The 216781-nt window shown below is 38.1% G+C and overlaps 7 protein-coding genes, 1 long non-coding RNA gene, 1 other non-coding gene and 1 pseudogene across 15 annotated transcripts; 5 read left to right on the forward strand and 5 right to left on the reverse strand.

The window, feature by feature from the left end:
• Window positions 1-19732: 19732 nt before the first annotated feature.
• LOC128019532 (uncharacterized protein C3orf38-like) lies at window positions 19733-23356 on the reverse strand. The gene is made up of 3 exons (XM_052605573.1): window positions 23157-23356; window positions 22794-22969; window positions 19733-20867 (listed from the first exon to the last, which is right to left on the reverse strand). Exons 1-3 carry the CDS (start codon window positions 23281-23283, stop codon window positions 20313-20315), a joined length of 858 nt encoding a protein of 285 aa, XP_052461533.1. The 5' UTR covers window positions 23284-23356; the 3' UTR covers window positions 19733-20312.
• A 1343-nt stretch (window positions 23357-24699) lies between these two features.
• Window positions 24700-91594, forward strand: LOC128019533 (unconventional myosin-Ib). Of its 4 annotated transcripts, XM_052605574.1 has the most exons (32): window positions 24810-25028; window positions 34781-34921; window positions 39244-39359; window positions 57689-57783; window positions 60578-60682; window positions 62290-62336; window positions 64868-64931; window positions 69713-69811; window positions 70434-70537; window positions 73323-73470; window positions 74832-74950; window positions 75789-75875; window positions 76274-76339; window positions 78539-78643; window positions 80227-80289; window positions 80571-80771; window positions 81056-81282; window positions 81477-81677; window positions 82623-82716; window positions 83269-83418; window positions 83541-83609; window positions 83688-83774; window positions 84003-84089; window positions 84722-84808; window positions 85970-86056; window positions 87678-87752; window positions 88119-88253; window positions 88351-88457; window positions 88541-88673; window positions 89125-89277; window positions 89354-89484; window positions 89560-91594. In XM_052605574.1, exons 2-32 carry the CDS (start codon window positions 34796-34798, stop codon window positions 89687-89689), a joined length of 3498 nt encoding a protein of 1165 aa, XP_052461534.1. In that variant the 5' UTR covers window positions 24810-25028; window positions 34781-34795; the 3' UTR covers window positions 89690-91594. The 4 variants fall into 4 exon arrangements, with proteins under 4 accessions (XP_052461537.1, XP_052461536.1, XP_052461534.1 ...); XM_052605575.1 differs by lacking the exon at window positions 84722-84808; XM_052605576.1 differs by lacking the exons at window positions 84003-84089; window positions 84722-84808 and having other exon boundaries at window positions 24769-25028.
• Window positions 91595-105507: 13913 nt separating this feature from the next.
• trnar-ccu (transfer RNA arginine (anticodon CCU)) lies at window positions 105508-105580 on the reverse strand. Its single transcript has one exon. It is a non-coding gene; the product is annotated as a tRNA-Arg (tRNA).
• A 172-nt stretch (window positions 105581-105752) lies between these two features.
• LOC128020356 (uncharacterized) lies at window positions 105753-107586 on the reverse strand (annotated as a pseudogene).
• Window positions 107587-114436: 6850 nt separating this feature from the next.
• LOC128019542 (uncharacterized) lies at window positions 114437-115074 on the reverse strand. The gene is made up of 2 exons (XR_008185198.1): window positions 114895-115074; window positions 114437-114712 (listed from the first exon to the last, which is right to left on the reverse strand). It is a non-coding gene; the product is annotated as an uncharacterized LOC128019542 (long non-coding RNA).
• Window positions 115075-115296: 222 nt separating this feature from the next.
• Window positions 115297-119763, forward strand: LOC128019536 (eIF5-mimic protein 2-B). The gene is made up of 12 exons (XM_052605581.1): window positions 115297-115419; window positions 115748-115818; window positions 116340-116516; window positions 116608-116702; window positions 116818-116883; window positions 116978-117113; window positions 117203-117312; window positions 117414-117584; window positions 117680-117826; window positions 119048-119186; window positions 119270-119392; window positions 119467-119763. Exons 2-12 carry the CDS (start codon window positions 115755-115757, stop codon window positions 119499-119501), a joined length of 1263 nt encoding a protein of 420 aa, XP_052461541.1. The 5' UTR covers window positions 115297-115419; window positions 115748-115754; the 3' UTR covers window positions 119502-119763.
• A 2604-nt stretch (window positions 119764-122367) lies between these two features.
• On the reverse strand, window positions 122368-171451 carry LOC128019539 (CD48 antigen-like). The gene is made up of 6 exons (XM_052605585.1): window positions 171313-171451; window positions 170082-170170; window positions 124119-124262; window positions 123438-123728; window positions 122617-122856; window positions 122368-122524 (listed from the first exon to the last, which is right to left on the reverse strand). The coding sequence occupies exons 3-6, from the start codon at window positions 124174-124176 to the stop codon at window positions 122403-122405; spliced, it is 711 nt and encodes a 236-aa protein (XP_052461545.1). The 5' UTR covers window positions 124177-124262; window positions 170082-170170; window positions 171313-171451; the 3' UTR covers window positions 122368-122402.
• LOC128020357 (T-cell surface antigen CD2) lies at window positions 135879-138593 on the forward strand. The gene is made up of 5 exons (XM_052607188.1): window positions 135879-135903; window positions 135997-136284; window positions 136427-136672; window positions 137032-137154; window positions 137363-138593. The coding sequence occupies exons 1-5, from the start codon at window positions 135879-135881 to the stop codon at window positions 137521-137523; spliced, it is 843 nt and encodes a 280-aa protein (XP_052463148.1). The 3' UTR covers window positions 137524-138593.
• Window positions 158567-162692, forward strand: LOC128019540 (uncharacterized). Of its 4 annotated transcripts, XM_052605589.1 has the most exons (3): window positions 158567-159003; window positions 159066-159282; window positions 159361-161231. In XM_052605589.1, exons 1-3 carry the CDS (start codon window positions 158860-158862, stop codon window positions 159420-159422), a joined length of 423 nt encoding a protein of 140 aa, XP_052461549.1. In that variant the 5' UTR covers window positions 158567-158859; the 3' UTR covers window positions 159423-161231. The 4 variants fall into 4 exon arrangements, with proteins under 4 accessions (XP_052461549.1, XP_052461547.1, XP_052461546.1 ...); XM_052605587.1 differs by lacking the exon at window positions 158567-159003 and adding an exon at window positions 162407-162692 and having other exon boundaries at window positions 159022-159750; XM_052605586.1 differs by lacking the exon at window positions 158567-159003 and adding an exon at window positions 162378-162691 and having other exon boundaries at window positions 159022-159750.
• LOC128019534 (prostaglandin F2 receptor negative regulator-like) lies at window positions 169370-198130 on the forward strand. The gene is made up of 8 exons (XM_052605579.1): window positions 169370-169673; window positions 171340-171711; window positions 174418-174834; window positions 182509-182931; window positions 184339-184743; window positions 185439-185546; window positions 189904-190203; window positions 194865-198130. The coding sequence occupies exons 1-8, from the start codon at window positions 169625-169627 to the stop codon at window positions 195029-195031; spliced, it is 2241 nt and encodes a 746-aa protein (XP_052461539.1). The 5' UTR covers window positions 169370-169624; the 3' UTR covers window positions 195032-198130.
• Window positions 198131-216781: the final 18651 nt, after the last annotated feature.

Below are 216781 nucleotides of genomic sequence, written 5' to 3' on the forward strand. Positions count from 1 at the left end.
TGTTTTTTTTTTTTTTTTTTTTTTTTTTTTTGTAGTCATTAAATAATCATAAATACAGTATAACTGTTTGAATATTTTTTGTTTGAAAATTATTTTAAATTGTAACATTATTTCACAATATTTATGTTGTAATTTTGTACAAATATATGCAGTCTTTTGTTGTGATGTTTGGATCGGTGGATATTATATCATGTGCATAGTATTAGCCAGGCATAGACTCCCTGAGGTCCAAATCATAACTTTAAAAGAGGTAAACACGGAACAGACATCAGATAAACTTCAAGACTGAAAACAGCAGCCTCATCACTGGTGCTTTCCCTGACAGCTTCTGATTAAGAAATTAAAGCAAGTCTGCTTGCTTGTATTTGTAAGCACACTGCATTTGAAAACCAGAAAATATCTTCATTCAAAATACAGCAATGCAGTTGACTAAAAAGAGCAATCATTCTTAGTGTTAATGTATGTTTACTGCAGCTTTGGTTTTGCTTTAGTGATTGTGTGAAACCCAGCTAGCAAGTGCCATATGGTCACCTGATCCTGTGCTGCTGCTATCGCACACGTTCCCTCCAGTGCATGCTGGGACATCACAACAAATTCTGTCTGGCTGGTGCACTTCATGCACCTCTGCCTCACCAGGAGAAAGTCTGGCAGTGGAAGTTTCCATTTTCTCCAGCTAAGAGAGTGTTTGTTGGTTGGGGGGTTAACATGCAGTGCCGCCAAGCATGGTTAATGCAAAAGGACAGTTCCCGCTTATTATAGAACCATTGCGGATAATAAAATCTGAATCAAACTGCCAGCTGAAAGCCACTGGAGAGTTTCCTCCTGTTTCATTTTTAATGTTATGGAAGCACTTGACACTGAGGTGGATCAAATATCACTAGTTTGCGTGCAAATACTTACTTAGCAAAGCTAGTGTATCCAAATGAAAATAAATTAATTAATTAATTAATTAATAAAAATGTTCAGGTGAGTGGCCAAGCAGTAACAGATTCCAAGTGTGTTGCAATACAGTCACTTTCAGATTTTGAATTTGTAAATGTTTTATGATACTGGTTGCTGTACATATCATGGCAGCTTGGAAATTAAATGTCCAGTGAGTGCCATTAAAAGGTTAAAAGGTAAAATGCTAAAAAAAATAGCAGACATGAAACAAAAATTCATTTGCTGAAGCTACCATGCCATTTTTAATTGCTAATGCAAGTCTTTGATCTCTTTTATTGTTACCTGCGCTTTACTGGACTTTTATCCGAGTGCTTCGCATCACAAGTTCAGTGTTGTACCGGGTGAGCTACTGAGCAAGTTTACTTTGTCAGAAAACTCAGATGGAGCTGGTTATGTGATGCAAACACTGAAAAGTATTAGTTTACAAATGGTCATAACATAGTATTTGCAAGAAAATGTGCGCAAATAAGTATTTTATGTTGTCATCGAATGCCCATTTTCCGCAAGTTGAGTTGATTCTTTATGGTCTTTATGAAAAGTATATAAGTCTAAGGTACGATGGCCTTGTCAATCAACTATTGTGGGAGAGGTCTGTGCAGAACTATATCATTCTGACAGGAATCTCAGAACAGCCTGATTTGAGAAATGGGATTAAAAAAAAGCACTGGCTGGATTTTTATCATTATTGGGTGGATGTGTACACACACTTACAACACAAATTTATGTTCAAACAACTTGTAAAGTGAATTTTGTATCAAATAACCCTTTTAATAATTGATAATCTGACCTTGAAATCATAATTTGTGAGAAAAGGAATAAAAGTTGTTGGTCTTCACTGCCTCGTTTTTATTTTAGCTGGAATCTTGAGAATTGTATGTATAGGTACATAAATGTAGGTCGAGGAATGTTTTCCAATGAGCCTAGGTTGGTCTCACAACTGAAAAATGTAGTTTGTACTACACTGCACTGGAAGGAAGAGAGAAAGTGCTGATTGCTTTCTTTCCTCTCAGAATGCACATACATGAATTCCTCACAGCTGTTTCTTCTCCTACTTTGACATTTCTCCTCTCAAACGTGATCAGAAACTCTAATCACATTGTCTATGCAAATGTAAAATTTTTCACAAATGTTCACAAGAGAGTTTCAATAAAAAAAATGTTCAAGCTGTCTATTAATTAACCCCTGAAAATAACAGAACATTGGCTATCAGAAATTCTAAGCATGTGAAACGTGTCTGTTTTTCACCATTCATGACAACACAAACAGCAAGAATGAAGATTCAGGAGCTCCATCTGCACGTACACACTCTCCAGCTGGCCATCAGACTGCTGATGCTGCATGGCATCACTTACATAAGATAAACACTGACTCGCTGACTAGTCAACTACTTTTCTAAACAACTTGTCATCTAGAGTAGTCACGAAAGCCTTACCACACACATTGTAACACTAAAAATGAACGAATATGTAAACTATGAAAAATAGTCTCAGGATTGTTTGACTTCAGTGGTGGTTGGATTTAACCAGTTGATGAGATTTTCATCTTGCAGTAAGAGAAGGACCTGAAAACAATACTTCTAATTAACAATGCACATAAAGTACTGAATCCGTATAAGTGTGTGTTTGTGTGTGTGTGTTTGTACAATAATAGCAGAGCTGTGGAACCTAAGGTTTCAGAATAAATCAGTTAAACTGGCAAATCATGAAACAGAGGATTCATCATCAGACTTCATGCAGAAATGCTCTGAAGAAACTGCGTGATGGGATGGACAACTACGACTATATTTTAAAGACATAAGTCGTTACTTGAGTGCCATCTTAATTGAAAATTCCTAACTAGGTGTCGCTACTGCAAATCAGATGCTAATCAGTCGATATCACCACCTAATGTCGAGCACTATTATCTCGCAGGACATCATATAAGCTCCAGTGTCCTCACTCCTAGTCGCCCCATTGCATCACTGCTCATTTTATATGTTACTTTTTTTCTCAACTCTATTGGATCTAAATACGTCCACATTGCATTTCCAATGGTCACACTTGAACATGTTAAGACAATAATTAGCATTAGTCTGGTTTAGGAGTAACCCGATTTTTCCATCTTGCTGCTCGTAAGCATTCGACTCATTCTCTCTCACAGTCATTCCCTCCCTCCTGCTCTCCAGCTCATTTATGGGAAAAGTTATAAAGCGAAAACATGATGGTTAAGTGTGAATCATTGAGTGAGAATCTTGCCAACATACATGCCACTGAAAGCATTAAATAAATATAAACCAAACCTGGGCTGCAATTCAATGACCTCCTTCACAACAAACAAGACTGTCAACTATGTTTTGTAGAAACAGTAAGTCATGTCATATTTTGAAAATGAATGGCATTTATTTCATACACTATAGTGTTCTTTAGTAAATGTAACCAAATGTTTTACTCTCAAATGCCACATCATAACCACATCTAACATAGAGGAAATAAATGATGACACCAAATAAATGTGAAAAAGTTTAAATGGAATAGGATACAGCAACATATTTCCATTTCAATTTCAAACTGCTGACTCGATTAATACTGTTTGTCAAGTTACTTGTAGTGTTACTCATATCTTAGTCTCGGCCTCAGACATCACACCCATGGACCGTTGGCCTAATGTCTGATGCATATGGGACACAAAAGTGGAAACTGAGTGTTTAAGTCGTCATCGGATTGGCTGAATTCTACAGGATTTCCGCGAGACGTGTGTGTCGCGTTCTTTAACGCTCCACCTGGAAACAAAAATATCATGGTGCCAAACCCCCTCACGAAAGAAGAAAGCTGTTGTGTTTACATCTGTGACGACGAGCGCTTATCACGATCAATAAATGCTGGATAAAATATTCAATTATGCCGAAGAGTTTTACTCACCAGTCTGTGTGCTTCAAAACATGACAATGAATGAAACAAACTGTCTTTGGTTGTTTGACATGTCGGTCAAACAGATACATGGGCGAGCCTTGACCAATGAAGCTGCCATGAATTCCAGACCTTCAGTCTACGCGAGACTACTCATATCGTGACATTATATTAAAGCAAACATGCAAATGATGGCTAAATTGGTAGTTCCAAAATACAGTAAGACACATCCATCGGCACCAGGAAACAAAGGGTTTTGACAGGGCACATGGAATCCGGCAGATTCTCACACCCCGCCTTGGCTATAATGAGTTTTGTTGGGTGGTGCTAGGAGCCATTTTACACAGACACTTGAAAGTATTGTTCCCTTGTACCTCTGCCACCCCTACACAGCAGGCAAGAGTCTGGGGTCACCTGCAGAAGTTCTGCACATGCTCCCAAGGCTGTAATTTAGGAAGGCATGAATGAAGCTCGACTGTGCGGCATGACAGCTTAATTAATGAGTTGACATGCATGAGTGACAGAAGAGTTTGGCTTGGGAATGCAAGCGTTGCATTTGCCATGGCAAATTGAAAAAGGTACTTGTTAATTATAATAACATTGATTTTGGTTCACTCTATAAATTGTCCCACAGGTGGGAGAGACAAAAGCAGATGATGCAGCTGCAGACCGTGATGGGGAAATGATGGCAGCAGGGAAAAAAGGAAAGAGAAGCAACTCATCACACTAAAACACCCAACTGGAAGGTAATTGCATATCAAAGATAAGAACATGGTGCAGCGAGTGAGCCGAGGGATATGTGTTTTCAGACAGCTGCGTGACAGTCAACAGAATTTTCAGCTCTGATCAGATGATGCGAGACACACTTTGTCAAAGAAACCTCAGTGCTGTCATGTTAAATTAATGTTTATTTCGTATGAATAGCAAAATTTGCACTTTCTTGTCGCTTAAGATTCCATCCCACACAGAGTTAGGCAAAAATCAGAATGAATTTTTGACTTAGCTTTTAATTCATGTGTTAGAATTTAAACAGCATTGACCTAATTTCCTGAACAGCATTTCAAAGAAACAGTCAGACAACAGAGGAATTTCATTAGTTCAACGTGGATTTTTGCAGTAAAACATAATTAGATGATTAAATATGACTAATTACTTATTAGACATATTCTAAATTCAATTCAGTGTTGCCAAAATAATTAACAGATCAAAACAGATTTTAATTTTGCAATAAAACAATACAAAATACCCACCATAAAGTTTCTACATAACTATAAAACCACTGGCATAAAAATGTGTTAATTCTGTGAAGGTTTTTCTGTACTGGCAAGCAAAATGTCCATTAAAGCCAGAGGTGGAGGGAAGCCACACATGTTCAAGTCTCAAGTCCCTACCATCAAGTCTCAAGTTAAGTCAAGTCCCAGTGCAAACAAACGAAGCAAGTCAAGCCAAACCACTGGCTTATCTCTAGCAAATCGAGAAAATCAAGGATAATTTAGTTTTGTCACAACCTTATTTATTCTTATGACATCAAAACCGCCAAGTAGGTGGTGGCAAATCACGTAATTAGTCAGTCACAGAAGCGCTCATTCGACTGATTCGTTCAAAAAAGCTGATTCGTTCAGGAACTAGGCAAGAATTGCTCACTGAGTCAGACTCAATTCAAGTCATGCAATTAAAGCTTTGACATCATCCTTCACAATAAAATGTAAAATATATAAAATGAACAACACACTTAAGAACTAGAGTCTAGAGTCAAGTTTTGAATAAGGCAAAATGACCATAAAATTTGAAATAAGTAGTCCATATAACAACATTATTATTATTTATTTATTTTTTATTTTTTTAAGCCATACAATAGTTTTTTGGCAGAAACAGACCAAAATGTTAGATTTTATACACTGATAATTTTAGCTGTTCCTTGGATCCTGATCATTTAGTCAGTGAGTTAACCTTGAGAACCAGATCAGTCTGATTGGGGAATAAATCATTAATTCATAAATGTTTTGTAACCTGAATCAACCAATTAATTGAAAAGATCAAACTAAAAGGACCCATTAGTTTCTAACACTGACATTGCTACTTCTCTCATGAATATGGACAAAACTTTCATGGAATAACGGCTTTCAGTTTGCTCCTCAAATAAAGCTACTATATGACTTCCAAATATTTGAAGTATAGCACACAAGTCATATGGACTACTTTTATGATACTTTTATTTGTTTTTTCTGTAATTTTGAAGCCTGACAGCCCCAGTCTTCATCTAAATCTCTAAAAAGGAAAATTATGCGTTATATATTTTAGACCTCATGATGAATTGAATGCTTCACTGATGAATAAGTCAGTACTTCTCCACATTGCTCACTAGGCGGCTTGCAGCCGGAGTTCACCCGTCATACGGTGAGGGCCGAATAGGGACCTAAATCCTTTAAACCCCGGTCTGTTTACTAAAATCTACCTCCACAGCTTCAGCCTGAGCAAGATCAGAGCGCTGCTTTGATGTGTGTCATGAGCTGTGTACAGTCCCTCATCACAGGCAATCTGATAAGTGAATTATCTTCCCTCAGATCCAGACTCTGATAACTGTGCAGTTACCGCACTCCAGGATATCATTTAACAGAGCTGAACCACAGCACGCACACAGGCAGGCAACATTAACAATCTGACCCAGCCATCTCTTCTGCTAACCTCTAATAAGAGTGTTTAAACAGAACAAAACAGATCACTCAATGAGTGATTATATGGCAGACTGGCCATTTGAAGAAACCCACACTCTAGTGAATGAAGTAAATGTGGCAAAGCCCTAAAGCAGAGAGAAACACGACTCTCAAAAGGCAACCGTGTAAAGGGATGGTCATGCAGAGATGAAAGTGAACTAGGTTTCTGTGAAGACTCGTAAGGTTTAAAACGACCCTGCTAAAAGCAGCCCTGCCTTCTAGAAGCCACACGGCTCAGCCTCGCCTAATGCTAAAGACCGGGGTTACCACTGGCTTTGTACCAAGACCCATTGAGCTTCCTTGGTTCTGTTACAAGCAATGTACTACATTTGAGTGAGAGCACGCCTCAAGTGAAGGGCAAGCGTATGCACTTGTAATGTACAGTAATTTACAGTACTTAAAGAGTGTATGTACATTTTAAATAATGTGTAATTACAAATATTTTTAATAGAAATTCATAAATGCTTGTCAATATATTCAACATTTCACTTAACCACATTTCAAATAGAAGTTATACTACTTAAGATGTGCTACTTAAGTGGGTTAAAAGTAACCACTCTAATGTTAATTGCGTTTAAAATAAATGTAAACTATAACACATTTTTTATTTGAGTTGCATGTATGCATAATTTGCAGTTATACTGTATGCAGTTAAATATCCGAAGACATTTTATTGTTTGAACTTAAGTATATTCTTTTTTAAATATAAATGTGTTCTTCTCACTTTGCCAAAGTGTTATTCTCCTTTCGCCTATCATCTTGCAGGGATTTTTTTATTTTTTCATCCATGAACAATTCCTTGATTTCTGAACATGACATGCAGGACAAATGACTGTCAGGCATACATGAAACATTACAGTTGAGAACAAATAACACAGGGGGGGTAAACAGACAGAGCGTAATATACCATGAACACAAGAGCACACAATAACAAGCAATTTCATCATCAATTTGCAGAAGAACCCATCCAAGCACCGCACACTATGCAGTATGAACAGCAGTTACTGGTAGTAATAGCGAGAAGCATCAAGCACAAAGTTAAAAATGAACAATTCAGGCAAATGCACAGTAGTCTTGGTAAAAAAAAAAACTGAACATGGTGTTTTACAAGAATAATTACCCTGAGAATGGCTGCAGCCCATAGCTACTTGGATAAATGATAGAACTAGCGATCCCACCTGTTAAAGATACAACCATCTGTTCTATTGAAGAGATAGAAATCTGTTACTGTTACTGATGAGACATTGTTCTTCCTCCACCGGGCACTTTATTCAGTAATTACACATTTTTGGATCGCCTGCTCTCTAACAGATAGAATGTAGTCGGCTCCCCACCAAACTGGGAATGTTCTCAGAAATTTGGCAAATGTTCTGGCAAGGTTCTCTCAAAGTAATGAACAAACATTAATAGAGCATTCATTCAAAGTTATCTGGTCTTTAATAATGTTCTCAAAACAATATAAATTGTTTTTATACATCGTTTATATACATCATAGTTTATACACAGTTCACAGATTGATTTTTTGTTGTTGTTGTTGTTTATTAAATGTTCTATTACAATTGTTTGCCTTGTTTTAGAATGTTCAAAAGGAACATTCCCATAATGTAGTCTGTAATGTTGCTGTTTGCGCATAAATAAGATCTGCAAAGTTACAAAGTTCAAAGTCCACTTCAAAAGGAGATATTTTATTTAACAGAAATCACTTTTCAAAAACTACAACGAACCACTCGTTTGGACTACACATTTTCCGGGATTTGCAAGCAGCTTTGGTAAGAGGCGGGACATTTCCTGACCAGGCGCCAAGTGCTGTCAATCACAACACACACTTGCCCAGCTAACCAATCACAGCACATTTCTTATTTCAGTAGGCGGGCTTCCATTTGATACAGGAACTATTCAAGCCATTCATGCCAGGCTGGGGAGAGAGGTATAGTAATATGTAAAATATGTGAAAAATAATGTGTTTTTCAAACAACCTAGTATTAGACCCTGTTTCTAGTACACCCCCAAAATAAAATCAAGACTTTGTAATAGGACCCCTTTAAAATGCTCATAACCAAGAACAATCATTGGATGTTTTTCACAGAAACATTCAGAAACAGTGATTTAGTTACTCAATAGGAACATTAGCGAAATGTTGTCTGAACACAATCTTATTAGCTGAGTCACTTTTTTTTTTCAGAGCCACCAAGTTCATCTCAGTTTCAAACAAATGTTACAGGTTGCATCCATTCAATTCAATTCAATTCAAGTTTATTTGTATCGCGCTTTTTACAAAACAAATCGTTACAAAGCAACTTTACAGAAAATTATGTTTCTACAATATTTAGTAGTAGCTAGTAGTTTGTGCACATTTGAGAGGATTTTAGAAAAATAAAAATAAAAATAATAATAATAATACAAGACGTAGTCAACTAGACGATGAACTATCAATATTATCAATTAAGTTATTATATGATTCAGTCACACATTTAGCAATAATTGTTAGTTCTGTTTGTTGATTCAGGGTTAGCATCATCTGGGGTCCTCTGAGGGTCAGCATCATCTCTTCTCGGGTGTTCTGGATCCAGACTGGAGCTTGTGGCGAAACATAGAAACAAAAAACAGACATCATTAGCATAGCTGCTGATCCAACAAAGCAAAATTAGTTTAACCCAAGCTAATGAATAAAAATGCACCTTTGATCACATGCAACTACACTCACAATTAAAAAGATACATTATTCGAATGCTTGGCGAAAGAGATTCTAGATTTAAATCCATCTTGATTGTTATCAGAAAAAAAAAACTAAATGATATCTTGTGAGACTATAGCATGAATAATTAAATCCACATAGATGAGCACCTCAGCTGAAACCTTGTGGAAAACAATATTTTTATTTATTCCATCCGGTTCATTTTCAGAATGAAGGTGGAAAAAGCGAGCAAGGAGAGCATACACCCGGAGGGTGAACTTGAAAGAGATTAGACTAATTTCAAGCAAACAGAGTGATGAGGGAGTGCGGGTGTTATCTGGCTCTGAAGAGAGAACTTAAAACTGTCTGCGATATGGGGCAGAATTAAAGCATTATTAATTGCACAAGCATATTAAACAGACCCCAGCAAGTGACCTCTTCTAATATGAGGGAAGCATGAGAACAAAATACGTCTTAATCTGCTCAGCAGTGCTTAGATAAATGTCAAGAGTATCTATCACCTCAATTAACCAAGCAGAGAAAGTTGTCAGGGTCTAATTCTCCTTGTGACAAGAGCCTGGTGTTAAGAGGCTCCCACTTCACTGAGCTTCACAGTTCCTGCTGTAGATTAATGCCCCTTCAGACAGCACAGCCAATAGTGTTTAGCCTCTCTGTCCAAGTGTACAGCTCACTCCCAAACACACCGTCCAATACCTGCCTCTCTCTGGCTGTCTCTTTCTCTTCATTCCCCACTGCAGGAACTTCACACAGGCAGTATGCTTGTAATGATTGGTGGTTTTAGCCAATATCTGTAGCACCTGGAGAAAGCTCTCTGTTTACATCTAGCATTACATCTGGCGCATTTAGCCCTGGAAGTGTGCAATGTGTAAAATGTACTTCATGGGTGCATGGGTAAATCATTGAATTGAGTAATGATTTGGAATGAACTGCCTTGCAATCCGGTTAGCATTTTTTGTTTTATTAGAAAATCTGTATTATATCAGCAATGTTTCTAATTAGCTATGTTAGTAAGGTTCGAATTACAAGATTTATAAATGAAAAAAGAAGATATGCTTATTTAATGTCAACACTTGTAATATAGTTACTATACCATATAGTGCTAAAAATAGTTGGGTAGTAAGAATCTATCTTTCTATCTATCTATCTATGCTTTTATGCACAGACGTTTTCAACAACGATAATAATAATAATAACAATGCAGCATATGATTTCTACTGTATCAAATAAATGCAGCCTTTTTAAGCATGAGAGACTTTTGAATGATGGCATATTTATTTATTTTGCCAAGATATACTTACTTTAATATCACTATAAAGGTATGATATATGCAAAATAATACTTTTTTTTTTCTTTGTCTTTTGGATGTAAGCCCCATTTTTGCAATGTTTTCCATGCTATGCCTTTCCTCTGTAGATGACTATGTTATGCACAGCCTCTGTGCAAGGTCGAAAAGGAATTCCTTCACCCATGAAGGCTTTCTCTCAGCTCTCTGTGGCCAGCATGTGTGCCATATGCATTTCTATTCCCTCGTTTAAGCACACACACAAACAGATGGCAGCCTTCCTTTACTGGAACCAGCATCGCCATGTGTGGCCGACAGTCTAGACCGTGCAGAGTTTGATAATGCCACTCACACGTTTGCCCTCAGCCAGGCAAAAAAAAATCAGGTCCAGATTTACTGCAAACACAGCTGCCAATCTCAAGCCAGAGGGACCGGACACTGTCACCAAGCCATCATATTGCAGAACAGCACAGACAAACCAGAAAGAAGGTCAAAACTGTTTAAAAAAGGAAAGTACTAATTCGTTCCCTTCTCAAAACTGCAATTAAAACTCAATTTGGTCACTTTGTAATGAGCACAAATGTGGGGTGGGTGGGGGGGATCAGGAGTTAATACAATTTAGCTGCACATAAAGAGGCCATACAAGTGGCCTAGTTTTTATAAGAGAGGATAAATTAATAAATCATGCTTTGTAATGGATTTGACTCCAACAGGATTGTAATGACAACACTGTTTTGCATCCAATGATCTGTCCATCCGTTCCCTCGACCGCTGACCCACCTGCGTGCAATTTCTGCCCTGAAGTCAAATTGAAGCGACTGCTACACGACACTGCGAACAGTGACTGACACCAAGGCCGGCCTGATTTATCAGACTCTTGTAACAATACCAGATACAACCTTCGTTTCTCCGCCCCGATGGCATATGAAGATTTATGACCGGGGGAGAGAGATGTGGAAAAGTGTAGCTGAGGAAAACAAAAAAAGTCAATATGATTCTTTGGAGGATGAATAATGATTTGTACAACGCTGATCTGGCTGCAATGGATCAGTGTCTGGATATCGTGCTCCATCTTCAAGGAAGCATCACCTGAGGCGTACTGGAAAAACCTCGCCACGCTTTGAACCACTCACATCATTTGTATTCAGATTATGAGCTCTTGAAGTAAAAAAAAAAAATTATCTTGTATCACTTTCTTTCTTTAAAAGCACTTAGGAAACGTCAGGGAGCTGTCACGTCTTTAGTTTGTTGTCAAACTAAAGCATCTTTTCACAAAATGGTATCTCATGTCCTGAAGGCTTGATTCAAGCATAAAGCCAATATTGTGTTTATTCTCACTTCGTTAATGTCTCTAGATTTATAGTCCTACTAACAGTCGACTTTATATCACAATGATTTAAAGCAGCTATAAATAACATTGTCAAATGAGGTAGTAAATTTAAATGCTACACCTGTAAATTTGAAAGGTAGGTTATCTATTTTAGTAACGTCACCTGGATGAGTCCCAGATTCATCCGGTGTCCACCTTGAAGCTCCTTGAAAGACCAGCCCACCGTTTGACAGCTCACTTCGACTGGTTAGTATTTCCTGAAATAAAATCGATGCTATTTCTGGACCTTTTCCTAAACGAAGCTGATAGAATTCTGTCTGGAATCGACGGTAATGGTGTCTGAACACCCAGAGTCCTCGTAGATGATTGAGCGCATGATTGATAGACAACATTTCAGACAGTTTTCTGGAATTGGTCAAGTTCACGAAGTTAACAAAATACTCCGAGCCATCTGAAATGGGATTACAGCAAAGAGAGTGAAAAATGAAGATAAATTACCTTCATCTGAGGAAAGAAGTTCCATAACAAAAAGGATCATTTAAGTGGCAGCTACGATTATAGTGTAATCCACCCTGATGCACAACCCTTTCAGCCCTCAGATTCACTCGCACATCCAAAGTCAGCATTAACTGCAATCATCTGATTTGCTTCATGTAAAACATTTTGACTGTGAATTGTCATTCAGTCTTAATCATGCAGTCTGCACGTGGCATTAAAAGAGAGAGGACCCATAACCATGTTGATATCAGAATGAAAATCACTCTTGGGTGAGTAACAATGACAACCTTGAAAACATTTTCTTAATTATGATAAAGTAATATTTAATTTTGTTAAGCGCCTTGCTCTTTAATCGTTGTCTTTACAGAGCTTAATTTACTGGTTTCTTCATTAAAAGAGCATTGCCCCACATTAAGTCTGGAACATGTGTTTCTTCATCTGGGTTCCCTCTTAAACACACAGTGTAATTCAGGAGTTTAGCAGCTAAGTTGCAATTTCCTATAATTTAAGAGAAATGGCCTTTTCATTTTATCAGATCTTTATTTCCTGAGCAGGCAGGTCTTTTTTTCTAAAACTAATCAAGTCTTTTGGTAGCAGAGAGAGAGAAAAAAAAAAAATCACAGCCCATGCGGTAAAAGCTCACTTTGCTAAGAAATGAAGCTTCTGCAGTCTGTTTATTATTATTATTATTATTAGAAAAAAAACACCTTTAACATCAAATCTGATTTGTTGTTTTAGCATTATCCATACATTGTTATAATATTGACCAATAAGATTTTATTTTTATGATTCCAGTCTTATTAGTGTAATTGTTATTTTTTGTTTTTCTTCATTTTCTGTGTTTGTGTTTTTTCTTCTCATTTTTATTAGTTAGAATTTTTAATACGGGTTAGTTTGAATTTATTTTTATTTCAGTAACTTCAGTTTTAGTAAATTTAGCACTTCAACAGAGACGAGAATTCTATTCATTTGTAACGGTACGTTTTTCATTTAAAATGTATGTTTCATTTAAGTTTTATTTCAATTAACAAGAATAATAATTGTATCATTCAACTAACAATTACTGTTAATAGCTTTAGTTAACACTAAAACTGATTCTGATATCAGACTGAGCTTCTTAAACTTGAATTTTAGGGAAACGCTGTATGTTTGGTAACACTTAAGAATAAGGTTCCATTAGTCAATGTTAGTTAACTACAGTTAAAATGAACTAAGCAAGAACAATCCTTCTACAGAATTTATTAATCTTAATTAAATTATAATTTTTTTAACTTAGTTAATGCACTGTGAATTAGCATGAACTAATGATGAATAACTGTATTTTCATGAACTAACATTAACAAAGATTAAAATACATTTTGTCAGTTTAATGTTAAAATGAATCCAAATCTCATTGAATATCAGCATGGCTGTGATTCAGGCACAAATATTAACAGCCGTTTTTCTATTCACATCAACACGCATGATTGCGAATGTGATATTGTTTTTATACAACAGTTTGATAAACAAAAAATTCATTTAGAATAGTTCATTTTACTTTGATTCAGTTTGTATGTTGTCTTCTGACTTAAAGAATAGTACTTTTAAACAGGGATAATAACTCAATACCATTATGACTAATAACTAATAATATGTGTGTGTGTGTGTGTGTGTGTGTATTATATATTTTATTATATATAAGCTGCCCTTGAGTTATTTCTGTTTGTTTGGTAAGTGGCAGAACAGTATATGAAAGCTTTGGGGTGAACTCTAGACTGAATCAGGAGGAAAAAACAAACCTGCTGACACTCACTTGCTGATCTGTGCTGTGTGTGCTGCCAACTGGCTCTCATGATGATGTATTGACAGATGCAGTTCTCTCCAGTGCTTCTCTCGGCCTGAGAATTTGGTTTACAGCAGCACCATGGGAAATAAAGAAGGGGGTGCCCGAGGGCCTGGCTAGATGAGGATGAATGGAGACATTCCTGAATGTCAGCAACGTAACTATCAGGCCAAGCTGAGACATGCACCTTACAGCTGGAGCAAAATAAACAGAGCTTGGTTTCCAGAACTTTCCTCTGCATTCCTTTCCAATGATCAAAGGCAGCAGAGCACGTTTTACTAACTAACCTAAGAAAATTACTTCCATCTAAAACACAAAGCTGAAAAAAATCTACATTTCTATTCTAAATGAAGTGACACAAAACATATATTGTATAAAACAGAATATTATATTAATATATTAATAATTATAATAATAATACTTTATTTCAGCAAGGACTCTTGGAATTAAGGAATTACATTGAACAAAAGTCCTAAAAAAAGGTATCATAATTCTAGTTCTGTTCTTTTGAACTTTATATTCATCAAATTCTAAATAAATAAATAATTTATTTTTAAAAACTATTACAAAAACATTTTTCAAATTATTTCTGTTCATTTGAAGGGTTATGATTTTATTGTTGTTATTATTATTATTATTATTATTATTATTATTATTATTATTAATAATAATAAATAAAATACTTTTGCATTAAAAATAAATAATTCTATTTCAAGTTCCATTGCTGTTCTTTTGAACTTTTTATTTATCATATAATAAATAAAAATTAAGAAGTTATAAAAAAAAAAAAAAAAAAAAACGATGTCATTTCCTGCGACTCGAGTGAGATTAGTCACATGGCGTTTATAGCTCAGGTGGATGTCTAAAGAAATGTGCTCCAAACTCAGGATGCATAATTCTAGCAGGATGTGCCACCTGAGAACCTGCCATGGAGGTGAATGGGAATGCCATCGGATACTTTCTCCAGGAATTACAGACCTCACGGGGAAATAAACTACTAAAGGACATCATAGCAAAACTTCCTTTTCTGAGAAAAAAAGGGGCCACTGCAGTAAAGCGGACCTCAGTTGGCAAATTAACGTTTGCCATTTTCATTCCTCCGTAAAAATACCGTTCTCTAATTGGATTAGGTCTTTGATCGGAAGTGGCGCTTCAGCGGGTGGGAGTGTTTTTCTCTGCCAAGATCCAAAAAACAGTGACCCCTGAAGTGTCACCCTCATGAGACCGGTAACAGTACTGCTGTAAAATGAATCATTTCTTCACACTCTCTTTCCCAGAATGGCCATGGACTGAGGTGACAAAACAAGCAGGAGACCGGCACAGCTGGGCCGCGTAAAGCCTGCAAGAAAAACAACGAGCGAGAACTAAAACATGGACTTAAACAATGTTTCATGAGCTCGGACTTAATGATGACCACCTCAGAGAGAGAGTTATAAAAGCCGACCTCCACAACCACCTGTAGATGCAGGACTAACCCACTGAAATCACCACAATTCACATCACAGATCTCAAATATTCATTTTCTTACCCACTTTCTGGGAGTAAATGTAAGTTTTCTGTCAGGGTGAAATTCCGCAAAAAGGAAGGATATCTTCACAGCAGCAACAAATCCACATAAAGTGACCCACTGTAAATAAGCTCCAAAGGGTTCAAAATATAAAAAAAATGACATATTACTGCTTTAACTGAAATTAACAAATGCTGTATGAGTCTTGTTCATCATTTGTTTACTAGTCATTCACTAATGCTAACAAATGTACCCTTATTGAAAAGTGGACTAAATCTTTCACATTTGTATAATGAAAACTGGAATATTTAGTGGATGATGAGTAGCTGTGTAATATCCAAATGTCTGTGTGCTGATGTCACAGAGAGAGTGTGGGTGGGTGTTTGGGTGGAGGGAGGGGGTTCATGGAGAAATGAAATTAATGAGGGTAATCAGTGGCAAACAGCGAAGGAGGCGAGGGCAATTAATATAAACAGGCTACCAGCAGACCGGAGATCAGTGTTGAGATGCAGCACGGCCGCTCGGCGCAGCAGATGTCCTGGAAGAGCCCGAGGACAGCAGACGAAGCCAAGCTGACAGTCTGCTGGCAGCCCAGATAACATGATCATTTCCTCTTTAACACCCGTCCACACATCACAGAGCCGTGAGGAGTACAGAGCACCTTCAGCTGTGAGAGGATTGATTTGTTGTGCTGTAAAAATATAGGTTTTTTATTTTTATTCATGCAAAACTTGCGTTTCGACATTTTTACATGTACAGTTCTGTGCAGTGCATTGTTTCTTATTCAGTTTTTCTGTGAAATGCACAATGTGCTAACAGCAGAAAACGAGTGCTGCATTGCTGGGAAAACTCTACAATGAAATGAACTGTTCATCTACAGCGCACACCACAAACAGACACAGTGTTCAGTGCTATAAAAAAGAAATTGAGGCACACATCCAATATGTGGCTTTTTGTTTTTAATAGTAATGCATACTTGTGTATGTTTGGAAATTATGTCATTATGTAAAAATAATTTATATATTAAAAATACAAAGATAATATATATATTTTAAATATAATAAATAAATTATACAGTATAGATAACATGTATTAAAAAAAAACAGTAAAAATAAAAAAATAAAAACGTTTTAAAGGTAACACTTTTACAATACAAGGTCCATTGGTTAACATTAATGAATGCATTAACTAACAATAAAAATACATGTGTTACATTGTTTATTAATCTTTGTTCATTTTAATTAATACAAGTATAACAGTTTATTATTTCATGTAAGCTCGTGTCCATTAATTAATATCATCAATTACAACTTTGATGTTTAATAGTATATAGTAAATGATGACATCCATATTAAATGAGAATAATAAGAATATTACAAGTATTTTTCATTGAAAGTTTATGGTAACTAATGTTAAATAAATAGAACATAATTGTAAAGTGTCACAGTTTTAATTATAATTTATGATATAAATTATAATTTTCCCCATCAAAATTATGTTAAACTGTGTTCTATTTTTTATTTTTATGCAGTCCCGGTTATTGCATACCTATATTGTTAAAATAGGAAATAATAAATTATTATTAAATAAACTCATTCTATTTTCTACAATTTTATGAGTTATAGTGCTGACTACATTTGATAAGCTTATACATTCAATCCTTTTTTTTTTCCAAGTGAGCATATTCTTTCTTTTTCTTTTCTTTTCTTTTCTTTTCTTTTCTTTTCATGAGATATTTCATACAAATATTTTATTTGGGAAATCTATATACAATTTAAGAGAATTTTTCTATGTAGTTTTAAACTTAATAAACATAAACATATTGAAATAAAATAGATTCACACAAAACTAATCTTGTTAAAGTTTGATAATATAATATAATATAATATAATATAATATAATATAATATAATATAATATAATATAATATAATATAATATAACAATGACTTAAAAACAACATAGGACATTTAATTTTACCTCCTGGAATGGACCTGTATGTTACTTTTTTAATATATATATATATATATATATATATTATTTTTTTTTTGTAAGACAATGAAAATACATTTTTGAAACCGAACGAGGATTCTTAAATTGGCAATGATGGCAAAAGCAAAACAAACTCATTACATTTGCATAAATCAGCCCGTGCTTGATATGAGGGAGTTTGTTTTGTTCCCCAGACTAATGCCCCAGTGATGTTGTTACAGGCTGAACGGAGGTCGGATGAGAGACAGGTTCTGTATAAACACGGCACAGTACACTGATGCACTCCAGCGCACCGTCTGTTTGCTTTACAGCTCTAATTCTTTCATACTTCAGACAATAATTCATTTGATTTGTCTGGCCTGTCAAAGGTTTAATAGATGGACTACTTGGTTCAAGGAGTTTTTTTTTTCTCTTTCTTTGTTTTACTAAGGACACTGTCAAACTCATCAACGAATAACGTTCACTTTTCATTTACTTTATCATAGTTTCCAAAAACAATAATGTAGGTATTTGAAATATATTGATTTAGAGCCAAACAGTCATCAATAAAACATAAATAAATAATTAAATACAAATGACACTTTGGTACATGAACAGCTCTATGAAACATTTGGGTTGCATAAAACAAACCGATTTTCTAAAATAATTGCTTAGCCTTTTCATTTCGACACAAATAATGGGGCAATTGTGCCCTCATGTGGTCATTACATTCATTTGTTTTTTAAATTATTATTATGGGCCAGCAAACTCCAAATACTGCTATAAATTCACACCAATAAAAAAAATAAAAATAAAAAAATGAGTTTGAATGTTTGGTTTCTACAGATCAAACTCAAGGCTCTCTCTAGTTCCACTACGAAACAGTATCATATGTGGATGAACGTCTAGAGAAGTGTTTAAATCCGGCTACAAGCAAGCAAAAACATTTGAGAGCTCACATGATACTTTTTAACCTTTAAAGCAATAAGAAACACCCACAAAATGAGTCTCCAATTTAAAAAGTTCATTGTTCAGCCCCAGAGATTTCCCATCAAGACGTTAACATGGGCTTCATGAGAAACACACGTCGCCATTAAAGACACTCTGAAGGCGCAGTGATCCGCAGACGCCAGTCACTGTATTCCTGAACCTGGACGTCATGACTGTGAGCCCGGCCAAACCACTTATTAAACAGAAAGAGGCCACAGCTATAAAGACAGAAGGAGAGGAGCTTGTTATTTTTCTTTCGGGGAGGTGAACAGGAAAAAGATCAATGGTTGTGGTGGCGTCTTTTGCCACAACTATGGCATTAAAAAACTGCTCGGGAAAAGATATTATCGAAGCGTTAGTCTTTGAAGCGAACGCCAAGAATAATTTCCCACATATAACATTCCCCAGTGAAAGCACACACTGCTGTGGTACTCAACAGCCCTTTTCCCAGCTCACCCTCGCCCTCATTCCTCCAGAGAGAAGTGCTGCTTCATCCACTGCTCTGTTAGAGACTGAGTCAAAGAACTCGCTTCTGGCCACTCACATCCACAACAGGTGTGAATAGTGTAAAACTCTCCTTCCTCAATAAAGCTAGAGTTGATGATTATGATCATAATTATGGGAATGAGGGAATGTGACACCGCTGCGGGATGAAATTGGAGCTTCATTCGCCACAGTAGTGGAACGTAAAATAATATAAAAATCTAAAAGGTTGTTCCCAGATCCACAAATATGTTGGTAACACTTTACAGTAAGGTTTCATTAGTTAACATTGGTTAATGCATTAACTAACCATGAGAATTACATTGTTGACTTTATTACAACTGATCATTGTTAGTTCATGTTAACTCTGGTCCATTAAAATATTAACAGACACAACTTTTGGATTACTAATGGATTAATAAAATAATTTATCATTAAGATAAATAAATGTATTATTATTATTATTATTATTATTATTATTATTCATTGTTAGTTCATGTTACTAATATGATTACTAATATTGTAATGTGTTACCCAGATGTTACTGTGTCTGAACACAAACTCAAAACAAAACAAATAAGAATAAAAAGTATATAAAGTCATGAGGCATAGAGATGTTCTTTACATATATTTTACTGTTAAATGATCCAAGTATAGATAAAAGTAATTATAAATAACCAGAAGTAATAAACAGTAATGATTTTAGGTATTTTAAGGAAAATCTTAAAATAATATAGAGCTAAAGATGACATTAATTTTCCAGAGTTTGAATTCTAGCCAAATAATAATAATAATAATAATAATATCATTTTTATATATATAATATATAATGTTTACAATTTTCTGTCTTGAAATAATCTTAAAGACAAATTTAAAATCTCTTTTGTTAGGCCAATTTTCAGAAAATTACTTCATAAATGTAACAATTTTTTTCAATTAATAAAAAAAAAAATCATTTAGATTTGTCATTAATATAATAATAAATACTAACAAATCTGGCATATACATTTTACAGAATCATTTTGCTAGGATTCAAACTGACTGGAAACTCTCCTTCAAGTCAACAAAAATAATGAACGAAGATCCTTTTACAGATGAAGATCTATCCCACTGTAAGGTTTTTTTAGACAGAAAAGTACATCATCCATGTAAAGACCGAGTCAAAACAAGTCCAAACAAATCTTGTGCAGATCTCTCAGTCACAAAGCCTCAGCATCTCTTTTGAGTCGTATGTAATAACTGGTAACTTTCTGTCTGTGATGGCATTCTGTGCTTCTACTTTTATATTCACAATCTTTATTTTCCAGCGATTATTGTCCATTGGTGAGCGAATGAGCCCAAACACCTTCTCAAAAATCCCAAGGCAGGCATCTTCACGGTGGATGGTCCCGGCTACAGCCACTAACACTAGTCCATGAGCTGAAGAGATACACTTTAACCCTTGACCCTCCAAGTTGGGGCAGAACAACAGACCCTCTTGTCCTGCGAAAGCATGAAGCCGCTGACTGACCAGCTCTGCCCCGTTGAACTCATCGACACGCTGCTCTCCAGCACACGACAGGAGCCGAAGTCTCACATCCGGCCAGAAATGCTGAGGACCCCAGTCTTGAGCCGGCTGCCCTTGAGTGGGGTTTTGAGAGTTCAGAAGGGTGAAGAACCACTGGCAAAACTGACTTCCCAAAGCTAGAAGGTCTGACAGACCATCTCCAACATCTTCTGAAACCATGGTGTTCTTCTCACGCTTGGAGATCTGTTTGAAACATTGAAAAGGCTTACCGACCCCAAACATTTGAACGCTAGTGTCCTTTTAATAAAGTCCAGCCTATTTAACAGCTCATGCAATCCACAAACAGATAAGTTGGGCATCCAGACGGGGCAAAATACTGTGCATTACATCAATGTTTTTTTTAGATATTATCAGATTCAAGATATATGTGACCGTGCTCCACAAAACCAGTCTCAATGGTCAATTTTTTGAAACTGAGATATATAAGCTTTCCATTGATGTATGGTTTGTTGTGATAGGACAATATTTGTCCGAGATACAGCTACTTGAAAAATCTATCTCTATATATATATATATAGAAAATCACATTTAAAGTTGTCCAAATGAAGATCTTAGCAATGCATATTACTTATCAAAAATTAGGTTTTGATATATTTACAGTAGGAAATTTACTAAATATCTTTATCGAACATGATCTTTACGCAATATCCTAAAGATTTTTGGCATAAAAGAAAAATCTAAATTTTGACCCATACACTGTATTTTTGGCTATTGCTACAAAAATACCCCAGCGACTTAAGACTGGTTTTGTGCTCCAGGGTCACATATGCAAACATTATGCGGTGAAACATGACTTCCAGACAGAAGCAAAAATGTGATTATGTGATTAAAGTTAGCTTTTATGATCAATGAACAGTGATCCTCGGCTAGGACACATTGCAAAAAAAGAAAAGAAAATGTACAAATTCTATTTAAAATAACAATTTTATAATTAAAAGAAAGATTAAATGATCTTCAGGGTTTTTCCCATTACTTAAAGTTTAGTATAACATTATAATACCATTCAGATTTTTACTTTTAAATAATTTAAAGAAGAAACCAATCTGATGTATAGTTGACATTTGAGGCTTAATGCTATAGAAAAGCACTAAATGTTTTTTCAGTTAGAGTGTTTTCAGCTTTATTAGATTTAGATTTATTTTCATATAAATATACGGCATGTAGTTGCATCAAACAATAGTATAAACATCATTCAGTGTAAATTGTGATCACCGTAATTAATAATCGCAATTACAATATCAAGGGAATAATCGCCAATTATGACTTTTGTCATAATCGTGCAGCCCAAATATATACTTTCCACTATATTACACAAAGTAATATATAATTTCTTATCACTGTCATTTCAATTAAACTTTTATACAGTAACGTGAAAAGGGGAGAAATATACTTAAAGGGTTAGCTCAGCCAAAAATTATCTTTAATGAATCACCCTCATATCGTATCAAACCCGTAAGACCTCCGTTCATCTTAGGAACACAGTTTAAGATAAGAAAAAAATAAGAAAAATTAGGACTTTATTCAGCATCGTCTTCTCTTCCGGGTCTGTTGTGAGCATGTCTGCTGTGACTGTGATGTATGACGCTGCTGATGTGTTTGCTGGTGTGCCCAATATCAAAGATAACACGTCAGCAGCATCGCTGCAGTGTTGTGAACGTGCTTACAACAGACCCGGAAGAGAAGACAATGCGGAATACAGTCGTACTTTTTGCTCTTTTTGTACCAAAATGTATTTTCGATGCTTGAATTCTAACTGACCCTCTGATGTCACATGGACTACTTTGATGATGTTTTTCTTACCTTTCTGGACATGGACAGTAGACCGTACACACAGTTTCAATGGAGGGACTGAGAGCTCTCAGACTAAATCTAAAATATCTTAAACTGTGTTCCAAAGATGAACGGAGGTCTCATGGGTTTGGAACAACATGAGGTCGTTAATGACATCATTTTCATTTTTGGGTGAATGAACCCTTTAACTCTAATGAAAATATGAAAAATGTGTCAGTTTTAAAAAATAATGGTTTTAAAAATAGGCTTGTTTTTTATTATTATTTAATATCATTTAAATACCACCCAAACATGTTTCGGACAGATTGTGTTACCTACCTCCCCAGATGACCAGTACTCAATGGTCCTCCTGATCAACTGCTGTTTCTCACTGTTAGGGAGCATAGCAACTCCTTCATTGGCCAGATACTTAAAAATGACATCCCTGTGCACCTTCTTTCTCTTGAGGAGCTCCTCAGCGTCTTGTGAGTACGTTATGATGGCCTCAATGGCCTCTGTTGATCAGGAAATAAGACTCTGACAGATTGACGACATACATAGCTCTTAAAAATATATTTATTATGACCTGACATATAATACAGAAAAGTAACAATTGTTCACAATCGAGGGTCGTTGCAATCAGACATGGGCAGTGTTTACAGAAGAGTCTGGAAAACTGTTCGCTTCGCTGTATCGTCTTACCTTGCGTGCTCTCTACAGCGATCAGGCGATTCGTTACTGTATCTTTAAGAGCGAACAAGTCGTCCAGGGTTAATAATCTTAACAGTTTTCGACAGCCACTTTGCTCTTTCATTGACAACTTTGACATACTTGCACGAGCTTTCTCAAGCTACAGCTTACATGCTTCTTCTGTGGATCTGCGCTAAGTGAAAGTAGAACAAGCAATTGCTTCCGTTGTTGTGACGCACCACAGCGCCCCCACAGTCCAGAGAGAGCCGGTGCGCCAACCGTGCCATTAAAGTAAAAGTTCAAGATAGCATTCTCAAAAGAAATCAAAGATGAACTCCTATGATGAACTAGACGGTATTTTAACGAATTAAACAACAACAATTATTATTTTTTAAATAACACTTTGTATCATAAAACTTGTTGATGCTGTTGGTTATGTCTTATGTGAATGTGTATAATATTGGATGCATACATTGTCTCTTAAAGTGACCACGCCTAATTTGGCTACCAACTGCTGTAATGTTAATCCAAGAAAATGGAAGAAAGAAAATCACTCACTGCTCTTGACTGAATGCACAGTCAAACCAACAATTATTTAGACACCAGATATAATTTTTGATATTTATTTATTTATTTTATTTTATTTATTTTTTTAGTAGATGCAGGACACTATAATTAATTTATCTAAGTGAGTATAGCAAAATAAAGTGAACTCAGACATATTATACCCAAACATTCGTCATAGTGGACTACTAGTGAAACTGATTAAAACACACACACATACACACACAAACATGTTTTATTATTATTAATAATAATAATAATATTAATAATAAAAAGTGGGGACAAAATTATTCTGACACTTTGACCTCACCATGTTTATTTTTTTATTTTTTTTATTTTTTTTTTGGAATTGCTAATGCAACCTTTTCACATCACAGACTGAACACAATTAAGCATTGCTTGGTAATTGTTCAACAAAGTATTATTAGTTGTGTAAATACTGTCACACTAACAGTTGTCTGAAGTTTTGGTTGATTGTAAATCCATTACATACCTTTCTATCAAAGATATATGACATTATCAAGATAAATTTGTTCTGACAACTCTTAGTTCTTGTCACATTTTATTACCATTTTCTAAACTGTAGCAAATAAACTGTGATAATGTTAGAAACGTTGAAGGTGTCTGAATACATTTTGGTTTGATTGTATATTTAATTTTTACAGTGAAGACTATGCAGTGCTATTTAAATTAAAATTAAACATTGTGTAAATAGCACAAATAAATAGAATGAAATTAAACAATTTCAAACATGGCCCACTGGTTCAACCTGCTAACCCCAGCTACAGCCTTGCGTTTTGGTTATGGATTCCAGAAGTGAATGTCCAGACAAAGGGTCATTACAAGAAGCTACATTTATTTATTTAATAAAGTAGTTGTGTCCAAACTTTTAATTTGCTATTTTGACTGGTAGTGCATGTTGAATGAGTTAGTTACTCTACCAGCTCCCGAATCAATACGAGTAATGCAACTTCACCAAGAGACGCATGGTGGCAGTATCGCTGTTAGTTTTATGCTTATTGCTAAATTGAGGCAGCTCAGTTCAATGGGTTGGAGAAGATGGGCGTTTATCTGGGATTAAGGTGATTATCACAGCGGGTCTCCAGTCACCTCTCTCCATGCGAGTGGAGCAGTTCATCTCAGTCAGTCTCTCTGCGTCCCCGGGACACACACACACACACACACACACACAGACAGAGACAGAGACAGACAGACAACAGTGCTGGCAAGGGGACACGCGAATCACCTCTTCAGTCTATCTAGAGCGGGATATTTGCCTTCAAGAGTGGATTAAAAGGGACATTTTATTCAAGAACTGAGGCAAGTTGTGTTTTCATTCATTTAAAAGTTGGCTTTTCTTCCCGGGTGAAAGTCTTTTGGGTTGTCGGTTTGATGTGAACTTCCATTCACTTCGTATTCATTCATTTAGTGCAATAATTCGAAAGAGACGCCGAGTGTAGTTCTTTTCATCTGAAATGGGACCTTGTGAACATTTTTATGTTGTAGTTATTGTTGCACAAAGGATGTGTGGGTCTAAAGTTAATCAAACAGCAGATCGCGTGCGGCTGAGATGTATTAAGGGAACTGCACTGAACTTTTATTTAGAAAGTTAAGCGGCTAAATGAGCTCAAGAAGTAAAAGTAGCCCTTCGGAAAAAGACAGTGAAGGAAGAAAGGGACATGAGCCTCGATTAATAAAACGTTTCATGTTGGTTTAAATTGCCAAGCAACGTGCGCATAACCGGAGACTTGAATGATAAAGAGCGCAACAGTGTTTGCATGGATGGTGAAGATGGCAACACACACACACACACACACACACACACACACACACACACACACACACACACACACACACACACACACACAAACAAGGCGGTGAGCATCTTAATGGTCTTCAAATTAAGTGCCAAAGACAAAGAAGTCAGAAGCCTGCTGAGTTTGAGTTGGATCTAACAAAACCCAGTGTCCTCAAGCCACTTTTTTTGCCCATTGTCCCTCACTTGTTAGAGCGCGCGTTACAGCAAACATTGGATGTATATGTATGATTTTTAAATTATTGTTCAATCCCAAAACCTATTAAACTTGGACACGTGACACTCGTTCCTCCTAGTTTGGGGTGAGGACATGAGTGATACTTGATACATCAAATCATTGTTGGGAAAGGTGTCCTGTTACTTTTCTAAGTGATCAGATTTTATTGTTCATTTTTCCTGGTGAATGCTTCAATGGATAGAATATCCCATAGACTTGCATGGAAGTGACTAGAATATCATAGGGACTTGTGGGTGGGCTGGTCAGTAGGCAACCACTCAGGACACTTTAGAAGATGTATGGCAACTTAACTCAGAACATGTAGAAACCACGGCAACAACTTTTCAAAGTAATGCATTACAGGACTGCGTTACCCCATTAAAAATATCTAATTGCACTAGTTACTTTATGGAAAGAAATGCATTACTTTTGCATTCATGTTGTATACTAATTTTGCATGATTGTAACAGAGAATATCATTGTGGCAGTGAGCAACAGGAAGTGCCGTTTTGTCTGAAAATATAACTCTCCTGTTTTCTTTGTTCTCCTCTTGTTAGACATTGGGGCTATGTTTCAAACCTTTGGACTTAACATGCGTAATTGATGTGATTATGTTCGCTTTCATCTAACATGATTTGTACTGGGACAATAAAAGCTTGATTTTATTGGTTTGATTAATAAGTAGCCCAGTACTGTGGAAACTTCCTTATTGGAGCAATTGTTAGTGCTATTTTAAGGATTAATGGGGTAGATGACCAAATGGAAGGAGTCTTTTAGTTTTCTCGTAAAGCACACAAAAAGTAAAAACACATTTGTTAGTGTAAAGCTAAATGGTCTCCTGTCATGTTAGATCCTCATATTGCTGCCTGTGGAATGTACACTCTCAGTGAACCAAGTTTATGGTGTTTTTAAACCACTCATGGCCAACAGTCAGTGCCAGAAAACTGCTCATATTGGGTTTGGTGTAATGTATTTAATCAGTGTAACTGGAAACTGTGGACTTTATGTGCTGACTGACTCTAGTCTTCTATGAATCCCTTAATGTTGAGTAGTGAAAGTTCCTAAGATGCAGCAGATATTTCTCTAAATCAGATTTATCTGTTGTCACAAAACAAAGAGTTCAAAAAGTCTGCCTTTCTTTTCTGTAGCAGTAAACTTTGCAGAGATGACATGTACTGTATGTAATGCACTTTCCCTGCACCTTGCTTGTCTCACTTGGATCTTATGTATTAGTCCACCCACAGAACACCTACAAGTACAGCGCTCTTCTCTGGAAAGGTGCTTTGCAAACCGCAGTCAAAAGATGTGAGAGCCTGAAGAGAATTGTCTTTTCGAGGGGGTTGAGTCACGTAGGCTTCGTACAGTAGAGTCACGTTCTCTAAAGCAATGCCCCTGGTAATCAAGGTCTTTGTGTTTAGTTTTCCACATAGGGATCATGGCCGTTTGGTTGTTGAGAACTCTTCATAGATGAGCACAAAGAACTCTAGCACAAGTCCTTGTGCCCACTACAACTGGCCACGATGTAAATAAAATAACAACATTGCACAGTTCCCAAATCAAATTACTATTACGAGTCAGTCTCCCTGCACTCTCAAAATATTAAGTCAAATTCAAATGTTTGTGCTATTTTATGATTTTAATTAAGGACCTTTAGGGTGTAGATTAATAGGGCGTTCGATTTCACCATTCTCAACACTTCGTGTGATGAGTAGTTCAGTCGCTCTTAAAAGAACTTGAGGACAAGCCTCGTAAGTTTTGTCATGTCTTATACACAATTTTCAGTTACTTATTGCTTTGAATCTTATGTTGTGATTCATCTCGGAACTCGTTGGTTCAGTTTAGAACTCTGTATTGAAAATGTTTTGTTATGTCTTTGAAGAAAATTATATTTTAGGCAAAAAAATAATATATAATATATAATAATAATAATAATAATAATAATAATAATAATAATAATAATAATAATAATAATGAAGAGTGTCTAAATTCATAGTATTTGTAAAAAAAATAGGTGAAAAGTATCTGGATAACCTACTGTTTCTGCTGAGTGTTTAAAGTGCGCATCTTACTCTCCCAGGAGGCCATTAGTGATTGGCAGTGAAGTGATGCAGCTTACGCTGTAGGTCACATGACAATGACGGCATACTACACAAAACTGGATTGAGGGCATCTTAGGGCAGTGGTTCACAAAACCGTTCTGCACATTTTGCATGTGTGTCTTATCTAACACATTGCCTGCGTCCGAAAGCTTAGGCTGCTGACTTGTTGCCTTGTCATGCAAAGAGTTTGCAGGCAGCATTTGCACACGAAGGCACTTTCGGACATGCTTCTGAGGCAGCGTAACGGTTTAATGAGCTACAACAAAATACAGTGAGCTTTGGTGATAACCAAGCAATTTTTTAATTGCTATAATACTGATTTCTTGCTAAAAGTAACACCTGATGCGATACTTTTATTTTTGGCACTTGCCAATACAGAGTACCAACATTTTTATTGCGTTTGTAAATATTTTACATTTATTTTAAATATTGGGGACAGAAACCAAAGTATGTATAATGTTAGTTGGTTAACTTCATTTATTAGTCAAACCAAAATTTATTCAGACACCCTCAACATTTCTCACATTATCACAGTTTATTCTCTGTGGCTTAGAAGATGGTAATAAAATATGACAAGAACTCAGTTAAACTGTGTCAGTACAAATTTGGCTTTATGTTCGATAATTTTGATAGAAAAGTATGTAATGGAATGGATTACAATCAATCCCAAATTATTCAGACAGCTGTTAGTATTTACAAAACTATCTATACTTAGTTAGGCAACCCTTAGCCTCAATGACAGCCTGTAGTATTCTGAGCATGCTTTCATTCAGGTTCATACAGACCTGAACTTTAGTCCCCCCACCCCCCGCAGACATGGTCTGAATCATTTTTGATCCCAAATTTGTATTACCTTTACTTGGAGTAAGAATATTTGGGTATAATTTGTCACAGTTCACTTTATTTTCCTATTCTTACTTGCATAAATTTACTAGTGCGTCCTGCATCCACAAAAAAACAAATAATGATTAATTTTTGGTTTGACTGTATATCCTTTGTTTATTTTTGCCCATTAAAATGTATTTGACAAGTTTTTGTTACTTTTGTTAATTTTTAATTTTTTTGCTGTATGGTCATCATCTTTAATGTAATGGCATTAGAGCTGCTCCATTGAAGTGGCTTGGTTCTGTAAACACGCGCTTTGCTGTAATAAAGCAAAATAAATATTTTTAATTTTTTTTTATTTTATCTGAAACGTGCTGGGATTTATATTCTAAAGCCACTCATATAATGCAGAAACACTCAAGCAAGCAAAACATGTGTAACACATGCACGTATTTGTACTGGTGCAGAATGAGAGGGACAAGTATTACACTACAGCCTAGCGGATTTCACACAGTAATACTGATACTGAATTTTTATCATTATATTCATTGCATACGTATACTTCATAGATGTCCTTAGTCTCTAATAACTCCATTCAGCTGTCCTCTGATCTGTTGTCAGTGTTTCTTTGTCTGAATATGGCACTTAACACATGTTGTGTGGTATCGGGGCATTTTAACAAGTGCAGGAGCTCAGTATCGGCCCGATACGATACCTGTATCGGTATCAGTGCAGCTCTAGCAGTAACGTACATTTAAACACAAACTGACCACCTAACACAACTTTGAGGCGCATGTTTATTTTTAACTCAACCATCACGGAATGGAATGCACAGGACTGTGGGATATCAACGGCAGCAAAGAATACATATATGCTGCCTTCATAAATTTATCAGATGAAGGTATCTCAAGAGACAGGAAGTCAAGCTGACTGTGGATTCAGATGTACGTTGATGCTTTCTTACCTTGGAAATCATCCTCTGGAGGCATAATTTTTCATCTTTCAGATGGATCACTCTGTTCAGTTCATGGAGCTCTCTCCCTAAAGAGATGATGATCTGCAGGATTGTGTTGAATGAAATGTGTAGCCATCATACTATCTCATTCTATCTCGACATGTCTTTGAAAGCCCTTTATTTTCATAGGCTTATTTTGAAAATGACTTGGCTTTTATGAGGGCTTAGCAGAAATTAAAAATATGTTAGTTGCTGAGGCGAGACCCTTGGAGTTATGAACCAGCAATGAGCCTGCCACACAAATCTTCGTTTTATTACTGTTATTATTATTATTTTTAATGATAAAGATCCAAGAGATGTGATTCAGGGATGTGTTCTATTCTGCAAAGCCTGGCTCTAGTGGGTCAATCCGAGGGTTTACCCTGGACACGGCGCAGACAGGTCACTGAGCGTGCTTGCAAGTACTCCCAAATAGCCACAATGGCTTTGCCCCATCGCTTCATTTGGAGCTCGTCTGTAGTTGCCATCACTGCCATGTGTCTGGCTCTTTATTCAGCTGTCTGTACTCGATTAAGTCCTATTTTGTTGTCAACTTGTTCCATTAAATGTGAAGTTTTGTTCTGCATTTGCAGAATTTTCTTAGCTTGAGAAAGAGCATGGGTTGATTTGAAACGGAACTGAATCGTTCTTACTTAAATATGCGTTCTAAGATATAAATGGAGGGTCTGTTTAATCGGAGTTGAATGTCTGTCTGGTCTGGGTGTTTCAGGAGGAAGGTTGAAAAGAGGGACTTTCTGCTCTGCCTTGTCCGTGGAGTGTAAAATAACACATGGCTCACATCCAGGAATTTTAAATGATATATTATTGGCATTGCACTCAGAAATGTAGGGCAGATGCAGAGTTTTGCGTGTGGGCCAGTTCTGAAAGGAGACAGCCGGTCAGTCCTGAGAAATACTAATGCTGATGCTGCACATGGTGGCTTCATTTTTAGGGCAGTCGTGCAACTAAAAATACTACACAGCTTAATCTGATGGATTTGTGCTGAATTGAGGAGCTCTGTGCGGTGAATCTGAAATCTGGATTCAACAATGTTGCCTTTATTTGCTACGTCTGCTCTGATGCACTGTATATGGAAACACTGCATGGACCATCTGTTTAAAGAAGCAATACCTTAGCAATAATGAGAAAAGAAAGTAGTTTGAAGCTGGGTGGGGCAGTATAGCTAAAAATGTTTATCACAATATTTGTCATCTTCTTGGTGATATTCAATACATATCTTAAGTTTTATGTATTTGCTCAAAAGGAAGGAGAACCATAATTGAGACAAATAGCCATTCATTCATTCATTGATTCATTCGTTCGTTCATTTGTCCATTCAAAAAGTGTAATGTAGTTAAAATAATCAAGACGTGTCCTGTTTGTATGCTTACTGTGCCTAGATGAACACAACAAAGAATATTTATTTTCATTCATTGGTATATGACATTTACATAAACACTACATTTTTGTTGAAGCGATAACATTTAAAGCAGCCAGTTTGAATTGAAATTATTCGAACTTTGCTACTGAAACTTAAATCAGACAAGCTACTGTACATCCTGAGATAAGAACAAAAAAAATTAAAAGTAGATTAGTAAAAAAAAAAGTAATCATAATCACAAATATATGCTCATATCCGCAGAAATATAATTGCAAGTACAATTATATTTAGTAATTTTCTATGGACATTCAGAAGCTGAAAGCTGAGCTTTTAATTTATCTTTAATCTGAATCCAGTCTGTTTTACAGGTGTTTATTTATGTCATTAAATCAATTATGCATATTCAAAAATATTATAAACCTGGCCAAAAAGAATAAAAAAAATCCCCATGATGTGCGGTGCTAGTCTAGATCTGTAGATTGATACTAAGAGTTTAATGTATGGTCCACGTGATCCAGTGTTCTTTTGGAAATTTTAATAGAACACCAATTTCCAAGTTTCCACTTTTGCTGGGACTCACATTCTGGAGTTTTTCTACTGCTAGGAAATGTTATTATCATAAATGTTATGTTCAAAGACAATCAACCCCATCACTGGCAGATGTAATACCACATATTTGGTGGTGGCTGTTTATCACCTGGTTTCCTCCTGGCCTGTTATTCTGGTCTTCCTTTCTTAAAGTCCACAATATAAATTGTGCTTTTGTGCCATGTGGCAAATGTGAAACATAAAACATCTAAATGTCCCTTAACAACACTTCAGCAAACATCACATGCAGAGAACCATGCTTTTGAATAAATTAAGCCTTTGCCATTCTTAAACCAGTTTCCTAGATAGAAATCTGTCTGTGTGGAACCAAACCTTTACCAGAAAGTCTGGTAATCGTGAATTAGAGAAAACAAAAAGCCGATCAGATGTTTAAAACTGGTTTTCTGTGAGGAGAATGTTTATTGGCTAATAACTTGCTCTTCCAGAGCAGCTGGTATTCAATGAGACTTGTAGGTTTTGCCAGGAGTTGCTGTGCAGCGGGAGAGAAAGCTCTGGAATTATTCTGCCCTCACAGGAACCGCTGTTTTCATGTCTTGTCTGACCTTTAGTCTGTGGTCTTCTCCTCTGTCCTGTTTCGCAGGTAACTGATAATATCCTGGGCTGCCAGGTTACAGCTGCTGCCAAGACACAAATTGAACTAGACGCAGAGATAAGTGGGTTTCCCCCACTATTACTCAAAAACAAAGATAAAATAGAAAAAGGCGATTTATAAAGAGCTTAATTGTTCTAAGTAGTTGACTGGGTTAACTGTGATTTTATTAGCAGGCAGAATCATAGAGGTGAATGTATCGTAGGCAACTACACAAATTGAATAAATGTGGCTCTTTGATAAAGTATTTAAGTGTTTAATGCATAAAACACACAGTGCCATAATGTGTTAGCAAGGAATAACCTGTATATCACCTTTTTATCTAACAAGATAACACTTGTATTTATATATCTCATCATAATAATAATACAAAATAATAATACAGTTGTTAAAACGAAGGAATATCGCACAGTTTTTCCACTGTTTTAATTTGAAGAGTTAACCCTATGTACCATATTTGATTTTGCCAGAAAATAAAATAAATTGTTAAATGTGCATTTGATTACATTTTAAAAGATGAATTAAATTGTTAGTGTATCATCGTTTATGTTAATACATTTTTGTTAAGTCATTATTAAAGAAAAATTTAAATGGGGGAAAATAAAATACATTCATAGGGCCTTAAATATTTGATAATATTTCATAAGCACAATTCTTGGTGTAATTAGTTATGAGTTTAGTGTGTCTCGGACTCATGACGGAAATGTCAGATATCTGCCTCTGAGGCAGGTGTTTTCAGTTGTGTAGGTATTGTAAATGTGTTTAATAAATAAATAAAATATCGAGATAACCCTGAACATGAATAAAACACTCCAGTGGTAGGGAGAAAATAAATGTTGGATTTTTTACAAATATAGTTTAATTGAACTATACTTTAATTTTAAACATAAAATTGTTATATAATTTTTTTATTTTTTTATTTTAATGTTTCAAGTATTAATATTTTTGGACTCCTGCTAGTGGATAATTTTTTTTTTTTTTAATGGGCTCCTTAATTTTTGACATCAGAGCTGAAAGGTCTAAATATAAGCATTTAATTATTATTATTATTATTATTATTATTATTATTATTATTACTATTATTATATTTTTTGGTTCCATCCTGAATCCAGTCTGTTTTACAGATGTGATTTATATCTTTTAATCAGTTATGCATATTCAAAAATATTATAAACGTGGCCAAAGAAATAAAAAATCCTCATGCTGTCTTGATCTGTAGATTGATACTAAAGGGTTTAATGTATGGTCCACGTGATCCAGTGTGCTTTTGGAAACTTTAATAGAACACCAATTTCCAAGTTTCCACTTTTGCTGGGACTCGCATTCTGGAGTTTCTAATGGTAAAAAAATTTTCCGACATAAATGTTATGTTCAAAGACAATCAACCCCATCACTGGCAGATGTAATACCACATATTTGATGGTGGCTGTTTATCACCTGGTTTCCTCCTGGCCTGTTATTCTGGTCTTCCTTTCTTAAAGTCCACAATATAAATTGTGCTTTTGTGCCATGTGGCAAATGTGAAACATAAAACATCTAAATCTCCCTTAACAACACTTCAGCAAACATCACATGCAGAGAACCATGCTTTTGAATAAATTAAGCCTTTGCCATTCTTAAACCAGTTTCCTAGATAGAAATCTGTCTGTGTGGAACCAAACCTTTACCAGAAAGTCTGGTAATCGTGAATTAGAGAAAACAAAAAGCTGATCAGATGTTTAAAACTGGTTTTCTGTGAGGAGAATGTTTATTGGCTAATAACTTGCTCTTCCAGAGCAGCTGGTATTCAATGAGAGATATTCAGTGTAGAGTTTGCATAGAAATTGAAAGTTGATGAGTAACCCTGCCCTAAACTGCAGGTAAGATGAAGATTAGGTTTATCAAACTGCACAGCAGCAATCTGAGGTACTCGAGACAAAAACACATCCAGGTAACCTCATCAGTCCACGATCTAACGTTAGCTTTCACCTCTTAATCCTTCATTTACATTCAACTTTTTTTTTTTAGTCATGCATACAAATGACACGTGTTTATGCTATCAACAAACCACAATGTGCTATGCTGTCTACTCCTAATTTAAGATTCGTTTCTTTGCCATGTTTGTATTTTGTCTACAAATGGCAATGCTGGGTGCTTTGTTTCTACGCCGGGTGAGCTAGGAGTGAACATGTGGGCTGTTATTGGAGGAGCTTTATGCTGAGCACTACACTTTGCCATTGCCCATTTGTTTAGGGGGTTTAGGGACTCAGTAAAGCCTCAAATGAAGGCCCTAAATGCAACTGGCATCTGGATTAGTGACCAGAGAAGGGAAAATAGGTCTGTTTAGATGTTAACTGTTCAGTGACAATTCAGTGATGGGTTTGCTTTAAGTAAACATTTAAATAGTTGAGTATGAATGAAATGTTTTATGTATTTTATGTAAATTAATAAACACTCACAAATTAACAAATTAACCCCATTGACCTACAGTAGATGTGCATCTAAGTCAATGCCTACAGAACTTTGTGATTGTGATATGTTATTTGTCTTGCTGTCTCTGTAGGGGGTGTTGTCCAAAATGGAGGTGAAGACATCACTTCTCGACAATATGATAGGGGTGGGCGATATGGTCCTTATTGAGCCCCTATCAGAAGACGCCTTCATTGAGAATCTGAAGAAGCGATTCGATCACAACGAGATCTATGTAAGTAATGCTTCTACTTCTGCTGAGAACATCATGCAACAGTTGCTCTTTCCTTTTCTTGGTAGTCGTCTGATTCTAGGCTTTCACTACTCCAGACAGTCCCATCACATCAAGAGTGTCTAAATTTAGTCTGAGTGTGTTCCCACTAAATGATAAATGGGAGTGTAGAGAGAAGCACTAGTGTAAATCATAGCATTCTCATTGTTCTGTCCCTGTTCCTCATGTCTTTCTCATTCATTTTGGGCTCGGTTTTGAAAGCTGTTGCATCCCAAACCAGCCTATGAAATGGGTCCATTTGAAGTGTAAATAGCTGTGTAATAACCATTCCAAAAGTGTAAGGAGAATTGAAGATATTTTTTACCTTTCTTGGAGCATGAACAAGCACAGTTGCACTATTAAAACATTGTTTTGTTGGTCAGACACCGTAAAATCTGTTGTTCAGCCAATAGCATACAGGATGACCGTTCAGGAAACCTGTGTGAAAACAGTCAGTTTTGTTTTCAACACAATTTAATCACACTAGTGTTAGAAAGTGACTTGTGTGTGATCTGTGCTTCATGCATCACTACACTCTTGACAATATAACAGACCTCTTTGTTTCTGAAATTTCGCTAGGCCAGCACCTTAAGTATTTAAAAATGGGCCTAATTTTTTTTTCTTTCTTTTTTTTTTTTTTTTCACTGCTGAAATTGACAGGAAGCTCTAGCATGTTCAGATTTACAATTCACATTCAGTATCAGGAAATATCAATATTTTAATTCCCATTCTAATGGCCGATTTACATTTTGTGTGGCACCATTAAAATGGACCCTTAAAAATGTTTATTTAGATTCTGCAAAGCTGTAATCTGACCAGTAATAAAAGACTAAAACCATGTAGTTAGTCACAAATGGGTTTAACTACACACAGCCCTCGATGTCCAGTAGTCTGTAATAGAAACTCTAACCTTGTATTTAATGTGAATCCCCAAACTGCATAGAACAGTGCTGACAAGAGCAAATTTATGTTGACCACAGTATATTTATGTTCTTTGCACTTTGAGCAAACTGGTTAATTATCTTTATTGTTAGTAAGTTATAGTCACACCAACCATAAATTCTAAGTCTATCGTCGCTCACATGGCTGGAATGGCGTTAAATAATAAATAAATAAAAATACTCACTCATAGGTTTTCTGCCAAAAGCAGACTTGTCCTTGTGACGGTTCACTGAGCTCCTAAAAGGACAAAATAGCATCAAGTTGTCAATACAACCCTAATATTTCCCAATTGGTCACTTGTTGTATGGAAAGGAACCTCTGCTTTTGTGTTCAACATAACAAAATAAGTTTGGAATGACATGAAAGTGAAGAAATACTGCTGAGGAATACCTTCAGGCTTATATTTTAAAAGCGGTTAATGGAGAATATTCTAGGAACGTCTCCACCCTCAGTATCATCTCTTTAAATGCCAAGAAGCTTACATCACAGTCCATCAAATCTCTTACATTTCACCAACTTTACAATGAATATTACAGATAAACATCTGCTTATCTTATCAATGCTCTGTCGCAAATGGTTCTAAAGGGTTCCGCTTTCAGATACAGCAGGCAATCAGAGCTGTAGAATTATGGAACAAATGTCCTTGTATTTATCGCTATCTTTAAACTTTGCTCCGTGTTATTGGCTGCACGAAAGAACAAATGTTTTTATTTGTGTGTATTTGCACATTTAGTAGTAAGGAACCGATGTGATTGTGTAGCTCACTCTTTCATTGATGCTTTTTATTGATCGTCGGTTGCCCATTCATCCAAAATGTAGATTCACCAGCTCTCATTTAGATGCATTTAAGGGCCAATTGAATTATTTACACAGGCCTAGTCCTGCTCTAATGCACCCATAGTCATCACATCTCTAGTGCCCCAGATGTCACCATTGTGAACAGTATTTAAGTCCATCTGGGAATGGGAGGATTTGGTTATATTCTTCATTGAATTAAAAAATACCAGGTCTCTTCTGTATGTGTGAAATAATTATTAAGCCACTGGATCAAAAAGCTTTTATGATAAATTCAGTGTTTGCAAATTTGCCTAAACTTCAAGTGCTTGACCTATAGCATATGTCCGGCTTGATGTCTGTACTTTTATTGATATTCCAGAGATGCTGGAATAAATTATTCAGTGTGTTTGCTTGAGTCATCCGAAATGGACTACTTTAGACACCACTGCCCTCGCTGGCCACTTTTGACCACCCTGTGTTGTTGATATTTCTTGGGATTCCAAACATTTTTGTTTGTGTTCACTTGTTCGGGTGCTTGCGGGCCCCCTGCCTGTCTGAACAATACCCAGGAATTCCCATCAGGATTGTGCAGACAGAGGCATATTGTGGCTCTACTCCCCTATACTGCTGCCGCCATGTTCCTACAACAGAATGTTGTGCCTCACAGCAGGGGATCATGAACTAGATTTGACAAGGATGAAAGCAGTTCAGTGTCCTTTAGGGATGTCACGATACCGGTTCAAGTGAAATTTCACAATTACCATCATTTTCGTGATAGGAACGTGCCATTATTTTCATTGTGTGACTGGCTCGGTAATGCATATACATTCTGCGGGGACAACACTTGGGTACCAGTATTGTATGCTCAGTATTACCTGTACTGTAGACCAGTTGTTCCCAACCCTGGTCCTGGAGAACAACCAGCACTGCACATTTTTGATGTCTCTCTTATCTAGGGCTGTACTAGAATATTTAATTATTAGAATATTCGTTTGGTGGGTTGGCATTTGATTAAAAAATTTAGGAATGCTAATTATTTTTATTTTTTTTTTACACCTGGAATCCCCCCGCAAAAATGTCTTCATTCACGCTTGAATATAGCCACTTTTTTGACTATTGGGCCGAACATTTCCAAGGACTGTTAGTTGTATTTCCTCATGAGCCTGGTATGACATGGCATGATTACAAACTGTTCCTGCCATGCGTGAAATCGACTGGATGAACGGTTCTCGATATAATAAAAATGCAACTTGACAAGACACAGAGATTCCTGCCTTTATTAGAGAGAATAATATCTTCAGCCCCTCCCTCCGAAGCTTCGAATATTCAGTGTTGATTACTGTCAAAGCTTCGAAGCTCAAAAAATAGTATTCGGAACAGCCCTACTCTTATCTGACACACAGATTTGAGGTCTTGGTGTCTTTACTAATGAGCTGATGAGATTAATCAGTTTGAGTTTGTTTAGAGAGACATCTAAAATGTGCAGTGTTGGGTTTCTTCAGGACCAGGATTGAGAAGGGACCACTGCTGTAGACTAGAGCTGGGATAAACGATTATTTTTTAAACGATTAATCTAGTGATTATTTTTTGGATGCATCGATTAATCTAACGATTAATTTTTTCAGACCGATTCGATTTTGAATTATCTCCCCATTAATTGACTACTAACAATTTATACATGTTAATTTACATATCTGAATGAAAAAAAAAACATGAATTCCTTAACATTGCAATATGTTTATTGCTCTTAAAATTACAAAATAAAAGACTGACTAAGAATGCATTACTTTGCACTTGTATAGAGATAGCATTCAATAAAACCTTGAATCCTTGAAAACACATAGCTTACTGAAACAAGCTTACTGAACACATAGGGCCTAGCTTACTGAAAAAAAAAATCTTTCAGATAAAAATACTTGTTTAGAGCAATTGAAAGAATACAGTAACCAATGTAAACTTGAGGGCTTTGAGCTAATACAGAGAGTGCTTTTCCACAAAAAAATTTAAATAAAAATTAACAGTGGGAGCCAGCAGCCTGTCATGGAGAAAAAAAAATCTCTGAATGCTCCACGTGAAACTTTGGTGTTTCACTCTTTTTCTATCGTGTTTAATGATTTTGATTTAATATGCACAAGGGAGAGAGAGAGCAAGAAGCGCTCGTGTTGTTTGAAGACTGTGAGTGCGTACGTGCCCTGTCAGGCGCAGCAGTCATTCTATTCTACATCACTCACCGATCAAATAAGGCTTTGACAGCCGCCAAAAAAAAAGATCAATGCAGAAAAACCCCTGGATTGGTTATATAACGTTGGACAGAATGTTGATCCGGCCATCGCGCATATTCAGCGCACAAAAGGTAAACGTTTTGCAAACGTTTTTTAGAGAAATAAAAACAAGTCGGCGAATCGATGCGCATATTTTGCGTCGACGTCATCGATGACCTCGACGCCTTGTCCCAGCCCTACTGTAGACTGAATATAGTACTATATGGTGATGTTGTCTCTTCTCATTTCATGTGTTTTCCTGTGTGTTGATCGGTGGTTCACTGCTTCTTTCACTGTCCTCCACAGACATACATTGGCAGTGTGGTGATCTCCATGAACCCTTACAAGTCCCTGCCCATCTACACAGCAGAAAAGGTGGAGGAGTATCGCAACAGGAACTTCTACGAGCTCAGTCCACACATGTGAGTGTAAAAAGCTTACTGTTTATAAAGTCACTGTCTAGTTGATTCCTAGACTTCCTGGTCGGCCATACACAAAGTTGTGAAAAAAGTTGCAGACATGTATGCACAGGGTTGGAAAGGCATGCAGCTTTTTTTATCAAAACCTATGTGAAGGTCCTCCAGTGGTGTCATGTTTGCAGAAGTGATTTTGCAGAGAAAGTGTGCATAAACACGGTATGCTCTATCTACTCGACCTCTGAGAGGTGATGTCCAGCCCTCTCGGGGGAGGGGTGGCACACTGTCCTGTCCTGCTCCAGCTAATGACCATCTGTCTCTAGAGGGCTGCCAGCCGCCTGACCAGACCGCCAAATCAAAACATAGCAGACGCACATTTACACTCTGAAAAACACCATGGCCTGATCTTACTCAAAACTTACTCTAATGAAAATGACTGTAGCGAAACACTTTTCATTCATTTTACTCATTCTGTACTCTCTCCCCTGGGATAAGGAGAAGTTCAAATAAATAGCTGAGTTTTTTGGGAGCTTCTGGGCCTACTCTGTTCATTTGCTCTGGTATGCAAGCACTCCTTCAGTCTTGGACCCTTCCATGTTCATATGTTTTAGTCTAAGCAGTGTTACAGTGATGTCAGGGTCGACGCTCCTCTGATCTGAAGCCAGGCCCTGAGCTCATTCCAGGGCAGCTGCTTTTCCTGTCATGCTTGAGAAGCAGATCTCTTAGATGGTTCTGGGTTCACTGGCCTCCTGGGCTCGTGCATTTCGGCGTCCTGGTACAATGAGCCATAACCGGTCCTGTTAACAGCACAAACTGTTGAATAGTATTTATGATCATCACCACAGTAAACACAGCAGTCAGGCAGGGGAAGTAGCGAAATGACCAAGAGCGTCTGTGCTCAAACTGTTGTCAAGCTTTTGGGTACGTTTTAGTCAAGTCTGTGCTTGTTTTATCATTTTTAGAAATATTGGAAGAACCAGGCTTGTAGCTTAAAGGTATAATAATTGAAGTAAGCTATGCGTTAACATTCTCATCGATCTCAATAACTGTCTCTCAGCTGGTGCAGGACATCCAATGCAATTTGAAATCAGCCATCTTTGCTCATGCGTGCTCAATTTTGCATTTGGATGACCTGGGAAACTGAAGATTACCCTTTGCAGCAATGTTTAGAATGCAATGCAATGTTCCTGTGGTTCAGTGGTATAGCAGTGTGTTAGCTGCACAGAAGGTTGTGTGTGTTCAATTCCCAGGGAACACACATACTGATTAAAAATAAATAAATTCTAGTGTAGAAATGCACTGTAAGTCGCTTTGGATAAAAGTGTCTGCCAAATGCATAAATGTAAAATAAAATGCGTACTTGGTTGCTTAATAAACTTTATTCATGTATTTCAATTTTTTTAAATGAATTGATGCACGTTGTATATCTGTCTTTAACACACCTGATTCAGATAATCAGCTTGTTAGAAGTGAGCTCCAAGCATGAACTGTGTTGCGATTGACATGGTCTCTACACAGTGTTCATTGCTCCCTACTCACTGAGCAGGGGAAATCTTTTGAAGTCCACTTCACTTCGGAACATTCATTCACAGATTTGCACTGCGCAATGTCTTTACACACAAACAAGTGTGACATCATATAACTCGGTTAATAAATGCAATTTAAATTCACATCTCGCACAATTCAGTGCACTTTAGATGGGACATATACATTTGCTTCAAACTGGAACCATGGGGGAATATCCTGTGATGTCCACTTCGGAGGGCACTTACGTTTGAATAGAACAAACATTTGAAGTGATAAGAGGCATACAAAATGTGCAGAGCAGGGGGTCGCGAGGACTGGAATTGAGAACCGCTAACATAGTGTACATTATCAAATGCACTCATTCAATCCCATAATTCACGTCAGTGGTACGACCGATGTACACTCAACAGCTAACCACTAGAATTCCCAAATGCAGTGAGCACCGCACCAAATTAATTTCCACATGTAGTTAGAAGATGGTGTTTTGCACCACTTCTGGTGGACTTGACGTGAAATCACTCACTGGTTTTCACTCATTCATTGCACTATATTAGTAGAGTTGTGTAGGAAATGGTAAATGAGGGTGAAAGGGCACTTTGATATACAGATTTAGAAACTTACAGGCAAGTATGTTGATAAGTTGGAGCTAAACTGAATTGGACATTAGCAGGACTAGACACTCTACTTGCGTAGGACTAGACACTCTACTTGCGTAGTGTATGTCTAGGCCTAAGACTAATTCTCATCACTGATGAGAGGCTTGGATTAAGGTCTTTTTTAAATAGGTCCTCCTTAAAGACTGTGAGCTTTTTCTTTTAAGGGAGGTCTTTGTAAAAGACTCCATAATTTGATCTTAGTCTCCAAGTCAGGCCATCTGCTTAGGCTTGTGTGTGTTATATCTTTTTTAAATGAGACTTTGACAAGGTTTGGAAGTTGTCCTTCCCTAATCATCTTTTCCTATCCATGACGAGGGCATGCAACCCTTATCGATTTTAACAGATGCTCATGAATTTTGGGGTTTATATTGGCAGTTTTGAGTGTACTTGCTCTACAGAGAGACAGCATGTGATATGATTGTTCCTCACAGCAACTTGGTTAATTCAGTTCTTCACCCAAACCTGCAGAAACAAGCCAATTAGACTAAAAGCTCAAAGTAATCACTGGCTGTCATAGAGTTCACAGGGGTGAAACGGGGGATGGTCTTTTCCAAGGGCAAGTTCAGATTTGGCAGCTTAAAGGGTCATTCTGTCAACTCCGGCACCAGAGATCTGTTATTCAAATTGAAGTGTGTACTTTCTCTTCTACTACTGTCACCAAACTTGAATGAGACTTGTAAAAATGAGTCCATTCAAAATTCCATTGGTTGGGCCAATGTCATGTCAAGGCAAGTTTATTTATTTATATAGCACATTTCATATACAGTGGTAATTCAAAGTGCTTTACATAAAATAAAGTACAATAATCATAGGAAAAAAAAAACTTTGAAAAGTATTTAAGAATTGATTAAACATTCATTTAATTTAATTTAAATACAGTCAATTCATAAAATACAGTGCAATCAGTTCGGACATCGCACAGGGCTCATTCAATAAATGCACAGCTAAACAGATGAGTTTTGAGTCTAGATTTAAATGTTACTAGTGTTTTAGCACATCTGATCTCTTCTGGAAGCTGATTCTAACTGCGGGCAGCATAGTAACTAAAGGATGACTCCCCTTGTTTTCTGTGAACCCTTGGTATTTCTAACTGACTTGAACCTAGTGATCTGAGTGCTCTGTTAGGTTTATATTCAGTGAGCATATCTGAAATGTATCTCAGTCCTAGGTCATTTAGTGACTTATATACGAGTAAAAGTACTTTAAAATCAATCCTCAATGTAACTGGAAGCCAGTGTAAGGACGTGAAGACTGGTGTTATATGCTCAGATTTTCTGGTTCTGGTGCATACACCCTGAGAACTTCAACTTTGTTTCAAAATGCATTGACTTCAGTTTTTTCCTTGCACACTAGCACACTAGTGTTCTTGTTAATGCATCTCTTTCTGACCGAGACAGATCTAGATACAGTGGTAGCTTAGCTCAGTATTTCAAAGAAAATATAGAAGTTATCAGACCGTGCTACATCCTTAATAAAAATGGATGAAATGTTTAGACCTCTACTGATGATTAAATCTAGAGTATGTCCCTTATTGTGTGTAGGTTTATGCACATGCTGAATCAATTTGAAAGTGTTATCATTTCTTTTGTAGTTTTGTTTTCTTCATTATCTGTGTGAATATTAAAATCCGCTGCAATAGCAAAACAGTCAAACTCTGAGGAAATCATTGATAACATTTCTGTGACCTCTTCAAGAAAGGCTGGAGAGTATTTTGGAGGCCTGTAGATAATGATAAACAGAATGCGTGAAAAACACAATACCTAGATATTCAAAAGACAAGTACTTACCAAATGACACTTGCTTGCATTGATAGACATCTTTAAACAGAGCAGCTGCACCCCCACCTCTCCTAACAGTCCTGCAGATGCTCATAAAATTAAAGTTAGGAGGGGCTGCTTCATTGAGGAATGTAGCACTGCAGCGGTCTTCTAGCCATGTTTCATGTAGAAACCCAAAATCCAGATTGTCAAGTCATTGATTAAAAATTATTTATTTTTTAGTGAGTGAATGTTTAAAAATGCACTTTGACTTTGACTTTGACTTTCTTAGCTTGATGCATATTAGGCCGCAGATTAGATGAGTTAGCCCTTTGGCTTGACAAGGCCTTAGACTTTCTATCACGTGATAAAACCGAAAAAGAGAAAGCTACAAAGTACAAACCTGTTAGGTGGTTCAATTCATTTTCTGTTGCAGTCTGGTTGGCATTTGTATGGAATTAACATGGGTGATTTAAACAGAGCAGTAATTTAAAATAGTGTTTTTGGTTTCTACTAAAGACATGAAGAGTTTAGAGTGTGCAGGTGTGCCAGAGGCAGTAAGATATGGAAGCATATGGGTAGCATTATTCAATTTGGAATGCAATTCCAAAATGGCAATGCATTTCTGTATTTACATTAACATTTTCCAATACATTTGTGTAACATATGGTGCAAAATGAAAAATAAATTACATAATCTTCATTTGCCATTTCACACACTAGTTTTAATCTGAAAAATGAATACTAATTTTAACGCTTTATAAGTTGCAAAATTAAAATGAAAATGTATTACAGAAATGATTAGATATGTATAACATGTTCAAGCAAAAACTGGGGCAAAATTATCATTCAAATGCAATTTTTCTTAATTGCATTATCACTCACAGTCACGACACTTACAATTGCATTTTCATTCAATGTCCCACAATGAATGTAGCTAAATTCAATGTGCACATTGAAAATGCATTCCGAGCCGATCACGTCTCCGCCCCCTCGCGCCACGTCAATCACTGCGTGAACAAGGCGGGGCTTGCAGAAGGTCAAGAGACTCAAGATTCGAGAGGATTCAAGTGAGAGAACATGGACAAGACAGTTGGTCCGTGTACGTAATGGATATATATCTATGCGTGTATGTTTTGATAATTTCGGGTTATGGCTTCAATATTTAATTCGCAATTGTGGGCGGAGCTGAAACGCTGCTTTCATCTGATTGGCCGAATCGCTCAACCTTCAACTCGGTCTTTTCATTCTTTCAGACAGAATAAGAGTCAGTACGAGTGAAGTTTTTTGTTGTATTTGTGAATACAACATTAATATGTTAATTCACTTTAACTATTTCTGTCGTCCTACCTTGTTTTTTGCCTTGTAAGTATTTATTATTCGTACTTTATTATACGATTAATTTGTCACTCAAATTCGATTCCCTTGGTTCATTCATCACTCAAAATGTTCAGTGTCAGTGTAGCAGTTGTTTTAATCTTAAAGTTTTAGTAATCAAAAACTTTTTTTTTTTTTTTAGATTTTTATTAGATTTTGTTAAAGTGTTTTACATAAAAGCAACTGAAAAAAAAATCAAATTCTTTCTAATCTAGCATTCTAATAAACATGACATTGCATACTATGAACATTGTTGATTTTCGATGCCTGCTAATATTATGTTTGGTAGAGGGAATAGTTACCTTAAAAATAAACTGCATTAAAACAAATATGTGATTCATCAGAAGGCTAAAATTGTAATGATAGGATGTTTGGAAATGCTCTGCATTGGATCTTCTCTGACCGCTGGAATGGGAGCATGAACTCTTGAGATTGTTTTAGTTAATGACCCAGAAGGAGTGTGAAACGTCTCATTCTGGCAGCCGCACATGGTTCAAAAGCCCGGTGTCACCTCTCCCTTCCAAACAGACGGAGTTTCACACTGCTCTGCTGTCTGTGGCGTAGTGGCCATCTGTGTGTGGAAAGAGTGCTAAAGAAAGCATGCACCAACAAGAATCACTAGAAGACATGGGCCTTCAGTAACCTTCAAAAGATATTCACAAATTATTAATCTTGGTTTTTATGCTTTATTTTGGTAATTATTATTTTTGTGTAGTCAAATGCTATATTGGAATAGTTCACCCAATAATTAAAATGTCATTTTCTCAGCCCATTATCATTCCTTACCCGTGTTTTGAAGATCCATCACAAAACTTTTTTAATTCTAGGTTCATAGCATTTATTAGGAAAAAGTAAAATAACACATTTACTCTGTGTAGTGAATTTCGCTTTACTGACAAGATGCGCATTAAATATCGCATGCGATTTATCATGCAGCCCAAGTTCTTTTACCGTTTTCCAAGTGCTTTGATTTCAAAAGCACCAAAATATTAGCATAATAATAAATAAATCACACACCGCTATTGCATGACTTCAGACTTGGAATATACAGACTACTAATATGGTTTATAATTATAATAATATTACTATTATGAATATTAACATCATTGGTCTATATAAACTGTCATATGACAGCTACATAATTCATTAAATCAACTTGATAAGAACAAAAGGAATGGCAAAAAGGTCAGTAAATATTGACACAATTATAATTTATCCTTTAATGAGCATCTGTGTCGACAACATCCTGCAGCAGGCATGACGAGTCATTACTTGAGCTTTAACCACAGAACACACACTGTCTTAATTAAATGGATGAGCTTTGCCAAGCGCTTTAGACAAGCATTGTCTGTCCAGACATCTTCGAAACACTCTCATTGCCCATATGTAATAACTAGATGGCCCTCTTCTTTCCTCTGGGGTTTTCTGTGTGCTGTGGCCCTGCTCGCACCTGCTACCCAACACTGCTCATCCAAAAGAAGCTGCAGTGAGAGTTTGCAGCTGTGTTCCAGGCTATTAGCACTAATTGAGTAGCCATTAGAATGATATTCATGTGCTCTGTTCCAAGTCTACTGTTGTATTTAGTGCATGGGGTAAGATAAAATAGGCTACTTTACCTAATATCTGTGTATTTCTGTGCTGTACCAAGTCATTTAGCTTAGCAGCATGTTAACCACATACTCTATTATAAATAATTTACATATGCGCTTTGCACATTTTGTTTGAATGATACACAGAGTTGTTGCCTAAGTAGTGTATTCCAAATTGCTTATAGATGAGTTGAATCTGCACCTACAGAACACATTTTAAAATGTTTCAATCCATTCTGCTGAATTCCAGTAATAGTTTTTTTTTTTTAATTTTTTTTTTTAATCTTCACAGAAAACAGGGGAAGGGGTCCACGTAAATTAGGCTGGATAGGGGTGCTTTCACACCTGCCTCATTTAGTTCGGTTGAATCGTACCAGAGTTCGTTTCCCCCTTTGGTGCGGTTCGTTTGGGCAGGTGAGAAAGCAGCAATCGCACTCTGGTGCGCACCAAAAGCAGACCAAAAAATCGTACCGAGACCAGCTTGAAGAGGTGGTCTCGGTCCACTTTCAAACGAACTCAGGAGCGGTTCGTTTGTGGTGAGAACGTGATCCGACCTCGAACAGACCCAACTGCAAAAAGTACTGATAATTTTTGGACTAAACCAGCTCCCGTAGTCAACTGCGTTGTGCATTATGGGATGAGGAAGTGTTTGTTGCCAGTTTGCACTTTAGCATGGCAGCTCGTGGACAAACTTGGAGTAGTGAGGAGGTGCGTAGCCTCATAGAAATTTGGTCAGATGACCATGAAAATGTCAGAGTTAAGACGAATTAATGTACGCCTCCGCTTGAAGTTACGAGCGATTCCCGCTTGCCGTTTGCAGTGCATTAGAACATTGTTTTCCAGCCACACCCGCGCTTCATTATAGAAATGTATTGTTTGCATATTGTGGTGTATACAAACAATGTACTAGATTATGGCCAGGGACAAATCAAGCCCACGCAGACATCTCTCCATAGTTGTGTTGTCTCCGTGTTGTTTGCTGGCTTTCCCTCTTATGTTGGAATATTCCCACACGTAGATTCTGACCAATCGAAAAGCAGTTTAGGAAATACGTCATGGCCAATGAGTGATGTAGATGTTGTCATGTGACTGCATTTTGGTCCGTTTCAACTGGTACGGACCAAAACAATCAGTGTGGTGTGAAAAGGAACCAAAAAGGCTTAAAAATGCTACAATGTATAATTTGTTTGCCCTTGTTTCGGACCAAATGAACCAAACTAGAGATGTGAAAGCACCCTAGGACAAAGCCATAATGTCGCCCTTTCTTGGACAGTAGCCAACATTCCTCACATTAAACACTGACAATATACATCATATAAGCCAATTAGTGTCCATGTGTGTCTTTTGAAGGTCTTTTCAGTAATCTGCATGACAAAGTTGGTGGCAGGTGCATATCCTGATATCAGTTCTGGAAGAAAGGGGTATTGGGTGGTGTGGAGGTGGTGTTGCAGACGGGGACTTTGGTCAGAGTGCCATGCCCAGATTGAGCTGCTACGTCTCAGGGGGTGGATTGTATTATATTGTGTGTAGTGATGTAATGGGACCTCTCAGCACTCTGCTATTGAGCAGCACCAGGGCATTGTTTGCAGAGAGAATGCACCCTGCTGATAGTGCAGCCCAGCCTGCAAAATAACAGCTCAGAGGGATTTGAGTTTTATTTTTATTTTATTTTTTTGTCTTGAACTAGACAATTAGAAGCCTTACAATGGATTACTAAAGCATGTAGGGTGTTTCCCTGTGTATGACCCCAAGATGATATCGCTGGGGTGGAACCATAAGGTACAAAAGATAAAAGGTACATCTTTGTACTTTATATGCACCTAAATGGTACATATTAGTACCTTAAAGGTAAATATTAGTATTTATTAGTGCTTCAAACATACCTATTAGTACATTTGGAAAGGGTACCAGATAGTTTTGTACCTTTTTGTGAGAAATGGGCTCCAGCATTCTATATAGGAAAAGCACTTTGGAAAATGCATGAATGTATAGATAGTTTGGTTTTCTTTTTCTTTTTTCCATTATTGTCGAAGAACAATTTAATGTAGAGCACAATTTAAAGAAAAAGAAAAAAATCCCCAAACTGTAATATGTGGCTTTTTGTATTACTGCAGATTTGCAAATCATTTTTTTTCTTGCATTTTCTGTGTTTTGAGTGATCCTTATGAAAGCAACAGTAAACATTCCTCCATGAATAGTTCTCCAAAAAATATCATACCTCCACTCTTTTTGAGTGGAAAACAGAAGCTTGAACATTTAGCCTGAAATCATATGTCTGAATTACAGGGTTGGGTAAATAAATGGTGAAACAATGTTCATTTTTGGATGAACTGTCCCCCATTATAGTGCTTTGAAGTCCATTTTAAAAGACTTTTCTTGATTTAATCATGTTTAGGTTGTACCATGTGGCACCCTTTGGTTAAGGCTGTCTGGCCTTCATTGAGGTTGAAAACAGGGATTTATGCTGGTATTATCCAGGCACTTTAACTCCTACTTCCAGGCCAGAACTGGTGTATATGTAATTTGTGTTGATCATCCCTGTACTGTAACATTAGCCTTTACTTCTGTAGTATAGGGTGTGTCTCTTTTCATGACTGTCTTTGTAGGCAGAGAAAGAGATGTATAGATTACTGGACTGATAATCAGAATAGCAGGTCATCTTCACCCCATCCCTACAAATTGTAGAAGTGTGAATTTGGTGATTTGGGTGTGTGTGGGAGATGGGAGATTGTTTTTTCACTGCCACATCTGACACATATGGGGAAGCAGGAGGCATGTTTCATCCAGGGTGCGGGCCAGATGTCTGCTTTTCTCATCATGTCAATGCCTAAACTCTAGACTGGCACAAATTTGCTGAAACTGCTGTTTAAAAGGGTCGTATAATGAGGAATCAAGATCTATGAGAGTTGCAAGGTTAGAAATTTCACCAAGCCTTATGCTGTTTTGAATATGTGTAGCACCTACATCTCTGCATATCCATCTGAAGTATCCCAATGTTAGATTACAATAGTTTTAAGTAGGCCTAAGTAAAACTTAAAGTACAATATTATGCTCTTCAGCTGCTGCCCTCCAGATGTAGGCAATTATAAAATTGGTTACTACAGTTGTTTGCTTACCCAGAGTCCATTTATGATCCAGGATTTTACAGGGGGAAAAAAAGACATCACTTTCTCCCTACATGTGAAACTATATACTATTAATGTTGCATGATATTTCATTCACAAATAGGCCTAACGCCAACATGAAATGTTTATAAACATTATAATAAACACTGTGAACATAGCTATGCCATTTTAGTTCCACTCACTCCACAACAAATCCTTTCAATTAACAGTAGCCTATTTAAAAAAAAAAAAAAAAAAAAAACGAATAAAAAAAGAACTTATTGCAACATAAACGACAAGCCAAAATGAATTTATTTAGGCTAAAACAAAACTGAAACCAACGTTGAGTCTCTCATTCGACACAAAATCAAATGTTTCCGTATTCGCAATATGTGTTTGCCAAAATATATGTTATTATAGCCTACTTCACTCGAGTTCCAATATCCACGTAAAACAAAATAACGCTTAACAACACAGATTTTTATTACATATTTAAACTGATCAGTGTGTTTTTCCCCCCATATGTTTGACTGACTGTATTTTATTATGATAATGAACAGGCTGCATTGTCAAAGTAGCAAAGCTTAACTCTGTGCGCGCATGCGGCGCCAGGGAATTTTTTTTTCCTTCTAACATTGGAAGGAAGTTCTATTAGTCACTGATATTCAGAATTTTATACAGTTTGCCTTTATTTGTATACATTCACAATAAAAACAAATCTTTGTGCATAAGAGAAGCCTAAAGAAAATAGGATGCCACTTTCTGCCATCTGTTTCCTTTGGTGCAGCACAAAAATGAACTGAAACTCTGCATTTTTCGTTCATTTTCATAATTTATTATTCAAGTAAAAAAATTTCTTTCATAGGCCTATTTATTCGCTATATAAACCTAGTTGTATTATGTTTTTCAGAAGCGCTGCAATTCCGTGATGTGATATGATTACCATGTGAATCCACATGTTCTGTTGTTTGTTGCTTTTTGCGCATGTAAAAATAATCCCCGGGAAACAAATATTAGTATTTTTAACTGGTCACTGACACTTATTCTTTCTAATTTATTTCAATTCTAATTGAAAATAATCTTGTCGGTTAACGGTTAATAATCGGTTAACGAGCGTCGGTTATCGGTTAGGAAAAATAACCGAAATGAACATCCCTAGCATAAATTGATGTCTTACAGTCAGCGTTTGCTTTTACCCAAGACATCACAATCCACGATCTAGCAATTGTAAAGGACATAAAAACGTTATTTTTGTATTTATTTCAAATAATTTTCTTTACAATCAATTCAACACCGTTTTATTAGCTGCAAGTGACTCACATTCATGATGTTGCTCAACCCACACATGCTTACAGGTAATATTATATAACAAGTGTTGGCAAATACCTTTTAACATTCACATGGACATTTAAGTGAATGTGTCATTCTGGTTATTGATTATCAGCGGTGGCTTTTAACACAGAGATAGATGAACTCTGGACTTTGCATTGGCAGATATGCTCTGTGGTAGAGAGGGAAGCTTCTTTTCTCATGTAATTATGGCCACCCACCCTCACCCTTTGTCAGTATAACACAAAGCAAACTGCTTCTGTCTCTGCAGTATTCACTGCCTACAATTCAAAACTGAATTAGTCCCCCCCCAAAAAGAAAGAAACATTATGGGTCCATTGGGATATAGTGGGGAAATGCTCACTTCCCAAATGGAAAGTCCCTTCTAGTGGATTGCATGAGGGCTTTATTATTTCCACACTGTTTGTTCTGGCTCAGGTTGTGTAATAACTTAATCACCTCTGTCATCAATAGCTATGACTCTGCATGCAAATAAAAATGTTTACACTTCTTTTGTCTGTTAGTTAATTAGAGTTAAACATAATTCGACATTATAGGAGTTTGACTGGCTTTTCAAATAATATTTTCTATTGTCAGTTTTTAATGTGGAAAATCTTTCACTCGAAATGTAATTTGGAAACAAATGAATGTTTAATTGATTTACTGATTATTTCCTTTGAGAACCTTGTCCAGTATTTAAACAAAACTTATCCTACTACAGTATTCCAGACAGGCATGTAGTAATCGTGTCTGCTCACTGCCAGATGTCCATGATTGCTTATTTGCTTTCCAAATATTAAAGTAACATGGACCTTTGTGGATTTATGATCTGTAATGGTCACATGTCGAAAACTATGGTGTGTCATGAACTTGGCCTCAGCCAGTATTTGCTTTTCTCACTTGTTTACATTCCTGCTTTGACTTGGCTTGGTTTCTCAGGGTTTTAGCAGTGACTTCACAACTTACTTAAACACTTGACCTTCATTTTTCTCCATTGGTATCAGATGAACTCTTACATTTGAAAGAACCTAACCATGTGTTGAATTATTTGCCGTTTTAATTAACATTTCTCTAAAACATTACTGTCCAGTTTTACCTTACCAACATTTGCAGTCTATGTCACTGTGAAAAGCCTTTGCTTATTCACAATCTCAAAAAAATATATATTTGTGTGTGTGTGTAATGTAACGGTTTCTTTAAATAAACCCTTGTTTTCTTCATAAAAATAATGTCAACTTTGAGAACATTCATTATATCATGCTGTTTTATAGAAATATGAGACGTTTTATAAAGTTTGTATAAGCAAGCAACCTTTGAGCTAGTTAGCCATGCTATATACGGTGTTAACTTATGACCATTATATAATTGCAATATTGCACCCCATAATGTTATTTATTTTGGCTCTCAAAATGTGGTTGACCCCACTCCCAGCATGTTCACAATCCCTCGCTCTCATTTCCTGCAACAGGATTGGATAAACAAGCTTTGGCTCGTGTAGAACAGTATCCCTTTGGCCACAGCTAGTTATTGCCATAATGACATCGTTTATGGTCTTGTGGAGACTCCTCGCTTCCCAGAGAGCTCTTCATCCATTGACGGTCATACTAGGTCAACCACCCCGTTTGGACCATTCAAGTGATGCATTTTTATGTGGCATTTTCATATATTCTTCCTTTGTTTCCACCCTTCTGTGAGTGTGAGTGTGTGCGTGCATCACCCTCTATATTAGTGAATGTCATTTCTAATTTGGGTTGTGGTTGATTTTGAATATTGGAAAGCCACTTTCTATCCCTGAAGAGTGCTGGAGAACGAATGAGAGAGGATGTTCTCTCGATGGGGCGTCAGGACACCAGAACACATGAAGGTTTGTGCTAGACCTCTAAAACGCTATTGTTTTATAGTGGAATACATTTTAGCTCATCCGTTTTCCTGTGCGTCGCCAAAAGCTTTTTTTTTATAACTGCTTAGACAGCATATTAAGGTATCCTAATTGTGCTTCTAATTCAAAAGCTGTTCCAGAAAACATCTAAAATTTCTTGTATTGGCCAAAATTCATGGCAGAGTCATGTGTATCCTTTATGGAAAGCGCAATCCCTGAATGCTGAGTGGGCTCTAAAAAAGCAAGAGAAATTTCAACTATACTTATTTACTTCATTTTAAAAGTTTTGGTGAAAAAATAATCCATTATACTTTAATATTAGACTCAACATGCATTTGATTTCAATAGCTTTTGCTGTTAGCATGTTGCTAAGCTAATTTCTGTAGGGTCAGCTTAAAGTTAAAATTCACCCAGTCTATTTAAATGCATGTTATGGGTCCAATTTTGTGAATATGACCTCATAAAATAAATAAATAAATCTGTCTTCTGTTTAATCAGGACTTCAGTAAGGGCACAAATCCATATCTCACATGAATAATGGTTAAAGCATGCCACTGAATGCAAACTTCAAGATCTCGATGAAAGTATAGAGTCATCCAGGTACTTTTTACCAACCGTCTTACAGAGTAATTAATTTCAGTCATGCTACTCTCTTTGCCTGTTGTATAGTAGAGAAGTAGGCACATTTGGATGTAGTATTTATTTTCCCCTCAGCTTGTAACAATTAATTCTGGATTTTCTGTAGGATGCATGCAGCACTGCCTACACTTTCCCAAAAGAATGCATGTTCTCTTAAAATGCTTCACACAGACAGCTTGTTGGGTTTTGGAGTAGAGCCTGAATATAAGTCTCCATAGGTCTCCTCAAAGGAGATGTGGGACACCTGACAGAACATACAGAACATAAACATCAGGAAAGTTGAGTCAGTGCAGACAGAGAGAAGCGGTAAAGTCATCCGGTTTGGGGTAACTAAAAACAGACTCCCGTGTTCTACTTCCTGAAGGTGTGAAAGGGCCAATGGAAGGGGGGTCCCAAATTTAGGTCTCCAACACTCTATTGTTAAAACACCTGTAACAAACAATATGTGCAAGTACCCCCGTGTTAAAACAAATCAGCAAATGGAAGATACCTTTTTTTTTTTATATACTCTTAATTTTATAGTAAAAGTGAAGTTATTAGCTTAATTGTTCTCTGAGGTCCAGTTATAATATTAACATGATTTTTTACATCAAAAATCATCATAATTTAGAAGTATTAAGCTATTTTCAATCTTGTTTTGACCCCCTCATTGGAAAGCTCTGTTTGAATAGGCATGGCGGATTGCAGAAAACACCCACTGCTCTGATTGGCTAACAGTTGTATATGTTTGGCAGCCAACATCCTTCACGGATGGATGCTGCTGTGATTTAGGTTAAAAATGTGTAAATAATCTTTCTGAAAATCATGTGTCAAATGGTTATTTTGTAAACTAATCTGCCATAAAATTAAGTCAACAAAGGACCAATTCTCACTGATAGGGTCTGGATCTTCATTAAAAAAGTTAATCCACTCTTTCCTAATGTTGGGATCAGAAGAAACATGTTGCAAACCGAAAATGTGATTTACCACAACTCGTCCCTTCACAGCGTCGTCTTTGGCTTTTGTGTAGACTTAGGCTGGCGAAAACTTACTGGCAAAATCACTGAGATTGAACGATTGGGAATCACATTGTCTTATTTCACAGCTCCCATATGGAAAAGCATCACATCCGGTGGCTGTTTGCTGTTGCTGTGCAATAGCTTCTCCATGTGCATGTAAAATAAGACTCACTAAAGTCTATAAAACAAAAAAAGAGCATTGTGCTGGAAGCAGCTGAGGTGTTTGTGGCCACCTGGTTGAATGCATTTTTTGGCCTTCCTTCTCTGGAGCTTCCATGGGCCATTGTTTGTTCCAGCGGAGTCCGTGATTACTTCACCACAAGCAGGAAAACATTACTTCCACTGTGACTCATTCTTAAACACATACGGATATCCTATTCCATTGTACAGAGCTGTCCAGCTTGCTGAGGTGTGATTCATTATTTGGCTACTGTGCATTTCGTCCTGCCCCCAGCTCTGTACATTAACACCATTGATGCTGGCTGTATTTGGGTGCTCTTGCCCTTGTGATTAGTTTACCCTTTTATGGAAGAATGTCCAACGTACTATTTTCTTTTCAATGTGCCCCATGTTGCGGATTTGAGCCTCACCGCAGCCTTAAATCAAACTGATATGACTGTTAAATCTCCTGTAGGCCATGTGTTAAAGGACATTCCTCGTCCATTTATCATGAAACAGTCGTTCAGCTCATGGACAGTTGGGGGCTCTTCAGGTCAAAAGCTCATGGATTGCTTACACTGATGTTCACATTGGTTCTTTTTGAATACATCTCTCTATTGTGTCAGAGTGATGTTTGCATACTTTAGAAATGACTCCCTCTTGTAAAGTAGAGTTTATAGAGTAGGCTGACCCCTCAGAGAAGATGTTCTCACTGAACTCTTAATTTCCTGCGCATGGTGTGGATCCAGGCAGGCATGAAGATACAGTACATCTAATGATTCCCTGGCCTTTTAGTGCAAACCAAAGCTCAGTTTTTGCTTAAAGTTGGATCGGGATGAATACCGCACATGCGTCTCGTCCCATTTATCATTGGGACAGTTCTTGTGTCTATTTTGTTGCTTTTTATGGACGGCCTGCAGAAGCCTAAGGGTCCATTCATATTCAGATTTAAGCTATTCATGATGTGGACCCTTCGCCAGTGTAAAAAAGATTTTGCAATGCACTCTCAGACTGCCTGAAGTCTCATGATGGTCCAGATTTGCCACTTTGGAAATGTTCCTTCAATGGGACCCCTCCCATGGCCCTCTGCCAGGACTTGGATAATTGTATTATGCTTCTCTTTTGTTCGGGTCACGTAGAGCGTTATTGCCACCTCACAAAGCTCAAACATCTGCTATCTAGGCTGTACACATTTCTGTGTTGATGTAATGCCGCATGCCCTCTCTGGCTCTCCTACTCTTCTCTTTTCCTCACAAGTCTTTCCCAGGCCTCCGCCCAAAGCCCAAACCTCCATCAGATGGACTCTATATTTTTTGGGGTTTCATTCTCAGTCCAGTTTGTGGAGCGTCAGTTTGTTGCTGTCTAACAGCAATTTGCATCAAGAAAGTTAAGTTATTCTGTGTTCTGTACAAAGTTTTTTTTTTTGCAAATTTGAAGTGACATGATGTGGCTACTACCAATAGGAGTCTGATATTGTTGGTTGTGGCAGTTGATTAAAACACTTTTACTTTATATGTTACTGATTTGATACACTGTACATAGATAGCTTTTTGTGCCATATAAATACCCCTATTCATGTAAACCACACAGGAGCCTCGCAGTTTGTTTAAAGAGTTTAGCATTAGCGTTTGCAAGAATCTAACAATGCAGCTCTCCAAGCATAAAAAAAACTTGTATATAATAATCTATTAAACAATTTTTAACCTGTTATTTTATTGAATTGTTTATATCGGTCCCAGCTTTTTCCACCATATGCAATTGATAATTTTTATTTTTGTTGTTGTGCCTTCTGGCATTTTAGAATGCAACCTCTCATCCACACACTTTTGGAACGGCCTACAATGCCTAAAAATTCTTTATTTGTAGGCAGATTGCTTTTGGAGCCAAAGTGTCATAATATGGTCTTTCATTTGTGCTATTTACCCATTTCTGTGAGCTGAAAAAGTCCTGACAAAGTCCTGCCCATTTTAGGGCCTTTCAGTGACATTTTCTTAAGCATCCAAACATATGCTTGGCACATCACAGATGGCAGTTTTGTCATCATCATTAAGAACATGCATATCAGAAATTCAGAAGGTATAACAGAAATTGCATTCAACCTTGGATCGCCTTATTGTTCTACAGTTTCTTGTTTTGCTATACACACACCACTAGCTCCCCGTGAACCTGATGAATCCAGACTTTTATGCATATTAGAGGAGGGGAACTACATGCAACATTTCCCTCACAATCAGACCTATTATTAGTGGTGGTGTTGGAAAATTCCTTTGTAATTATTGTTGAAGAGTACAGACTGTGAGGAAACTGCGAGGAGGAACAAAATGGGTTGAAATTAGCAGTAGCTGTTTTTAGGCAATATGTAGTCTAATTTATTTAAAGCTGATCACTCACTCGGGAGAGTGCCAGTCTATAGTGTCCACAGCAACATCTACTGACCCAGCCTTTTAGTATCCTGCCCTACAGAAGTGCACCGAGGCTGCTGATCATGTCTTTTTTTCTTTTCTTCAAATGAATCATTTACAATTACATCATTGTTACAGTGCCCCCACTGGGTTATAGAATCCAATGACCCACTTTTCTATTGTTTACTGCGCTGGAATTTAGGGAGAACAAATATAATTACTGATTATTTTCTTTCAGAAGATTTTCTGTTACAAATCACAACATAAGTGTTATAGTCCTAGACAGTGTACACTGTGTTAAAAATGGATCACCGGTCCGTTGTGCATTGCAGGGAATAACAATGGTAAATGCATTAATAAAATGCAACTAACTATATAATCATGCATAGTTAAACCAGCCTTTTCAAGAGTCTGTTTTAATAATGTTGTGCAGTGCAGCTGGGTGCAGAAATTTATATTTTATACATTTATTTAATGTAATTTTATGTAATATTATCAATAGTAATACACTTCAACTTTTAATTGTAAGGACGTTTCTAGGTTTACTTGTATATGAATAGCAATTTTGGTTCTGTGTTGGGTCACCACTTGGTGTCTGATGTAAAATGTGGGTCCTAAAGCAGTACCAGTGGATAACTACAATGTTAAACATTTTGAATATGACTAGTTTTGAATAGATAAACTGGTGTGTGACCATCTTTGGCACTTCCCAGCTCTAAACCATGCATTGCATGTCCTCTTATCAGAGAATGTTGCAACGTGTTATTAATTTAGGATCAAGTATTTTAAAAAGGTCTAGATGGTTGAAGTAAATGGCTACATATTTAACAGAACAGTGCACACAGGTGCCTAACTGCAAAGGAAAGCTTTGCTTTGTTAAATCAACTTTTAAAGCCTGAATATTCTCTCTCTCTTCTCAGTTATGCTCTGGCAGATGAGTCCTACCGGTCCCTGCGGGATCAAGATAAAGACCAGTGCATTCTCATCACTGGAGAGAGCGGGGCAGGAAAGACGGGTAAGACCACTTAAAATGCTTAAACATGAGTCAAGCTAATCAGTAACTAATTAACATTAGTGATTGTTCAAATAATATAAATTTTTTGTAGTTGTGACTAGAGCTGGGTGATTTTATCGATTTAATTTAAACTTAATGTTTTGCCACTATTACATTTTTTATAAAAAGAGGAATCACAATTTTTAATAGAATTAGGCACTTTGACAATATGCCAATGTTAAAGGTGAAGTGAAAAGAATGATCCAACCGCATGTCGGCGCACATGATTAACCACTCACATGTGATGCACTTTGTGAAGGATCAGTGTTTACAAAGAAGCAACGCGGGCAGTGGAATAGGAAAAAATGCAGGAAGATGAGTTGAACTTCTTTTAACTTGAGCGACGTGTTTTTAGAATCCCATTTCACGCATGAGACGCTGCAAGAGACGTGAGCTCAACAGTCAAACGCATTCATGTTTACGTAGAAAAAACGATGGAAAATCAGCTAATAAATCTAAAAAAAAATCATCTAACAAAAACCTGTAAAGAACTACTATAGTTTATATCTGACATTTCATGTTTCAGGAAAAAAACATAAGTCGCACTGGACTATAAGTCGCATTTATTTAGAACCAAGAGAAAACATTACCATCTACAGCCGTGAGAGGGCGCTCTATGTCTTGAGTGTAGACTGCAGGAGAACTGAGCAGCATAGAGCAACCTCTCCCAGGTGTAGACGGTAATGTTTTCTCTTGGTTCATTTCTCTCGGTTCATGTCAAATTAATTTTGATAAGTCGCACCAGACTGTAAGTCGCAGGACCAGCCAAACTATGAAAAAAAAGTGTGACTTATAGCCCGGAAAATACGGTAATAGTCTACTGGTTATATACCTTCAGTCATTTTGAATTTGAATTACCTTGACCTTTGAGATTTCTTTTAAAGAATTTTCCTTGTATTATTTCTGATCATATATAATATGTATAAAACAAGTTTGTACAAGATGTAGTTGTAGTTCATGCATTTTTTTTTTTTGCAAAGATATTTAACAACAGATTTGTTTAACATTTACATCGTTAACAACTTGAAATAGAAATTTAACTACAGTTAATAAAGAAAAAGTTACTTTAATCATGTAGTTACATTTTCTAGTTGACTAGTTAAAAAATCGGCAAAATGTGCATGACAGTCGTGATTAATCGTGTTTGATTAATCGTACAGCTCTGATGGTAATGAGCTCTGGTTACATTTGCATTTGCAATGCATTTTTTTTTTTTTTTTTGTGGTACAAACAGACAGTATGTCATAGACTCTGAATAGATTGACAATGGTATGGTTATGCAAGTTGGATTAATCTGCAATCTAAAGTAATGATTTAGATTAAATTAGTTTTGCGGAGTAACATGCCTCTTTGAAGTGTGCTGTCCATCTGTGTTGGAGCTTTTTCAAAAATTGCGTTTAGATCCTTGTGTCAATCAGTTCATCAGGTGTTGGGAATCAATCAAAATCTACAAATGGGGAACAGGTGACACGTTTCTGATAATTTATGAGCCAATCATAAATGTATCAGCATTTTCATTCGACTCCCATCCTGTGTTTTCATAGGAATACAATCTCATATTCTCCCTTTGAGATATCACATCATTTTCCTTTGTGTTCTAAATAGCAAACTGCTAATCGATTAGAAACTTTTTGTGTAATTAATTTTATGAATGAGTTTTAAATGTTAAAATTGGGAAAAGTTAATACACATTTTTATTTTAGTGTTTGAATTGAAAGTATGTATCTAACAAGCAGGTATAGTGCTGTGATTTTCTGACTAATTTGTCTGAGTTGTCTTCATGTCAGCTCAACTCTGTCATGATCTTTTAGTTTAGGATCTTTTATTACTTTGTGAATGCTGAAGATTAACCACAGCCATGTAGCACTACAAAACTGGACTTCTCTTGGTTTAAAATGTTCATCTCACTGTGCCAACCGTTCAAATCTAGGACATCTTACAGTCAAGGCAATGAGATAAATGGGGATTGTGATAATCCACACACTACAGACTACAGAGCAAGGGTTGATGAAAATCATTGACGCTTATTCAAGGTTACTCTGTTAATTTCAAAATGCTCTTCTGTACTAATGAAAATGTACCCCAGCTCAGAAATAAATGAAATTGGGCTCTTTTATTCCTTGTTCAGGTCCTATGCTTAAAGCTATAAGTAATGAGGAGTTATAGCATAATTTTCTATCCGCTTTATTATCACTCTGCCATCTCTTCATGTATTAGATTTGATTAAAATGTTTCATACGTTAAGTCCTGTGAATTGAGCCAAAAATAGCCATAAATCTCTAAATCATAAGTAGGCATCCTTGACTTCAGAAAACATTTAATGTCAGCACTTCTGTGCGCAAGTCACTGCTCTCATACGTCTAAACATGGAAAAGTCATTAAGCGTTGAACAAGATAAATGTCACACAGCCACTAGTGCCAAGTAAATTAAAATCATTCCGTGTAAAAACTAAAACACAGTTTAATAATTTATATTTGCCAAATTGGACCGTGATCCACAGGCTTTCCGCTCTATTTGAGTTGTTCAATCCACTCCTCATGATTAATTATCAGCTCAATGGGATGTTGACGACTCTTTAAACAGCTGATCTCATAGTTGGCTTTGAACGAATGGGGGAGTTTGGATCCTGATGTGATGCGGGAAAGGCATTTTCTCCCTATAAGATGAGCAGAGTTGATGTAAAGGGAATTTTTGGAGTGAGGTCTCGTCTAGAAGTTGACCCCTGACCTCATTCTTCTGTGGTCTGATTTTCAGAGGCCAGTAAGTTTGTGATGTCGTATGTGGCGGCGGTGTGTGGGAAGGGCCAGGAAGTGAACAAAGTGAAGGAGCAGCTGCTTCAGTCCAATCCCGTGCTTGAGGGTGAGTCTTCCACATCGTCTGTTTTTGTACCTGTTGTCTTGTCTATGTGTCATTTCACACCTTTAAGAAACTCAGATCCCTTGGCTTGCCTTAAAACATGCATCATATGTTCTTGAATGTACCAGCAGGTAGGTTAACAGGAAACCTTGTGGCAGATTTTTTTCAGATTCTTGAAGAAAAAGTTTGGAAGCAGATGATTGGAGACTTACATCATATGTATTTCCCCATTATCTTGCCCTACTTTCAGACCAAAAGCTTTTTGGTCCCTTTTGGCAATAAGACCGCTGTGTTTATGTGGTGCCATGAACAGGAAATGCCCATAAGTGATGAGATGAAGTACAGTAGGAATGGCCAGTGCTTCTTGGCAGCAGGACTCAGAGCAGAGTGAAGTCCCACATCTGTGAGAGTTTAGCTGCTGGAAGTAATGAGCCCCACACCGGGGGTCCGGCACATTTCCTGCTGCATGTTTCTCTACCATAGACTGTCTGAGTACATGTAGCTCAAATATGTGCTCTGAAGGAAAATGTGACACTATTTTTTAAATGTTGTAATAATGAGGGATGCGTTACATTTTTAAAAAAAAAAAGGTTCTTTTTTTGGTTCTGTAAAGAGCCTTTCCTTGTGGTTCATAGTTCTTTTAGAGTGGAAAATACGTTTTAAAATATTGATTTTAAGTTATTTTTAGTTATTTTAATAACGGTTTACTGAAAGGTTATTTGGGTAACGAAAAAATGGTTCTATTTTATTGCTGCAAAAAATTCAGTAAAATCATATTCAAACAAAAAAACACCAAAACAAGAAGTGTTTTTACTGACGAACACAATGGTTTCTGAAAGCAAATCGCTGTCAGACCAAATGTAATGTGTCTGTTTTTGTATGCAGAGTTTCCACAGACATGGAAAACTTCAGGGATTTATTTCAATTAAATGTGTTTGTCTTTTTGCAGTCTAGTCATATCATGTGTGGAAATACAGATTGTATCGTAATAATGATGTTTAATTTGAGAATTATGGTTGATTGGTCACATTGAAAATGAAAGGTTGCATTGTGGGATACATTATTCTGTGCACTGTGCTGTTTTGTATAGTGCAAATGTAGGAGGTTATCTGGATATTCCATGCATACTGCACATTTGCTTACTGTATGCAGTATTCATGCTTTGTACTGGAGTAATATATTTTTCGTTTGATCTGGGAGAACACTGAAATATTAATTTATTGTGGTGTCATCTTGTAGCTCATACAGTAAAATATGGCAGAAGCAATGCTAAGGTCATGGGTTTAGCTCTCAGTGAACTGTAAAGCTTGAATGCAAAGTTAGGATATATTTATCTGCCAAATCTATAAATGTAAATTCCATTCAGTGTCCATCAGAGTTAACTACAATACTTTATAATTTTTATAATAGACGTACATTATTGAGGGATGTGTGGACTTGTTTTTATTTGTAATGTCAGGCAGTCTAAATGTTTTATGCTTCATAATTTTGGTGAAAGGTAGCTGAGAGGATTTAGGATCAATTTTCCGCCAGATGACATCGGTCAAAGTACAGATGTAGTGCTAAATGAATCTGGCATGACTAACTCGTAACATGTTGTTCCACTGCAGCTTTTGGGAACGCCAAAACCGTGAGGAATGACAACTCGTCTCGATTTGTAAGTATCTCTTTTTTTTATTTTAAAGAGACAGAGTATTTTACAACTGTTTTGATGCTGCTCTTCCCTGTAGAGTGTGTTTGCTTTAGATTAGATCAACATGGACTTTTGATCCGTAATGTGAACACAGGCAAATTATGATATTGCTTTCTCTCAGTCCACCCCTAAAGTGATGCAATGCTTTTCTTGGAAGTTTGATTTTGCAAAATGATACTGCAACATTCCCGCTTTTTATGGACCGGCACTGAGCACATCTGGCCCTATTCTGAAGGCCAAAGTATACTTCAGTTTTTACATGCACGTGTCTGCGTACAGTGTGCATGACACAAATTTCGTCACCAAAATAGTTTGTGCACTATCCGATTTTTATAAAGTATACCTGGACTTGACACAGCAACACTAGAACGATTGCTGTTCGTACATACAGCAGAATTTAAACAGAACTCTGTCTAGCAACCACCTCCAGATGCCATTGTGTCTCTTCTTTTCCCCTGTCATCCTTGAGGACTGACTCCCACAATGCCTTTCAGGTCAGACATTATCATAGTTAAATATCTCTGTTGATGTAAATGTGTTTGATGCCGCTGCTCTTTAACAGTTTGGCCCTTTTCCATCTGTCTGTCATGGCCTGACCACACAAAGTAAATATACTGAGCTATAGAGTATGCACTTACAGAGGTTAGAGAGCACACTAAAGTGTCCAGCGTGAGCGTTCAGAGGTTTAACAGAGGTGCTGTTCAGTTTACATAACAGGGGAAACAGAACAGCGTTGAGTCAACGTTTGTCCTCAGGAAACTTACCAGTACTAAATTTTAGTAACTCATGGGTCAAAATTTAGTTTGTTGAGCACTCTTACAGGCTCTCGCTTCACCCACATGAGACCAACAGTGTTACATAACAATCTTTAGCTGGGAACCGTTTATCTCAAAACAAAGTGGTCTTCTTTTAGATTTTAAGGCAGCATTGCATCATCTTTGGCAAAGGCAATCCCATAATGCATAACGGAAAAATTGATTTAAGATTTAAATTTTAAATTTAAATTTAATTTTTTTAATTTTAATTTAATTTAATTTAAGATGGTTGCTCAGGAGAAGAATATGTTGGTTATAAAGAATAAAAAATGCCATGAAGTACAAGTAAAGCAAAATAAATAAATGACATTGTGAAAAAGCATACTTTTTTTTTTTTTTTATAAAACTTGGAAATAATATACTTTTGCATTAAGCTCACACTTAAGTATGTTCTGTTAATATTTTCGGACACTTAATAGCTTATTAGTTGCATTTAAATTAAGATGTTATATAGTTTATATTAAATGCAATAAGAGTGCTTTTTTGACCCTCTTACGTAGGACTTCTTACATCTTTATATGCAATTTCATAATTACGTTGGTTGTCTTTTAAATACTGATAGTGTACTGCAATGACTGTAATGCCATTTCTATTAAAACTTGCAATTTGCCAATTAATTACAAAGTGTAGACCTATAAAGTAATTAAGTGTATTAATAAAATGAAAGTGTTCTCTCGTTAAGAACAATTAAATGACTTTCATTGATTTTATATTAAGTGCAAGTATTGTTTGTTTTTTTAAAATGTACTTTTAAGATTTGAAGTAAAGTACAAGTAGTTTCCATTTGTGTGGTGTAAACAGTAATGTACTATGTAGAACATTCTGCAATAGTCAGCACCTTGGTTAGGGCTCATAGAGCGAAGACAGCAAGCCAGCTCCACAGGGTTTGAAACAGAACCATCTCTGAGGTTATGGCATGTTAACACTTTGAGATTTAGAATCTCATAATAATGTTTTGCATCTCAAGCACCATTTTATCACGTGCATTTCCAAGTGCTGTACTGTTATAACTCTTCTCAAAGAAACGTTCAGCTGTTGCTTCCTCTCTTGGCGTAGGATTTTAGAGTTCTAAGAGTTTCTTCAGCAGCCTCTGAGGCAGTTTCCTCTTGAAGAGCTGTTGGATATAAATAGACGAGAAAAAAAATTAACTGGCTCCAGAGACGCTGGGATTATTGTACCTTTCCCAAATAGTATGCAGCAACAGAAAGACAAAAAAGGTTATTTTACCATTATGGCAGCAAAAAAAGCCTCTTCTCCCACAGTAGTCCATTACTCCATTGCAAATCTCTTTATGATTGGCAGCCTGTGTTATGAACAGGCCTGTACTTGGAGAATTGACTGCGCTTAGAGGGAAAGTCTCTCTCTTTTTTTTCTTCTCTATTTGCCTCATGGAAGGCTCAAATTTCAGCCCTATTTGCAGTGATCACTGCCCTCGATGTCACGTGTCTGTTCCTACCATCAAGAACCACAGAAGAGCCACGTGGTTCTCCGCAGCAAGCCTGCCATTAGTATCAAAGGCCTTGATGCAGTGTCACCATTGGACAGGCACCCGCTTCTTAGTCATATCTTATTTTGACTGCACAGGAAGGCCACGTTAAACGGCAATAAAGAACCATGTTATCAGCTAACCCACCATGCACTTTTTATGGGATGTGCTAACAATTTCTTCTCTTTCTTCAGGGGAAGTACATGGATATCGAGTTTGACTTCAAAGGAGACCCCCTTGGTGGAGTCATCAGTAATTGTGAGTATAATTACAAGGTGGATCCTGAAGAGTAATAGTGCCCAAGTATAAATAAAGGAATAGTTCACTCCAAATCTGTCATTATTTACTTACCCTCATGTCATTTTAAGCCAATATGCTGATTAATTTAGAAATTCTGAAATACAAAAGGCTAAAGTCAACATGCACTGGAGAATAAATGATGATATAAGCTTCATTTTTTGAAACTATTTATTTTTACTTTGTACTATTTATTTATAAAAAAATTTTGTACAACTGGCTGTGTCTTTACTCTTGCTCCCAGCTATGTGCTCTCAGTGAGGGCTTTGGGAAACTGTGCTGCATTCATACACACAAATCATCCAGAGCGTGTCCTTATTTTGTAGGACTATTGCAATGGTTCCTGAAATGTGCCCTTGAGCCAGTCTCTGTGCAAGAACAAAGCCAGTCCAGCGCTCTAGTTGGCTTGGCACAAATACTCTGACTGTTGAAGCCAGTGGTCCATTTAGCTTTGTTTCCTCATGCATTTGGTTAATATATGTGACCCTGGAGCACAAAACCAGTCTTAAGTCGCTGGGGTATATTTTTAGCAATACCCCAAAAAAAAACATTGTATGGTTCAAAATGATCGATTTTTCTTCTCTGCCGATAATCATTAGGATATTAAGATCATGTTCCATGAATATATTTTGTAAATTTTCGACCATAAATATATCAAAACTAAATTTTTGATTAGTAATATGCTTTGCTAAGAATTCATTTGGACAACTCTACAGGTGATTTTCACCGTATTTTTTTTATTTTTGCACCCTCAGAATCCAGATTTTCAAGTTGTTGTATCTCGGCCAAATATTGTGCGATCCAAACAAACTACATCAATGGAAAGCTTATTTATTCAGCTTTCAGATGATGTATGAATCTCAATTTTGAAAAATTGACACTTAAGACTGGTTTTGTGGTCCAGGGTCACATATAGTGTTGAATCAACTGGTAGTCGAAACGATGAGTGGTGACCTAAAACATGCACATTTTTTAAAACATAGCTATAGCAACATTTGTCTGGTCAAAAATGGGATTGTGCCACTATGACAAGTGACCTTAAAGTCTTTAAATGGAAACAAAAGTGCTACCACTTGTCACTGAGAGATATCTTATGCAGTTGCCACAGTTCGTCCATTTGCTCACTGATTTGAGGAGAGTTTGTAACCTATATAGTACAGCAGTTATGTAACTAGTCGATCAGATAGTGTGCCACCATCCACATGAGAGAATCGATCAATCTCCCACTCTTAATGATGCCAAGTTGATTTATCTACATCATTTCATCACATACAGGGGAGTCACTAGACCTAACTGACAACCTAATAACATGTCTATTGTGCTGATCTTTGGTGCAGCACTGGGTTACTTCACTCAACAGTTACCCCTTCAGTCCAGATCTGTAAATGCCTCTGCTCGGGAATACAAACACATTGAGTTTCCTCAAGGATATCAAGACCTTCACCTGCTTCCAGTTATCTCTTATTTTGACTCCATCTGTATAATTAATGAAAGACACAGGAAGTGGGAGCAAAATGTTAATGTTTTTTTAATGTTTCCCCAATGTTTGATTTGAAGAGCTTTAAACAATTCCAGCACAGTTTTTACTGAAGTTCTGGATAGAGTTGCACCGACCGTTCGTAAGTTATAACATTATTGGAACATAAAGCAGTTTGTAACTCTGTGCTTTTAGTTGCACTGTTGCAGCGAAAAAAGTTACATTTCAAGTTAAACGGTGCAGCACCAAAATATTTAGTAGTGCATAAGTTGTAACTTACAGCCCCTTTATGTCAAAACTGGGTTAAGTTGTAAATTACACACAGGTGTTGCAGTTGGCCTCTGCTGTCTAAATTCAGTGTAGTTTAAACGGTTACAGCTTCATGTCGTCTGCACAATAGAATCTATTGTGAGTGCTTCAAAACAACCAGGTTGCATGTCCACAGACAGACTTTAACAGGATGCTACAGAGAGTTCTGAAGCCTGAGGAATTTCCTCCAAAGAAACAATCTCAGAGTCATCCGATACAGCAGCATTTTACCCACTAGAAGCTGTTTTTAGATGATATAAACAAACAGACTTCATACACCAGAACTCTGTTCCTAAACCTCCTGAGCACCCTAAACATGGGAGTATTTTAAGACATCATAGGCATATCAAATCAGTCTAACACCGTAATGCCTCACATGGTATGTTAAAGTGAGAATATGAAGTGCATATTTGAAGAAAAAACACCTCAGTTTATTCAGAGACTCAAACTGAGCAAAAATATGCAATTTGGTGAAGTTATTGATATTTATAAGATCAAAGTCTGATAGCTTGTAATGTAAATCATTACTTGCAAAAATGTCCAGCAAATGTTGTTTATATTAAATGGAAATGTTTATATTACTAATGATATAAAACTCATGTCCTTATGTTTTACTTTTTTTTTTTTAATCAGTAAAGGGTAAACCGCAAAAAGACACGTGAACCACGATCTGAAGGAGGATATTTTTACAATTCTACTAAGAGACTGTTTCCTTGATAAAAAGTATGAACTATCAATAATAATGACAAAAGGCATGTAGCAGATTGTATAGAAAAGTTTTGATGACCTAAAGGCCTTATGATTAAAAACAATGGACTGAACAGTGGAACAGTTGGAGAATACTTACTTTAATATCATTATTTGTCCCGTGTGACCAGCCACTTAGAAGGCATCTGTCTAAGCAGGCGGTTCACAGCAAGGTTGCTAGGTTTTAGAATAGAACTCGGGCAATGCAGGGAAGGAAGATGGAAGACTTCAGATTTTTGGGTGGAGGACAGAAGTTACTGGCCATTACAGGACCTGTGCTAAAGCAATAACAAAGGTCTGCGAATGTACTAAAGGTGGAAGGTCAAGAGAGGAGTCCCCTCAGGGATGAAGTTTTCCTGCATTCCTCAGACGCTACTCTTACATCAGACAGCATGATTTATCTCTGAAAGTTAAAGGAGAGGATGGGGGAGAGGGAGACAAAGGATACTCTACTCTTTAGTGTTTGGTTACTGTTGAGGTAGATTCCACAACAGGGGATCTTTAATGGGGCTATAAACCACTGATGAGCCGGTGGCCCACAGCCACTACACCACTGTTGTGACATCTGATAAAACATTAAGTGACAACTGCTTATTGCCATCTTGCTTTTACTATTAACCAAATACTTGAAGAAACATTGACAAGTAGTTTCCTGCAGTAAATAACTCATAGGATTAGACTTTTGATACATAATAATTCATATATTTATTCTAAAATGGTTGAATAATTCAAGAGGTTGACCACTGAATCGTTTTCATTTAAATGGGCCAGTATACTAGTAATAAATAATAATACACAGTAAAAAAAAAATGCTAAATTTACTACCGTACACGCACTACCATTCAAATGTTTATGGTTTTATTATTATTGCAAAAGCAATTAATATATTTTATTCAGAAAAGATGCATTAAGTTGATCTAAAGTGACAGTAATAACTTTTACATTGTTGTAAAAAAATAGTAAAACGATATCGGCCTAATAAATGGCATATTAAGGTCATCACAATATTCACGATGCATGCTTCATATCACCACAAAATCATGTATTCATGTCCCAGTGCAACTGGCAATGAGTTGGAACAGTCAAAGAAGGTTTTAATGGGTCTTTGTCAAGCATTATCAGAATTATCAGTAGAATTTATTGTTCATATTTTTTGTAGTTGCTCATACTAATTCTCCATGTCTTATCTCTTATCAAGCTAATAAATGTTGTTAATGATAAGGTAATAAAGGCTTTAAGATGATGGTGCTGTTTTCTAATGGGCACACATCTGGATGAAGCGTGGGCGGTGTGATAGATGAATATCTCCTTTGAGACTTCCTGTCTCAATCTGAATACACTGCACAATGAAAACTTCACTATGGATATCTAAATATTCATTCTAATGTAAACGGGAAAACAACTTTGTTTTTCTCTGAAATGGCTGTTCTGCTTAGTACATAGTAGGAGAGAATTGTCTTTAGCCAGTTTCATCTGTGTGTAATTCTTCACTGGGATTGCTGAAATTAACATTTATGTACGTATATATGCAGTTGAAAAGACATTAGGGGCTTTTCCACTGCATGGTACGACTCGTTACAGCTTATTTTTGGTGGCTTTTCCATTGTGTACACTACAGTACCTAGAACCTGGTACTTTTTTTTTTTTTTAGTACGGTTGAGGTGGTACCGTACTGATACTAAAATGTGACGTGTAAGCACTGTAGATCACTGATTGGTCATAAGGAATCATCACTACCAGCATCACTGGATTTGTGACAAGAGTCACCAAAGAAGCTTGATTTAAATAGCCATTAACAGCCATCGCAGTATCATTTGTTTGCACAACTTTTTTAAATGACTGTCACATGCAACTTGAAAAATGAAATGGCTATATAGTGGTCCGTAGATGAGGTACCGGAGCAAGAGTAACGATCAATCTACAATTCCACACACTTTGAAGTGTTCCTAAACTGCAGTGGAAAGGCAAAGCGTGCAGAGTCGTACCACGTAGTGGAAAAGCGGCAATTGACTTGTGACTTTTTCAGAAGTACAGTAAATATTATTGATTGCCAGCCTTGTTCCTCATGTTAGGTCTGTCTTTTAGGTTTAAACATTATCGCTAAAACTTTCTCAGTTTTTAGGTTTTTTCAGAAAACCCTCTCTTTTTGAGCTAAATCAGCTGTGTATGCTCATTAAATGCTTTGTGCTGTGATGCTTCCCTTCTGCAGATCTCTTGGAGAAATCTCGTGTGGTAAAGCAGCCCAGGGGTGAGAGAAATTTCCACATCTTCTACCAGCTGCTTTCTGGAGCATCAGATGACACGCTCAGTAAGAGACCACCTACAGATTTGTAATGATTGCATGTGTATTCGGGATGCATATTTCATTCAGGGGCTTTCAGAGCATAATGAGGAAAAGATAACTGGATCGCACTCAAAGTTCATCCAAAGTTACCTGAGTTAAAGACTCTGGGAATGGAATTTATGGTTTATTCGTGGTTTATTTGCATTCTGTTGGACTATGGTCATTGTTTGACATTTCTAATGAAAGAGAACACAATGTGATAAATGGCTTTGGTTTCAGGCATCAAAGGGGTAAGCTGAGCCAAAATTTCACATAGATGTAAAATAATCTGATGGAAACTGGGTCATGTGGAACAGCTGATACATCTAGGCAAATACAGTATAAAGAGGGGGTGTCCTGTACTGCTCCTGGAGAGCCATCGTCCTGCAGAGTTCAGATCTAAACCTAATTAAACACACCTGAACCAGCTATTCAAGGTCTTCAGGCTCACTAGAAACGTCCAGACAAATGTGTTGGAAATTCTGCAGGATGTTGTCCCTCCAGGAACAGGATGGGACATGCCTGAGATAGAAAGTGCAAAGAGTGACCATCAAAGATGGTTGTCAAGTGAATTGATTTTAACAATGTAATTGTATTTTTCTTTCAGAAAAGCTGAAGCTGGACAGAGACTTCAGTAAATACAACTACCTGAGCCTGGATTCAGCAACAGTCAATGGATTGGACGATGCTGGCAGTTTCAGAACAGTCAGAGTAAGTTTTCTTTCAGGCCTACTATGCTGTAGAGACAGTAGCTGGTTCCTGACACATTAAAACATGTGAGTCATTGGTTCAGACTGTCTTGGGATTAGCTCAGATCTATGCCACCCTCTATGATGAGAAGTTAGCAAAGCACCTTATCTCCAAGGCTTAACTGAACAAGATCATCCTTTACCCCGCTAAGGTGGAGTTTGATCTGAGCAAGACTCTGCCTAACGTCATTATGTAATTTGAGATTTGTTCAAGCCTCTACTTGAAGAAAGGGAAGTTCATTTAAGGGGGAGTTCCACCAGCTCACAGCTGACTTATATAAATACAACCGGTGCTTCTGTTTCTCTCATGCACACTCATTGTTGTGAAAATGGGTCATGCAGAGGATGGACTGTCATTGCAGGGTTTAACAATGAGGATTATTTTCTGCTGGCCCGGTTGAGCCAGTAGTTTTGCTTCCTTTGGGCACCTGCCTGACTTGTTCACTGACCTTGAGACAAATAAAAATTATATCTATACATCAATAGCTGTAAATTATGTAAAGGATGAAGTTAAGGTTAAAGTTAGTTGGACATTGTTGTAAAATAAACAAGGAGATCAGGACCCTGATACATACAGTAGCTATTATCCAGTAGATATTATCCTCTCTGCTGTTGAGAATCATCTGGAATGTGTTGAAGACAAAACTGCTCGATATTAAATGGTGATAATCATAAACATAAGTGTGTGTGTGCATAAATAAGGCTCTGTGTGTAGGGGAGAGTAAACACTTCTACGAGGGAGGATGGTTGTTGTTTATGCTGTAAATAATACACAAAACTCAGCAGAGCGTTCATTCTTTCTTTGAAGAGTTTTTCCACTCTGGAAGAATAAAATTGTGTCACCATTTATTGAGAGAGAAAGGAAGTTGTTGGTTTGTCATTCCTTTTGGTCTGCATCACATTTCAGCCCTGAGAAGCATCTGAAATGTATTGAAGATGAAAGTACTTAAAATTAAATGGTGATAATCATAAACATGAATGTGTGTGTGTGTGTACAAGTTATGGTAATAATATTTTACAATATAGCTTTATATATATATATATATATATATATGTGTGTGTGTGTGTGTGTGTGTGTGTGTGTGTGTGTGTGTGTGTATATATATATATATATATATATATATATATATATATATATATATATATATATATATATATATATATATATATATATATTATTGTAAAATATTATTACCATTACTTGTGCTGTTGTATGGGATTGTGGGAGGGATCTATATATATATTTTACACTGACATAACACCGAAAGCAATGTCTAATGTTCCTGAATATTATAATTTTGACCGTGTTGCTGCTTTTGTTTATTCCCTGGCCCATTAAAGACAAGCAACCATCTACTGTCCCGAACCTTTTTGGTGAGCCCAGGGCACTGGGTCATCATTAATGCGGAGACCTGAATGACCAGAATCTCTGTGTCCAAGCAGAAATGTAGCCCACATTAAACTGATCAGAATTCAGTATCAGAAAATACAGTGCAGTTCTGATGAACAAAAGGCCTGAGCCAAGCTTCATGCTGGCATCAGAACACCCTAACTCAGGCTTTGACTTTCAACCCCTTGCCTGGGGAGTCAAATCAAATTGAGAAACATTCCTTTTTTTTTTTTTTTTCAGTGTAGACAGTTGTAGTTTGAGGTTAAGCATAAATAAGGTTCTGTGTGTTGGGGACAGTAAACACTTCCACGACGGAGGATGGTTGTTATTTATGCTAGACTGTAAATAATAGACAAAACTCAGCAGAATGTCTCCTCATTCTTGGAGACATGACATGTTTGTCTTGTTAACATGAAGAAGCTATTAAAGAGTTTTTCCACTCTGGAATGATAAAATTGTGTTATGATTTATTAAGAGATAAAGCAAGTAATTGGTTATTCATCTGAAATCACATTTGAGCCCTTTACAGCTCACTCTCTGTTATCTCTGGCCTTTAGACCAGTGACTTTGACAAGGAACTGCTTGCACATTTATTATCAGTGATTCCATGACATTTCAAATGTAATTTATGGCTTTACAAGAACAAATATTAACACAAGCTATTGTAGAACAACAGGCGACATGAAAAATCAAGTCTCATTGATCAAAAGATATTGAACAAAAAGCCTAAAGTAGGATTTATTGTATCTTCTGAATAGACAATTAATTCAATATCCATAGTTCTCAGTTTTATTCATTTATTATTACAACAAAAACAACTAGGAAAGAAAAGTTTGTCAAGTCAAAATTTGAATGGCTTAATGAAGTCTTCCTCATGTTTGAATAAGGTGAATCTCAGGTAATAGTTTATTCCCAAAATAAAGCTGTATAAATAAAGAAATAAAAGCTGTGTTTTGAGTTAAGAACACTTCCCACATGTCTGATTGAATTGTGTCATTATCCTCAGTGACCACTGAGGAGGAGATCTCTTTATAGAGATTATAGAAAAATAAATAACACGTCCACACACACACTGAGGATTTTTATTAAAATGTTATTTTATTTCTTATTTGTTTCCTTGATTCTCAAAGGTGGCACATACAAATGTTTCTTCGGACCAGCTGCAATGCTTAATCTTTTGTCTTTGACACGTGGTGTGATGGAAACTTCTTCTGTTCAAGCCCTTCAGGCTGTCCTTTAGTGGTGTGGTTACTGGCCAGTCAATCACTTTACATAAGCCTCCATATGTACTGCCATGTTAAATGTCTATCAGCAGACCACTATTGACTAAATAGGTTTTTTTCTGCTGCTTTCCCAGAATGCCATGCAAATTGTGGGCTTCATGGAGGATGAGGTTCAGTCAATATTGGAGCTGGTGGCTGCTGTTCTCAAACTGGGAAATATCGAGTTTAAACCAGAGTCTCGTTGCAACGGCTACGATGAGAGTCGAGTCAAGGACAAGAACGGTGAGTGCTAGGCTCTTTCAGAAAGCACTGACAATCCAAAAACGCTGAAAAAGCCAGTTTGTAAAAGAAAGTTCACTTTCCAAGAAACTTTCGAGTGTGAATGATTGGACGTCACAATCAGTAGAAGATGTAATGGTATAAACATCTGCTAGCATGGAAAATCTAATGAATAGTAATTTTAAAGAAGCATGTACTGTGGTCTTGTATGTAACAGTGCCTTCATCTGCTCTCCAGTTTGGTCACTACTGCCATCTATTGATATGTCAAGAGTTATTCAGTGTATTAACTTGCAGTTGATCGTCAATCAACAACACAATACTGGTACTTACCCAAGTAACTATTGTGTCCTGTACCATGCATGCATAAGCTAATGATAAAAAATAAAAAAAATCGAACGATAAATGCATCCTTGCCTAACAAGTAAAGGATTTAATATCTTGCACAGTGACAAAAGTGTCCTGTTACGTGCTAGTATTTAAACTATTTTCCAATTCTCCTGTAATTATTAACCATTCGGTTTACCACATGATGAACAAATAAAAGCAAAAAGGTCATTCAAAATAATGCTAAAAGTTTTTCAGGTCTAAAATATTCACTTATACTTACGGTTCAATTAAATATGTGTGTAAAATGACTTTGGAACCAGTTTCTTAAAAAAAAAAAAAAAATTTAATCTAAATCGGTATCATCTATGCATTTTTAAATGTGCATTACATACTTTAGAAAAAAAAAAGATATATAATTTACTTGGGAAACCAAAAATGTTTACCTAAAATTTTAACATATAAAAAAATATATATATATTAGTCAACATGTTGTGTCTACTACCTAAATGTATTCACTGCAAGTGAGCGTTGTTTCTCACTGGTCGTTCTATTAGTTTCTAATATAGCCAGGATAGTGGTCAGCACACACTAAGCATCAAGGTCCATGTCAACACATCCATTTATATATACTACAGAATCTTTAAACCCATCAGCAATAATGTGCTTTCCTCTGCCCTTTTGACCTGATCGATATGGGCTGGAATGAGTCAGATTAAGCTGGTGTAGGATGAGGGGAATGTATACCTGATGACCAGATCCTCTCAAAACCCCTGGAGAGAAGCACTTTTACAATACTCTTCAGCTTAACTCCTTGAAAGGGGCTTAACATTTATAGGTTCTAGGAGACAGGCCTTTGATTAGAATGATTGCTGTCTGTAAATTTAAAGACACTAAATATGATTTATATTAGAGTCGATGGGTTTATATTTGTCTTTGTGAATTGGCAAATTTGATTACATAACACACAGTCTAGTCCAGCCATAAATAATTCTTGAATCTGATCTGCCTGGGTTTGTTTTGCACTTCCTGTCCCAGACCTGAAGGAGATGTGTGAGCTGCTGGGCATCGATCAGTCTGTGCTGGAGAGAGCATTCAGCTACCGGACCGTGGAGGCCAAGATGGAGAAGATGTCCACCACGCTCAACGTGGCTCAGGTCAGCACGTGCACGCTCTCCGATCACTCATCAAGCACTATTTAAATGTTTGGTTCTAGAGTCGAACTCTTTACTTGAAGGATGGTATAAAGCTTTTGAGCTTTGGCCACTTGTATGCTATCTAGACCTGGAAAAATAATGGGAATTAATAAAGTAAAAAATATATATAAATAAACATTTTTTGAATAACTGGAGATTCGTGGATTAAAAAAATATTGAACAAAAAGCTTAAAATTGGATATATAATCCTTAATAACCCTTATGTTTGAATTAAGGCATGCATTAATACTACTAATAATAATTATTTATTTGAACTAAGTTCTGAATTCCATGTAAATCTATAGGAATTTGATTGTAATCTGCAGTGAAACTGTTCGTCTGATAATTTAGAGAAGCCAACCTCCATTATAACAGTCTGTAGGTCTGGCAGATATAGATTGAGAGTATGCAAAATCATAATGAGGGGTAGAAAGATATTACAGGCCAAACCTCTCTAAAGGCTGCTGGAATGCATGTGAAACCGAAACCTTGATTATTGCAATAAAAACATTCAAGTGAGGGGTCCACTTAGCAATTTTTGATGTGATCTTGGCATAGCATCATGTTGTTAAGAATTTAGCCACTAACTCTTGATAGAAGACGGGCCTCAGTGCATTTGGATCCGGGCCACATGATGCGTTTCAATAACTGTCTCCTCAAGTGGTGTCATTTTTTTTTTAGAGCCATGAGGCACTGAGCGAATTGGAACTAGAGATTAAACAATATCTTTATGCTTGTATAGATAATGTGTAATTCAGATGTTCTGGACACTGATTGTAAACTGTCACACCCGTTTCAGGCCTATTATGCTCGTGATGCTCTTGCCAAAAACCTTTACAGCCGACTGTTCAGCTGGCTGGTGAACCGAATCAATGAAAGCATCAAGGTATGTCTCAACGGATTTTCACTGAATCTCTGTTGTTTGCTGTAAAGGTGTTGTCACGTTAACAATTATTGTCAACTGTGTAGTGAAGTATGAACTCAGGCAGCTTTCTGGTCAACGCATCAAATCTGCATGATTAGCTTGAACCCAATGTGAAATATGTATGATGAAATATTTCACTCTAACACAAAATACCAGATTTTGTGAATTCCTATTGATATGACTGGGTTTTGCCTGTGGAAATTGGCCAGACATCAGTAAATGTGACGGCACCCTAATGCTCAAATTATACTCTGAAACTACACAATACATGCTTGTACCGATGCTAGCACTATTTCACGTATTTGTTTTTAAAGCGAGTTGGGTTCTACCTTTAACTTGCTTGCTTCTTTTTTGATCAGGCTCAAACCAAAACGCACAAGAAAGTTATGGGAGTCCTGGATATTTACGGTTTTGAAATCTTTGAGGTGAGTGATTTGGTGTGTTTAGTGTGTTTAAATGATGCCTCTTATAAAATTAATGTCATCACCACCTGTTCATCTGTATCTAACACATCACAGTGCGTGCAAAAGCAGGCTTCCACACTGAACACAGCCATTCACAACTCAGTTTGTGTGTGTTTGTGTCAGTTTGCATGTGTGCATTTCAGGACTAGCACTCATAATGTGCACCAATGCAAAATTTAAGTAGAGAATTGCACTTGCAGGCATTATTTTATTATTATTATTATTATTATTATTATTTTTTTTTTTTTTTTTTTGTTAGTTATTTGGCTGTAATGACTTGTTTGTTGCCTTTTTTTTATTTATTTTTTTACCACAAGTGTTTACTGTAATACAGAGTACTTTTTCTATTATATTTTTTTTATTTTTTACTATTTTGGCTATAATTAAATCTCTTTAAAACTCATTGACATGTTTAAATTCATTCTGAAGAATTTCCCAGCGAGAATCAGTTTTAAAAATTCCACAGATTCTGTCCGGGCCTACTAATTCACCTTCCATCCATTTCGGTTTACATTTGTGGATTGCATGTCTTCAGCTGTCTGACTGTTTCATTCTCTCCTGAATGTTGTTTATGTTGTTGTGGCCATGGCGACAGGATGGAGTAAGTAGACCTGCAGAGGAAATCCCATGGCAGTGTGCATGCTGTGATTTTTAGCACTTAATCCTCTAGTCTTAATTCTGCTCTTTTATCTCTGCAGCATAAGCCACTGCTAGAGCAAAACCCTGAAGCACAGTGTTTCCTAGTAGCATTAATATTAACTGTATGCTTGATATTACCACATTAGCACTATTCATCATGAACTCAGAAATCCTTAAAGAAACATTTCACCCAGAAAGGACAATTCTGTCATTATTCATCACGCTCAAGTTGTTCCAAACCCATATCATATGGTTTCAGAAGACTTTGAATATAGTGCATGAGCAATGCAGACTACCTGTATGGTTCTTTTATGTTTTTGGAACTTAAGAGTGATTCATAATGTTTCTGAGGTTTTTGTAAGAGTTGTTGAGGTTATTCTTTGAACAGGTTTACCTCTCGTTACTCCCAAAACCCTGCAGCTTCAGGCTGACGTGCCAGTGTGGCCTCAGGCTGCCAGGATAAAACTGCCATTGCCAAGTAAAACAATGAGCTGGTGCTTTAAAGCGTGCCATATGCTGCCTCTTGGAAGTGATTTTGAGCTTTTTCTCCAGCCAAGTCCATTGGAACTGATGATTGTGGTGGCTTTCGTTGCAGAGACTAACATGCAGTAGGATTTCTCTGAAGATTAAAAAAAGAAGAGGATTGAATGATTCCTGAACCCCAGTATCATGGCTAAATAGTACAATCCTAACTGTTTATCATAAGCCAATGTCCATAACATTGAGCATTAATGTTGCTTTAATTCAGTGATGGAGTCGGTTCACCGATTGGGGTTTAGCATGAGAAAGCGAAATGGTTCGATTTATTTTTTTTTTAACCTTGCATTTTTAACCCTGATAACATTTACTGTGAGTGCAGAGGTTAAAGACCTCTATTAAAAGATACAGATAAGATTATGCAGCTTTGATTTATATTGTACCATGTCAAGCCTTCATGTAAACCTGTTTTGAAATAGCAGACTTTGTTCAGGGTTATTTTACATGTGGTATACAAGTAATGTGCTATGAATTCTTTAAGGCGGTGCCCCACAAAACTATTTTAAATAATTTCGTTTTGGTTGTGGGTGTCACACCAAACGTTTTCAGACTTCCATCAAACCCCAATTACGAATGGAAAAGGGGTGACATATTAAACAACTGCATTTAAATTTTCTCCGATTTTCCCATCACATATTGGCAACAAACCAGTATGAAGCTTGTTGAAATAAAAGCATTGTAGTTGTGCAACTTCAGTGAGACACCTTAGTTATAGATGATATCATATTGAGGGAAACCTCAAACATTTAGAGATTTCCTAATGTAGACTTATTGTGACATTCCTCCCCAAAATCACCAAAATCTCTAGCTTGTATCCAGCTTATAGAGGTCCCTAGAGGAAGGTGCTTAGTAAATAATGTTGAGTGACTGTTACCGTATTAGTGTGCTGGTTTGCAGTGTGTTGTTTTAGTTTGCAGTGTACATTGTAATTATCACGGAAGTCATTTGATCAGTGGGTTCTCATTCATCCTTCTGTTCCTGCAGGACAACAGTTTTGAACAGTTCATCATCAACTACTGCAATGAGAAGCTCCAGCAAATCTTCATCGAGCTTACTCTCCGCGAGGAGCAGGAGGAGTATGTCCGTGAGGTAAGCAACGCCCCATACATGACGGCCGACCAGAAATGGTCTCCTCTCAATGTCTGTGCCTTTAACAGTTTTTTAATGAAGTTACCTTGCAAGAAAAGTGCTTTCAGACTGTTAACGTAATGTCATGTTTACTGATGTAGAACACATTAATTTAGACATAATGAAGAAATATCTTGCTATAAATGGAATTTAAAATAAGAAAAAGTACATTTACTGTATGAATTATTTGACATCTGTCAAAGCACATTTTTATTATTTCAGCCTTGGGGTTATACAGAGTTCTGTGCAGTATTCAGTATGCGCCAAGCTAGTGTACTCTTCCAAAAGCCTTTGTCTATTGTTTGCTTCCTTTTATCAACCCTTCTCCTTCCACGCTGTGATTGTGGAGACGGAAACAATCCCTCACTCCAGTCAGTGTAAACACAAACATCCCTGAAGAGCTTGGAGGTCTGTTTGCTTTCAGAGCTCCTAGTATGTGTCCTGACGCTGCCGTGACCCCTGCACTGTGATATTCCACTCTCTGGCTCCACTCCAGTTGAGTGCATGGGAAAATACCACTGCTCTGGAGACCGAGGAGGGACGCAGGGGTCTAGGGACCATGCTGCCCAAGTCCACATTCCAAGTTCCCCATTTTTTTTAACCCTTCTCCCACATGCATCTACCTTCTAGTTTGAGGAGTTTTCACACAGTCCAATTAGCCCACAAATAATTTCCAGCTCGTTACATCCATTACCTTGATTGGCTCTGATTTGTTGTTTAAATCCAGTGAGTTCTATCTTTCTCTAATGGGCCATAAATGGGCCTGCACTCCAGACCCTAAATATCACAGAAACGGTCATGACGTACATCAACATGTATATCCAGCCGTCTGCAGTGTATTCATTGTTTGAACTGTATTACTGAACTGTAAATGATTATAGAGGTCATTGATGTGCGTGGCAGTTTGGTTGGGATTAGTTTTTTTCCCCTCTATCTTCAGTGCATGTAATTTCATTGAAATCTAACTTAACTTAAAAGTTAAAAGCATGATTTTCTTTTCAAGCTGTGTAAAGGTAGAATAACTATTATTTTTGTTGTTATTAATGATAATATTAGTAGTAGTAGTAGTAGTATTACTGTAAGAAGGAATATAATAATAATAAATAATAATAATAATCAGGATCAAAACATTGCACTTAGCCTATTAAGTAATAATCGCGACTCCTACTATTGTATATCGGAAATCGGAATTGTATATCTGTTAGAATAACATTATTATTATTATTATTATTATTATTATTATTATGAAAAGAAATAAAATAATACCTTTAAAAAAAACATAGTAATCCATGATTGCAGTTAAATCAAATAATTGCACTCAGCCAGCTAAGTAATATTCGCAACTCCTATGCGGTATTGGATATCGGTTGCTTACCTGTTCAAGTATAGTAAAGCTTGTCAACATCTTTCCTAAATCACTCAAATGTGTCTGTTGAAGCTACAGGATCAGTCTCAAGAGTGTGTTCTAGGAATATCCTTCTTTAGAAAGAGAAAACTGATGGAAAGAAAACAAATCTGTGGTTTGCCTCTATCTTTGTCTACAGGGTATTGAGTGGACCAACATTGAGTATTTCAACAACGCCATCATATGTGACCTCATCGAGAATGTAAGTCTGCATATGACAGTAGTTTTACAAGTACAGCAGATAAGAGACAGTTGTGTTCTGTCAGAAATATTTCAGAGAGTGTTCTTTTTTCGTATAATCCTAATTTTCTCTTTATTATAGACCCTATTAAACTGTACTTGAATAAACTGTGTTAATATATAATATACTGCATACAGGTGAACTCAGAGCTTAGAGACATGGTTTAAAACCCCCAAATCTCCAGTTTCACATGGTTTGTAATTTATTGTGTTTGATCTGATAACCATAATTTTTGTTTTCAGAACAAGAATGGGATTTTGGCCATGTTGGATGAGGAGTGTTTAAGGCCAGGCACAGTGACAGATGAGACTTTCTTGGACAAGTTGAACACAGTGTGTGCTGAACACCAGCACTTTGAGAGCAGACAGAGCAAAAACTCCAAGTTCCTCACAGACCACAGCCTACCACACAACTGCTTCCGCATCCAGCACTACGCTGGCAAGGTGAGGACACAGAGTTCCCCCATTTCAGCATCCCTTAAACTTAGCTCTTTTTTTGTGTTTTAAGCTTTACATACAATGCCATGTAAACCATGCATCACATGTTCACAATACTTTTAGATACTGTGCTGTATATGAATTACATTTAAGAATGAATGGCATGTTAACGAATGGCTGTCGCACTTATGATTCATGGTGGTTAACCTTTTAAAGTCTTCTGCTAAATTGTGGAGAAGATCTCAGTTCATTAAAGAAGAGTTATTGAACGTTATATTCTGTATACACAGGTGCTGTATCGGGTGGAGGGATTCGTGGACAAAAACAATGACCTCCTCTACAGGGATCTATCCCAGGCCATGTACAAAGCCAAACACGGCCTGATAAAGGTTCTCTTTCCTGAGGGGAACCCAGCTAAAGTGAACCTCAAGCGGCCCCCCACAGCTGGATTCCAGTTCAAAGCCTCAGTGGGAACGCTCATGAAGAACCTGCTGACCAAGAACCCCAACTATATCAGGTAACATTTTATATAGATAGATTTTAATTTTTATTAATCCGCAAATATTTTTTTCTCTGTGAACATGAATTTTATGCAAGTATTTTAAAAATAAAATAAACGGCAAGAAATTATCTTGACTTGTTTCTATATTTACCCAATAATTTTAGCATTTCTATTGTATGAGAATATTGATTGATGTCTTTGTTCTTCAGGTGCATCAAACCCAATGACAAGAAAGCAGCCCACATTTTTACAGACTCGCTAGTGTGTCACCAGGTGCGCTACCTGGGTCTGATGGAGAATGTGCGTGTACGAAGGGCTGGTTATGCTTTCCGCCAGGCATACGAGCCCTGTCTGGAGCGCTACAAGATGCTCTGTAAGCAGACCTGGCCCCACTGGAAGGGCCCAGCCAGGTTAGTCCACCAATGATCTTGTGGTTTTTTGTTGTCTTTTAAAGAACTCTTCTTTAGGCTACGCTGTGTTTCTGAACATACTGTTCTGCTGATGTCATTACATTGTCGTCACATTTGAGATTAAGCAACTCATACCTCCACCTGCATGACCTTTTTTATACTCATTCATAGATGTTTAAACATGCTGTTTCTTGTCTTAAAACTTCCTTCATGCCATGCAGATTTGACGTTTACTTTAACACCGTTTGGCTACAGAAAAGCAGACCTTTTTCAAATTTACTTCTATCTAATGGCAAACATGCCAAGACAGAATTGGCCCTCATAACTGTCACTTTTGCACAATAAGTCAATTCACTAAACCGTTTGTTAGGAGAATCTTAAGTGTTTTTGGAGATTTTGAGTTGCAGGTCTTATGTTATCTTTCATTGGAATGTTATTATCATCTCTATGCAGACAGTGGCTAGACTATGTTTTCATTCATTCAGATCACTCAGAGGCTGTTTGTTATCACTCACATGGTGCATGTTTCTGTGCTAAATCATACTATGCATCTTATTTCGTTGCTGTCTGTTCATTGATGTGCCTTTGATGTGAGTGTATTCAGACCAAAGTCTGAGACTACATTGAAAATACCTTTATTCTTTTTTTTTTTCTTTTTTTTGCAATCTTGATTGTGTAGATCTGGTGTGGCACTAACATTGTCAAGGTTGTGAGTTTAATTCCCAGAGAATGAGTATATTAGCAAAATATATAACTTGAGGTTGCTTTGCATAAAACATTGAAACCCTTTGAGCCTTTGTCAGCTCAATTGTTTCTCAAAAAAAATATATATATATATATTTTTTTAATTTTCACTTGTGGTCTCAACTAAAGTTTTGGACCTACCAACTACCCTTTTTGTAAAGGGCATGGCTGACTGACAAGTAATGGCCTGTTTATTATCAGGAAGGGTGTTGAGGTTCTCCTGACAGATCTGCAGGTTCCTGCTGAGGAGTTTGCCTATGGACGTTCAAAGATCTTCATCAGAAACCCAAGAATGGTGAGTGAGTTACTTCAATAAAGATCATTGAATGTGATCTTGATTCAGTTATACAGAAGACGGCTCTCTCCTTGTGAGAAACATTTAACATCATGAGCAATCAAAAGGCCAATGCAAGTGTTATGAATGGTCTTTGAAGGGTTTTGTAAGACTTTGCAAGCAGGAAGTCATGTTCCTTCAGGCTTCTCTTGTATAATTAGCGGCAATCGTCCTCATGAAAGAAACAAATGCAAACAGGCAGTCACACACATGGTTTCACTCACCCCCCATCATGGGAAATAAGACTCCAGCTGAGAAATTCCAGAGGAGCCTATAAAACCCCTCTACTGAAACCTGGGCGTCAGTCACCGATCTAGCACTGTGGAGAATTTATCTTATCCTTGTCCATACCTCCTGCATAATTTCCTATCTCCAGATGTTTGTTCAAAGCCACTGGAGTTTGATAACATGTTTGACCCCTGCCCATCCCTAATGTTGTCTAGTCATCATTCACTTCTACGCACTGAAATGTTATCTAACTTCCTGCGGAACCTTTCTACTTTTGTTTTCCAGCTCTTCTCCTTGGAAGAGAAGAGGAGGCAGTGCCTAGAGAATTTGGCAACGCTCATCCAGAAGATCTACCGTGGCTGGAAGTGCCGCACTCACTTCCTCTTGATGAAGAAGAGCCAGGTGGTGGTGGCCGCCTGGTACCGAAGATTTGCGGTGAGCACGGTTCACTACACCTGCCATAAAAAGCATTACTTGTTTTTCATATGATTCATTGTTTCTGGGATCAGAAGTGGAACTATTTTAAACTCAAGATTGCTGGGTGTTTTTGATTGTAGCAACAAAAGAAGTACCAGAACATCAGGTCCTCTGCCTTAGTGTTTCAGTCATTCATCCGAGGATGGAAGGTAGGGTTCAGGTGCACTGCATGTCATTTCCTTTAGCAAACAAAGGGACTTTCCTTACTCTGCTACTCCTTTTAACAGGCCCGTAAGCTTCTGCGTGAGCTGAAACACAAGAAGCGCTGTGAAAAGGCCGTCTCAACTATTTCAGCATACTGGCATGGAACTCAGGTACTGAACACAGTTTTTCCTTGAATAAGGAGGTGAAATGTTGAAATGTGGGTGAATGATGAGAGCTTCTCCACTGCTTTTGCTTTGTCTTTTCTCTAGTCCTAGTTTTACTTCTGCTTTTGACGCGACTTACTCTTTTCAGTCACTCTCTTCTTGTCATGTTTGGGACTTTAACCTTTGCCGTCCTGTCTCTGCTCCCACGTCACCCTCCTTGGCTAACATCCGCAGGCTCGCTGGGAACTGCGGCGTCTTAAGGAGGAGGCACAGAATAAACACGCCGTGTCTGTCATTTGGGCAGCTTGGCTTGGAACTAAGGTATTTAATGAGCCTGCCAAACGTAGTCCTCTCCCATCCCGCCTCACCAGAGCTGTGAATGACATCCCTTTTGTGTGTGTGTGACTGTTTTGTCATCTTTTAGGTAGCATCTTTTCAGAAATAATCAGAAAATACTAACATACTGTTCTTTTGCTGACATGGTGGCGGCAGATTGTGAAACATCTGTTTGAATGCATGTATGAATATTATGTTCTTAAAACTAACCCTTTTTCAACTTCTACTCGATAAACCTCTTAACAATATTCAAATATTGTTTTGGAAATGTGATGTGTTTCTGCTTGCATGTGTTAAAGTTTCAAGACTTTACTTTGGTCTGCTTCTTTTTTTTTTACCTTCATAAGCTTTGAAGACTTCAGTTTCAGTCAGAGCTGATTTGATTTCATCAAAATTCAGCATTTAAGAGTTTTGATTTTGAACTGTATTGGAGTTTGAATGTTACATTAATATGGCTGACAAGGCGTATTAAGCCCTAGGAATCACAAGTTATTTAAACAAGAACAGTACTTTTGGCATGTTTCCATTGTGTCTTCCTTTAAGACAATTGTTTTTAATACCCTTTCACTCTCCTCTTCGTTTTCTTAAAAAAAAAAAAAAAATGCCACACTGAACAGGCTCGGAAAGAACTGCGGCGCTTAAAACATGAAGCTCGCAGTAAACAGGCCGTGTCTGTCATATGGGCCTGCTGGCAAGGAACTAAGGTATACACCAGTAAATCCCATCCTCGTGAGGCATCCCATCCTCCTTTTAACCCATCTCACACCTCAATATGTACCTGACGTGGATCATGACCAGTCTTTCCTGAGCTCATCCCATCCATCGTGCAAGCAAACATATCCAGGACCCCACAGCATGAATCATACTTGCACTGTTTTGAAGGCAATTGGTAAAAAAAAATTCAATGATTGGGGCAGAGGGATGAGAACAGGGAGAACAGGATCAGCGTGTGTTGTGTTGGGGGGTAGAACCAGATGCAATCTTTTAAGCCTCTTTCCGCTGACTGCTGATGGATTAAAGCTCATCCAGACATGCACCCTGCAGGCCGAGTCCCACACAGCAGCCTGGCATCACTTGTGTTTGGTCTTATCCAGGAAGGGCATAGATCATGGATATGCAAAGCTTGTAGCAAGGTTTTTATTAGTTTTTACAGAAGACTAAGTTTTATGTATAAAATAGATGCATGGTTTATATATATATATATAGAGAGAGAGAGAGATTTAAAAAAAAAATTTTTTTTAGACCTGTCTGAATCGAGTGCTGTGACTACATTGCTGTATAATCAGTGTATTTGCCTGAAGTGTCACCATCTTCGTTCATTATAACATGAGTGTTCTGGTTGCTTGAGTAACATCATGGGAGGCTTGATTTTGCCTGTGGGCTGGGCGTTGAGTATCCCTGGTGTAGATTTTATCTTCTAGATGAGAAAAGTCATCTCATTCCATCCACAAGCCCATGTGAACTTCTTTCTGCATGTTGGGATTGCACTGCTGTTTCCTCCCACCCCATTTGAGTGGCCTTTGGCTGATGTGGCTTGTTTTAGTATGTGTTTGTGTGGTGTGTGCGCCTTTAAGAGAGCAGTTGTACTCTTCCTTTTTTTTGTATTGCTCTTTTTCCCTTGTTTTTGCTCGTGTTTTGTTAACCCCCTGAAAAGCAACATGCTCTCCACAGGAAAACCTCAACAATGTCCATCTGTCTTAACCAACAGCACACACAGAATTTCTTTACCGGCCGGCAGTGGTGTGCAGTGTTGAGTGATGTGTGCCTGTCTCTGTACATGGTGTTATGCACCACCTCCTCGCTCTGATTTTACATATATTTTCCTCCTTTCTGCATTCATCCCGTTCTTCCTCGCTCTTTCACAGGCACGTAGAGAACTGAAACGCTTGAAGGAGGAAGCCAGGCGTAAGCACTCGGTCGCTGTCATTTGGGCCTACTGGTTGGGACTAAAGGTATCTTCATACCATTTGCCAGGCGTTCGAGTCATTCGAAAATGAGTAGGACGCATGCACATTAACCAACCTCTGTGTTGCATAACCAGCTGCTCTGCTATGAACTAACAATATGATCTAAGCCCAGAGTTCAGTTTCACAGGTCCATTAGCATCCAAGGCAGTGACGCACACTAGTGTTGTCATAAGCGTGGGCAAAATGCCACGCCACAAGGCTTTAGATACTGGATGTGTCTCCATGAAGCAGAATCAAATCTGTTCTCATAATCCACAGCTTTAGAAGAGCTTCCTCTGCAGAGTTTAGAGGCAGATGCTTTACCTTCTGTATTCCTAAACACTGGCACTGGGCTAAATAGCTGTTAGCATGAAAGTGCACAGGCTGCCTGATGATATGTCTGTTTAGCATGGGCTGTTCTAAGGTCAGTGGGTGTTTTGGGTGTTTTAGGGTCCTGTGCACATCAGTGTATATGTATGGGTCCTTTTTTGAGATTGTATTTGTAAATTATAAAACTAATAATTCTAGTCATTGGTTCTGATTGGTCAATTATAATTATAAAACAATATTTAAATGTCCTAATCCCAATTAATTTTTTTATTTATTATTTTATGCTATATATTTTATTTGTTTTACTCACAAATAGCAATTTTTGTCTGATAAAATATTATAGACCTTGCCTAAATCTTATATAAAAAATTCTTAATTATTTTAGTTTTAAAGTTTAACATTTTAATTAAAAGAATACATAGCTTTTATTCATTGCCATGACTTTTCCAGATCTAGAAAACATTTTTTTTTTCCTTCATCAAACGGTAGATCCAGGTTGTCCAAGATCATTAAATATTCTGGTTCTTAAAAATAACAATTGTTAATGGATGCATTAAAATAATAATAAATACAATTTATGTATGATATCATATGATGTTTAGCTGGTTTTAAACCTTGTTTTTTTTTTTTCGAATTTAAAACCATCTAAAGTAATGTACTGTTAAAATAATAATAATAATCCAAATTGACTCACCTGGTATTTGTATTCAGTACTTGATTTAAGAGAGCTGCCTCTTGCGAAATGAGCTACAGGATAAGCCAGTCATTATCCCAAAAGTCTGCCTTGTGAAATAACATTTGCATTACAGAGCAGAATTGCATGAATTTATCAATGACTAAAACTTGTCTCTAGTAGCCCAACCCTAGGACAGCCTAACTGTTTGTGTGTGCCTGTCCTGTATACTGCCTGCATGCGGCTCCTAACATCCTATTGGCTTTTACAAATATTAACGGCCTTTGTTTTGTCTCCACTGTTGTTGTTTTTTAAGTGTTTTTTGCTGTTCTTACTGTTTCTTTTTTTTTCTTCTTCTTCTTCTTGTAGGGTTGACTTCTTGAACCTGTTTTGACTGGTTCTGTAAAGATAACTTTGTACTGTATGACTGTGGATCTCTCACTGTTTGGATCACAGCATCCATTCTTTTTTGTCTTTGCTTTTCAGTGTGCTGCTCTTTAGGTGTTAAGACCCCGTTTGTCACAAACCACTTCTCTGTCCTGACACTGTCCTGTCCCATTCCTGCTGTCATCGCAAAAGGCTTTAAACACAAACAAGTGACTAATTCAACCCACTTTTCCACAGGTCCGTCGGGAATACAGGAAGTTCTTCAGAGCTGATGCTGGCAAGAAAATCTATGCCTTCACCATCCAGAGAATTGTAAGTCACTTCAGTAGCTGAGTTACAGACTCATTTTTGCTTGTTACCTAGTTATCCAGAAAAGTAGTCTTAACTTATTTGTGGGTCACTGTTTACTTTATGAATTACCACAAGCTTTGCAGCATCAGGCAAGTCCATTTGATGAAGAGCATTGTTTGCTTAGTGCTCCTGCTTCACCATTTTTACTTTCATCTCAAATATCTTTAGCCTTAAGCAACTATACCAAGCTAATGACACATCAGGAAGATGCATTTTCCACTGCTAAGTCCATGTAGACAACAAGTACAAATTAAAGGCAGGGTATGTGATTTGGTTAAAAAAAAAAAATTTCTCCCATAAGAGACTGATATGAGTATTTGTCTACAGATGCAGAAGTACTTCCTGGGCTTGAAGAAGACGATGCCTTCCATGTCACCAGTTGATAAGAGCTGGCCAGCTCGCCCCTACGGTTTCCTGGACAGGACACATCAAGAGCTCAGGAGAATTTTCCATCTGTGGAGGGTTTGTGTCTTTAGACAGATCTATGTAAAATGAAATGTAAAGACGTTTGTCATGTGTGATTTTAAATGAATCCATCCTTACGGTGTCCTTCAATTAGTGTAAGAAATACCGCAGCCAGTTCACAGAAGAGAAGAAGGCTACCTACAAGGAGAAGCTTGCGGCTAGTGAGCTCTTTAAAGATAAGAAGGCCTTGTATCCTAGCAGGTAGGGAAAGAAGTTGTTGACCTAATATTCCTAAGCATTTCCTTCATATACGTTTGCCATAACATACATCCTCTGCTTCACAGTGTGGGGCAACCTTTCAAAGGAGACTATGTGGAGATAACAAAAAACCCAAAGTACCAGAAGCTGAACAGCTTTGTTGAGGATAAAGTTCTGCTTGCAGACATGGTCAGCAAAATCAACCGTGCCAATGGCAAGGTGAGTACAGTTGACTCCAGTAGAATGGACATTACAAAGAAGAGGTTGGGGGTGTTGATGGCGCAGTGGATAAGACACATGCCTTTGGTGTGAGAGACCCGGGTTCGAATCCACTGTGAGACGCCAATGTGTCCCTGAGCAAGACACTTAACCCCTAGTTGCCCCAGAGGCGTGCGACCTCTGACATGTATAGCAATTGTAAGTCGCTTTGGATAAAAGCGTCAGCTAATAAATAAATGTAAATGTAATGAAGAGGCTAGTGAATGGAGTTTTTGTCATTCTATTCCCAAAACCAGCAAGTAATATTGAAAAAATGCAAGTACTAGCTCAGACTCTGCGGTAGACAGCATGAACAACTAAACTTGCAGATTTTGATTGATCATACAAAAGTAAAACATCTCTACATTCACATCGTAAGGTACAGCCTAATCTTAGTCTTATTCATTTTTAGGGAGCTCCAAGAGTTTTCCTCCTGACCAAGAAGAGCTTGTTTCTAGCCGATCTGAAGACGGGCCAGGTGAAGGCCAGCGTTCCCCTGCCGGACCTCAGCAGTGTTTCTGTCAGCACACAGAATGATGGCTTTTTCGCCCTCAAGATCAAAGAGGTATGACATATGATAACTCATCTCCAGTTGGGCACCATGTGAGTTAGGACTACTACTGACCGTGCTCTCTCTTTAGGGATCTACGTCTGCAGCCAAAGGGGACTTCTTGCTGAGCAGTGATCGACTGATTGAGATTATCACCAAACTTCATTGCATTGGTGCTACTTCAGCTGACAAAAAACAGTTAAAAGTCGATATTTCAGACGAGTAAGTGTCCAATATGTATTGCATATTGATTTTTCAGTATCACTCTTGTAGCTTAACTAACTCTCTCCATTTCAGGTTCTTAGTGCAGTTCAAGCAGGACAAAGTGTGTGTAAAATTCATCCAGGGAACACCAAAGAACGGCAACGGTGTCGCCTGCAAGCGTAAAAACAACCGTCTTCTGGAAGTGTCCGTTCCATCACCGTAAGCAGCGGATCAGCTCGGCCTACTGAGTGGTGTCATCTATTAGATTCTTTACCCTCCCTCACCCTTGCAACAATCGTGCAATTGCATTGATCCTGTCATTGTCATTTTTGATTCTATATAGTCAAAGCAGCAGGTTTTTTGGCACCTAAATAATTTAATGCCTACCTGTTTTTAACAGTGAGGTGAAAGTGCATCATTCTCTCTTCCCAGTTTGTGGGACTCATGAGAACTAGTATTTAATTGAAATGATAATAATAATAACCGTTATGATTACAGCCAAATGCTTTGAGGCTGGCATTGGCTGAAAACCTCACTCTGCTCAGCGATAGCCATGTGTTTGAAACCATTGAGTTTTGTGTGAGCCTCTTGCTGGGAGAAATTTTGTAAATAGAGATGCTGATAGGGTTTTGTTGAATGCTGAAAAGCTACAAAATTAAATATTGCACTTTTTCACTAGGGTGGTGGTCAGAAAAGACTTGTTGGTTGGTTGGTTTGTTTATTTTTTTGTTCTATTCTCATCTTGTGTTTCTAGCGCATTTATTGAATAAAATAAAATCCCTTCTGACTTTTGCCAAATGATAAGGCATTTTTACAATCCAAAACCTTGTGCTATTTAGCTGTTCCTTCCCAGGAGAAAGACATTATCCTATGTATGTTATAGTGCAGACACTTAGTTATTTATAAGCCAAATAATAATGATTCTTTCCAGTTTCATGGTAAATGCCAAACAATATCATTTTGAATCCTGCTTTTTCATGTTTATAAATGTTTGCTTTATTCTTTACATTAAATCAGGGTATTATCATAAAAAACACTTTTCACTGAAATGCAATGTACTATACCGGCATTGTTCGTAAATATTCATGCAGAGCATAATTTTATTCATTGGACCCAAATACTGACCACGGCCCTGCGTTTATGATGGAATTTTCAATGAAGTAAAAATCTCCACTAAAAAGATCTCCAAGGCAATTATGCTGATGTGGAAATGCCTCCATACATCAGGAAGACTTGATTGTCACGTCTGGGTTGACCTAGACCAACAGTCAAGACAGCTGGGGAATGCTTGATTCAGAAGGCCTTACAGAAAAAAAAAAAGAATGATGCTAATAAACGCTGGTACGATCTTTGCTAAGTCTGCTTCAGTCAGTCCCTTTACTTAAAGCTGCATGTACATGAGCTGTAAAATATGCCTGGACCTTGTATGGAAGGAGGCTAATAATAGTAGGTGGTATGTTGTCATATAGCTGTATTTTGCCAAAATCTATATGCTTTTTTTGCCACTGGAATGTGAGCTGCATCATTTTATTTTTGGATCAAATCTGCTAATAATAAAAGCAGTGGTTTAGGATTTGACCCACAGCATGGAGTTTTATTTTTTATTTTATTTTTTTCCTCATGCATACTCTGGACTGAAGGCACACAATACACTTTGCTTAAGTATATGTTGTTTACCAAGGTTGTGGATTCTTTTTTTTTTAAGTCGTGTTTAATGAATTTGTGTCCTCCTGATCTGTTGAAGACAGTGCCCACAAAAATAACTTCTCTGCTTCAGTTCTACAATGCTTTTTGTTGAGTTTGTGTTTTTTGTTTTATGGTAAAAGCATAACAAGAGTTTAGGGGAGTGGATTATCATTGTGGAAGCTGAATTACTTTATGATCTAGAATTGTGCATACTAGTGCCCACCTTTCATGATAAGGTAAGCTCTAGATTGACCACCTTCTCTTCAATGTCAAGAGTTTAAATTCAAAGAGAGGAAAATAATTGTTGTATGCATTGTTGTGTGCCTAAACCTGTTCTGAAAGACAGATAACGTGGAAGTGTTTCATTAACTACTAAGTGTAACAAATGACAAGTAATCATTTTCTTTTTAAATTAAAGCAATAAATAAATGACTTTGGATAATCAGTGTGGTTTGGTGACTTGATAGTGTTGTGAAGTAAGATGAATGTATCAGAATTTGAGTTCAGAATTTATTTTTGGTTGTAAATCAGTACTAAACATTGCACATTTCTCAGTGTTAATGTACTCTAGGAGCCGTTTGATGCAGTATACCCAGATTGGGCAATATACCCAGATTTTACATTTAAATGGAAAGTTAGCTGCACATCTTTTCATTTTGGGGAATTATTTTGGATCTATTTGGTATTGATAATTCTTAATGAAAATTGCATCCATGAATTTCATTACATTTTTTGTTTTGCTATTTTACCACTGACCAATAGTGCATATATTTGTCACCTTAATACAAATTCAATGAAAACCCAGGAATTCAATTTGCACTTGCAGTTTACAAGGCATTCTTGATGTTGGTTCAGGGTCCTGCAGAGCACATATATTTGCCAAATTGAATTCCACAACTTGATCATTTCTATCTAATTGTAGTTTCTATAAACATCATTTAGCAGAAAAGTAAAAGAAATAAATAATAATAATTAATTGAAAAAGAGAGCCTGTGTGCAGCTTAGAACAGATGTTTTCCATCACATCTAGAGAGTTGTCCAGGGTTGAATTTTGTGGCTTCCCGGAGACTGCTAGTGGCAGGTCTCTGTGGAGTAGGCCTTGACCAATTGTGGATGTAATGTTTAAAAATAGCAGCCAACTTCAGAGCTACCCTCTTAAAGTTCCCACCATTGTAGGGTCTGGGAACACAGAGGAGGCCAGACTCCCCACAACAGTTCATCCCATAGACACACCCAGACCTTGTTAACTTAGCCCCTAAAAATCCTCTGATTGAATGTGGTCATTGCACTATTTACATGACTAAGATCATTTGTTTTCTGTGATTTTTCTTCCGCGCTGAACATGAAATTAGAGAAGCTTCAACTGTAATATTTGTGAATAAAAAGCAGTCGAGCTGCTTCAAATCATTAGATCAATATGAGCAGGAATGGCCTTTGGCGCCCTCTTGTGTATAAAATACAGACGCTGCAACATAATAATGCAGATGAAAAGCTTTTTTTTACTTGAGCTTTTTCTATATTTTCCATGAGCATGGCGTCATTCACTGAGTAATTAACAACATTGGAAAAATCAGTTATGACTTTACAGTGGTGCTGAAATTCCCAATAATCATCCCAAACAACATCACCCCAGCAGCCCTGATTTCTCCTCTAAGATGTCAACGAGAGCCTTCTGTTCTGAATTAATTTAGGTCACAGGTTATCGGACTACTTTCCAATCAGCGAGTGGAGCTGCTCAGGGAGGACATCAAACTAGAGATGTTTGAGAGAGAGAGAGAGAGAGAGAGAGAGAGAGAGAGAGAGAGAGGGAGGAGCACAAGATTTCTCTTCTTGAGAGAATGCTTAACAAATACATTCTTCATTAGCCAAGAGAAATCATTGGGGAAAAAATGGGTACATTACAGTTTTTTCAGTATCTTTTTTTAAATATCATAATATCAATGAAACAACCTAATTTCTGTAGTTTATTTTTGTGTTGCAAGTTGTATACAGTTTGAGGCCAGCGCTGCCTCCATGTGTTCTGGGGTCTTCAGGAGGTCAATCTCTTGGTGAATCAGAGACTCAGAGGACAATGCATTGACAGTGGAATGAGGCATGTCAAACACTCTGGAGACCATCTTTATGATATACCACTAGCAGACAGAAGAGAAACACCAGGGTCTGGATTGAAGCACCCATCATTGTTGGCGTACACTTCTCAGAAGATCCAGCAGCGCTGTCAGGGTCTCCCTGCTCAGCCCAAAACCATTAAAAACCTGTCCAGCGCTGGCACATTCAGCTTTTACCTGCACAGGGGTCCAGTCTGATTTAGGGAAAGAAGGAAAAGAGAAATTTACTCACTTACTGTAAGTAAACTACTTTTAGTAACTACCAATACCATGTTGGGTGAAATCTACTAGTCATGTTTAAAATCTTAGCTGAAGGGATAGTTTACACAAAAATGAAAAATTCCAAACCTGGAACAACTTAAGGGTGAGCAAAGGATCACGAAATTATCATGAATTGTCATTTTTCGCTGAACTATCCTTTTAGTAGAAGTATTATCTTGCATACTCTAATATACATAAGGTATTGAGAGTAAAAGTAAAGATATGTACAGTATTATTCTGAAAAATAATTTGACAGGATGTTTTTACATTAATATTACTTCTGCACTACTGTGTATGTTGCAGTATACTTCTAAATATGTTTGTCAGGGACCAAGACAGTGAAAAATTAACAACTAGGCCTAAAAAGAGGTCAACAAAAATAACTGTATATGAGCTCAAATACATCAACTCATAACGCAAAGTTAACCAAACAAAAAAACTGACCTGCCCCAAAGACACAGAAGAAAGCTTGTTTAACAGCTTGACAAAACCAAATAACATAGAAGGGGTAAACAAAATTAACACTTGGGAACTTGAGAGCTAACTAAGGACAAAATCCCACTGGCACATGGTGAGACATAGTTTGGCCTAATGAGCTGGCTCCCAGATATAAGTCTCCTCAACCTCTCCTTTTGCCCGACCAGGAAGGGACCGCCCCCAGCAGGTCCAGGTAGCTCAACACAGAGAAACATGGGATTAGTACACTCCCTGTGAATCAATGTAAAGGTAAAGCAAGATAAACCAAATCAAAACTGTATTGTGTTCCTTATTTAAATATCATAGTTTAGATGACTGTAAATAATAAGTGCAACAAACTAAGGAGGTGAAATGAAACCGTAATCAAATGTTTAGAACTGAGGTGATGTTACCCTGTGTGGCCTTAGCCATCACAATGTGTTCAATGTTATTCAATTTAAAGTTGCCTATTAATGTACTGTTGGATAGATAAAAACCGGTTGCAAACCTGTCTACATATGATCACCATGGTCAAGATAAGACTAAAATGGCACCTTTGTAAGATATCAGTAAGTATTTTAACTGCTATATGTGTGTTCATGTATTTTGTAGTTTTTCATATGTATCATTACATTATTCAAGCTCCGAACCAGTACCTGCATTTAAAGTTGTAATCAAACAAAGGACGCAGCAAACCAGTGTAACTTACCTGGGGCCCGTTTCACAAAGGAGGTTAAGTGAAAACTGAGTATGTTAACCCTGAAATGAGGGGAAACTCTAGGTTTTCTGTTTCAGAATGGGAGGTTTGTCAAACCTGAGAAAGCAGGGTAAGTCAAGCCCATTTCTGAAAGAGAGCTAACTTATACTCAGTCAGTTAGTATAGTTTGCCGAGCTCGTTTTTCTCACTTTTCCCATCACATGTCACATTAGAATTTATTTTCAATAAAAATGAACAAAATGTTCTAAAAGTGGAAATAAAGTGCCTAACGAGTGTTCAATAATGGTACAACTATTTATAATTGTAATAAATATAATCATTTATAATCTGTTATTATTGTATCCTGTTAAGGTGCAAATGTATCTGCCAGTATAAAGTATAACTAGCCTCTAATTATTATTTATACTTAGCCTGTTGTAAAGAACTGCTACTGTTACATGGTAAATAGAATAGATCACGATTGTCACTGTACATTTTTTCTGTAAATGACATCTAGAGCTACTTGCACTTAGCCTACTTTAGGATATATTGCTAAGAAAGTATGTTAATTCCACTTAGTGTAAATAGCCACTGTCGTATTCTTACAAAATTGGCAGATCATTTGTAGAATAAGAAAAATGCACTTAACATATTAATATTATATATATATATATATATATATATATATATATATTTGCCCATGAGATACCGTAAAATGATTAGCTATTAGTTCATAAATCTAACGTTCTGCCAGTTTTCACCTGTGATATTATAACACTAATAAGAATAACATTTGTATCAAGTCTGAAGTATGCAGACGGCTTTTTGGCGAGAGCTGTTGCCATGGTGAATCTTAATATCAACGCTCTATAGATGGGTCATTCTACGGAAATGTCCATTTTTCTGTCCCTAGCCTTTACAGAAATATTACACTTGAAAAACACTTTAGGTTTACAATTTTTTTATATTTAAAAATGAAACAATATGTTATTTGAACAATTACACTTTCTTGAGCCATCAATGTGGTAATATTTGATTTTTATTAATTAATAAGAATTCCAAGCACCACAGAAGTGCTCGTCCCCACAGTCATGTACAGAGGGAAAATGCTTTATTTTGAGGTCAAAAACAGTGTTTTCTTCCATTTAAAATACAACCATGTGTCCATAACTATAAAATATATGATGTAAATTACATTAAAAAACAAAATGCTAAATAAATATTATAAAATATATAATGAAAGTAGTGGTCCCCTGTCACTGGTGTTACCGTTTAACAAAAAAGCTCTTATTTTGAAATAACAATCACGCTGATGACATCACTCGACTTTCTTCTTCCAATTTTCTGGAGATCTATGAAGAGAAGCCCATGGTAAGTCCACTGTCTCTTTTCAATTATCAGAAATCTTCTCATTTATCTCATGATTTCATATGAAGCTTTTAGTTGAAGTCACTGGTATGACCTCTTTTATTGTTTGGGCATTGTAAAAAACTAGAATACAAATGGATTAAACTACTTAATTTAGTGAGTACACCATGATTGACAACATGTGGTTTGATACCTTGCAGCAGCCATTTTGTAAAATGCAGTTTTCATGAAAATTGTCACTGGTGTTACTGTCACTGGTGTCACCTTCCTTATGGGTAACACCAGTGAAGATCAGTTGCTGTAATCAACCTTGACCGGACTCGAAACCACAATCTCTGGCTTAGGAGGACAGTGCCTCAGTGATGTATGCAAGTTAACTCTTTGTGTGTATTGTAAAGGCCTCCTGAATAAGATTGAGATTAAAAATGCCTTAGGAGAGGATGGTTTTGATCCATCGACCTCTGGGTTATGGGCCCAGCACGCTTCCGCTGGGCCATTCTGCTGTAATCACCCCGGTCGGATTTGAAACCACAATCTCTGGCTTAGGAGGACAGTGCCTCAGGAGTGTCTAGAAGTTAACTCTTTGTGTGTATTGTAAAGGCCTCCTGAGATTTAAAAAAGGCTCAGCAGAGGATGGTTTCGATCCATCGAACTCTGAGTTATGGGCCCAGCACTCTTGGGCACACGCCACTCTGCTGTAATCAACCTTGACCGGAATCGAAACCACAATCTCTGGCTTAAGAGGCCAGTGACTCAGGGCAGTAAAGAAGTTAACTCTTTGGGTATCATTCATGAAACATTCGTAAATATAAGAGTAAATTTGTGAGTGATTTGCGCGTAAAGAGACCTTCCCGAAAACTCTTCTCCTGATTCACAAATACTTCGTAAACGTCAGATGTGATAGTGAAATGTGTGTGTGTGTTAATTAATTCCAATCATTCGTAAATGGGACGCGCGTGCACGCTCATTCTCAATTACCATAAATCCCGCCCATTAAATCCGACTGACAACTATATATGGGCATCATATTATGACACTAAACGAAGGATTTCAACATGTCTTCTCAAAAGCGACTGAAAAAGAAATATTTCTCAGCTGCAGAAATTCAAGTTTTATTATCATAAGTTCATTCAAAATGCCACATTTTATTTTCAAGCGTACATAGTGGCGTATCAGGTCCTAAAAAAGGAAGCTTGGCAGCATATTACAGATCCTATTACTGGTTCTCATAATAAAAGTAAAAAGAAAAACCGTATGTAATTACTATATATAATAGTTTTTTCAAAATGCTGTGTAAATATGTACCCGATTAAGGTGAATTAAAATGCAGCCGTATTAATGAGCAAAACGTTCAGATGTTAAACGCACTATTTACGCGTGGCTGGGAACAGGTGTAGATTTCTTTCGTACCAACTTACATTTGGAAAATACGAACATTTTAATGAATCCGAAACTTTACGCCAGAACCACTTTACACACGATTTACACAAAAATAGTTCTGCTCGTGTTTCATGAATGAGACCCTTTGTGTGTATTGTAAAGGCCTCCTGAATAAGATTGAGATTTAAAATGCCTTAGCAGAGGATGATTTCGATCCATCGACCTCTGGGCCCAGCACGCTTCCGCTGCTCCACTCTGCTGTATTCACCCCAGATGGGACTCGAAACCACAATCTCTGGCTTAGGAGGCCAGTGCCTCAGTGATGTATTTAAGTGAACTCTTTGTGTGTATTGAAAGGCCTCCTGTATAAGATTGAGATTTAAAATGCCTTAGCAAAGGATGGTTTCGATCCATCGACCTCTGGGTTATGAGCCCAGCACGCTTCCGCTGCGCCACTCTGCTGTAGCCAACCTTGACCGGACTCGAAACCACAATCTCTGGCTTAGGAGGCCAGAGCCTCAGGAGTGTCTAGAGGTTAACTGTTTGTGTGTATTGTAAAGGCCTCCTGAATAAGATTGAGATTTAAAATGCCTTAGCAGAGGATGGTTTCGATCCATCGACCTCTGGTTTATGGGCCCAGCACGCTTCCGCTGCACCACTCTGCTGTAATCAACCTTGACTGGACTCGAAACCACAATCTCTGGCGTAGGAGGCCAGTGCCTCAGGGGTTTATAGAAGTTAACTCTTTGTGTGTATAGAAAAGGCCTCCTGAAAAAGATTGAGATTTAAAATCCCTTAACAGAGGATGGATTCTATCCATCGACCTCTGGGTTATGGGCCCAGCATGCTTCCGCTGGACCGCTCTGCTGTAATCAACCTTGACCGGACTCGAAATTACAATCTCTGGCTTAGGAGGCCAGTGCCTCAGGAGTGTAAAGAAGTTAACTCTTTGTGTGTATTGTAAAGGCCTCCTGAATAAGATTGAGATGTAAAATGCCTTAGCAGAGGATGGTTTCGATCCATCGACCTCTGGGTTATGGGCCCAGCACGCTTCCGCTGCGCCACTCTGCTGTAATCAACCTTGACCGGACTCGAAACCACAATCTCTGGCTTCAGAGGCCAGTGCCTCAGGGGAGTAAAGAAGTTAACTCTTTGGGTCGCATTCATGAAACATTCGTAAATATAAGAGTAAATTTGTGAGTGATTTGCGCATAAAGAGACCTTCCCGAAAACTCTTCTCCTGATTCACAAATACTTCGTAAACGTCAGATGTGATAGTGAAATGTGTGTGTGGTAATGAATTCCAATCAGTCGTCAATGGGACGCGCGTGCACGCTCATTCTCAATTACCATAAATCCAGCCCATTAAAGCCGACTGACAACTACATATGGGCATCATATTATGACACCAAACGAAGGATTTCAACATGTCTTCTCAAAAGCGACTGAAAAAGAAAAATTTCTCAGCTGCAGAAATTCAAGATTTATTATTTATTATTTATTAAAATTTACGCCTGAACCACTTTTCACACGATTTACACAAAAATAGTTCTGCTCGTGTTTCATGAATGAGACCCTTTGTGTGTATTGTAAAGGCCTCCTGAAAAAGATTGAGATTTAAAATGCCTTAGCAGAGGATGGATTCGATCCATCAACCTCTGGGTTATGGGCCCAGCACGCTTCCGCTGGACCGCTCTGCTGTAATCAACCTTGACCGGACTCGAAACTACAATCTCTGGCTTAGGAGGCCAGTGCCTCAGGAGTGTAAAGAAGTTAACTCTTTTTGTGTATTGTAAAGGCCTCCTGAATAAGATTGAGATTTAAAATGCCTTAGCAGAGGATGGTTTCGATCCATCGACCTCTGGGTTATGGGCCCAGCACGCTTCCGCTGCGCCACTCTGCTGTAGCCAACCTTGATCGGACTTGAAACCACAATCTCTGGCTTAGGAGTGCCTCAGGAGTGTCTAGAGGTTAACTGTTCGTGTTTATTGTAAAGGCCTCCTGAATAAGATTGAGATTTAAAATGCCTTAGCAGAGGATGGTTTCGATCCATAGACCTCTGGGTTATGGGCCCAGCAAGCTTCCGCTGGCGCCACTCTGCTGCAGACATGGGGACTTGAGACTTGGCTCGGACTTGGAAGTTAAAGACTCGGGACTTGACTTGACTTGAGACACGATGACTTGAATGACTTGAGTGTTAATCACGTCATGTTTTCAGTTTGAATATAAAATATATAAATAATTTTTTTGAATAAAGTTGATTACTCAGCTGGAGCGCAGGCTGAGAATAGCGTCGTGACTGGATCAGGACACTATCATCAGTCATACCCTCTCTACCTTACACACACCACGCCCACTTAAATCAGATATCACATCACATCAACATGTCAGCCTGAGAGGTACCGAGGGTCATCGCTTTTGTCTTCAATAGTTCGCGCTTAAAAACGCGTGGAAAACGCTAGTCGCGCCGCTTTCTCCTTCTTTCCAAAGCGCTCGGGCAGAAGTGCTCCTGGGGCGTCTGTCGTTGCTAAGCATCCATGACACGCTCTCTCTCAATGAAGACGCGGAAGTTTCAGCAAAGGATAAATGGATTTGCAGCACTAAAAATCTCTCGCAGTAGCTCTGCTACCAAATTCATTTCAAAATGGCAATCCATATACAGCTATGAACAGCTGTTCCTTCATCTTAGATGAGCTTTCAACGTTGATGGGACGGGATGAAGCTGATTGGTTAGTTATTGTCACATGACCTGCGGTGCGCTTGCGGCATTCTGAAAGGTTTAGATGTTTTTATCTCGATGCGGTGCGAGCGCGTCATGAGCGCGTTGCTTCCATTATGAATGAGCGCGCATACCGCGCGCCTACATTGGAAATAACGAACTTGCGCGTGCAAAAGACGTGATGTCAACGGCCCCTAATGATCCGCTAGCAGGCCGTCAAAAAAACGCATTCCAGGGGCGGCGCTAGGGCTGGGCTAAGGGGGCATAAGCCCCGAATATTTTGTTACCTTGTCTTTCTCACAGAACAAAACAATTAATCAGAAAAACAAATGTAGCTGCCGCGATTACCCAATCATGAGAAGTGCATATTACATACATATATATATATATATATATATATATATATATATATATATATATATATATATATATATATATAAAGTACAGAATATAAATATGACGTATTTTCAGTTGTTTCATACTTTTTTGTTATGTGCAGTACAGACCAAAAATTTGGACACACCTTCTCATTCAAAGAGTTTTCTTTATTTTCATGACTATGAAAATTGTAGAGTCACACTGAAGGCATCAAGGGCTATTTGAGCAAGAAGGAGAGTGATGGGGTGCTGCTCCAGATGACCTGGCCTCCACAGTCACCGGATCTGAACCCAATCGAGATGGTTTAGGGGTAAGCTGGACCGCAGACAGAAGGCAAAAGGGCCAACAAGTGCTAAGCATCTCTCGGGGAACTCCTTCAAGACTGTTTGAAGACCATTTCAGGTGACTAGCTCTTGAAGCTCATCAAGAGAATGCCGAGAGTGTGCAAAGCAGTAATCAAAACAAAAAGTGGCTACTTTGAAGAACCAAGAATATTACATATTTTCGGTTGTTTCACACTTTTTTGTTATGTATATAATTCCATATATAATTCCACATGTGTTAATTCATAGTTTTGATGCCTTCAGTGTGAATGTACAATTTTCATAGTCATGAAAATAAAACTCTTTGAATGAGAAGGTGTGTCCAAACTTTTGTTCTGTACTGTACATAACAAAAAAGTATGAAACAACTCAAAATACGTCATATTTATATTCTATACTCTGAGAGAGAGAGAGTGAGAGTGTGTGTGTGTGTGTGTGTGTGTGAGAGAGAGAGAGAGAGAGAGAGAGAGGAGAAATGTAACAGTTTAATGTTGTATGTAAACTGTGTTTGAAAGAGAGAGAGAGAGAGAGAGAGAGAGAGGTGTTCAGAGAGGAGTCTGTTGGATGTTTAGTTTTATGGACTCAATGTTGAAAATGTTAAACATTTCAAACACTGTTGGCAGAAGTGAAAAATAAATAATTTTAGTTACAATTTTGTTTGATACCATGATGTATTTTACTGGACGTGAGTATTTACAATGCAAATCCAAATTATTTTAATTTACTGACAGTTACTTATATCTTGTCTTTGAACTTTATTAAGATCAGATTCTGCAGGTAAAATAACAATATTAAGGTGACTTGACTTGGACTTGACTTGACATAGCTTGTGACTTGACTTGACTTGACTTGCCCAACAAAAAAATACTTGGGACTTACTTGAAACTTGAGACTTACACATGTGTGACTTGGTCCCATCTCTGCTCTGCTGTAATCAACCTTGACCGGACTCGAAACCACAATCTCTGGCTTAGGAGGCCAGTGCCTCAGTGATGTATGCAAGTTAACTCTTTGTGTGTATTGTAAAGGCCTCCTGAGATTTAAAAAGACTTAGCAGAGGATAGTTTCAATCTATCGCCCTCTGGGCACAGCACTGTTCCGCTGCATTCAACCCAGATGGGACTCAAACCCACAGTCCCTGGTTTAGGAGGCCAGTGCCTTATCCATTAGGCCACTGGGGCCTTAAAACAGGTGCTAACTTGCCCTTTTAAATCTCAATCTTTTACAGGAGGCCTTTACAATACACACAAAGAGTCTTCTAGATGACTGACTACTATGAGAGGTCAAATTGGCCTCAGCTTTTCACGACCAGCCTGTGGCGTTTGACCCTTTTTAGGGACTCAGGAGTGATTAGAAGTTAAAAGGGCATAGCAGAGGACGGTTTCGATCCATCGACCTCTGGGTTATGGGCCCAGCACGCTTCCGCTGTGCCACTCTGCTGTAGCCAACCTTAACCGGACTCGAAACCACAATCTCTGGCTTAGGAGGCCAGTGCCTCAGGGGTGTGTATAAGTTGACTCTTTGTGTGTATAGTAAAGGCCTCCTGAAAAAGATTTAGATTTAAAATGCCTTAACAGAGGATGGATTCGATCCATCAACCTCTGGCTTATGGGCCCAGCACGCTTCTGCTGGACCGCTCTGCTGTAATCAACCTTGACCGGACTCGAAATTACAATCTCTGGCTTAGGAGGCCAGTGCCTCAGGAGTGTAAAGAAGTTAACTCTTTGTGTGTATTGTAAAGGCCTCCTGAATAAGATTGAGATGTAAAATGCCTTAGCAGAGGATGGTTTCGATCCATCGACCTCTGGGTTATGGGCCCAGCACGCTTCCGCTGCGCCACTCTGCTGTAATCAACCTCGACCGGACTCGAAACCACAATCTCTGGCTTCAGAGGCCAGTGCCTCAGGGGAGTAAAGAAGTTAACTCTTTGGGTCTCATTCATGAAACATTCGTAAATATAAGAGTAAATTTGTGAGTGATTTGCGCATAAAGAGACCTTCCCGAAAACTCTTCTCCTGATTCACAAATACTTCGTAAACGTCAGATGTGATAGTGAAATGTGTGTGTGGTAATGAATTCCAATCAGTCGTCAATGGGACGCGCGTGCACGCTCATTCTCAATTACCATAAATCCAGCCCATTAAAGCCGACTGACAACTACATATGGGCATCATATTATGACACCAAACGAAGGATTTCAACATGTCTTCTCAAAAGCGACTGAAAAAGAAAAATTTCTCAGCTGCAGAAATTCAAGATTTATTATTTATTATTTATTAAAATTTACGCCTGAACCACTTTACACACGATTTACACAAAAATAGTTCTGCTCGTGTTTCATGAATTAGACCCTTTGTGTGTATTGTAAAGGCCTCCTGAAAAAGATTGAGATTTAAAAGGCCTTAACAGAGGATGGATTCGATTCATCAACCTCTGGGTTATGGGCCCAGCACGCTTCCGCTGGACCGCTCTGCTGTAATCAACCTTGACCGGACTCGAAACTACAATCTCTCTAGCTTAGGAGGCCAGTGCCTCAGGAGTGTAAAGAAGTTAACTCTTTGTGTGTATTGTAAAGGCCTCCTGAATAAGATTGAGATTTAAAATGCCTTAGCAGAGGATGGTTTCGATCCATCGACCTCTGGGTTATGGGCCCAGCACGCTTCCGCTGCGCCACTCTGCTGTAGCCAACCTTGACCGGACTCGAAACCACAATCTCTGGCTTAGAAGAGCCTCAGGAGTGTCTAGAGGTTAACTGTTTGTGTTTATTGTAAAGGCCTCCTGAATAAGATTGAGATTTAAAATGCCTTAGCAGAGGATGGTTTCGATCCATAGACCTCTGGGTTATGGGCCCAGCAAGCTTCCGCTGGCGCCACTCTGCTGTAATCAACCTTGACCGGACTCGAAACCACAATCTCTGGCTTAAGAGGCCAGTGCCTCAGGGGAGTAAAGAAGTTAACTCTTTGGGTCTCATTCATGAGACATTCGTAAATATAAGAGTAAATTTGTGAGTGATTTGCGCATGAAGAGACCTTCCCGAAAACTCTTCTCCTGATTCACAAATACTTCGTAAACGTCAGATGTGATAGTGAAATGTGTGTGTGGTAATGAATTCCAATCAGTCGTAAATGGGACGCGCGTGCACGCTCATTCTCAATTACCATAAATCCAGCCCTATAAAAAAGCCGACTGACAACTACATATGGGCATCATATTATGACACCAAACGAAGGATTTCAACATGTCTTCTCAAAAGCGACTGAAAAAGAAAAATTTCTCAGCTGCAGAAATTCAAGATTTATTATTTATTAAAATTTATGCCTGAACCACTTTACACACGATTTACACAAAAATAGTTCTGCTCGTGTTTCATGAATGAGACCCTTTGTGTGTATTGTAAAAGCCTCCTGAATAAGATTGAGATTTAAAATGCCTTAGCAGAGGATGGTTTTGATCCATCGACCTCTGGGTTATGGGCCCAGCACGCTTCCGCTGCACCACTCTGCTGTAATTACCCTGGACTGGATTCGAAACCACAATCTCTGGCTTAGGGGGCCAGTGCCTCAGGAGCGTCTAAAGGTTAACTCTTTGTGTGTATTGTAAAGGCCTCCTTAATAAGATTGAGATTTAAAATGCCTTAGCAGAGGATGGTTTCGATCCATCGACCTCTGGGTTATGGGCCCAGCACGCTTCCGCTGCGCCACTCTTCTGTAATAACCCTTGACCGGACTTGAAACCACAATCTCTGGCTTCAGAGGCCAGTGCCTCAGGGGAGTAAAGAAGTTAACTCTTTGGGTCTCGTTCATGAAACATTCGTAAATATAAGAGTAAATTTGTGAGTGATTTGCACGTAAAGAGACCTTCCCGAAAACTCTTCTCCTGATTCACAAATACTTCGTAAACGTCAGATGTGATAGTGAAATGTGTGTGTGTTAATGAATTCCAATCAGTCGTAAATGGGACGCGCGTGCACGCTCATTCTCAATTACCATAAATCCCGCCCATTAAAGGCGACTGACAACTATATATGGGCATCATATTATGACACCAAACGAAGGATTTCAACATGTCTTCTCAAAAGCGACTGAAAAAGAAAACCACTCTGCTGTATTCAACCCAGATGGGACTCAAACCCACAGTCCGTGGCTTAGGAGGCCAGTGCCTTATCCATTAGGCCACTGGGGCTTTAAAACAGGTGCTAACTTGCCCTTTTAAATCTCAATCTTTTACAGGAGGCCTTTACAATACAGCCAAAGAGTCTTCTAGATGACTGACTACTATGAGAGGTCAAATTGGCCTCAGCTTTTCAAGACCAGCCTGTGGCTTTTGACCCTTTTTAGGGACTCAGGAGTTATTAGAAGTTAAAAGGCCATAGCAGAGGATGGTTTCGATCCATTGACCTCTGAGTTATGGGACCAGCACGCTTCCGCTGCGCCACTCTGCTGTAAGATATTACATTCAGGATGCCTTTAACATACACACAGAGTCTTCCAGATGAACTCCTAATTTGAGAGAACCAAGTTTTCATGACCAGCCTGTGGTTATTGCCCCTTTTTTGGGAACTCTGTCATGTCTAGAAGTTAAGAAGTCTTAGCAGAGGATGGTTTGACCAATTGACCTCTGGGTTATGGTTCCAGCACAGTTCCGCTGCACCACTCTGCTGTAAATCACCCCAGATGGGACTCGAACCCACAATCCCTCGCTTAGGAGGCCAGTGCCTTATCCATTAGGCCACTGGGGCTGTTTTGTTGATGTAAAATTTCCCTTTTAAATCTCAATCTTATTCAAGAGGCCTTTACACACAAAAGGTCTTCAAGATGAGCGACTAATATGACAGGTCAAAGTGGCCTCAGCTTTTCAAAACCAGCCTGTGTTTGTTGCCTCTTTTTTGGGAACTCTGGCATGTCTAGAAGTTAAAAAGACTTGGCAGAGGATGGTTTCAATCCATCGACCTCTGGGTTACGGGCCCAGCACGCTTCCACTGCGGTGCCTTTTTTCAATTGCAGTCCTTTCACTCCAAGGGGTTTGAGGGTTCGCAGCAGTGAGTGGCCAGCGAAGCCTCGGCACCCGACCTCAACTGGCTTGCAGCGAGTTTTCCAGCTGTTGTTCTGGCACTCCGAGCTGAGCTCTGTGTACTTAGCCCTCTTGCGCTTGTGGGCCTCTTCAATACGGTCTTCCCAGGGGACAGTTAGTTCCAGGATAACCACTTGCTTGGTAGACTCAGATGTTAGCACCATGTCTGGGTGGAGAGAAGTGGCTGTGATGTTGCCTGGGAACTTAAGCTGTGTTCCAAGGTCAACCTGAAGCTGCCAATCACGAGCAGTAGAGCTAGGCCGGTGGAATTGTTCCTTCTGCCTAGCTCGCTCTAATAAAGATGATTGTTTGTTTGGGGGCTGCCTGGGTATTGCTGAGCTGGATTGCTGTGCAGATGGAGTCCGCCAAAGCCTTCAGCACCTGGTCGTGGCGCCAGCGGTACCACCCTTCACTTAGCGCTCTTGAGCAGCTGCTCAAAATGTGCTCCAGTCTGCCCCTCTTCTGGCACAGTTTGCACTCAGGAGTGTCTGTCAGGCCCCAGGTGTGCAGGTTAGCTGGGCTTGGGAGGACGTCATAGACGGATTGGACAAGAAACTTGATCCGAAATGGCTCTGCTTTCCAGAGCTCTGCCCAGGTAATTCTGCATGGATCTGCATGTTCCCAGCTGGTCCACGCCCCTTGTTTGGACATGCTGGCCATTTTGGTGTAGCATTCTTCCTCCACCTCTGCTCATATTTCGTCCTGAATCAGTCTGCGCCTCTCTTTTCCACGAGCCAGATCGTAACGTGGTTTGGGAAAACAACCAAGACCTGCTCGTCCCATTGCCACGGGGCCCACCAACGTTTTGTGCCTTAGTCGTGCATCAGCTTTAGTGACGGCTTCTAGTGAAGCCTGCCACTTTCTCCTGGTCTTCACAAGGATTCCTGCTGCTGCGACTTTTGTGTCTTTGGAGTCCCTGTACATCAATACCTCTCTGGAGCGGGTAACTTTGAACTCCTCTGATAGTCCACTCAAAGGAAGATGCAACTTGGTGGAATGGCCATAAAGGGCAATGCTGCTCAAGGACCGAGGGAGCCCCAGCCATTTTCTGAGGAACTGGCTTATAGACTTCTCTAGAACCTCGACTGTTGATGTTGGTACCTGGTAGACTAACAGGGGCCAGAGTACTCTTGGCAAGACTCCGTGCTGGTAGATCCAGGTTTTGAATTTTCTGGGGAGGCCAGATCTGTCAATCGCTGTGAGCCAGGTAGTCAGGTCGCACTTGGTTTGTTTTATGGCAGCTGCGTCCTTCAGGGAGCTATCAAAGAATTTCCCCAAGCTCTTGACGGGTTTTTCAGTCACTGATGGAATCATGGTCTCTCCCAGGGCAAAGTGGAAACAGTCGGACACTTTACCCTTCCTTAGGACCAGAGACCTGGACTTAGCAGGCTTGAAGCTCATCCTTGCCCAGGAGATGAGCCGTTCAAGCCCCTGGAGGACCCACCTGCACCCTGCAACAGATGTTGTCATCACTGTTAAGTCGTCCATGAAGGCTCTTATGGGGGGCTGACAGGTCCCAGATTTTGACTTGGGCCCTCTGCATTCCACCTCGGCCGACTTGACAATCATGTTCATGGCCAGTGAGAAGAGAGATAAAGAGATTGTGCAGCCAGTGATTATCCCCTTTTCAAGTTGATGCTTTAAAATACACACAGAATCTTCTGGATGAATCATTGCTATGATAGGATCAAACTTTTCATTGACAGACTGTGGTTATTGCCCCTCTTTTGGGATCTCAGGCATGTCTAGAAGTTAAAAGTTGCTAGCACAGGATGATTTCAATCCATCGACCTCTGGGTTGTGGGCCCAGCACGTTTCCGCTGCGCCACTCTGCTTAAATGCAGCTCAACTAGGAACTCTTTTAAATAGTTAGAAAAGTAAAAGCAAGAATGCTATGAGATGCTGGCTGAGACCTACTAATTTTCACACCTCTTGTACAATGGGGCCACCTGTTGTCTGCTGATTGGTCGGTTTGAATATCTCAGATTTGATTGAAGTCACATGGTCAAGGATAAATGTTGAATGTAACCTGTGTGCTTTCTCTCTTTCATCTCTGGGCTCTACTCTTGGATTGTCTTGTTTGTCTCTAACTAAGCTCTGCCTGGGTTGAAGGTCACTGAGGTAGACCCTTGCTTTGCATCTCTCTCAATACTTCTCATGTGTTAAAGCTAATTTTTTTTCTTTTTCCTTCTCTGTCTCAGGTAACATTTAACATACATACTGACTATTATTAACTGTACACATGTTAATAATTATTCCATCATGCAAATTTGGGGTGTGCATGGATAGTCGAACATTAAAACATTCGTTCTGCTCTAATTATTCGATTAATAAAAATGATATTCGAATTTTGCAACAAAAAAAAATTAATGAATGAATAAGGGGCCGATCACATATCACGTCTAAAACGCGTGGAAAACGCTAGGTGCCCTGCTTTCTCCTTATTTCCCAAGTGCTCAAGCAGAAGTGCTCCTGAGGCGTCTGCCGTTGCTAATTAACAATAACGCGCTCTCTCCATGAAGACGCTGAAATTTCAGCAAAGGATAAATGGATTTGCAGCACAAAAAAAATCGCTTTCAGTAGCTCTGCTACTAAATTTACTTCAAAATGGCAATCCATATACAGCTATGATCAGCTGTTCCTTCATCTTGGCTGAGCTTTCAAAGTTGTTATGGGAAAGGATGAAGCTGAATGTTTAGTTCTTGTCACATGACCTGCGGTGTGCTTGCGGCATTCTGAAAAGTTTATATGTTTTTAACTGAATGCGGAGTGGATGAGCCTGGAAAAAAAAGAGCGCGTCGCTTCCATTATGAGTGCACATACCGCGTGCCTATGTTGGAAATAACGAACTTGAGCATGCAAAAGACGCGATATGTGAATGGCCCTGTTGAATGAAGAACTGTGGTCTTCTACAGTACTTCAAATATGATGTGGAGCATCACAGAAGTTGACCAAATTCAAGAATATTGTTTCGGCATCTCTCAAGCAACGAATAAACACCGCTAACTTGGAGAATGCAGTGAAAACTCCTCTTCTCGCATCTGCCCTAGACCCTCGGCACAAACATCTCAGGTTTCTCTATGAAAACATGAGAGAAGTAAGAAAAAAAAACTTTTTTAACTTTATCAGAACATTTTCCTTGATGCAGTTGTTATGAGGTAAGAACAATGGAAGGCCAGGGCGGGTGCAGTTAACAGTCTTTAATAAAGCAAATGTCTTCGGTGAATAATTAAGAACAAAAATCACAGGCTTCTATCTGAGCCAAAACAGAAACAGACAGACGACTGGGTCTAAGAAAAACAACATAAATCCACAAGGGCAAAGGCCGGGACCCCGAGATGCATACAGCCAATCCAAAACAGTGAAGACAGCCGGCAGTGTGAACAGCCAAGGGCAGGCGCTGCACAGGTACTCAGCAAACAGGCACAGCTGGATAATACACAGTCCAATAACAAAACAACTCACAGTAGAAGCAATGACTTTACATTCCACGGAAAAGACAGGGCTAGGAAACAGACGTGTCTCACGAAGGTCATTGAATAATCCGACAACAAGACAGGGGTAGAAAGAGGGAATAAGAAGCAGAGACAATCAAGAGCAAAAGAAGGGACAGGTGAGGAGAAGGGAACGAAAGGGGAAACAGCTGAAAGTGATAATGAGCGGAGGAGTGGATGTGTGTGTGTGATAGTGTGAGTATGTGACCACAAGGGGGAGACAGAAAAGTGATGGCGAAAAGATCAGAATATCATCAAGGTAGACGAACACAAAAACGTTGTGCATGTCCCGTAGGACGTCATTGACTAAGGCTTGAAAAACCGCTGGAGCATTAACCAATCCGAACGGAAGAACCCGGTTTTCAAAGTGCCCTAGGTGCGTGTTAAACGCGGTCTTCCATTCATCCCCCTCCTTGATATGCACTAAGTGATAGGCGTTACGTAAGTTGAGCTTTGTGAAAATCTCAGCTCCCTGCAAGACCTCGAAGGCAGATGACATCAGTGGTAATGGATAACGATTCTTGACAGTGATATCATTTAAACCCCGATAGTCTATGTAGGGACGGAGGGAGCCATCTTTCTTTTTAACAAAGAAGAAACCGGCTCCCGCTGGAGATGAGGAAGGAACGATGGTGCCTGCGTTGAGCAAGTCAGAGAGGTATTTCTCGAGCGCCTCCCTCTCAGGGATGGATAATGAATATAGTCTACCTCGAGGGGGCGTTGTACCAGACAATCGACATGACAAGACAATTTCCAAGAAAGAATAGTGCCTTCCGCCCAGTTAATCTGGAGGTTATGGAGAACTAACCACGGGTGGCCTAAAACCACAGGAGTAAAAGGGGAATGAAAAATAAAAAAGGAAATAGTCTCTCTATGATTTCCTGAAACAGTAAGAGTCAACGGTGAAGTCTTTCTCTGCACCCTAGGAAGGGAGCTACCATCTAGGGCAAACAGGGGGGTGGAGTCTTGTAAATCTAAGAGGGGAATACCTTGTTTTAAAGCCCAAGTCTCATCAATGAAGTTCCCTTCCGCCCAGGGGCGATTCTAGGATTTTTTCAACTGGGGGGCACAAGAGGGGCCACGATTAATACAGAGGGGCCAATCTTGTGTTGTTTGAACTGTATATCCAAATCATTTCAAGAGTTCAGTAACCTTTAAAATCAGTAATAAACAGTGTTACCCTATTATTAGTTATTCACTGCTCTAAATCAAAACAATCAAATACAATTTGTATTCACTTTTCACTTTACAAAAGTGAAAGAAAAACTGTAATAAATAAATGAATCCAATGTATGAATAGTGTACGACTCACAAATAATAATAATAATATAATTTATTTATAATAGCCTTATATAATATATATATATATATATATAATAGCCTTATTTATATAAATGCAGAATAGCATTAATAATTCATAGAAATAAATACACAATTAATTAATTAATATAACTAATATAAAATTTAATATAACAAATTGTTTTTGTTTATTATCCACATCCCATTCAATTTGCATAGCAGCAGTTGCAGTAAATTTGCATTGATGAATAAACAAAATCTACTTATGTTAAGGCTAATTAATCTTGAGCATATTGATTTAAAAATATCATATATCCATACTTTGTTAGATAGCTACTTGTTCAAAAAGGTAGCTTTAGTTTAAGTAAAATATGTGGATCCTATAGAAATAGCTTAATTAGTCCAGTGTTATTTTAGTATTAGTTATTTATTTTGCTAATTTAATCATGCAATAAATATTTATGTATGATTTTTTTTCATTTGAGAATGTTTCTGGGTGTCATCAAATGACGTTTTGTCAATAACTTCTGTGAAGGGAGGGAGAGAGAGCTAGAGAGAGAGCTTTCCAGGGTGCAGACAGCAATCGCGGAGCACCATGGTGATTTAGAACGCCAACTGAATTTATGAGAAATCTACAGACGCAAATAGACTAAAGGTGTAGAAAAATAAAGACCTATTTGTGTATTTTGGACTTTTTTTCACCACAAGTCTGAAAGAAGACATGTTATTGAAGACAAACAGCCCCAAATCTCAAAATTGACCAGTAAAAAAACGATGTTTTTGCATGTGTCTCACCCATAGACTGGAAAAAAAGTCTCAAGTGTGCAGCGTTTTTTTTTTTTTTTCTCAAGTGTGGAGCATTAGATAAACATCATACGATTTGTTTCGTCACCTCACTTAAGTGAAAAAGTCGCTAATCTACTGCATGATTCAATAATGACTTTATTAGAATTGCAATTATACTTTTTTTTAAACCATTGCTTTAAATTGCGTTGTTGCCTATATCGGCGCGTTGGGACGAAAAATAAGTAAATCGTAACGCAGTAAACCCCTTTTACATTCAGCATCAGAGGAGCATAGTAAATATAATGATTAGCATCTTGGTCTGCTCTAGGAGATAACATCGTCATCGAACCTGGTCTGTCAAACACCGAAAGATGTTAGTACCAAACACTTCTTGCACTGCAACATCTCGCTAATCGAAAAACATAAGCTATGTAAAATAGATCAACTTATCGTGTGCTTTTTTTCGTTGGAAAACAGCAGCTCGCTATTCTTGGTCCTCGTTGAGAAGCATCGCGACGCAATCATGAGTTATTTACTAAACTGAAAGATTATGATTTGAATTTGTGAGTGACAGACAAGTAGAAGGGTGGGGGCACACTGGGGGGCCAATCAGTTTTCAGGAGGGGCCAGTGCCCCCATGGCCCCTCCCCTGGCTACGCCACTGCTTCCGCCCCCGAATCAAGCATTGCTGAGCAGGAAACAGACGATCCCAACCAGCGGAGATGTTTGGAATGTGAAGCCCCCCTAGCTGCATCGGCTCGGGATCAGCAGCAGAGGGCAGTGGCGGGCAGGTCGCTGTGGAAGAGGGGAGTAACGAACCAATCCGCGAGCCCTTCGTCGCCTCTCGAAGCGTCAATGGAGTCGAAATTGTCAGGAACCTCTCGGACAAAGACCTCATCCTTAATCTCAAAGTTCAGGCCCTCAAGAAAGCGGAAGATTATACATATTCACTTAGCACACCGTTATTTGTGAGTCCCGCCAACGTCTGTGCCATCAGAGCGCGTTTTCTCTGCGGCCGGCCTTATTGTTAACAAACTAAGGAGCGGACTTTCCCCCGATCATGTTTACATGCCCGTATTTCTTAACAACAACATGTAAAACAACAGAAAAAAAAGCAAAAAAAGATTTGCTGACAGTTTAAAAGTTTAAAAGTTAAGTGTAGGCTACGTTCTACAATAGCCTAATAACGCCTGTCTCATTAAACTTAATTTAAATAAATAAACATTCGAATATTTGTTTTTTGTGAGCTCAAATATTTGAATGTGATATTTGCGGAAAACGCCCATCCCTAATGCAAATACTTTGTAGTCATTTCAGAAGTCAGTACTGCTAATAAATCATACCTCTTGTGGATGACACTTCCATTCAGAAAGAAGTGCAAGGCTTAAAACACATTTACTTAAAATAGTAATATTAATATAAATAGTAGTGCTTGCTATTATGATACATTCTGTGTTTTCACCTCTTTAGTTTACCAAACCAAGATTTACTGGCTCTCACATTGCTGCAGCAAAGCCAAATCTTAGTGTGGCCAGGAGACCTTCTCATGTTGTAGACCAGCCTAGCGCAACAGTGTCTAATGCCTCTATACCAAGCACTACTGTCTCTGTAAGTAATGGCCTAATCTATAATGTATTCTATGAAGACAAATTGCACGTTCCATTCTATACAAATTATTAAACTTTTACAAATATTTTTAATACCAGAAAAACATATTTTTGCAGATGCTTCAGGGTGTGCCAGTGTTCCAGGGTCTGGAAATGGTTCAAAGACTGTCATTGGTCCAGGTAATGCCAGTGGTCCAGGGAATCCTGATGGTCCAGGGAATGCCAGTGGTTCAGGGGATGCCACTGTTACAGCGTACAGTTTTGCAGGGCACCAGTTCACAACCAGCTGCCAATCTGCAAATCATGCCCAAAAGACCCTACAAGAGAACTGTAGAGGCAAACACTTGCAAGAAGTGCGGACAATTCAAAACCAGTGCAATGGGACATAGCCAGTACATGAGCACGGTGTTCTGCCAACAGACTGAGACCATTTCAAAAGAACAGTGGAGACTGTTCCAAAATAATGTATACACTTGTGTATATAGTTGTTAAAATATAGTTCACTATTGTTAATATTTTTGTTCAATATTATTTATTTTAACTTTATTTACTGCTTTTTACTTTTAATTAATATTGAGCAAAATTCCCAATACTTCTTTAATTGGGAAAACACCATATTAATAATAATTTAATTATGTGTAAATGGGATTTTATAAGAAAATATATACTTCTAATTACTCTCCACCTATATCTGATGCTTTTTTTTAGCTCTATAGAGGTGAAAACTATTGACAAAAATGGAAGAGAATTTTGTGATATGCATATCTCTGTTAAGCAAGTGATAAAGGCAATTAATAATTTGAAAAATAATAAATTGCCAAGCACGGATGGTTTGACTGGAGAATTTTATAAGCTATTTGCAGTTGATCTGGCCCCTTTTTTTGCTCAAAATTAAAAAAAAAAAAATTCAAATACGTTCAATGTCTGCGGAAATAAATATGGAAAAAATCGATTCATGGCCTTTGAGAATTGATTTTGAATCGACCACATTTTAAAAAACGATTAATCGAAAATTTTTTTTTTTTTTTTACCCAGCCCTAGTGACAACCGATACTGACCTTTACAACCAAAAATCGACATTGAATCAACGTCTGCTTGCTATCTGGGCTGTCTTTAAATGAACAGATCTTTCTGTCAAACTAGAAACCATGCTGACTGAGAAAGCTATTTGCTTTTCTTTTGTGGTTGGGGTAGGCCTATAGCATGTACCAACTTGGTCTTATAATAACACATTTTAAAGGAGACACTGGAAGTATTTTCCACAAACATCACCAGTGTTTTATATAGCCTAAGCTAAAAATAAAATCACAAGCATCACAAAAGAGTGAACTAACTGTACATTTTTAACCCTTTTAATGTTTACGGGTTTTGGAATACAGAATCATTATCTATGTTTAAAGTTAGGTTTCAGTGAAACAAGTGAAGTGTCCACAGGCACAATTACCGGAATCAAGTTTTATATGTCTCCGTCATGTGACCCAGCAATGTGTTGTGAAAGACATTTTGTTCCAGGGAAGGTTGTGTAACAGCACAAGAGCTTTTGCCAGGTGTTGACTCATAATGTGACGCATTATGCTGTTACTTTCCGAGACAAATTTATGAAAACCGAATGGCCTGTACGACAGAATAGAAATATGATAGTGATGTCTCACTGGCAGTTTAAATACAAAACAGCAAAAAATTTATTTATATAATATTTTATAAACATTGTTTTTCTTTAAATAGGTACATGAATATAAATTGGCCAAGAAGAGTTAATTTAAACATCACACCATAAAAAATTAAAATCACCATACCATTATCCTCTGATCATTCAGATCATGAGCCATATAAACATGAAATATGATACTTGACAAAAAATAGCATACAAGAAAAAGAATTTACAGCGTACAGCCTGAGAGGCGAAAATATCCAGAATGTATGCAACTATTAGCCATTTTTATAGACGTCTTAATAAGTATCAGCCAACAGTTACATGATTCACCATTGCAAAAGCCGGAAACCGAGCGATCTATATTTAGACACTATAAAGAGGGGAAACCAAGTTGAAAATAATGTAACATTTTTCAAAATATTAAGATTATTTACATTTTGTAAGCATGCATATATATATCCAATAATAATTGTTCCTTTAAATCTGATAAAATAGAGCGGTTTCGTTTCTTTTATACCCCTTTTCCCGCATTTGTCGTCACTGAACTCCCCTCGAAATTGTAGAAGTCCAGTCTTTATCAACGTCGTGCTGAGTTTGGGTGAGGTAAAGTGTGCTTGCAGTTATTCGTTAACGGTTAGGAAACAATTGTCTCTATTCATAAATTTCGGTAAGTATTACTTGAAAATTGTCTTCTGTTGTAATTTGTTTGTCATACCGAGTAACCTGTTTTGTTCAACCATGTTATTGAAAAGCGCTGATAGATGCGTCATTTCAAAATATTTAAACTTTGGTACGTTACGTTAGATGTTAAAGAACAAAGAGAGTGGTCCCAGTCCCTTTACTTCTATTCCGCTTTACTCTCCATAGACCTCGGTTTTTATAACAAAAGAAAGGTGTGTTTTTTTTGTTTTTTTTTGGTTTTTTTTTTTCAATCCGAGTTGAATTCTTGTGTCCACGTCAATTGCGTTAACGTTATGTGTTTTTTATCTTTTCAGGTGTCTTATGAGTAATCAGAAGCAGCAGAAGCCAACGCTAACAGGCCAGCGTTTTAAGACACGGAAGAGAGGTTGGTTTCCCTTTTTTTTTTTTTTTTTTTTTTTTTTTTTTTAATCTTTTGGGCCTATTAGTTTAGAGTCACACTTTGGAAGTGATCGACGCCTTGAAATGTAACCCTCTAAGTGAGAATTGTGCCATCTGGTGGCAAAAAAAAAAGCTTGACGTGTCACCTCTTGTGTGTATATATACATATACACAGAGACTTTTGGATTCCGTGCACTGTTTTCTGTGGGTTAAGTGAGACTAAGGCCAGATGTTATCATTTGGACATGCCACATGTTCTAGCTTGCCCTGACCCCGGCCTGAGATGTTCTAAAAACACAATTTTACCATAGTATAGATTGATAAGTGTATGTTTGTATGCATGAAGAAGAATAATAATAATAATTGTGTGATCCTATGCTGCTAGTGTGAATGAGCGTGCTAATGAATGTTCATTGGATTCCTCTAGTTGAGGTCTAGATCTGACAAGTAGTCCAGACACTTCATTGAGCATTACACCTCATTTTCTTCTGCCTTCTTTTTGAACAGATGAAAAGGAGAGATTTGACCCTACACAGTTTCAGGAGAGCATTGTACAAGGATTAAATCAAACTGGCACTGATTTGGAGGCTGTTGCCAAGTTCTTAGATTCATCTGGGGCCAAGCTCGATTATCGTCGCTATGCAGAAACCCTGTTTGATATCCTGGTGGCTGGTGGAATGCTGGGTAAGGGTGCAGAGTACTTGGGTGCTCCTTTTGTTTTAGTTGTGAATTGTAGTTTAACTAGAGCTTTTCCACTTGTCTTTGTATCCATTAGCTCCGGGAGGTGCCTTATCCGATGACATGACTCGGACTCCCTTCTGTCTCTTCACAGCACCAGAAGATGTTAAGACCATGAAAGCATATGCTCAGGTATCTAATGCCTCATAAAGGGTTTTAGCAGTCTGCTTCTAGAACAGGCTCTCTTTTTAATAAGTAATGGCATCAGAAGATCCGCATTTAACATTTATTAAACTTAATTTTTTAGGTTTTTAACAAGTTAATCCGGCGTTACAAGTACCTGGAGAAAGGTTTTGAAGAAGAGATTAAAAAGGTAATCTGCCCTTGGCCTATAAGGGTTTTTTTTTCTTAAATGCCAAAGTTTTGACCAGAATTCAGAAGTTACTTATTTTTCCTATTCTCCACAGTTGCTCCTGTTTTTAAAAGGATTCAGTGAGTCTGAGCGTAACAAGCTTGCCATGCTCACAGGCATTTTACTGGCTAACGGGAACCTGTCATCTTTAATCCTTGGCAGCCTCTTCAATGACAACTTGGTCAAAGAAGGTATATCTAACATTTGGTCATGCTAGGTTTTCTTATTTTTCCCTGATTTTTTTTTTTCTCTATGTAGTAAACTTGTTGCTTTTAAATAGGTGTGTCTCCAGCCTTTGCTGTGGTCCTGTTTAAATCGTGGATCAGTGAGAAGGACATCAACTCTGTAGCTGCCAGTCTGCGTAAAGTTGGCATGGACAACAGGTTGACTGTGAGTCTTAATGTGTTCTAGATTGCATGAGTGAACCAGTTCAATGCTGATCGTACGGTTATGGTTAATGTCTACTTTTAACTGGTTGTTTCTGGTTTCAGGAGCTGTTTCCAGTGAACAAGCGAAGCTACGACCACTTCGCTAAATACTTCACTGATGCTGGGCTTAAGGAGCTTTCTGATTTTGCTCGCAACCAGCAGTCATTAGGAACTCGTAAGGAGCTTCAGAAGGAGCTCCAAGATCAGATGTCTCAAGGAATACCTTTTAAAGAGGTCCGTGAAGACCCTGAACCAAGTTGTGAAGAGTTTTTTTTTTTTTTTTTCTTTCCCAAGCCCAGCAATGTCTAATAATCTGTTTTGTCTCTTAGATAATTGCATATTGCAGGGAAGAAATAAAAAAGAGCAACATCTCTGAGCAGAGGATGATTGGTATCATGTGGACCAGTGTCATGAGCTTAGTGGAATGGAATAAGAAAGAGGAACTGGTCACTGAACAGTCAATTAAACACCTAAAGGTAAGCGTGGCCTTGGACTAAAGTAACCATAGCTTTTGGACTCCATTGGGTTTATCAGGTTAACATTCCTGAGCCTGGTTTCGGTCCCTGAGAAACATTCGCTTTTAGTCAATACAAATGTCAATCCCGGGACATGTCCGCTTTCACACAGAAGGCAATCTAGCAATGTTCCAGCAATTTTCTGGGTCCAACATGCGGTGTGAAAGGGGAAATGGATAACTAGTCAAAACAAATAAGTGACTTTAACCTAGATTTAATGGATTGATTTGTGTGGGAGCAGTTCTGATATGAATAGGTAGACCATTCCAAAGTCTTGGAGGCATTACGGCAAATACCCGATGCTCCCCTTTTAGTCTGGCTTTAGGAACCACTAAGTGCCTTAAATTGGCAAACCTAAGCGCTCTTGTTGGTTGGTGGTCTATCAACCGATCCGAAAGGGTGTGCTAAACCTTAAAAAAAGAAATCCTTAATGTGCTATATGAGCACTTTACATTGATTTAAACATATGTTACAGAATTACATTTTAAAGACTAGGACTTGTTCACACATTCAAGCTCCCATTAGGACTCTGGCAGCCCATTTTGAAACGTCTGAAGATGGTTTAGAGAAGATTGACTGATCCCCCCCCCAAAAAAACCTTGGTTTTTCGCATACAGGGGCATCTCCATAAATTAGAATGTGGTGGAAAGGTTGTGGGTGGGGTGTTGGGGGGTTTTTTTTTTTTTTTTTTTTTTTTTTTTTTTTCTCTCTCTCTCATATTCAGACTTTTTAATTTGACATCCTTGCTTTTAACATCTAAGAGGTAAGTGACCAAAAGGTCTGCTCTGTTAGGTTTTTTTTTATTTCATAACTGTGGGCGCTTTTTATACCATACTTCTGAATGCTAAAACAAAGTAGCATAGAGCGAGGAAAATGACGTGGGGAGCTAGAGTTGAACCTTGAGGGACCCTGCCAGTCAAAGGCACCATAACAGAGTGAAGTTGGCCAATATTGATTTGAGAAACTCCCTTTTTAGGAAGCGGACTGGAACCAATTTGGGCCAAACCACTATTTCCCACCACCTGTTCAAACCAGTACCGTAAACGTTGTGGTATACAGTGTCAAAGTACAAGTCTGTAGCTAAAAGAACATGAACCGTTTTTAAAGTGCTGTCTCAGAGGAATGAAGTTTCCTAATTTGTATCATGACCAAATTAACTTGACTTGTGTTTCTCTTTCTCAGCAACACAGCCCCCTGCTGAAGGCCTTCACCACACAGGGCCTGTCTGAGGTGACTCTGCTGCTCAGAATTCAAGAGTACTGTTATGACAACATCCACTTCATGAAATCTTTCCAGAAGATTGTTTTGCTGCTCTATAAAGGTAGAATTTCTCAAAGGCTTAACTTGTGGAGCTTCAATTAGGATGGTCTCTAAACCTTTTCTGACACTTTACTCCTTCTTTAGTGGATGTTGTGAGTGAAGAAGCTATTCTTAAGTGGTATACTGAAGCTCACCTAGCCAAAGGAAAGAGTGTCTTCCTGGAGCAGATGAAGAAATTTGTGGAGTGGCTGAAAAACGCTGAAGAGGGTGAGTGTCAGTCTCAATTAAACATGATGGTTTATTTGTTTTCACATATTAAAGAAACCACACTCTTGTTTCAGAATCGGAGTCTGAGGAGGAAACGGATGAAGACTGAACCAAGGTTGCTTCATTTTTGGAATGAGAAACAATAGTTCTGACTGTAGAGGATTCTCTTGCACTTCAGTTGACTGGTCTACATCACTTAAGAGTGTACTTAACAAAACTGTTTTAAAGTCTTTAGCAAGAAATTTTACCTTTTGAGGCTTGCACTTGTAGTCCTTGCTAAGGAAGAATGATTGTTCTCACTTCTGCTGAACTCCTTATCAAAGACCTTTTTTAGATGTTCGTCAGGTTTAAAAATAAAGAAAATCAATCAAGTCTGTCTTTAGGTGTTTTTTTTTTTTTTTTTTTTTTTTCTTCTTTGTCCTCCTACATAAGGAAACTTTCTTGTGGCACTGGTCATGTGAATGTGAGGAAATTTTTGTCTGTCATGGTAAATTAGTTTTAAATTCGTTGTCTTAATCAGTCTTGTTAGTATTAGTAGTGGAGGGGGTGTGTGTGTGTGTTATTTATATATATATAATATAATATTATATATATATATAATTTTTTTTTTTTTTTACTTCGGAAAGCACCGCAGGATCCAAATGGAAATTATTCCAGGAACACTTCACAATATGGTTTTATTGTTTGTGTAAGGTCACATTAACAACCACTTATTAAAATGTTCATTAACTCTGTTAATGTTGTAAAAACTAGTTTGTTACTTGACCCATTAACAAATTAACCTAATTGTGAAGTGTTGCAATTATTTGTGTAGGGATGGATGATCAACTCACTGAAAAACTTTTTTTTTTTTTTATTCAAGACAAATTACTGGTGTCCTTTTTTATTTTTGCTTGGACAAAATGCTGCACATTACATTTTGACTTGGAAAGGTCAAATGACAGAACTAAATTACAATTTTAAAACCAAACCCCAGATTTAATCGACTAAGACCACAACAACAAAAACCCCCTCAAAATTAGAGGCATCCACTGCATTTATGACAATCCAAAAAAATACACGCAGCATGAGCAGTAATTTATATCTAAATTATTTTGTATAGTTTGACATTTTAAAACCAGCCTGAAACCAAGACTGCAGAAGCTCTGCATGAGATGCAGATTCGCTCTCTGACAGCAGGTGGCGCTTATAAACAAATATGCAACTTATAGAGACGAGATGAAAATAAAATAACTTCTAAAAATTTCTAAAGCGAGTCCATTCCTGTTCGATGCATTCATATAAACCCCCACCCCAAATGTATTGATTCGTATGACATCTCAACCGATTTGAATAGTCTCATATTTGTATAGATTTTCAAATGGCTCGCGGTGTATCATTGAATCCCTATTTCGGTGTCCCTGCTGTCCAGTGCTTCTCATTTAACTTGTTACTTGTTGCTAGAATTGGCTTGTGCTGGTCCAGTGAGGTCTTGGGCTTCACCAGTTTCATGCTCATCATCTTCACAGTTGTGAAGGTCTTTGCCTAGAACACAAATAGTTTACAAAACAATAACTACAGTTTCTCACATCTGTTTGCTTTCTGTATTGGAATTGCAGTTTCTCAACATAATATCAATGTGCTTTACTCTGTTTCTCACTCTGTTCTACTGTTTAAAATGACAACTAAATCTTTCATTCCATCAAAACTAAATGTATAAAAATATTTTGGGAAAAAACTTTCAAGTACAATTAACTTTTTGTGCTATTGTGGAAATGGGGAGAGTGTGCTACTGGGATCATGTATTGATGTAAGCTGAACAAGTTCTTGATGTGCAAATAGACTGTGGCTTCCTGTCAGACTGTCTAAAACATGCTTACCTGATTTACTTCTCTGATCAGATGGATCAGGGTTGTCACTGAGAGCTTTGGAAGTTTCATCTAATTCCATTTCTTTACTCATATTTTCAGCATCAGTAATTTCTTGCGGTTTGCCATTGGGGTTGCTTAATATCATTGCTGTAAGGTTGGTTATAGGTCCAAGTCAAGAAACCATTTATAAAGTTGTTTTAAATGCAATGCAAATTAAAATGTACGATACTTTGACATTTTCCTCTAGAACATGATTTATACACCCACACTGAAAAATTAATTATGAACAAAAATCTCACTGTATTATTACAATTAATGCCAAAAATCATGTTTGGAAATGTAAACTGATATTTCCTACTGACACACTACAGCAAAAGATAGAAATAACTGACTTAAAACCATGTTTAAAAATTTTTTTTTTTTTTGTATGCAAATACCAGTGGCCTAAGACTTTTGCACGTCCTGATTTTGCCAAGTTCGATGTGTTCCTAGGTCAACATATTTTGTTGACCCTGGAACAACATTTTACTCCAAAAATATATTCTTAACCATATCCCTACACCTAAACCTAACCTTAACCATGAGTAATCCCTAAAATCAGAGGAAATGATAGATGAATGACACTGATGTACAAGCACCAAACACTGATTTTATGCGTAAACTTCACAAAATCTATAAACTGGTTCTTCAAATCTGATTGGTTAATCACAATGTTGTTCCAGGGTCAACAACGATGTTGTCCCAGGAACATGTCTCACTTGGTAAAATCAGGTTCTGCAAGACTTTTGCACAGTACTGTATAAAAATAATGCATAATATATAATGCACAGATATCAACACTCAGATTCAAAACTCAAAGGTATCGTGAAAATAAACATACTTTTAAACTTACTTTGCGCTTCTGTCTCTGATAATTTACACATTTTTCCCTCTATCAAACTTTCTTGTACGTCATCTTTAGCTAAACACAGAGAGAAGATCATTTATAATGCATTATATTTGTAGCACATCAATTAAGATGCAAATCAAAGAGCAAAAAATAAATACTCACTTTCAAGTCCGGATGTCCTTGTATCTAATAGGAGAAAATTAAGTCAATATTGTTGCACAAATGGGTAGCTGAAAGTCATGTCATATTTATATTTTGATGTAATGAGCACCTATGTTTTACCTTTGTTTATTTTTTTGTGAATTAAATAAATGAAAACAGCTGCAATCCCCAAGATAATAGCACCGATGATGACTAATGATAGCATGGTATTCATATCTGATTGTGGATCATCTAATTACAAGAACATAACAATAAATAATCATAAACCAACTCCATCAGGAACAATGTACTTCCGCAGTTATTGTTATGTGCATGAAGTAGACCTGTGTTGCAGTCTTTCAGAGTGAAGCTAGTGTTCTTTTGGCTAACTTCATTTTTCACAGTGCAAGTAAAGACTGCATCAGGCTTCTCCTCCTTGCTGATATTAAGCTCTTGCTTAGAGTGTTGTATAGAATTTGATCCAGTCCATTCAAAGGATATTGTGGAATTAGATGAAGCTGAACAGAACAGTGTTTTTGATTCTGTCATCAGTTTACAGGTCACAACTGGCTCCTGCAAAGCATCTGAGGAAACATGGACGATACTGGTTTTGTGTTTACTATGTGGTAAATATTTGTTTATAACAATATTCTGAGTTAAGATCAGAAATGTTTGAAACATAGACTAAATACACTAACCATATACTAATAAAAAAGATTCCCATGATATTTGTCTTAAAATTCTAATGAATTCCTATTGTTTTGACAATGTCTCATTCTTTTGCTGTACACAAGGTCATTTTAATATTGTATTTTTGCAGTTTAATTACATATTTATACTTAATTGTATTAAATTATAATGATTTTCCATTTTCCAGTCGCATCCAGTTACCAATTCTTGTTTTCTGACAACTACAAACTATAAATAAGACTTCTTAGAGATTTTATGAATGCTGTGTTCACAAAATGAACCATCTTTTATATGTATCGATAGATTATGGGAGCATCTTTTGCTTTAAATGCTGGTAATGTTCTTGGTCATCCAACTTCACCATTTAAGTTTTAATGGTGAGCAACTTGGCTATGCAGATATGCCAGCAAGGCGGCATTACATTTGTACATTAAGTCATTTACACATAATGTACAATTGTACATTAAGCACTTACCAATAACTTGAACTTCATTTTCAGACTTTTGATACTTTCCATCTATCTGTATTTCAGACCTATAAATACCACTGTCCTGGCTTGTCATGTGACGAACAATGAGCTGCCCAGTAGTGATTTCAATCCATGATCTTCCTTTGAATTGTCCATACGCTTTAAATTCATTCAAATCATATTCGGCCACCTTGTTTTCATTGAATGTCCACAAAATGTCTTCAGGCTTTCCACTTATATTTGGATTTAAAGTCAAATTATTCCCATTCTCAACAAAGGTGACAGAAGTTACAGCATCTGAATAACATTTATAAAGGGAAAGATCATGGTGTAAGGTTCAATCTAAAACATCTAAAAGTTAATAACATAACATTTTTACAATGAAATGATAACTCCAAAGCATTAGCTTGTTTCCTAACAGGCCCTGAATAAATTCTGTGCTGTTACTCGAGCCTAAGTTGTCTTTAACATTAGTTAGGAAATGAATGAAAAAAAAAAATGAAAAGAACGTTTGTATGGATGGAGTCTAATTCGTTGTTTGCTTAACCTGGACATGAAACGCTTAAAAAAAAACTTGTTTTGCAACCCATTAGAACAGCTTAATTAAAAGAACTCCAATTAACAACTATAATAATAGTTACATTATAATGCAAATGAATATTTTCAATTATAAACAACGTTACTTACTGAATCGTGATAATATTACACAGACGAAAAGATGAAATACTTCCCAGAGTGTTCTCATTTTTCATTCACTTTCTTATTTCTCTCAGCTGTTCCAGGTAAACGGTCAGTCCAAACTGGCTTTTGTGCATTTGTATGAGCCTGAAACTGCAATTAAAACACCAATGGTTTGGTTATACTGTATGTAGTTATTATGGTAAGTTGCCACTTCCTCAACTGAAAAAGTTTGTCATTGATATTTAAAGGATGATCTTTTTATCAAGTCATGCTAGCTCCACCCCATTGATTACAGCTGATAAAGTCATAGTTCACTCAAGAAAAAAATAAAAATAAAATTGTCATTAATTATTCACCCCCTCAAATTGTTCCAAACCTGTATGAGTTTATTTTTTATTTTTTATTTTGAAGAAAGTGGGTAACAAAACAGTTGCTGGTCCCCACTGACTTTAATAGTCCTACATTTTTGATAATCCACTTTAATCAGACGTGCGTCACAATATGAAAAGTTATGATGTTACATAGTGAGTTTAAACATTGAATTACACAAATATGAAAACAGCAGGAACATTACACAGCCAAAGTGCAAATTTATTTGCATGGTGTACAAAGAGTGCTTTCAATAGTGATGCTTATAAAAGTCTGTGCCCTAAAGCCTATAAATAGCAGGCACAGACCCAAATACATTTGCATTATGGGAGAATTTCTAGAATTATGAACATTCAGCGGCAGCTTTACAAACACTATTCATTTGTGGTAGAAGATCAGAATAAACACCTCAAAATTTTTCACAAACATAAAATCACATTTGTTTACATTTTTGAAGCATTTTTGAGTACAAAACTAATTCACAAACCTAAAACCAACATTACTGTTTTTGTTGGTCTGGCCATGTATCTGTGGATTACATGGTAAATGCTAAATTATGTCAATATTTGGGTTTAAATGTCAAGTCAAGTCACCTTTATTTATATAGCACTTTAAACAAAATACATTGCGTCAAAGCAACTAAACAACATTCATTAGGAAAACAGTGTGTCAATAATGCAAAATGACAGTTAAAGTGTCTGATAACCTACTGTAATAGTGTCACGATCATTAGATGGAGTGCCAATGAACTTCAGTAGAGGGCACTCCACTCAGGACCATTCCACCCATCAACCACCAGATGTCACTTGGACACTAGCACCTCTCATACTGTTGCATCACAATCACCTTGCCACACCTGCACCTCATTTACACACATAAAAGCAGCATGATCACTCTAACTCACTGCGAAGTCTTGTTTAGCCTGTCTGATATTTCCGAGCGGTTTTCCTAGTGTTTGTTCTTCCTGTGTATTATCTTGGATTGTATAACCGACTCTGATTCTCTGCTTGTTACCGTTAATGATTTTGGATATCCCTAACATACCTGACACCGTTAATGATTTCTGCCTGTATGACCATTCTCTTAATAAAATTCTGCAAATGGATCCGAAAACACCTCTGACTCCCTGTTACAAATAGACCTTGTCAGGGTATACCATCCTTTTAGCAAAAGACTTTAAGTAGACAGTCTACATAAAAAATAAATAAATAATATATATAACATATATAACTTTATATAACTTTCTAAAGATTGTGTCTATTCCACAGCCTTGTTTCATCCATGTACAATTCAATATGGTGGGGTTGTCAAAGTTTTTTGTAGGGGGTTGTATAAGCTTTTAGTCAAAACTGAAACCTAATAACTCATATTATCCCAGTATAACATGATCAGTCACAAACTTGCTTATTTGATTAGCAGGCTGACATAGAAATGGAGCATAACTGTTTTTTAACATTTTAGGCCTAAAATTAGTTAATTCTCACTTGACTTTGAATAACAAAATTTCTCATAATTTCTATTGATGTTGTAGTTTACACATGTCTTATTAATGTGTGGAATGTTAAATATATTGAGTTGAAAAACTTCAACACTGCTAGTATAACATTTATTTATTTATTTATTTTGCTCTGAAAGCTAAGAGGAACAAAATACAACAGAACTGTAAGCTGACATCCACTCAGTTATGTAGCACAACTGAAAAAAAAGTAGTTGTGTGAAAGCTCAGTGGTAACTGCTACTTTTATCTGTTTGATCAAATGGTTTGCCAGAGCTGCTATTCACTAGCACATGTTTATTCTCATACATTAAAGCCCGAAAAGTGGTGGTTAACCTGCAACATGGCCTTTAATATAAACATTTGACGTTCCCCAGAGCACAACACAAAAACGCTTTGGAGAGGTTGCCATATCTGTGTCCCCAGTGACCTATTATCACAGTTTCAAGTAAGGGTGCTTTTGGTAACAATTTATTTTACAGTGTCCTTGTTACATGTTACTTTAGTAATTACAGTAAATTGCATGATTGTATGCAGTAAACCTAATCCGACCCCAAATCGTAAACTTATATTAAATGTTGTTAATTAACAATACAAGCACTTAAATGTACAATTACACTTTAAGAACACCATAAAATAAAGTGTAACCAAACTTGTTAAACCGGCTTTGAAAAGGGAAGCTGCACATATCTGAAAAGGCTTTAGGCTATATAACAAATAGGGATATAGTTCTGTAGTTAGTAACCACTAGAATAATGGTGCTTAACAGAGTTATAGTAGTAGTGTTCTGTCATCATATTTCATTGTGTTTCCTGAACATTTCTGTTAACAGATTACACTCAGAAAAAAAGGTGTAGCTTTTGATAGGCTAGCAATTTAAGTACTAATGTATCTTTAAGGTTACCTACTAATATGAATCCTTAAGGGGTTAAAGATACAAAGGTATACCTTTTAAAAACCTAGGGACAGCTTTTTTGTTATACTTTTTTTGGAGTATGTATTTTCATTTATTCATTTATTTATTGAAATCAAATTAATACTTCACGCACAGGTAATTATTTATGTGTTGAAAGCCGTGTTGACCCGTGTACCTTAAAATGTCTTGTTACACATGTTCGCTTGTATGGCCTCACAGCTTGCTGTGTTTGTGTATGTGTTTATTTTCTCTGTACATTGTTATGACATTATGCTTAAATTTATATGACATAAAGCTGTTGTTTAGCTCTAAAATATAGTTTACAAGCCGTATAAACCACTTATTTAACTTTTAAGGTAGCCCATCAAGTTGTCCGTTTTGGAGCCTGATAGTCGTTTAAGTTGTTCAGCAGCTTGTTTATTAGTGTTTATTAGCATCTAGCTTTCCACATTGTTTTTGGGTAAACATGAGGATAAGTACATTAAACAGTTTTAATTTTGAGCTAGCATTTTAAATAGACTACAAGTTTATGTAGTCAATGAAAGAAAAACAACACATATAAACATAACCTATGAAAGAAAATGGTTAATTCTGTTCAGTCTTATCCCACTGCAGGAGTCATATGCGGAGTCCTATGAGACACAACAGAAGTGTCAGGGGCCATAGTTTGCACCAAAAGTCTACCATCCTTAACCTATTGATCCTTTCACTTTCTCCCTCATCTCTTCAGTCATACAGGTTTCAGCAAGAGTGTCTAAGCCTGATATAAGTTCTTTGATGCAAGTGATTTTAACACAAACACAACTAACTTCCTTCAGGTCTAGGAAAAATGCAATTGTTAGGTTACTGAACAAAAGAGAGTAGGCTAAAATTTATCACTGCCATCAATTAAACAAAGATTTTAACTTTTGAACTTCAGTTTGAAAATGTGATTTTTTTTTTTTTTAATAATTTGATTCCTAATTTTACAGTGCCTGTGAGAGGACATGGTCGCTTCACTTCGTTTTGTCGAGGCCACAAAATATTTATTCTTTTAAATAATTTGTGGGAATGTGATAATATGTCGTGGCCACGAGATCATTTTGTCGAAGTTACGACCTCTATGTTGAGGGAACAACATCCATTTGTTGTGGACACGAGTTTAATGTGCAAACAAACCTGCGTGACCATAGCAACCTGGGATTATCAGAGATCACTAACTAACCACTAATTTCAAGAAGTACTCTCTCTCTCTCGCTCTCTCTCTCAAATGTAATATTATCCTGACCCGAAGAAAACTTATTCAAACAATCATACTTTTAAAGTGATAATTCACCTGATGTCATAATTTGCTTATACCTGTGTTGTTCCAAACTTGTATAACTCTCTTTACTTTGAAAAACAAAACAAAATACTTTGAACAATCCTGGAAACATGTATATAGGGTTAAAGTTAAATATAGGCATATAGACATATACTGTAAGTGTAAGTTCTGTATTTTAAGATTTTAAGGCAAACTGAAGAATCAGTCAAGAAAATAGTTAATGTTAAGAATATTTTGATTAAATAAAACAATTTCAAATTTTATTATATTAGATTTGTTATATAAAATAATAATAATAATAATAATTATTATAATAATAATAATAATAATAATAATAATAATAATAATAATAATAGTAATAATAATAATAAGTTTTACAGAAAGATAATTGATTCTGGATTGAATAAACTAAGACATTATTATTCCATATTCTATGCAGCAAAGTGACATACTTTTTCTCTACCCTCCCACCTCCCCTATGCTTTTTACACTAGGTATCTTCACTTCCCCTCCCATCCCCTCCTCCGCTTTTGGCTTCTCTTCTGAGGCCACAAGAGGGCGTATTGGCCAAAATATTACTAATGCACATTTACTCAAAGCATAAGAAAATATGACTGAAAAAAGTGCATATTTAAAATAATGTTTGCAAACCAATTATAATTAATAGCTTAAAGAATTAAAACAAAACAGCATCAAGTGTACATGCATAGATTAATACAAAGGGGTGTAAGCCAATGACACAGTACATTTTTCATTTAAACATGAGATACAGCGGGACAGGGAAAACCCACCATAAAGTCTCAAGATATGTTTTTGAAAAAAATTTAACCCACCTTAATTTTACATGGCTTTCTTAACATGCGGCTCTCTTGTGAAACTCGAGTGCAAGGGTAATAGAAGACGTCCCTCTCTAGAAAATGCGTGAAATATGCGTTCTGTGTGAATGATAAAGGCCAAAGTATAATTTGACCATCCGCATCCGCGCACCGTCCACATTATGTAATTTTCGTCATCAAGGGGGCATCATACATTTTTGGGTCAGATAGCTCTGGGTCATGTTTTTTTTTTTTTTTTTCTGGCATTTGTTCCTGACCACTTTAATTCCTCGTTTGTTAAAGCTTTTCCCTTCTCCTTCCTTGTTTATATCTTGATCTTGACATTACTTAGGCCAGTCTGATTTGAAGATGGGACACTGATGTTTATGGGTGGCTTCTACAGGTTATCTGATATATTCCTTTTTTACCGGTGTTCAGTCTGTCTATCACTTCGTCTTCCTCTTCCTCTTCTTTTTTTCTCTCCAAGTGCCTGGTCTTCCTCATTTTTATCTGCATCTTGTGTCTCAATCTGCTCCTCTGAGGACTATATAAGACTTTCCTCTTATTCCATTTCTTCTTGGATTTATCAGACTGTATGTCTCTCTGTTTGTTTAATCAGGTTTGCTGTTACTGTTTACATCTGCATTTTCGTTATTTTTTTTTCTTTTCATTTTTGTCTAGTTCGACTTCATTTGAATTTTTTGTGTCTTCTTTATTTTTTCTGTTATAACAGACTTCTGACCTTCCTTCAAAAGTTTTTGTCCTTCATGAGCTTCACCCGTACTCTCAAATCCACTGTCCTGATCCCAATTTTTATCAGCAATAGATTCTTTTGGAGCAGTAAGTCTGGGGACCGTTTCAAATGTACAAATGTACAAATGTAATACTTGAGTAAAAGTTGTAAAAATACAAATGTATTTAATAATCAGATTAAATAAATACTTAAATAGTTTCAGGCCTCCATGTGAATATTGCACTATGTTTCATTTAATTGACCCTAGAATGTAGGCTATATAAAAAAATATGTATATATAAAGTTTATGATTTGACACCCGTTTTATAGACAGTTCTCATAATTAGCGGTAATCCCAATTGTTTCACCACATTTACTTATTTAAATAACTGAAATAAGTGAATTTTTTTTTTTTTTTTTATCCTCTTTCAATAGAATTGTCCCAGACTTCTGCAGTGTCAAGTGAAGGAAGCTCCTGTGAGTCTGATGACTCTGAGTGTGAGTGATGGAAGACCTTCAAGAACGGAGCAGAATGCTGAAGATGACGCCAGAAGTGTGAGTCTGTCTCATTTATATGTTATTCTGTGTGCAGTAGAAATTTAAAACGCATAAATGAATATGAAAAATTAAAGTTTAACTGGGCAGGCACACAATTTTAGTTTATGTTCACACCTGGATTTACTAATTACTAATTTAAGATATCAAACTGCAAAAAGATAAATGGTTATAATTTCTCACTCTCTGTGATTCCAAACCTGCAAGACTTGCATTCATTTTCCAAACACAAATGAAGATATTTTGAATGAGATAATTTTCTTCCATTGACAGTCTACACAACTACCACTTTAATACTTCAAGAAGTTCATAAAGAGATCATAAAACTAATCAAAATGAATTGAGCAGTTTAGACCAAATTTTCTGAAGAGACTCTGTCACTTTACAATGAACAGAATTACTTTTTTTTTTTTTTTTTTTTTAAACATTGATCAGGGAAAATAAACAGAAAATTTGGACTAAACCACATGATACATATAAATTACTTCTCTTTATGGATTCAATCTCTTTATTAAGTATTAAAGTGGTAAGGGACATAAATCTTATATTGTATTAAAATATTTCAGTTGTGTTACAAAGATAACAAAAGGCTGAGTAAACTGATGAAATGTTCATTTTTAACGAACCCTGTAATAAAAGTATATGGCCATATGTGTCACCCAAGATGTGTGCTAATGCCAGGTTGTGAACAGAGCCATAGTGTGTCTACACAATCAACTGAGCAGAATGTTTCCTGAGAGAGATGTAGTCATTAATTGTTGTTTTGTTGTTGTTTTTTTCTTTCTTTTCAAGAAGCTTCTCCCAAGACCTTCAAGGACCCAATTGACCTCTGAGTCAGTTGTAAAGGAGGAAGAAACCGATTGTCTAAGACTATATTTCAGAATAAGAATATCTATAGTTTTGCTGTATTTTGCAGTAACTGTAGTCTGGGTTCTTGCATTTATTTTATTTTTTTGCTGATTTTGTCATATCCGTTATCTAGAATGGACAGTGATATTGCATCCATTAGTCTCCTACTTCATTTGATTCCCACATCATCACAAGGCTGCAAGGGACCTGGAAAAAATCTCATCCTGTCAAGCTGAAAAAACATCTTCAAAAAGGTACATTTGGACATTTCTGTCACTACCTATTGTCTGCCTCAAAATATTGCCAGATGGGTGGTATATGGAAAACACAATTAATATAAATAAAATCAGTTGGAGAGCTGACCTTGACTATTATTTTTCTCTCTTATCTGCAGGCACTAACAAGAACAGCTTGATGGCAGAGAAGAGACCACACAGACGTACCTGCTCGCTGATGGGACAACGAGGAACATCAATCATGGATGCTACACAACTCAGATCTATACGTCATATTTGTTCATGTCTAGGTAAATTTGATGATGTTGTGTTTTATTAACTATTTTATGTTTCTGTACAACACTTAATGAATGTAACTAATTAACCTCTACACCTCTGGTATATGCTTTAAAGTTGCCAGTTTGCCCATATGTTCAATAAATGTTGAAATTTATACATCTGTCTGAAGACTCTTGATTTTATGTCTAATCTTGTACATTAACTTTATTTTTAACATAATAATTAACTTTTTTTGTTGTTTGCACTGAAAAGAGGACTTAATTAATTACACTTAAAACAACCTCAGGGGTGTTAAATACACTTACTCAGTAGATGATCGTTTATATGTCACAGTTAGACATTGTCTAAAATGAAATGTGAAAATGAAAAGGATTTAATAAATTCTGATTTTAATTCAGCATGTGTGTAAATTATATATATATATATATATATATATATATATATATATATATATATATATATATATATATATATATATATATATATATGTATATATATGTGTGTGTCATATCAAGGATTGTACCCTGTCAAAGCCAATTTTGTACCCTTTTTGAAGGGTCCATTTTTGTACCATTAATTAAATTGCCACCACAGGTACAAAAATGGTCTCTTAAGGTACAAATCACAAGGGTACAAATTTGTACCCTATGCCAAGGGTACAAAAACTGTACCCTTGAGGGTACAGCCCCAGTGACAAGCCATTTTACCCCTAAGGGTACAATTATGTGCTTCCTTTTCTGAGAGTGCAGGGTCCGGTCACCTCTTCTCATTGTGCAGCGTTTTTTGCCACACTTTTTCCTTCCCACAGACTTCCCACTGAGGTGCCTTGATACAGCACTCTGGGAACAGCCTATTCGTTCAGAAATTTCTTTCTGTGTCTTACCCTCTCGCTTGAGGGTGTCAATGATGGCCTTCTGGACAGCAGTCAGGTCGGCAGTCTTACCCATGATTGCGGTTTTGAGTAATGAACCAGGCTGGGAGTTTTTAAAAGCCTCAGGAATCTTTTGCAGGTGTTTAGAGTTAATTAGTTGATTCAGATGATTAGGTTAATAGCTCGTTTAGAGAACCTTTTCATGATATGCTAATTTTTTGAGATAGGAATTTTGGGTTTTCATGAGCTTTATGCCAAAATCATCAGTATTAAAACAATAAAAGACCTGAAATATTTCAGTTGGTGTGCAATGAATCTAAAATATATGAAAGTTTAATTTTTATCATTACATTATGGAAAATAATGAACTTCATCACAATATGCAAATTTTTTGAGAAGGACCTGTATGTACACCACATAAAACTTTTTTTTTTTTTGCATGCTTTTTGCTTTTTGATTGAATTTGGCGCCCCCTACTGGTCACAGACTCCTGTGCTCATCAGTGTTCCCAATTTAGCAATTTTGTTGCTAGATTTAGCAACTTTTCAGACTACACTAGCAACTTTTTTTCCAAAAAGCACCTAGCAATAAATTTAGCAATTTTTTACATTTATTTGGCAACTTTTAGCAACGTTTAATAAGTGACTTGAGTGATAAAAAAGACTCATATTTTCATCTAATATACACAAAAAGAGGAAACCAAAGATGAGTACAGATCATGTAAATCAAGTTACTTGCTGTTTGCAATTGTTTGATTTATTAATAATAATACAAATTTAATAATTGTTCATTAATGATACACCGTGTTAGCTTTCAACTGGGATTGCTGATCACTTATCACATTGCAAGAACAATATCTAGAAAAATGGAAAAGGTACTAGTATTTTTCCAGGACATTATACATTATCCATTGTAAACTGAAAACACTAAATACAATGCGTAATTAAAAATGCAGGTAAAAAACCTTGTGAAAAAACTATACGATAAATTCCTTCATATTAACATAACAGATTTTGCCCTATTTTTAGAGTGTAGCATACTAATACAATAAAACTATTGCTCAGAATGTGTAGTAGTTTTACTAGTTTACAAGCTAAAAAAAATTAATCTGAAATTGTTCAAAAGACTTGTAAGTGTTCAACAATTTAAAAAATACAGTTGTTTATATTTTAATATTATATTATGCATTATTATTTAAATTAAAATATAAATCAACATATCAAGTATTTTTGCTTAGATTTGATGCAGTGACACAATTTTGCGTAGTGATTACGTAGCGCCCACATCACGCAATGACATCACAGCGTCATTTAGCAACATTTAGCAACAAATCAACCTTCCTTTAGCAACTTTCTCTGAAAATTAGTTGGCAACATTGTGTGCTCTGAATGCTCCATATTAAGATTGATTTCTTCATGCTTCACATTTACCTGTACATCTGCTATAGTGTAATAATAAAAACTCCATAACTACGGGAAGGAGGAGGCGGGAACCGGCGGACAATCAAATAAGAACTTTAATTACAAAAATAAACACAAAACAGCGCATCAGCCCCTCACGTACGACTGATGCGCAAAAATAAAAACCAAAACATAAAGGACTCTCGTCCTTCACTGTCGTCGCTCCAGTTTTATATCCTTCCATCTCCTCTGTGGGACTTGATACCGGTGGTGGGTCGCAGGTGTCGCTCATTTCCCAATCACTCCACCGGCCTCGCTAGTTCCCACATCCCTCGGCCCAGCCCCACTCGTCACATATAGTATCTGTTAACAATAAGTACATTAAGCCTAAGGATTACAAGATTTCTTTGCATTCGCCTCTTCACATCTCCTCCAGATGGCAGCATTGCACTGAGACAGTGACTGCACATCCTGTTCCACTGAACTGCTATTGATAACCTAATTGTGAGGGAAAACATTATTTGATTTGAAATTACCTGGCCACGAAACCCAGATTATAATACATTTTTATACTAAAAGATGTACAATGATAGCTTATCTGTTGCAAAAGAAATGCAGTACATACACTGTGTCACACTTCGCTGTGGGAAGGAACAAGAGAGAAACATGGAGTACAAACAAAAGTCTTTAATTCAGGAATCACAGGAATAATGCACAATGGTAACACAGAACGTCCAACAACTATGGACGAAGTAGACCAGACAGAAGAAAGACACAAAGACAGGAATTTAAATACTAGGGGTAATTAGTAAACATAGGTGCATGGAATGAGACAATCAACATGGGACACGAAACACATAGAGGGAAAACACAACATGAAGAGCCAGGGTGTGACACACTGGCCATGAAATATGTGTTAAAATGTGAACAATGCCTATCTATGGTCCATCCATTCATCCTCTGTAGGTTCACGGGAGGGCTGGAGTCAAGCCCAGCATCTCGGGACTAAGGCAGGGGACTCTTTGGTCTCTGCTCAGTGATAACTATATTGTAATGTGTTACATTTCTTAAAAGGCTATGACTTATTCACTTATTCACAAAATTTATTATCAGCATATGTTTGTGTGTAAACGTTTGTTTGTTTGTAATCTTGTGTTCATAACAATAACTAGAAGTACCACTTAAAACATAATATACATAATATGTCTATTAAAACACATAGACATTATTGTTAAATGAAGTGTTTTATTTAATTAATGTTTAAAAAACATGTCGGTCTTTATAATAATCTAATAATGACTGAAGAATAAATTGATACATTTACAGGAATCTACACAAAACTCTGAATACTCAGTTGGTACACTGAATTACTGGCAGTGTTCTGACACTCACCCAACACACACACACGCACACACACACACACACACACACACACACACACACACACACGCACACACGCTCCCAGACATGCCCACACAGGAAACTGTACCATTATGAGCTTGTCATCTTAAAACAGAACAACTCACTAAGAAATCTGCGCGAAAATGCTGCAAAAGCTGACATTAACTCTCCTCATCAATTTAATCTTCATGTTCTCCCCTGGTAGGTTGTTGTTGTTGTTAAATTATATATTTTCTTAAATGTCACAAATGTTCTCTTGGTCATCTTCTTAGTCCATTATTAGTAAACCAAATAAAAAATATTTTGCATGGTTTTTGGTCAAATTTTGGTTTAATTTATCTGTCGTCAAAAAATATGTGACTGAAACATACACCTTTTTTCTGATTTTTACAGATAATTTTTTTTTTTTTTGCAAGTAGAAATCAATCACATTTAACTGCATTTCCTATGGTTTTATATAAATTATGTATTTGTATGTACTCACTCAGTCATATTCCTGTCATGTGAGATCCGTTCTTTTGAGACAATTGTGTTCAATCAAATCATGTCATTAGAATATAAAGGTCAAGGTGACTGTGTGTATGAAACTCAACATACAGCAACATTTTCTCACTGTATTAATGATCCTTTTGCTCAAAGTTTTTTATATAATTTTTTTTAAGGTAAATTTTCATCTTCATGCATCTACACAGCTGTGGGTGATACAGTTATTATTCCATTTGAAGGTGCAAAATTACTTGCAGACGATGAACTGAGATGGACACATAATGAAAGGAAAGTTTATTTTAAAAAACATTCACAAGTTACGCACAGCAAGTTCAATGTTACCCAAGATGGATCTGTGATACTGGAGAATGTACAGAAAGACAGTTCTGGGGAGTACAAGGGCATCGTCTATAATGCAATAGGAAACTTAAAAAAGCGAACTGTACAACAGCTCTGTGTACTGGGTACGTACTAGCTTGTGTTGTTTTGCTATTCAAACATGCATTTCGGTCAGATGTCACTTCTCTCCTCTATATTTGCCCGTTGAAGTCATGCAAGACTAAGTGTGTTTTAGCAATACGATTGCTGTTGTTGTGTGCATTTCAGAGCCATTACCTGAACCTACAGTTTTGGTGGAGTGCATAGAAAAAGGAGTAAATCTGACTTGTGCAGTGAACAACAGTGAAGTTGTTGTGTCCTGGATGAAAAATGGCATGAAGGCTAATGTGACACACGCTGTTTTACACATCAGCTCATCTGAGCTAGAATCTGGAAATAATTTCTCATGCACAGTCAGCCACATGGGAAGACACAAGTCAGCAAAAGAGGTTAAGCCAGTGTGCCCTGACACAGGTCCAGTGTATCAAAATCATTTGACATATGAATTCTCATGCATGACAACATTGGTTTCTATGAAAAACTTGACTCGTAAATATAGTTTATAACCCATTTAAAGGTCTATATACAACTGCTGTTTATTATTACACTAAATCATGTTTTATACCATAGAGTTGTCATCACAAAGCTACTTTTATTAACTTTGAATGTTTGTCATATAAAATGAAATCAGTTTGTAGCAAAGATCTGTAATTTATCTATTTATGTCATACTGTAGAAAGTGAAATTGTGTTTTTGCATCATTTTACAATTGCTGAAATTATAAAAAATGGTGATGGAAATTTGTATAATATACATTGTTTGTAAATTTCTAGGCTTAGATTTATGGTGGATGCTGGTGATCCTGACAGGGGGAGGAAGTGTCCTCCTCATACTCTTCATCATCTGCCTAGTCTGTGTCTGCCGCTACTGCAGACGAAAGAAGAGGAGAGCAAAAGGTGTGTTTCCAGTGAACTATTTTGTATTCACAGTTAGAACAGGTGAGATCGTCTATTTGTAGGTGTTACTGATGTCAATCAGTGTGGGTGTGTTCCACAATGACACAAATTAAATCTTCACTGGAATATTCTCAAACTCTGAAATATCGAATAATTCTCGTCAATTCTCAGTAATTCAATACCAAATATTTATCTCTTTGTTGGGCAGAGGAAGAAGAGTACCGGCTTACATCTCTAATGCCCTATCACAATTTTCTGCCTGATGAGCAGTACATGCAGAAAACCACATTGCCGAGGCCTTCCAGAAGCCGGCGTCCTCTTCCACCCTTACCCAACCCCCGAGGTCCTCCTTGTGTTGGACCCCCATGAGAGAACAACACTCTCAAAAATAAAGGTGCTTCACTATGGCACAGAATAACCTTTTGTCTAAATGGTTTCAGAAAGAACCTTTAACATCGGAAGAACCTTTCTGTTTCACAAACGGTTCTTTGTAGTGAAAGAACGTAAAAAAAAGTGAGAAAGAGATGGTTCTTTAAAGAACCTTTGACTGAATGGTTCTTTGTGGAACCAAAAATGGTTCTTCTATGACATCGCTTGAAGAACCTTTTGAAGCGCCCTTATTTTTAAGAGTAAACAGACTTCAAGAGACATTGAGACTAAAACCAAGACACAAAGGGACTACCAATGAAAACTAGCCGTCGAGCTAATCTGGGTACATTCACATTCATAAATGTTGATTAATATACATTGTCTCTCTTTTGAAACTAAATAAATAAATAACCATTGCTGAATGTAATATTGTATATTGTATAAAATTGATCATATAAACTATTGGTCACAAAAGTTAGGAATAATTAAGTAATAATTAAATGATAAAAACTAATAAATAAAATAATATTTTAATATTCTTAAGCTCACTAAACGATGCACACACACACAAAAAAAAGACATAAAAGAAAATTGTAATCATTTCACACTCTTAGTGTATGAACTTAGTGTATGTAAAAGATTTAGAAGCATCTGATCATGTTTTTATTTGAACTCTTTTGATATTTTTATGATAATTGATAATCTTTATATTATTTTTTGCTTTATTTTATTTTTTGAAGGGGGGGTTCAACCCTTTTTCTCATGCTTTTACATAGTATGCTGGATGACTGCAAATTTGTTGCTATTGATTTAAACTCCTTTGCAAATAGAAATCATTCCACTGAATCTAGGTCACTTCCGTAGAGTATGTGCAGTTCTACATGATGTTTTGTGATTGGGCTCTGCGACCCCACCTTTGTACATGCAAGCACAACAGACTTGTTCTTGCACTTTTCCGGTTTTACCTGATGTTATTGAATTGTGGTTGTGAGATGTGCTCCAGAAATAAATAAATAAATAATAATAAAAAAAGAATTCTGATTTTTTTTTTTTTTATTTTATTAAAATAATGATTTCACAAACACACAGTTACTCAGTTCTTTAGAATTATGACACCTGACTTACTACACTTACTCTTCTATAGCCTCAAAAATGTAATTTAGCAAAATCATTTAAAAGGTACAATTATAGTCATTAAACACAATTATGAAAATTGTGACCATAAGTGACCATTTAGCTGTATTCTCAGTAGGGAGTTTTAAGCTTTGCTATGGCAGTAGACAGCTAAAATACATCATAAGTCTTATTGTATAAAAGTTTTCTATGGGATTTTAGGTGAAGTCCAGTTTACGAAAAAGGGTAAGCCAGATCAGTAAGAGAAGATATAACAACCCGAGTCAGACCAGTCTGAAGGTCTGAACGGAGTTTGGTGGTAGTAACTTTAAAAGTCTATGAGGAGATACATTTAAAAATTTGTGAGAAGAAGAAGAAGATTTCAGTAAATTGGCTTTTTAAAGCCAACTTAATAATAATATTATAATTAATAAGAATAGCATGGGTAGTTGAGCACACTTTTTAAGTGTGCACACATTACAAACATTCTAAACAGTAAAAGTGTGTTGACCTGATTGCATATTGATTTCCTCGCTTTTGATGTCTGAAGTGAAACTCACAAATGTGCTCTCTCAATTTAACACCCAATCTATTCATTAAAAACAGATCTGTGTTCTTCTCAAGAGATCAAAGCATGTTGGTTATGTTATCTTTGTTGCAGTTTGTGGAAGGTTTTTAAAACATGCCTGTTTGACAGAGAGGATGTGATGAGATTAATGTGAAGATAAGCTGTCAAGGGTGGCTTGTAATTGTCTACAGAGAGCACAACAATGAGCTACTAGTTAATCAAATATTGAACTTAGTTTGAAACTTCCAGTTTTATTTATTGTTCAATCGTGAAATATTTTTTTCTGTGCATTTGTCCATTTATGCAGCCAAAGTGGCCTATGCTATACTTGTCTTTGTTTCCATCAGTGTGTCTTTCACAGCTCAATATCCTTGCAATATGCTGACTGTATATTATGAAACATTGGCACTTTACATGATTTGACAGAGAGCAAGGGGGACCCAGGTGTTTTGGGGGCTCTATACGCAACTTGCGTATTTTATGTAGTTAGGCATTAAACAAAAGGTCACTTGGCATTACATTTACCTCGAGCAAGTCATTCAGTGTTTACAAAGCAAATTTGTTTGCTAGAGGAACATCTAGAGAAGAACCTTTCACTAAATATTAGTCTATTCATTATATTTTACTTAACCTGTTAGTGCTGTCTCAAATCTTTATTTTTAAATTAATCTGTCATAAAAAGTTATGACGGCCACTGTGTAAATTATTATATTTCAATAACAAATAGGATTTATTTAAAAGTGCAATTTACATTTTTGTGTTCTTTTTTGAGTGTTGATTATTATATATATATATATATAAAAATTATAGCAATTAAATTTTAAAGTTGTTAACTGTAACCTTTAATATCATAGTAATGTTTACAACATTAGCTGAGGTAGAATTTTTATCCTCAAGTAAATGTACAATTTATTATAATTGCATTTTATTTGTAATTGTATGTTCACTATACATTATATTTATTTTTTATGTTATATGTATATGGATTTAAAATGTTCTACAATTTTACTTTATACTTATGTCAGAGCTGAATTTTCAGAATCACAATCTTCAGTGTCACATGATCCTTTAGAAATCATTCTGATCTTCTGATCTGGACCTTAAGAACATTTTTTATTATCTATTATTATTATTCATTTAGGCCCATCATTTATTATTCCTTATTATAATCAATGCTGAACACAGTATATTTACACACAATATTTTTTGTCGAAACCTTGGCTTGATAATTTTCAAACACACACACAAAAAGAAACAAATTCTTGCTAGGGTATAGCTTTACTGTAACTTCTTAAATATTGAGTTTGACAAACGCCCTCAACACTGGATAGAGGCCCACACTCAACTTCCACCTGCAAAAACAATGCAGTTTAGCACAACTAGATATAGCATTTGGTCAATCTATGTTGGATTCACCATATTTAAGACTGCATTTGATACAGACATTACAAAAGTTTCTCTTCCTTCCTCTGTAAAATCATTGTGTATCGGTGTGACATCTTCTTTGTGTGTGTGTCGCAGTAGGTCACTGCAGTATAACTGAGGTCCTGAGCCAACAGCCATATCCTCTGCATCAACAAGTAATAGTAGCACATACAACAACTTGACCACAAGTGTTACTTACAATGGCTTACCAAAAGCCACACTGACCTTTGAGCTTTAACCCATGCTCACCACATTACCTGACCTCTCTCCAGAATATCCTGCGTATTTAAATTGTTTGTACATATACATAAGAACAAATGTTTTAATATTTATAATAAATATTTGTCTGTCTGTGTAGATAGAGTGGTTAGATACGCAGATACATTATGGGTTCCAAAAGCCTCACTCATGATAATGCCTCTATGCTGTATTATTTTCTATTTTAATATAACTTTATTCATTACAAATTATATCATTAAATAATCTAGTAGATTTAATAATCTAGTCATAATTATTGCTAAATGCTGGACCGTTCCCATTTCGCTCCGCATATGGAACCTGAAGATTTTTTTAAACCAAGAATGAACCGAAATGAAAATGAAATTAAAACATTTAGCTTATATATAGGCCTTATATTTATTTACTGTTTAATAAAAATAGCATGTATATGATCCTTTGTGTTAAAGTCGTCTTTTAATTTTTGTTTAGTAGACTGTGGTATAAGACTATCCTACATTTTAAAAATTAACAAATTGTAAAAAAAAAAAAATATGTTTACAACATATATGTTACAATGTTATATCGTAATGTTATTGTTGTTTTACTTCCTTCTTTTGTCTCATTTTACAATTATATTAATTTCGCAATCCGTCCCTTTGCTCCACCTGGCGGTAGTTTTGTGAATGATTTTAACATGCGACTGAATTACAGTGCCGCGGCGGTAAGCCCCAGATAGGCTGGCCACCTACTGTATAAGCTACTACTAAATATTGTAGAAATTGTATTTCCTGTAAAGTTGTTCGTAAAAAGCACTATATAAATAAACTTGAATTAAACTCTGCTTGGCTGAATGCCTTAAATGAAACTGCTCCGCTTAAGCCTTATAAACCTAAGCCCAAATCAGAACCATGGCTCAATGTGGATATTCGTCGACTAAGACAAGTTAGCAAAAAGGCTGAGTGCAAATGGAAAAAGGACAAGCTATAAATTTCACTTCAACTGTTTAAAGCCAGTTTGTCGACTTACCAGAATGATCTAAAGTCGGCTAAAGTCGCATACTTCTCTGAAATGATTATGGCAAACCTCTCTAGACCACTCTATTCTCTATTATAAACCCTCCAGTAAATACAATGTCTGATGCTTCTGATGAGCTATGTGAAAGCTTCTTGAGATTTTTCATTGACAAAATATCTAATCTGAGATGTGAAGCTAGCCCATCTCATACTGAACACTCTAGTCAGTTGCTGAATTCTGTTACCTGGGATATTTTTCAGCCAATCACTCTGAATCACCTCAAAGAAATTATAGCAAATATGAAACCTTCGTCCTACTCTCTAGACATAATTTCTACTAAGTTTCTAAAATTGATTGTTGATTCAGTAGGGCCAGGATTGGTGTCATTTATAAATAAGTGCCTCATCATCGGCTCCATCCCTGCTGCCCTTAAGGTGGCCCGGGAAGCCTTCACTGGATCCTGCCATGCTAAATAACTTATGTCATATCTATGCATTACCTTTTGTTTTGAAGGTGTTGGAAAAAGTTGTTCTTGACCAGCTTCAGTTTTTCTAAAGTGTAATAATATTTCTGAAAAATTTAAATCTGGTTTTAAGTCTGCTCAAGGATACTGAATCTGCCTTGTTGGGAGTTTTAAATTAAATATATTTATACATTGATACTGGTGACTCTGTGGCTCTTGTGCTTTTAGATCTATCAGCAGCTTTTGATACTGTCATGCTGTAAGTCTCTGTTTTCCTGGGTGTTCCCTAGTGAGCTCACTTCTCCTTAGGCACTTCACCATAGGCACTATAATTCCTCTAGTCTGGTCCTATCTTCACAGTAATTGCACTCCAGTTAATCGCACAGGTGCAGGAAATATATTGTCGTTAGTCTCCTTATAAATAGCTGTCCTTCCCTGTTTTTTGTATGGAGTCCTTACCCTTTGTGTGATATGTTCTCATCTCTCTCAGTCCAAAATGCAGCAGCAAGAGTTCTTACTAGAACCAGGAAGTATGACCATATTAGCCCGGTCCTGTCCACACTGCACTGGCTCCCTATCAAACATCGTATAGATTTTAAAATATTGCATATTACTTATAAAGCCCTGAATGGTTTAGCACCTCAGTATTTGAATGAGCTCCTTTTACATTTTACTTCTCTACGTCCGCTACGTTCTCAAAACTCAGGCAATTTGATAATACCTAGAATATCAAAATCAACTGCGGGCGGCAGATCCTTTTCTTATTTGGCGCCTAAACTCTGGAATAACCTACCTAACATTGTTCGGGAGGCAGACACACTCTTGAAGTTTAAATCTAGATTAAAGACCCATCTCTTTTACCTGGCATACACATAACATACTAATATGCTTTTAATATCCAAATCCGTTAAAGGATTTTTAGGCTGCATTAATTAGGTAAACCGGAACCGGAAACACTTCACATAACACCGTACTTTCTACATCATTAGAAGAATGGCATCTACGCTAATATTTGTCTGTTTCTCTCTTGTTCCGAGGTCACCGTGGCCACGAGATCCAGTCTGTGTCCAGATCAGAGGGTCACTGCAGTCACCCGGATCCAGTACGTATCCAGACCAGATGGTGGATCAGCACCTAGAAAGGACCTCTACTGCCCTGAAAGACAGCGGAGACCAGGACAACTAGAGCCCCAGATACAGATCCCCTGTAAAGACCTTGTCTCAGAGGAGCACCAGGACAAGACCACAGGAAACAGATGATTCTTCTGCACAATCTGACTTTGCTGCAGCCTGGAATTGAACTACTGGTTTTCGTCTGGTCAGAGGAGAACTGACCCCCCAACTGAGCCTGGTTTCTCCCAAGGTTTTTTTCTCCATTCTGTCACCGATGGAGTTTCGGTTCCTTGCCGCTGTCGCCTCTGGCTTGCTTAGTTGGGGTCACTTCATCTACAGCGATATCATTGACTTGATTGCAAATTAAAACAGACACTATTTCAACTGAACAGAGATGACATAACTGAATTCAATGATGAACTGCCTTTAACTATCATTTTTCATTATTGAGACACTGTTTTCCAAATGAATGTTGTTCAGTGCTTTGACGCAATGTATTTTGTTTAAAGCACTATATAAATAAAGGTGATTGATTGATTGATTGATCTCCCGAGACTTACACCTGCCTTCTCGTTCCTCCGAGTTTTACATTCCGTTTCATCCGGTTTCCTCTTTTGTTTTGTTTTGTTTGTCTCCCAAGACTGTTTATTTTGTATTACCCTTTTTGTTATTAAAATCATACTTGCAATTGGATCTACCCTCTCCTTGTGTTTTCCCTATCACACATCATCACAGAAGGACTCCATCACCAAAGATCCAGCAGTATGTCTACTACCATTTCCTCCCCAGCCAGCAAGCGGGAGAGAAATGGTTTTGAGAGCTCTCGCCTAGTGGTGGTCTGGGGGACCAGGGGAGGTCGCTCCGGAGCAAGCGGTCGAGAGGAGTTCCGACAGCGATCTCCACTGTGGGCTCCCGTTTACCCGGGATTCAGTTGGGAGCCGCCATGTTTCCATGATGACCATAGGGGGGAAAGGAGATGCAAAGCAGCTGAGTCAGCGCCGCTGTACGAGATGACCGCCAGTCTTGTGCTGCTGCACAAAATGGCCGCCAACATAGCACCACGAGGCAAGATGGCCGCCACCTCAGCTCCAAAGCACAAAGTGGCCACCAGTCCAGCGCCACAGTGCAGAATGGCCGACAGCTCAGCGCCAACACACAAGATGGCCGCCAGTCCAGTGCCACAGCACAAGATGGCTGCCAACCCAGCACCAAGGGGCAAGATGGACACCAGCACAGCGCCAATGCACAAAGTGGCCACCAGTCCAGCGCCACCATGCAGGATGGCCACCAGCTCTGCGCCTACGGCCAAGATGGCCGCCAGTCCAGCACCACAGCACCATATGGCTGCCATCCCTGTGCTAGGACGATAGACCAAGGCTAGCATAGTGCCACAGCACAAGGGTGCCACCAGTCCAGTGCCACAGTGCAATATGGCCGCCAGCTCAGCGCCTATGCCCAAGAAGGCAACGGTGACCTTTTTGGATTATTTCGCCAGGCTGTCAAGAATTCTAGAGATTCCCAAGACTGGTCACGTCACGTCTGGGGAGCCAGCACCACTGCACAAGATGGCCGCCAGTCCGGAGCCACTGCAGAGGAAGGCAAATCCAGTGGACTGTCCAGAATCAAGTCAGATTCCTGTTGACCTTCCCGAGTCAAGTCAGGTGCCCGTTGACTTTCCAGAGTTGAGTCAGTTCCCGGTTGACCCCCCTGAGTCGAGTCAGGTGTTCATGGACCCTCCAGGATTAGGGTTAGTCACTGGCGACCTTCCAGAGTCAGGGTTAGTTACCGTTGACCCTCCAGAGTCAGTGCTAGTTCCTGTTGACCTTCCAGAGGCAGGTCAAATTCCAGTGGACTGTCCAGAATCAAGTCAGATTCCTGTGGACCTTCTCGAGTCGAGTCAGATGCCCATTGACTTTCCAGAGTTGAGTCAGTTCCCGGTTGACCCGCCAGAGTCGAGTCAGATGTTCATGGACCCTCCAGAGTCAGGGTTAGTCACCTTCGACCTTCCAGAGTCAGGGTTAGTTACCGTTGACCCTCCAGAGTCAGTGCTAGTTCCTGTTGACCTTCCAGAGGCGGGTCAAATTCCAGTGGACTGTCCAGAATCAAGTCAGATTCCTGTGGACCTTCTCGAGTCGAGTCAGATGCCCATTGACTTTCCAGAGTTGAGTCAGTTCCCGGTTGACCCTCCAGAGTCGAGTCAGATGTTCATAGACCCTCCAGAGTCAGGGTTAGTCACCTTCGACCTTCCAGAGTCAGGGTTAGTTACCGTTGACCCTCCAGAGTCAGGGCTAGTTCCTGTTGACCTTCCAGATTTGAGTCAAATTCCAGTTGACTGTCCAGAGTCAAGTCAGGCTCCTGTTGACCTTCCAGAGTCGAGTCAGGTGCCCGTCAACTTTCCAGAGTTGAGTCAGTTTCCGGTTGACCCTCCAGAGTCGAGGCAGGTGTTCATAGACCCTCCAGAGTCAGGGTTAGTCACCATTGACCTTCCAGAGTCAGGGTTAGTTACCGTTGACCCTCCAGAGTCAGGGCTAGTTCATATTGACCTTCCTGAGTCGAGTCAGGTTCCAGTGAACTCTCCAGAGTCGAGTCAGGTTCCAGCGAACTCTCCAGAGTCGAGTCAGGTTCCAGCGAACTCTCCAGAGTCAGGGCTAGTCACTGATGACTTTCCAGAGTCAGGACTAGGTACCATGGACTTTCCAGAGACAAGGCTAGTCACCGGTGATCTTCGAGGACTGAGTCAAGTCACCAGGGATTCTCAAGGACTGAGTCAAGTCACCGGTGATCTTCGTCCTCCCGTTGGGCCGACCACAAGGACGTGGTGGTCTTCCGCTCAGCCCTGGGGGACTCTGGCATCGACCGCAGGGACGTGGTGGTCTTCCGCTCTGCCCTGGGGGAGTCCGGCATCGGCCACGGGGACGTGGTGGTCTTCTGCTCCGCCCTGGGGGACTCCGGCCTCGACCACGAGGAGGTGGTGGTCTTCCGCTCCGCCCTGGGGGACTCCGGCCTCGACCACGAGGACGTGGTGGTCTTCCGCTCCACCCTTGAGGGGTTTCTGCCTTGACCACATGGGTGTGGTGGTCCTCGGCTCCGCACGGGGGGGCATCACGTGATGTCCTTTATGGACCCATGTTTTTGCGTTTTTTGTTTTCTTTTGCTTTTCTGTCTGTCTCCTTCTTTGGACCTGGCCCTCCGTCCCTCCCCCTGATCCTCCGCTGGTCCACCACCCTCCTGGACTTGTTTTGTGTTACACTTCTCCTGTCTTTGTCTTTCCATTTTACCTGGTTGTCCTGTCTTTGTCTTCCCATTCTATCTGGTTCTCCTGTCTCTGTCTTTCCATTTTACCTGGCTGTCCTGTCTCTGTCTTTCCATTTTACCTGGTTCTCCTGTCTTTTGTCTTTCCATTTTTACCTGGTTGTCCTGTCTTTGTTTTTCCATTTTACCTGGTTGTCCTGTCTTTTTTTAAGAGACATAGTGTATCCTTTCACTGTTACTCAGACAACACACACATGTATGTATCAATCAAGAGAAATTATCCTTATGCCCTTTCATCATTAAGTTTTTTAAATGAAGTTAAAGTTTGGCTGGACCAAAATGTTTTATTTCTAAATGAAAACAAGACAGAGATCATCGTTTTTGGGTCCACTGTTAATCCTCAGGCTGCCACCTTCGACCTAGGCCTAAAAACGTTAGGCACGTTATACTTTCACTGAAGCTGGCAAACGATCTCAGCGTAAGCGCAGAAAGTGAGGAAATAACTGATCTCTGCTTCATTACAAACGCGAACGTTGATCTTTCTTCAAAACAGCTGGTAAAAGAGTCACGTGCGTCATCACTACTATAAGGCATTAGATCTGGCTTATGTTCACACAGCGCTCATCCCGAGATTGAACCCGGCAATGTTACTAGGTCCCCGACCCGGGTTCAATGCCGGAATCAATCCTGGGATGTCATTGCTCTCATTGCGACCCGGCAATGTTCCGGCAATTTGCCGAGTCCGACGTGCAGTGTGAAAGGGCTACTGCAATTCACTTTACTTTCGAAAAACTCTAATTGCTCGTCTCCAATTAGTGCAAAATGCTGCGGCTAGATTCCTCTCAAATAGTCGAAAAAGTGACCATATCACCCCAATTCTGAGGTCTCTTCACTGGTTACCCATTAATTTCAGAATTGATTTTAAAATCCTTTCATTTGTATATAAATCTCTATGTAGCCATGCACTAAGCTACCTAACTGAATTGCTACAACCATATACTCCATTAAGAAATCTGAGATCAAGCGACAAGAACTTGCTATTAGTCCCAGATTCCAGACTCAAATGCAGAGGGAAATCGAGCATTCGCTGTGGTCGGGCCTCGGTTATGGAACAATTTGCCCCTAGAAGTTAGGATAGCCCCTTCTGTGATGTCTTTTAGGTCACGTTTAAAAACACACATTTTCCTTGGCCTTTAACTAAGGTTGGTTAGTTTTACTATTTCTCTATTGAGTCTGATGCTGTTTTTACTTTTATCTAAGTCTGATACTGACATTTTTTTTTTCATATATATTGATGAGTCTGATACTGTTCTGCCATTTCTGTCTGTCATCTTGTGGTTCTGTAAAGCACTTTGGTCAGTCAGTGGCTGCAATAAAATGTGCTATATAAATAAAATGAACTTGAACTTGGAATTAATTTGGACTATAACAAACAATCCCTGGCTTAGGTTAGTTCCTTATTCACTAGGCCACTGAAGCTGTTATCCAATAGCTAACATGCCCTGTTAATTATCCATTTTATTCAGGACCTCTTTAAAATACACACAGAGAGTCTTGTGGATGAATGACTATGATAGGGCCAAACTTTTCATGGCCAACCTGTGGTTCTTGCCCCATTTTTGGGAATTGAGGCATGTCTAGAAGTTAAAAGAGTCTTAGCAGAGGATGGTGTCGATCCATCGACCTCTGTGTTATGGGCCCAGCATGCTTCCGCTGGGCCACTCTGCTGTAAATCACACCAATTTATATTTGTAAAAAGTTTGTATGAGACATCATAAAAATTTCAATGTGATTACTTCCACCTGGGAATACATAGCATTCTGTTATCAAACAAATACTGAAGTCTGTGAAAATAACCAGGGGCCTAGTACCATGAAGCTAGATCAGCAAGCTAGCCAGGTAAATTTGCACCAAACCTGGGTTTTAAGTACTACTTAAGAGGCTTGGCTTTCAGCAGCATTCATTGCCATAGTAACACTCCACGGCAGGTTATGTTCTGGATTAGATATCTCAAACTGAAGTTGGACCAATCAGATGTGAGAGAAGTGACACATGTTTGACACAAAGTCACTCCAGTTTATCTTGCTCCAAAATATTTTTTTATTATAATTTTTATTTATGCATTTAGCAGACACTTTTATCCAAAGATACTTACAGTGCATTCAGGCTAAAATTTGTTACCCAACTTGTGCTCCTTGGGAATAGTACCCACAACATTGTGCTGCTAATGCAATGCTCTACCAATTGAGCCACAGGAACACTACTTAATTATAGGTCACTAATGCTAAAAAAAAAAAAAAAGATAAATTCTGGCTTTAAATTATAATTACTGAGTCTTTTTATGATTTATATAATTGTTGTGATTCATATTATTATTATTTATCTTTAACAAACAAGCAAGTTTAGTTTAACAGTTATTGTAAATCGTTTATTTTAAATAAATATTAATGTATACAGATAATGAAATATAAATAAGCTGTAGTATCAAAAGATTGCGTGATTTAAAAAAATAAAAATCTGAACTTACATGTTTGAGTCTCTGTCACTATATATTTTCATTATAACTTAACAAGTTTCACTTGTGACTGCACTGATGCATGATGAACAACATCATGGTACAAACAAAGCCGGATTGGAGAGGTTTGGTTTTATCACCTAAACAAATTTAAGTAAATGGGTGCAGAGCCAGTGGTAGATTTGTAGGCAAAAATTAATGCCTTGAATTTTATGCGAGCAGCTATTGGAAGCCAGTGCAAATTAATAAACAGAGGTGTGATGTGTATTCTTTTTGGCTCATTAAAAATTCATCTTGCTGCCGCGTTCTGGATTAATTGTAAAGGTTTGATAGAACTGTCTGGAAGACCTGCCAAGAGGGCATTGCAATAGTCCAGCCTGGACAGAACAAGAGCTTGAACAAGGAGTTGTGTAGCATGTTCCGAAAGAAAGGGCTTGATCTTCTTGATGTTGAATAAAACAAATCTGCAGGATCGGACAGTTTTATCAATGTGGTCTGAGAAAGTCAGCTGATCACCAATCATAACTCCAAGGCTTTGTAACAGAAATGAGTCGAACCAGACAAATTAAAGAGTCTATCAAAGCTGTGTTTGAAACACGGAGCCGAATTCCTCAGGAAGTCATAAATCAGTTCTAGTGTCACAAGAACCAAGCAAGATGACCAACCAACTCTTTCACAAAACAGCTTTCAACATTAACACCACTAGAACAATTATTGACAATTTTAATTTGCAGAAGAGATTGTCAAATTTGTTGTTCGTAGTTGAAATCCAACGCTGGACATCACATGAAAACCCATGAGAGTACTGGACAAGTTCCATTGACTTCCCCCACCCAGCAGAACCAGACTGAAATTCCTAAGGGGGAAGGGCTTTGAACCTCTGGTCTCCAAAGAAGTTTTTGTCAAGAGAATGGCAAAGAAACTGTCTTTTGTACATATATATGGACCAGAATGAACTCAAAAAGACTTATAAATGAATCAGTCCATCGCTTCACTCCATATTCATTTATATGTAACCCACACATTTGACTATCATGTTATAATCACTTATTGTGTATGTCTTTTAATAACTATGGGATAGCTTAAGGATTCATAATTATGTTTGGTATGTGTGTGATTGAATCTGCTTGCTTGAATTAGACCAGACAATCATTTATTTGTCAAATATATCGTAACCTGGTTATAGAAATCATGCCCAAAATTAGACCCTGCAAGAGTGGGAAAATTCGGACCACATGCTTGGTAAGATAAACATATGATTTATGATACCCCCGAGCCAAGACAATATCTGATTGGTCAAGACAACATTTGAGGTGTGGCCAACAGGCCAGTTTAAATACTTAGGACACCATAAAATCCTGCTTTTAATTGTTAGCTTTGCTTCTGCTACTAGTCATGCCTGCTCTTAGCTTTTAGCTTGTAGCATTGCTACCTAGCTTTAGCTTTTAGCCATGCTGTTTGTTATCACTGTTCTTTAAGCGTGGTTCCAGCGTGCTTCTTAGTCACGACGAGAAGAAACACCACCTTGTCTCGTCAAACTTTATTTCTTTTCTTTTCCGTTTGAGAGTTTGTGTTTTGAGTTAAGTTTTGTAACGTCGAGCCTCCGACGCCTGACCTCGGGTACTCGTTTCAACTTCAACTAGCCACACAACTCCATCTTCAGCCAACGCCCAACAACCACGGGCTTCCCAAGACGTCACCTCAACGACTACTGAACTTCCAGCCAATCAGCGACAACTTTTCACAGGAGACGCAAGTAACCTCCAGACTGTGACCTTTACTGGTGTATCTAATATAATTTTAACCTCATTGAGGAACTCAATGCAAGGGCTAATTACGTGATTGATGGTTGTTCATGTCTATGCAATTTAACGTATTGCTGTAAACTTGGGATTCCATATTTCCATTCTCTTAAACTCATCTTTCCCTAACTTTCGATCTTCCTGCAACTTGTGTGAATGTGTTATTGAGTGCGTTTATGTTTTAGATTAGTTTAAATGTCGTAGATTTATCTAATAAAGCCTTATTCATATTGAAAAGAGAAGTATCTTGTGTTTTGTGCTTACAAGTTAATGTCTTAAACTGCCGATCTTGTTACTGTGCTAATTGATAGTGTTTACACTATAGTTTGGAAAATAATATCCAGCGCAGATTTGATGTTAAACGGCTCGTTCAGTGAATCGCAGGGCGTCTCAGTGACCAGCCGTGAAACAGTGATTCTGTTCAAATTCCCTTTAAAATCTTAAATGATTCCCTTTGAGCTAAATTGACCTGTTTCCGTTACAGCTTCTAGCTGTTTTTGAAGGAGTTATGGTTGATGTGCCTAACTTGATGGTGAAATTGTGATGAAACGATGGGTTTGCTGGAGACTCAAGCAGTTCTGTCTTTGCAATGTTGAGTTGAAGTTGATGGTCCATCATCCAGCAAGAAATGTCTGTTAGACAAGCTGAGATGGGAATAGCTACCGTCGGACCATCAGGATGGAATGAGAGGTAGAGTTGAGTGTCATCAGCATAGCAGTGGTATGAAAAGCCATGTTTCTGAATGACAGAACCTAATGATGCCATGAAGACCGAGAAGAGAAGTGGTCCAAGAACTGAGCCCTGAGGCACCCCAGTAGTTAGATGTTGTGACTTGGACACCTCACCTCTCCAAGATACTTTAAAGAACCTATCTGATAGGTAAGACTAAAACCATTAAAGTGTGGTTCCTGAGATGCCTTTTGCCAGTAGGGTTGATAGTTTTTGTTGGTTCACTTTTTCTTCGCATGTGAAGGAAGCAGACCAGGGTTGGCGTACTGAGGCTCGAGAAAGATTTTATTACTTAAAAGGAAAATGAACCAGAAAACAAAGTCCTGCCACATGCGCATAAACATTCACGTTCACTCGCCACTAAGGATTCACTCTCGTGCTTCAATGCTGCTGCTGCTGCGTCCTTCCCCGAGTCCTCAGGTCTCTCTCTCTCTCTGCCGATCCTCGGGCAGCTTAAATAGCGCTTCCCCACGCCAATCACTATAACAAGAACCAGGTGTTACTTGTTTTTTGTCACTTGTACCACTTACCACCGCTCATCTCTTCACTCTCTCTCCCGTCGCAGACCTCCCTGAACCACGCCTCCCCAGCCACACCGTGTCAAAATCAGCGGAGAGATCAAGCAGGATAATTACTTTAGATTTGGATTCTGCTCTTGCCAGTCTTAGAGATTCAACAACTGAGAGCGAGGCAGTCTCAGTTGAATGTCCACTTCTGAAGCCAGATTGGTTGCTGTCAAGGAGGTTGTTGTGTGTGAGAAATGTAGAGACTTGGTTGAACACAGCTTGTTCAAGTGTTTTTGCAATGAAAGGAAGAAGGGAAACTGGACTGTAGTTCTCTAAAAAGAGATGGGTTGAGGGTGGGTTTCTTAAGTAGTGGAGCTATACGAGCCTGTCTAAATGATGAAGTAAAATTACCAGTGTGGAGGGATGTGTTGATGATGTGAGTGAGTGCAGGTACAGCTGCAGGAGAAATGGCTTGAAGGAGATGAGATGGAATAGGATCAAGCGGGCAAGTAGTAGGGTGATTAGAAAGGATGAGTTTTGAGACTTCTGCCTCAGAGAGTGAAGGGAAGGATGTAAATGAGTGTATGTTTGCTGTTGATATGAGCTTGACTGATTGTGGTGTTGAAAATTGTGCACTGATGTGGCAAAGTCGTCAGCTATTAGAGATGAAGCAGGAGGGGGAGGAGGAGGACTAAGTGAGGAAAATGTTTTAAAAAGCATGCAAGAGTTAGACTAATTGTAAATTTTGTTATGGTAGTATGTCATTTTAGCAGTGGACACATTAGCGGAGAAGGATGATAGGAGTGACTGATACACATAAAGGTCAGTAGTATTTTTGGATTTGCACCACACCCTTTCAGCAGCTCTAAGCTTAGAATGGTGTTCGCGTAGAACATCAGATAACCAAGGGGCAGAAGGCGTGTTATGGGCTGGCCTGGAAGATAAGGGGCAAACAGTGTCTAAACAAGATGTAAGAGTGGAGCGGAAAGTATGAGTAGTACTGTTACCAACCAAAGATGCAAACAGTTTAGGGGAAGGAAGTGAAGATGAAACGATTGCAAATAGGCGGGAGGGTGAAAGTGTGCATAGGTTACGTTGAAAGATGACATGTGGAGGGGTAAGTGATGTTTCAACAACAAAATGTATTTTAAGAGGGTAGGTAACAGTAACTGAATGAGATTCAAAGGAGCTGTTGATACCCAAAGATGGTAAACGATTAAATGTACAATCATTAGAGATGAGCAGACCAGTACAGAGAGAGAATGCAAGCATTAAAGACTCCAAACTAATACAACAGTCACGTATCACACAGATGTGTCCACAGATGAGTCCGGATATGGGAACAGTCCATAAAATCTACAATCACATTCTTCAGGGATCTCATTCATCACTTGGTCACTGAACAAACAACACATTTCATCCCCCAGAGCTCAAAGGGTGACGGATGAATTTCACGTGCACCGGGTTTCGCATATAGAAATTATTATAATGTCAAAGGGCACATGTAAATAATTATTAAGTCAAAGGTCACAGTCATCCATCATTTTGTCACTTGCTGGCAGATATAGGGTGCTTCTCAATTCTTATTTGTGCATCCTCATTTCCTTTCCTCGCTTCCTTTCCTCGTGTCTTAGCTCTACCTCTTCAGGATGCGAGGGAATGACGCAAGGAAAAGACATAAGGATGGAGGACTTGAATCAAGTGAAATGATTTATCCTCGCTCCCTTCAGCATTACTTCAAAGTGTCATCAGATGTGATTTAAGGGTTCTGCCCTTATGTTGTTAAAGTTTGTTAATTAAGACATTCAAAATAAATGTTAATAAAGCAAGATGCCCTGTTTGAAATTCATGACATGCATGGTGTATTTGAAGTAAAAAGGTAAAATATAAATCAAATTTATTACAACAGATGTGAAGGAGGAGAAGAATTTATACGTGTGTCACGTTAAGTCGATAAAAGACTTGCACATAGGATACACCTGGTATCCTCACTCATTGCTCCTCATGAAGCCTCCTCGATCCTTGCGGTGCAATTAGACAATTGAGATGTCCTTCAAGGCTGTGCTCGATCAGTTTCCGGGTCATAGGATGGAGGAACAAGGAGATGAGGAGGGATATTGAGAAGCACCCATAGACTACTCATCTTTGTCACAACAGGGCCTTGAACCCAGAGTGCATAGCTGGAAGATCAGAGCACTAACCACTACGCTATGGGGCACTGTGTACTGAAATTTGCAATTTGAGGAAAACAGAGAGTCTTTACTTAAAATACTTGTTGAAAAAGCATAACAAATCAAGCATCAAAAGCTGGACTGAGAAAGGAACAGATCCTCAGTGACTTGCCGGCAAAAAGTCCAAAAACGAAGAATAGTTGCCAAATATCAAGGTCAAAAAGATCTGGGTAAACTCCTTCTAAATATTCCAAGCATGGGTCCCAAGTCCCAAGAGATGCATTTATCAAAATTTGCTTAGACAAAAGAACTTCAAGACTGAGCAAAGTTACACACATACACACACTCACACACTCACCCTGCATTCCACTCAGAAGGGCTGATCTCTGTGCCCTAATCCGGAGTGAGAGCTTTGAAGGGTTGAAGGGTGAAGGGGACCAAACAACTGTTTTTTGAAGTTGCGTCATCATCATGTGCCCACACAAAGGTGCTGTCATCATGCAAAGAATCTGCGCAAAGTATCATGGGAGGTCCAAATTATCCATCAGTTGTAACCTTTGAAATCCTTCATTCCGTAGGGCCCTTTAAAGTGACCAGTTTTGAGCACTTCAGTTTGGAATGACCCTTCAATATGCTGGACATGATTGTTTTCACACCAAAGTGCCCTTTGGAGGGCGATATATCCCATTAAGAATGCACGTCACTCTAATAAGCCAGACACAGCTGATAGCATTGAGCTAATTATAAGCAGGAAATCAGGAGGATGCTGTGGAAGGCCTTGTGCTCGCTGTTTCCCTCTGCTGGACAGACATGGTGGTGTGACAATCTCGGTTATTTTTATAAGAATTAAGTTTAAAATGCTCTGCTAATCGATATAGCCTTCATAACTGAATATAAGGTTTGGTTAAGTGCTGGCAAAAAAGATGAATCTTCAGATGTTTCTTGAAAATGAGTAAAGACTCGGCTGCACGAATTGAGATTGGGAGGTCATTCCACCAGCGGGGCACAGTCCAGGAAAAGGTCTGTGGGAGGGATTTAGAACTTTTTTGGGTTGGCACCACAAGGCGTCGTTCACTTGCTGAGCTCAAACTTCCGGAGGGCACATAAGATTTAACCAGTGAGTTTAGGTATGTTGGTGCCGTGCCAGTGATCGTCTTGTAGGCAAGCATTAGTAACTTGAATTTGATGCAAGCGCCTACTGGTAGCCAGTGTAACCTGATGAGGAAAGGAGTAATGTGAGCTTTTTTTGGCTCATTGAAGACAACCCTCGCTGCTGTATTCTGGATCAATTGCAGTGGCTTGATAGTACATGCAGGAAGGCCCGCCAGCAGAGCATTACAATAATCTAGTCTGGAGAGAACAAGAGCTTGGACAAGAAAATGGGTGGCTTGCTATGACAGGAAGGGTCTAATCTTCCTAATGTTGTACAGAGCAAATATGCAGGACCGGGTCGTTGTAGCAATGTGGTCGGTGAAGCTTAATTGATGATCCATTGCAACTCCTAGATTTCTGGCTGTCCTGGAAGGAGTTATGGTTGACGAACCCAGCTGTATAGAGAAGTTGTGATGAAACAATGGTTTAGTTGGAATCAGCAGGAGTTCTTCGTAAGGTTGAGCTGAAGGTGAAGGTCATTCATCCAGCTAGAAATGTCACTCAGACAAGCTGACAGGCTGAAATGCGAGCAGCCGTCGTGTCATCTGGTCGGAATGAGAAGTGGAATTGGGTGTCATCAGCAAAAGCAGTGAAAAGAAAAGCCATGCTTCTGAATGACAGATCCTAATGACATCATGTAGATGGAGAAGAGAAGTGGTCCAAGTACTGAGCCTTGAGGAACCCCAGTAAAAAGTTGTTTTGACTTCGAAACATCACCCCTCCAAGACACGCTGAAGGATCTATTGGAGAGGTAGGACTTAAACCACAGGAGTGTGGTTCCAGAGATGCCCATCTTTCTGAGGGTGGACAGGAGAATCTGGTGATTAACAGTGTCAAAAGCAGCGGACAGGTCCAGTAAGATGAGTACTGAGGTTTTTGAAGCTGCCCTTGCCAGTCGCAGGGCTTCAGTAACTGAGAGCATGGCAGTCTCAGTTGAGTTGCCACTTTTGAAGACAGATTTGTTGCTGTCCAGGAGGTTGTTCTGTACAAGGCACATAGAAAGCTGGTTGAACACAGCTCACTCAAGTGTCTTTGCAATGAATGGCAGAAGGGACACCGGACTGTAGTTTTCTAGAAGTGCTGGATTTAGAGATGGTTTCTTAAGCAGTGGGCTTACCCGAGCCTGCTTAAATGCTGAGGGAAATGTTCCAGAGTGAAGAGAGGAGTTAATAATGTGAGTAAGTGAAGGTATGACTGAAGAAGATATCGCTTGAAGGAGGTGAGTGGGGATCGGATCAAGTGGACAAGTAGTAGGATGATTGGACAGGATAAGTTTGGAAACGTCCATCTCTGAGAGTAGAGAGAAGGAGGAGACAGAGTGTGCATCATTCATTGTGAAGTTATCCTCAGTCTGTGGTGTAGAGAATTGGTTACTGATGGATCTTGTCTTATTTGTGAAGAAAACTGCAAAGTCATCAACTGTGAGAGTCGATGGAGGAGGTGGTGGAGGTGGGTTTAGAAGAGAAGAGAAAGTTTTGAAGAGTGTCTGAGAATCACAACAGCTGTTAATTTTGTTGTGGTATTAGGATGTCTTAGCAGTGAAGACATTTGCAGAGAAGGAAGAGAGGAGAGACTGATACACACTGAGGTCAGTAGAGTTTCTTGATTTATGCCATTTCCTTTCTTCAGCCCTGAGTTTAGAGCGATGTTCACAGAGAACCTCGGACAGCCAGGGGCAGATGGGTTGGTGCGTGCTGGTCTAGACAACAATGGGCAAAAGTTGTCCAAGCAAGAGGCTAAAGTGGTGCAAAGAGTGTCAGTAGCACTGTTCGTGTCCAGAGCTGAAAACTGAGAGAGTGCAGGAAGCAAGGATGAAACCACTGAAGATAGGCGAGATGGAGAGAGTGAGCGTAGGTTCTGTCGAAAGGTGACCTGTGTTGGAGCGTGTGCTGCTACAGGAGTAAGTGCTAGGTTAGCAGTAATGAGGAAGTGGTCTGAGGTGTGCAGTGGAGCAACTGAACAGTTGTCCACAGAGCAACAGCGCGTGTAGATGAGGTCCAGTTGGTTGCCTGATTTGTGAGTCGCTGTAGTAGACACTTGCTTGAGATCAAATGAGGCAAGCAGAGTTTTGAAGTCAGCAGCCTGGGGTTTATCTAGGTGGATGTTGAAGTCACCAAGCAGTACCAGAGGAGTAACATCTTCAGGAAAGTTTTTTTTAACAGCACATCCAACTCCTCCAAGAAGTTTTCCAATTGACCTGGGGGACGATAAACGACCACAAAGTGGATTTTAACAGGGTGGGTTACAGTAATGGCATGCAATTTAAATGAACCATTACCTGTAGGTGATGGCTGAAGATCAAATTTCAATTATTTTGATATAAGGAGACCAGTGCCTCCACCCCTCCCAGTGGTACGAGGAGTGTGGGAACAAGTGAAATTAGCATGCTCATGAGTTCCCTGCTCAAGAGTCCGCGGGTGCTGCTGTCGAGTCCCCCGAGGAGGCGGCGGGTGCCTCTGTCGAGTCCTCCGAGGAGGCGGCTGGTGCCGCTCACGAGTCGCAGAGGCGGCAGTGGATGCTCAGAAAGCACCAGAGGTGGCGGTGTCCGCTCAGGATCCTGGTCCTGCCCTGGGTTCCCACCCCACCGGCTCTGCCTCAGTCCCCAGGTCCCCCTCCAGCACATGGACCTGGAACCCCATCATCCCCCCTCCCCGCACGGCCTCTCCCCTGGGTTGGGGGCCAGTGGAACGTCTGGAATCCATTCCTTAGAGGAGTTTTACTAGTAAGCATTCATTAGATACTAGCACTTATTCTTACTAGTACCTATATACTAGTAGTTACTGATTAGGTACTAGTACTTATTTATTAGACACAAGTATCTTTTGTAATTACAAAATTACTTTTAGCACTGTGGGAAAAACTCAGCTAAAATACTCTAAGAGAAACAAGGCACAGGTGACCTGGATAATGCTAACAAGGGTAAACTAGGAATAATTAAGGCAAAAGGGAACATAGGGGACCTCTAGAGGCATGGAGAAAAAGTTTATTCACCCTCAGGCTGTACTGCGTTTGAGCTCCGTCACTATATTCTTTTCATTGACTATTTTTAACTTAAAAATCAATTTTATACATCATTGTTTCCGTTTATATAACGCGTGAATATATCCTCTATTGTATTCTACAACAAAAACAATCAGAGCGCCTCGCTATCACTAGTTTTATTTTGATCTCCCGGGTCCGCTATTAGCTTTTAGCCAGTTAGCATCAGCAAGCGTGTTTGCTGCTAACTGCGCTTACATTGCTAATACTCTATTCTCACACATTACCACTGCTGTACTCACTGTTACTTGCTTTAATGGCGGATGAATGTCTCCACTCTGTGCAGCTCGAGCTCGAGGCCGTGGGGAAGCAGATTCGCGACCTGGAACAGAAGCAGGCCCAGCTGAGAGAGCGGAGAGCCGCGCTGGAATCATCCCGGGCTGACGCTCACAAGTCCGGGGTAAGTATACACCGTGCTGTTAACAGTCCCACCACGTCTACTCCGTGTGTTTCTCTGCGCAGGCCCGGTGCACCCAGGACGCGATCTTCCCAGATGTCCTTCACTGCGACGCCGGGACACCACGGACCCTGGGTGCATCCACAGCGGAGGACGCGAGCCGGGTCCCGGGCGACTACTTCTCCCCCTCCTGCCTTCGAGCTCTCCATCCAGAACCGCTTCGCTCCCCTCCGCGAGACAGGACGCGACGCTGTGATCATCGGAGACTCCATCGTCCGACACGTAAGTGCTACGTTAGCCGAAGGTAAAGTGCACACTCATTGTTTGCCTGGTGCTCGTGTTCTCGATGTTTCTGCGCAGATACCCGCGATCCTGAAGGACGGCGAGAGCCCCAGAGTGGTCGTGCTTCACGCCGGGGTTAACGACACCACGCTGCGGCAGACGGAGACGCTGAAGAGGGACTTCAGGAGCCTGATCGAGACGGTTCGCAGCACGACGCCCGCGGCGACGATCGTCGTGTCAGGACCACTGCCCACGTATCGACGAGGACACGAAAGGTTCAGTAGACTTTTTGCTTTAAATGAATGGTTGTTGTCATGGTGTAAAGAACAGAAACTGCTATTTGTTAATAACTGGAATCTTTTCTGGGAGCGTCCTAGACTGTTTCGCGCTGATGGATTACACCCCAGCAGAGTCGGAGCGGAGCTGCTCTCTGACAACATCTCCAGGACACTTCGCTCCATGTGACTAGTAAGACAATTCTCAAATAACCATTATGATGAGTTTTGTTCTAACCGCTTAAATGCTAAAGGTACTTGCGCTGTAAAACCTATTAAGACTGTGTCTGTTCCCCGAATAGTGAGGTCAAAATATAAATATAATGTAGGATCTAGAAAAAATCTTATCGTAATTAAACCAGAAAAATGTAAAGTAAATGAACAAAAACAATTTTTAAAGTTTGGGCTCATAAATATTAGATCACTCGCACCAAAAGCAGTTATTGTAAATGAAATGATCACAGATAATAGTTTTGATTTACTCTGCTTGACTGAAACCTGGCTAAAACCAAATGATTATTTTGGTCTAAATGAGTCTACTCCACCAAACTACTGTTATAAGCATGAGCCCCGTCAGACTGGTCGTGGCGGGGGTGTTGCAACAATATATAGTGATATTCTCAATGTTACCCAGAAAACAGGATACAGGTTTAACTCTTTTGAAATACTTCTGCTAAATGTTACACTGTCAGACATGCAAAAGAAATCTAATGTATCTCTTGCTCTGGCTACTGTGTATAGACCACCAGGGCCGTATACAGAATTCCTGAAAGAATTTGCAGATTTCCTCTCAGACCTTCTAGTTACAGTTGATAAGGCGCTAATCATGGGAGATTTTAATATTCACGTTGATAATGCAAATGATACATTAGGACTTGCGTTTACTGACCTAATAAACTCCTTTGGAGTCAAGCAAAATGTCACCGGGCCCACTCATCGTTTTAATCATACACTAGATTTAATTATATCGCATGGAATCGATCTTACTGCTATAGATATTGTACCTCAAAGTGATGATATTACAGACCATTTCCTTGTATCGTGCATGCTGCGTATAACTGATATTAACTATATGTCGCAGCGTTACCGTCTGGGCAGAACTATTGTTCCAGCCACCAAAGAAAGATTCGCAAATAACCTGCCTGATCTATCTCAACTGCTAATTGTACCCAAAAATACACACGAATTAGACGAAATTACTGACAACATGGGCACTATTTTCTCTAATACATTAGAAGCTGTTGCCCCAATCAAATTGAAAAAAGTTAGAGAAAAACGTACTGTACCATGGTATAACAGTAATACTCACTCTCTCAAGAAATTAACTCGTAGTCTTGAACGCAAATGGAGAAAAACTAACTTAGAAGTTTTTAGAATTGCATGGAAAAACAGTATGTCCAGCTATAGACAGGCTCTAAAAACTGCTAGGGCAGAGCATATACACAAACTCATTGAAAATAACCAAAACAATCCTAGGTTTTTATTTAGCACAGTGGCTAAGTTAACAAATTACCAGATGCCACCTGATTCAAATATTCCACCAACGTTAAATAGTAATGACTTTATGAATTTCTTCACTGATAAAATAGATAACATTAGAAATACAATAGCGAATGTAGATTCTACAGCGTCTAACACTTCAGTTTCATCCATCGCACCCAAAGATAAACTGCAGCGCTTTACAACCGTAGGACAGGAAGAGCTAAATAAACTTATCACTGTCTCTAAACCAACAACATGTTTATTAGATCCTGTACCCTCAAAATTACTGAAAGAGCTGTTACCTGTAGCAGAAGAAACGCTTCTCAATATCATAAACTCGTCGTTAACTTTAGGACACGTCCCAAAACCATTCAAGCTGGCGGTTATCAAGCCTCTTATTAAGAAACCAAAACTAGATCCTAGTGTACTGGCAAATTATAGGCCTATTTCAAATCTTCCATTTATGTCTAAAATTTTAGAGAAAGTTGTGTCTGCTCAATTGAGCACCTTCCTGCATAAAAATGATATGTATGAAGAATTTCAGTCAGGTTTTAGGCCCCACCATAGCACAGAAACTGCACTTGTTAAAATTACAAATGACCTGCTCCTTGCGTCAGACCAAGGCTGCATCTCATTTCTAGTCTTACTTGATCTTAGTGCTGCGTTCGACACCATAGATCATGACATACTCATAGATCGATTACAAAACTATACAGGTATTCAAGGGCAGGCTCTAAGATGGTTTAGATCCTACCTGTCCGATCGCTACCATTTTGTTTACTTAAATGGGGAGTCATCTCATTTATCATCAGTAAAATATGGAGTGCCACAAGGATCCGTCCTAGGTCCCCTTCTATTTTCAATATATATGTTGCCCCTTGGTAATATTATTAGAAAATACGGAATTAGCTTCCACTGTTATGCTGATGATACTCAGCTATATATCTCAACGAGACCAGATGAAACTTCCCAATTATCTAAGCTAACAGAGTGTGTTAAAAATGTAAAAGATTGGATGACACACAATTTTCTCCAATTAAATTCGGATAAGACAGAGATATTAATTATTGGACCAAAAAACACTACACAGAATCTTGTAGATTACAATCTGCAACTAGACGGATGTACTGTTACTTCCTCTACAGTCAATCTCTTTCGCCAAGCATTCGAATAATGTTTCTTTTTAATTGTGAGTGTAGTTGCATCTGTTCAAAGTTGCATTTTTATTCATTAGCTTGGGTTAAACTAATTTTACTTTGTTGGATCAGCAGCTATGCTAATGATGTCTGTATTTTGTTTCTATGTTTCGCCACGGGATTTACATCCCGTGGTAACTAGGATTTAAACAAGCTCCAGTCTGGATCCAGAACACCTGAGAAGAGATGATGCTGACCCTCAGAGGACCCCAGATGATGCTAACCTTGAATCAACCAACAGAACTAACAATTATTGCTAAATGTGTGACTGAATCATATAATAACTTAATAATATTGATAGTTCATCGTCTAGCTGACTACGTCTTGTATTATTATTATTATTTTTTCTAAAATCCTGTCAAATGTGCACAAACTACTAGCTACTACTAAATATTGTAGAAACATAATTTTCTGTAAAGTTGCTTTGTAACGATTTATTTTGTAAAAAGCGCTATACAAATAAACTTGAATTGAATTGAATTGAGAAAAAACTACAGGAGGTCGAATGCTGACAGGGTCAGAATTACAGTAATCAAACACCACCATTGTGTCAGTTTGAACCCTGTAAATGTACAGAGTGTTTATTTCAAATACAGGTACTACAGTATTGCTGGTAGATCACAATAAGAGCAAACGGTAGCTATGTAAAACACATTGCTGGTTTGCAGCACACCAGTATCTGATTAACGTTACAGACGGTATCTATAACCAGCATGAACATGACCAAAAAAAAAAAATTGATGTTTGATGAAAAAAACGGTATGAAAACAACAACAACATATATGAAGTTATGCTACTCTGGATACCGTAACTTTGATTAAAGTCAAAAGACAAAAGTACTGACAGCACAGTCAACTGCTGGTATCCAATAACATTCAGCTGCAAGCAAAATTCGAACAAAATTGCTTACAAATAACATCGTCCCAGCTTAACTTGATAAATGAAACGGTTTAATAATGAGGTACCATGCTCCTCAAGTTCGTCCTTCAAAGTTGTTGAAAAGTCCATCACTGGCACTAAATGAGACCCGTACAGTAAATCCAATGTTGCTACTGCCATCTATTGACACCTGTACACTACGACGAACTTGAATGGACATAATATGAAAGGCACTTAAGATATTATCCACACAAATTTTCCCCCGGCCTTTATTTAAGACTGGCCTTTATCTGTCCATGTTGACCACACCCCCGGATACTATCAGAGGCCTGGCGTTTATTTGACTACCGGTTTTTATTTTAGGAATTACGGTAAGCACTAGTAACTATTGAATAAGTACTAGTAATTAATGAATAAGTACTAGTGTCTATTTATTTATTTATTTATTTATTTATATGTACTAGTATCTGATGAGTAACTACTAGGTCAATAGTTCCCAACCTTTTTCAATTCGCAGCCCACACCACCAAACACATATGTTTCCGTGTCCCACTACAAAAATGTTAACTGTCCCCACTATTTGTTAGGTAAATAACTGAGTACTCAGAAGTTATGATCCCACAACATCACTCTTGTTCTGTCTGTGCTCAGACCCACACATTTAGACCTATCTATTCCATTTGAAACAATAAATGCATTTAAAATATCAAATATGACTTCGGCAGTTGATTGAGTTGATTGAGTCTGCGACTTACAGAAAAGGAAATCCTCTTGTAATTCTCTGTTATGTAAATATTAGCAATGAGGTTGGAAAGGTTTGCTATATCGGTCAATTCATCCAACTGTAGGGCATAAAAGGGACTCTCTCAAATGTTTTTAACCATTTAATTTATTCTTCTCTCCATTTTATTATCTGAAAGTGAAATCAGATTTAACTGTTTGCAGGCCGTTTCCAAAATATTTTTTATAAATTGGTAGTTTCTATTCTTAAATCAATCAGCGAGCTTGAATAGTTGAAGCATAGTAACAGTTTAATATTTATTTTGTTATTTAAATATTTATATGAAATGATGATATTATGTTATGATTTATATTATTGATTTTATTAACAATATTATAATTTATTTTAATAGTAATTGGCGGCCCAGCTGCAATACCACAGGTAATATACTAGGTCATAAAAATGAAGTACAAGTCACTAGTGGAATACTAGTCAAAATGGAATAATTGATATCTTAATGACGGATCCCCTTAGAAGTCAATGGCAAAAGTGTAACAAAATTTTTTTTACAAAATAATAGTTACTAGTCACTATTGAAATAAGTTCTAGTATCTATTGAACAAGTACTAGTATCTAATAAATAAATAATAGCATTTAATAAATAAGTACTAGTATCAAATAAGTACTAGTATTTAATTAATAAGTAATATCTAATGAATAATTACTAGTACCTCATTAATAAGTATCTAATGAATAAGTACTAGTATCTAATAAATAAGTAATAGTATCTAATGAATAAGTAATAGTATCTGATGAATAAGTAATAGTATCTGATGAATAAGTAATAGTATCTGATGAATAAGTAATAGTATCTAATAATTAAGTACTAGTATCTGATTAGGAAAGCTTAGGAAAATAAAAAAAATCAGTATCTTAAAAAATGTGATTTATCAATATTATTATCAATCAAAAAAAGATTTGAAATAGAAAAATGTTCAAGATCTCCAAAGCAGGTTTAATTATGCACTCAATACTTTGTTGGGGCTCCTCTTTCATGAATTACTGCTTCAATGTGGCATGGCACGCAGGCAATCAGCCTGTGGCACTGCTGATGTGTTATTAAAGCCCAGGTTGCTTTGATAGCTGCCTTCAGCTCCTCTGTATCGTTTGTCAGATGTCACTTATCTTCCTCTTCACAATACCCCATAGATTATCTGTGAGGTTCAGGGCAGGTGAGTTGGCTAGCCAATCAAGCACAGTAAAATCATGGTCAGCAAACCACTTGGAAGTGATTTTAGTGCTGTGGGAAGGTGCTAAAGTCCTGTTGCAAAATGAAATCAGCATCTCCATAAAGCTTGTCAGCAGTTGGAAGCATAAAGTGCTACAAAATCTCCTGGTAGACGGTTGCATTGACTTTGGACTTGATAAAGCACAATGGAGTAACACCAGCAGATGTCACAGCACCCCAAATCATCTCTGACTTCAGAAACTTCACACTGGACTTACAGCCTCTACAGTCTTGCTCCAGTCTACCCCAGGTGAGATGCTACTGATGTTTTTTTGTTTTTGTTCGTTTGTTTGTTTGTTTTTTCAGGTTCAGGAGTGGCTTGGTTCTAGGAATGTGACAGCTGTAGCCCTTTTCCTGAAGACGTCTGAGTGTGGTGACTCTTGATGCGCTTACTCCGGTGTCAGTCCACTCCTTGTAAAGCTCTCCCAAGTTCTTGAATCAGCTTTCCCTGACAATCTTCACAAGGCTGTGGTCATCCCTGTTGCTTGTGCACCTTTTCCTACCACACTTTTTTCTTCCAGTTAAATTTCTATGAATATATTGTGATAGAGCACTCTGTGAACAGTCAGTCCTTTCAGCAATGACCTTCTGTGGCTTACCCTTGTGGAGGGTGTTGATGATTGTCTTCTGGACAACTGTCAAGTCAGTACTCTTTCCCATAATTGAGGTTGCATGTTCTAAACTAGCTCAAAAGGTACCCAGTAATTAAAAATCGATCTAACTAATCAAGGTTAAAATGGAATATTCCATTTTTTTTTCTTTGAGATACTGAATTTAAAATTTTCCTAAGCTGTAAGTAGTAACCATCACAATAATAATAATAATAATAATAATAATAATAATAATATTAACAAACATTTCAATTTATGTGTAATGAATCTAAAATATAAGAAATTTGCTTTTTTTCAACTAAATTACAAAAAAATGAAGACCTTTTCCATGATATTCAATTTTTTTAGATGCACCTGTGTGTGTGTATACACACACACACACACACACACACACACACACACACACACACACACATATATATATATATATATATATATATATATATATATATATATATATATATATAAATTTTTTTTTTTTTTTTTTTTTTTTTTTTTTACAGTATATAGCCTAAACAGTACTGTGCAAAAGTCTTAGGCCACTAGTATTTTCATCAACAACAAAAAAAATGGTTTTAAGTCAATTATGTCTATATTTTGCTGTTATTAGGAAATATCAGTTTACATTTCCAAACATTATTTTTGCCATTACATGTAATAATTCAGTGAGATTTTTGTTTGGACAAGAAGTCTGGCAGCAGCCAGTGCTCCACACAGAGATCGGATCTCACCATCATCAGTCTATCTGCAATAACATGAAGAAACAGAACACACTCAAAGACAAGACTCAATTCAGAAGAACTATGGCAATGTCTCCAAAATGATTCAAGAAACCTGCAAAGCTACAGTACTATGCAAAGTTTTAGGCACTTGGATGCAGTTAAAATAATGCCATAAATAGATTTTATTAATTAACTTCTATTAACTTAACTCAATTAAATCAGCATTTGGTGTGACCACACTATGCTTTTAAAAAAAAATAAAAACACACCTTTGGCCTAGGTGCCCTTGTGCATTGTTTTTTTCAGGTAGCCTTGCATGTAGGTTTCTTGAAGCATCTAGGAGACCCACAGTTCTTCTGGATTTAGTCTTTATTACTTAATCAATGGCAAAAATAATGTTTGGAAATGTAAATTGACATTTCCTACTGACACACTACAGCAAAAGATGATTTTGGTGAAAATACTAACTTTTGCACAGTATTGTATGTCAGAGCTGAATTTTTGTCATCGTAGACTTTAGCGTCACACAATCTTTTAGAAATCATTCTGATATGCCGATTTGGTGCTTAAGAACATATCTATGCTTAAATAAACATTTATTAAAAAAGAAACAAATTCTTGCTAGGGTACAGCTTTACTGTAACTGCTAAAATATTGAGTTTAACAAACGCCTTCAACACTGGACAGATTCTCACACTCAACTTCCACCTCCAAAAATACTGCAGATTATCACCACTAGATGGAGGTTTTGGTCAATCTATGTTGGATTCACGCTATTTAAGCCTGCATTTGATACAGACATCACAAAAGTTTCTCTACTTTATCTCTCTTCCTTCCTCAGCAACATCAGTGTGTATCAGTGTGACATCTCCATTGTAAGATAACATTAGGTCACAACAAAGATATCACATATTTGGCCTGCTGAGCAAGCTTATCCATGCTCACTTTTTGATTTATTTGTTTCTGCAAGATGAGGCAGAACAGCACAGCTCTACTTTGTTCTGCTCAACTCTGTCTACTCTGTTATGTACTAACAGGAACTGACTGAATGCAGGGAGTTGATTAGTATTGGTCAATTTCCTAAATGAGTAAGATAGACCAAACTCTACTGGTGATGAGATCATGAGTTTGATTTACTGTACAGTCCACTGCCATTAGTCATTGTCACAGTAGTATTCTTGTTGGCATATGTTAATCTGGGTAGTACTGTGCTGTGAATCCAGCACAGAGCCTGCTAGCTGGTCTTTTGTTATGTAGGCATGTCTGTAGGGTGTGCCGTGATTGTTCTGAAAGCGCTAATACATGGGAGGAGCTGTTCTCAATGAAGGTCTGTAGGAACTGTGAAAAGGAGTGTGATTAACGAATTATTTCTGGCTTTATGGTCATGCTGTGTGTGTGTGTGTGTGTGTGTGTGTGTGTGTGTGTGTGTGTGTGTGTGTGTGCGTGTGGGTGTGTGTGTGTGTGTGTGTGTTGCAGTAGGTCACTGCAGTATAACTGAGGTCCTGAGCCAACAGCCATATGCTTTGCATCAACACGTAAAAATAGTAGCACAACGACTTGACCACAAGTGTTACTTACAGTGGCTTACCAAAACCACACTGACCTTTGAACTTTAACACATGCTTATTACATCACCTGACCTCTCTCCAGAATATTCTGAGTATTTGAAACATTTAACATATTCATATAAACAAATGTTTTAATATTTTCATATATTTTTGTCTGTCTGTGTATATACAGTGGTTATATACATACATAATGGGATCCAAGAGCCTCATTCATTATAACGCTTACATTTTGGATTTTTTTTCTATTTTAATATAACTTTATTAATTACAAATTATATTATTATTATCATTAAATAATCTAGTAGATTTTAAGTATATTTAGTAGATTTTAACTGAAACAACTTACAAGTCTGTCGTTTTTCATACAATATTCACAGCATTGCAATGCTGAGTTCCAAGAACAAGTTGTTGGATAAAAACTATACAGCAGAAATCAAATGCATACTGGAAAAAAAAATGAATAAACAAACAAATAAATAAATAAACAAGAATACTTATTATGTTTTATCTTTTTAGTTTACTTAAGTACACAAACAGAGGTGTGCCCTCAAGTATTTCTTAAACATTGCTGGTAATGTTCTCAGCGGATCAGCTTCAACGCTTGCTCCACCACAAGAACGGAAAGAGTGAAGGTTCTGGAAAGTGACTAACTTAAGAATTTAAAAATCTTTTAAGGAATTTTAGAATTTGGTATGATTTGTTTTGTTTAACACATGTAAACATGTTGATTACGTCATGCTGTGTGATTTGAGAAGAAATTGCATCTGTGCCTTACTGGAATCAATAAAATCTGATATTGGTGCAAAGCGTTCACATGATAGGCTAGATGTTAAGTGATCTAGAAATAGTGCAGAATAAAAAAATATTCCATAACCATTTTACAGCATAAATTACCTTTCTGTTAAAAAAAAAAAAAAAAAAAATCCTAAAACATTTATTTCATTCAAAGTTTCAATCTTTGGGTTTCACTGTATTTATGCATAAATGTATATGCATGCATTGTATGATGAGAAGAGCAGACATGCAATGACTTTCTGAGGTGAAAGGAAGATTTCTTGCCATAAATTATTTCTGCACCGTTCTGGGAACATGTCAGGATTAGAAGCAGGTGGTTAGGGGTCTCTCTGGATGTTTTGAGTTATTCTGGGAGATAATTAGTGCCCGTAATTTCCCATGCACTGACACGACTTAGCGCTGCTGAATAACGGGTGCGGCGGTACTTCACCTGCGGCGAACAGCACGGCCGTGTCCCCTCCCTTAACCGACAGAGGGAAATATCCGCACTCACACACACACACACACACACACACACACACACACACACACACACACACACACACACACACACACACACACACACATCCACTTCCGGACACGGCTGTGCCAGTCAAACCCTCTGCCCTGAGTTTTATAATCAGCATGCGCAGATCTACCACCACTGACAACGCTAAAGGACTAAACAGCGCGACGCTCGCAAAACTTAATTCAACTTTTATTGCCAGGAGAGGTTTGTTCGCAGCTCTCACGGGAGGATTTCACAATCTCTGCCCGGTTTGAATGACAAAGGCGATCCCGTGGGACAATCACACGCCTCAACAAAATGGATAAAGAGACGGGACTCCGTCCAGCGATTTTGATTATTGCTCTTGGTAAGTTGACTAGATCTTGATCAAGAAACGCCTGTTTCAAGGTAACATAGAGATTTGCTTTATAAAACGCGTGTTTGAAAAGTAGGCTATTTATATGTGATTAATTTAGACAACAAGAAAAACTTTAGACTTACAATATTGCGTATTTTTCTAAACTCGTAATATTCTTTTTTATTGTATTATTTTATGTCACATATCAGCTTGTAACGTTAGCCTATTTCAGATCGACCTCATATGATTCAGTCAAATTCTTATGTCAAACGAGAGGCGATTACAACAATATTCTGTTAATGAGACTGAGTTTCAATGCCTTATTCCCTCCCTGCTGTAAAACCCAACCTTCAGAGCGCAGTTACTGTATGTATGTGAAGTACAGTGTGAATTCTCCAGGTCTCAGTACATGCTCACCTCTGGAGATTATCTCAATGTAGGGCTGTGAAGTGATCCAGGGGCTAGTTCGGGTGTAAATATGTTTACTGCAAGCAGATAGCCCAAACCTGTTTTTCAAGAATCATGTGTAGCGAATATATTAGTGGTTCATGGGTAGTTTTGCATGCACTCAAGAGCTAATAATGCACCAAATGTATATATTTCATTATTTTATTTATTCATTTATTTATTTGTATTTTTATCACAATGAGGTTTACATTTTAAAAAAAAACGACATATGGTCCCTTCGAAACCTAAACGTATACATGCTTGATTTTTGAGGATGAGGGAATGCCATAGCATGTCCGTGTTGGCATTTGACTAAAACATTCTGTAGAGTTTGATGGGAGGCATTACTTTTGATGTCAACAACAAAAGAGACTAGAAGCATTTTCTTCCTTTTAAAAGATAATTTTCTGTCATAGTGCATGACTTAATTGCGTTTTGTGTGTGTGTGTGTGTGTGTGTGATGTGCTTCAGCATGTTCCCTGACATGTTCCCATTCCTTATCGTTTATATAATCAGCTCTTATCTGCTCTCACTTCCCAACTTTCATTGTGTCATGTTTTAACACTGTTGATATTAAACTCGTTGCATGACCCTATCACAGCAGGATTTATTTTACCATAGTATTTTGGTTTCTACTACGTTATTCTTCTGTTCCTTGAATTAGGTCTTCCGCCTTATGAAAACAGCCATTCCCTCATGAAGAGGCAAGCTGTTACATGTCACCTTCTCTCAGTTTTGGTTTCTGTCCCTCTGCTCTTCTCTTCAGCTTCTTTCCCCCAGTGTAATGTTCCAGCTCATTCTTTGGCTTGTTCTGTGTTAGTGATTTTTCTCTCTTCAGCTGCCATGCTGATATGATTTGTCTCAGAGCACTTAATTCCCAACCCAATAAAATGTTATTATTCATTATTAGATTGAGATGGTGTGTGATGGTGTGTGCTTTGAACTCATCCATGACCTAATATGGTTATTTACAATTAACATTTCCATAAATAGACACATTTCTTTAAGGTCATCTTTGTGCTAGCGTACCTCTATAAAAAAAAAAAAAACACATTGTGTTTTCAGCCTTTCTCAAGAAAAAAAAAAAAAGACAAAATATATTGAGTCATATGTACTGATACTGTTACTATAACAGTATTTTTTTCCTAGTAGTCCATTACAGAATGCAAGCTCCTGTATTTAATTAATACATACTGTGTACCTGAGATATCTTCTCTTCTTCTCTCAGTGTTGGTCTGTGAGGGCCGTGTGGTGAAGGTTCCAGTTGGTCCTCTGGTACATGTAGAGGGGCAAGCTGTCTCCATTCGCTGTGATGTGTCTGACTACCAGGGACCCCGAGATCAGGAATTTGAGTGGTCTTTGGTCCTTCCAGAGGATAAACCACTCTTGATCGTCTCCACCTTTGACATTAATCTCGTTGACAAGTCAGTGAAGGACCGGGTTAACAGTGGTGACATCAGTTTTAAAAAACTGGGAGATGCTGCTGTTGAACTCAAATTCAAGAAGGTCATTGTGACCGACAGTGGCCTGTATCGCTGCAGTACCCCGAGCACTGATTCAGTCGTCAGCGGGAACTACTATGCTGATGTGGAGCTCAAAGGTGAGTCAAGCCTGCTAAGACTTTAACTTCACTCTTAGAAAACAAAAGAGTGCACCTTTTCACTGTACCAGAAGAGTACATATTACTACCTTAAAGGTAAAATGATTGCTTCAGGGTACTAATATGCATCCTTTAAGGGTAAACTACCCCAGTAGTGCTGTTGGGCCCCTAAAAGTAAAATTTCTGCACTTTTTCTTTTTTTTCCTGATATTGTTGATTAAAATATACTGCCAGTTCCAAAACTGGGCAAATATTGTGTATCACAAGGGTTTGTTCAAATCTTTTGTTTGAAATTATTTTAAATTCATAAATATTATTGGTTATAATTAAGGTGAGTTATATATGTTGCCATTGTATCAGCTACCCTGCACTCTAGAAATCTGTGTTGGCACTTACAAACCCTTACTGTTTGACTAATTGGAGCAACAAACCCCAGTCCCAAAGAAATGATAACTTATCTAATATAAATAAAAATAAAACAGCAGAGGCCTGTTATGCCTAATAGAAACTAAACTAAACTGAGTTGGTCAAAATAAAAAGCAGGCCACTCCAACCTCATAACCCTGTAAAGCTAGACATATTAAATTATAAAAAAAAAAATGTCTCAGTCATTTATGGTTCTTATAGTAGGACTAATGGAGCTCATACTCAAGGATATAGACATATCTCCTAAATTTTATTTAGAGGTCCAAACTGAGTGAAAGTGTCCAATTTGATGCAATTGCTGATATTTATACGACCAAAAATAAGATGAAATTGATTGTAATCAGCTTGTAATTTAAATCAGTAAGATCTTTATAACAGTATGGCAGAATACTACAGTTGTCACTTTATATTCACCAATGTCTTATTAAAACGATATTTAAATGCTAAGTTTTATTATCAAAGCTTTTTTTTTTTTTGTGAAAGGGCAAAACATATGATGCATTGCATTACAGGGTGAGAGATGAACAAAGACATTTTCTCAAAAGCTGAACATGTATCACATTATTGTTTACATCCTAAAAATCAATAGAGATTTCAAAGCAAAATGTGAACCACGACCTCAAGAGGCATGATTTTACAATTATACTAAGGCCTTTTACCTGCTAAAAAGTATAAACTATCAACCAGATGACAGATGGCATGTAAAAGATTGTGTACAATAGTTCTTTCAGCAAAGTTTTGATCACTTTGATATATTTAGAGGCCTTAGAAAATGTGTATCAGATATCTTACAGTAGGCTTTATAAAGTGAAACAAGGTTGCACTAAAGGTTTAAATGGAACATGATGCACTCCGCGGCTTGAAGACAAAAATACAAAGACTTGTTCTATGTTTTGTTGACTAGAGTAAAAGCCTGTGGAGCTTAAAGGATGAACTCTGAAGCTTTTTTCTTGAGTATATCACTTCACTCCACTTTTGGTGATGGACTAAATGAACTCTTCCGCCCCAACAGAGAAAAATAATAGCATCTGACTGATCCAGCTCTATCTGTAGATTTTCTGGGTCAGTAACTGAGATAATGTTCATGTCCTGGTGAACTTTTACTTTTATTTGTAGATTTTTTTTCTCTCTGGGAATTGTTTCAGGCCTTATAGAGGACCATTAAGAAAGCAGTCACCATTAGGAATTCACCTAAAGCTTTAGCCAAAAGAGAGCTTTCTTCACTGTGACACTGAGAAACAAAAAGTGTGGGAAAAAGTCAAGGGTAAAATAATAATTGCTCTTAGTGGCTCTTTTAGCTGATGCTGTGATGTACTTATAACCACACGGTTAACTGAAGCAAAACTTCACTAGTAGAAGTTTTGAGGAAATGAGAGTGATGATCACACAAGAGTTTGATGAGAGAAATGTTCTTTCAGTGGTTCATGTGATGAGTTTAGGAACTTATTATCTGTCTGCAGTTCTGCATTCACATATTAAAGGAACAATAAATTATATTGGTAATCAGTGTTCAGGTACACACTGCTGTGTGCATAGAGAAAGAGAGACAGGGTCACACAGTGGAGTCAGCTGTCTTAACCGTCCGTGGTTACGCATACAAGCTTCTGTCACATGACTCTGTTTCCCTTTCGAGCCTGAACTGATGGTAAAACTAAGGACATTATTAACTGTCTTTACATTTATTTTGAAAGATGAAGCTTGTGATTATGGAAAGGGGCGTTACATTTCTGTAGAGTGCTTTTGGCGTTAGGCCAATCACGATGCACTGGGTCAGTTGGCCAATCAGAGGAGACCGCGCTTGTCGGAAGGAGGGACTTTGTAGAAAACGATGTGTTTGAGAGAGGCGGGGCATAGAGGACTTCCAATAATGTACAGTATTTGAAAATTATGTGTTTGTTGAAGATTAAAGCATGTCAACATGTTTTGTTACACCTAATACACAAAATAATGATCTTTACAAAATCATGATCTATCCCCTTTAAAAAAATATTAGATTTAATATCAGATGTATACAGTATAATGCCTTCATCATATCCTATTAATGGTGTATCGACTCCGGCTCTCTTTTTATAGGTTAAGTGTGTACTTTTTGTAGCACTAGTGGTAACAAATGATCAAATGATAAAAAAAATCTTTTATTTTATTTTTTATTTAATTAATTAATTTTTATTCTTAGCGGTCGGACATTGTTGAATATAGCAATGTGATCTAAACCAAGACACATATGAAATCTTTCAGCCTCTCTCCTGCCTGCTTTAAAGTGTCATTTGTTATGTCTAGTGATTGGGGACAGTCTGAAGGTGGCTCCAGTCATTCCCAAGTCAACGGTGTCTGAGGGAGAATCAGTGGAACTCCAATGCAACACGACAAAGGGCTTCACAGAGCACACCTTCCTCTCTGTTATCTGGTCGATCAGGAAAGGGAGCAGCCCGCTGGAGGAAATCTTGACATTTGGGCCGGATAATAAGATCAAAGTAGGAGGCAACTACAGTCAGCGTTACACAGATGGTGGACTTCAGTTGGACCTTCGTGGAGGTGGTTTTTATGGATTGGTCCTGAAGAAAGCAAAGCCGTCAGACCAAGGGGAGTATGTGTGTACGGCCCAGGAGTGGGTGAGACAGGGTGAAGAAGGAAGAAACTGGCGTAAGATTCTGGAGAAGTCTGAGGAAATGGGAAAGGTTGTTGTTACACCCACAGGTGAGTCACATCTCATTCTCTCTTCAATTCCTTATTATGCAAGTCTGTAGACTGTGACTACAATTATGGCTCTTGATTCACAAAACATAGGGACACTGATGACTCCATTACCAGCAACATGATTATGAGGTTGTGCTTTAAAAAATAGCTGGTATCATGTTGGACTCCTGAGTGGTAGCCTTCTGTTATAATGTGCGAGATCTTATGAGATATGATTATTCTCCATTTTTGATGACTTTGGACTGTGAAGAAGATGTGACGACATTTCCAGTAAGATGATATAGAGCGCAGTAGTGATGTCCCCTTTTATTAAGTGACCTTGCCTCTTTTCAGTAGAGCCCGACCGATATGGATTTTTGGGGGCCGATGCCGATATTAACTCGAAAAGAGCCGATTTATAAGCCGATATTTTGATTTTGAAAATAAACTGGATATTAGACCCATTTCCTATAAACTGCACTTACACAACATTCAATAGCAAAATATCTGCCTGTTCTATGTATGTGGGCTGTATAAACCATTTTCCAGAAGGGATTTATGTTTTAAAAAAAAGCCTTAGATTACGGTCTCAATGACTAAACACTTGCACATCAAAAGTATATATTTTTTAATGATCAAAAAACAGTCTGATTTTAAACATTTAACACTTTTACTTTCTTCCAGTTGAAGCTGGTTTTAACAGTCTGTGTGTGTACTGTAAATAAATTATAATACTAAAGTTAAAGTATTTGCAGAAGTAGTCGCACACTTTGCTGCTACAGCATTCACCTTTTTCAGGTATCTGTAGGGCAGAAAGAGAGACAGAGAAAGAATAAGCATGTGTATTAATAATATAACATGTATCATTACTCATGTCATCATTAGAATTGGAATTATAATAAACAGGGATCTCCTACATAGGCAAAAATGAGAAATATATATATTTTATTTGTCAAGCAATAGGTATGACATATTACCTACTTATATTTAATCATATTATTACAACATTTTCCTTTTATGTCTGTAAAGCTGCTTTGAAACAATCTGTAAAAAAGAAAAAAAAGAAAAAAGCGCGTGTTCAGCTCATATTTATTTACATGTCCTCTCTGGTTTAATCATTTCTGACGCACCTACTGTAGTTACTGTAACTACACTATATTTGCTCTCACAGACACATTCACAACGGACCCGTATATATTCTCCTCTTCTCTTTGTGCAGGGAAGCGACGCGCACGCATCGAGTTAAAACATCTCAACTTTTCAGAATGCCACAAGGGCACCGCGGGTCATGTGACAAGAACTAACCAATCAGCTTCATCCTTTCCCGTAACAACGTTGAAAACTGAGCCAAGATGAAGGAACAGCTGTTCATAGTTGTATATCGATTGCCATTTTGAAATAAAATTAGTAGCAGAGCTACTGCGAGCGATTTTTAGTGCTGCAAATCCATTTATCCTTTGCTGAAATTTCCCCGTCTTCATGGAGAGAGCACGTCATGGTTGCTTAGCAAAGGCAGACGCCTCAGGAGCACTTCTGCCCGACCGCTTTGGAGAAGGAAAAAGTGGCGTGCCTAGCGTTTTCCACGCGTTTTTAGGCGCGATATGTGAACGTCCCCTTACGCGGTCATTATGTGGGAAACACTGCAGATATATTTAGAATAAGATAAACGCTAAAGTTATAGTTTGACCTCTTATTAACGTTAGCGCTCTTCCACTGATAAACATGGTATTAGCTTTGTGGCTAATCTAATATAGCAATGCATTAGCGGCTGTAAGTGATGTTACAGAATATTTAGAAGTGATAATGATAGGACCGTTAGCTAGAACTACCACACCGTTTTTATATACAGTGTATGAACTAAATCATCTCACATGACAAACGACAGACTTACCGTCACAAAACAGTACATCTCTGTGGCTTGGCTGATCGCTTTCTTCTATAGTGGAGTTGCAGACTCTCTGCAACTGCGGAGCTCCCTCTGGTGGGCAAACTATGTAACACTCATAACATGAGTGAAGCATGAGACTCTGTTACTCATGTTTCATCGGCCGTTATAAACGCCGATGCCGATTTAAATGCAATAAGCTCATATCGGCCGATAATATCGGCCGGCCGATATATCGGTCGGGCTCTACTTTTCAGCCTTCCATTTTTAAATACATATAAGCTGATGGAAGAAAAAAAAAAAACTTTAGCAAAAGGCTTATTAGTTTGAGACTCTAGGGATACATACTCGCAAAATTTCATGGGAGTAGGCAAACACAGCTGAATACTTTTGGCACAATTTCCATTTCAATGGCAATAGCAACTGTCATTGGTTGTTCTTCTGGATTATGAATAATGTAGTTCTCCAGCAGAAGTAATGGTGTAGTACAGAAAAAAAAATTGAAAACTTTTTTTCAACTTCAGCAGTTGCAGTTGTGCGAACAATTTTGTTAAAATGTTTTACGTTAAACTAACCTTCCTCAAGTATATTAAGACACTGAGTTAAATAGAATGTTAAATAAACTTTAATTTAACTTAAAGAAGTTTACAAAACTCTAAATTGTTTAGCGATAGTGCAGTACATTTAGATGATTGAACAAACCTAACCAAAAGAAACACAAATCACTCTTAAAAAACAGTAAATAGATGTTTTAGACTTGAATTCTAAAGCAAAAGTTATAATACCCCATGTTTTAACTCAAAACATTACGTTTATGTGTGGTTTGCCAATGGCCGTGCTCAGTAACAATATGAGGTTCAAGCTTTGCTTTTTTAGCTTTTTCATTTCATTAATCCATTCCATGTTGAATATAAAAATATTAATCCTCAAATCAAAAGAAAAGGCGGCAAAGCGTGTAATAGCCATAGTGGCAGTTATAAACAAGGTGAATTATTCTGCCTCAAAAGGTTTTGCAGAACTAAGAATCAGTGATAAAACTGCACATGTAGACTCAGTTCTACCTTCAACATCAAACTTGACATTTATATTCTCTCGCTATTTAAAATTACTCTTTGCACATAAATTACCTAAAAGTTGATTTTTTTATTTTTATTTGCTAATCTCGCCTGCGGTGTAGACAGAATTTGTCTGACTGATAAAACCTCACTCATTATCAGCCTGGTACATTTAAATGTTTTTATTTCTCATTAAAACCATTCTTTTTTAACTCTGTGTATTTTGTGAGCAATATGCATTCGAAAGCCTGTAAATGTACTTTAGGTTTGCCATCTGAGCCTGAGGTGAGCATGGTTGTCAAGGTTGCAGAACCCATTTCTTTAACTCTTTTTAATTTATGCTGGGGGATCCGATTTGTAAGATAAATTATTTTCTGTAGACACCAGACACAAGACAATGCTGCTTTCTAAGGCCCTGTTATTATGAAGCATCACGAACAATGATAGCAGACTCTTAAGGGGTTTTTAGTCTGTAGCTGTGAGCTTTTTATAGTATTTTATTAAAAGCAGTCCTGCCTGTCCAAGTTCTTTCATATGATTCTCACTTCAGCAAATGTGTTAATTTTATCTCAGCTTGACTTGAAGTTGTAAAGAGGCCCTGAGGGATTACAAATATTGGCAATGACTGTTCTGTTCATAGTTGGAATGTCTAAGAATGCTCAATGTATAGCTACAAAAGGACTAAAAGTATCATAAAAGGATAATTAAAAGCAGTCCATAATCCAAACTTGTGCCATTCTGTGTCTTCTGAGTTCATACGATACACGATAAATGTGAACGTTTTGGTCTGTACCCGTCATTCTTCTCTGATGTATTTCACCCTGTCCTCCCATTTTCTGTCAAGATAACGTGGATGGCCACATTCCTTCTGGAGTGCAGATCAGACCATCTTAGATTTTGTTAGATATAGTTTACTGGCAACACAACATGCATGGAAAATTGAGAGATAAGTTTGCATGACAGTTGCTGGCATTCACTTGGTTTGGTTTCTATCTTCTAAAACTCACAACATCAGAAATTCCCTCAGGGAATAGAAAGTCCCAAACACTTCCAGACAGGCAAACATACTTTCTCTCACAGAGTACACTACTCTGCCCTTCCTTACTTCACCTTTAAACTATGTAATATTACTGTATGCCAGCTGTCAAAAGTACCAAAGAAAGCACTGGACAAAGTTTTAACAGCGGTGTGTTTGTGGTTATGTAAGTCAGTTTCGTTTGCCGTTGGGTCTGATGTTATCTCTGACCCTCTTTCCGACCTCCAGTCTGCAGTGCTGCAATGTGTGAGAGATGTTTGAAGTTTACCAAGCAAACAGAGTCACTGCCTGCCCTAAGTGCACTACATTTCTCCCTTCATAAATGGAAACCGTAGTGTTTTAGTAAGCTATATTTGATCATACGAAAACAAGTTTAATGACTTTATTTAAAGACTCGTCCGTATCTTACATATCGCCATGGCACTTCCGTTTTCTTTTGTTCATTCCAGTGTAGGAGTAAGTTAACTCTGTGTGTCTGTGCATTCAGTGGGGTGGGTAATAACCTCTTACCTGTTGTTCGTCTATAAATGATTGACCCAGTTGTTTTCCTGGTGTATTTGACAGTTACGGTAGTTCAACTCATGTAAGGGAAAATGGTCTTGTGTTGTGACACATTTTTTACTCTACGAAAGTACAACACGAGGTCATGACAATGTTATTTGAATAGTTTTGCATGTCACACTGGAGGATGTTTCAAAGCTATTTTGAAAAGCTATTTTGTTTCTAACAGATCCCTTTACAGTCATTCTTTTAACAGACACCTTTTATCCAAAGCGACTTACAAATGTGGAAAAGCAAAAGAGCCAACAATGCAGTATAAGCTAGTATACAAGCTAGAGCGGATAAAAATTGATAGGTAACATTGACATATGTTTGTTTGTGCTTGTGGATTAGTTAAATGCACGCAAAAGATGTTTTTAGCTTAAAGGTGTGTTTATAGCTTAAGAAAGATATACGTTTTATCTGCTTTTGTAGAGAACACTTTTAAATTGAATAAGCATATTTTGCTATGGACCTTTCTTTCAGTTATGTGGAGGTGTCACACCCCAGGAAATAATGATTGTAATTAATAAATAGTGTTTTTCCCCTAAGTTTCGAAATATATTTTAATTTCTCTGGTCTCCAGTCCTGATTAACAAAATTTTGAGGCAGTCCAGCAGATTGTTCAATTACTGAACAATGAATCAAACAGTAATTTTAAAGTAAGTCACTTCACATCATTTAGGACTCACTGATAATTAAAGGAGCACTCAATTATTTTTGAAAATAGGCTCATTTTCCAACTCTCCTTGAGTTGAACAGTTGAATTTTACTGTTTTCTAATCCATTCAGCGGATCTCCGGGTCTGCTAGTTAGCTTAACTTAGCGAACTATAGGGGAGTTGGAAAATGAGCCTATTTTCAAATAAGTGGTGTGTTCCTTCAATTATTAATGGGTCATTGCTAAAAACATAACGGTGAGCGTGATATGACCAAGTACAACATGTTCCTGGATCAACATCCTTGTTGATCCTGGAACGACATTCAAATCAACCAATCAGAATTCAGATATAACGTTTCAGGAAATATCTGTTTTAGGCTTAAAGTCAGGGTTCATCTTGTTAATCAGCTATCATTTCCGACTGATTTTAGTAATAAATTATGGGTAGGGTTAGGTTTAGGGGCAGGGATTGGGTTAAATCTATATTTGTAATAATAATGTTGATCCATGATCAGCAAAAGATGTTGATCCAGGAACATGTCGTACTTGGCAAAATCACGGCGACCAAAAACATACAACCAGGTCTTACGGGTAAGCATAACTATTTTCACAGGTGGCATTTTTATATGAGTTACTGATGTGAATAGTTAGAAAACATACGAATGAGATAGCACAAATTCATTCCAATTAGCCAGTTCTCCAAAACATAAAATAGTTATGAACCGCAAATGCAACAAGATTGTTGAAACATCCCCTAATTTTGCTAATGTTACATTTCATGTACATTTAAGATGTCAGTCCCACCACAGGATAACTAACACATTTTACTTCTAGACGTTAAGACATTACAGTGACGTAAAATGTCTTATTCTTTTATATAATGTTTTGTATGCATGGAGTGTAACTGGGGAAAGAACACATCTTGAGAAGGTTAATTTGGCTTTGTTATAAGAGAATGTGCTTCTTTTAAAGTGATTTTAAAGTCTCTTGAGGCCTCATTTTGAGGCATTCCTCTGTCTCTCATTCTGATGGCTAATTGTGAAACATATTGTGCCTCCTTGCTGCCTTTCTTTCTTTCTTTCTTTTTTTTCTTACCTTTTTTGCCGATGTTAATAGAATTATGTCAAGTGCAACATGCTGCTTTATTTTTTTAATTCTTGTCCCTCAACATTAAATGTTAATCAGTGTTTTGCATATTCTAACTTCACTGTGAATTAAGCTTGGGGAATCTTCATGTAGCAGGATATTCAATGCTATGCTAAATAACGCTACTAAATGCAATGTGCACAAGGCTAAGACCTCTCTGTTTACCCCCTTTTATATTCCAAATACAGTTGTCAGTGTAAAATGTTTGTCTGTTTGAGGACACGTTATAACACGGACATGTTATATAGTGTGATATGAGTCAGTTTAGATATGGAGTAGAGGAACTGGTTAAGCATCTGCAATGACTAATTTGATCATTGGTTCTTTGTCATTAGGATTAAAGTACAAACAAAAGAGTGCTAAAACATTGTTTTCTTACCATTCAAGCAGGTGTCTTTTTCTCAAAGTACACAAAGCCAGACAGACCTGTGTGTGTCAGCTTACCATAGCCAGAACAATGACAGCTGAAAACTGAGAGAATGTGCACCCTTGCCCTTCCCTTCCTACCCACAGACAGAGAGAGATAGAGACAAAGTACAAAACTAGTTTGGCTACCGTTCAAAGGTTTTTGTGTGTTTTTGATCATTCTTTTATGCACACAAAAGCTGTATTTACTTGTAAAAAGACCGTGAAAACATGAATATGGTTTTCTTAGAATATTTGATACATATGTAAAAATGCAATTTCTTCCTTTGATTGCAAAGTTTAATTTTGAGCAGCCATTCGTCAGTGTCACAAGATCCTTCAGGAAAAAATGGAGAATTATTATTATTATTATTTTTTTTTTGTCAATGTTGAAAATGGTTGTGCTAGATTTTTGTGGAAACCATGATACATTTTATTATGTTTTGGTAAATAGAACGGCATTCATTTAAAATATATATTATATACTTTTATGTCACTTTTGATCAGTTTAATGCATCCTAATAATGCAATGTGGGGCCATCAGTAATGGCTCTTGAGTGATAAATCAAATGAATCATAGGATCAGTATTGAATTTGGCACTGAATCAGAGACTCAGATCTGTGAAATTAATCTAATGAGATGGTGATGGACTTTTTTCTGTTGTATTGCTGTATCGCAATATATCTCAACACAGAATGCAGGAACTTTTTTAATTAAGTCATTTGTGAGTTGATTTCCCCCCAAAGTGTAAATGCTGTGATTCTGTGGTGTTATGAAAACATTGATTTTGAATGTTGAACAGTTGTGTGGGCTTGAGGTGGGACTATCTGTTTGGCTGACCAATGGGGTGGGAAATGCATTTGAAAACTCATGAAAACATTTAGGCAAATGTTTTTCGTAAGTTGCTTATGTTAAATGTTACAGTATGTGTGACTGATTGTCTTTATTTTCCCTTCCTCTCTCACAGAACTGCAATTCAAGGTGACCCTTACAGCGTCTCTGAACCCTCAGTCCACCAGCGAGCCCACTGAACTGCGTTGTGAGGTGGTCGACCTACTTCACCTCCAAGATGGCCGCCTGGGCGTGACCTGGTCCTACTCCACAAACACACCTGGAGATGTGTCTCAGAAGAAAACCACTATAGCCTCTGTGAATGAGCAAGGAGTTCTGATGGCAAGCATTGAGTACCAGCAGAGGCTGGACAGTGGGGACATAGCAGTGACCAGGAGAGAGTCTAATGTCTTCACTCTGCGAATGCTTCAGACTCGAGATGCAGACATGGGCTCTTATTCCTGTGCTGTAACAGCATGGAAGCCCACTCAGCGAAGTGGATGGGAAAAAGCAAAGGAGGTCCAGTCAGCACCTGTCACTGTTCAATGGACACCAAAGAGTAAGCGCTAAATTTTGTGTCTTTTTTTATCTGAAGCTTCCCTTTAGGTTTGTTATATATAGATATAATTTGGTAAAGCTGGCCATGAAACACTTTCAAAATGTGGCTGAAGATTTTAGCCAGAAGCAAGCATGCAAAACTGACTGCTTTGCCAACACATTTTGAAGTGTTTGGTCCTTTTAAGAGTACGTATGTTCTAGTTCTGCATTACTGCTCTTTAGGCTTATAGAACACTATACTTGAAGAGGAGATAATTACTTTAAATACCTGTTAATTAGCGAGAATCATTAGAAAGATTCTCTTCAAACTGTTGCTCCACCTTGACCGTAATTGATCTCAAGGAGAAAATTGAAGACAAGACTGCTAATGCTAATGTCTGCTCATTGCAGCAATGTTAAAAATGCAACTCGTATTTTGTGTTGCATTCAGAAATCAACCACACAGTTTGTGTATTTAAAATCGTTTGCCCTCTTAAACTTTTGAATACTTTGTTTCGAGCCTTTAGCAACAACTTAACTGTCCCCAGACTGCTTTTAGTATTTGTATATTTGTATAGTATATGCTCACTCTTCTGATATTTCATTTGTACCCCATGAGCTTAGAGCTCCCAGCAACTCTGACAGTTGTTTCACTAAGTGCGCTGTTTTAAAAAGCATGCATCAAAGCTTGATGTTTGGAAGTCTCCAATGTCTCTCATTTTTCAGCTCTCAAGAAGGGGTTAGAGTAAATGGCTTTAATTGTGTTTGTGATGGCGTCTTCTCTGTGAAGGCATATTTAGCTTACAATGGCCACTCTGTCTTGGTCTGTACGCTCTCCATTTTTCGAAGCTATAACTGATACTGACAAAACTGACATGGTGGCAAGCACCTAATAAGGAGTGATTGCATCTTTTTAAACCTGTTAGTATTCTTTGTTTTCCATTTCTGGAAGAGAAATGTGAAATTTGGCACAGTAATTGAGGAGTGTCTAAATATTCCTGATGATTTTGCTCTCTTTTTTTTTTTTTTTTTGGTCGCTTTACCAACAGTATACCCCCCCCCCCCCCCAAGTGTTATCTAGGTACTTGATTTACTATAATTGTTTTGAAGCTGCTTCTTAAAATGGTAAATTATCTTACCAAATTTGATCAGAAGATGTTCAGATGAAGCCTCATAATTGTTTGAGGGACTCTATCAAATAAATCCAAGAGATCTCTTTCAAAGTCAACTACAGAGCCTCCAAACATGAGGTCTGCAGCAGAGACTGATGTGTGCATGTAAAAAAGAAAAAATATATATTTTTGCAGCTCCTGCAAGCTATAAATGTAAAAATATATTAAAAGTCACTCAAAATTATATTACGTTGATAAAACTCTGTGACAAACTGTATTTTGCGATAGTTTAATGAGTATTTATGTGATCTCTTTAGTACCAGTTTTGAAAGTTGTAGCCCATCGTGTGAGAGAAGCCTCGACTGGTGGATCCACATTTGAGATGAGCTGTGAGGTGACTGGACAGAACCTGAAGAATCCTGGCTACTCTGTGCTCATCCGCTTTGAGGAGACCTTGGGAGGCACGTCCCGTAAGGTGTTGTCTCTTAGCCAGGACTCAGTCATGCAGCTCGAGGAGTGGAGCGAGCCGAGCCGCATTGACAACGTGGTTCTGGAGAAGACTGGGCAGCTCGAGTACCGCTTTCGTTTGTATGGGGCCCAGGTCACAGATCGGGGGTTTTATTATTGCGACGTCACGGCCTGGACACGGGATCAGACCCAAGACTGGATCAAAGCCATCAGTGCAGTGTCCAACAAGACTGAGATCGCTTTTGAACACACAGGTATTACCATGCTAACTACACTAGACTCATAAAACATTGAGCTTTACTACTCAAAACAATGATGCCTCTAGGTATGTTTAAAGCTACCCTCTGACGCACTCTTAATTCTGTAGTTCCCTCTTTTTTCATTTCTGAAAGTTTGAGCTAGAATTGTTTGCAAAAGCAAGATTATAAACACAATAAGGTTGTGGACTAGTGAGAAGATTTTTACCAGTTTGGCAAGATAATGTTTAATGTCCTCAACAACCCCTGTAGTCCCATATATCAGCATATGTCCCAAAATTTGTGTGTGCTACATTTAAATGTGCAATATTGCACTATTATTAGTGCAATAATATGCACTAGCTTAGTAATATGCTAACGGAAAACTTTTGTAATCAATTCAAGAAGCATTCTCAATTTTGTAGCATATAGAGTTGTTCACTGTGTAGAGTTGTACACATCGGTCACTATTGAGGTTCAATTTCCGTTAGGATGCTGCCTTAAAAGAAACCTGCCTATTTAGGCCGAAGATAGCAAGGCAAGATCAATAGGTTTTGGGAGTCCCTCTCTCTCTCTCTCTCTCCTCCCCCCCCCCCCCCTCTCACACATAGACACTCTTTCTTACTGTTAGTATATGAATTAAAACGAAAGGAAGAAGAATTATTATTTTATTTTTATTTTTTTTAAACATTAAATGTCTATTTGTCACGCAGGTCCAGTTTTCAACATATCCCTTCATTCGGAAGCAAACAATGTGTTACCGGGGGACAAAGTTCACATGAAGTGTGTCATATCCATCCTGGACACTTCTCATAACACTGGCAAGTACTGTTTTGTCTATATATTTTGTATAAATACAATTTATAGAATATAGAGTTTTTAGAAAGTTTAAAATGAACAAAAAAGAACAAAGTAAATGGCATTTATCATTTCAAACCTCTCAAACTTCTTCTTGTGAAACCTTTTGCGTGTCTGTTTTACATTAAATATGATTTAGTTTGGTGTTTAATCCACTGAAATTCATTCATTTTAATTGGGGTTTATGTCCAAATACTTTTTTTTAGTATCACTGTATCTTTATTTTTGGACACATTGAAGTAATGAGAATTCGATTTTACTGTACAGATTTGTATTTTGAGATAAATATTGGACCTGTTCCTGACAGACTGTGTGAACTTATCCACAGTGAACTTATATCTCCCAGTTCATTGTATGTCTTAAAGCTTTGATGTATAAAAGGAACAGAATCTCAGAAGTAACCGAGTGCTTTCTTAGGTATTTTAATTATTTAAAGGTTTTTTGTAAAACACTAGCTTTTCAACAGTTATTTTAGTGTCTTTTTTTTTTTTGTTGCCTTAATCCACCCTGACCTTGTAAGCTCTCTGGATGGCATGTTTTAATATCAATATCAATATCCATATATAACTTAAGGCATCTACATTCAGTTTGATTACCAGCACCTAATTACCCCCCTTTCTTTATCCTCCTCCCTTTTTCTTCAGTCACATGCTGTTCTTCATGTTTTGTAGGTGTGTTTTAAAAGTTATTCACAGTTGATATTATAAACTAATCAGAGGCGGGTGGAAATTATCACCTGAACTTTACCCCCTGAGTCACATCCTGCACTGGAGTGACAAAGCGTCTTTTCCTTGCATTCCTGTTGCTTGATAGTTACTCATAATTACTGTTTGCCCAGTTATGTGAAGTAGGAAATTGAATCGTCTTTATAAAGAGCCTTTAGCACTCTTATAAAAGTGCATTAACATTGCATTCGAAACAGTCAGTAGTCAACAAAGTAAAAAATTTATGGTGAAAATCTGTAGAATGGATGTTAAAATATGATTTGGTGTGGGCAGACTTATTTCTTGGCGGTTGAGTATTGTCACGTCACAAAATGAAACTGTAATTTTGCTGCCTACAGGAGTTGTTGGATGTTTACTTTTGTTCCTGATACAGAGCTGCGGGTTGCCTGCTCAGCCTGCTGTGATCGTATCAGTCAGAAATGTTGCAATACTGTGGTTGAATGTTGGGCAAAACTCAGAATAAAACATGTACAACGTTCCTTCCTCATCGGTCTGTAGCCACAGGCAAGCACACACATGCTGTATTCATAGATACATATCAGCACAATGTTCCCGCTGCTCTTTTCAATATACGCTATAGAGAAACGAGAGCAGTTTTTGTACTGGTTTTATTGTTAGGTTTTTAAAAGATTATCACCCTGAAGGAAGAGAGGTTTGTGTCTCTATTGTGTTTCTTTAAGTGTAATCCTCAGGGAGTCAAGCGGCAGTAGACTGATACTACACACTAATACGGTCTCTGAGGATTAGTCTATTAAAAGCATAGTTAACCTAAGAATGAAAATTCAGTCATCATTTACTCACCCCCATGTCTTTCTAATCCTGTTTGATGTCATATTTTCCACACAGCTCATTCACTGTATTCCAAAGCTTCTAAGGTCACACAATACGTTTTGATTGAGAAACAAAAAGGAAGTAGAAGAGACAGTTCCACCCGTAAATGAAAAGTCTGTCATCATTTACTCACGCTCATGTTGTTCCAAAGCATTGGGAAGCAAACAAGCCCATTGACTTCCCCTGTCAATGGAACATTGAACACTGTTTATCATCCTTTATGTCTCGCAGAATAAATAAAGATTTACAGTTTTGAAACAACATGGGAGTGAGTGAATGATGGCAGAATATTCACTTTTGGGTGAATAATCTCCCACGAGCCATGCAAAGAATTACTTTTGTGTTCCACTGAAGAAAAAACTACAAAAAAAGTATAACATGAGTTTGGAATGGGATGTTCACCTACATTTGGGTGAACTGCTCCTTTACAGAATTGTATTGTGAAATCACATTACAATGTTTAATTTTTAATTAAATTCATAAATCTTAATGTCTGCATTGCTTGTTCTTGCACACAGGCTGACTAATGTACTGAAGTAATGCAGCCAAGAACATGTTCTTCAGCTGAAAGAAAGGTAGCGGAAGGCCGGAAGATGAAAGTACCCATGAGTACAGTGAGAGCCCAAAGCTCAGGAGTTCTGAGAGGGTTTCTTCTTTTATTCTGCGCTCGGTTAGAGCAGAATGAACATTTACTTGTTTTGTGGCTAATTTTGGCTTAGTTGTTGTTCAAAATGGTTGAGAATAAGAGTAGTGTTGCTCACTTAAGCTCAATTTGAACTCAGGTTCATAGAAAACAGCTCCCAAACTCCTGTGAAATTTAACAGCATCCAATACATACTGTCCTACAAAAACCATTTCAGATGCTATGAAGGGAAAAAAAAGAAAAAAAAAGAAAGAAAATCTCTTAAAATAGCTAAAAACAAAAAGTATATTAGGCATTTGTTTGGGAGACCATTTTAAACAAACATTGTAAAATATGTTTTCACTAATAATAATAATAATAATAGCTTTTTTCACTGGGGAAATGTATTTTGATGTATGGTAAATACCACCATAATAGTAATTTTGTGTGAGCATGCTACGAAACAAAGATCAACCAAATCTGGCCCATCTTTGATTTTTTACTTAATCTTTTATTCTTTATTTTTATTTTATGAATTAGATGATAATATTAATAGCTGTGGTTGTTCAGCATCGAACATCATGACTATCATATCAAGGCTTTTATTTCGTAGTCCTCTAATTGGTCCCCTAAAATATACATTTGGGTAGTTTGTGGACCCCTTTATTAGGCTTTGATGCATTTCTCTCTCATAGTTCATGTTGTCCTGCAGCTGTAGATGTCATCATTAGGCAGTACAGTTCAGTTATTAGTCACTACAGACAGCTTAAATGTAGAAAAGACAACCATCCAGCAAATGTGAGGAACAGTAAACTCATCCTTTATGGGTGGCGTTCGGAAGTGTGTGCTAGTCAGGACCTGTCATTCCTCATCCACTGATGAAAGGATATATGTATGTAAATGTAATCAGGTCCACAGTGTCAAAGCCTTTCCTTAATTTCCCATTAGTAATCATCATGGTTGGAATAGATCTTAAATCTAATTTAAAGATCTATTTGTAAGGTAATTGATTACTGTATAATAGAGCAGGCAGAAACGTTATATATATATGTATGTGTGTGTGTATATATATATATATATATATATATATATATATATATATATATATATATATATATAACACAGAAAACTGTTATTTGAAATTGTAGTAATATTTCACAATAACTATTTTTGCTCAAATAAATGCAGCATTGATGAGCCTAAGACACTTAATTTTTAATTTACATGTATAAAATCTTAAGCACCCCAGACTTTTAAAAGGTATGTGTATGTATACTTAAATGTTTATATATACATATATATTAAAAAGTAATAGTTATATTTTAATTGTTTGAAATTATGAGGAAAAAAAAACTTAAGCTATGTCAGATCATATCTATATATAGTGTAGAATTTTCTAAATATAATTAAAACAATTCTGCAAATGTGAACAATTAAAATGTCTCAAACTCGTGAGTAAATTTGAGGATCAATTATAGGATCAATAATCATAAGTTGTTTGCTGTTCACGTGGGATTCTGTCATATCTAGGCTTGGTTTTTACTTGATGAGTAGCAGAATGCTGTGGTATACTGTGGTGGGTTTGTGCTGCGCTCATGGTTGTCAGTTTCTGATTACCCAATGGCCTTCATTGAGATTCCACACATAGCAGAGAGGACGGCGTGTAGAGGCCTGCTTGAGTCTGTCTGACTGCTGCTGCCTCACTCTGGATCATCAGGGAGTGTATATGGTATTGAACCACTTGAAAGACACTGTTTAGCTTTGTTTTCTTTCCATACACTACTTGAATACCCTTGTGGTTATAGCACACACTTGCTTGAAAAAGCTGCAGCAACAGCATGGCTGTTTGGAGCATTGCAACAGGACACCTATGAACAATCGTATTGACTCCACCTATGCTTTCACCTGGAGTTAGCTCTCACGAATAAAGTCAGTGTAGAATACCACCCATTTTCCTTCTATAATCTGACATATTTGTAAGTGAAACCAGATATCTAGTTACATATAGTGTAGAGCAACACTTTGATCACACTTGTGAAACAGAAGAGGATAAAACTAGCTTGTGAAACAGAATAGGTTTAAAATGTCAATTTTGATTCCATGTTGACTTAAATAATTAGCTTTACTCTGTCTGTCTCACAGGTGAGATGATGTTTGAAGTGCGCTGGTTCCAGAAAACAGCCTGGGCTGTAGATAACGGAGTCCAACCTCTCATCAGTATGGACCGCTGGGGAGTGGTAAAGAAAACTGGCTCCAATGACACCAGTCTGGAGCGCATCGACCAGAACACGTTTATCCTCAGCTTGCACAAGATTCAGGATCGAGATGTGGGAGAATACTACTGCTCTGCCACACCCTGGCTCCTGTCCCGTGCTACTGGAGCCTGGAACAAAGAGAAGGACCTCACCTCCACTTCATCATTTCTATCCATCAAACTAGAATGTAAGAATCCTGGTTATGTCTAGAGATGGGAATTGTTTCAGTTCCAAATACACTTAGCAAGATAGCAAGCCTGGAAAAACTTGTTACAACAGGGGCTTCCAAGCCTGCTTCTGGAGAGCAACTGTCCTGTAAATGTCAGCTCCAACCCCATTTAAACACACCGTCCTGAACCCCCTAAACCATGTGTTCAGGGCTTGATAATTACAGGCAGGTGTGTTAGAGCAGGGTTGGTACTTAAGTCTGCATGATGGTGGCAGGATTGGAGACCCCTGCTTTAGACCCACTGGCCTGTTGCATCCGCTCTAATTGAGACATTCCCACTATATCGACCTTGATCTCTATTAGAGTCTCTCTCTCGCTCTCTCTCTCTCTCTCTCTCTCTCTCTCTCTCTCTCTCTCTCTCTCTCTCTCTCTCTCTCTATATATATATATATATATATATATATATATATATATATATATATATATATCTTAAATTATGTATATGTATCAAATTTTCCTGTTGCGGTTAATTGATAATGCTTTTATCACGGTTTACAGTATTATCACGATATTGCAATTTTGTTTTAAAAAAGTGGTCATAATACAGTATAACAGGTTAAATAACTTTTTAACAAAAATAACTAAACATTTAAAACAAAGCAATACAGAAAAATATATAAAAGTTAAATATTTTACACATTAAAGTGCAAAAGAACTATAAAAACCAATAGGTATCACTTTACAATAAGACCTCATTAGTTAACCTTAGTTAATGCATTAACATTCAAGGGAAGGCAAGTTTATTTATATAGCACATTTCATACACAATGGTAATTCAAAAAGAAATTAAAAAAAAAGTCATGAAGAAAAATAATCACAAAAATAAAAAGCAATTTAAGAACTTGAAAATGAAAATTATTTAAAAATTGACTTAAAATTAATATAAGACAGTTTAAAAATAGAAAATGATTTTACATAAAATGCAGTGCAATACATACAATATAGTGTAATCAGTTTGGACATCGCATAGTGCTCATTCAATAAATGCACAGCTTAACAATGAGCAATAGCTACATTTACTATAGATGTTTTTAATCTTTGTTAAAAAATACAAGTCTAAGTTCATGTTAGCTCATTAAATAACACAGTTGCACCTTTCAATTTTGACAGTGTTATTCAATATTGGAATACCTAAGATTAATGAATGTTAATAATTTATTCATTGGCAGTTTAAGTTAACTAATGAAGCCATAATTTAAAGTGTGAATGATAAAATAATGGATCAAAACACTTTCAAAGAATATCTAGGGCATTTGTATTCCAGATAAAAAAAGAAAAGAAAAGAATGAATGTTTGAAGATAAATAGCCGATTAAGTCTAAATAGTTCAGTAGGTGGCTCTGTAATAAACACCATAGGGAAAACACAAATCTGAATGGTTATTTAAGATAATTTTTTTGTTTACAGGACAGGGTAAGGGCTGCATTTAGCGCCATCTTCTGTCAGAGAGTGAATGAGCTTTCATTCAGCGCGACTCTGACGTGTTCCTCCATGTGCTTCTCATGCGCGTTTGTTCACATCAGAGCACACGCGCTCTTTCAAGCAGCATACAGCGATGTTGTGCATTTTAAGCAGCTGATGGGAATAATATTCTTACAATGAAATAATCGGTAATGTATATTTATTCACGGTATTTAGAAGTGCCCACAATAACAATATCGTGCATATTAATCACTGCAATATATCGCATTACCGAATGCCCTGTCCAAATGCCCACCTATGCAGTTTTTGTACTTGACCACTTCTATGATGTATTTCCTGTGTTCAAGTGAGCATCAAGACCACAAGTGTGTGCAAATGTTTGCTGAGCTTTGTTTTTATTTTCAATATTTTGAATTTAAAATTAACTTCTAAATTATGTAGGGTTTATTGGGTCAGATTATAAACTAAAAGTCTAAAACTAAAAGTCTTAAACCAAAAATCTAAATTTGAAACGTAAAGTCCAAGTCGAAAATTAATTTGGTATTTAGGATTGGGCATTTGGTCATTTAGCCATTTAGGATTTAGGATTGGGCACTTGGGGATTTAGGATTGGGAATTTGGTATTTAGGATTGGGCATTTAATCATTTAGCCATTTGGTATTGAGGATTGGGCATTTGGGGATTTAGGATTGGGCATTTGAATATTGAGGATTGAGGAGTGTATGCAAATTAGGAGGCGTGGCCCAAATACTGGAGGCTGGGTTTGAAATGGCTGTGCAGAGGCAATTTATGGACAGCAGAGGGAGCTCCCAGTGTTAAGGAGCACACTGTAATGAAAGTAATGTAATTGTAATGTAATTCTGTTTCTGTAATGAAACAGAGCGAGTGAGCGGCTTGAGCGAGGACTGTGTGATAACTTCAACTTAACGACAGCTTTGTAACATTTGTGGCCTCAAACACAAAGTGACCAGTGAAAGAAGGGCTATCGGTCTGACGACGAGAAAGCAGCAGACAGTGCAGCAGGTAAGATGCTAACATTAGCTACTAGTTATATAAGCTGATATTGCTAACATGCTTTAGGAGGGTATTATTATATTGGGACATGCTGTTTTGTTTTTTAAACTGTGGTTAACCCCTCTGACATTAGTAGATACATTCCTTTCACATTGATATTGCTATATAGCCTATATATACTTTATAAAGATTGTAAGAGAAAATAAATTACACTTGTTTGACTTGAACCGGCGCTGCACACTGAAAGACTGATCGGTTTATGACATTAAAGTACTGCGAGAGCGATTCATATGCATAAGGAGTGTCTACTCTCTTTGATGTCATATGTTGTGTGTGTGTGTATATATATATATATATATATATATATATATATATATATATATATATATATATATATATATATATATATATATATATATATATACTCACCTAAAGGATTATTAGGAACACCTGTTCAGTTTCACATTAATGCAATTATCTAATCAACCAATCACATGGCAGTTGCTTCAATGCATTTAGGTGTGTGGTCCTGGTCAAGACAATCTCCTGAACTCCAAACTGAATGTCAGAATGGGAAAGAAAGGTGATTTAAGCAATTTTGAGAGTGGCATGGTTGTTGGTGCCAGACGGGCCGGTCTGAGTATATACATACACACACAACATATGACATCAAAGAGAGTAGACGCTCCTTATGCTTTTGAATCGCTCTCACAGTACTTTGAACAAGCCTAATTTATTTTCTCTTACAATCTTTATATATAGCATATATATATATCTCTATATAGCAACAACAACAAAAAAAAAACCAGATACATACAAGACCATGTAGTGGCAATGTGAAAGGAATGTATCTACTAATGTCAGAGGGGTTAACCACAGTTTAAAAAACAAAACAGCATGTTCCAATATAATAATACCCTCCTAAAGCATGTTAGCAATATCAGCTTATATAACTAGTAGCTAATGTTAGCATCTTACCTGCTGCACTGTCTGCTGCTTTCTCGTCGTCAGACCGATAGCCCTTCTTTCACTGGTGACTTTGTGTTTGAGGCCACAAATGTTACAAAGCTGTCGTTAAGTTGAAGTTATCACACAGTCCTCGCTCAAGCCGCTCACTCGCTCTGTTTCATTACAGAAACAGAATTACATTACAATTACATTACTTTCATTACAGTGTGCTCCTTAACACTGGGAGCTCCCTCTGCTGTCCAAAAGTTGCCTCTGCCCAGCCATTTCAAACCCAGCCTCCAGTATTTGGGCCACGCCTCCTAATTTGCATATACTCCTCAATCCTCAATCTTCAAATGCCAAATCCTCAATCCTAAATGGCTAAATGATTAAATGCCCAATCCTAAATACCAAATTCCCAATCCTAAATCCCCATTGCCCAATCCTAAATCCTAAATGGCTAAATGACCAAATGCCCAATCCTAAATACCAAATGCCCTATCCTAAATACCAAATTAATTTTCGACTTGGACATTAAGTTTCAAATTTAGATTTTTAGTTTTGGTTTAAGACTTTTAGTTTATAATCTGACTCAATAATTCCTCCATACTAAATGCCTGTTCAGTAGTCCCTGTTACAGATTACACTGTTTAGTAATTGTGCTGCTTCTAATTAAGTGATACAAATAAGTGGCAAATGTTGTACTAAATGAATATACTTTACACCAATAAAACATGCAACACTTTGTTTTACTACCAAATTATATGTAATATCTAATGGTGTATTTGGTGGTATTTGGACAGGGCAATAGTGTATAGACCAAGAGTGTCCAGTCCTGCTTCTGGAGGGCCACCTTCAGCAGACTTTAGCCTAAGTTGTAATTAAACACACCTGAACCAGATAATCAAGGTCTTCAAGATCACTAGAAAGATCAAGGTCAAGGTCTTCAAGATCAGGAGAAAGATCGGCCACTAAAACATTTCATAAAGGTTTCCACAGTATCTACCAATAAACAAACTTGGGAGGATTATCTGGGGATGGAGATTTCTAAAGAGTTCCTGGAGTTTTTTTTTTGCTTTTGCATGAGAGGAACTAATGACTTGTTGTTCTCAAAGACAAAAACATCCTCAGTTGCTCCTCCCAAACTCTGCTTCCATAGCTTTTATATTTTCTCATATTTGGTGTTGTTATGAAATGTTGTGATTGACAGTAATGATCCTGTTTGTTACTCTGCAGTGTGGGAATCTTTGAAGATGCCGGTGGGATATGGTTTGACTGCTGCTGTGATCGCTGGTATTCTCTCAGTGCTGCTGGGTCTTGCTGTAGCCCACTGCTGTTTCTCCAGGAACCCCTTGCACGTACCCCGTCCCCGCAAAAATCTTGTGGACCTGGAGATGGATTAAACAAGTCCCCCTTTGCACCACTGTGACCCTGCCCAAATCTACTTCAACCGACTTGATATATTATGCTTTGGGACACAATGTGGATATGCACATTGCTTAACGAGAGATGGAGAACCTGTTTATATGCACTCTGAGGATTGAGCCACTCTAGTTGAGTGCTCCATGTTCCTCCTTGGGAGCAATACACTTATTATTCTCAGGAATAGAGCACTGATGGCCCCATCCAATATTTTAAATTCTTTTTCCTCTACACATCCTGACTGCTGATAGGATGAGAGCACTAGGAATTAAATATTTTCTTTAGTACAAACTTGAGACTGCACAATGGCCAAACCAGCAATGGTACACTTTATACATTTGATGATAATTATTTTATAGCAATTAATCGGAAGGACTCTTATGAAAGAGCCAAGAACCTGTCAGTTATGACTGTGACAGAAACTCCAGTTTTAGACTGACCTTTTAAACCATTGCCGTCCCATAGGCTTTTTTTGTCACATTGTCTCCAGACGTCTGTTGCCCCCCCCCCATCCCCGCCTGCCTGTCAGAGTTATGCCAACAACAGTGGGGAACCTAAAATGAGTGAACTTTTCTCTCTGTGGTAAAGCATAATGTTGATCCACAGGCTAAAGGAAAAGTTTGATGGATGGGTTCAAGGCTGCACTGCATTATTCTGGGCTCCAGAAGTGACCACTAGAGGGAAAAGACCTAACAGGCTATCAGTCTGTGGCTTGGCTTTGAGCAGCCTGCCTTAAAGATTGCTTGTCTGGTTAGAGGAATTTCAAAGGCCCTGATAACTGATATCCACACTGTATTAACTCATTCCTCACTTGCTCTTTCCTGCCCAAAAACAGTGAGGAATGCCAATATCCATCTCAGTTTCCTGAACTTGCATTTTCTTCTTCTTCTCGTCAGAATGCACTCATTATGCCGATATTGACAGAACTGACCAGCTCTGACATGATTGTAGTAGATCCTTTAGTACAAATGCTCTTTATTCACAATGTGGGCAGATAAGTGTTTTCTGAGAAAGGAAGCAGTTGGTGTGTGCGAGAGGTGGTTTCACTCAGAGTGAGAGAGCTATACAGAGCCACATTTATAGAAAGATTTCAAAAAGAATTTCATGTTTTACTTTAGTTCATTTTTGTATATTAATAACTGGTTGTTTTTCTTTTTAAAATTTTTTGTTAATTAATTTTTTAGCTGTGTGAAATTTTATGTGCTTTTACCATCTCTCTCTTTTTTTTGTATTTTTTTTTTTTTTAAGAGGCAATGTATATATTTGTTTTGTTATTCAATGACTGACTCACTCTAGTTCTTAATGGCAAACAAACAAAAAATATATTTCTCAATAAATAAATAAAAAAGTATAACATTGTTGACTTGAGATTTCGGTTTATCCCAAATCTGACGAGAATCCCTGGGAAATGCTTGTCTTTTTTTATTATTATTATTATTAAACTTATATATTATTTAACTTTTTAAAAAGATAAAATAGACATTTCAATATTAACCTTGTTTTTTATTATTATTATTATTATTATTATTAACCATTTTAATTCAGAATATTTTAATACACATATAATATACTAATGAGTTCTTAAGTACTGAATTCTCCTGGGTGAGAAAAATTGCTTTAAGTGATAGCTTGATCAAAAATGAAAGTTGGTCATTTATTTACTTTCTTGTCATTTCAAACCTCTGTCTTTCTTCTGGAAAACACAAATGGAAATGTTTTGAAAAGTCCTCATGGAGTTCTTTTAGTCCTTTTTTTTTTTTTTTTTTTTAAAGGACAAAGCCCAGTGAAGTCCCTTAAAATTATAGTCCATATAATTTTCGTTCTGAAATTGTAAGTTATACACAGATAATCTTCCCCTTTCATCTGGTCTGTTTGAAGAGAATGTTTCTTATAGGCGCTATTAGCTGTGACTCATAGCTTATGAGGTTCATCTTCTGAAGAGTATTAGAATAGTGGAAGATCCTTGTTTATATACAGACAACTTTGAACTTTGAAGTTCTCTCATGCAACTATTTATTAATGCTGTATTTTTCTGTCTTTGTCAATTACACAAATACTGATATTTGAAACTTTAATTTGTAAAGTGTTTGATTTAAGCTTTATTTCCTATGTTTCCTCTGTTAAGTTTTGTTCAGAAGATATTGAGTAGGGCCCATTGTTGAAATCTAAATTGTCCTAGAAATTTTCTTTTTATATTTGTTCTACCTCCTGTCCTCTAAAGCATTAATGTTCGATACTAAATTACTTCATTGTATCTCACTCGACAGCTCCCAACATTGGATTTCCTGTCTGCTTTTGTGAATGCTTATGAAGGTTCGTAGTCATCTTTTTGTGTGATGTCAGGCAAAATTTATTTCTAGAGCATCTGAACTAATTCTTAACACATTTTTAAACTCCCAAAAGTCAAATAAACAGTCTTGACTTGAGAGGTCTTGACCGTTGGCACTGAGTCTTGCTGTTATACTGAGGTGGTTTCATTTTCCTTATTTGCATGTTTAGGCATTCATCGCTGTCCTTCATTCGAACCAGTGGGTTTGCTGTGCCTTTAACACACTGGACAGTCTGAGAAGGCTGTTTTCTTGTCTTGTACATCATTGGCTTTGACTTCACCCCAGACCAAAAATGCACTGTTGGCTGCGCTTGAATGGGTAAGAACAGCTCCGTCAAAGCAGCATTAGATTTGAGCGAGTGCAAAAGGTGGGTCTGGTGTTATTGATTGATAATGCTCCATGCTAGCCATGGTAACTATGTAAACCATTCTACTAATGAAAGGAGAGGAAGTGTAGATCGGATGTCTGCTGTCATCTATACATTGAATGGGATTGCACTGTTGTGCCCACTGGATCTAAATTAATTTAGAATCTAATTAATTTAAATCTCTGGGGTCTGAGAGGGTTTTGGGACCCTGGAGAACTGTTTACATGCCCTGACATTTCTTTTTTATTCAGTATCTTATGAACATATTAATGGCTTAAGTCTTATAACACTGTATTCAGCACTAACTACTGGGCTACGATAATATGTAAGCAACATAAATGTAAATGTTTTTGTGGACACAAAATATATGTGATGCAAGTCAATTCAAGTCTCCTTTATTTATGTAGCACTTTAAACAAAAAAAAAAGATTGCGTCAAAGCAACCGAACAACATTAATCAGGAAAACAGTGTGTAAATAATGCAAAATGACAACTAAAGGCAGTTCATCATTAAATTCAGTTATGTCACCATCCAGCTCAGTTTAAATAGTATCTGTGCAATCATTTGCAATCAAGTCAATGATATCGCTGTAAATGAAGTGTCCCCAACTAAGCAAACCAGAGGCGACAGCGGCAAGGAACCAAAACTCCATCGGTGACAGAATGGAGAAAGAAACCTTGGGAGAAACCAGGCTCATGTGGGGGGCCAGTTCTCCTCTGACCAGACGAAACCAGTAGTTCAATTCCAGGCTGCAGCAAAGTCAGATTGTGCAGAAGAATCATCTGTTTCCTGTGGTCTTGTCCTGATGGTCGTCTGAGACAAGGTCTTTACAGGGGATCTGTATCTGGGGCTCTAGTTGTCCTGGTCTCCGCTGTCTTTCAGGGCAGTAGAGGTCCTTTCTAGGTGCTGATCCACCATCTGGTCTGGATACGTACTGGATCTGGGTGACTGCAGTGACCTTCTGATCTGGATACAGACTGGATCTGGTGGCTACGGTGACCTCGGAACAAGAGAGAAACAGACAAATATTAGCGTAGATGCCATTCTTCTAATGATGTTGCAAGTACATTGGGTGTTATGGGAAGTGTTCCTGGTTTACATAATTAATGCAGCCTAAAAATCCTTTAATGGATTTGGATATTAAAAGCATATTAGTATGTTATGTGTAAGCCAGGTTAAAGAGATGGGTCTTTAATCTAGATTTAAACTGCAAGAGTGTGTCTGCCTCCCAAACAATGTTAGGTAGTTATTTCTAGAGTTTATGCCCTAAATAAGAAATCGATCTGCCGCCCGCAGTAGATTTTGATATTCTTAGTATTTTCAAATTGTGGGATTATAATGTAACGAGCTACAAAGGTTAGTGGAAAACGTAAATTCTTAAGTCACTGAAATAATGACATAAAAACCCTACAGAAAATTTGTCCATAAGACTTGAGAACTGGATGTGGCAGACTAGAGTTTTTGCTATAAGATGTAAAAATCACCCTGCCCACTCAATTATGAAAAATAATAATAATAAAAGGCCCATGAGTGTGAATGTGTAGCAGTTAAGGAAAGCATTTCCTTTTCTGTTGTATTTATATTCTCATTTACATTGTGGTTATACTGAAGGTTTGTTCTACCTCTGTAGCTTCACACATTTTCTGTGTCTACACATGAGTGTACAGGCAGAGACGTTTTGATTTCACACAGTATCATATCATTTAGATATAGTTTTGAATACCTGAACTACAAAGTATAAAATGTAAAGAAGCTGATTAACATGCTAGCTTTAAATTCTTTTCCTGTGTGTAGTGTTGATAAATGTTATTTCATAGCTGATAAATGCTATAGCCCTTTAAGGGTGATGTTACATGGGAAGGTGGGAGTGGTCGGGGTACACCAGTGTGCACGAGTGTAAGCCAGGGAGAGAAGGAAAATAAACGAGGAACACGTTCGGTTAAATCCAGTCTGTATTGTGTCAGTTATTGACAAATCTACATGGTGTCAGAAGAGGTCGAACATGGCACAAGGTCTCCGCCGTATTGATCCGCTCATCTTCGACGAGCACATTGCTGACAACTGGAGCAAATTCGAAAAAGAATGGCGCATATATTGCAATGCTGGTCTATCAGACAAATCGGAAAAGGTGCAGGCGTACACTCTGCTGAATTTAGCGGGCCCGGACGCTGTGGAGAAATCCGAGGCTTTCACGTTTGCAGAGGGAGAGGACAGAGAAGATCCCGAAGTATTACTGAAAAAGTTTGCAGAACTCTGCTTGCCTACAAAGAACATTATAATGGACAGACACGTCTTCAACACGACTAATCAAAAACCTGGTGAGTCCATTCAGTCGTATGTTTCCACTTTAAAGTTACTCGCAAAAAAATGCGATTTCAGAACTTTAAATGATGAGCTAATCCGTGACCGCATAGTTTGCGGGATTGAAAGTGACGGCGTGCGGAAACAGCTGCTCCGCGAAAAAAACCTGACGTTGGACTCTGCAGTTAATATATGCCTGTTATATGAGCAATCTGAAAAGAGCACAAAAGAACTGAAACACGAGACTGAAGTATGTGCGATACAAGAGCGCTGCATCAATTGCAACAGATATCACGTCCCTGATAAACTCAAGTGCTCTGCTTTCAATAAACAGTGCAACAACTGTGGAAAATGGAACCATTTTGCAAAATGCTGTAGATCAACTCCATCATACAAAACGGCGCCACAGTCACAAACTCATGATTACCATCTCAAACGAACTACTGCACAATTCAGAAACTATAAGCCTAATCGGGTGAATGCATTAGGCACGAATCTGGATGCCCCTGAGGACACCTTCTATTGTGAGACAGTGGATGATGTTTCGCAGAAAGGTGAAATATTCACAACAGTGCAACTGACTCACGGGCTTGGACAATTGAAACTAAAGGTGGACACAGGTGCCAAGTGCAACGTTATATCCGCCCACCAGTTACATCTCATCGCACCCTCAGCTCACATAAACAATACTGAAAAAGTCAATCTTATTGCATATGGTGGGCAAACCATCAATACTGAGGGCACAACGATACTAGAATGCGAACAAGGCCAACTAAAATTCCATGTGGTAAATCGCAATGTCAGACCACTACTAGGATTGCAAGACAGTATAGCTATGGGTTTGATACAGTTAGGACCACATGTGCATGCTGTACAAAACCAAGAACCAGAGGTACAAGAGTTCAGTGATCTGTTTGACACCACAGTGCTTGGCAAACTGCCTGTTGTTTATCACATGCGATTAGACATGTCAATAGCGCCCTCTGTCTGTGCACCTAAGAAAGTGCCCATAGCAATGAAAGGGAAAGTCATGGCAGAGCTTGAGAGAATGACTACATTGGGTGTAATCACCCCTGAAACCGAAGCCACTGAATGGGTGTCTGCCATGGTCGCTGCCAAAAAGAAAGATGGCTCTGTAAGGATCTGCATAGATCCAGTGCATCTCAACAAGGCACTCCTAAGGCCCCACCATCCACTGAAAACCATTGAGCAGGTCATCGCTGACATGCCGGGTGCCAAGGTTTTCAGTATTCTCGATGCAAAATGTGGATTTTGGCAAATCCCCTTGGACGAGGCATCCTCGAAGCTGACCACATTCATGACACCTTTTGGCAGGTACAGATTCCTGCGCATGCCGTATGGAATTTCCACCGGCAGTGAAGTGTTCCAGCGATCCATGGAGCAGCTCTTTGATGCACAACCATGTCAAATTGTGGTAGATGACAAACTAGTCTGGGGCTGCACACTACAGGAACATGATGAGCGACTGAAACAGGTACTCCACAAAATCCGCAGCTGTAACATGAAATTAAACCCCGACAAGTGCAAATTTCGTGTCACCTCAGTTTCCTACATAGGCCATCTCCTGACTGCTCATGGCGTCAAACCCGACCCCGACAAGACCACAGCTATTCGCCAAATGCCAAAACCTGAGGACAAACAGGCCTTACAACGATTTCTTGGTATGACCAACTACTTATCAAAATTCATTCCACAATATAGTGATGTTACAGGCCCTTTACGTGAACTGTTGAAGCAGGATGTGGAATGGTCATGGCATGAGCTGCAGGATGCCGCTTTCCAAAAGCTGAAGGACGCTGTGTCCAGTCCCCCAGTATTGCAATACTTTGATGTCACCAAACCTGTCATCCTTTCAGCTGACGCATCCCAACATGGACTGGGTGCTGTGTGTCTTCAGCAGGGCGCTCCTGTTGCATTTGCTTCACGCGCCCTAACGCCAACTGAATCTCGGTATGCCCAAATCGAGAAAGAAATGTTGCCATTAGTATTTGCAACTAAGAAATTCCACGACTTCATCTATGGTCGACCTGTCACCGTGGAAACAGATCACCAGCCCCTCATCACAATCTTAAAAAAGTCGTTACACACCGCCTCAGCACGTCTTCAAAGTATGATGCTCAAGCTCCAACGTTACAGTCTCAACGTGATTTATAAACGGGGCAAGGAACTCTTTGTCGCTGATGCCCTATCACGTGCTCATCTCCCCTCCACTGACCCTCCCCTTTCGGATGACCTACTAGAGGTTATGACACTTCAAGTTCTCTCATCACAGCGGACAGAGGAACTCCGAACTGTTGTAAAATCTGATCCCACATGCCAAAGACTGGTTAACATGATAATGCATGGCTGGCCGAACTCCTTCAAAGAGCTCTCACATGACCTCCGCCCGTTCTTTTCCATGAGAGAGGAGTTTGTTGTTGATGATGGACTGATTTTTCGAGGACAGAGACTCCTGATACCACCATCGCTACAAAGTTACTACGTGACTCAGCTACATCAAGGCCATCCAGGTCTGGCGGCCACAAAACGCAGGGCAAAAGAAACAATGTACTGGCCCACGATGCATGATGATATAGAGAGAGCAATCTCTCGTTGTGCACCTTGTAACGCCCTTAGACCACATCAATCACATGAACTGATGCAACCACACAATGTCCCTGATCTTCCTTGGATGTTCACTGCGGCAGACATATTTGAATGGCATGGAAAAATGCATTTGGTTCTAGTGGACTCATTCTCCGGTTGGTTCGAGCTTGACCACCTACCTGACATGAGAAGTGTCACTGTAATTGCAAAACTTAAGAGACACTTTGCCGTCCACGGCATTCCTCAGACGCTCATGACAGACAATGCACGGCAGTTTGTATGTAGTGAATTTTCTGGTTTTGCACGTGCATGGGACTTTGAGCACATTCGTAGTAGCCCATATTTCCCACAATCCAACGGGCTTGCAGAACGTGCAGTGCGATCTGCCAAGCATTTGCTAGAGAAATGCCATAGAGAGCACAGTGACATTCAGGCTGCTTTACTCCACCTGCGTAACCTTTGACCTGCCATCACCTGCCCAACTGCTCCTCTCTAGACGGACGAGAACTTTTCTTCCTGAGCTGAAAGACAGGCTGATGCCCTCTGTATGCAGCAACGTCCAGGCAGCTCTTATCAGGAGGAGAAAGGAAAGCAAAGCATACTATGACCGCAATGCCCATACCCTTCCACCCCTCGAACAGGGTCAGACAGTAAGGATGCAGACTGCTCGCGTATTCGACAAACTGGCAGTTGTACAGGGCCATGCTGCTCAACCTAACAGCTATGTGGTGACCTCTCAGGGCAGACAATACGTAAGAAATCGACGTCTGCTCCTCGGTGTTCAAGAGCCTGCGTCCACTGATTGTTCAGAAGATGATTACAGGCCACTTCCACCAGTGTCACCTCCTACAAACCTCTTGTCATCTACAGTATCACCACCTCAGAGCGAAGCACCTGCCACTGGTGTTGTCGCTCAAACTGCCCAACCTGTAGTGACTCGTTCAGGGAGAGTTAGCCATCCTAACCCACGTTATCAGGACTATGTTACTGGCTAGATATGCCCGTAACAGTTATTACAGTGTTACCTGTTATACTGTTTAGTCATATGTTCAGTTGGTGAGTGTTAGCTTAAGGGAAGGGATGTAGTGTTGATAAATGTTATTTCATAGCTGATAAATGCTATAGCCCTTTAAGGGTGATGTTACATGGGAAGGTGGGAGTGGTCGGGGTACACCAGTGTGCACGAGTGTAAGCCAGGGAGAGAAGGAAAATAAACGAGGAACACGTTCGGTTAAATCCAGTCTGTATTGTGTCAGTTATTGACAAATCTACACTGTGGAGTTGAAATGACAGAGAACATTAGTGGTTCGTGAGTTTTTGACTCCGTTTTAATATTTAGTGTGCTGTGGAGAGTCGTCTAGCCCTCTGTGGTTTCTACTTAACATGGTTGATTCAGCATGTACTGCTTTCTCAGAAGTATTTTTTTAATACTAGTATAATTTAAAATAACCACAGACAAGCAGATGGCACCATCCACCCTTAATGTTTTATATTTAGAGAATGAAATATCAGCTTTTTTCTAGTGTCTGATGTAAGATCATTCATGAGGCAAATGTAATTCAAGTTTGTTACACTACCGCTTTTTTTTTTTACTTTCTGTAACTGGGAACTTCTTTGCCGTGGAGCTCTCAGATTTATCTTTGACATATCCCACTCTGACTGTAATGAACCAGAACTTGAAGTGGGATCCATGTGCAGGGTTTATTAAGAAACTCGTAGTCGTACAGGCAAAGGTCAGTAACTGCAGTTTCAACAACGCAGGAAGAGCAGAGATGTAAAGAGGGAACAGGCAGAATGTCAGGGTCACAGGCAGAGAATCAATGTCTAGTAAACAAGCAGGGGTCGGTAGGTAGGCAGTGGAGGTACATAGACGATAACAGACAAGATCAGCAACAGGAATACAAAACTGGGTAATAACGCTCAGAAATGACAGACACAGCAAATCAAGACTTCGCATTGAACTGATGTGATAATTCAGCTTATACACTCTTATATGTAGAGGTCCTTTCTAGGTGCTGATCCACCATCTGGTCTGGATACGTACTGGATACGGGTGGCTACGGTGACCTCGGAATAAGAGAGAAACAGACTAATGTTAGCATAGATGCAACATAAGAACAAGTACATGAGGTGTTACTAATTACCATGTCTGTTTTTTCTCTGTGTTGCACGTTACCTGCCAAAACTCAAATGGAATCGCAATTTGTTTAGCAATTTACTTTAGCCTCACATGCAAAACTGTCGATTTTTGCCAGAGGTGGGACCATACTATGGAGAGTGTTTGTATTGGGAGGTGATGTCACTCAAAGACAATTGTGCCAAATGCTTTGAACAATGGAGGTTAAGGCACTACTAAAGGCAGCTGCCGCTCCGAGAGATGCGTGTTAAAGAACAGACAGTGCAACCCGCATCTCCTTATACTCTTGGCACCTCACACAATAAATAATTCTGTCATTTTTACCCCAAATGCAGCTACTATCCCCTGCTAACAGTTAGAACCACATGGTACTATTGGTCAATATTCACCATTAACCAAATGCTTTTTACCTGAGGAATAAAATATAGGGTAAGATGCATATAGGTAAATAAGAGTAGAACTGCAATGTTGTTTTGCTGACGTGCATCAGAGTGCATACAGTGAGAGATTTGGGGTAAAAACCACAGAATATATCCCAATAAAAAACACGCCCCATAGTATAGTCCCACGGTTGACACAAATTGACAGCTTTCTGTGTAAAGCATCTGAAATTCAAATGCTTTTCAATTGCGTTTGGACTATGTCACAATGTATGCATCCACATGTGGAAAAATTCAATTAAATATACAATTTGCAATTCCTTTTGAAAATAGTCCAGAATATCCTTACCTGTCCATTGATTATGATCAATACCTGAGAGATCTGCTGGCATTTTTAAATCGCCACAACAATTGGATGGGGTTTTGTGGACACTGCTCGGTTAAGGAATTCCATGTTTGTTCCAACTTTTAAAATAAAGTTAAAAAAAAATAAAAATACAAATTGTTTTAATAACAGTGATTCAGTTCAATTAACTGTGTGAAGTTAATCATGAAATTTACCCATCATGATTATTTGTTCAATTCACCTAAGAGTTGGTCTACAGAAGCAGAATATGATATAGTGATTGGCTGAAAGGTGTGCTTTCAAACTGTCTAATCAATGGGATGTTCCAGTCATTATAAATCACAGTTTTATGTTAATATGCTGGCTATATCAAACACACACAGTCACTGACACAGATAAGGGCGATCACACTGAATGCGCGCACACAGGCATTTCTATGACAAGTCACGCAGGTACTGGGTTACTTCGCAGCTTTAAAACAGTCCATATATAAACACTTATGTACCAAAGTGATAAGGACCAGTCAAAAACACGATCTGGAAAATTGGTATATGATGTTTACTGCTAAATTAGATACATTCTGAACACAAAGTTAGCTTTAACTATAGCACGAAATACAAATATATGTGCGTTTAAGTTACGTCAGGGTTAACGTTAGTTGATTATAACAGACAAGCAATTATGTAAAATGTATAATAAACACAAACTTACCGTTAGACGCCTCAATGAGACTGCACTCGACGAGCTTTTCTCACACAAATGTATCCATGTGCTTTTCTGACAGGAAAAAACACATTTTGAATTATAATTTGTATGTAAAAAGACTTTATAAACAGCATCAAGCATCAAAAAAGCATCAAATCACCTCGCTAACACGGCCTACGTCAATCGCTGTGCGTGCGCGCAATTTGAAATGCCCTGAGACGTAGATTCTTTTGCGGGAATCACTTTGTTCGAGGATTACTGAACCGGTTTATTTGAACTGGATCGTCGGTTCTTTTAGACCTGCAGTCCGACTATATTGTATGTAATTTCTATGATTTACATGTCGATATGGACAACTGCAGGCGTTTAAATTAGAGCAGAAAGTCGTATTCACTTTTTGAACTCATTTGACTCACTTAAATGTTAAATTCGCTTTTCAGTGTCAGAAACGACTTTTTCCTCTATTTTCACAGGTATTCGCATATTTCAGACATCCGTCACTGTCTGAAACTTAATAAAACTATTAATCTGTTGTCTCAGAAACCTTAACACGATTATGCAAGTCACGCAACGTAGGTTGGCCGTTTGAGGTAAACAGTTTATCATTTAACATAAATAATGTTGGCCTGTAGACGTTTAACAGTATTGTTGCCACGAAAAAAGTTATAATTCTGCCAATTTAAAATAATTATTAATGAAAACATTAAATAAACTTACCTTAAAACAGTTGAAAGCCGTGGCTTTGCCCCGTTGTTCTTCCAAAATGACAGTTAGGGAGCGATTTAAACATCTTAAAGGCGCGTTAAATAACCCAGCGCTGACCTGAAACAACCCAGTGACGCAACCCAGCAGGTTTAACCCAACTCCTGGTAAATTGAAACTACCCAAACGTGTTTAAAAAGAAATAAAATAAAACCCAACAAAATGACCCAACAGACTCAACCCAGCATTTTGAGTTAAAAAATAACCCAGCCATTTTTAGAGTGTAAGCACCAGTCCTGATGGGTTGCACCTGTGATGGTGACCAGAGTCCAAGGACGGGGCTTAATGGTGATGTAGTGTAATCAGTGTAAATGAGTGGGTGGATGCGTGTGTGTTAGTATTTAGGTGACAGAGCCCCCCCTGCGAGCGACTCCTGGAGCCAGGATTCAAACGACGTCGGGCTCTACCAGGGGGTCGAGGGGCCGGTCCTTCTGGATATACTAGATCCCAATCTCATCGAGGAATTTCATCGTTTACATCCCGAAACAACATTGAAACAACGATTCAGCAACTCACCAATCCTCTGCCACCCTGACCCCTCATTACCTTTTGTAAATATCCTGTTCACGTTTTGTTCTCTGTACTGCTGAAGCAGGGTCATAATGTCCCATTGAATGGGGGCAACGACTACATGGAAAGGTAAAATGGGTTCTGGATCTATTGGGATGTCCTCCTCCTCGAACTGACGTGAGAGGGCATCCGCCTTGGTGTTCTTGGAACCTGGTCGAGAAGTCACAGAGAAGTCGAATCCGGTAAAGAACAAGGACCATCTAGCTTGGCGAGGGTGAAGGCGTTCGGCGGTGCATAGATATTCCAAGTTCTTATGGTCTGTCAGTACTGTAAACGGATGAGTGGAGCCCTCTAGCCAGTGCCTCCACTCCTCGAAGGCTGCCTTCATGGCAAGGAGTTCCTGGTCCCCGACACTGTAATTGCACTCCGCTGAGTTGAGTTTTCTTGAGTAAAAGGCACAGGGATGAAGCTTAGCAGCTGGGTCTGGACTCTGGGACAGGATAGCTCCGATACCATTGTTGGAAGCGTCAACCTTTACAACAAAAGGTAATGAGGGGTCAGGGTGGCAGAGGATGGGTGAGTTGCTGAATCGTTGTTTCAATGTTGTTTCGGGATGTAAACGATGAAATTCCTCGATGAGATTGGGATCTAGAATATCCTCAGAGTTTACCCAAGAGCGTTCCTCTGGACCGTACCCCTCCCAGTCGACCAGGTACTGCAGTATTCTTCCCCGACGTCTGGAATCGAGTAATTCCTGGACTTGGTAAGCCTCCTCGCCCTCAATGGTGATGGGTTGAGGGTCCTGTTCACGGGACCTCTCCTCTCCTCATCTCTGGGACCAGCAGCGGGCTTGAGCAAGGACACATGAAAAGTAGGAGAAATACGGTATGTGTTAGGAAGTGCTAAACGGAAGGAAACTGGGGTTATTTGTCTGGTGATTTGGAATGGACCCACGTATCTTGGACTCAGTTTGCGGCATGGAAGTTGGAGACGGAGATCCCGTGTCGACTGCACACACCCACTGACCCGGCTGGTAGTTGGGACCTAGGTGCCTTCTGCGATCCACTTGCTCTCTTTGCCTTCGAACAGCGTGTTGAAGGTGAACATGAGCCTGATTCCAAACCTCACTCTGTTGGTTCCCCTGAACATGGGAACATTGGTGGTTGGAAACCCAGGACACATTTAAAAGGATTCAGACCAGTTGAGGGTTTGAGAAGGGAGTTCTGAGCATATTCTGCCCACAATAAGTATAGGGCCCAATCATCCTGATTCTGATTACAGTAGGTTCTGAGGAAGCGGTTCAATTTTTGGTTAAGTCTCTCTACTTGTCCGTTGGCTTGGGGATGATAACCAGAGGTGAGGCTGACATTGACGTTCAGGGCTTTGAAGAAGGCTGACCATTATTGAGAGGTGTCCTCGGCCTGACACGATGTCTTCTGGTAAGCCATATAACTGAAGGTAGTTCAGTAGTTTGGGGAGTGGAATGAGTCTGCAAGCCTTGGAAAATCGGTCGATGATGGTAAGTATGGTAGTGTAGCCTTGTGAATTGGGAAGATCCATAATGAAGTATATGGCAATGTGAGACCATGGTCGGTGTGGAATGGGGAGTGGTTGAAGGAGACCGGCGGGTGATTGTTTGGATGATTTGTTTATGTTACAGTTGTTGCATTGATGTACGTAATTGGTTGTGTCTTTGTGTCATGATTCCCACCAGAAGCAGTTCTCCAGTTGATGGATGGTTGCTGTGATAACTGGGTGTCTGGATGATGGATGGCAGTGAACTTGACTGATGACTTGATCTTGGAGATGTTCAGGGACGAAGATTTTGTCAGCTGGACAGGTTGCTGGGGTTTCGTTTTGTTCTCTGTACTGCTGAAGCAGGGTCATAATGTCCCATTGAATGGGGGCAACGACTACATGGAAAGGTAAAATGGGTTCTGGATCTATTGAGATGTCCTCCTCCTCAAACTGACGTGAGAGGGCATCCGCCTTGGTGTTCTTGGAACCTGGTCGAGAAGTCACAGAGAAGTCGAATCGGGTAAAGAACAAGGACCATCTAGCTTGGCGAGGGTGAAGGCGTTCGGCGGTGCATAGATATTCTAAGTTCTTATGATCTGTCAGTATTGTAAACGGATGAGTGGAGCCCTCTAGCCAGTGCCTCCACTCCTCGAAGGCTGCCTTCATGGCAAGGAGTTCCTGGTCCCCGACACTGTAATTGCACTCCGCTGAGTTGAGTTTTCTTGAGTAAAAGGCACAGGGATGAAGCTTATCAGCTGGGTCTGGACTCTGGGACAGGATAGCTCCGATACCATTGTTGGAAGCGTCAACCTTTACAACAAAAGGTAATGAGGGGTCAGGGTTGGCAGAGGATGGGTGAGTTGCTGAATCGTTGTTTCAATGTTTGAAACGCTTCATGAGTGGGTTCGGACCATTGTAGTCGATGAGTTCCTCTTTTGACCATTGAAGTAAGTGGAGCGACAACAGTACTGAAGTTTCTGATGAATCTTCTGTAGAAGTTAGCCAATCCTAGAAATCGGTGTATCGTAGAAGGGTTGCGGGTTAAGGCCAGTTAAGAACGGCGTTGACCTTCTTCTCATCCATGGCCACCCCTCCGGGACTGATAATGTTCCCATAAGAATGTGGTGGAGGTTGTGTGGAACTCGCATTTGTCAGCTTTGGCATATAATTGGTACTTGATGAGACGTTGGAGAACTGCTCTGACGTATTGTACATGTTCTTGAAGTGTGTTGGAGTAGATTAGTATATCATCGATATAAACTTAAACAGTTATCTCATTTAATCCACCATAGTCAATGCAAGGATGGAGACCACTATCCTTCTTCACGAAAAAGAACCCAGATGAAGCAGGGGATGTAGAGGGTCTAATGAGACCCTTCTTGAGTTCTTCACTGATGTAATCCTTCATGGCTTCGGATTCAGGTAGAGACAATAGGAAGAAGCGGCCCTTTGGAGGAGAATGCCTGGGCAGAAGATCGATGGCACAGTCATATTTACGGTGACGAGGTAAGGTGTTGGCCTGTTCTTTACTGAACACCTCTGTGAGATAAGCATACTCCTCTGGTAGGTCGGGAATGGAATCTTGTGCTGGAGTGAGTGACACGGAACAGACAGGAATGGGATTGCCCGGAGAAAGACAGTTCTGTTGACAACGATTGCTCCATTTTAAATTTTGGCCCTCTCTCCAGGAAATTTGTGGATCATGCATACATGACCAGGGTAATCCCAGAATCACGGGAGTGTGAGATGTAGGTAGAATGTAGAATTGAATCCTCTCTTTGTGAAGTAAACCAGCCGCCATCAATAGTTTGGGAGTGAGGTGAGTGATGGATCCAGAACCCAGCGGTCGACCATCTATTGTTTCCACTGAGAGAGAGGTAGAGCATGAAAACAGTTGAATGTCATATTTCTTTGCAAATTCTTCAGAAATGAAATTACCAGCAGCCCCAGAGTCGAGTAATGCAGTGGTTGTAACTTGTTTTTAGTCTATCCATAATTCAACTGGAATGGTTACACACTGTATATCACAAATGGAAGTGAAAGGGGTACTCACCGAACGTTGTGAGGAAGTAGATGCACGAGTGGGGCAGTTGTTTCGTTGATGGTCACGTAAGCCACAGTACATGCATAGCCGATTGGAGATGCGTTTCTTCAACAGACAGATGCTAAGCATTAATCTGCATGGGTTCATTTAGTTCATTAGGTGGCATTAAAACTGGGTTATCTGACACAGCAAATCAAGACTTCGCATTGAACTGATGTGATAGTCTAGCTTATAAGCACCAGTCCTGATGGGTTGCAGCTGTGACAGTGAATAAATAAATAATTAATCAGGTTCTTTATTGACACTGTTGTCTTCCTTTTAAACTAATACATTAACACACAAAAAAAATTATTAGTTCTAAACTATTTTTTACAATTTATTCTAAAACACCTTGAAATCAAAATGGACTATTTATGGAATGCTGAAGTATGTATTATAAATGATTCATCAATGTACAGTACATAATCTCTTTTAAGGTCATGTGCCATTGTAATCTTTAATCACAAGCATTCATCTTCCAGTAAACACTTTCAGTAACATCTCTTCTCTGATGATATGGTGCGAGGACTGGCAGCTGGTTGTCTGAAGGCCAGAAGAATACCTCTTTTTAAATACCTCTTCTCCAGCAATCTTTGCCTCACATGAAACAACCATAGCAATTAGCAAACAGCAACATAGAGGTTGTCCTCCTCCTCAATAAATATTTTCTTCAAGTCAGGGTGTCAATGGTGTGTCAGGTGACCAGGTCAAGTGCAATCCTCCACAACGGACTGCAGACTCGCATTCAAATCCATCAGGTGTGGGAATCAGAATTCAGGGAATCAGAGCTTTGTCTTAAACTGAACTGGGTAATCAGATAGAAGAGTTTACATGACTTGAAACTAGGGCTTGAAACTTTTTTTCGAGTCCAGGTTAATGGATCAGAGCGTTCACACTGCAAGCGGTAAAAGATGTGAACAGAAAAGGCTAGAAACAGAAATGTGCGAAAATAATATCTAGCGCATGAGCATAGAGAAAGTTGTGCACAGGACAAAGGTTGAGCGAAAGGAAGCACGTTTTAAGTGTGCGCACTCTCTCCGAGAGAACATGGTTTTACTGTATGCAAGAGCAAAGGAAATCTGCGTGCAAGCGGAGAGATGCCTCTGACATTGTCTGTGGTACAAGATTGGTTTAACAAGAAGAATATGATGACTGTAGCCAAATTCTTTGACACGTCTGTGTGTGGTGGTTCTCTATGCCTTGACCCCAACCTCAGTGCATTCCTTGTGAAGTTCACTCAAATTCTTAAATCTACTTTGCTTGACAATCCTCAGAAGGCTGTGGTTCTCTCTGTTTGTTTTGCATCTTTTTCTTCCACACTTTTTCGTTTTAGTCAACTTTCTGTTAACATGCTCGGATACAGCCCTCTGTGGACAACCAGCTTATTGTTGTGACTTACACTCCTTGTGAAGGGTGTCAATGATTGTCAGAGCCAATTTTGAAGGCTCAGGAAACCTTTGCAGGTGTTTTGAGTTGATTAGCTGATTGGCATGTCATCATATTCTAATTTGTTGAGATCGTGAATTGGTGGGTTTTTGTTATGAGCCAATAATATGTGAGCCAAAATCATCACAATTAAAAGAACCAAAGACTTGGACTTCTTCAGTCTGTGTGCATTGAATTTATTTAATACTTAAGTTTCACAGTTTGAGTTGAATTATTGAAATAAATGAATATATTTACATTTACATTACATTTATTCATTTAGCAGATGCTTTTATCTACAGCTACTTACAAATGAGGACCGTGGAAGCAATCAAAAACACCAAAAAACAGCAATGATATACAGTATTGTTCAAAATAATAGCAGTACAATGTGACTAACCAGAATAATCAAGGTTTTTAGTATATTTTTTATTGCTACGTGGCAAACAAGTTACCAGTAGGTTCAGTAGATTGTCAGAAAACAAACAAGACCCAGCATTCATGATATGCACGCTCTTAAGGCTGTGCAATTGGGCAATTAGTTGAAAGGGGTGTGTTCAAAAAAATAGCAGTGTCTACCTTTGACTGTACAAACTCAAAACTATTTTGTACAAACATTTTTTTTTTCTGGGATTTAGCAATATTGTGAATCACTAAACTAATATTTAGTTGTATGACCACAGTTTTTTAAAACTGCTTGACATCTGTGTGGCATGGAGTCAACCAACTTGTGGCACCTCTCAGCTGTTATTCCACTCCATGATTCTTTAACAACATTCCACAATTCATTCACATTTCTTGGTTTTGCTTCAGAAACAGCATTTTTGATATCACCCCACAAGTTCTCAATTGGATTAAGGTCTGGATATTGGGCTGGCCACTCCATAACATTAATTTTGTTGGTTTGGAACCAAGACTTTGCCCGTTTACTAGTGTGTTTTGGGTCATTGTCTTGTTGAAACAACCATTTCAAGGGCATGTCCTCTTCAGCATAGGGCAACATGACCTCTTCAAGTATTTTAACATATGCAAACTGATCCATGATCCCTGGTATGCGATAAATAGGCCCAACACCATAGTAGGAGAAACATGCCCATATAATGATGCTTGCACCTCCATGCTTCACTGTCTTCACTGTGTACTGTGGCTTGAATTCAGAGTTTGGGGGTCGTCTCACAAACTGCCTGTGGCCCTTGGACCCAAAAAGAACAATTTTACTCTCATCAGTCCACAAAATGTTCCTCCATTTCTCTTTAGGCCAGTTGATGTGTTCTTTGGCAAATTGTAACCTCTTCTGCACATGCCTTTTTTTTAACAGAGGGACTTTGCGGGGGATTCTTGAAAATAGATTAGCTTCACACAGACGTCTTCTAACTGTCACAGTACTTACAGGTAACTCCAGACTGTCTTTGATCATCCTGGAGGTGATCATTGGCTGAGCCTTTGCCATTCTGGTTATTCTTCTATCCATTTTGATGGTTGTCTTCCGTTTTCTTCCACGTCTCTCTGGTTTTGCTCTCCATTTTAAGGCATTGGAGATCATTTTAGCTGAACAGCCTATCATTTTTTGCACCTCTTTATAGGTTTTCCCCTCTCTAATCAACTTTTTAATCAAAGTACGCTGTTCTTCTGAACAATGTCTTGAACGACCGACCCTCAGCTTTCAAATGCATGTTCAACAAGTGTTGGCTTCATCCTTAAATAGGGGCCACCTGATTCACACCTGTTTCTTCACAAAATTGATGACCTCAGTGATTGAATGCCACACTGCTATTTTTTTGAACACATCCCTTTCAACTAATTCAACTAATTGCCCAATTGCACAGCCTTAAGAGCTTGCATATCATGAATGCTGGGTCTCATTTGTTTTCTGACAATCTACTGAACCTACTGGTAACTTGTTTGCCACGTAGCAATAAAAAAATATACGAAAAACCTTGATTATTCTGGTTAGTCACATTGTACTGCTATTATTTTGAACAATACTGTATAAGTGCTGTAACAAGTCTCAGTTAGGTTAACACAGTACACATAGCATGGGCTTTTAAATAATGTAATAAATAAAAAGAAAACAGATAGAATAGACAAGGTACAAACATACATACATACACACACACACACACACACACACACACACACACACACAATTGCATAATAAATGAAAAGAAAAGAAAATTCAAAAAGATTAGAAAGGCAGTTCGATTTTTTCTTTTTTTTTTAAGAATAGAATTAGAATAGTGAGTGTTAAAGTTAGAGGGTCAAATAAAAATTGACGAGATGTGTTCTAAGCCGATTCTTGAAGATGGCTAAGGACTCAGCTGCTCGGATTGAGTTGGGCAGGTCATTCCACCAGGAGGGAACATTTCATTTAAAAGTCCGTAAAAGTGACTTTGTGCTTCTTTGGGATGGCACAATCAAGCTATGTTCACTTGCAGAACACAAGCTTCTAAAGAGGAACATAAATCTGAAGTAACATATTTAGGTAAATGGGTGCAGAGCCAGTGGTAGTTTTGTAGGCAAACATCAATGCCTTGAATTTTATGCGAGCAGCTATTGGTAGCCAGTGCAAACTGATAAACAGAGGTGTGACGTGTATTCTTTTTGGCTCATTAAAGTTAATCCTGCTGCCGGGTTCTGGATTAATTGTAAAGGCTTGATAGAACTGGCTGGAAGACCTGCCAAGAGAGCATTGCAATAGTCTAGCCTGGATAGAACAAGAGCTTGAACAAGGAGTTGTGCAGCATGTTCCGAAAGAAAGGGCTTGATCTTCTTGATGTTGAATAAAACAAATCTGCAGGATCGGACAGTTTTAGCAATGTAGTCTATGAAAGTCAGCTGATCACCAATCATAACTCCAAGCCTTCTAGCTGTTTTTGAAGGAGTAATGGTTGATGTGCCTAACTTGGCAAGGTTGAGTTGAAGGTGATGATCCATCCTCCAGCAAGAAATGTCTGTTAGACAAGCTGATATGTGAATAGCTACCGTCAGATCATCAGGATAGAATGAGAGGTAGACTTTGAACTTTGAAGAACCTATCTGATAGGTAAGACTCAAACCATTGAAGTGTGGTTCCTGAGATGCCCGTTGCCAATGAGGTTGATAGGAGGATGTGGTGGTTAACCGTGTCAAAAGCAGTGGACAGATCAAGCAGGATAAGTACTGAAGATTTGGATTCCGCTCTTGCCAGACTTAGGGCTTCAACAACTGAGTGCAAGGCAGTCTCTGTTGAATGTCCACTTCTGAAGCCAGATTGATTGCTGTCAAGGAGGTTGTTGTGTGTAAGAAATGTAGAGACTTGTTTGAACACAGCTCGTTCAAGTGTTTTTGCAATGAAAGGAAGAAGGGAAAATGGTCTGTAGTTCTCTAAAAGAGATGGGTTTAGGGTGGGTTTCATAAGTAGTGGAGTTATACTAGCCTGTCTGATGAGAGAAAAACACCAGTATTAAGGGATGTGTTGATGATGTGAGTGAGTGCAGGTACAACTGCAGGAGAAATGGCTTGAAGGAGATGAGATGGAATAGGATCAAGCGGGCAAGTAGTAGGGTGATTAAAAAGAATGAGTTTGGAGACTTCTGCCTCAGAGAGTGAAGAGAAGGATGTAAATGAGTGTATGTTTGCTGGTGATATTAGCTTGACTGATTGTGGTGAGGAAAATTGTGCACTGATGTTTTCAATTGTATGAATGAAAAATGTGGCAAAGTCATTTTAAAATGCTTTAAAAAGCATGCGTGAGTTAGACAAATAGTTAATTTTGTTATGGTAGTATGTCATTTTAGCAGTGGAGACATTAGCAGAGAATGAAGATAGGAGGGACTGATACAAATTAAGGTCAGTAGTATTTTTTAATTTGTGCCACACCCTTTCAGCAGCTATAAGCTTAGAACGGTGTTCGCGTAGAACATCAGATAACCAAGGAACAGAAGGGGTGGTACGGGCTGGCATGGAAGATAAGGAGCAAACAGTGTCTAAACAAGATGTAAGAGTGGAGCAGAATGTATCAGTAGATCAAAAGATAATAACAGTTTAGGGGAAGTAAGTGAAGATGAAACCACTGCAGATAGCCTGGATGGTGAAAGTTTGAGTAGGTTACGTCTATATATTATTATTATTATTATTATTATTATTATTATTATTATTGGAGGCATAGTATTTATTCCAAACATAAATGTGAGATAAGTAATATTCCAGTTACATTTAAGCAATTTACAAAGACAGGTTTTCCTCTCTTGGCTATGCACTATACTTTGAACAAAGATAAA

Source organism: Carassius gibelio, chromosome A9 (genome assembly GCF_023724105.1).
Source record: "Carassius gibelio isolate Cgi1373 ecotype wild population from Czech Republic chromosome A9, carGib1.2-hapl.c, whole genome shotgun sequence".
NCBI lineage: Eukaryota > Metazoa > Chordata > Actinopteri > Cypriniformes > Cyprinidae > Carassius > Carassius gibelio.

Coding starts and splice junctions, on each gene's coding strand:
- LOC128019532 (XM_052605573.1), bottom strand. CDS start 23,283: ATGTCAAAGTTGTCAATGAAAGAGCAAAGTGGCTGTCGAAAACTGTTA. Junction 22,970..23,156: donor CGCTGTAGAGAGCACGCAAG/GTAAGACGATAC, acceptor CCTGATCAACAG/AGGCCATTGAGGCCATCATA. Junction 20,868..22,793: donor AGTACTGGTCATCTGGGGAG/GTAGGTAACACA, acceptor TGTTTCAAACAG/ATCTCCAAGCGTGAGAAGAA.
- LOC128019533 (XM_052605574.1), top strand. CDS start 34,796: ATGGAGGTGAAGACATCACTTCTCGACAATATGATAGGGGTGGGCGAT. Junction 78,644..80,226: donor AGGAGGAGTATGTCCGTGAG/GTAAGCAACGCC, acceptor CTTTGTCTACAG/GGTATTGAGTGGACCAACAT. Junction 86,057..87,677: donor CCTACTGGTTGGGACTAAAG/GTATCTTCATAC, acceptor ACTTTTCCACAG/GTCCGTCGGGAATACAGGAA.
- LOC128019536 (XM_052605581.1), top strand. CDS start 115,755: ATGAGTAATCAGAAGCAGCAGAAGCCAACGCTAACAGGCCAGCGTTTT. Junction 117,114..117,202: donor TGACAACTTGGTCAAAGAAG/GTATATCTAACA, acceptor GCTTTTAAATAG/GTGTGTCTCCAGCCTTTGCT. Junction 117,827..119,047: donor AGTCAATTAAACACCTAAAG/GTAAGCGTGGCC, acceptor TCTCTTTCTCAG/CAACACAGCCCCCTGCTGAA.
- LOC128019539 (XM_052605585.1), bottom strand. CDS start 124,176: ATGAGAACACTCTGGGAAGTATTTCATCTTTTCGTCTGTGTAATATTA. Junction 123,729..124,118: donor TGTAATATTATCACGATTCA/GTAAGTAACGTT, acceptor AATGTTATTCAG/ATGCTGTAACTTCTGTCACC. Junction 122,525..122,616: donor TCTGAAAGACTGCAACACAG/GTCTACTTCATG, acceptor TCTTGTAATTAG/ATGATCCACAATCAGATATG.
- LOC128020357 (XM_052607188.1), top strand. CDS start 135,879: ATGTCATTAGAATATAAAGGTCAAG. Junction 135,904..135,996: donor ATTAGAATATAAAGGTCAAG/GTGACTGTGTGT, acceptor ATTTTTTTTAAG/GTAAATTTTCATCTTCATGC. Junction 137,155..137,362: donor AAAGAAGAGGAGAGCAAAAG/GTGTGTTTCCAG, acceptor TTTGTTGGGCAG/AGGAAGAAGAGTACCGGCTT.
- LOC128019540 (XM_052605587.1), top strand. CDS start 159,097: ATGTCCTTCACTGCGACGCCGGGACACCACGGACCCTGGGTGCATCCA.
- LOC128019534 (XM_052605579.1), top strand. CDS start 169,625: ATGGATAAAGAGACGGGACTCCGTCCAGCGATTTTGATTATTGCTCTT. Junction 182,932..184,338: donor TGTTCAATGGACACCAAAGA/GTAAGCGCTAAA, acceptor TGATCTCTTTAG/TACCAGTTTTGAAAGTTGTA. Junction 190,204..194,864: donor TCTATCCATCAAACTAGAAT/GTAAGAATCCTG, acceptor GTTACTCTGCAG/TGTGGGAATCTTTGAAGATG.